The sequence below is a fragment of the Dipodomys spectabilis genome, unplaced genomic scaffold (genome assembly GCF_019054845.1).
Source record: "Dipodomys spectabilis isolate Male_0828 unplaced genomic scaffold, ASM1905484v1 ptg000096l, whole genome shotgun sequence".
Lineage (NCBI taxonomy): Eukaryota > Metazoa > Chordata > Mammalia > Rodentia > Heteromyidae > Dipodomys > Dipodomys spectabilis.
This window is the reverse complement of record NW_024870773.1, coordinates 31,490,704-31,779,061: the sequence shown is the minus strand read 5'-3', so window position 1 is coordinate 31,779,061 and position 288,358 is coordinate 31,490,704. Positions and strand designations below refer to the sequence as shown.

The 288,358-nt window shown below is 40.2% G+C and overlaps 1 protein-coding gene and 1 non-coding gene across 4 annotated transcripts; both read right to left on the bottom strand.

Moving 5' to 3' along the window:
• Positions 1–65,976: 65,976 nt before the first annotated feature.
• Positions 65,977–238,227, bottom strand: Nrp1 (neuropilin 1). Of its 3 annotated transcripts, XR_006148365.1 has the most exons (18): positions 238,119–238,227; positions 234,416–234,590; positions 170,720–170,901; positions 163,299–163,526; positions 155,545–155,700; positions 152,633–152,799; positions 123,682–123,837; positions 120,981–121,125; positions 113,082–113,413; positions 107,258–107,402; positions 103,655–103,759; positions 97,949–98,008; positions 92,432–92,569; positions 86,223–86,494; positions 85,397–85,493; positions 82,911–82,961; positions 78,761–80,913; positions 65,977–65,987 (listed from the first exon to the last, which is right to left on the bottom strand). XR_006148365.1 is itself a non-coding variant. In XM_042685935.1 (17 exons), the coding sequence occupies exons 1-17, from the start codon at positions 238,189–238,191 to the stop codon at positions 80,624–80,626; spliced, it is 2,772 nt and encodes a 923-aa protein (XP_042541869.1). In that variant the 5' UTR covers positions 238,192–238,227; the 3' UTR covers positions 77,976–80,623. The 3 variants fall into 3 exon arrangements, 2 of the variants coding, with proteins under 2 accessions (XP_042541869.1, XP_042541870.1); XM_042685935.1 differs by lacking the exon at positions 65,977–65,987 and having other exon boundaries at positions 77,976–80,913; XM_042685936.1 differs by lacking the exon at positions 65,977–65,987 and having other exon boundaries at positions 77,976–80,913; positions 103,676–103,759.
• LOC122113332 lies at positions 162,235–162,341 on the bottom strand. The gene has a single exon (XR_006148415.1). It is a non-coding gene; the product is annotated as a U6 spliceosomal RNA (small nuclear RNA).
• Positions 238,228–288,358: the final 50,131 nt, after the last annotated feature.

The window sequence follows — 288,358 nt, the reverse complement described above, 5'->3', positions numbered from 1 at the left end:
TAACAATGCAGTAAGGTTCCCTTCTGTCCACATCCCCTCCAGCATCTGTTGTTATTAGAGTTCTTAATTATAGCCATTCTAACTGGGGTGAGGTGGAATCTCAATGTTGTTTTGACTAAAATATACTTGGAACTAAAAAAATTAAATCCCCCCAACAACAAATCCACAAAAAAAAAAAAAAAAAAAACTGCCCGATAAATAAGTGGGCTAAAGACTTAAAGAGAAACTTCTCTGAAGAGGAAATAAGAATGGCCAATAGACACAGGAAGAAATGCTCAACCTCTCTAGCCATAAAAGAAATACAAATCAAAACAACATTGAGATTCCAACTAACCAAGCTTTTAAAGACAAAAACCATATGTTTGGGTGGGAACACTCAAGCTAGAAGCAGGACATAGAAGCAGACCTTTTTAGGAAGTAGCTCAGGTACAAGCAGAAGTCTCTATTGTGGAGTCTCTGCCTGAAACCTTCCCTATAGGGAGATAACCTTAGAGACCAGTGAATCAAACCATTTAGGGAAGTAATCAAGGGTGAGCATTCTCTGTAGCCAAAACTCTCCTAAACAGTATGACATCTGCACTCAGTGAATGGCCTCTCTCACCTCTAGGCTTTACAGCACTGGGTGGAAAGCCCCCTCTACCCAGCAAGTCACCAGGATGTCTGTGAGAACTTATTTAAACTCAGCCTCCTTAAGGCAGGAGACTTGCTCAAACAATAGGCTCCCAGAGCTGGAAGTGAATCCTAAACTTAGGAAATTTTTTGAATCCTCCAGCTACTGGGACCCAGCCCCCTACCCATTACCCTTACTTAAATCTCTCTGCACTTGCCTCCTGTTTCCTGACTCTGTTCCAGTCACCATGGTGTCTCTCTTCACTTTTCCATTAAAGTTGATTTGGTCTGTTGAGGTCATTTTCTGTTCTTTCTTTATTCTAATATCCTTGTTATTCAGTTTCTTAACAGTAGCCTCAGACCTCAGCCTCCTGAGTAGCTAGGATTACAGGTGTGAGCCACTAGTGCTGGGCTTCACTCCCTCCTTTAACCCCCATACTCCTCCAGTCAACACATGTTTTCAGGGTGTCTGCTTTGACTCCGAAGTCTTTGATCCATTTGGAGTTGATTCTGGTGCAGGTTGATATATAAGGATCTAGCTTTAGTTTTCTATAAGTGATTATCCAATTTTGCCAGCACCATTTACTGAAGAGGCTGTCTTTCTTCCATTCTATTTTTTTAGTTCCCTTATTGAAGATTAGATGGCTATAGGTCTGTGGGTTCATTTCTGGGTTTTCAATTATCTTCTATTGGTCATGAGGTCTGTTCTTGTGCCAGTAGCAAGCTGTTTGATTACTATGGCTTTGTAGTAGAGTTTGAAATTTGGTATTGTTATTCCTCTGGCACTGTTCTTTCTGTTAAGGATTGTTTTTTATGTTCCATATGAAATTTTGGATTGCCTCTTCTATTTTCTTGAAGAATGAGGTTGGAATATTGATAAGTATTGCATTGAATTTGTAGATAGCGTTGGGAAGTATTGCCATTTTCACGATGTTGATCCTTCCAATCCAAGAGCATGAGAGGTTTTTCCACTGTTATGTTCTGTTTTGATTTCCTTTTTCAGGTTTTTAACGTTTTCATCATAGAGGTCCTTCACTTCTTTGGTTAAGTTAATTCCTAGGTATTTTATTTTTTGTGGGGCTATTACAAATGGAGTTGCTTTCCTGATTTCAGCCACGCTTTTCTCGTTGTTGGCATACAGAAAAGCCATGGTTTTTTGAAGGTTAATTTTATACCCTGCTACTTTGCCAAAGTTTTGAATCAGTTTGAGTAATTTGGGAGTGGAGTCAGTGGGATTCTTTAAATACAAGATCATGTCGTCTTCCCTTCCCCATGGTATAACCCCTGCTTTCACTGTATTTGATGTTGGTATAATTTGTGGAGGGGAAGGGAAAAAACAAATCGTTTAAATAGGGATACAGGTGGATCCATTGCAACAATGAGATGTCCAAATAGTTATGTTGAAAAACGAACTTTGCAGCTTTGGCTGGGGAGGTGGGGGGGTGGGGGGGCCAGGGACAGAGGGAGATGGGAAGGGATGGAAAGGGGAAATAAAAGAGGAGGCAACAATACTTGATAAGAAATGTACTCATTATCTTGCACATGTAATTGTAACCCCTCTGTATGGTATTTTCACCATAAAAGAAAACAAAAAACAACAAAAAAAAGATCATGGCATCTGCAAAGAGGGAGAGTTTTACTTCATCTCTCTCTATTTAAATCCCTTTTATTTTGCATCTTGTCTTATTGCTGTAGCTAGGCATTCTAATACTAGATTGAAGAGAAGTGGAGAGAGTGGACATCCTTATCTTGTTCCTGAGTTAAGAGGAAATGGCTTTGGTTTTTCATCATTAAGTATAATGCTGGCTGTAGGTTTGTCATATACAGCCTTTATTATATTGAGGAATGTTCCCTAGGTTCCTAATTTTTCTAGAACCTTCATCATAAAGGGGTGTTGCGTCTTGTCATATGCTTTTTCTGCATCTATTGACATAACCATGTGGTTCTTATCCTTGCTCTTGTTGATGTGATGAATTATATTAATTGATTTGCATATATTGAACCAGCTTTGCATCCCTGAAATGAATCCTGTTTGATCGTGATGTATGATTTTTTGGATGAATTGTTAAAGTCAATTCCCAGTCTTTTCTTATTTGTCCTTGCAAGGCCCCCAGGCTAGAGCTGTTGTTCAACTATTACCAAGTGCTCTTCTTTTAAAATGTTTCTTTAGCTGAAGCTAGAACGGAGTGGCAGAGTACTTTCCTAGCACATAAGAGTCCTAAGCTACATTCCAAAACTCCCTACTAAAGTAGAAAGGTCAGGTCTGGCCAGCGCCATATAGGCCACATGATGGATTGTGGTGTGTGGCATCTTGTCTTCATACTGGGGGAAGGAAACACTCCTACCTCCCAAGTGATGGGCAGCCCAAGTCCCTGGAGGCAGGGGCAGGCACTTGGCTGATAGGTTATTGAAAGTGTCAGTGCCAGGGCCTGGGAATTTCCTGTGGACTTGCCCCTTGCCCTGACCTTATTTATGCCCAGACCAGCACAGGAGTCATTACGCCATGTGTCATGATCCTGTCCTGTATCCTGTCTCCTGGTTCGTCTCTGGTCATATCGTGCCCCAATTCAGCTCTCCATTGGGGCGGAATTGGTTTGTTGGTATTGTTTTTGTTCTTTCTTCCCTCTCTGGCCTGTTTCCTAACCATGTTAAGTGTATTTGGGGGTTGCAGGCCTTTGCAACAACTCGCTGCCTGCAGCCTGCTAACTGTATAATAAAAAGTCTCCAACACTCCATCTTTTAAAGTATGACTTCTGGGATAAGTTACCTTACAACAATACAAAAATAAAATTAAAAAAACCGAACTCTCACGTGTTTTCGTTCTAACATTTAAAAGGTAATGAATATAAACTATTTTAGGAATATTTTAGTTATCTAGTATGTCTTTCAGTTTTCTGTCACTGTGCCACAATACTTGAGGTACGCAATTTCTAAGGAGATCAGGTCTTTTATTTTAGCTCATGCTTTCAGTCCACAGTTCCCCTGTTGTTTCGAGACTATAGTAGCTCAGTGCATCATGGTGGGAACATGTGACGGAGGAAGCCTTTCACCCATGATAGCTGAAACACAAAGACAGTCAGGAAGGGACTGGGTCTCAATATCTCTGTTATGGCATGTTCCCAGAGACTAGCCTTCTTTCCCTTAGGCTCCAGTTCAACCACCTCCCAATAGTACCACAGGCTGGCAACTAAACCATCCACACATCAACCTTCAGTGGACATTACCAAAAATCACAGCATCTAAAAATACTTTTACTATAAGCAAGCATCCCTCTATGCTACCTGTGGGGAGCCCCACCCCATTTAGCAAAAGAATCAAAACCTTAACTTAGTATTACAGTCTGAAAAGGACACGGTCTTGATTCCTCTCACGTTGATTTCCTTGTGGGCAAATTGCAGACTCAGAGATCCTGTTTACTCAATTAGCATCACAAACAAAATATGTCGTAAGATATTTATAACTCTCCAAGAAACCAAACTTTCAATATAGTCTTAAAACCACAGGAGCAGATCTTTGTTAATAAGTAATTTATTTGCCAAACCGAACTTCATTTTAAATGTATTTTTTCCCACAATATTTCTCCAGGAACTCCAATGCGCTTATTTCATGCATTTAAAAGAAAATGAAAGACATTTAGAAAAAAATACATAATTCAGTGTTCTTACTAGTTCAGATATCATGCCTTATATCACAATCTGTTTGGTGTATGACTCTCTCTACAGAGAAAAATATTTCTATGGAAACAAATGTTGCATTGGGACAAAACACACACAAAAAAGACATGTCTATCATCTCTTTGCAGGCCTTTGGTTTTCAGCAAGAGAAACAAACTCTTCTTCATTTTAGCAGGGTAGCATTGATGGGTGATACTCAGAAACATTAGATCCATGCAAAGATGCAGAAGTGAAGGAGCTTGGTATCTGGAGTATGGTCAAGAAATGCCTGACACATGTTAGGCTGGATGTTACTGCTGCTGGTCCAGCACTGCTGTCCCTTGAATCACTACAGGGAATCTGCCCTGGCCATAGTCAGTGTTGGACCTTGGGCCACTGTGTTCATTGGCTTTAGTTTAAAACCCCATTGTCAGCTGGGCGCTGGTGGCTTATGCTTGTCAGCCTAGCTACTCAGGAGGCTGAGATCTGAGGATTGCAGTTCAAAGCCAGACCTGGTAGGAAAGTCCATGAGACTCTTATGTCCAATTAACCACCAGAAAACCGGAAGTGGCACTGTGGCTCAAGTGGTAAAGCACTAGTCTTCCACTCTGGGACAGCACCCAGGCCCAGAGTTCAAGCCATCACTGACAAAAAATCAAATAAACAAACAACCCCCCCCAAACACAAAAACAAAACCCACTGTCAAAGCAAAGGATACATCCTGAGTGGCAGAATGCGTGGAGGGGGACTTCTGACTTTCCAGCTTCAGTAATGGCAGCAGTAACCAGTCTCTAAGAATTTCCTAAACACACAAGGGTTCCTTACATGATAGACACCTATGCTAATCAATTTTCTGTTATTGTGACAAAGTACTTGAGACCATCTACTTAGAGGAGGGAAGGTTTATTTTAGCTTCGTTTCTTTGTTTCAACTCTAAGCGGATCTAAGACCTCAAAGGAAAAGCAGACACCCTGGAAACATTACAGGAAGGAATAGTGTTCCTTGGCACAGGCTGAAACGTTCTTAATAAAAATCCAGAAACACAACAAATTTAAGAAAAGTTGGACAAATGGGATTGCATTCAACTGCAGAGCTTCAGCAGGGCAAAGGACATAGCTAGCAAGATCAGTAGAAAGCCCACAGATTGGGAGATCTTCACTAGCCATACTGAAGGAGGATCCCACACATCCAACCCAGAGCACCACGCAGAGGCAGGCAGGCACAGGAGAAAGATTATCATAAGGTTTATTAGAGGGGCCATATTTCCCTCCAAGAGGGAGCACACGGCCTTTGTCCCCATCCAGGTAGCAGGAGGGTCTGAGGGATAGGAAGTGAGGTAGATGGGAGTTCAAGTAGGTCTGGGCGGAGAAAGGGAGGGGCCAACTGTATGGAGGGAACTCCAGGAATGGGAGGAGGGCCCAGGTCTAGGTGGAGCTGAGGACCAAAGGAACAGAGTTCATAATATGTAACGGTGTGTGAGATGAACCCCTTCACCTGGAAGAGCAAACAGGATATACTGAAAGATAAGATTGGATTCTTGCAGTTGAAACTTTTCTCTGCAAAATAGTAATACACACACACACACACACACACACACACACACACACACACGAATGCTAGTGCTCATGCCTGTCATCGTAACTACTCAGGAGGCTAAGATCTGAGAATCATGGTTCAATGCCAGCCCAGGCAAGAGAGTCAGAGAGAATCTTATCTTCCAAAAACCTGGAAGTAAAGCTTTGGCTCAAGTGATAGAGCAAGAAAAGCTCAGCGATAATGTTCAGGCCCTGAGTTCAAGTCATAGGACTGGCGTACCCACCTACAACTATAATCTATTGAGTGAAGTAAAGATTTGGGATGGAAATTATTTTTATTTTAAAAATTACCTTTAAGTAGTTGTACAAAGGGGTTTCAGTTTATGAGTATATGTTGATCAATATCACCCCTTCCCATCATTGTCCCCCATCTCTCCCACACAACTCATCTCCTCAAGTTACTAGGTTCCATTTCCACATATGCTGACTACTATGACTGTTCACCCACACTTCCTCTCTCTTCACTTTGAATCCATCTCCCTCAGACAAAACATGTTCTAATTTCCTGGTATTTATTTTGTTGAACAGTAAGTTAGTTGTTCAAAGGAGTTAAACCAGTAGAATTCTTCCCCATGTACATCATACCCAATTTGTTTGTGTATATATGCATATAACCCCATATATGTTTTCATTCTATGCAATTTATGACTAAGCATAGTATGATAATGCATAAAATATGCAACGTATAACATAGTAATCATAAAGTATGTTGCATTTCTCTTTTAGCTCAATTTTTCCATTTGCTTTCTCCTTTTCTCCATTTGTTTTCCCCTTTGGAAACTTCAGTAATAAGCTAGCGACCATAAGTCCTTATTAAATAGGCCATCAAGGGGGAGTGATACAGTCATATTTTAAATGGTGTAGTTAGATAATCTTTCTGTTTTCCTGCCCTTTGTATCTGTCAGCAAATTGGGGAAATTGAAAGATAACTGGATACCACTTTAAGGTACTATTCTTTCTCAGTTCCCTATTTTATTTTTGGAAGTCTATTTCATTGCTTAGCTAAAGAGTTTACATGGACTGAGTCAAGTCGTCAATGAGCAGTCAGAACAGTAGGGAGAAGAGGAGAGTTGAAAATTGGCATCACCAACAACCACAACAAAGATGTCAATGGTGGGAAAATAACTGGTGTGAATGAAGTTTACAGTCTTCATCAAGAACCTAATAAACAAAGCCCAGTGTCAGGGAAGAAAATCACAAAATCTTGCTGTCTGGTCTGGCTATATTATTACCGGGCTACTCTTTCACCGGGGCACCTCTCCTTCCAGAGTCTAAGTGGCTACTGTAAGACTTGGGAGTTTGTGTTTGTATGTCTTTGTGAGGATGTCACTCTCCTCCATGAATTGATGGTTTCTTTCTCTGTCATCTTACAAGGAGTAGATTTGATGGTCTGCTTTATCTGTTGGACAGAAAAGTGTTTAATTACAAATTTCTAGCCAAGATGCATTGGGAATCAGGCTTTTAAAGATGTGAACACAGTTTCTTATGCATTTGGATGCCCTTCATAGATAAATGGCAGGAGGAGGCACTGCTATGCAATTCTAATGAATACAGGGGTGGAGTCTGAGAGACTTGGATCTCTCAGACAACCACAGCTCCATGATGCACTGTATACGTGGCCTTGAACAAGAGCCCTAACCTCTGCAAGCTCCTGTGTACCCATCCACACTCTGGGAGGAACTGTACCTACCTCATAAAGCCAGAAACTCATGTGGGTGGAAAGTTGTCAGGTCACTGGGTAATGATTAACTCATTTGCTTGATAGTCTTATAAAACATATGTTTTTCACCTAATCCTCACGTTCACCTATGTGTAGGTATTTTTAGTATTATTATAATACTAAATTATGGTAATATTAAGATACTAAAATACCTGCATGCCATCACAACATATTAATTCTTGAATTCTTGAATGTGTTTTGTAAATATTTTCTCCCAGCCTGTGGCTTGGCTGGCCATTTTTGTGACAATAAATTCCTAAAAATTTTCACCCTGTGTTTTTTTTTGTTGTTGTTCTTGGACATCCCCTTCTTTATCTTGAGTCTTGTTTCCAATTGCTTAGCCTTTTACCTGCTTCTAGCCTGGCTCTTCTGTCAGCAATTGTCCTACAGTCCTTTGTGTGTATATGGTTATATTCCTTGACTCTTGGAAGGGCAGTGTGCTGAGATGAGCAATGCATTCTGGGAGTTCTACATCATGCAATTGTTGACTGCAGTGAAATAATTACATTCCTTAGAACTCTTAACATAACTCATAAAAATATCATTTAGGTTAAGATAAAATACAGTGTAGTTTATGGTGTTAAGGAAGAATCCAGTGTTTCACACGTGTTTATCAAACAACTACATTGAAGAATAAGGATCTTTTATATGATTTTTAATTAACTTTATTTTTAATATTTATTATCAATGATTGACAAATAATATTTATACATATTTATGAAGATGTACAGTTTTGATTCATTTATATTTTCAGTAATGATTAACTCAAGATGTGTGTGTGTATGTGTGTGTGTATGTGTGTGTATGTGTGTATGAGTGTTTGTGTATGTGTGTATGTGTTTATGTGTGTGTGTGTGTGTGTGTATCTGTATGTGTGTATGTGTGTGTATGTGTGTGCATGTGTGTATGTGTGTATGTGTGTACCTGTTTGTACGTGTATGTGTGTGTGTGTGTGTGTGTGTGTGTGTGTGTGTGTGTGTGTGTGTGTGTGTGTATTAGGGCTTGAACTCAAAGCCTTTCCTTCTTACTTGGCTTTTGCTTTCAAGACTAAGGTTTTACTACTTGAGCCACAACTCCATTAATTGCTTTTTGCTGTTGAACTGGAGGGAAAAGCCTCACAGACTTTTTTCTCCCCAAGCTGGCTACAAATCATGATCCTCAGATCTTAGCTTCCTGAGTAGCTATGATTACAGGTATGAGCCACAAGCAACTGGCCACAATCCCTTCTTCAACTAGTTTGTAAATATAATATATTACTTCTTATTGAATCTACCCTGAAGAGAACACTGAATCTCCTTCCTCCGGTCTGTCTATAATATTTCAGCATCACCATTTAAGAGCATATACTATTTGCTACTAATCTAGGGAGACTTGTCTCTCCATTTAGAATATGTGTGAATATATAACTTATGTACCTTTCAGTAGTCTAGTTTCCTCCTGAGTTTACACAGTTATTAAAGGGAAATGGTTTATAATAGTTAAGTGATATTAACCTGTGGATTATTCATTAAATATCCAGACCTTAAACAGTGAAAATGCATTTCAGGCCCAGAACTGCAGAATCAAGATTTAGGCCCACTTATGTTCCATGTTTAGGATCCTCTCAGAATTCATTTCTCAGGCCTGTCCTCCCACCCCTGTTCTCGTGAGTGTCTAATTTGGAATCAGCAGTTGCCATCTCCAGACTGATAACTGCCCATGATTATTCAGCAATAGGAAATTCCCAACAGAATCACTGAGAGGATAAAGTCCTTCATTATACCACATCCTGTCCTAGTTCTTACTACTTCTGGAAGGTACTAGCTCTTCCTTGTTGTTTCTGAGATGTACTCTCTGAGTACATCTTCTGAGACTATCTTTTATTCTTTCCTTCCATGGTGGGTTGATATGCTCATACTTAACTTTTTTTTCTTTGTTCAGTGTTCAATAATCAATTTTGCTACCTAAGGAATGTTCATCAAGTAATCCTATTTTTAATGTCATATTTAGAGTACAAACATATATAACAACATCACTATCATTGGGCATAAATTCCATTTGAAAAGATAAACTTTGAACTGCACATCCACCAATGGCTCCCACCTGTAATCCTAGCTGCTCAGGAGGCTGAGAGCTGAGGACCTCAGTTAGAAGTGGAGGTGTGTTTTATATGGTAGAACTCTAGCTTTGAGTCCAGGAAGCTTAAGCAAGAGCACAAGGCTCTAACTTCAAGTACCAGTACTAGTATAGAAGGAGGGAGAGGGAGAGAGAAACAGAGAGAGAGAGACAGATATAGACACAGAGAGATAGAGACAGAGAGAGACTTGGTTGTGGCCTTCAGCCTTTTCTTCAAGATACCTAGTCATGATTGAATCAAGGTAAATTCTATCCCACTCCATTTTATAGAAATCACCTGATTTTTATTACAGCTTAGGCTGTGCCTTTTGTGGTCAATGTTTGTTTCTAGAGCAGGTCTTCCTTAAAAAAAAAGGAATAACTGAATACACAGAAAGAAAGCTAAATAAAAAGCCACTGTTTGGCTTCCTGAAGGGAGAAAGATGTAACTCGAGAAGGTGTGAATCATAGGGAAGGCTAGTAATAAAACTCTGCGTCTTCAGAAGGAGTGTTGGAAGATTTTGAAGGTAAATTCCAATTAGCGGTTGAAAGAAGAAGAAATCTTGCTGCAACAAGGTGGTGTGATGATGTTTGCAACTGGGAACATGATTAGAATGCAGAGGTGATAATAAAACACAAGTGGGGAAGGGAAATTTTAAAGAACAGAATGAATAAAGAGGTAAGGCAAAAATATTTTAAATCATGCTTAATCAAGCTTAATAAGCTTGAGATAGGACAAGTCAAGAAGCCGAGATGCAATGTGCTGAGAAACAGAAATGAAAAAGAACTTAAATGAAGCTCTTCTTTATAATGAGGAGGTGGAGAGGAAGCTTGGAGAAGATCCTACTAGCCAAAGGGCAGCACTAAGGGAACGTCAAGGTCCAACATCCTGGAGATGGGAGGTGGAAAGGAGAAAGGGTACCCTTCCTGTATTGCTCCCATTTTCTCTTTGCCAAGTGCAGATTTAAGTGCCTTGGTCATTTTAAAACCCAGACTATTAGCATCCTGACTCACGTCTGCTCTGAATTGCAGCTGGCAGACAAAAGTGCAGATTTATAATGGGACAGGCCCCTGATTGATTTGGTACTTAATCATATACAACAGCATAAAGCCACTTCATTTTCAAGGTCACACACAAAACTGTAAGCACCATGAAGACCAGGATTATAGTTCATTCACCTTTGTCTTCTTCACAGCACCCAAATAGTTGCTATAAAAACAGAAAGCAGAGATGGACGCTGGTGGTTTATACCTGTAATCCTAGCTATTGAGGAGGCTGAGATCTGAGGATTGTTGCTGGAAGTCAGCCTGGGCAGGAAAGTTCAGGAGACTCTTATTTCCAGTAAACTACTAAAAAAAAAAGCCAGAAGTGGAGCTGTAGCTCAAATGGTAGGATGATAGCCTTGAGCAAAAGAAGCCCAGGAAAAGTAGCTAGGCCCCTAGTTCAAGCCCTAGGACCCACAAAATAAATTAAATAAGGAAATAAATAAGAAACAAAAACCTCCAAAAATACTGGATAGAGAAGTCTGCCCCATACCTGCTGGGGCCTCCCACTGATGGTGAGGATAATCCCTGTGCAACTATGGACCTTTTCCAGGAGTTTTGCAGTCTGCAGGCTCATCTGGACGCTCTTCAGCATTAAGGGGCTGGGCGGGCTGGGGAGCGGTCAACACACTCCTGAAGGCCCATTTTTAAGTGGTAGTTGCACCAAAATCTCTCTCTAGCATTTTTTGATTTTTCTTAATGTGATGGAGAGGGTATCTTATCTGCTTCCTTCAACTGCATAAGTACAGCTGTGCCTCGATGATGCGGATTCACATGGCAAAGGAAGTGATGGAAATGTGTAGTCCACAGCTTCATGGAAGTGTGTGAGGCTGGTTATACAACTCAAGTGTATGCCTGGACTCCTAGAAGATGAGTTCTTGCTAATTTCACCAGGAAATAAGTGGTTTGAGAAGAGCCAAGCATTTATCTACTTAAAGAATATGGACATGCATGGCTGATTTTGTATGTCAGAGTCAGATGTGTTTTGTAGGTAGTGGCTCTTGGCTATTGTAAGTGCAGTTTGTTTTCTTTTTTTTTTGGGTCCGGTCGTGGGGCCTGAACTCTGGCCTGGGCGCTGTCCCTCAGCTCTTCAGCTCAAGGCTAGTGCTCTACCACTTCAGCCACAACGCCACTTCCAGCTTTTTTCTTTTTGCTTATGTGGTGCTGAGGAATCGAACCCAGGGCCTCAGGCATGCAAGGCAAGCGCTCTACCACTGAGCCACCTTCCCAGCCCCCGTAGTTTGTTTTCTTTTAGTGATCAGTCAATTGGGTTTAGGTCTTCATGGCCTGAATATTTCAGTCTTGGATTTTTGTTTTCCTACATCTTGAGTCTTAGTCTTTCCTGTTTTGTTTGCTTAGTCTTTCCTGTGTGCTTGTCTAGCCTTTGATTAGCATAATGATTCTTCAAAATAGCATTGGATATGCTATCATTACTGTCCAGGCCACAATGGATGTTCATGGTGCTGTTTTTTTTTTTTTTTTTCTGTGTTCTATTCTCTGTCTTGACTCCTACCTTGTCAGTCTTCTCAATTCTGGGGTCTTCCAACTATAACACAGACTTGAGCAGTTGCTGGAAAAACCTTTTCTGGCTACCACTGAGAGGAAGCAAAGAAATACACGTGGTGTGTCTGTGTGCTAAAATGCAACTCAGTTGCCAAGTGCCAGTGGCTCTCACCTCTAATTCTAGTTGCTCAGGAGGCTGGGCCTTGGAGGATCACCATTCCAAACCAGCCCAGATAAAAACATCTGAGACTCTAGTTACACTTATGCCAGCACAAAGCCAAGCTGAGTGTATGGCTCAAGTGGTAGAAGACCAGCTATGAGTAAAAAGCCAAGCTAGCAATCCTGAGTCAAGTCTCAGTACCAGGAAGAAAATAAATTGCCTGGCAATGGGCTTATACCTATAATCCTAATTACCAGAAAGCTGAGATAAGATTGAGGTTCAAAGTCATCCTGAGCAAACAAATCAGTGAAACTCATCTCCAATTCACCATCAAAAAGTTGGAAGTAGAGATATGGCTCAAGTAGTACAGCACCAGCCTCGAACAAGGGGGTTAGGAAATGGAGCTAAGTAAGAGTACAAGGCCTGAGTTCAAGACCCATTATACATATATGCATATATATATATATATATATATATACACATTATTCTTTTTTATTTTTTTATTTTTTGTGAACATACTGTACAGAGGGGTTACAATTACATGGGCAAGATAATGAGTACATTTCTTATCAAGCATTGCAGCCTCCTCCTTTGTTTACCCTTCACATCCCTTCCCAGCTTCCCCCGACCCCCCACCCAATTCCCCCCCACCCCCACACACACCAAAGTTGTAAAGTTCGTTTTCGACATGACAACTTGTACTTCTCATTGTTGCAACGGGTCCACCTGTAACATTATTCTTTATATGTTATATTATATATGACATATACATAATTCCTTTCTTTTTCCTTCCTTTCCTTTTTCTTCCCTCCCTCCCTTTCTCTCTCCTTCCTTCCTTCTTTCCTCCTTCCTTCCTTCTTTCCTTCCTTCTTTCCTTCCTTCCTTCCTTCCTTACTTCCTTGCTTGCTTGCTTGTTTGCTTGCTTGCTTGCTTGCTTGCTTGTTTGCTTGCTTGCTTGCTTGCTTGTTTGCTTGCTTGCTTGCTTGCTTTCTTGTCTTGCCATGTATCCTAGGCTATCATAAACTTCTGGTTTCCTGCCTCTAATTCCTCAGTGCTGGGATTACAGGTGGAAACTTCCATACACACCTGACTTGATCCAAGGTATGTATTTAGGAAATACTACTCACTAATATGTATTAAATATGGAATATGAAACTTATGGCTGGAATATTTATTTTTTAAATGGATTTTTCACATAATTATAACTACAGGGCTAGTTGGGTTGAGTCATTGCCTACTTGCCTAGTATATGTAAGGCCCTGGGTTTAAGCCTCAGCATGGGAAGCAAAACTAAAACCACAGGGGGAACAAAATGTCACACTGAGGCTACAAACACTGGGAAGACCTTACCTGTGGTTTTGGTGGTGGTGTTGGTACGAGAACACTTAATTTCCCCCTCAAATGAAAGCAGACTGTTGACAAACATCTTTTTTTTTTGCCAGTCTTGGGGCTTGAACTCAGGGCCTATTGTCATTGAGCTTCTTTTGCTCAAGGTTAGCACTCTACCACCTGAGCCATAGTGCCACTTTTGGCCTTTTCTGTTTATGTGGTACTGAGGAATTGAACCCAGGGCTTCATGCATGCTAGGTAAGCACTCTACCACTAAGCCACGTTCCCAAGTGACAAACACCATTTTTAACTCAAAATTCAATATTTTAGATTAATAATTATTTATTTTTAACTATTTTTATTTATTTAATTTTAAATTTCAGTTTTATTTTTTCCTGAACTTCACAAGATTGTACAGGGAATTACAATTTCACATGTCCATTGAAGTATCCAGTGCCTTTTACTCAGAGGTCATCCATTTCTTCTCTCTCATCCTTCCTGTTCTCTTCTCCTCAGACTCATTTCATGTTTTCCACTTAGTTTATCATATATGGACATTGAGCGTTCTGGCTGAATTTGTGTCTTGTTCCCTTTTTCTTTCATCTCCCCCCTCCTTCTATACCCCTCCCTCTATACCTCCTTACAATTTCATTTCAGCTTCTGGAATTCATTTTGTTAAATATTAATTATTTATTGAGATCAAGGAAAACCTCCCACTGCCAGCATTCAGCACATCAGTTATGTCCTTGGAGCTCCACTTACAGTGGTCATTGTCCTGAGGATCTGGAAGGCTTGGTGGCTCACAAGGACAGTTTTTAGACCACAGGTCTAACACCACAAGACAGAGAATGTGTGGGAAGATTCGGTGCTTAAGAGTCCAGGAGTCAGCCAGGTACTGGTAGCCCATGCTTGTAATCCTAGCTCCTTAAGAATCTGAGATCTAAGGATTGCAGTTTGAAGCCAGCCTGGCAGGAAAGTTCGTGAGACTTGAATTAACTACCAAATCTCCAATTAACTACCAGATAAACCCAGAAGTGAAGCTATGGTTCAAATGATAGAGTGCTAGCCTTGAATAAAAAGAAGCTCAGGAACAGTGCTCCCATCCTGAGTTCAAGCCCCAGGACTGGCACAACAAACAAACAAACAAATAGATAAATAATAAGATAAAAAGAGGCCAATAATCAGATGTAAAGCTGCTTTTCAAACTTGATTGAGAATTAACATTTTCTATGCAATTCCCATACCAATTTTCTCAAAGTAATGAGCTATTGGAACACATGTTCTAGATTAGATGAATTTGTGTAACCATTGAATAGCTGCTACAACAAAGGGAAATGACCTGATGGATTGCTCCTAAGTGTGAGTGATCCTTCCTTCCTTCCTTCCTTCCTTCCTGCCTCCCTTTCTTTTCTTCCTTCCTTCCTGCTTCCCTTTCTTTTCTTTCTTTCTTCCTTTCTTCCTTTCTTTCTTCCTTTCTTCCTTCCTTCCTTCCTTCCTTCCTTCCTTCCTTTCTTTCTTTCTTTCTTTCTTTCTTTCTTTCTTTCTTTCTTTCTTTCTTTCTTTCTTTCTTTCTTTCTTTCTTTCTTTCTTCCTTTCTTGTTGTTGGCTGTGAGGCTTGAACTCAGGGCCTAGGCACTGTCCCTGAGCTTTTGTGTTCAAGGCTAGCACACTACCCCTTAAATCACAGCTTTACTTTCTCCCTTTTGGAGATAATAGTCTCACCAACTTTCCTGCTTAGGCTGGCTGTGAGACATAGTCCTCAGATCTCAGCCTTCTAACTAGCTAGGATTCTATATCTGAGTGTGGTTTTAAATCCCTTCAGAATTCAAGTACATTTAGGGAACATTATAATCATTTGGCTTACAGAGGAAAAACAATTCTTTCTGAGAAATCTAGGATTTTCTTCAATTCTGTATGTGTTCAGATTAAATTAGATATAATTTTAAAGTGAAGTAACCATATCCTCATTATTCAGAGAAAAAGAAAGAAAAAACAATCAAAATTGTACAGTTAACACTAGCTGCTTTGAAGATGGTAATTCAAGGCCATCCCAGGCAGAAAATTTCATGAGACCTTGTCTTGAAAATAGCACAGGCACAGGGCTGGAGGTGTGGCTAGTGGTGAAATGTGAGTCTAATAAGCACAAGACCCTGAGTTCAAACCCCAGCATATCCTCTCTCTAAAAACCCTAGCAGTATAGTTCATGCTTTATTTTAGTTTCTCTAAACCATGAACGCAGAATTCCCTCCAAGCAGCTAGTGTAACATCCAGGTCAGGCTCTGCTATCAGACAACCTAAATTTCTTTTCCATTCTTCCTATCAAGTGACTGTGACATCCAAGTTTTCCATTTCCTTTATTTGCATTCGAAGTGCTTGTTTCACAGGCTGTTAGGAAGAAGAGCTGAGCTCATGCTCTTGGAGCCCTGTCAGCTACGAAGCATACGATCGATACATGTATTAATATTATCAATATATTCTTAGCAGAGCCCTTCCAGAGTAAAGGCTTAGTGAGATCCAGCAGTTTGATTGAGGGGAAACATATTAGAAACAGAGGATCTGGCAAGTTCTTAGAATAAATTGCCAGAGTTGGAAGCCAAGTGCAATATGTCAGGACTGGGTGAAGGCCTGGATCCACAGCCCTCAAGAAAGGAAATGTGAACCAGGGAGGGCCCCCCCGAAGGCTCATTACCAGGGACCTGGGAGAGTTCCCAGTTCCCAGAAAGGTTCAGAGAGCTATTCATGTAACTGACCCCAAGTTACTCTGACCCAGGAAGTTCACAATAGCTTTCCAGTAGGGTCAGGTCAGAAGGTCATTTTCTTTTAGAGAATGGGGAAGGCGTGGATGTGGGAACTGGCTATAGAAGAGAGCAGCTGGCTCCTGCCATTCTTCCTTCTTCTGGAAGGGAAGAGCAGAACAATTGAATTACTTTAACCAGAGTTGTAAGTGTCAGAAGTTAAACAGACTACTGCATCTGGGAAAACCCACATAGACAACCCAGGAGGAAGAGAAAGAGGTCAGGAAGACAGATGGGGAAAAGAAGGTTTTGTCCAGTCTGCTTTGTTCCAGGCAAGATCTGCCCTTCTCTTTGTGTTTTTAAGAAGCTTTCCAATTTGCTTGTAAGGGTCTTCACGCAAGTCTGGGGTTGGGACACATCCTTACTAATGGACCAAAGGACGTTAGGAGCCACCGATGCACTGCATCACATATGTGCATGCATCACCCTGCACAATGACGGGGTAAAGAAGCAAATTCTTGGGCTTCATTATAACATTTTCATGCAACTGTAAAAGGTGCTTTGGTCATATTTGCCCCTTCTATTACAAAATCATTTCTTGTCTTCTCCTCTCTTCCTTCCTTTTCCCAAATAGTTCCCCTTCTAATTTCATGTCTTCTTTTGTGTGTGTATGCTGGTCCTGGGATTTGAACTCAGGACCTGTGCACTGTCTCTGAGTTTTTTTAATTCAAGGCTAGTGCTCTACCGCTTGAGATACAACTCCATTTTTTTTGGGGGGGGGGTATCTAATTGGTGATGAGTTGCATGGAGTTTCCTGCACAGGCTGGCTTCAAACTGGGATCCACAGATCTCAGCCTCCTGAGCTCGGATTACAGGTGTGAGCAAATAGCACCCATCTGTCTTTTCTTTTTATTTATTTATTTATTTAGTTAAATTGAGTCTGCCTATGAGAATATCTATGTGGTATTTTTCTTTCTGACAATGTCCAATGCCATCCATTTTTCCACAAATAACATAATTTCATGTTTCTTTAGGGATAAATAGCACTCCATATGGGCCATTTGCATGTTCTTTAGACATTCATCCATTGATGGGTACCTAGGTGGATTTCATAGCTTGGCTATTTTATAATAAACATGACTGTGCATTTATCTCTATCATGTGTTCATTTGTAACCCATTGGATAACCAGGGTGGTATAGAGAAATCATATGTTAGTTCTATTTTCAGATTTTTGAGGACCCTTCATACTGATTTTTGTGCTTTTTCCAATTTACATTCCCCAAAACAGTGTATAAAATTCTCCACCTACCTCTCCCACATCCTCACTAGCTTTTGCTGTTTGTTTCCTTGATGATAGCCATTCTGTCTGACTGTGTGAGATGGAATCTCTATAGTTTTCATTTGCATTTCCCTGATGGTCACAGAAGTTGAATAATTTTTTCATTCGCTATTATTACTTTCTATTTTGAGAGCTGTCTGTTGAAACCGCATTTTAGAGGTGAGAAAACTTCAGCCCAGAGAGGGTAAGTAATTAGTGGAAAGGCATATTGCTCAGATATGGCAGGTTGAAATCGAAATACAAGTGTGCTAGAACTCAGTGTCTAGGCACATTCCTTTACATGATTCTGGCATCTCAAAGATAGGGCAATAATTTTTGTAAGGGGAACGAACTTATTTGCCTAAAATGTGTCTAAGAATTAGTTTTGTTTTATTGCCTTTAGTTTTAAAACCCAGTTGTCTTTTCCTTTTTCCCTTTCTCTCTCTCCCTCCTTCCCTCCTTCCCTCCCTCCCTCCCTCCTTCCCTCCCTCCCTCCCTCCCTCTCTCCCTCCCTCCCTCCCTCCCTCCCTCCCTTCCTTCCTTCCTTCCTTCCTTCCTTCCTTCCTTCCTTCCTTCCTTCCTTCCTTCTTCCCTTCCTCTCTATCTTTTATCTTTATGCTTGCTAGGCAGATACTTTATCACTTGAGCCACACTCCATTTCCTTTTTTTTCCATTTACTTTTCAGGTAGTTTTGCATTTTTGCCTAAGGTCAGCCTCAGGCAGAAATCCTCCTACATACAGCCTCCTAATATCTGGTACTAAAGATATGCATTGCTGAGCTAGACTACCCTTCTCATGCAGGTTAATCTGAAATGGGGGTTTTGGTAGCTTTTCTGCTTAGGTTGTCCTGGAATTGTAATTCTCTGAATTTCATCTCCTGAGTACCTGGTATTACAGGCATGTGTCACCACACCCAGAGTGTTTTAATCAAAGGTGAAGTGCGTGTTACCTTCAAGAAAGGAAGATAATGAAGGTAGATTCAAATCCATCTGAAACGTAAGGGACATTTGGGTGAAGCTTTGGCATGGTTTGCAGTTAGCAGTCAGCCTAGTCCATAAAACAATGAAGTTCACTAGTAGAAGGGAGGGGACAGGCAGGGTATTTCCTCCTCCTGTGCTTTATTCACAGAGCCTCAGCTTGAGCTCCCTTGGGAAATGTACTTCAGGACAAGCAGGGTGATGTCCTTCTAGCCAGAACATAATTTTCCAGCTGTTCGGGGGGAAAACTACATATTGTACCCAAACCACACCGGGGAGAGAACAGATAATAATCAGTCCCCAAGGGCACTGGCTTGGCTTGCCTCAGAAAGGGCTGCAGAAATAATTTGAACTTCCTTTCACTCTGAATTTTAAGAGAGCCCAAGTGGATCTCGGTCCTCATTTCCTGGAGCGGTTGCACGTGCTCCATGCAGGGTCTCCATTTTCCTGTAGCACGGCAGGTCTAAAGGCATGGGAACAACCATGAACAGATCACATCTGGGCTCAGATGGGAAGAGAAGGCTATAGAGAGGTTCAAATTTCTTTCTTGGTCCTCCTCCCAAGATATTCTTATCAAGGGCAAGAATCCTGCGATCTCCACAGCAGTACGTGTGAAAACCACATGTTCTGATGCAGAACCTCTCTACTCAGTTCTTATCTTGGGGAGCTTTTGAAAAACCTGTGCAACTTTCTTAGAAACACCCCAACTGAATTCAAGTGTAGCCTTCCCTCTCTCTCCAACATGCAGATCAACACCCACTAAACCTCTCATATGAATACTCTAGTTCCCCTCCTCCCCCTTCCTCCTGCTGTCCTGGGTCTTGAACTCAGAGTTTGGTTACTGTGCCTGAGCTTTCATGCTCAAGGCTAGTACTCTACCACTTGAGCCACAGCTCCATTTCCAGCATTTTGGTGGTTAATTGGAAATAAGAGTTCTTGCCCTGGCAGGCTTTGAGCAGTGATCCTCAGATCTCAGCCGTCTGAGTAGCTAGGATTACAGGTCTGAGCCACCAATGCCTGGCTGCTTTTTTGTTTTGTTTTGTTGAAAGAACCACACAGAAGCCAAGTGCTGGTGGCTCACAAAGGGTTGAAGTTTAAAGTCAGCCCAGGCAGAAAACTCTGTGAGATACTTATCTCCAATTAACCAGCAAAAAGCTAGAAAAGGAGGGATGGTTCAAGTGATAGCATACCAACCGTGAATGAAAAAAGCTAGAAGGAACATGAGGCCCTGAGTTCAAGCCCCATTACTGGCTCTTCCCTCCCCCTCCAAAAAACCCCACACAGACCAACATGTTAAGGTGTTTTTGTCCCCTGTGACATGAGAGGCTCTGCCTCTTAAGGAAAACTTCTTGGAAGATTCATGCTGAGCTCACAAGGCATTTCTGAAACCTCTGTCAACCTTGCCAGGGACTTCTGAAGACAAAAACAAAATAACACAACAAAAAACAACCCAGAGGTGGTTGGTACTATTTTTTATCAAAAGCAAATAGAAAATAATAATTTCTGCAGGATATACATCCTCTCAGAAAACAAAACAAAAACATTCTTGTTTTGACAGAGAAAGGAAGCGTTCAAGAGAGTTGGTTGAGTGCTGTGTTCATTTGTACATTAGCCCTTTCCCTTCTCAGCCCAGCGATCTCAAGGCTCTCGGCTTGAAAGGGGTCTCAGGAGGTTGTCCCTCTCTGTCCCTCTAGCTTGTATTCCAGCAGATAAGAATTGATCGAATTTCTAAAGCTGCCAAGAATGGAGATTGCCTCTACTCCCTGGGTACCTCATTCCAGGATTTACTGGCCCTCACTAACAGGAGGTGCCTAACGCAAACCCCAGTGGAGTTGTGATGCATGCACTTTCTCTTGACACATTCTCAGGGAAGGGGAGCCCAGAAGTCTGAAGCTTCAGGCCATTCACACCTGGGAGAACTGAGCATCTTTCACCCTTTCTATTCCTTTTCCAAGGGCAAAACAGAAATGCTCTTTCTTTCCCTTCTCTTTCTGAGCCCATGGTTAAATATATGCTTTGTTCTCTCCCTGAAAATGTGCCACCTTCTAGATCTTCCTTTTTACCCCTGAAGACAGTGAGTCTTAGTGGGAAAGTCACCCTGTATCGCCCTGTGCTTCAGTGTTCAAGTCCAGAAATAGCTTAGCTAACTCAGGATCACAATTACACTTTTGGGGGGATACGCTTCTAAAAATAGGACTGGGAAATATTGCTCAGTTTCATATAGCTCTGGGAAATTGAGATTTCCCCCACAGAAAGTAAAATGCAAAATAAAAATTAATAACTCTTGATCTTCTTGTGGGGGTGTTGTTGTGAGATATGTTATTACCCAGAAATATTAAAAATATTCACAAATAAGCCCTCATTTGGATTTGATGAATTGAATCAAATGGAAGGGAGAAAGCCAGAAGAGTCTCGCAATGCTCAAAAAAACTTCCAGTGGTCTTTTTTCATTCTTAGACAACAGTTAAAGCTCAGGAATTATCTACCATTGAACACTGTGAGTATAGTTACTCAACTCTTGAAATATATTCTAATTCATAGCTCAGGATTTAATATTCTATGAAATTTTGTTCTGCATGTACCAAGCAACTGTTTGGCATTTACTTTTCTCTGTGTGTGAAACATAAATTACTACCATGCCAAAGAGATCCTTTGGGCATAATGTCAGGTGTGGTTCTGAGCTGGACATATTCTACTTTAGAAATAAACCAGTGGGACCATTCCAGATTTTTTAAGCATCTTAAATAAAGGAAATTCCAGTGGGTCAAGTGACATCTTTTTTTTTTTTTTGGCAGAGAAAAGGAAATGGCCCAAGCTGCTGGTGACTTAGTCCGATAAACAGCTTGTAAATTCAATAGGAGAAGGGGAAGGAGGGAGGGGGGAGAGAAAGAGAGAGAAAGGAGAATGGTAATAAACATAAAGTGGCAGCTGAATGATGAATCACAGTACATTAAAAAATACTGCTTTTTTGGAGGTCTAAATAATACAGGATAGCACAATATGTTGTTAGGTACCTGTTGTTATTTTTAAAAGTAAATATGAGTTACATTTTCAGATCATTTACTTCCATGGAATAGAAAATGTGTTACCTAATTAATTTTCACAAATGAGGTCTGGAGTGGTGAGGGCTTGTTGGACAGGTTATTACCAGCTATAAATGGATAGAATTGAAAGGAATTGAAGAGTGTTCTCTGGGGTCACAAGTTGCTCAGTGGTGGAGAGATTAATTTACACCCACATGGGAGGCACAGGACTAGCTCCTATTCCTCTTCTCACTGCTGAGCTGTGGACCTCAGGCTCAGGGGCTTTCCTGAGGTCTTTGTTCTGTGCTGAGAAATGGTGATGTTATTGATCCAAGAAGATAAAATCATACATAACACACAGGACTGGGTGAATCTCTTCTTTCTGTAGATAAGGCACATGGGCCCTTTGAAGTCATCCAGAGCTAAACAGGGATCCCAGAGTGTATCTTCTGGCTCTTGCATGGCACCAAGGAAAACAACAGTGAACATTTTCATTTACAGTATAAAGAAAGCCAGCTTCAGAGCACATCGAGGCTACCATGATACCTTCTTTGTCATCTTTGACACTACTAGTGCCGATTTTGAAGTTTACTGTTTCTTTTTTTTTTGTAGTGCTAGGAAGGGAACTCAGGACCTTATACTTTGGCTTGGAGCTTCCTGTTAGAAAGAAAATGTGCACCAAGTACCAGTGTTTTCTTCTGGCACATCAAAAGCACTTTTCATACTACATTTGAAGGAATATTTCATCTACCAGTTAAAATAGTATAACAAACCTCCAATTCATCCCCCCAAACAACAACAACAACAACAAGGACATTGAATTCTGCAAGTGGTGGACAGAATGCAGAGAGCTCACACCATGTGAAGAAGTAATTACTGCCTTGCCTGAGGAAGGAAGCCTATTCTAACAGTATGTCTAGGGTTTTGCTGATAACTAGTGAACAGAACCACAGGTTGCTAAGAGCACTGCTTTTTTTTCTTCTTTTGAAAAATCCATTCCTTTCTAATGATTAAGTATGGAAAAAGTGAGTAAAGTACTGCTTGACAGTTTGCTCAATAGAAACTCTGTACTATTACCTCTCATAGCCTTCTTTGATACAGAACCAGCCATCTATCTTGATGACCTTTTGCCCTTCATAAAAATGTGTAAATTGATCAACATAATTCTTCCCATGTTCAAAACTAGTCACTGTGATCAGAGAGTTGCTAGCTCTATGTTATAACTTGTCTGTCATCACTTGCTTTTATTATAGCCTGTCCTTGGATTCATTTCTGAAGACTTTAAGGACCTATTTGCTAGTGATTCACTTAATGGGGGTGTGTACCCATACTATCTGCACATATGTTAGACCAAAATGTCACATTCCATCACTGTATCCAGATGTATCCAGTATATGAATGGTCTCGATGGGGGACTAGTCAAGGCTTCTTCTATCTGGATGAAGCAGAATGAGACTTTCAGCTTGTGTGTAGTGCTGTTATTTTGTAGTCTTCCCTCCTTCCCTTCCTCCCTCCCTCTCTCCCTTTCTTCCTTCCTTCTTTTTTCAGTGCTTGAAATGGAACCTAGGGCCTTGCTGTGCTAGGCAAGTGTTCTACCACTGAGCCACACACTCTCTCCAGCAATGGCCTATTCTTGAATGTATATCATTCACTCCCCTTTTACTTGTAACTCTTTCTGAAGTGAATACTTCCACTTAGAGGATTTCAGAAATGGTGTGGATAATCTTTTAAGAAGATGGCTCTTTGTTAATAGCAATACTATGAAGAGAATGTCTATGTTAACTGAAAGATAGGAACAGGAGCTTTCAGAACCTTTTTGCACTTAGCAGTTTTGAAACTATTCTCTAACACTTCAATCTAGGGCAGTCAGGAATGCTTGGTAAATGTCAATGGGAAAACATTTGTTTTGTGATTATCATTAGTTTTACTTAAAAAGGAAAAAAGTATTTATGGATATTTGATGAAAAAGTCATATAGAATAAGAATTTTGTTTGGAAACAGGAAGAAGACAGTTTGGTGAGGGGGAAATAATTTTAAAGTGTGAAAGACACTGAACATGTTTGTGTGGCAGCAGCCTGAGACCATCTTGTCATTTCGGTCAGGAAGTAGATGCTACTGTATCATCTAAGACAGAGGTAAGCAAAGCCAGACTCACAGATCATTTTCCTCATGTTTATGAGGCAACGTTTTCTAAAGGCAGCAAAAACAGCTAATCACCACATCTCCTCACTGCGGTGGTAAACAAGCCAGGCGTTGACCAGCAGAGCATTATCTGTGGGCTTATAATTCAAATCAAGTGTGCAGAAAGGAGGGAGTAGAGGAAATGCAGTTTCATTTCCCATGAACTCCTGTGACCTGAATTAAGGTAGGAACTAAAGCGGACACCTGTGAAAATAAGAGCATCAAATTAAAGAGTAAGCCTTGTCCCACTTAACCTGCAGGTCGAGGGCCGAATACTTTTGGGTGACTGGATAATGCACATTAAAAATCCTCCACACGACATTACAGTTCTCAAATGTTAGACAACCCCTTTATTTAACAATCTTCAAAGAATAACATTCATGCTCTATCAACATCAGTTGACTGAAACAAACACCAAAGACATTGACAACTTGATGGAAAGAAAAAACAGTGAGTATTCTTTCCCAGAGAATCGTTTTCTTTGTGGACTAGATTTGTGTCAGCCATTTTCAGCATAATTATAAGGACAGATTGTAATAGATAAGAGATTCCAAATATCCCCACTGAGATTTATTGTGAGTCTTCATAAATGTAGAAAATAATATAGCAATCTCAAGGAACATTATCCTTGAATTCTGTGATTCATATGAATTTGGTTATTACACACAATAACCAAAATTTTATATATATATATATATATATATGTATATATGTAATGTATGTGTGCACATGTGGTCATGTGTATACATGTGGTCACAGAGAAAGGGGTGGAAAGCAAGCTTTATGCTCAAGAAAACCTGAGATTTCATTGTTTTCCTGTGTTTGTATGATGCTAGGGTGTAACTGTGAACAAATCTCTCAAGTTCTAAGCCTCAGTTTCACCAGGTCCTCCCTACCTCATTTTGGAGGCTGGTAATGCCCAGAGGCAAACACCTTGTAGATGAGTTAGGCACTTAACTGCATTCTCCTCTGTATCCTGGAAAACAGTCAGGTAACCAAAAGGAGTGAGGGTTGAATGCCAATGTAATTACCAAACATACTAGCACTTGGGAAGTTTTTGTAATACTGTAGACAAAGCAGCCACTTGCTGTCCTGTGTCTCAGCTTCCTGTGACCTGGGAGGCATACAGAATGCCTCATGTCCACTGAGCCATGACTAGCCCTATGTGAGCAAGAATATCAAATGCAAACATCCGGAGGGTTCTGACTCTCAAGTGTCTTACAGAAAATAGAGCCAGGAGCTCCATCTGGCACTCCATTTGCGAAATGTCCCATTGATGTCAAATACCAGGAAATGTGGCTGTTTAAAATCCCAGAGAAGAAGATTTCTACTCAGCAGCTTTCTAACGGCCACGTACCACATTCTGTGAAGTAAAAGCCCTCTGCTGAGCGGACTGGTCACAGACCTCTGCTCACAAGCTCCCTGGGCATCTGCTGTGATGTACAAAGTGGTATGGGTGTGGAAAATGAATTGTTCAGCTCCAGTGGCCTGTTATTCCCCTGGATGACGTTAGAGGGCAGTGTCGTGTACCTGCAAAAGCCCACATCACAGCCTGACAAGACCACCGAAGCACTTTCCTCTTTCCACTCTCCCACAGCAAGTGGTTTAATAAGGAACAGGAGCAATTAAAGCAGCTATCCCATGAAACATACGGTTCCTGGTCAAAGCTCATTATGCCCTCATCACCACTTTGATATTTGCAAAGGGCTTCATAATCATTTCTAGTCATTATTCTTCCTTAGTACTTTTTCTGCAGAATGCCAGATCCATTAGCCTCATGTTTCAGAAGACTGAGATCCAGCAAGGTTAACTGGATGGTTTTAGCTCATTCAGTATATAACCAGACAGAGTTTCTAAATCCTGTGCTGGGGAGTTTTTGCCAGCCTTAAATAAAAGCCAGCGGCTTGCATTTGCTCTGGTTTGGAATGAACATGGACTTCACAGACAAGAATCTTGTTCCTTCCGTTCTCTAACTTTTGTTAATATCTTCGTTTAAGTTGATAACGGATAGCCAAACAAGCTAATGAGGTCCATTCTGAGGCTCAAGGAAACAGGGAGGGATAGGAATAAGGCACATACATGAAATCTAAGCAATGAAATGGATTCAAGAGATTTGGAATGTCAGTGTTTGATCCTGTGACGTGTCCCCTCCTCCTCCCCACCCCTACGATTCGATAACTGAGAACTGAGCGCCAAGCATTTGGGAGTAGCGGTCTCTCTCTGGCACCCTGCTTCCATTTACTCCTTGCTCTCCCAGAATCTCATTGTGAGTCTTACATTCTTTAGGTGTTGCATCATTGTTTGGCTAAGCACACACTAGCTTTAATGTCATTGACCCTTGTTGTCTTATTGTGTGATCTGTTCTGCAAGGAGCTGGAATCCCAGCACCCACCAACCCTTCTGCTGTGTATGAAGTGTCATCTCACATGAAGAGGCTACTTATTTCCATATGGTGTCAATCAACTGGTACATGAAACCAATTAGCCCATGACTATAACCTTCATTGCCCATTTATTTCTAAAATGCCGTTAGATACAAGAAGACATCATGACCTACATAGGCATTACATGGATTTCGGAATGACAAATTAAAATGACAGGGACTTGTGGCCAGGCCTTGATGGTAAATATTCTCTTGTCACTATTGCAATGTGGTTAGGCTCAGGTGCATAAACTAACAGATGTGTCTGCTGGTCTGAGGCTGTGAAAAAGTCATTTCTCTGATGGCATCTTTCTGTCTGGCACTTCACTTACCTACCTAGAAAAGACTGTGGGCCTCTGGATAGGCAAATGTTACTTTCATTCTTAGTAAGCTCTGTGCCAGTCTTGGGGCAGTCGGAAAGGGTGGAGGGGCACATGGTGTTTTGATGGCCCTGGCCAGGTCTTAAATGACACACCCAAGTCTAAAGGGTTTGTGCCCACATCCTCTTCACTGCAGCTGGGTGACTGGTGGCAGTAAGCTTGCTAGACCTGATGTGTGTGGCTGCTTTTGCCAATTTGAACATAGTCTGACTTTGATGTAAATGGGCCATGTGCTTATTGTCTCTCAATACATCTCAATTTAATTGGACAGACTTGGAGAGTATGGTAAGACAGTTCAGCCTAATGTCTGCCACCCAAAATGGTACCGTGGTACCCTGGTGCTTTGGGTGCACCTCAAGCCATCATCAAACATCAGAAATAAATGAAACCTGAGAGAAAATGCAGTGTCACCTCTCCCATCACATTTAGGAACATTGCTGCTCAGGGAAGAGTCCAGACTTTTGCCAAGTGATGATATATCTAATTCTAGAGTCTGAAAAATCTCTCTTCCAGTCAGTGCTTAATAGAACCTTTTGGCATCTCAGATTGCTGCAATTTTTGGAGCTGTTGAGCGGTTTTTATGAAGGGACAGCCATATTTTAGGGTGTCTGGAATCTGGGGTTTAACATGTGAATTTCCATCAGAGATTCAATGGGAGTTTGCATGGGTCTTTGGAGAGAAATAGGAGACTTCAATGTTTCTTAGTGCCACAGATTCTAAACAAGAATAACTACAACTAGGAATGACTATCAGTCTTATACACTATATACTACATCCTTATCACTCCTTTCTCTGGATCACTAACACTTCTTTCCTCCCTTGCTTCTAATTAGGAAATAGAAATATGAATCATATTGTTATTATGTAAAAGAAGTCTGACATAGGAAGGAATGTGAATCCATATCTACTTTATAGAGCCTCTACTGTTATGCTTCAACTTACCATCATTGTCATAGGACTGGACAAAGTTGTAAGTCTCTTCATATGACAAATGGGTGAAGATATTATACAGTATCCATAAATCCTGATGCACCTTTAGGGCCAGTCTTACATTATTTGTGCAACAAAACACATTGGTAATTGGTATTTAAGTACCACTGCCTGTAACTTTTTAGGCCAAATACTTTTAAAACTAGTTTCTTTTTTTAAAATTAACATTTCTACTAGCATGTACTAATTGTACATTGTGGTGTTTTCATACATATTTATAGCATACTTTCATTAATTCACTCCCTCTATTACTTTTTCTTATCCTTTACCCAGCTTTAAAAAATCTTTTTAATGGGTTCCATTATTTGATTTTCATATATGAATGTAATATAGTTTGACCATATTTCACTTCTGTTTCTAAACACAATTTTCTAATAGTTTTTGGAATAGAAGAACTAAAATCAATGACAGAAATGGGAAGCAAATTCACTATATAGTTTTCTGTTGTGCCTACAATCTGAGATGATATTTATGCTTAAAATTACATACTTCAAACATCCTAACACTGTCCAAATACTTCACAAAAACCTGTAATTCCTTCTCTAAAAAATGTTCTGATTTTGTTTATTCAAAAGGCAAAATTGTAATCAAGTAACATTGAAGAGAAAATAATTCAATGTTCAAACACATCAGCTGATCTTTTTCAGTTTTCTTTCTATCCTTGTCCATATACTTGGAATGAGAGGAGGGTTGTTTTCTAGTCTCTGCTCATCCAATGACCAAGTAAGATCCTGAGGAAGGAGCTTACCTTTAATAAGTTGAAGTAAACATCTCTCTCATTCATGCCTTTGGGTAGTTAGGGAAATCTGTACATGACACGGATGAAAATGCTTCCATATCATGAAGTGTCTTGAATACCAAAAGGTTAGCCTTTATGATCTGAGGCTCTGTTTCCATGACTGAATTTCTGTCACTACAACATCTGTGGCATCTGGTTTTAGAAAGTGGCAAATGAGGGGCTGGGAAGGTGGCTCAGTGGTAGAGTGCTTGCCTTGCAAGCATGAGGCCCTGGGTTCGATTCCTCAGCACCACATAAGCAAAAAAGAAAAAAAGCTAGAAGTGCTGCTGTGGCTCAAGTGGTAGAGCGCTAGCCTTGAGCTGAAGAGCTGAGGGACAGCTCCCAGGCCCAGAGTTCAGGCCCCACGACAGGACCCCCCCCTCCAAAAAAAAAAAAAAGAAAGTGGCAAATGAAAGAGAAATTAAAAAAAATATTGCAAAGATTTCAGAGCATTTGACCCAAAGAAGAAAATACTGGAAGCCAGACACTGGTGGCTCATGATTGTAATCCTAGGCTTCTCAGGAGGCTGAGATCTGAGGATTGCAGTTCAAAGCCAGCCCAGCCAGGAAAGTCTATGAGACTCTTAACTCCAATAAATCACTAGAAAACTGGAAGTGGCACTGTGGCTCAAGTGGTAGAGCAGTCACCTTGAGCTGAAGAGCACAGGGACAGTGCCCAAGCCCAGAGTTCAAGTCCCCCTCCCCCGCAAAAAAAAAAGAAAAAGAAAAAGAAAATGCTGGAAAGCTGCTCATTCAATTTCTTCAAGAATTCAAAGTCCTCTGACACAGGAAGAGTGGGAACCAGCTGCTAGCCTTCCCTCCAGATGTCAGTGAGCCTCAACTGAAGTTATTGTAGGACTAACTTCCTGATCTAGCTACTGTGGAGAAGGGACTGGCTGTCATGGGTTCTCCTCCTTTGTCATATGAAGAATGTTACATTTCTCTATTGTCACAAACCATCCCCAGAACTACTGGTGGAGAGCAAACACTGTTGTTTTCTGTTCATGGATTCTGTGGGTTAGGGATTCACACTATATAGTAGGTTGGTTTCTCTCTGCCCCGCAATGTCTGGATCTCAACTGGGAAGCCTCAATAGGCTGAGAGTTATATATGTACAAATTGACTGAAATCATGCATAGGGTTTTTTCATTCGAATCAAAAATCTACATATAGGGCACCTCTGTGTAGTGTTAAAACTTCATTGTTCCTGTCTCCTGCAATATGGCCTCTTTGAGTGACTGGACATCTTACCTTGTATCTCAAGGTTTCAAAAAGTATTATGAAAGCCTTTAAAATGTTTTGCTTGGGGCTGGGAAGGTGGCTCTTGGTACCTTGTATGCATGAGGCCCTGGGTTCGATTCTTCGGCACCACATAGGCAGAAAAAGCTGGAAGTGGCACTATGGCTCAAGTGGTAGAGCGCTAGCCTTGAGCTGAAGAGCTGAGGACAGTGCCCAGGCCCACAGTTCAGGCCCCGTGACACACACACACACACACACACACACACACACACACACACGCACACACACAAATGTTTTGCTTAAAAAACAGTGTGAGAGGTGGGTTCTTGTGGCTCCTTCCTGTAATCCTGCCTACTCAGGAAGCTGAGATCTGAGGATCACAGTTCAAAGCCAGCCCAGGCAGAAAAGTCTGTGATTCTCTTGTCTCCAATTAACCACCAGAAAACTGGAAGTGGAGCTATGGCTCAAAGTGGTAGAGCACTAACCCTGAGCAGAGAAGCTCAGGGACATCACCCAGGCCCTGAGTTCAAACCTCAGAACCAGCAAACAAACAAACCAACAGCTCCCAAAACCTCCAAAAAACAAAAAAAGCCCCCACAAAAAAAAAAAAAAAAAAACTAACATGAGACTGCTTCTCTTCTGTCTTACTTAACAAAGTATAATTGACATACAAAGAACTGCACATATTTAATACAAATTTAATGAGTTTCAACACAGGCAAACATCTGTGATATCATTCACCACAATTAATCTAATAGAATATCTAGCACATTCTTTTGCTCCCTTCACCACATTTTTGGTCATAACCCATCATGAAATCTACCCCCTTAACAAATTTTGAAATGCAAAACACCATATTGTTCATTCTAAGCACTGTGTTGTACCACAGATCTCTAGATCTTGTTCATCTAACATAACAAAAAGGTGTAATCCGTTGAAGGGCCCATTTCCTCTTTACCTATGGAAAACACTATTGTTATTCTCTGTTCCCATCTCTGTTACCATTTCAGATACATCATAAAAGTAGAATCATGCAGTATTTGTCTTTCTGTGACTGAATTATTTTACTTAACAGAATATTTTCTGTATTGAATCAAGTTGTCACAAATGACAGGATTTCCTTTGTTTGAAAAGCTGGATAATATTCCATTATCTATCTATGCCACATTTTTAAATCCAATTTTCTATTGAAGGACACCTGTGTTGTTGTCATATCTGTGCTGTTATGAATAATGCTACAAAAAACATAGGGGGACAAGAATCTTTCTGAGATATAATTTTAATAATTTTGGGTATTATATACAGAAGTAGGCTTGCCTGATCATATAACAGTTCCATTTTACTTTTTTATCTTTTTCTTTTGATAGTGCTGGAGTTTGAACTCAGAGTCTTATCTTGTTATGTTGGTGCTCTAACACTTGAGCCACAACTCTATTTTTAATTATATTTTAAAAATTATTTTAGGAGACATCATACTCTTTCCTATTGTATTTATACTATTTTACATTCTCATCCCAGTGTCCAGGGCTTCCAAATTTTCTCTGTATATACACAAGACCAACATATATAAGAAAACATACTTAGTACCAATAATGACTAAAGAAGTGTAAATCAAAACTGCCATGAGATATAGCCTCATGTATTAGAATGGCTGTTACTAAAAATCAAAAGATAACAAGCATTGGCCAAATGAGCTTTTATAACTTAGCCTGAGAATTACAAAGTGCAAATTCTACTCCACTGAGCTGAAAGAAAGAGTCCTAAATCCACTGAAATCCAAGAGAAAGGCTGTACAGACTATTTCTCAATGCAGGTCAAAGGACTTTCCACCGTGTTTGAAAATCACCAGAAAAACCAATTGTACTCTTTTTTTCCCCCCCTTTGGTGCCTATACTGGGGCTTGAACTTATGACCCATGTTCTTGTTGGCTTTTTCACTCAGGGCTAGCATTCTACCACTTGAGTCACACTTCAACTTTCAGCTTTCTGCTAGTGAACTGGAGATTAGAGTTTCATAGTCTTTTCTGCCTGGGCTGGCTTCTAACCTCGATCCTTGTATCTCAATCACCTGAGTAGCTAGGATTACAGGTGTGAGCCACTAGTGCCTTCTTTATTCATTCCGCCTTACAACAACTATTAAGCACAGGTCTCAGGCTCTGTGCTGGAAGACTGAGAAGAATCTAGCACGTTCCTCCCTTTCTTGAGGAGCTGGGGATAGGGGTGGAGAAGGCAGCATGCAGTGAAGGTGATCTCTTTGGAGAGGGACCATGCAAAGCCCACTGACGTTTGTGAGACTGAATGCACTAGCCACAATTCCTACTCTGTCTGAATTCAACTAAGCCAGCCAGCAACAAGTGAGTATTTAAACAAAAAATTTCTACCTCTTGGCTTGTGCTTTTCTGGACTGTGGGCACTGGGATTCCTAATCTTTGGCAGCAATTCCCTTTCTAAATGTAAACAGATGGAGAAAAGTGCCAGCCTTACTTGGTGTATAATGCTGTCGACTGCAATGACATGCTGACGGTAGTTGGGCAAATGTAGCTGTGTTAAACACTGTGTTTGTTCAACCCTTTCCACAAGGACCCCGAAGTTTCACATGCAGGCAATGCACAGCTAATGCCTTTTTCAGGATCTACCCAGGAGAGCCCAGGCTGCACCATTTCAGCTTAGCAGACTGTTGGAGGAGTAGCCTTAGTTTACGGGCTTTGTGGGGAACATACTAGGCAAGTATTTTTCATGTTCTCCAGATTTTGAATTTTTGGGGGTGGGTGTTGGGCAGACAATACAATTAACCAACCTCAAACAAATCTCTTGCTGCTATGACTTAAAATAGCTTCATGATTGAAATCTGCCGTATTGCCAATTGCTAGGGTGACCATATTTGACTCTGAAGCAGTCCTCTGTTTGTGCTGGCTCCACCTTGGCTCGGTGAGATGCCAAAACTATAAGAGCTCAATTCCCTTCCAGCCCAGTAGCAAGGGTTTCTTTCCTTCGTTTTTCTTGGTTAGGCCAGAGGAGGTAGCATTCCAACTGCTGGCACCAGAGGTGCCCAGAAAACCACTTGTCCAAACACTTCTCCACTCCAAGCAATACCCTCTGCTCATGTCTTGAAAGTCTTGTGGTATTGTCTGTAGAAGGTTGAGTAAAAGCCAAATGTTTTCAGGTTTAACAGTGATAACCAACCTTTTTTTTTTTTTCAACACTTTTTTACCCTCTTTGTTCATCTCTTTTCTTGTAATGCCTTATAGAATCTCTATTTCACAGGTGACAGCTCTGAGTCAGTTACTATTACTTTCTTTCTTCTTTCCTTCCTTCCTGACTTCCTGCTTTCCTGTCTGCCTGCCTTCCTGCCTGCCTGCTTGCCTGCCTTCTTCCCTCCCTCCCTCCCCCTTTCTCTCTCTTTCTTTTCCTTCCTTCCTTCCTTCCCCTCTCTCTCTCTTTCTTTCTTTCTCTCTCTCTCTTTCTTTCTTTCTCTCTCTCTCCCTCCCTTCCTTCCCCTTCCCTTCCTCCTTTCCTCCCTTCCTCCCTTCCTCCCTCCCTCCCTTCCTTCTTTCCTTCCTTCCTTCCTCTCTCCTTTCTCTTTCTTTCTTTCTGGTAAAAGACTCCTCAGATCTTTTATTTATTTATTTTTTATTGTGAAAATACCATACAGAGGAGTAACAATTACATGAGCAAGGTAATGAGTACATTCCTTATCAAGTATTGTTGCCTCCTCCTTTGTTTTCCCTTCCCATCCCTTCCCATCTCCCTCGCCCAGCCCACCACCCTCCGCCCCCCACTGCCCCCCCAGCACCAAAGTTGTAAAGTTTGTTTTTCAACATAATGTCTTGTACATCTCATTGTTGCAATGGGTCCAGTTACATCCCTATTTAAACAATTTGTGTTTTTCCCCTCCCCCTCCCCAAATTATACCAACATCAAATACACTGAAAACAGGAGTTATACTGTGGGGGAAGGACATACAAAGCAGCAAAGAAACCACCTTATAAATATGTTAGAAACAATAGCAAGAAAGAAAAACCATTCGAGTCCTTATCTTGGGGTTCATTTCGCCTAACATCAACTTATCTGACCGTTTCTGCTTATCTCAGACATATACTGGTTATTGCAAATAAGAGAAACCATGGGACCTATGTTTCTTTGGGCCTGGCTTACTTCACTTAATATAATTTTTTCCAAGTCTTTCCATTTCCTGACAAATGGGTCAATGTCATTCTTTCTGATGGAGGCATAGAATTCCATTGTGTATATATACCACATTTTCTTATCCATTCATCTACTGAGGGGCATCTGGGTTGGTTCCATATCTTAGCTATGGTAAATAATGCTGCAATAAACATAGTCGTGCTGGTAGCTTTAGTGTGGTCTTGTTTGTGATCATTTGGGTAAATGCCCCAAAGTAGGATTGCTGGGTCATAGGGGAGTTCTATGTGGAGTCTTTTGAGGAACTTCCATACAGCTTTCCAAAGTGGATGAACAAGTTTATACTCCCACCAACAATGCAGTAGGGTTCTTTTCTGCCCACATCCCCTCCAGCATCTGTTGTTATTAGAGTTCTTGATTATAGCCATTCTAACTGGGGTGAGGTGGTATCTTAATGTTGTTTTGATTTGCATTTCTTTTATGGTTAGGGAGGTTGAACATTTCTTCATGTGTCTATTGGCCATCCTTTTTCTCTTTTCAGAGAAGTTTCTCTGTAAGTCTTTAGCTCACTTATTTATTGGGCAGTTGTTTCTTTGAGGATTTGTTGTTGTGGGATTTAATTTTTTGAGTTCCAGGTATATTTTAGATATAAGACCCTTGTCCTTTCTTTTTTCTTCCTTCCTTTCTTTCTTTCTTTCTTTTTTTTTTTTTTTTTGGGTCCGGTCGTGGGCCTGAATTCTGGGCCTGGGCGCTGTCCCTCAGCTCTTCAGCTCAAGGCTAGCACTCTACCACTTAAGCCACAGCACCACTTCCGGCTTTTTTCCTTTTTGCTTATGTGGTCCTGGAGAATCGAACCCAGGGCCTCATGCATGCAAGACAAGCACTCTACCACTGAGCCACCTTCCCAGCCCTTCCTTCCTTCCTTCCTTCCTTCCTTCCTTCCTTCCTTCCTTTCTTTCTTTCTTTCTTTCCTTTCTTTCTTTCTTTCTTTCTTTTCTTTCTTTCTTTCTTTCTTTCTTTCTTTCTTTCTTTCTTTCTTTCTTTCTTTCTTTCTTTCTTTCTTTCTTTCTTTCTTTCTTTCTTTCTTTCTTTCTTTCTTTTTCTTCCTTCCTTCCTTCCTCCCTTTCTTTCTTTCCTTCTTTTCTTTTTTCCTTCCTTCTTTTCTTTTTTCCTTCCTTTCTTTTTTCCTTCCTTCCTTCCTTTCTTTCTTTCTTCCTTCCTTTCTTTCTTCCTTTCTTTCTTGTTGGTTGTGGCATTTGAACTCAGGACCTGGGCACTGTCATTGAGCTTTTGTACTCAAGGCTAGCACTCTGCCACTTTGAGCCACAGCTGCACTCCCAGTTTTCTGGTGATTACTTGGAGATAAGAGTCCCATGGACTTTCCTGCTAGGGCTGGCTTTGAACTGCAATTCTCAGATCTCAGCCTCCTGAGTAGCTAGGATTATGAGTGTGAGCACCAGCACCTGACTATCCTCATTTCTTAAATAAGGAAACCGAAGCTTCTTACAGTTATGTTGTTTGCCTCAGGCACAAAACAAAGCAAAATGTCAGCCTTATTCCAAAACTGTTAAAACAGTGTATGGTTATACAACTGTCCAAGTGCAGGACTCCCTGGAGTCTTTTGAGATATTTGACATTTACTTTCCCCCTCCCACCCCCCATGCTCATCCTGGAGCTTGAATTCAGGGCCTGTGTGTTGTCCCTGAGCTTTTTGTGTTCAAGACTACCAATCTACCACTTGAGGCACAGCTCTACTTCCCAGCTTTTTGCTGATTAAAGTCTCATGGACTCTCCTGCCCAGGCTGGTTTTGAACCATGATCCTCAGATCTCAGCATCCTGAGTAGCTAGGATTACAGGTGTGAATCTCTGGTGTCCAGCTTCAAAATGACATTTTGATGGTGGAATTAGGTAAGGATAGAATGACCTCTTCCATAAAGAAAGTACTCAGAACACTTGAGGAGATGCAAAAATCAGATGGAAGAGTGGTAAGCTTAAGTCTATACATTCAGGTTTTATTCAACATCTATTATGCACTGAGAATTATAGTAGGGACTAGAAATGGATCCACATAGTTAATCTTTTGCCCAACGTCCTCCACAGGCTGTTAATAGGTAACTTGGGAGTGATGGCTAGAAGTTGGATTTTCTCAGCTTTCAGGCTGAAGTAGCACATCCCAAAGCCTTGTGCTCTGGTTTCTAGCCCACTGCATCTCCCTGCCATTTGCCAGAGCTCTCTTTTCATCCTTGATGGCGAGGACTGAGGCTGCCTGTGAACAAATAACAACAACAGAACTACTGGTAATTGCACGGACAAGAATAAGTGCCAGCCATTGTTTTAAGTTCTTTTATGCATGTTACATCAAACCTCCATAATAACGTGGAGACTCTCAACATTGTCATTTTATACCCCAGGGACTGACAGAGCTCTTTCCTTTGGTCAGTTGAGATTGACATAACCCACATCTTGTTTTTTTCAGGGGGGAGGATCTGGTCATGGGGCCTGAACTCTGGGCCTGGGCTCTGTCCCTCAGCTCTTCAGCAAGGCTAGCGCTCTACCACTTGAACCACATTGCCACTTCCGGCTTTTTTCTTTTTACTTATGTGGTGCTGAGGAATCGAACCCAGGGCCTCATGCATGCAAGGCAGGTGCTCTACCACTGAGCCACCTTCCCAACCTACCCACATCTTTTGGAACACTGTTTATTGCCACTGTCAGAGGAAGTACATGTGGAGGACTTACTCTGAGGCCAGGAGTAATAAATGGCAACCATCAAGGACAAGCAAGTATGTCAATCTCCAGGCCTCCTCAGTAGTAGTCACCACTCCATATGGGTCTGGATTATCTCATGGGAAGAACTGGTGGTGCTTTGAGAATCTGCACTGGGCCTCTCAGAATGGTCTTGTGCTCAATCACCTTAAAGTAGATCTTAAGTCTTAGGATGTGTATGATTGTAGCAAGAACACCAGATAGAATAAAAAAGAAAACAGCAAATCAGGATTTTAGAGCTGCGGAAGCTTTGGATCCCACCCAAAGTCTACAAGGCTTGAATCCCAAGAGAGTTGCCATCTCATCATCATCATCATCATCATCATCATCATCATCATCATCATCATCATCATCATCATCATCATCATCATCAGCGGCAGCAGTAGCAGCAGCAAGCAGCAACAGCAGCAGCAGCAGCAGCAGCTTGTGGGTGACCCAGTGGACATGGAGCAGCTGGGCTCTCCAGAGATTGTCATCCTGGGCCTGTCCCTGATGGACGGGAAGTACTTTCCTCAAAGCGAGCACTTAGTGCGACTGAGAGAATCGATAGGAGAGAGTGAGTAGGAGGTACCAGAGGAATCATAAATATTTTATATTGTCCAATCAAATGGAAAAGGCCAAGCTATTTCTTTTTCAAATGGAAGTAGTGGAGACTTCATTCCATTCAAGATTAATAGGTGCACTGCCCAGTAATCAGAGCTTGGAGACAAAGCAAAAATGGAACAGTCGAGGTTGAAAATTGTAGAAGGACTTCCTGGGTTCGAGGTATGGGGGTTGTTTAGCCTTGAGCACTGTGGACAAGGAGATTGGCTGAGCTGCAAAGATGTCTGCCTTTGTACACTCCTTGAAAGTATGTAAATTGAAGCACTGTTTTCAAAGTGCCAGGAAAATTCAGGCAATGTCCATTAAGTTACTAGCATGGCATGAAAAATAGTTCTCACTGTTGGGTATCCTGATGAGTTTGGCTTGAATGGGGAAATTAGAGTTTATGTGTGTCATTGTGGGGTGGCAGAGTCTGAGAGGGTGGCCTTGTTCCTTCTCTGCCTTCAGCTGGGGCATTGGTACTTTGAATCATTCCAGAGAACTGAACATCTAGGCTATTCACAAAGCATGACAGGGACAGACAGCTCACCTCCTGCTTTGGGAATTTCCTTCCATGCTTAGTGAATGGCTCTAAAGGCAAATGGAAGGTGATTTTCCAGGCTTTGCTTGACCTACTTGCAAAAGTGATGTCCCTACCTTTGCTTCCTGTTCATTTCAGTGGAAGGATGATGTATGCAGCCAGGCTTGTCTTCCAGATCTCAGCATTCTTAGAAAGTCAACATGGAAGTCACAGCTGGGGCCGAAAGCAATTCAGCCAGGGCGTTTGAAGGATATAGAGCAAGGTGTATGTGACCATTCTGGGATGTTCCCAGGACCCAAGACAGGATTGAAGCCTTGGCATTTCACTCAGCCTTGCTAAGGCCCAGATTACGTGGATCACATCCTGTGTGTGGCAGTCCTGCCACAGGCGGTATGAGGAATAACACATAAGCTCACATTTCCTGCCTGCCAGTGATATGAAATTTTCCGGTTTGCGTTCTTGCAATCATAGCTACAAGCTACCCCAGGTCTCTGCTCATGCTCATGCTAATCCTGGAGGGAGTGGGCTTCCTCGGACTGCCCCTGGCAGCTCCAAAAATGCAGAAGAAGCATATATGATATGACCTCTGAGCAGGAGGCCTACTTTGGAAGTCAAAGAGCAGAAACAATCAGCAAAGCCAAGCCCAAGACAGGGCTTGCTTCCTTTCAGGGTCCCTCCTAGCCACAGCTACAGCACTTCACACAGCTGTGGGCACCACCCTCAACCAGAGCCACTAGGACTTTATGTGTGCCACATTCATCCTTGTTTACAACCCCATATTCTTGTCATTGCCCAAGAAAAACGGAGGGCAGCAGTGGGGCTTTGCTGGGTTCGTGAGCTCCTGGCACTCCATAGCTCTTCCACTGTGACTGAGGTCACTCCCATTAACTACAGGACTGGAGGCCCAAACTGGCGGAAGGCTTTAAGACGATGATGCTCTTTCCTTCAACTTTGGTACATTCAAGAAATCTTTATTCAGTTGAAAACAAAACAACTCCTCCCACCCCCATTGCTCCAATAAAACATTCCCCAATCCACATTCAACCCCATGGGTTTTGAAAGAATGATGAGAATTGTGATAGTAGAGAAGTCACATTCTCAAGAGTCACATTATTTTTCAGGCCTTATTTATATATTTCATTTAAAAAAATTTGGTGCCAGTGCTTGGGCTTGAAGTCAGGGCCTGGGAACTGTCCCTGAGCTGCTTTTGTTCAAGGTTAGCACTCTACCACTTGAGCCACAACTCTACTTCTGGCTGTTTTGTGTGCTTCATTGGGGCTAAGAATTTTGTGGACTTTCGTTGCCTGAGCTAGTTTTGAACTGTGACCTTCAGATCTCAGCCTCCTGAGTAGATAGAATCATAGGCATGAGCCATTGGCACCTGGTTTATTTTTCTTTTTTTTTTTGGGGGGGGGTCCGGTCATGGGGCCTGAACTCTGGGCCTGGGTGCTGTCCCTCAGCTCTTCAGCTCAAGGCTAGCACTCTACCACTTGAGCCACAGCGCCACTTCCGGCTTTTTTCTTTTTGCTTATGTGGTGCTGAGGAATCGAACCCAGGGCCTCGAGCATGCAAGGCAAGTGCTCTACCACTGAGCCAACTTCCCAGCCCTATTTTTCATTTTTAAACTGAATGAAAAACATCACGGGTCCTTCTGGATGTGTTTCCATGTCTCAAGCATGGAGGAGCTCAGTTTTTAAAATGATTCCAGTCCCTAGTCTTGAACTCAGGGCTTGGGCACTGTCCTTCAGCTTTTTCACTTAAGATTGGTGCTCTGCTATTTGAGCCACAGCTGTACTTCTGACTTTTTGTTGGCTAATTAGAGAAAAAGAAGTTTCTGGACACTGGTGGCTCACTTCTGAAATCTTATTTAGGAGGCTGAGATTTGAGGATCTATGTTTGAAGCCAAGTCCAGAGAAGAAAGTCTGTGAGACTTTTTTCTCCAATTAATCAGCAAAAAGAAAAAGCCACAAAGTGGATGTGTGGCTTAGGTGGTAGGACTCCAGCCTTGACAAGCAAATTAAGTGAAAGTGTAGCATCTTGGTCCTCAGTTCAAGCTCCAGTTCTGGCACCCAGACATACAGACACAGACACAGACACAGACACACACACACACACACACACACACACACACACACACACAGACAAATACACAAAACCATTTGTGGGATGAATGTTATATAGAATTCATACAATCAACTCATCATCATACTGTGTATTTGAGGTAGAGCCCAGATGTAACAATTTAAATGATTTATTAACAATTTTCTCCTTCACCCCAATATGAGGCTTGAAATGATTTCTAATATATTTTGTTTATTTTTTTATTTTTATTTTTTATTGTGAAAATACTGTACAGAGGGGTTACAATTACATGGGCAAGGCAATGAGTACATTTCTTATCTCCTCCTTTGTTTCCCCTTCCCATCCCATCCTCCCCCCCCCACTCCCCTACCTAACCCTTCCCCCCCACCAAAGTTGTAAAGTTCGTTTTCGACATAATGACTTGTGCGTCTCTTCTAATACATTGTGTGTGTGTGTGTGTGTATGTGCGCGCACGCGCGTGCGCGTGTGTGCACACGTGCGTTCATGCGCCAGTCCTGGGTCTTGAATGTGTCCCCAAGCTTCTTTTGCTCAAGTATAGTGCTCTCCCATTGGAGCCACAACTAATTTCTGGCTTTTTTTTTGGGGGGGGGGGCGGTTAAATGGAAATAAGAGTCTCACAGACTTTCTTGCCCAGGCTGCCTTTGAGTTGCTATCCTCCGACCTCAGCTTCCCAAGTATCTGGAATTACAGGCATGAGCCGCTGGTTCCCAGCTGGTTCTCTAGTGCATTTTTTTCAAATGTACTTTGGGTTCATGGCCTTAGCTTCAGGGAATCATTTCAGCCTCATCAGTTAACAATGCCCATGATCAGTCAGCTCCGGAGCACATGTGCACTGCAAACAGGCTGCTTTGCACCAGCCTCAGATAATTCTTCTCTGGGTTCAAACTGAATTGATCAAAGCTGGCAAGTTTCAGCAAAGTAGAGTTGGATGGCACTTGTGACTCATCTCCTCCACAAAAGATACAGGTTAATACGGATTCTCAAGAGCTGTGAAAGGTTAAGTTTTTAGTTTTAGTAAGAGTGAAGCATGCAAGGTATGTTAGGAGTTTTTGCCATCAGCAATGTTACTTTATAGTCTTGATTACTTTTTCCCTCTTAGTCTTCAGATTATGTTCCACTTTTACCAAGGCCAGCCTCAAGCTTTGATTCTCTTATCTCTGCCTCCAATGTATCTGGGTAAACAGGAGTTTATCACTATACCCAGCTTGTTTGTCGAGATTGGAATCTCATTAACTTTTGTCTAAGTTGGCATCAAACTATGTTCTTCTTGACCACAGTTTTCTTTCAGTGCTGAAGTCTGGGAATCCTGGGAATGAAGTAACCAACACAGATGACTTTTCCAAACTGTTCTCGAGGCTTCAAACCACATATTGTTCTAGCCAGAAGCTAGGACCCTCAGAATGTTGCTCTAACAAGAGGAGATGTAAAGATACTAGTAACAATAAGATGAGACCTCTGTGGATGCCATGGGATTCATAGCACCATAAGAGGAATTCTGCCAACTGAGGCCTTAGGTACAACAGGATTACTAGATTGAGTTCTACAACAAAGAGCTGTTTCATATGGTTTCTCCTACTGTGTGTATTTGAGATTTAACTGTGATCTTCTTTATTTTACTAGGCCAGGAAGATACCACATGGAATTTACTTATTGTTATTTTTCAAAATATGTTTTTACTGTCTTTATATAGTTGTACAAAGGAGTTCCCATTCAGCACAGCAGTTTATGAAAAATCAGTCATAAATTAATACTTAAAAAGGTACAAACTCATGAGAAAGTAATGTAATGGCAATGACAAAGGATTACTTTTGTGAACAGTGTTTAAAATATCCTTAGATTTATCTGATCATCTTGATCAGTGTCACCCCTTTCATCTTTCTCCCCCTCCCTCCTAACTTGCCCTTTCCCTCAGTTTTCTTAATTTTGTAGGAAATGTGTTGAATTTTATACTGCATTCTCTGCCTTCTCTTCGCTCATCTAGCCCCTTCCCCTGACCTCACCCTCTCTTGGGGAGTACCAGTTTCCTGTTGGACTGTGAGCCTTTCTAAGGAATTATACCATTGGAGTTCTCCCCTAAATCTGCTGTATTTTGGGTTATTTATTTGTTTATACTTGCATGCCACCCTGAAGTATTTACTTATATAGGTGTATAAATCAATTCTAGTTTCCAGATATGAGAGGAAACACACATCCTATGTCTCTTTGGGCCTGGCTTACTTCACTTAATTTTTTTCCAGGTCCTTCTATTTCTTTGCAAATGATCCAGTCTCATTCTAATGGATGAGTAAAATCCCATATTGAGTGTGTGTGTGTGTGTGTGTGTGTGTGTGTGTATCACCTTTTTTTTTTTTTTTTTTTGGGTCTGGTCGTGGGGCCTGAACTCTGGACCTGGGCGCTGTCCCTCAGCTCTTCAGCTCAAGGCTAGCACTCTACCACTTGAGCCACAGCGCCACTTCCGGCTTTTTCCTTTTTGCTTATGTGGTGTTGAGGAATCGAACCCGGGGCCTCAGGCATGCAAGGCAAGCGCTCTACCATTGAGCCACCTTCCCAGCCCCATTCCCATGTGGGATTTAGAATGAAATCCTACTCATCTTCCCAGATCCAGTCTCTTATATCACCTTAAGCCAGTGCAAGACCTTGTGATTTCCTACCACCCCCATCAGAACTAGCATTTCTCACCCTGAGATTTGACTGATAGTTCCCAGACAGCATTTACAAAATTCAGTCCTTTAAATAGCTAACTCTGTGTGTGTGTGTGTGTGTGTGTGTGTGTGTGTGTGTGTGTGTGTGTGTGTGCTGGTCTTGGGACTTGAACACACACACATACGTGAATGTTGGTCTTGGGACTTGAACTCAGAGCCTGGGCGTTATTTCTTAGCTTTTTTTGCTCAAGGCTGGTACTCTACCATTTGACCTACAGACTCATGTCTGGTGTTTTGGTGGTTAGTTGTAGATAGGAGTCTTACCAACTTACCTGCCCTTGTAGGCTTCCAACAGAGCAGCTAGGATTACAGGTGTAAACCATGGGTACCTAGCAAAATCCTGGTTCTTTGAGGATGTGGGACCACTATATAGACCATTGCCTCTTCTAGATGTCTTTTTACATAGTAGGTTCTGACTCATTACCTGTTGCTCTGTTTCTTAAACCTTGATATATTTTACCAATGAAGGAAAATTGATCATGATCAGTGCTTATTTCAGGATTTGTAATAGGACTATAGTTTTTGCTTCATGGTATTCTACTGAATTGAGTGGAGTTTTAAAATGGAGTGGAAAAACCATTGCCTTCGATGAGAATGTTGAAAGAGGTATACTTACCAAGATGCATTATATTCATAAACTGCTTTGTTAAATGGCAACTCATTTGTACAATTACTTAAAGATAATATCAATACTACTAATAATGTTATAGTAAGCTATTACCTTTCTTTTTTTTTCATTGTTATTCTTCATTTATTTACTCCTTTTCTTTTTTTTTTAATTTAATTTTATTTTATTTGTGAACATACTGTACAGAGGGGTTACAATTACATGGGCAGGATAATGCGTACATTTCTTACCAAGCATTGCAGCCTCCTCCTTTGGTTTACCCTTCACATCCCTTCCCAGCCTCCCCCCTCCCCCCCAATCCCAATCCTTCTCCTTCCCCCCTTTCTCCCCCCCCCCCCCCCGCACTGACGTTGTAAAGCTCGTTTTGGACATGACAACTTGTACTTCTCATTGTTGCAACAGGTCCACCTGTATCCTTAAACAACTGGTTTTTCCCCATCTCCTCCACAAGTTATACTGACATCAAATATAGTGAAAGCAGGGGTTATACTGTGGAGGAGGGACATACAAAGCAACAAAGAGATAATCTTATAAATGCGGTAGAAACACATGCATGAAAAAAAAACATTAAAATACATATCTAAGGGTTCATTTTCCTGACATCACATTATCTGACCTTTTCCGCTTGACTCATACATATACTAGATATTGCAAATAAGGGAAACCATGGGACCTATGTTTCTTTGGGCCTGGCTTACTTCACTTAATAGAATTTTTTCCAAGTTTTTCCATTTCCTAACAAATGGGGCAATGTCATTCTTTCTGATGGAGGCATAGAATTCCATTGTGTATATATACCACATTTTCTTGATCCATTCATCTACTGAGGGGCATCTGGGTTGGTTCCATATCTTAGCTATGGTAAATAATGCTGCAATAAACATTGTTGTGCTGGTAGCTTTAGTGTGGTCTTGTTTGTAAACATTTGGGTAAATGCCCAAAAGTGGGATTGCTGGGTCATAGGGGAGTTCTATGTGAAGTCTTTTGAGGAACCTCCATACTGCTTTCCAAAGTGGTTGAACAAGTTTACATTCCCACCAACAATGAAGTAAGGTTCCTTTCTGTCCACATCCCCTCCAGCATCTGTTGTTGTTAGAGTTCTTGATTTTTGCCGTTCTAACTGGGGTGAGGTGATGCTATTACCTTTCTAGTCTTGTGAACCACATATCTTTTCTACAATGTGTGCAACTATATGTCCTTGGCATTGAGTTCCAAGAATTCTTTTTTTGTGTGTGTGTATGCCAGTCCTGGGGCTTGAACTCAGGGCCAGGGTGCTGTCTCTGAGCCTCTTTTCATTCAAGGCTAGTCCTCTACCATTTGAGCCACAGCTTCACTTCTGTCTTTTTCTGAGTAGTTTATTGGAGATAAGATTCTGATAGACGTTTCTGCCTGGGCTGGATCAGAACATGATCCAAGTTCAACGCATACCCAATGGAACACATCATCACTTCATCTTTCTTCCTTGTCCACCTTCTGTTGGCTTGCTTCTCTGTGTGCCTACCTGCAATGGGTGACGTGGATGCTCCATGCCAAGCTAGAAGCCCTGGAGACAGTCCATGTCCACCTTCCCCCAGTTAGTCCCCACATCAGGCCGATCATGTCACCACTTCTGCTTGGCCGCCATTCAGGCTATCCCATTTCCTGGTTGCCCTCCTGAGTTCTCTACTTCTGCTTTGGCTTTCTCCACCAAAGCAAGCTTTAGAAACTGCACCTCTGATTGTGATTTTCCTCTGCTAGAAATTCTCCATTCAAGTCAGGTAAACCTTTCCTGACCCAAGGCTTCCCTGGTTCATCACTCCCAACCTCTTGCAGCTGTGCCAATTCCCTTCAGTTCCTCAGCCTCCGTTTTCAAAGCTGTTTCATTATTCTCTCTGAATATTTCCCACTATTTCACTATTCTCTCTGAGCAGTTAAGCCCACAGCTTCATATGGCCAGCCTTGAGATTCAGTTCTATCCTTCACTCAGCCTGGATTCGCACTGTGCCCTCAGCATACTGTTACAGAAGAATAGGGGCCTTCAGTCCATCCATAGCTCCTCTTAGTGGGCAAGGGGATGTGTTTACTTTGCACAGGGGATATATCTATTTTGCTTGCTAACACTATGTTTCACAACTCATGGTATCTATTCAGCCATCTGCTTTGGTAAGGAGAACAGTGACTAATGTTGAAGATCAAGCTTGAGTTTTTGACATGTCCAACCTGCACCTTGACTATTTCTATCTATGGCATGTTAATTTGAGTCTTTTTTAAAAAATATAATTTTGTTGTTTACATCAGGTAGTGAGTACATTTATATTTTGGAGAATGCCACCCCTTCCTTTGCTTTCCCCAAGTTCCCCCTTCCTATCCCTGCCCACCAGTTCCACAGTTCATTTTCCACATAGTGTATACTGAATACCATGATTGCATTTTTTTCACCCTCCCTCCCTCCATTTCTGTGCCTTCCTTTTGCTAAAATGGCAAAAAAGAAAAAAATATCCAACTCAGAACCACCACCATGACTAAAAACAACAACAAAACCCAGGTTTCTAGTTCATGGAATTCATTTCATCAAATATTTGAATATTTTAAAATTGTTATTATAAAGGTGATGCACAGAGAAATTACAGTTACATAAGTCAGGTAATGAGTAAATTTCGTTTTGGACAATGTCTCTCCTTCCCTTTCTCTCACCCAGTTGATAAATAGCATTTTAAATGTTCAAAGGAGTTGCACCTTTGGGTTTCTCCCATAAATGTAGCCCCTGACTTCAGTGTTTTTTAGGTAATTAAATCAAAACACAACACATTACTACCGTCTTGCCCCACTGGAAATAAAGTACAAAGGTAGGGAAAGATGACACACTCATTATTAAGGCATCTGCATGTCACCTGACTTTTCTAACCTAATGAGGAAAAGTTAGCCAGGGCTGTCAGAACCATAGACTTGTCCAACTTGCTTGGAACTGTAAAGAAGACACTGAAAGCTTGGACTCCTGGAGAAACTTGCCAATTGCCTGTTAGTTATCTCCTTCCTACTGGAGAAACTTGCCAATTCAAGTTAGTTATCTCCTTTCTACTGGAGGCACAGGGGCTGGGTAGCCTTAGAGTCCTATGTTGGTGAGGCCTGGAGCATTATGCAAGTCAAAACACACAACTCATGGGCCTGACCCTGATTGTTGGCAGAGAGCTGTGACTCATCTTGTTCTTAGGAACTGAGTCAATTCAGTGCCAAGTTGTGCCAGTTCAGCACCCAGTAATATTTTCCAGTCAGTGAGCATCAGGAAACAAGAGACAACCAGTCATCTCTAGATTTCTGCTCAGGGGCTCAGACAACTGAAAAAGACTGTGGGTAATGAAGCACCCACCTTCATTTCTAACAAGGAAGCCAGTTTATACATAGCCTTGGCTCAACTACTGCCAGTGCCAGTTCTTGGCACTGAAAAGGAGGAGGCAACAATGCTGGATAAGAAATGTACTCATTACCTTGCTCAGGTGATTGTAACCCCTCTGTACAGTATTTTCACAATTAAAAAAACTTATTTAAAAAAAACAACTTGTGGGCTTTTTACAAAGGCTGTGCTTCAGAGTTTAAAAGCTATTATATAACTGAAATAAGACTTCAAAAATAATTCCATGTAACTTGGCTCTTCTGGGTGAAGCTAATATTAGAGGACACCATTCAAGTGAGGTATGAACTATGGAAACCCCCAGAAGAGTGCCTTTCATTAAAAGCAGATGCTACTGGACTAGCCAGTGCTCTCCCTAGTTGTATCCAGAGGTGGCAGCAGTCAGGCATGCCTTTGAAAACTTCGGCTCAGGACTTGGCACCTTCCCTATGGAGACTATTTATGTTGCAATTTTAGCCATTGATGCGAATGCAGAGCAGAAGAAAGCCAAGAGGAGTGTGGAGAGAGGTCTTACTGCTAATTGATTTAGTCTAAGCTCAAGTCTAGTCTCCCTTGGCAGGTACAACCGTTAGTATTAAGATAGACTGAAATTAATCAATGCTATTTATATGGCTGTGCCAAGCTGTGTAGACAGTGTAATTATATGCACAGACACTGTTGGTTAGCCAGTAGCACACTTGGCTACACAAGAGGGGGTCGTGTAGTAGCAAAATGAGAATGTGTCGAAGAGAAAGCTTGGTAAGGTAAAATAAAGAGCCGGTTGGAATGCAATGTGACAGGAGACAGGTGTGCTCTAGGTGCAGCCTAGCCCTGGAAACGGGAGGACCGGCTGGCTGACGATGCAATCTGCTCATAAAACTGTTTCAGGGCAAAAAAGACATGACCTCCTTGTGCAATAAAAACGCTGAGTTCTTGTCCTTCTTAATTGTACAATGCAGTTGTTAGAGGATCAAGGAAGTAGAGCAAGGCAGCTGGGGAGGCAAGGGACTGCAGGTTGATTATCAGACAGTGAGGAAGACTCGTTTATTATTATTTATGTTCTTAGTGATTTTTGATCAGGGTTTACACACATAGAGCTTTATATTGGTATGTAATTCTAACAAAAGCCCTGGAGATGGCTGTACCTCATGTGTTACTTTGTAGCTCCTGCAGGAGCTACAATTAAAGGAAGCAAAGTGAATTGCTGTAGGTCAGAGGGCTAGCAGGAGGCAGATCTCAAGCCATAGGCCTGAGTCCCCAACCCTCTATGTTTTTGGGGGAGGGGGGTCGGGTCGTAGTGCCTGAACTCTGGGCCTGGGCGCTGTCCCTCAGCTCTTCAGCTCAAGGCTAACGCTCTATCACTTGAGCCACAGCGCCACTTCTAGCTTTTTTCTTTTTGCTTATGTGGTGCTGAGGAATCAAACCCAGGGCCTCAGGCATGCAAGGCAAGCACTCTACCACTGAGCCACCTTCCCAGCCCATCCTCTATTCTTTCCTAAAACAATGGCGGTGGCTGGGCATACCTTTATCCCCAGGTAGAGCAAAACTTCTAGAGCAGTGAGAAGGACTGAAGTTAGGAATGGAATGAAATGAAAGAATGTGGCAGGAGAACCAGAAGAAACATCTGGCGGGGGGGATGGTGGAAAGCTAGGCAAGAATATCTATCTATCTGCCCAATCACCCATGCATACATTTGTTCTTGAGGATGTGCCAACCCCTGGGTACTGGGACTATGCCAGGTAACAAAACGGGTATTTAAAAAAACATATATATTTTATCCAGGCACTAGTGGCTTATGTCTGTAACCCTAGCTACAGGACTCTGAGATCTAAGGATCGAAGATTGAAGCCAGCCTAGGGAGAGACATCTGAGAGACTCTTATCTCCAGTTAACCACCAAAGAGCCAGAAGTGGAGGTGTGGCTCAAGTGGTTGAGTAGCAGCCATAAGTGAAAAAGTCAAGTGAGAGCCTTAGGCGCTGAGGTGAAGCCCCAGTAAAGGGACAATCAATAAATTAAAAATGCATGGTTTTGACATAATGACTTGCACATCTCATTGTTGCAATGGTTCCACCTGTATCCCTATGTAAAAAATGAACTTTACAACTTTGGTGGGGGGGGCAGAGGAGGACTGGGTGGGGGGGGCAGGGGAGGATGGGAAGGGATGGGAAGGGGAAACAAAGGAGGAGGCTATAATGCTTGATAAGAAATGTACTCATTATCTTGCCATGTAATTGTAACCCTTCTGTACAGTATTTTCACAATAAAAAAAATAAAAAAAATGATTGATTTGGGGGCTGGGAAGTTGGCTCAGTGATAGAGTGCTTGCCTTGCATGCATAAGGCTCTGGGTTCGATTCCTCAGTACCACATAAGCAGAAAAAAGCTGGAAGTGGCGCTGTGGCTCAAGTGGTAGGGTGCTAGCCTTGAGCTAAAGAGCTGAGGGACAGCGCCCAGGCCCAGCGTCCAGCCCCCATGACCAACAACAACAAAAAAAGAATGTTTTGATTTGGATCTTAATCTACCTGAAGACAATCAGACTGCTGGAGATATGAGGAGGGAAGGTTACCCTATTTCCAATGTGATTCTGAGAACACTTAAACAGATGCAAGGCAGGCTTTCCCAACTCAGTCATATGCTGTATTCACCTCCCTCTTTCCCCAAGGCTGGCCTTTCCACTGGTCCCTGAGACCTGGCAAGGAAGCCACATGGATGCTGGCATCAGAGATTGTTGGGATTATACATTTGGCCCTTCAGTGAAGTTTTTCCTCTCTTCACAGGAGTTTCTGGGAGATAGACCTGCGCTGGCTCAGCAGCTTTAGCTTCTAGGCCTATTGATAGAGTTATTCATCTCCGCAAATAGCGTAACTCCATTGAGGAATTCAAAACGTTTTAGAAACCGCAATCAAATTTGTAAACTAAGGCAAAGCAAAGCATAATAAAATATCAACAAGTTACATAACCATTTTTTGTTATGTAAAGCTGTTTCAAAGAACCAGAATTTAGCATACACACAAAGCGAGGGCATAGAGTTTATCAGAATATTATTTTCAGGATAAGAGCAAACATGCATATTTCAAAGAGTTTTACACAGATGAAATTCCCTAGCAAAAATAAAATTCCTGTCTTAACAGAAGATCACTATGCTCAATTAGCTAAACTAGGAAAACATGGAAATGAATAGGGACTTTCTAACAATTTCTTCTTCCAAATTTTATACTTGTTATGAGAAAATGTATTTTTGTTGAGGAAGTCTATTAACACCTTGGTTTTCAGGGGGAAATTGTTTTGTGCATATACAGTGTTTACTTTTACTTCAAGGGAAAGGAAATGAAGCTCAAATGCTTGGAGGAATGACAGCAATCAGCTGTATTTGACAGATGATGTAAAACTTGTTCTTTCACAGGAAGAAGACACAAAACAGGATGTGTGTTGCTATCTTCTCTCTGTATGGGCAAGACTCCCATAGGCTCCATAGACTCCCCTTTGTTGAAAGTTTCTTGCCAACCTGAGCTTGATCTCTCAGCTTCCACGTACTTGACCACTGAGCTTGAACTGGTTTCAGTGCAGCATCCCATGACCCCAACCTAGATCTTGTCATTATCTACAATGCATTTGCAGTCCCTCTTTCTCCTCTACTTGTTCCTCTTTTCCTTCCCATATTGTTTCTGCACATTTTCAGTAGAAGCCCCAATTTCTAGACTCGTCATTTCCTCCTCCTCATCCTCTTCCTCCTCCTCCTCCTCCTCTTCCTCCTCCTCCTCCTTCATGCTCATACTGGGGCTTGAATTCAGGACCTGGGCACAAAGCTGGTATTCTAACTCTTGAGCCACATCTACACTTTGAGATTCTTGCTAGTTCATCGGAAATAAGAGTCTCATGGACTATTCTGCTTGACTTGCAGATCTCAGCCTTCTGAGTAGCTAGGGTTCTAGGCATGAGCCATGATGTCCAGCTCAATGGAGCCATTCTTCACTGGCCACTTAAGCCTGCTATCTTGTACTGCTGTCCCTGTCCATAGATAGTCTTTCCTTCCTTTGGGTCATCACCAATCTGAACACTCTTTAAGATCAGAGCCCATCATGAAAATGAGAATTTTTTAGGAAAAAAAAAATCTCACCTTTGTCCACTGCTATATAACCTCAACATCCAAGAGACTTGGGGGAAGCTCACAAAGCCTCAGCAGAAAGAATGAAGGAGCCCATTACTTAATCCCTCTGGTTATTCACTACACAAGACAGCGGCTCCTTATCCTCCCATCTCACTTTGTGCAGTCCCAGCATCCCAACCTGGGGTAACATCAGAATGAGGTAAGGGGCGAGACCACATGTGAGACTCAGTTCCCGAGATGGTCACTGGGGTGTGAACTGCGGCTATGAGTTGGAGAAGCCTAGGTTTATAAGCTCATTCCGGTGATCAACTGCATTTCCTTTAAGACAGGGACTGTGTCTCTGGAGTGCAAGTTCCCTGGCTTCTGACATCTCTTTCTTAAGCATTTCCTGAATTAAGTACAGGAATAACTTGAATGTAGTTCTGAGCAACTCTTAATCCACAGGTTTGTGCTTCAAAATCTAGGGAATTTCTAGTAGATAATTACTTTCCTTTTCAGCTCTAAGATTCAGTTTCTTAGAGTGCTTGGTTAGTGTGTGGAAGAGGTATTAGAAACTGATTGGAGTGTGAAGATCTCATATAATTGCATTGTTGTGTGTCCCAGGCCTGATTAGCAAGGGTCCCAAAACTAGGTGGGATTCATCAGTGATTCTTGCTTCTCTTCCTCTGGATTTGCAAGAGAATCCAGATTTGTCAGGAATCCTGGTTCCTGTGTTTCAGGCTGATGCCCTTACTTGTTAAGCCTTCCAGGCAGTGGTTCAAGGCTTGGGCTTGTCCACGGAAGGAATAGCTTGCAGTTGGGGCAGATAACTTCCTCCCGTTTGTGTAGGATAAAAACAGAGAGATCTGGCCTCCTTATTAATAAGAAAAAGAGCCTTAACAATTCCCTCCTGGCCCTTTAGTGAGGAGGCTCAAGGACAAAAGTGGGTGCCAAGAGATTTCATGCACTGACAAAGCCTTTAAAATCTCTGACGCTGTTAGTGAAAGATGGAGGAAGCTGAAAAGGAGAAATTGGCTTTTTGCATTTCTCTGAATCTTCCCAGCTGAGCACAGCTAACCAAAAGGCTTTATCACTTCTCCAAGGTCAGCAGTGAGTGATGGAGCCAACAGGGAGGGCCCTGTTGATGGAGGAGAGGGGGTGGGGGACCAAACATTGGATGGGAAAGAAAGAGGGGCTGGAGTAGACTGACAAAACTCAGGCAAGTCTGTTCCCAGGGGCTGAGGCTCAGGAAAACAAATTTGGAAACATTATCCCCCAAGATCTCCACTGAAGACATTAAGCTCAGAGGCCCAGAGGGACTCATCGAAGAGAAAAAAAAAAAAAACAAAACCAGAGCCAGGGATGTCAGAGGCTCAACCCGTTCCAGTGAAATCAAAACAGCATGAACCAAACAGCTCAGGAAGAGATAAAGGATTAGGCCCAGCTAGAAAGCATGTAAAGACGAGGGAATCTCTAACATTCTTGAGTTCCCCATAGAAAAAAGGGTTTGTTTGACTTAAGGATGAACTGTGAAAAGTTGAATTCTACTATGTGGTCTCTGATGAAGCATAAAAACCAAAAAAATTCTCCCACAAATCATCTGGGGGAAATGACATGTGGTCTCATTCCAGGGCTGGCAACACCCAGCACATCCCTACCAGACCCTCATTTGTGACAATACTTGGAAAGGCAGGCAATTTTGAGTGGAGGGGTTTGTGATTCGCTGATGAGTTCTTATTGAAATGCAAAGAGTAAACATGAACATGGTGGGAGAGGGGGGGTTAATTGCAGTTTTCCCTTTAGTGATAAAGAGTTTTCATCTTGGATTCAGTTCTAGTTGTTCCCTGGGAAACTGTCATTCAGCCTTAGAAAAAGATTTTTCTTCTAATTAAGCAAAGAAGGCTTTAGGCATCTATAAGTCATAGAGATGGAATACTATCAGTAGTAAGGAAGCCAGGGAGTGGATATGGGGCAAGTCTTTTGTATAAGGGGCTGTGTGGGTCAGGAATCAGGGTTTACGTACTTGTGTTTATGCTGCACAGTCAAGAAATCACTTCCTGGAACACCATAGTTCACATCAAGATTCTTGTGTAGGGTATCATGGATACAAATCTGGGTTTATGAGCTTTTTTAAAAATAAGGATTCCAGGTCTATTTCAGGACTGAAAGTAAAAATTAATTATGCAGCATAATGCCTTGGGATCTCTCTGAATCTTGAAATATTGAAAGAAATCCACTGAAACTTATCACCCTTCTCCCTTAGCATAGATTCATATTTGTTTTTAAAAAATGAGCAAGTACTGCTTTCATGTTCCTAAAATTTATAAGAATAATCCTATAAGATGTTGCATAATTGTTGGGAGGATTTGATAGCCATTTCACTGGCAAAATTGGAAGGTCCTTGTCAATGAAGAACTCAAAAAGCTCTAACTCAGGTCCCTGAACCCTGTGGAGAAGGCTTGAGTACAGATGCTGCCCTACACCTCTTAAGTTCTTAGCTCTCTGTCTAGTACCAAGACTCATAAAACTCATAGATCCGTCTGCTCCTTCCTATCTGGTACTAAAGTGGCCATGTCATCAGTATGTTCTACTCTAAGAAGTTTTTATGTAATATAAAAGTTCCAGCTTCGCCACATGGAGCTGACTCTAGGAAAGTTTGTTTCCTCCCATCTTCTCTAAGCTAATGCTGCCTTTGTCTTAGAGTAGTTAAAAGAAAGGGTTAATTAGGTATTCCAATTCTCCCTTTGCCCTTTGTCTCAATATCACAGGATATTGAAAGATTGAAACTTCTGTCCTTCCAATTATATACAATGTTCATGGATTAGTGTAAGGATGGAAGAATAAGTGACAACTTATTGGTGCTACTTACACAGCTAGGAAATTAAAGAAGAGGAGTAGATTTGGACAAATTAGAAAAGTCACTTGGATTAATTAGGCCCTTGAGTAACTCAAAAGCTCTAAATTAACTATTCTAGATGCTGTAGAAAACATAAACTGATAATTGTTAATGGTTTCAGAAAATAGGTGTATTTTTAATTCTCATCAGTTTGTGTGGGTATCCTTGATTGATGGACAATTTGCCATCTGTGGTCCAACCATCTCTAGGGCCTGAGGGAAGGAAGGTGTGTGGAGAAGGCATCCCCAGATCTCGAATACCTTGGACTAGAAATGTTGTAGACCATTTCCTTTCACACAAATGTTCAGGTTCTTTGCTGATGATTAGAAAATCATCCCAAATTTCATGGCTAAATGTAACAGAAACCTTCGTTTGCTCGTGATTTTTCAGTTCTGGGCAGGCATCAGTGTAAACAGCTGTTCCCACCCTGTATAGCATCGCCACGGCTCATTCTGAAGCTAGAGTCCACAGGCATTAGTCAACTCAACCCCTGAACTTTGGCCTCCTGTATAGAGGTTGATATTTACTGGTGTGTCTACTATGGTTGTAGCAAAAACAAAACAAAACAACAAAAAAAAACCCACCCACACCTGTACCTTCTCTGTGTTTTCTGGGCTACCTAACAGCACAAACATCCTTCTAAAGTAAATAGGAGCCATGTCCCCTTTCATAACTTGGCCTGATAATCTCACCATACCACCAAGATCAGAAGGGAGAGGACATAGACCTCACTGTCTGTAGCCAAAGGAGCCATTTGTAAAGCTTAGAGCTAGTCACATGATGCCACTGATATGAAAACTAAGCTAGAGCCCAAATCGTACAGTCATTTCAAGGTGACAGTGATGAGGAGAAAGCCTGGCTGATCATAACTAGTGGCCACTGTCAAGTACCACAAGGAACGTTTTCATGTCACGAATGGGACCTTGTAATGCTCAGCGGTCAGATAGAGACATCAGTGAAGACATTTTGTAGGGTGTTGGCAGAGAAGGCAGCTGCACACTGTGAGAGCTGGAATATCTACTTGGTGGGGGAGGGTGACCATGTGGCTCCCAGATGGCATTATGACACTGTCCGTTTAATACATTCCAGCACGGGAGCGCAGCCATGCGGACACTTGGTTACAAGTGTTCTCCCTACATCACCCACAGAGCTTCTCTGCTATGATGAAAAGAAGCTTGGGCACATTCATTCATCCCTTCGTTAAACAAATTAATTTAATAACTATCTACTCTGTGCCAGACTCTGTGTTAAGCCTTAGAGAAACACTGTGAGCTAGACTGGCAGGAGGGCAGGGTTGTCAGGTGACAGGACTTGTCCATAAAGACAAAGTGGATGGGTCACAAAGACTCAAGCGAATTCTTGACTGCACCAATTAACCTAATTAAACTCCCTAACTGATGAATGACACTCCCCATGTCAGATGTGTAACTCAATGATGGAAGATGAAATGATAGGGATCTTCTTGCTATACACTTATCTGGGCACAATTAATTGTAACAGCCTGGAATGGCATTTGTGCCTTGGAATATGGAGGCAGCTGAGGGAATTATGTATGTATTACTGCGACTCATTTGCATTTAATTGTAACAAGCACTCATTTAGGGTCCTGGCAGCTGAGCAGCATGGTGTCAGCCAGACACTTCAGCAGATCATGAAGTTACCCTGAGTGTTTTAGGGATGCTGACTGCATTTGTAACAAGTAGCATTTTGGCATATAAGAAGTGTCTTTCCTCAGAAAAGAGACAAACCATGAAAGAAATGTCAAAATTGGGTATGGAGCAAATCACTGGGTACCTTTGGAAAGACTTTTCCCCCATCCTTGAAAAAAAAATCCCAGGCTCTCTTTTATCTTTCCTTTCAGCTGCAACAGTAGAACTAAAGCATGTTTTTCTAAATTGACAGAGAATGAGTGATATTTGAACAAAGAACACATCAAATGTGGGACAACTTCATAGGAGAGCTTAAGAGAAAGAAATCTAAACTCTGATTGGTTTTGATGGGTGTCATGGGAGAAGATTTCATTGGTCATTTGGGGAAAAGTCATCCTTGGTATTCAAGAAGTTGGAAGTCACCTCATATGTATCACATTTGAGTGATTAAGATGTGGCCATAAAATCAAAAGAGTGAAATTAATTATAGGCAGGGCATATACTCATTTGTGTACTGTTCCTTTGGAGGTATTCACTTTGAGTATCTTTTAATGTAGCCTCAATACTCAATGCCTGCTTGGGGAGCCAAGCACTGTTTGTAATCCTAGCTACTTAGGAGGCTGAGATCTGAGGATCACAATTTGAAGCCAGCCTGGACAGGAAAATCCCTGAGACTTTGATCTCCAGTTGCCCATCAAAAAGCCAGAAAGAGAGGGCTGGGAAGGTGGCTCAGTGGTAGAGCACTTGCCTTGCATGCTTGAGGCCTGGGTTCAATTCCTCAGCACCACATACGCAAAAGAAAAAAGCCAGAAGTGGCACTGTGGCTCAAGTGGTAGAGTGCTAGCCTTGAGCTGAAGAGCTGAGGGACAGCGCCCAGGCCCAGAGTTCAGGCCCCACGACTGGATCCCCCGCCCCACCCAAAAAAAAAGCCAGAAAAAGAGATATAGCTTACATTGTAGAGTGCTAGCCTTGAGTAAAAAAGGTAAGAGAGAGCATCCAGGCCCTGAGTTCAAGCCCCAGTACTGGCACCCAAAAGACAAAACAAAACAAAAACTTCAAAGCCTGTAGAAGACAACCATGACTAAAATATTTCAAAGATATTCTTGGGAAGTAAGAAGTCCCTCAACATGGAAATAGTTAGGAAAATGGAGGCACTAAAGCATTCTAGAAAGTAGAGTTGAGTAGATCTGCCTTCTCAAAGAAGGTATAAGCAATGGTTTTGAAACATATCTGGTTAGTTCAGGTGTTAAAATAAGGAAGCAAGTGGCAAGTTTACCTTATGAAAGGTTATGTCACTAGAAGTTCATTCTTCCTTAAGGGAATTGAGCCTGAACTAAGTATTATTTTTTTTAAAGAAACCAACAAAACATAGAAAACCGAAGGCATCATTGAAGATGTAGAAAAGCTGCAACACTTCTGCATTGCTGGTGGGGATGTAAAAAAGTGTGATTGCCGTGGGAAACATTATGGATGGGTATATACCTATGCTCACTGCAGCACTGCTCATAACAACCCAAAGATATAAACAACCCAAATATCCATTGATAGATGAGTGGGTAAGTAAACTGTGGTATACTCATACTATGAAATATTTTCAGCCCTAAAAGGAATAATGTTTAAATATATGCTATACCATAAATGACCCTTGAAAATAGGTTTTGTGGGATAAGCTACAATCCAAGAGAAACATTGTATAATTCTATTGTTATGATAGTTATTGTGCAGAGACAGAAAGTGGAGTGGAGAGTATATAGGGGGGAAATAGAGGGGAAAATAAGAGTCATGAGATGGGTACAGAGTTTTCACATTGGTGAAGGACAGGTTTAAACATGTGTAGTGATGATGATTTTACAACACCATGAGTATACTTGATGTCATTGAATTGTTCACTTAAAAGGATCAAGATGTGAGGCTGGGAAGGTGGCTCAGTGGTAGAGTGCTTGCTTCACATGCATGAGGCCCTGGGTTCGATTCCTCAGCACCACATAAGCAGAAAAAGCTGGAAGTGGCACTGTGGCTCAAGTGGTAGAGTGCTAGCCTTGAGCTGAGGAGCTGAGGGTTAGTGCCAAGGCCCAGAGTTCAAGCCCCATGATCAGCCAAAAAAAAAATCAAGATGTGAAATTTTATTATGTGTGTTTTACCGTAATTTTAAAAAGAAGAGGCAGTAATTGGAGAATAAGAAAGCAATTTTGAAGATTAACACTAGAATGTTCTCTCTTCCACTATTTCATTAAAAAGACTAGGGGAGAAGATAAGGAAATATTCCAGAAAAGAGCATAAAAGGACAAATGGAGAATTAGGAAGAACTAAACAGAGACAGATGGATAAGAAAGCCCAAAATCTGACCAACAGAAGTTACAGACACAGAAAATCAAAAAGAGAATGTGCAGTGTCCAGAATTACCAAAGAATGAATACAAGAAAATTTCACAGAGCCAAAGAACACATTAAATCTAGATTGAAAAGAGTCCATGGCATGCTCAGAAAATCAAAGACCTACATGGATGCTAGTGGTTATAGGACTTGTGATAATGAAATGACCTTGAATGGATTTCAGAAGTCAGGTCACACAGGAAGAACTGGGAATGAGAAGAGCACTGGCTTCTCAATAGCAGCACTAAGACAGAGATGACGTACTTCCAATATGCCAAGGGAAAATGATTTCCAACCTAACATTCCTCAGTCAAATGATCAGTAAGAATATGCAGGTTAATTTTTGTTTCCTTTCTGCACTGGCTCCCTAAGGCTCTGATCAGTCAGATAAGAAAGAGTCTACTATCACTTTTTTTTTTTTTTGCTGGTCCTGGGGCTTGACTTCATTGCTTGAGCACTATTCATGAGACTCTTTGTGCTCAAGGCTAGCACTTTATCACTTGAGCCAAAGGCCCTCTTCTGGCTTTTTCTGAATAGTTTATTAGAGATAAGAGTTTCATGGACTTTACTACCTGGGCTGGCTTCAAACTGCTATTCTTAGATCTCAGCCTCCTGAGTAGCTAGGATTACAGGCATGAGCAACTGGTGCCTGGCTATCAACTACTTTTTTGTTGTTGTTGTTGGTTGTGGGGCTTGAACTCTGGGTCTGGGCACTGTCCCTCAGCTCTTCAGCTCAAGGTTAGTGCTCTACCACTTGAGCCACAACGCCACTTCCGGCTTTTTCCCTTTTGCTTATGTGGTGCTGTGGAATCAAACCCAGGGCCTCATGCATGCAAGACAAGCATTCTACCACTGAGCCACCTCCCCAGCCCCATTGATAATATTCTTACGGATATTTTAGATGAGGAATAGATCATGCAAAAATAACCCCAATATATCTCACTATGTGGTTCCAGTGTTTTCAATCTGTAGCCTGCAACAGCATTACATAGGGAAAATTGGACATCCGATTTTCCAGTGCTAGTGTTTCCAATTCAATTCAGTCTGTCTACAGTGGAGTGAGGAATTTGCTTTTTTTTTTAACTCCTCCTGGGACTTGAACTCAGGGCCTGGTAATTGTCCTTGAGTTTTTGTGCTCAAGGCTAGTGCTCTACCACTTGAACCACAGCTCCACTTCTGGTTTTATAGTAGTTAATTGGTGATCAGAGTCTCCTGGACCTTGCTGTGCAGGCTAGCTTTGAACTGTGATCCTTAGATCTCAGCCTCCTGAGTAGCTAGGATTACAGGTGTGAGCCACTGGCTGGAATTTGAATTTTTTTTTATTTGTAGGTCATGGGGTTTGAACTGTGTGCCTGAGTGCTATCCCTCAGCTCTTCAGCTCAAGGCTATCACTCTACCACTTGAGCCACAGCACCACTTCTGGTTTTCTGGTGATTAATTGGAGAGAAGAGTCTCACGGACTTTCCTGACTGGGATGGCTTGGAACAGCAATCCTCAGATCTCAGTCTCTTGAGAAGCTAGGATTACAGGCGTGAATCACCAGCACCCAGCTTGGAATTTACATGTTTAAATCAGACATCTAAGATGATTCAGCTACTGGTGATTGTGCATGTTGCCTGACACTGAAGACCATGTTTGATGTTTTCCGGAAGCAAGGGCCACACCTCTGGGTCATAGCCACAGAGCTACGCTTTCCTTCCTAGCCATATCATGAAGCTGTGGAACTTTCTTCAGAAAAAGGGAACTTGATTACTATGGTAACAAACAACATTTAGCTGTATAGTGACTTATCCAAATAGTACCGGCTAAGAAATATCAAAGCCTCATTTCATCTTCAAGTATCTTTCATTCCTTAGAGTTTCTCTCCACAAGCATTTAAAAGGCACTGACTTTGTGCCAGGCACTGTGCCAAGTTCTAGAGACAAAAGGTGTTTCAGACTTAGAAGTCTGACTGTGCTTCATTTTTGTAGAAATGGCAGCATGTTCCCTGGGACTGCAGAGGTGAGACCACAAGTCTGAAGCAGGCAGTGGAGAGCAGACAAAGGCAGTAAGCATGAACCTGGAGAAACATCTTTTGTTCGTTGGCATTTGTGAGCCAGTGCAGGATATGTTCCAAGGTCAGGCACTGTGGAAAAATTGGCTGTTTGATTCCCTTCTTTGTAAGTGAATGTCTCTCTCTTGCATGGAGGATCTGAGCCTTGTGGGTCATCTTGACATAAGAAAGCAGTCTTGGTTTCCTAACCAGGTGATTGAGGGCTTTGTACATAGCATCCTACAGTTGGCTTGTCATTGTGGTTTCCAAGGAAACAGGAGCTTGAGTCCACTTCATATACCGCTGGTAATCACACTGTGATGTTTCTAACAGAATTTGAGGGGCAGGGGGGGGGGGGGAGATAGAAACTGGCCACATAAACAGCTGGTCTCAGAAGGCCATACCGCAGCTTCAAAACAATGGGAAGTCTTGCCCTTTTGATTGATGATCACTTTTTTACCTAATGGCAACTCCTTCTCAATGACTCCCTCAGCTTCTTCCTTCATTGTACCATGTCTTCCCTGTCCTAAGTTCCTAAAACTGCCTCTGCTTTGTGGGAGCATGAAGTATACAGTTGCTTCCATTCCCTAGATGCTTTTAAAATCATTAGATCCCATCATGACCTCCAATTCTCTCTCTTAACAAGATGCCCACAGTGACTGTGGGTTCTGTTACTCTTGCTATAACAAGTCTAATTTTAGAGGGGAGGGGTCACAGATGGCAAAATGGAGCTTTTCCTTTGCCAGTGGTATACTGGTAAATGTCTTACAACTAGATCTCTGGAAAGAATATTAGCCAAAAAAAACCCTTATTGGAAAATTTACCAATTTCTGTGGTATAAATGTGCCAAGTATAGTGGCTTCAAGCTCCCATTTCAAAAACAGAGTTAGGAAAGGTCATGATTAGCTTTCAGGAGGCACAGAGTCAGCTTCTACTTGCCATTTCCCCTCCTCAGCTACCTTAGAGAATACTTTTTTTTTTTTGGTCCAGTCGTGGGGCTTGAACTCTGGGCCTGGGCGCTGTCCCTCAGCTCTTCAGCTCAAGGCTAGCGCTCTACCACTTGAGCCACAGTGCCATCTGGCTTTTTTCTTTTTTCTTATGTGGTGCTGAGAAATCGAACCCAGGGCCTCATGCATGCAAGGCAAACGCTCTACCACTGAGCCAACTTCCTAGCCCCTGACTTTTTTCTTTTTGCTTATGTGGTGCTGAGGAATCGAACCCAGGGCCTCAAGCATGCAAGGCAAACACTCTACCACTGAACCACCTTCCCAGCCCGAGAATACTTTTTTTTGAAAAAACATTTTTTAAATTACCTTTAAGTAATGAGAATATTTTCTCAGCAATTTTATCAGAATTTTTGTTTTTCTCCAGTAAACTTACAATCTTTCTCTACCCTGTATTTGTGCATGAAATCATGCACCTTGCTGATTTATAGCAACTTGTGTGATATGCCATAACTGAAATGGAAACTTTCACTGACAGGAAATCTTCAAATAAAAACTGACAAATGGCAGAGTCCAGCATCTCAGAGACCAATAAAGGCTCATAACTAACTGCCATGGGCTTTGTGGGGTTTGTGAAAAGTGTCTTGCTGGTGGGAGGCAGAGGCCTGTGGCTTCCATGGAGAAGAGAAACACCCCTTCCCGGATCTAAGCACTAGATCATCTTGCTTTGGCCTGGACTGGATGTATACAGTCTTCAGATAGACCTGACTTCTCTGGCTCACAAAGAAAATTATCTTTGCGGAATACCCATGAAGTAATTATAGATAATGGTCCCTGATCTGTTCAGCCTCTTGACTGAGAAATGAATTCCCTATCTGCTACTACAAGACCTCATTATGTGCTGTACTGGTGAATTGATAATGAAAAGATTTAGAAAAAAAGTGTTTGATAGCAAAGAAGCTCTAGTTTTTAGTGTGGCTGGCTTGCAGAGCCAGGGCTCTTGGGAACAGAACAGTGAACTCAATGCTAATTTCAAGCAAGATTACTAGGGGCTTCTTACCCAAGTTCCCTGGGAACTTGGGGAATGTAGACTCTCTGAAAAGCCAACAGACAGAGATGACAATATCATAGTTAAAGAAAAGGGGAGGGAAGCTTTTCAGTTTGATAAAGGAAGAGAAAGAGAACTGTCTAATGTAGCCTAAAAGAAGGTTGATATTTTCTAGAAAGTTCCTTGATAAGAATATAAAGAAAAGGGATCTCACTGTGAGTCAGAATTTGACAACAAATGCATGAAGTTTGTTTCTTGTGCTGGATAAAACAAATGAAACTCACTGTGAGAGGAGAGAGGTAGGGGCCAGTTGCTTGCCTCTTTGTGCTCAGACCTTTTCCCCCAAAGCTTCATTTCCCAGGACCCTTTAGCTCCAGGCATTGGGCCATGCTTAAGGCAATGGAGGTACTGGTTGGAAATTGGAACATGGGCATTGAGTAGATACCAGGATATTTATCCCTAGCTCTTGTTGATTCATTTGGACCTAGAGGCCACAGCTCCAGTGGATTCATCTGGCCGTGGAACCTTGATTTGAGACTCTGTATTTTACCCTTTTTCTTCCAGCCTTGCTGTTTCTAGAATCTTCCTAGTATAACAGAAATCTCAGACACTTTCTTGGCCCTCGGACTTATCAACTCTCAATACCTTTATAACCAATTTATTGTATAAAATCCCTAGTTTTGAAGAAAGGGGGTCACTTTACTAAATGTAGGCTAACACAGAAAGTAAATTACAAAGTTAATGTGACAGTTATGAATGGAGTCTTCGCAAGGCCTTCTGGGGCATGGATGATGGCTCTCTCTTGCTCGGGAGGACAAGTGAGAGAGATGAGAAATTTAGGTCATAGCTCCAATAATAAACAAGAATAATAATAAACAAAGGCAATCAACGGAGGAGAAAGAAGTAGGAGAGGAGAGAGTATTCCAGGCATTTGTCCAAAGTGTGGTAACAGAATATAGAGTTTTATAGGAGTGTCAAATACTGGAAAACCACTGACTACTATAATGGGTCAAAAACAAAGCAAGCAGACTAGAGAGCTCAGCTATTCAGATTCTGATTTCTGTAAGAGCAGGTGCTTCTACGGCACAGATCCAAATTCCCCATTCCATACAGGACAAAAGAAACCACCAAGGGTATGGTTTGAATGAGGGGTGTTTTCCAAAGACCCAGGGGTTAAGGCTGAGTCCTTAGGGTGACACTATAAGTAGTGGCTATTGGCCTTTAAAGAGCTTTATGGGGATCCTAGACCAGAGGGTTGTCCTCAGATTGTGGGTGTGGAAGCTAGACTTAAAATGCACTGGGACATGATAAATTACACAGGACTCTAGGCATTCATACAGTGACACCAAAGGAGGATACTCCTAGAAGAGAGTAGGCCTAATGCCTATGTGTGTCTGATTATATAAGATAGTATTTATCAAAATGAACTCCAGGAAATGAAAACAAGAGGTTGTTTTTTCTTTGTTGCTGTTTTTGTTTCCTTTTCTTTTTGTCTTGGTTGTTCATTTGTTTGTCTGTCTCTGGGAGGGTAAGGAGGGACACAGAAATGGAGGAACAAAAGGGAACAAATGCAGCAGTGATACTCACTAGAAACTGTTGTAAATGAGTATACAACTTGTGGGTAGGGACAAGAGGGAAAAACTGGGAAAGAGCAAGGGAAGGGGTGACATTGTTGAAAAAGAAATGTACTTGTTACCTGACATATGTAACTGTAACCCCACTGTACATCACCTTTATAATGACAATAAAATATTAAAGAAAAAAAAGAAAGCTGAGTCAGGAAGACCACAAGTTCAAGGCCAGTGTGGACTACCTAGTGACGTTCTGTCTCAAAAATCTAAATGACAATAATTTTTTATCTTTGAACATTGAAGCATGTAAAATGTTTACTTTTCTTCCTTTGACAGTATAGACAGCTCTTTGGAAAATAACATTAATATTGGCAAATAATATTGCTAAGCTTTGGATTCCATTGGTACTAACAAAGTACAAATACCTAGGTGTGATGGCGTTTCTACAAAAAAATAAATAAGAGGGATTGTGAGACACAGGATAATTCCTTTATCTCTCTGCTTTCTTCCTGGCTCATGCAGGGAGACATGCAATAGCATGAAATTCCACCATGGTGTGCCATCTTTGCCCAAGATCCAGAGCTATGCAGTGAAACTCCAGAGCTTTGAGTCAAAATAAAACTTTTTCTCCTCACAAATCAATTGTCTCAGCCAGTTTGTTCTGGTCATGGGAAGCTGATTAATAATACCTGGAAATAGCTGTAAAAGTTAAAGCTGTCCTTCTCCTACACTATCAAGGCAAAGGACTCTTCCGTATCAGCCTCTCTTGGCAAATGGTAAACTGTGCACTCTGCTATTTGAAGTCTCTAAACTGCAAGATGCTATGGTCCTGAAAACCAGACAGTTTCATTCAAGAAGATTCACTTCTTGTTTGCATCCTTATTGCTGTGAGGTGGAGTGGCAGAAGAACACTTCTGAGTCACTCATAAACAAACTAGAGCCAACACTTGGAAACGGCCTAGATCTTATGCATATTTTTTGCCATAAATTTTTATTTATTTAAAAGTTTAATTAATATAGGAAAATTGTCCATACTTATGTGGTTCACTGTGACATTTCAACACACATACACAATTGTGCAATGATCAGGATAACTGGTACAGCCATGGCCTCAGATATTTATTTTTTCTTTGTGTGGAGAATATTCAAATTCCTCTCTACTAGCCATTGTTTTTGTCAGTCATGGGACTTGAACTCAGGGCCTGGGTGCTGTCCCTGAGCTTTTATACTCAAGGCTAGCACTCTACCACTTTGAGCCACCACAGTGCCACTTCTGACTTGGAAGTAGTTAATTTGAGATAAGAATCTCACGGACTTTTCTGCTTTGGCTGGCTTTGAACTGTGATCCTCACATCAGCCTCCTGAGTAGTTAGGATTACAGGTGTAATCTACTAGCTAGTTAATATTTTTCTTTGAAGAGTGGCACAGGTGATGTTAAAACTTAATCACCACCTCCCTCTTAAAACACACACATACACACACACACACACACACACACACACACACACACACCTTACATCTATAAAGCTGGGGTTTGGATGGTTGCTATTTCCAGTTTGGGAAGCAGTAATGGACTTCTGAAGAATCTGATTGAAAGCCAAGGGACTTGCTTGCCATCCAGGGTGATCTTTAACATTTCTGCCACAATGTATCTTCCTTTTGCAGTGCAAAATGACAGGTTTTCAAAGATGCTTCTGGCCCATTTGATCACTGAATGCTCCCCCAGAGCTGTGTGGGGAAGCTGAGGAGGGAGTTTGGTCACTTATCCAGAGGGTCTCTGATAGACTCTTATCAACAGCAAGGATCATATACCCTTTATGTGTTTGTTTGATTTTGCTTAGCAGGGTCTCACATAGCTCAGGCTGGCCTGGAACTCCCTATACTCCTGTGTTGGGATTACAATCTAAATTGATGCCACTAAGCCAAGCTATACCTACTACACCCAGCTCCCAAGTCTCTATTTGGGGCAGGGACACTTTCTGCTATTCCATAGCCCCAGGCAAGATGGCCGATATTGTTGCAGGTTTGTGCAGAGCTCCAGGATTAACCCTCCACAAGTAACAACAACCCCCCCAGCTTAGCCCTAATGACATTTCTTTTTTAGGCTACATTTTGAGACATTATTGATAACCAACACATGACAATACCCCCAGAACTTCCCTTTGCCACCACTAATCACTTGGTCTCAGAGAGAAATACCCCTCTGACCCCTGCTGGCTATGTGGGGCATACACCATACAGTTTATTCAGAGCTGCTGTAAGAGCTCTCTCCAACAGCCATTGGGCAAGAAGGTTAAACGGACTATTGGTTAAACAGGCAGGAAAGAAAAATAAAATAATCTCTCTGTGTGTAGCAATAATGGAACAAGTAAACAACAAGTAAATACCAAGGGAGAGGTTTAGTGTCGATATCTACCCAGAGGATGACTGTTGAGAGGATGCTCCTCAGAGAACATGAGGGTGACCAGAGATGCAGAAATGGCTCAATTATGATCTCCTGTGGCAAGCAGAGGGGGCACAGCACCCTGAAGGCAATCTTGGTGATGAAGCCAGGAGGTGGTGATAAGTAGTCTGTCAGGCTCATTAGCAGAGGAGAATTATTAAATAGGGCAAGTTGTAGAATGTAGTTACATTCTTGCATATGACTCTTCTATACTCCATTCTTGGGGCTACTCAATGCTGTCTAGAGATTAACTGTGGATTTGTTTTTAGGATAAAGAGTCTTCAAAACACTTAGTGCTTTCCATAAACAACAAAATCTATACAACCTCTTTCAACAGAATATAACTAAAATCCCATAGCATAACCTTAATATTAGGCATACAAAGGAATCAGTCTACTAATTTAGTTCCTGGGTTTCCTCTCTGCTCCTCGGTCACATGCAGATGGAGATGCCACCACTGCGCTGAAGCACCAGGAGTCCATGTTCCTGTGTGCTAGGCGATGGTGAGCTCCTGAGCCTTTTCCAAGTGCACGGATTCTGCTGATGTAGTTTTACTTTGACACTTTAGAACAGCATGCAGACACACTGGCACAGAATAAATAAATACAACTGTTGTTTTTCAAAATGAAAAAGTTTTAATCCTACTGGGAATGCATCAATTTCTGTCCATATAATTTCATTAGGTCTTCTTACCCTATAGCTCCTAATATCACCTACAATTCTAGGAACTTCAGGAATCATCTCTCCATGATTTTTTCATTTGAGGCATGGTCTCTCTATGTTACACATGCTGTCCTTGAACTCAAAATCCTCCTGCCTCAAACTCCAGGTGCGAGGATTCTAGCTGTATACTATCATACCCAAAGAGCTGCTATTTACAGGATTCCTCAGTGCTGCCTTGGGTTCCCACTGAAGTCTTCCTCTCCATCTTCCCCTTGATACTGGGTCTCACCAAAAAATTCTTACTGGAAGACACACACACACACACACACACACACACACACACGCACGCACGCACGCACGCACACACACACACACACACACACACACACACACACACACACAAGAAAACCTACTGAGCTGTACCATGACTATCTCAAAGTAGAAATAGCTACTCATGGAGCTTTAGGGGATGTGTCTTGCGCACCTTTATGTTAAAGTCACTTGATAAAGATATGGCTTTAACAATTATACATACATTTCACTTCCAAACTCTAAGTAAAACTGTGCTACCAAAAATGACCTGCCAGTGGCCAGGCACTGGCAGCTCATACTTGTAATCCTAGCTACTCTGGAGGATGAGATCTGAGGATCAAAGTTCAAAGCCAGCCCAGGCAGGAAAGTCTGGAAGACTCATCTCCAATTAACCATCAAAAAGCCAGAAATGGAGCTGTGGCTCAAAGTGGTAGAGGACTATCCTTGAGCACAAAAGCTCAGGGATAAGCGCCCAGGCCCTGAGTTGGCAAAAAAAATTAAAATTAATAAAAATAACAATCCCTGAATGCTCGGAGGTGGAGGGAATGGTGCTGTGCTCTCTACTTACACACTGTTGCCTATTGTAGTAAATATGGTTTCGGGAGGAAAGAAGAAACCCAGGTCTGCTCATCAGGCTCTAGAGAGATGAGAATCCACTGAATCAAGATGAAAGAGAGAAGCATTATTGTGTGTGTGTGTGTGTGTGTGTGTGTGTGTGTGTGTGTACATGCAAATGCACGCACGTGGGCCCTGGTCTTGAACTCAGGGCCTGGGCACTGTGCCTGACATATTTTTTTCTCAAGACTAGTGCTCTACCACTTGAACCACAGCGGCACTGCTGGCTTTTTTTGAGTAGTTTATTGGAGATAAGAGTCTCACTCATGGAGGCTGGCTTTGAGCTGCTGTCCTCAGATCTCAGCTTCCTGAGTAGCTAGGATTACAGGCGTGAGCCACAGAGAAGCAGGGGGGAGATGTGAGAGAAAAGGTGCTGGGAATTTCATGGCTTTGAGATGGGGTCTTGGACTCTTGTTAATAGCATGCTAAAGGAGAGAAGGCCTCTGTGGGTGGAGACTTGGCTAGCAAGGATCCAGTTCCTCTCTAGGACTTGGATTCCTTCCTGTAGCTCAGTCCTTGTCTCTTCTGGCAGATTGCTTCTCTTGCCTCCTGCTCCTACTGCTCCTTCAAACTGTCTTTTCTCAACCCCTCCTGTGGTCCACCTGCTGCTAGCACTAACCCTGCCCTCTCTTGTCCCCAATAATTCCTTGGTCTGATTCTCACTTCAGCTCCTCCTGAGCTCTAAACTTTTGTACTCATTCACAGCTTTTAGTTTGTTTACTCACAACGTGTTTATAGTTGTTTTGTCAGTACTAGGATTTGAATTCAGGCTCTTGTGTTTGCTGGCAGGTGCTCTACCTTTTTACCCATGCCCCCATCCCTTTTTGCTTTAGATATTTTTTCAAATTAGGCCCAGAACGGTCTGGGATAACAGGCACTATACCCATCTCTTTAGTTGACTGATAGGAGGTCTTGTCAACTTTTCACCTGAGCTGGCCTTGAACTGCGATCCTCTTGATCTCCACTTCCCAGGTAGTTGGTATTAAAGGCATGAGACACCATACCCAATTCACACAGAATTTTTGAGAACCTATGGTGTATCAGGCCTAGGGTCAGGTGCTAGGGATGCAGTGAAGAACAAAGCAGTCTGGGTTTCTTTCTGTCCTTGTGACTCAGTGGGGGAGGCAGGCAGACATGAGCAGTCACTCAAATACATGGGTTTCTAAAATTAGTAAGTGCAATGTGGGGCAGATGCAATGTCATTTAACGAGAATAACAGCATCCCAAATTTAGATTCTGGGGGTCAGAGAAGCCTTTATATGGGTTTAAATAGGAGGTGACTAGGCAAAAAGAATGTGCTGTGGAAAGGCGCTTCCTAGGAAAGAGAAGAGGGAGGCCCAGGATCAACTGAGCGAGGGAAAGAAGCCAGGCACAGAAAGATCAAGAGGACTGTTTCATGATCTTACTCAGGCTGATCTCAGAGAAGCTGAGATAGTGATGGTGACCTGGGATGGGAAGAGGTCGGTCCGCAGGTATGAGCTACAATGGGTGCACCGGCAATCCCCAATACCCAAATAATAAGTTATAGTTAGATAAAAAGGAACAAAGGAAGGAAGGAAGGAAGAGAGCAATTACATATATATATATATATACACACACACACACATATATATATATATATCTTCATGTCTTCTGAGGCCAATGCTTTTGCCCTCTCTACTATACCTAACAACATTTTGAGTATTATTGAGTAGGACAAAGGCAAAGTGCATGCCTATGCTGTATTATGGGGAAATATGAACAAGATGGATTCAAAATAAGTCTTTGTTGGTTTACAGGTAGTATGAGTTTGGAAATGGGGGTGTAAAGTTGAAAACTTTACATACATATTTATTAATACATTTATTCCTATTGCTCAAATAGAAGAGAGTGAATTTAGAAATAAGGCTTGTGGCCAGGCACAGATGTCTCATGCCTGTCTCACCTAGCTACTAAGGCGGCTGAGAGCTGAGGATCATGAGTCAAAGCCAGTTCAGGCAGGAATGTATGTGAAACTCTTATCTTTATTTTACCACCAAAAAGCCAGAATCAAAGTCATGGTTCAAGTAGAAGGCCATCCTTGAGCAGAAAAAGCTAAGAGACAGCGCCTAGATCCTGAGTTCAAGCCCTAGTATCTGCACAAAATAAAAAAAGGAAACAGTGTATATCATTCAGGAGACCTATAGCTAACTAGGTGGGAAAACTGACTGAATCAGCTCAATATCACTATATAAATGCTAACATTGGTTTAGGTTGCTTTGCTGCACTGAGCAGTCACTTGTTTCAGAAGTGAAATGGGATCACTTGCACTTAGTAAAGCCGAATTCGGAAATCCTTACCCAAAAGACCACCAGAGACTGTCATCAATGTAAAAGCAAAGAAGTCTTTATTGCAAGCTAGAGCTTGGTGTCCTCCCAACCCCGACCACCCCCCCCCCCCCCCCGGCCTACAAGGCAGCAGCAGCCCATAACGCTGAGAGGCCCTGAGCCCAGGGTTACAGCACTTTTTATACACTTTTTTAGGGAAGGCAGGGGCTTTGCATACATCATAACTTCTTGTAACAAATGACTACAAACCGTGGGAAAATCATAAAACAACTCTATAGTATGATTGGTGCACTACAAAATGGGAAAGACCAGAAACAAGTTGTTGGTTAGATCAAGGGGGCTGACGTACTTTAAACTGGTTGGCTTGCACCACAGGGGAGTCTCAAGAGGATAGGTGCTAAACTGTAGGGTGTCTGGTTTAGATAATGGTCACCAGACCCCAGGAGGGGCTGTTCTGGAATTTCAGATATCGTAATTCCAGGCATTGGGGCTGAAGTGGATCAAGGGTTAAGTTGCAGAACTGAGATGGGGGTCTTAAGTGAAATGGAGTTGCTTAGGTTCCCCTCTCTGTCTCTCTCTCTATCTCTCTGTCTCTGTCTCTCTGTCTCTCTCTCTCTCTATATGTGTATATATATATATATATATATATATATATACACACACACACATATATATATATATATAGTCTCTGTCTTTCTCTCTATATAAAATATATTTAAAAAATCCATGAAAAGGATTTCTGGTCAGTAGCTTCTTCTCTGTGGCTTCTGCCAAGAGTACATTGGAGGGGCTCAATGGTAGCATTTGACATGGGCTTTGCCCAACATATTCTCTGTAGCTTCATGGATGGATAGAAAGCTACTATGAGTGTGACAAATCACTGGTGTGCATTAGGACTGGCACTTACCTTGTGATTCCATAATGAGACTCCTTTGTGCCTGCTGATGCTGCTCCACATATCTGTATTTCATAAACATTCCCTCCATCCTCCTGTCCTTCTGGATCTGAGGAATGGTTGCCAAGGTGAGCAGCCGCATGTGTCGGCCTAGCCACGTGCTGTGTATTCACAGACAGCTTCTACCAAAGAGGGAATTCAGAATGTGATGAGACAATTGAACTTAATAATATTTCCTTTTATAATGTTTGCTTTCTCTGGCATTATATGGCAAACATTTTGCCTGTTACATAGTGTTGCAGTTAAACATATGCAAGTACAAGGACTTCCAAGAAGTAGTTATGATGAAATAGAATGGTTTTATAGGAAGGTGAAGTACAAATCATGACCCTTTCAAAGAGCCCAAGTCTGCCATGGATCTGATAATTAACTGGCTGAGAGGTGGCCTCTTTCACCTTGATGAGAGCTAAGTAGTTGGTATTAAAGGCATGAACCACTGCACCCACCTTTATACCAGCTGCCATCCCTTAAGCATATGTGAAGGATGGGGTTGGGAGGGCTGAGGAGGAACTGTGAAAGGATGATACTGATCAAGATGCATTGTACTCATAAACTGACATGTTGAATGGTAATCCCTAAAGAGATAATAATAGTAATATATATATATATACATATATATATATATATATATATATATATATTATGTATGAGGGAGAGCAGGTGCCAAGTCTATACCATCAGTAGAAAAAGCCAGGCCTGAGCCAGACTTCCTGACCTGAGTCTCACTTCTAGAAAGAATTGCTTCTAACATAGTTTCTGAAACAGAAGCTAATGAGGCCCTTTACATTTTCCTGTTTTCATAAGCATTTGTTCAAGTCAATAGGTTTGGCTGGCCAAGTATAACTATCTAGGCAGCCCTTCATGGTACCTCGGACACTGTGAATCATTCCATTTCCCAATTACTCATTCTTCATTTACTTCTCACTCACTGAACGCATATTTTTCGCCTGTCAACTCTCAAGCTTTGACCTATCATGTAATAGCTTCGTGAATTGACAATTTTATTGGTTCAAAAACCTCACTTTTCTAGTGGGACGGGTTTCTGAAATGAGCACCTATGTGACTAGCTTTTGTGTTGTCATGCTCCCTTATCTTTTAGAAGTCGGTTCTTTGTACTTTCTCTGGGTATCCGGGTCCCTAATTCAGAGATGTTCCTGGCTTTCTCCCTTTCCAGACAATCTTATTGGCCCAATATTTTTCCATGCCATCCTTCTGTGGTCCTGTGTCTGTGAAGATCAGGATGATGAGATGAGACAATGCCTGCCAGTGTTCTGATTAGCTAACTTGTTATCTTCCTACTAGTGCCAGTAACTCCAGAGGAGAGCAGACAGGCAGAACTTAACTTCCTTTGGTTATTATAGAAAGTACTCTCCTTTAGAAAGTAATAAATATTCATTTGAATTTTGTTTTAAAATCTGGTAATTTTCCCACCTTCTAGGCACTAGAAAGTTTAAGCTGACATATCAGTGGAGCTCACCTTTCTCAGGTATAACCACGGCATGCAGAACCCAGAGGCCTGCCTGCCATTTCCAGTCTGATGAAATTTCCTTTCCCTTTGGTCCTTGACCCACAAGTCCATTTCCTTTTGTCATTCAACTCAAACACTGAAGAGTGATTTTACAGTAGATTGGTGCTTTTATGAAGTTCGGTTCAGCTGCCTGTCATCTGCAAAAAAGCTATAGGCAAGGAATTACCAAGCTGGCTGCCTGCTAAAATGAGGGGAGAAGGAAAAACATACGGCAAAGCAAGCACATAAAGATGTTCAATTATTTGCCATGGCATATTGTTTTCCTATCAGACCAATATCAGTGTCTTTTTATATGACTATTACTGTAAAGTTTTTGAAGTACAAGAGAATGAGAGTAAAGCTCTACCAAATTCCTATTATGGGAGCTATAAAGGTGTAATATAGAATGTTTAAATGGATACATGATTTTTGTATAATTGACATACATGCAATTTGAACGAAAAATTTAATACTTAATTTCACTCAAACATACTAGGAAAAACTAGCAAAAGGAAATGTTGAAGCTTCAAGAATGATTCTTTACTGTTAATGGAATTAGTTACTTTAAAATAACTTTACATTCAAAGAAGAAGAAATTAGGAAAGAATTTCCTTTTAATATTTTAAATTTTAAGTGGTTATAATAATTCAAAAAATTCTAATTTAAAAGTTCTAATTTAAAATTCGGAACCAAAATGAACATGTCTGAAAATGGAACTGAGGGGATGGATGGTGCTGGAAGAGTTTGGAGAGAACAATGTCATAAGCTGACATGTTGACTTGGAACCCCTTTGTACAATGGTTAAAGATAATAGTAACAACAAACATACAAAAACTGTTCTAAGCCAAGCGCCAATGGCTTATTACTGTAACACTGACTACTCAGGAGTTTGAGATCTGAGGATCATTGTTTGAAGCCAATTAGAGTCGGGAAGTCTGAGAGACTCATCTCCAATAAACAACTTAAAAAATGGTGGGTGGAGCTATGGTTCAACTGGTAGAACACTAGACTGCACAAAAGAAGCTGGGGGTGGGGGGGCTGGGAAGGTGGCTCAGTGGTAGAGCACTTGTCTTGCATGAATGAGGCCCTGGGTTCGATTCCCCAGCACCACATAAGCAAAAAGAAAAAAGCCCGAAGTGGCGCTGTGGCTCAAGTGGTAGAGCGCTAGCCTTGAGCTGAAGAGCTGAGGGACAGGTCCCAGCACTGAGTTCAAGCCCCAGGACTGGCACAAAAGTGAGTAAATAAATAAATAAAATAAAGTTCTGACCTGAGTCTTTCCTTTGAGAGAGGAGGTTTTGGGAAGAGGAGAATGTTAGTAATCTCTCATAGCCTGATTAATATGCACGTGTGTGTGTGTGTGTGTGTGTGTGTGTGTGTGTGTGTGTTTGAGAGAGAGAGAGAAAGAGAGAGAATTAGTTATCTTCTCAGTTTTCCATTATTCAGATTTATCACAGTCACATTCTGTAATGCAAATATGATTCTCACGTAGTTTAGCATTCACGCTTTTACCAAATTCTTCATGCTTGGCGTCCTTATTTTCAACTCATTTCTGAATTGTCTGAATTTAATCATCAAATAGTTCTTCAAATAGCAGCTCATGAGTATTAAACCACTTGAATCTTTTTGTCTCTCTTGGCCTCCCATAGTGCTAACCTCACATGCCATTTTCTGCAAAGTTTCCAGAAAGCTCATTTTCCCACAGTTGTTGATGGCTCCTCTGGGAGTCTGGTGATTGCACATGTAATGAATCCTATGTGGTGAGGATGTTGCCAGTAGAAAATTTAAAAAGAAATTTAAGCAGGAGGATTGCCTCTTTCTATAGAAAAGATAGGTACTGGCAGAGTCGTCATTCTTTCAGAGAGAAATTCCAAAACAACAGAGTATGAAAGGAATTTAAGAATTTCTGCACCCCCACCCCCAACACTTCAATTTCTTTGGTTCTTGCTACAGTAAAAAGACTATTCTCGTAAACCTGTTAGAACTTGCCCCAACTTTGTGCCCTGGTTTCTCATTTCTAAATGCTCACCATGGCTCATTTCAACAAAAATTTACTTCACATCTCTCCTGTGGCAAGTATTATTTATCCTATATGCTATGGATGGTAGACACCATGTCCATGAAACTTGTATCTGTTTGTGAAATATACATGTGTTAACATAGATAGGCAATAAAACAAATAATTAAAGAATATAGTGAAGTATGCTGGGTGCTGGTGGCTCACCCATGTAATCTACCATGTAGCTACTCAGGAGGCTGAGTTCTGAGGATTGTGCTTGAAGCCAGCCTGGACAGTAAAGCCTGTGAGACTCTTCTCTCCAATTAACCACTCAAAAAGCAGCAAGTAGGGCTGTGGCTCCAATGGTAGAATGCTAGCCTTGGGCAAAAAAAAGCTCAGAGACAGTGTCCAGGCCCTGAGTTCAAGACCCAGAACCATTATACACACAGAAGTTTTTCCATCACCTCCAAATATCCCATGAAGTGTTAAATCCCTAAATGGATCAGTCCATTGATGAAGTCAGAACCTTCTTGATCCAGTCACCTCCTACTGACCCTACCTCTGAACATCACTACCCCGGCTATCAAATTTTGACAGATGGCATTTAGGGGGACATTTCAGAGCTAAACCATAAGGATAGAATTCTGAATTTTCATTTTAGGAAAGCTCCATCTGTAATAGGATTTGGGGGTGGCTTAAATCTAGATAAAATTTAAAGTCCACCCAAGGAAAATTGTGTTTAAGACTAAAAAGAAATTCCCTTTCAGCTGGAGGGTTTAGATCATAGCAAAAAGAATTTCAAAACATCTGAAGATAATTATCAAATCTGCTTTAAAAATATCACGCTATGAAGTGGCAAATTAATTTAATCATCATTGAAAATCTTCAGAGGTTGGCCAAATTAGAATAATGCTAGGTCTCATAGGTAATGGAGTGATTTCCTGACAGGATTTCATTAAGACCATTAGTCCTGCTGCATCTCATTTCTGAAAGATGGAGATGGAGCTATGAAGAAAGGGCACAGAGTTGGCTCTTGTGGAAGATGATGGATGGGACACTCAAACCTCCAAAGACCCCAAAAGGAGCATCAAGAGGAACCAGGATCCTGCTCTCCATTCTAGGGAATCATCTTGTTCAAATGCACAAAGGTAAACATTCAGTAGCAGAGCACAGGGCAGGGTGTCCAAATCCAATCCAGCAAATCAAAGTGTACTTTTCGAATCTATTAAGAAGGCAGTGATAGTTGGCTATTGCATATAAATATTATCCATTTGTTGAGCTCCAACATTCTAGTAAGTACCACTGTATTGGGATGTGCCCAAGAGACTCTGTGTAGAAAACTCCTTTCAGGAGCCACTATTGACCACAGTCTCAACTATCTGATACTTCCTCATATCCTGTAAGGATCCTGTAGGGAACAAGATCAGAAATTGTCCAGGAAAGATTAAATAGGGATCAGTCTAGGTTTACCACTTAGGATTTTAACATCTTTAGAAAGTGGTAAACTGCTTGTCAAGTGCTTGACCATTTCTTTCAAAAAGAAGGGTTTGACTGTCCTCAAACTTGTCCTTCTTGCCTGACTGAACAGTGAGGGGTGACTGCTATGCTTCTGTATCACTCTGAGATGTTTAATCCGTCAAAATACTGCATTAGTCTCTTTCTCCTCTCAGAAGAGACTCGTTTGGCTTCTTCTACTTAGTGATTTGGAGATCAGGAGATTGTGTGTGTGTGTGTGTGTGTGTGTGTGTGTGTGTGTGTGTGTGTGTGTGTGTGTGTGTGTGTGTCCTGGGACTTGAACACGGGAGGGAAACATTGTTCAGCAGGTTTACAGTATTACACAAGATTCTGCATAGCCGGTAAGCTTCCTGTTGGCAGCCCAAGAAACTGCTTCTGCTACCTCATGGGACCCATTGATAGCAAGGTCCCATCGGGAACAACTTGCAGGACAACACTGGACCAGGAAGTAGGAGTCATGAAGTCAGAAAAGAGGCCAAGTATATCCTGGAATTGCCACACAACCTATCTGTACTTTGGATTCCTCCTTTATTAAACAGAATAAATGAATAATAAAATTTTATTATTGCCAGGTGCCAGTGACTCATTCCTATAATCCTAAGTACTTGGAAGGCTGAGATCTGAGGATTGTGGTTTGAAGCCATCCTGGGCAAGAAAGTCCATGAATCTCCAATGAACTACCAAAAAGCTGGAAATGGGCTGTGGCTCAAGTGCTAGAGTGCTGGCCTGGAGTATAGCACATGCCCTGAGATTAATTCCTAGTATCTGCACACCCCCCACATAAACACACATGCACACAGACACACACACAGAGACACACAGACACACGTACTACTGCTATGAATACTGGCTGTTTTCACAACATTCTTCTGGGAGGGATTCTGCAGGCAGGGATGTCTCCCCTCATCTTTGAGGGTTCAGAAACCACTATAGGAAGCAGTTACAAAGAGACCACAATGGCTTCGCCATAGTTGACATGATCTTTCATCCCTGTGACTTGATTGGTTCACAGGGACTTGTTGACAGAGAAGTTAGTGTGTGATGATAGGGTGCTGTTATCTATACTATTTTGTAGTTTGTCTTTGGAACACTGGAGAATAAAAAGTGCATTATCCTGGTCTCACATGCAATTGGTGCTGTTTCACTCCATCTGACAATTTCTTCTCCCTTCAGACTTCTCAGCCCCGAAATTGCAATCTGCTTAAGATTCTTTAGTGGATCTAATTTAGGTATCTGGAGGTAACTCTTGACAGAACTGCTTTTTAATGTCACACTGTTATAATTAACACCGGGAAACAGAAACATTAGGGAATGGAAACATTCAGGAATGCCTTTGATTTGCATGGAGATACAGGGCAATTTAGTTTTAGTGGCATGAAGTTATTACCAAAGACAGGAGACAGGGCAGTAAATAATGTTCATGCTTTAAGCTGAATGTATCAGTTATCTGGTATTTAATTCCTGAACTAGGAAGTCAACTTATCCAACAACTTACCTTATCAAATGTAAAGAAAAACTTAGCCAGCTAACTGATAGAAAAGGAGTAAAAAGTACTTATTTTTAATGTCTTCTCAAACAGTGAATCAGAGATATTAGTCCATGGCATTGTGCAGAAAGTATGTCTTGACTAATTTTGATAGACTCCTTACAAGTCTCTGTTTTCTGGAAACATCCATGAGTGTCAGTAGAACTTAACTTCAGAAGAACGATTACCTGGCTTTACCTTTATTGATGACTTCTGTCTAAGCAGACATCTATAAATCCATACAGCAATAATTCTGTCCTTAGTTATATACTGGGAGATGCCCAAAGTGTCTAGGGAATAGCAGGAAGTGGAGGAAACAGTCACTGAGCAGAGCTGTCTGGAGCAGTTCACTCCTTATGGATTCCCTATACCTTGTGAGTAATTTTTCTACATCTCACGGGGGACAGAGAAAAAAAAAAAAAAACCTTGTTAGTCTGGATCAATTTTGAGTATAATAATCTTTCTGAAGACCTTACTCAATATGCTTTGGCTCTACAGGTCTATGCCTTTTGTTGTTGTTAGTTTTGATCCTGCACAGAAAATTCATTTTCCCAAGAGTTACAAAATAACCCATTGTGATATTCTGCTCAATTTTCCCCTTTATCTTATTGAGTATAGATACATGTCTAAACAGGCATATTTGCTATAAGAATAAAACTTACCAACAGTTACTTGTGTATATCATAACACAAAGTCTACCAAGTAGAAAACAAAATACTGGACACACAGCCTGAATAATTTCTACTTCTACAGTCTAATTGTCTCATTATCTTCATAATGTTCCATTTGGTTTCATCTTCCACTTTTAGAAATATATCTTCTTATTCACGGTTCATTGTGAGATTTGTTTCAAAATAGAGCTTAAGAAAGGAACTCTTGAAAGTTATTACATGATGGGAAAACACCGACTTCTTTAATAAGAACAGAGCTAATGTAATAAAAGCCATCAGGTTTGGGATATTTTATGAAAATGTTTAATTCAACTGTTTCTTTGGAATGTAGTAGTCATAGTTTGGAATTTAAGTTACAGTTCAGTTCTATGTGGGTTTTATGCTACTCAGTCTGAGAATACAAATGTCATTTAAAGTTAAGGCTTCGCTGTTCATTTTGAAACAACAATTTACAAGTGTCATATTGTCATAGAAAATAAAAATTCTGTAAAAAAAATTTGCACAAAATTTTATGATGGTACAAAACATGAAGCAATAATATACCAGTAAAATGAAAAAATTTTACTACAGAAAGTTTTATAGATTTCAATAAAGAAAAAATATGTTATTTTACACCTTTAAAAATTACTAAACAATCTAAAACAATATAAACTGAACATCTTGTAACACTGCCTTTACAAATTAATAACTTTATAAACATATAATTCTTAAATATATTTATCAGTGCAAGATACTTTAAAATTTAAAGTTGCAGTATCATTTTTCCTTGGCCGGGAACAACATTTAATAAATCTGTTGCCTTAAAAACAAAATCTAGTCTTACTTAATGCTTTTTCTCCTGGTATGATTACAAGGGAATAAATGCTCCAGGGAACAAAAAAAAAGTCTATGCTTCTTTCTTGCTGATCAATACTTTCCTGGAACCAAAGGAATTCTCAATCCAATTAAACCAAGATGACTGTACTATGCCATTCAGAATGCAAATATAACTGCCAACAAAGGTATCTGAGTGAGATCTACAGCAACTCAGGAATGGAGAAAGATCCAAAAAGCCTTGCATTGAACATAGCACAAGAATACACTGAAAGCAACCAGAGCTTCTTTGGGTTATTTCATATGCTGTCTGTATGATATTTATTTCTCTGTGCTGAGGGAGGCTTTGGTCTTACCAGCCCAAGGCAGGCTTTTGTGTCAGCTATTAGAAGTTTCTAGAAGCATTCATTCAACTGTTTTTTTTTTTTAAGGTTGCTGTTGAATGGGTTTCTAATAGACATTTGTTTATTATATGTCCCTTTCCCCTTATCTTAAACTACTTTACCCCTAGACATTAGGATTTATAGTTTCTTTCTTAAATTAACTGTTCTCCATTCCATTTCCTTTGTCTGACTCAATATTAAAAAAAGAAGGTTCTCATGGGTCATTTTTGCATATTTAGATGTAAAAATTCCATGTTATTTATATATTTTGAAGGTTTTATTCCTTCCTTCTTTTGGGACTGACTTGAAGTCTAATTAGCATGATTTTCTTCCCTCAACTTATCACTATTCCCATTAAATGCAAACATCACACATCACTCTGATCATGACTGACAGACAAATGGCTTAAGGAAAAAAGATACTGTCACTTTAACCAGTTAACAAGAAAACCAAAGTTAGACTTTGGAGGGAAAAGTTAGGAATCCCCCTTTGTTTAATTATTTTAAAACATAAAGTCTAGTAAAATGGTTTGCCATCGCCAGCAGGTTAAAGCTGCAAGGTTCTTTTCTGGACAATGGCAAATGCTTAAATTCTAAGAGGGGAAAAAGACAGAGAAAGAGAGAGAGACAGAAAGAGAAAGAGAGAGGGAGAGAGAGAGAGAGAGGGAGAGAGGAAAGAGCCAAGAGTTTACATTTGAAAATACATTCCATATGAAAGAACAATAAGAGAGAATATTGCAGCTTTATACAAAAGGGTCAAGAGACATGAAATCGAACTATAGAAAAAAGCAGAACAATTAAGCCACATTGCCAAATCTTCAGAGCCCTTGCCTTTCCCGGGTGGGAGGGGCTGACGTCTCACACTAAAATATACTTTCTTTGTAGTCAGTGGGCCACCAGGTTTGATTTGTGAGGAGGGCTTTCCCTAGCGAGAAACAGAGTGGATCGGGAATGGAATACAACAAACCAGTACAAACAAAAAGGCACTTGAGAGGACAGAGACTAGCCAGTGCCAAGGACTTTTTGTTGTGGTTGTCAGCAGTGCACTCAGGTGCCAGTGGGGTCTAGGGATGGCTCGGTGTGGGGTGTGGAGGTCACAAGCACGAGATTTTAGTACAACACTGGAAAACATCAAGAAAAGTTGACTGTATTGCTTCGTAAACAGAGCTGACACACTAGATCAGTACTGAGCCTACAGTACTTTTTAAAATAAAGCATCCTAATCCCTCTTTGCCTATGCACGACGTGGGTAAATTACACACAGGAACAACTTCAGAAGTCCACTGGAATGCAGTGACGCTAATATGTTCTGGGCACTGGGCTACAGGTAGCACGTCCATCAGAGGGGCCCCACTGAATACACTTGGTGCCAGCATCTTGGATTTTGCAGTTTCTGAACAGAATCCATCACAGGAAGAGGAGAGAGAGAAGGGGAAGGAGGAATTGAAATGAATCAGTAAGTCAATTACACTTGGTCTCAACACCAGCATCTGATTATCCAAATGAAACCAAGAGAAGAAAGCTGACTGTGCACAATTCCGATTGTTTAACACAGCTCACTTGTTCACGTCTGTCGGCCATACTCATTGAAGCTCCTGAGAAAAGCCTGGCTCGGCGTCATCAACACACTTATTCCCAGCCCGGACAGTGAAAGCAGATAGCACACAGTTCCCCACACGCGCCACTTTTCCTTCTACTACAGTCCTCTGACGCCCCGCGTCTTCTCGCCTCTGTCCACCTTCATGCCTCTGAGTAGGTATTCTGTGTATTCAGTTTGTCTTTTTTCAACTTCACTCCATCCACAAGTTCAAAGTTATAGTTCTCCAGGGCAGACAAGTTCCTTTCTGACATCCCATTGTGCCAACAGGCACAGTACAGCACCACCCCACAGACAGCCCCCAGAAGGACCCCCAGGGCGCTCATAGCTATGATGGTGATGAGAATGGGGTCCAAGGTCTTGAGCACGTTGCCTGGCTTCCTGGAGATGTTCTTGTCACCATCCCCGTGGCCTTCATATCCTGGGGTGCTCCCTAGAAAGCAAAACAAGATTGGTTTCATGAATGCCATCAGTGGACCAGGCAAGAGCAGACTGAAAGATCCAGCAAAAGAAAGGAAATAGGAAATCACATGCTACCTACCTATCTACCTATCTACCTATCTATCTATCTATCTATCTATCTATCTATCTATCTATCTATCTATCTATCTATCTATCTATCTATCTATTGGTTTTTAATGTCTGAGCAAATGAGGAGTGAAGGTGTGGGAGAGGAGAATTCTGGGATACCTCCAGACAGCTCAGCACAGGGAAATAACTGATTCTGCATGAGCAGTGAACATGAGGTTCTGCTTCTGTGCAGACTGCATGCAATCCCCATTGCTGCTAGACTCTAAATACTCAATCCCATCTTAACCTTGTGTGTGTGTGTGTGTGTGTGTGTGTGTGTGTGTGTGTGTGTGTGTGTGTTGGGAGGGGGATAAGATGGACAATGGATTTAAACAGTCCTCGTGCATATGTCTGTTCCTTAAACCAGGCAGGCCGAAGCCTTCAGCACTGTGCTGCTGTCCATGTTCTGTTTGGGGGTGGTCTAGCATGGCTTACACCTGTGCTCATTTTCCCATCTGGAAAAACAGGCAGGTGAATAAGTTTCCCTACCATCTGCAGTAGTTTCACTGAAGGAGACATGTTCTAAAACATGGGAATACTCGCTGCTAACATGTGCCAAAGGTTTGGGTTGAAATCGTGGAACTATGTCTGCACAGTGATGAATAGAAGGTATGGAATCACAGCAAATCCACACCCATGGTAGTTTTGCTGGAGGCGGTCACGCTACTCTGCAGCTAAGTCACTGGGGACGTGTTTTCTTTAGAGTGGAACACAAGAAGTTATTAACAAGGGAGCTCTGAGCCTAATTACCTGGTCCTGGAACCAGGACTGAAATGTGAATGTGCAACTTGTGTGGTGTTTACTTAATGGAGCTCTGATCAACAAAGATTCCAATCAACAAAAACTAAAAATAGGAGATGCCAGTCCCGGAACAAAGGAGAACTGGCCTTGGGGACATATTACTATTCTCTCTTAATGAAATAATATTTTGAAACAACTTCTAATAAAGCTCACATCTGAGTAGATGTGGTAAGGGGCTGATATTTCCAATAGCACCATACTGTATTTACTTATCTCTGAGTTGTGCCTGACTACATAGGACTATATTTTTAATGGCAATCCATGGGGATGAGCAGTGACAATTTGGGTACAGCACTGCTCACAGCAGACATGAGCGAGGCTGGAGCAAATGTTAACAATCTACAGTGCTGGCCAGGGAGGTGAAGATATTTCTGGGAATAAAATAACACCAGGCAATGCCTAGGTCTAATCAAATGTTTTGCATTTCATCACACAACAGAGTTCAATGAAAGCACAGGTTCCAGAGCTAACCACCTAATTACCTTCATCATTTATATCTTTTGTCAGCATCTGTAAAATGGGGGCATCCTGAGAGTGTTAAGTGACACAATGTGGTGAAGTACTTGTAATGTAGCTACTCAATACTAATATCATCATTAAACCAGAGCTCCAGTAGAAAAGATGGATCGAGTTGAAGAGATAAGCACAGAAAGAGGCCTCTGCTATCTTCTAGATCCCACTTGCCTATCAACCAGATGCAAGAATTTCAGTTAGTTTAAAATAATTTGAAGTGAAGATAGTCTTCATTAGTTTTCAGTTGTAGAATATGAGTTTCACTTGGTTATCCATTAGTCATAAAGCTCAGGCAGAGGAGACCAGGGCGAGCACACTTCTACCTACTCAACTGCTTATGACAGGCGGCTTAGCACACATGTGCCCTATCTCTCTGTTGCTTAGGAAAGGTCCCAGTGACACCGACAAAGGCCCTCATACTCAGGCTTTGGACACAGATGTTTGTTTTTTCTGAACTGCTTTGACATACAAGTATATTAGAATTCCAGAAGTTTCTTCATAAACATAATGAAAGCTGTAAAAGAAAGGCAATCAAGGCATAGTTACCTGTTTCATCAATTTTAATTTCTGAGTTCTTTTTATCCAGGTCTGCTGGTTCTACCAAGTCAAGGAAAATTGAAAAAAAAAAGATATTTGAGCTGTCAACAAAATATGGTATTCACAGACCACACACACACACACACACACACACACACACACACACACACACACACACACACACACACAGAGCTGCTCCTAGACTCCCTTTATATTTTTTAGTACAGTTCAAATCAATAGTAACACAGTCCAAGTGAAATGACTGAAATTGGTGACGAGAGTCACATGAAAATCCCAGTGGCTGTTAGCAGACTGAAGGATAAAGAGACAGCATTTTGGCATCTGGAACATGGGGGAGTCTGATGAACAGAGGGAACAGAAGTGGAGTTGGAACTGTGGCTATCACGCCACAATTTGGATGAGATGTGCTGAATCAGCTTTCCAGGTAGCTCTGTAGTAAGAGACTATTTATGTAATCAAAAAATGAATGAATGAGTTGGGTGCTGGTGTGTCAAGCCTGTAATCCTAGCAAGTCAGGATGCTGAGATCATGTGGACTTTGGTTTGAATCCATCCCAGGCAGAAAACTCCAGAAATTCTATTTCCAATAAACCAATAAAAAGTTGGGCTGGAGACATGGCTCAAGTGGTAGAGTGCCAGCTAGCCAAGCAATTCAAGCAAGTACAAGACCCCAAGTTCAAGCTCTAGCACTGTTAGAAATAATAGCAGCAGCAGCAGCAGCAGTAGTAGTAGTAGTAGTGGTAGTAGTAAATGGATGAATCAATAAATAAAGCAAATAAAGTTCTATGGGAAAAGTAAAAAGTACAGTCTCTGGTGGCACTGAGGAGAGCAGTTTGTTCTCTGTTGTATCCTAGCATTTAAATAATGTGTAGCATGTAACAGATGCTTTAATAAGTATTTGCTATGGGAACAAATGACTAATAAATAGTTGATATTCTTATAGAATCCATAGCTATAGGCGCAAAATGTATATTTGTTTAATAATTGTATACTTATCTTAGACTTTTAAAAAAGTGTTGGTGTTGGAACTTGGGGCCTTATACATACTTACACAGAGTGGTGCAAAACAAACATTGCATCATTGAGCTATATCTCCAGACCTTTATCTTAAACACTTTTTTATTAATACGTGAGCTTTAGTTGTGTCTTTCTGAGTACAAGACTTGATAGTATCTGCAGCTCAAAAGATGAAGCACATGAAAAGAAAAAGCCTCATCAAGTCTAATTCTCCATTTACACCTGGCACACTGCTTTGCAAGCAGTATGTGATCAGTTAAAGCCTATTGCTCTAAACTGAGCTTTATTTCTTTGTTTTGGTTTGTGGGGCTTGCTCTTCTATCCCTAAGACTCACCATCATTCCTCTCATCTTGGAATAGCAAAGCAATAATTTACATACACTGTGCAATTATATGAAATACATTTTAATCACGGTATAGATTTGCATATGAGAAATTTGTGAAAGAGCTGCTATTGAAATATTAAACTGTACCATTTTTGTGAAGATTTGCTAAGTAGTGTAATATTAAAGTAGATTTTCTTACATAGAATGAAAAAGCAGACCTTTATTCACTAGTCTCTATTTTTTCCAATTCCTACAATGGATAGTGTCAAATTATTGCTACTTTAAGGATTACATATATTCAATATATTGTATAATAAAAGCTTTGTAAGTTGCTGAAATGACCAAAAACCCATTATAATCAACAAGCTGCTTTGTCTTAAATTTGTTCAATAGGCTTATTCCATTTTGTTATAATTAACATCCTATTACATAATGATATATAACAAAACTTTAAGTGTAGCAAATGGAGCTTAAGACTAATCTCTGTGCTATTACATTGCCATTAGTGATGCTATCTGTAATTATATATCAAGAACTAGGGAATATGAATTGGTTTTCCATGTCACACTTCTATCCCTATGTCTTACCATAAGGGATACCATAAAATACTAGCCAGAGTTTATGAATCACATTGATCCTTTAAGTCATTCTAGTTAGCTTTAGAGCCTGAAACATCTACTTATCTGCAATAAAGCAAAGAATGCTGGTTTCTATGATTCATTAACAATGTAATGTTAATTAAATTCACTGCGATCAAAATTTTCAAAGGCCTGCTGTTTTGTTTATACGCTCAGATATGTGGAATGATCCAGATGTCTAAGCTCTCTACTTTTCATCAAAATGTTTTGGTATGCCAGATATAGCTTTGTAAACGGAGTCTTTCTTCTTGTCTTTGGATTCCACACTATTTATGAAGTTTGGAGACATGAATCAGACCACATTAGGCAATGGAAAAGCTTAAGGCAAACTGACCTGATTTTATGCCCTATCTCTCCAGCATATGAATTTCATATGATATGCATAGAGTCCATACTTGAATTTTGATCCACATGTGTAAGAGAAAGGCTGTCACATTAAACAATCTGGCTCAGGGTAAGACCATTCTTGCTTTTTACACCAAAATCATACTTACTTGCGCAGTCCTCTTGTGAAATGTGGTTATTAATGCTAATGTCATCCACGGCAATGCCACCAAGGTTCCCTTTTCCGATTTCTCCCTCAAAAATCACCTAACAAAACAAGATCACATTCACAGTATTTAAATACTCATCCCAAATAAGTGTTTTCAAAAGTGCTTGCTAAGGCTTATGGAGCCAAGTTACACAAATTAAATACATGCAATTTTCTTTAACAACAATCTTCACTCATCAATTCATGCCAGCTGCTTGGTGATGACATAAACATAAAACTTGTGCCATCTTTTTTTTTTCTTGTGCTAGTACTAGGGTTTGGACTCAGAGCCTTATACAATCACTTGGATTTTTTGCTCAAGGCTGGTGCTCTACCACTTGAGCCACAGCCCCCCTTCTGGGACTTTGGTGGTTAATTGGAGATAAGAGTCTCACAAAGCTTTCTGCCCAGGCTGGCTTCAAACCAGATCCTCATATGTTAGCCCCCTGAGTACTGAGGATCACATGTGTGAGCCAATAGTGGCTAGCACTCACTTTTTTTTTGTTTTTATATGATCAATTTTAAAACAGGGTAGTAGGGTCAGCAAATAACTGAATGATGGTTGTCATAGCTCAGAAACAGATTATAATGAAGTACTTGCCCTCTGCCCTAATAAACTGGTTCTATATCTAGAAGCCAGGAGGCTGTGAAGTATGCCAAAAAGATGAAGCTCAGGTTTTAGAAACACCTGATAAAATGTTTCAATGGTTCTTGTATGTCACTTGTGTAAGCCTGCAGACATTGCCTTAGTATTTTTAGAGGCTGTTGCCTCTAGGGAAAGGCCATACCTGGTACAATTTCAGAGATTTGTGGAGCAAAACACGCCCTTCCTTCCAGTGATCTCCCTGGTGACCAATGGCCATCCACACCAGCTGATCATACTCCTCGGGTTTCTGGTAGCGCAGTTTGACCCTCAGTGTGCCCACATGAGAACCAGACATGTGATACCAGAAGGTCATGCAGTGGGCGGAGTTCTGGGAATAAACCACTGGGCTCACCAGGCGGGCCACTTTTCCTTTCTGATTTTCATCAGCTTGAGAATAGATGAAGTTTCCATCTCCTGCTATGGCAAAAAAAAATTGTTAGGGAGAGAAGTCGAATATATAGCTTCCTTGTCTTCTTCCTGTTGACCTCCATCCATCAAAACTATTTCCTGGACTGAACACCAAGGACTTGAACAGGTAGAGAAAACAGCAGAGTGGACAGTTATTGGGGGTCTACACTGACAGATCACATCTTTGACCCAAGTTTTAGCTGCTTCTGTAGTACCCATGTTAAATGCAGACATACAATGCACTGATGTAGACTTCTCTTTGTATTTATTATGTGGGAAGCAGAACTTCTGTTGACGGATGGTGCTTGATTTACAAGGACTTCCTGATAGTACTGTACATTTTCCAAATAACCTAACCATCTTCTCTTCCAAATTCTGTTTATTTTCATTTAGTTTATATGACTGCCCTATCATTTCCTTAAATATACTCAGAGTTAGATTGTCCACAGTGAGCCCTATTTGTATCCAGTATCCTTCTGGCTGAAGGTGGGGGAAAGGCTGGTTTTGAGGTTCATTAGAACATGCCACTTTGGCAACAGTGCTACTTGCTGAATCAGTAAGACTGACTGTTGGCTTTGCTTTTAATTACTCCCAATGGGAATGTTTCCTCCTGCCACCACCTGGTCTAAACACACAATGGTGGTTCACTGTTTGCTCTGCAAATAGAAATCATGGACCCTAATGCCCTACCTGATGTAAGCGTGAGTGTGATACTCAGGCCTCAGTGGATAGCAGGATGTTTTGTTGGCTGTCCCAGAGGTCTAGTACCTGCCAGGGACTTTTACACTGTGCATATGTGGGCATATCCTCCTATTTGATTTTCAGCGCCATCAGTGTTTAGGTGCAGGTAGGCGTGTTAGTGGTCAGCTTTCTTTCCTTGCTGCACTGCCTTTTAAGATCCCACCAGGATGCTATATTAAAACCAATGATTGCTGGATCCTGGTGTCTCACACCTGTAGCTACTCAGGAGGTAGTGATCTGAGGACTGAGATTGGAAGCTAGCTAGGGTAGATAAATCTGTGAGATTCTACTCTCCAATTAACCAGTCAAAAGCTGGAAGTAGAGATGTGGCTAAGTGATAGAGAGTGCCAATCAAGTAAAAAAGCAAGCAAGAATGCAAGGTCCTGAGTTCAAGCCCCAGTATGGGCTAAAAAACAAACCACCACCAACAAAATACAACAAACCCCCTCCAACCAAAAAAAGCAAAACAAAAATGAAAACAAACAATTGGTAGAATCATAAAGAATGATGGACAAGTGCTGCTCCATCAATATTTGATACTCTTTGGCCCTGTGGAACATTGCCTGTGTCTATAGACTCAGGCACACATAGATTCTTATTGTCCCTCCAACTTCCCAAGCCCATCACCTGTCTGTGTAAAATGCCACTGCATTGATGAACAGATGAACAGAGATGACTAAGATCACCAAGATGAAAAGAGAACTAGCTGCTTTACATAAAACCTCTGCCTTCCTTTGGGTACCAGTTAGTACCAGTTACTCATCTCTGTCATCTTAGCTACTCATGAGGCTGTGATATGAGGATCTCAGTTCACAGCCAGACAAGGCAGCCAAATTTGTGAGATTCTTCAATTAACCACTAAAAAACCAGAAGTGGAAGTGTAGCTTAAGTGGTTGAATGCCAGCCTTGATTTTATTTTTATTTATTTTTTAAATAAGTTTTTTATATTGTGAAAATACTGTACAGAGGGGTTACAATTACATGAGCAAGGTAATGAGTACATTTCTTATCAAGCATTGTTGTCTCCTCCTTTGTTTTTCCCCTACCATCCCTTCCCTCTCACCTTCACAACTACACTCCCCCCGCGCCAGCCCCCTTCCCCCACCTAAATTGTAGAATTTGCTTTTCTTGTACATCTCATTGTTGCAATGGGTCAACCTGTATCCCTATTTAAATAATTTGTTTTATCCCTTCCGCTACCCAAATTATACCAACATCAAATGCAGTGAAAACAGGGTTATACCATTGGGGAGGGACATACAAGGCAACAAAAAAATCACATGGTACCTTATAAATATATTAGAAACAATAGCAAGAAAGAAAAAAAAACACTTGTGTCCTTGGGGTTCATTTCGCTTAACATCATCTTGTCTGACCTTTTCTGCTTGTCTCAGACATATACTAGTTATTTCAAATAAGGGAAACCATGGGATCTATGTTTCTTTGGGCCTGGCTTACTTCACTTAATAGATTTTTTTCCAAGTCTTTCCATTTCCTAACAAATGGGGCAATGTCATTCTTTCTGATGGAGGCATAGAATTCCATTGTGTATATATACCACATTTTCTTGATCCATTCATCTACTGAGGGGCATCTGGGTTGGTTCCATATCTTAGCTATGGTAAATAATGCTGCAATAAACATAGTTGTGCTGGTAGCTTTAGTATGGTCTTGTGTGTGATCATTTGGGTAAATGCCCAAAAGTGGGATTCCAGCCTTGATTTTAAAAAGCTAAGCAAGAGCATAAGACCATGAGTCCAAGCCCTCTAGCACCAATACCAAACAACAACAAACAAACGTCAAGCCTCAAAGACAGAAGCTGTTCCTCTGCCTCTCCCAGGCTATCTCTCACCATCATTGCCCAGCTTTGCCACTAGACACCTTTCCTCAACTGCACGATGGTGGTTTCACACCCACAACCAGCAGATGAGCCCTTCAAGGGGAGGGTGCCTTCTCAGAAGCCCATGGTACAAAGTCCTTTCTGAAAAATGGTGCAGTACAAATCAGCCCTTTGCATCTATGAGTTCCAGAATCATGGATTCAATTGCTCTTAGACCAAAAATATTTCAAAAGAAAAATTGCATATGGACCAAACACATACAGGCTTTCCTTGTCATTATTCCCTAAATAATAGTAGGAGATGACTTAAATTATTCTAGAGGTTGAGGTGGGCTCTAAGCAGGTGCTACACAATTTTATTTGAGGCTAGAACACTGGTAGATTTGGGACCCGCATGGCTCTTGCAGATTCCGAGGGACCTGAAAGCATCTGTACTTCACACATCCTCCACTTCATTTTAAACCATCTTTAGATTCACTGTAACACGGTGGTTTTGAGGCCAATGCAAATAGTCATTATACTATGTTGTTTAGGGAATAGTGTAAACTCTGTGCACTTTCAGTATAGATGTGATTTTTCTTTTTGAATATTGAATGTGAGTTTAGTTGACTCTATGGATATGGAACCCATAGATATAGAAGGCCAATGGCACCTGCATTTCCAATGCCCAGAGTAGCATCTGCCTTGTAGAAGAGGAGCTCAAATAACATCTGTTCAGTAAATTAGGGAAAAGGGCTAGATAACAGAAATCTTCTATAAACAAGTATATTTTCATTCTTAGAGGTCAAATACAGAAAAGCAGATGGGATTCAAAACTGGACATTTAATCTAAACACTAATCATTTTTTAAAAATTCACCATCTGATTTGCAACATCCTGATCATCAACATCACTGTTATTATGCTTGTGACAGAGTCTTGCTATGTAGCTCAGGCTGCACTCAAACTAGTGATCCTTCTACTTCAGTCTTATGAGTGCTAGGATTACAGCTGTACACCACCATGCCTAATGTCCAGCTACTGTTATTTAAAAACTAGCATATTCTTTATATATTGCCCGTCTGCATGCCTGTGAGCTGAGTGCAGGGGAGGGGGGACGTTCTTTTCATCTAGATGGTTTCCCTGTTAACAAGTTCCTGCCTTTCAGATGTCAGGCTCACCCATTTCTGTCAGATGATTGCATCTGCCATGCTAGGGGAGGCTTTCTAGTCAGGGCATATCCGGCAAATAGATCTGGGTGGCTGGAGAGAGAACAAAGGACTCAAGTCCTTCTGAAGGGATAGCACGTCTCAGCTGTTAAACTAAGACAAGTCTTCCTTTTCTAATACGCTAACACATAAAGTGCTGATATTTTTCCTTTTGGGGGTTTTATCACAGTACTGGGTCAGGAACTCTGTCTTCATTTTCTCAATTAGCACTTTACTTCTGTGAGCCTTTTAGCTTTTGTCTCTGGCTAACATAGCTTTTAACCTCCTTTGAATGTCAGATCCTACTGAGCCATTTTGCCACACTTTGCATCAATTTTTCCACCATTACAGCCTTCATTTCAGCTAATTGCATTTAGTTAATTTGATGCCATTTATATGTACTGTGCCATTTACAGTCAAAGTATTTTAAGTTTTCTAAAACTGCTTGTCTTAAGATTCAATGGAAATGTCTCCGAATTGAAGGAGTCCAATTTTGTCCAATTTCCTTGTCATTCTCATTAGGCAAGGAGGTAACCCTGGTGGAAGGAGGTCTATTCAACCTATTTAATGGTTACATTCACCAGGAAAAAAAATGCGAAAGACAAAATGGGAAAGGCACAAAGTACATTCTGCCCAGCCATCAGCCCACAGACCAAGCCATCCAAAGAACCAGGATGGAGAGGGTTTAATTAGCTTTCTTAGCATCCCCAAATGCCCCATGGAATACCTTTTGTGAAGCCACTGCTTGGGTAAGCAGTCCTTTACTACGGAGTACAGGACAGTAAAAACACATGAGTTGGGGTTTGGGTGCACACATATGATTGCAAGTACTCATGTGTGTTTGGCAGGGCAGGGCAAGGTGGGTAATAAAATGACTAGGAAAGAAACAGGATGACGGGGTGGATAAAGAGGTCCCTAGAGCAGCTGCTCCTGGCCCCCGACTCTCTTCTCCCCTGACTAATTAAGCTTAGGAGGAAACTAAAACAGAAGGTGGGATGACTTTTGTACTGAAGTGTGGTAAGGTTTGTTTTTCTTTTCTTTCTTTTTCCTTTTCCTATTTATTTATTCGGTGGTTAATTCATTCATTCATTTTAGTACTAGGGAATTAAACTCGGGATGATAGGCATGCCAGGCAAGAGCTCTACCACTTGAGCTACTCATCCAACTCTTTAGTTTTGTGTCTTGTTTTTGAAATAGCTTCTCAAACTCGGTGTGGTATGGTTTCTACCACCCCCAAGCAATGGGTTAGATTTAGCAATCTTCCTTGAATAAATGAGCATTTTATTTACTTTGTCTTACTTTTACTTTCAGGGTAGAGAAAGCAAGCATTAATTACTCCTACTTGTTGTTTCTTTAGTTATAAAATAAATGACATAATATAACAGGACACATATTCATTTAAAGTAAAGAATAAATAGAGATAAAATAAGATGCCTATAATTGAAGTTGCTATATGCACACTATACTACTTTTTTACTATTGAATTTATTTAAATTTTCCCTTAAGAAAAAGTGTGAAATAAATACTACATTGTCCAGTTTTTCAAGGAGGCCAACATTTGGCAAAATTCAATCAATTTTCAAATTCCTTGCCCCAGGTTTTTCCCACTAGCGATGGAGACCTTGGTCTTTCAGAAATGCTTATAGTAATTTCTATTTTTCTATATTTTTATTATTATCTTTAAGTAGTTGTATAAAGGAGTTTCAATTCTAAATGTCAGCTATGAGCACAATGTATAGTTATCAATGCCATACCTTCCATCATTCTCCCCATCTCTCCTAAACCCATCCCTGCAGGTTGCTTGTTTCTATTTTCTCTCTGTCTGTCTGTCTGTCTGTCTGTCTGTCTGTCTCTCTCTCTCTCTCTCTCTCTCACACACACACACACACACACACAATATCATGACAACACATGGTATAGCTTCCTACTATTCATTTTGATAAGTTCCTTGTTCCTAGGAGTTACACTGTTGGACTCCTCTTGTGCATATACTTTAGTCAATTTGTGTGCATATGACCTTGTATTTTTATATATGTTTATACTTTATATCTAACTCCCATATATGCGGTAGTGTTTTCTATCATTCCTAAATTCACAGGCACTTGAAACCCATCCCAGTAACTTCTTATTTAACAAATGTGAGTCACATCAGTAGTCCACAGTGCCCACTCCATTACCTGTATGATCCTGAATGGGTCCTGTTTTGCTGGTGAGCACACTCCACTTGAGCTGCACATGATTGTCGTGTTCCCAGTGACAGAACGTCTTGTGAGAACCCCAGCCAAACTCACAGTTAAAACCATATGTTGGAAACTCTTTAGTGGGCGGGAAGGAAAAAAAAAAAACAGACAAGCAGAGACAAATTTAATCATTTCAGGTCAAAAAGGCCTTTAATACATTCATGGCTAACATGATTTGTGTGATTGCGTGTCTGTTGGAAAATTCTGGGAAAGCCTCAAAATCCAGGATTACCGAGAAACCAACTGATATACAGCGATGTCAAAATGTTTGCAAAAATCACATTTATTATTATTATTATCCAGCTTTTAAAAAAGTTTGACTACTTGTCATATTGAGTTTAAATAAAAATTTCAGGAGGGCTACTTTCCAAGGCACGTATATTACCTCTGCATAATTTCCCCTATTTCCTCAATGTTTAATATGAAAGATACTCTGTTCCTGAGGATGCATCACACAAATTGATATTTATCAATGAAAGGAACTATTAGGGATTGACTCACGAACCTCTCAAGTCTAGGGATGTGACTTGGCAAAAAAGCTCTCAGTATTCTTACCCATTAGCTGATGCTATCAGGGCAGAAATCCCTAAAGCATTTTCTTGAGATTATTCTTTTTTTTTCTTCTGTGCTTTCCATCAGGTCAATTAATTTCAGGATAAGTTTCTGCTTTTTTGACTGAATTTCTAAATTTGCATATAAATTGTTCATTTCATTTAAAACCTCAATGCAAGGTTATATAAAGCCAAAGCACATTTAAATAGCCAAGCATTTCACGTTTTATTTATTTTTCAAATCTTTCCTTGGAAGTTGAAGAGAAAAATCAATGGATTGATAGGAATGGTTTTCTAGTTGGTTCCAAATGGTGATCTCAGACCATGATACCTGTTAAAACTCAAAGCCTAATTTTTTACTTTACTACATTTTTAAACGGAGCTTGAATTTTTCAATTGAGGAAAATGAAGTGAGTGGGATTTGAAATTTGTTTTGGTAAAAGAACATGAGCAATGAAAGTAATTCTAAAGATGAAATTGTCCTGTTTGTGTCCACTCCCTCAACTCCCCCCTCTCCCCCCCTCCTCCCCACTGTGAAGTCCACAGAAGCTACTGCATCTTTTTTTTTAATAAAGGGGCCTTGGATCCACCATGAGTGACTGAGCCTGGGCAGTCCACAAGATGGCAGCATTGAAACAGAGAGACATAAGGGCATCTGGCCGGTTGAACTCAAATCTCAAAAGAATCTTCTCCACACAATAAAGGAAGTCTGGTGTTATGTGTGGCCATTGGGTCAGGCTGAGATCACATCTCATTTTGAGCTTTTCTTTAACTTGACCAAGAGCTTAATACATAATCTCTTGCTCCTGCATGGGTGCCTGGTATTGACGGTTAATCCTTACCTTAACAATGGTGGGAGGATTTTATTTTATTTTTTTTGGGGGGTGGGAGTACTTTATTTTTATTTATTTTTTGGTGAGAGGACTTTTAATGGCAAGATTTATTGCTCAGATAAAGATGATTTACTTCACTTTTTTTTGTTCCCAAGGAACATTTAATCCCTGATGACAAATTCTTGACATATGAATAATCAAAACTGAGGGAGAGATTCTCCCAGTAAAAGAAAATAGACTTCCCAAAGGGTAGACAGAGCCAGTTTAAGTGAAGTAAGCTCTGAGTTGTATTTAGTATGCACATGTCTAGTTAGTCCAAAAGGGCCAGATTCCACAGCTACAGGGTCAGCATGTGTCGACTCTCATAGCCATGAAACGGACCTTTTGCAAGCAGGAGAAATTCTCCAAAATTTTCCACACGGGTACTTCAGCAAGACTGAAGTATATAGACAAAGCACAGTTAACTGAGCAGTGACCAGGAGCTGAGCAAGCTCAGATGCCAATGTCTATACTCTAAAAAGCACAATTTCACAATCTCATGTTAGAAAAATGTTAGTGTGTATTTGGTTTTTGTTTCTTCTGAAATGTGTTCTGTGTGTGTGTGTGTGTGTGTGTGTGTGTGTGTGTGCGCGCGCGCGCGCGCTCCCGCATGCGCATGCACTGCTCATGGGGCTTGAACTCAGGGCCTGGTCTAGGCTAGCCACTCTACCAACTTGATCCAGAGCTCCACTTCCAGCTTTTTGGTAGTTTATTGGAGGTAAGGATCTCATACACTTTCCTGCTTGGGTTGGCTGTGAATCACGATCCTCAGATCTCAGCCTCCTGAGAAGCTAGGATTACAGATGTGAGCCCTTAACATATGGTCCATCTGCCTTGTTAATACAACAGATTTTCAGTACAGACAACAGCATATGAACTTGCTCTTCATTGTGATGATCAAGACATGGTATGGCTATGCCTGAAAAGGTGATTGTGGCATTCCTCTTCCTGAAGTGAATGGCAATCCATCTTGCCAGTCCTGTGATTTTAACTAGTGGACCTGCTCTGACTTTTTGTATTATATCTCTCTTATATCTTCTTGTCTGGCTTACATAACCTATTGTCATCTTTTTAATTAAAAAATTAAATCAACACATGGGTGGGGAAGGTTGTAGAGAACAAAGCTCAATGTTGACAAATATGGTTAGAAATTAAACACACAAAATACCCATCCAAATGTGTAGAAAGGGAAAAGGACAGAAGAAATGGGAGAAATGGGAGAGAAAGGACAAGAGAAAGAAAAAAAATGGGTGCAAGAAAGACATATTCAGTATTTTTGACCTTTAAGTTTTCAAAATATGACTTAGGCTCTGTAGCTGCACATAATTTTCATTAAAATCAATGAGAATAATCTGGCTAAGGCCCTTTTTGGCTCTTAAAAATACCAGGAAATGATCTTCTGAACTTAAAGCAAATTTATAGCCACTCTGAGCAAGCCCCAGCTGTGCTGGTTGAACCCATCCTGTGTGGAGTTGAATCAGCACCTTCCATGCACAAGGATTTGCTTTTTAAATTGGACATTTAAAGCTTCCATTGAATGTACTTGCTGCTTACTCACAGCCTGGCTTTCAGGCCAAAAAGGAGGTGCTGGGGTGTCCACAACTACAGACCATGAGCACAACTTGAGCTGATGTAGGATACGAAGACCCTCAGTGGAGAAAGCCCTCCTCAGGGACAGCTGTATTAATCACGAATGTTTTCATTGCTTGCTGGAAGAGCATTAATAGATTTTTATGCATCTGATTACAACCCAGACGGTATATGACTATTATATGCCTGCTGAGTTTATTGTATTGGTAAGAATCCTCACAATGAAACCCAAGACTGCTCGAGTCTATAATGGCTCTAACGGAAGAGTTTAGTGCTCTGTTTGCTGGTGCTTGGGAAGAATCTGAAGCTTGTAGAACAAACCAGGGCCACTCTTCTTTGAACCTGACCACTGGATGAACGCCCCAGGGTTAGCCAGCTGAAGACTGGACACCTGGCTCTAAGCATTGAGTAGGTCTTTCTAAAGCCTGTGCATTGTCTTAGCCAGAAGGTGACAAGGAACAGATCTTCCCCTTTCTGATGAAGACTTGGAGATCATATTAAGAATTCAGACAATAGACAAAAAGGAAGCCAAGTCCATCTGTAAAGGGACCATCCCTATGAGTAAGCTGTGAGGTTGAATTGTCTGGTCTAGACAGTGACAGCAGTGAAACTTACTGGTTCTTGCCTTGTGAACCTGCTCTCAGCCACAGTAAACCCTGTGAGAGGACTGTCCCTTTTCTGTGGGGACATCACATGAATGGCCTGGAGGTCAGGCACATGGCAAATGTATTACCAATCCATTCCTGCTCTGAAAACCTGGACCTTCAACAGCAGGAGCAATGCCCAGGCTTGCCATCTGAGGTCACTTTCTCTATTCTCTACAGCTGTTATCATTCTCATTTTCTTAACTGTTTTTATAGGCAGGGAGAAGAGAGATGCAAAGAAACAAAAGAAATTTGGAGTGGGTTTAATGACCTGTCTAGCAAGAGAAAGACATAAAACAACAGCTAAGAAGTGTGTAACATTATGGGAACTTCCATCTCTCTTCTTCCTATTCTTTCTCCAGAAAACCATTCCAAGAACTGAAAACTTCTTGAAGGGCAGGCAGCCAAGGATAGGGTCTCTGCCCTGGGGTTGTTTCAGCTAAACAAGGTCTCCACACAATCCCCAACAGGCCACATTTCATAACTTGAAAAGATGTGTCTATCTGGAACTGAGGGGATCATTCTTGTGCCTATCTTTTGGTCTTTGAGTCATGTGACAAGCTGAAAACTTGGCAACCAGGACACACAGCAGGGGAAAACTTGGGGTTAAGTCCAAGTGAAAGAGAAGTTTGTTTTGCAATTTAATCAGGGCAATGGTGACCGCATCCTTTAAAGAAGCATACTAATTAGTGCAGTCTTTTTTACTTTCGGCCTAACTGGAGTGTCACAGTGTTGAGGAAACATTGATACACACCACACGCCCCATTAATAAATGACTGCAGAAGCCAAGGCTGAGTGAGTTTCAATAAAGGAAATGGAAGAGGCTGGAAAACTGACCTGCTCACCTTACTCTAATGATTAACTCTAAAGTATTTAAAACCTCTGATTGCTTACAAAGAGCTTTCCCTTTGAGTGAGGAAGAGATGTCACAGAATACTAACAAAAACAAAAAAGACTGAGGAGGGGGGTGGGGCAGGGAGCTTTGGTCACAAGTCCAGAGGCTTTCTATCACGAAAAGGGAAGAGGGGACCCGTTCTCCTGAGTACTGCTTTCCCCACACATAATATAAAGCACCATTTCCTGAACCCCGTTTTGTGGCATGCCCACTGGAAATGCTGTTGTAAGTCTGCCAACTTCGCGGCAGGCAGAACAGACAAACTTTGCATGTCTCAGTTTTGCAGAAATGCGATGAAAATAAATAGTGAGGCTGCTGCTGGTGAGATTTCCTTCTCCTAGAGTTTGCAAACACAGTCCACGTCCTAGATGTGCTACGCTTAAACAAAGTATGTCGCTCAGTTCCCTCAGTGGAGATCTGGGATTGTCACCATTTGGCAATTACTGATGGAGAAGGAACTCTCACTCTGCGGCAGTGACATGTAGATGAAAGGAAAGCCATATTTATGGCTCACGCATGGAGACCAGATGCTGCACGACATTTCTCCTAGAACTTGCGGGAAAATAAAAAGCACAGCCATGTACTATATTGGAGATGTGGAGAAGGGCAGATAAAAGTCTATGATTTTTTTTTGAATTATTATTTGTGTCAGTATTGGGGCTTGCGCTCGGGGCCTGGGAACTGTCTCAGCTTTTTTGCCCAAGGCTTATGCACTATCATTTGAGCCCCATCTCCTCTTCCAGCTTTTAACTGGAAAGAAGAGTTTTATGAACTTTCCAGCCTGGGCTCTCATCAAACATCAAACCAGGATTCTCAGATCTTAGCCTTCTAAGTAGCTAATGTCACATCTGTGAGCCACTGGTACCTGAGAGAAATCTGATACTTTATATGTTATTTGATACCTGATTGAATTGTGCTGTCTAGCATCGTGGGCTTCTCTGTGCTCAACACCGTGGTGCCACCTGAAAAACAAGACCAGTAACAGCAGGTGACAAAGTGGAAGAGTTTGCTGCAGCACTGCATGCTTATGCCTATGTACATTTACCAAAGAAAACCTTTCCTATTTCTAGCTATGATAGCCATGTCACTGAATTCTGCTCATAATATGAAATTCAAATAATATTACTTTTTAAACTTAATATATATTTAATCTTTAGTGTTTTTTGTTTGAACTGAAGACCTGGAGATTGTTAGGCCTCCTCCTCCTCCTCCTCCTCCTCCTCCTCCTCCTCCTCCCCCTCCCCCTCCCCCTCCCCCTTCTCCTCCTCCTCCTTCTTCCAACTTTAGTTAGAGTCCTGTGTGTTTGCCCAGAGTCAGCTTTGTTAAATCTGCTACTTACACCTTACAGGGCTGTAACAGCATGCCAGCTTATTTGCTGAGATGTGGGTCTTGTGAGCTTCTTGTGTAGGCTGGCTTTGAACTCTATCCTCCTCATCTCTGCTTCCTAGGCTTGTGTGTACATACACCATACTTGGCCCGTATGTTTCTTAAAATTTTTATTTTTAAATGAACAAATAACCATTGACTATATTTATAGTGTATAATATAGGCTTTCCATATATATATATAGATAGATGAATAGCTAATTCAGGCTAATTAATATATAAATTACCTCACTACACATTTAATTTTTTTGTGGTGGAGAATATGTAAAATCTATTTTCTTGGCATTTTTCAACTATCCAATACATTCTGTGTGTGTGCGTGTGTGCGTGCGTGCGTGTGTGTGTGTGTGTGTGTGTGTGTGTGTGTGTGTGTGTGTGTATACCTGGGCTGGACCTGAGAACCAGGATGCTGTCTCTTAGCTTTTTCACTCAAGGCTATTGCTCTCCCAGTTGAGACAGCTCCACTTTCTGGCCTTTTAGTGACCTCATAGACTTTCTTGCTGAGGCTGACTTTGAACCTGGATCCTCAGAGCTCAGCCTTCTGAGTAGCTATTACAGCCATGTGCCACTGGCGCCCAGCTCCTATTTCTTTATAAACTATCAGGAAGGCATAGAGGTTTGGAACTGAACTCCTGTGGCAGTCTCTGATTCTCAGGATGGGCAAGGCACAGGATTGCAACAGTGAAAGGCAAGGGCCTCTGAACGGCCGCAGTGACTTGGGTATTAAACTTGCCCTAGTTCACTAAGCTTTAGTTTCCAAGGTTTCTGATGTGTGCCTTTGGGAAAATTTATTCCTACCATGGAGCCCAAAGGTTTAGTGTGGATGATGGTGGTTTCTCCTTTTCTTTTCTTCTCCTCTCTCTTTCTTTATTCTGTGCTGAGGTTGTTTGTTTTTCCCAAGGACAAATATTCCACCCAGTATGTGGGTTAATGAAGCAACGGGAGGTAGTGTGAAAGAGGAAGGTGATAAACTTTTCCTCAGAGACCCAAGGAATTGGAAGATTGAACAAATAATGCCCAAACACTGAGCTTTCAGTACTCATTTGGGACTTCTTTGGAATTTGTGCTCAGGGGATAAACTGCCTGTTACAGAGACGGAACTCTTCTCTTTTCCTGTATTTTCATTCTTTGATCTACAGGACAGCCCTATTCTACTGTTTTAAAACAATGCTCTCAAACTTTTTCAGCTACCTTGATTGAGGATTGAAATGGCAGCTTCCTCTCCACCTATCCTTCCTGATCTAACTCCAGAATCTCCAGGCAAAGGCTTTGAGAGTTGCATTTTTCAAAGCTTTTCAGATAAATCTATAATCTCTTACATTTGGAAAAGATTGGTTTGCTGTTTGTTACTTAGGTACTTGAGAAAACTCTTTCTCCAGAAGTGTATCCGTGATTGAGGGTAATAATAGACTTTTATCCTGAAGATTATGTCCCAATTCACGGTAGGGGCATGGCATGGGTCTAGGTTTATTATGGGATGTATTGAAGGTAGTTTTATCATGTACCTTCACAATATCATTCAATGAAGATTTGTGATGATCTTTATTTCTAGAGCAGGCCTATCTTGCAGTTTGCACAGACTGAAAATCCCTTGTATGTGTATTTGTGCTCTTGGAAAGGTCTTGAGATCTCTAAGCTGATGGATGGCAGCACCCCACTGTGCTACCCCAATAAATACACTGCATGAGGGTCACACGTGCAGGTGGCCTCAGGAAGGCAGGCACTGCAGAGAAGGAATTGCATGCTTCTCGGGTTAAGAAGGTGAATCTATAATGGCAGAATTGGAAGGAGGCCAGAATACATTAGCGTTCTGTTCCCAGTGGCCTCAGAGGAGAAAGATTCAAGGTGAAATCTCATTTTTTCTATCCGATATGCATTATCAGTTCTGTTATAGGTTGGAAGACAAATTCCATTGTTGGGTACACAGAAGTCCAATGTTGAAATTTGGCCTCCTGGTGCCTTTGAAAGCCAACTGCATTATCTAATGACTTCAAAGGCATTTGCAAATGAGTAACTTGGGGTGAATTTTCACCTTGGCCAGCAAACATGGAGGGCAGACCCTCCCCCATTTCCAGCAAGGGTACAGCCACTCACTGGAAATGCAGCCTTTGTATGTAGTGAGTATTATGTGGGATGTCTTGCCTGTATTACATATAAGTTCTTCCAGGAGAAGAAACCAAATATATAGCACCTGGGTTAAAGACTCAAGGGCATCGGTTCCAGTTTCCACATTCCCAGCTACCAGGGGTTGAGGAAGCACTCCATTTGGTTTTATTGCACCAAATACCCCAAAGTTTACAACCTGATTTTAAAACCCATGATGGTTAACAAAACCTGCAGACTGATATGTGAACATAGGTGGGCAGGTTTTAGATGTAATGAGGTACTAGAGTTAGGCAAATGTTTGTCTCCTTTCAAATAATTTCTCATGAGCAGAATCTTTTCCAGAAAAGATAAATCATAGCTTCATAAAGCCAAATATGTTTTAGTTTAAAAAAAAAAAAGGAAGGAAGCCAGGCATCTGTGGCTCAGGCCTGTAATCCTACCTACTCAGGAGGCTGAGATCTAAGGATTACAGTTCAAAGCCACCCTGGGCAGGAATGTCCACAAGACTCTTACCTTCAATTAGCCAGCAAAAAGCTGGAAGTAGAGGTGTGACTCAAGTAGTAGAATGCTGGCCTTGAGTGAAAAAAGCTAAGAAATAGCACCCAGGTCTTGAACTCAAGCCAGCATCAGCACAAAAACAAAAACCCCAGGAAAATGAAAATTCTTAATATAATAAATGAATTAGAAGCATAAGCATGTTTTTAAAAATTTCTTCTTGATAGGGGTGGCAGTAGTAGGATGGACATGACCACAGGTCTTATGTGTATACATTTATAGAACTGTTGAGATATGAGCTGGTTTGAGAAAATGACTTTCTTTTTGTCATATTAATATGTAAAAAAATAGAATGTACTTTTTCTTGCTACTCAAGAAACAATTTCAAACATTGTAGGTGAAGCAAAACCTTGTTCTCTTCAAGGGCTGTCAGTGTTTCTATTATAAATGGCCCATTTTCTGGAGTTTGAGACTTGCTGTTCACAATCTGCTCCAGGCTAACAGACTGGCCCTATTTCATTCAAAGACTTCACTTTCAATTGGTTCAGTCATGAACTAATGCAAAAATGAGAAGGGTGTTTGTTCTAATATGAGGACTAAATCTGAGGCTTTGTTTCTAATCAATATTAATTGAGCACTTTAGGGTTTATAAAGAAAAGAACCCTTCCACAAGGGGGCAATTGAAAAGGGTACACTGTGACACTGTGAGTCCTTTTTATGAGGAATTTCACTATGGATGTGTGACGGGGTCCACAAACTCCTGAGATTTGGGGGGTTGGGGGAATGTTTACAGGCAACCTTAGGAAAGTTCTATGGTTCAGGGAATGGTTCTCTGGTTTTTATATCAGCTGTAAGATTTTCAACCTGAAATTCACATCTTCCATAGAAAATGTCTTCACAAGAATTAACTCTTTGTGTTTATAATATATGAGATTTTCATTTAAAAGCCCATAGTAATGTAATGTTTACTGGTTATATATATGTAAGCAATTATCCTTGAAATTCAGAGGGAGAACTATTAGAGGTGGGATATATTTCTATTTTTTTTAAAAAAATTTGTCCTGGAACTGGGGCTTCAACTCAGAGCCTAGGCACTGTCCCTTAGATATTTTACTCAAGGCCGGCACTCTTCCATTTGAGTCACATCTCCATTTCTGGTGTTTTGCTGGTCAGTTGAAGGTAAGTTTCTGATAGACTTCTGCCCAGGCTGGCATTCAACTGTGATCCTCAGAGTTTAGCCTCCTGAGTACCTAAGTACCCTAAGTACCAGTATGAGCCACCAATTCCCAGCTGAAGCTTGATTTCCTTCTTTCCTTCCTTCCTTCCTTCCTTCCTTCCTTCCTTCCTTCCTTCCTTCCTTCCTTCCTTCCTTCCTTCCTTCCTTCCTTCTCTCTCTCTCTCTCTCTTTCTTTCTTCCTTCCTTTCTTTCTTTCTTCCTTTCTTTCAGATTGAACTTAGGGCCTGGGCTCTGTCCCTCAGCTTCTCTGTGCTTAAGGCCACCACCCTACCACTTGAGCCACAGCACCACTCCAGCCTTTTTCTGAGTAGCATTTTTTTTTTTAAGTTGGAGATAAGAGTCTCACAGATTTTCCTGCCGAGGCTGGTTTCAAACCATGATCATCAGATCTCAGCCTTCTGATGAGCTAGGATTATAGGTAAGAGCCACTGGCATCTGGCTTGATTTTTAATTCAGGTAGTTAAGGACGTTCCTATGACATCTTTTGAAACAACAGGGTGAAAAATCCTAGTGCCTTGACCAATTTCCAAAGGATATAATCCCATTTTCCCACTTGCAAATATTTACTCTACCAATCCAAGGGGAAAAGAGGGAGCATTCTAGCTTCTTGTGGTTTTGAACAATTATGGAGGAATGCCAGATTATGAGGCATTTGCCACCCATCATGTCTGATAGATATGTGCTAGTCAGTGGTGATGGGAAATAACTAATTCTTTGTAAATTTTAGTGTAAAATAATTTATAAAACCCCCAACCTAAAAATCTGCCTATTTTAATACAAACCTAGTTTAATTAATTAGTAGGATAAGGGCTCCACTAAAAAAGATTTGTTCTCATTAGAAAGGAAAGTGAACATACTACACTACAGTGCATGGTTGTGAATGGGTAATGTACTAATGTGAATGTGCATATCTGAAGTCAGGAGGGAGATCCTGATCTTCCAGTGTGTGTCTGTGAATGGGTCACAGTGTACATCATTCAATGGTGGGAGGAGCTACAGTTTATGGTTGTGAATGGATGGTACATACTTAAAGGCAGGAGTGAGGAACTGATTCTAAGGTTTATAATTGTGAATGCAGGCAGTGTCTGAGTGTGAGACAGAGTGTTTAGAGATAAGGAGTAGCTCAGTACAACCCTTCTTGGAGAAATTCTTTCTCAATTATGAGATAACCTTAGCCTTTGGTAATGGAAATGACTCAGACAAATTGTTTACGTGGATTGCATGAAGAAATGAAGATGCAGAGCCATGGTGAGGCTGCCTCTATTCCCAGGGCAGCCCTACCACTACCCAGGTGCCCACTAGTATGAGTCATGAGAACACACACAGATCTCTACTACAACATGAACTGAAATGGCACAGCAATGAGATGAAGATGGTTTTTGCACCTGTGAGCTGGAAGTCATCACCTGTTCCGCTGTGGCAGTTGGCCTGGTCATCATCACATTCATCCACTGGGTTCCCATTGGGAGTGGTTGGTCCAGCTGTGGGTGCTGAAACAAAATCCAGAATTGCCATGTCATTCCCCTAGAATGTGTTTTCGAGGCTTTGGCTGTTGGGTCTATTAACACTTTTGCAGAAAACTCTAATCTCAGTAAGAACGTTTAGGATTGAGCTCTTTCAGGACGCTAAATACACTGGAAGTTTTTCAGAATGCATCAGAGACGACATTGTTTGGGTATTGGATCTATATCTGCTCAGTAGATTTGGCTGTCTCCACATTTTCTACTTTGTTATCTACACAAACATCCTTTTTCTGAAAAGCTCTTGAATTCTTCCTAGTTATTTATGCGTGTCCCTGGAGTTGAGAACTTTGGTGATAGAGGTTTTTCCATTTCATTTTCAGGGTGCTAGAGAATTCACTTGTCATGAATTCTCTTGTCTTCTTATAATTGACTGAATTTGCAAAGTTTCTATTTTAATGTTTTCCCAAGAGGAAGCCATGAGCATTCACACTTAGTACCATATTGTTTTTTTTTTAAGTTATTTTACTTCTTCCTAAGCAGCCCCTCCACCTGTGAGCCCTCTCTCCAGAGCAGGTGCGTGAGAGGAGTGGTCTTGGAAAGCAGAGGTCAGGTTACCTGGACTCCTTTGGGATTGCATTCCACTGTTGACAGGTATTCTATATCTTTGAATTTGTCATTGAAAGCTTGCCAACATTAATCAAAGACTGCTTTTGAAGTTTTTTACATTAGTTCAGTCTATTTTCTTTCAGCCTGTTACTCATTTTTGCAATCTGTTTAATATTTTACAGTACTGAGCATTGCATTTCATTTTACAGAACTTGAGATAAGGTACAGTTCCCTTGATGTCTGGGAACCATACAAGATGCTAGAAGATAGAGGGAGCCCCTTTTCTTTAAGCCCTGGCCAGGAAAGATATGCCAGCAGCTGCTACTTTTTCAGTGAGGACATGACACTGTGAGCTATTGTGCTTAGGTACTGAGTAGAGTTATGAAAAATGTAGAAAAACAGTTGACCGGAAGTCATAACATATAGGTAACCCACACGCCACTGAGGCATGCAATACAGACTTTGTAACACACACACACACACACACACACACACACACACACATACACACACACACATCCCCACTCATATACACAGATCTTGGGCTCTATTTGTTGCTACCATTGGATCAGTAGAACCCTTTCTGGAAGTCTACAAAGTTGTCTTCCCTAAGCTGTCCTTGTTCTAGTTAAAGTGCAACATTTAAGAATTTGAAACTGTCTACTCATTTTGCTGACTTTTCTGCCTTTCTAATGGTGTTTATAAAGAAATTCCACCTGGAAAGTGGTCTAAGGAGTGCTTAAATTAAATTACAAAAAAGTAAGAAGTGAATAGTTTTTGCGCCACAACTTGCCTATTTGAAAAGACTTTATTTTCTATATGTCTCTGTTTCTAAAATATAAGCTAGTTCAAAGCAGGATGGACTGTCATGGGAGGCTAGATTGGAGTTCGTCCTTATCCTGCATTCTTCTCACAGAACAAGGGACAAGTGATAGCAAATAGACTGGTTCATCCGTTTGAGGGGAGGTTTATTAAAAAGCTTTGGTTTTAATTGCCATAGATAATGGTTGCTTATGTGGCTCAGGGCAACTTCTCTCTTGTGAGTGTTGGAAGGATCTGTAGGCAGAATCTTTCACCAGCAATGTCAACCTAACTCACTACAGAGGTAACAGTGGGAAGTTGCACAGGTAGTGCTGTCAGCCATTTATGCACCTAAAGCAAGGTTGCTTTCCAGGATCCTAGTGAAAGACCTGCCTTGGAGCTCCGCCCTCTTCCAGAACCCCACACTTCTCCATTCACCTTAACAATCTGATTGTCATTTCTTGGCATCTTTGCCAAACTCTGTCACATGGGAACTTGTAGTCTGTATTAACAGAGACTAGATCATGCAGAGGGCTGGGACAGGATTACAGATATGGAGACTACTACCCAGAAGAGAATGGGAGATAATGACCTGAGTTTAGATGACAGCTATGAATTATTCATTAGTGTGGTGATTGATAGCTGAAAAGTCTGTGTGCATAAGAAAAAGTTTTATGGAATTTAATGTGCTTAGGAATGTCATTATGTTTGTGTAATTCCAAACACAAATAATTTTCTAATCCCAGGAAGGTAATATTAAGAAGCATTCTTAGAAACAACTATGACCATATGCTCAGTTGATTAACATCTGGGCACCAACAATAGCCATTCTTCCAGCTAACCTGGAAAAAGATGTTGATGGGGACAGAAAAGCTGGTGTAGGGTTTATGCTCAAATCTAAGGCAGATGGAAATTCTAATACATAAAGCAGTAAAGGGCACAATAACCAAGTCAAAACATTCATCTCACTCATTCTATGTTGAAAAAGGGTGCAGGCTTGAGGTCAGCATATGCACTGAGTTTGTCCTTGATATGACCTTCCCATGATAACCTGAAGCTTTGTGGTAACATCCTTAAACAGCCTGCACCATGATTGCAAACATACAAACCTATGCAAGGCTTTGTTTATTTGAAGCAGCCTAAGACATCCACCTAAGATATCTTGATGTCTTACATGCTGTCAAATGCTGCTTCCTGCTAGTCTGCACTGAGAATCAGCATCACAGATGGAAACTTGGATCTGACAAGAACTCTAAACAATACCTAAAATGTCAAAGGAATTGGTGGCTGCCTGGGGCTTGGGAAAGTGATGTGAAAGAAAGACTATGTATTCAATAGAGGGTTTTACTTTGCAGTAGTGGAAATGAAAGAAGTGGTTGTAGTACAATTAAAATGTCAATGTACTAAATACAACTGATTTGCTCACTTTAAAAGTGATGATTTTTTTTTTTTGGTGGGGGGAGTCTTACTGAGGATTGAACTCGGGGCTTTGCACTTAGCTCTGCCACTTCAGATATGCCAGTCTTTTTGTTTGTAGATGCGGTCTTGAGCTTTTGCTAGGGCCAACTTTGAATTTCTCTTACTATTCTAGCTCTTGAATAACTGGGGTTATAGGTGTGCACTACCACAACAGGCTTCTTAAAATGTCAAATTTTGAAGCCAGGCACTATAAGGCATGGCTCAACTCCCAGAACTAAGGAGGCTGAGAGAAGAGAATGGCAAACTCAAGGCAGGTCTGACCAACATAGAAAGATTCCATATAGGAGAACAGAATAGGATAGGGTATAATAGAATACATATAGAAGAATAGAAGAGGATAGGGTATAATAGAATATATGGAATGGTAAATTTTGCATTATATCAACTTCACCTCACTAAGTTATTGCAAAAAATATCAAGAGAGACAACCCCACTGATCTGAAGAGAGTTATGTCAATAGTAAGAGTTGTACAGGTGCTGCTGGGTGCTGTGTGCCACAATGTCAAGCCTTGCTAACTTGCGGGTTCAGGCATGCAGGCTCACCCATGGGAAAAGGTAGTAATTTGCAACAGCACCATCAGAGGCATAAGTGCATGAAACTGGAAATATAAAAGGCAGAGACCTAGAAATTGTAATTACCTTCCACTTCACAGCCCAGCAGCTCCATTCTTAGCCCCAGTCCACCATGAGTGGCTCTCTCGGGGTAGATCCTGATGAATCGTGTGGAAAGAGGAGGGAATGTTCGGAGCTCAGGTGTGTCATAGTTGATGTTTCCTTCAAAACTCTGGGAAGCAGACACAATTCAGTTATTTAGGCAAAAATAACCAACCAAACAAACCAAACTTCCCTTTTAGTGAGTGCTTCTTCCCTGTGAAGGTGAGTCAAGATATTTTTTTCTCTACATGCTAAGGGTTCTATAATTGATCTATAAACAAACTGAAAGTCGATAAGAGAAGAAAAAACTGTATGTCGTTACATATGTAGGACTATTGTATGCTAGTAAAGTGCATATGTGCAGATGTAGAAGCTCTTATAACTTTCTCCTAAGGAAAAGAGTAATGGCAACTTAGGGGTTAACAAAGAACATTAGGACAGGTGAGTAGAGCCTGAGAAAAGCAAGCTATGGACTGTATGGAGCTTGTCTGGGAGAGATAGCCAGATACTGTCCTCCACTGTCTTTTGCTGTGACAATATCTTAGGCTTCTTTGGCTGTGAAGATTCCTGGAAGAGATTTGAGATCACTGCCTTTGCTTTTGGGCTGATGAGAGAAGTTCAGGGAAAGAGCCACCTTGAATTTACTGTATCTCAGGTGCCCTAAATTTGAAGGCCAAAGGGAAATATTTGGATGTGGTATTTCCCGAACTCCTGCATTGCCTTCAGGACCCTTGATAGGGCAGAGAAATGAGCCCAATTCCAGCATTTTGCAAATGGCTGACGTTTCTCTCATACCTGGGAAAGGAATAAAACAACAGTGACAGATGTCCTTTCTAAAGAAACTTGAGGTCCATGCTGAGTCTGCGGCAGAAGCTGAGGGTTTAATAAGGTGCTTTACGTGATATGTTGGCAAGCTTTGCAGAAGTGACACCGCTATCACTTCTTTGAGGTAGAGGAAGAAACTCAGGAAAGGAGGTGCCATTTTCCAGAGCTTATAATAGATATCACATTTTCAATAAATAGCCAGCTTACTTGCTCTTAAGTGCCAGGGCTCCAGTTTTGTCAAAGTATAGTATTAAATTTCTAAAGAAAGAGATAATAATTTTTTAATAGAGTTGGATATGACCCCAGAGCCTCTTGCATGCTGGGCAAGCAATCTACCACCCAGCTACCCTCAAGCTAGAGATAGTAAATTTAATAGATTACCAATCCTATGTCATGAACTTGGCCCATTCTTACTTATTGAAATCCCTATTCAAGTAATACTGTAGTAGGAGTTGTTCATAGTTAAAAAACAAAACCAAACCTCTGGTGTCAGGAAAGTGGCAAAGGTCCTGACTACAAAGGACACTAAATCTTGGTTGAATGACAGTGTGCTTTGTCACCTCTTTTGAATACATCACCAACTTGAAGGTACTATACGACCTTATTCAGGAGCTTGGCTACTCACTACTAGTATGTCTGCTGAATTATTTTATTTCTCTTGATACACTAACAGCAAAATAAAAACCTTTTTATAAGAATCTATTTTCTTTACTCATTATTTTGCCCATGTAATTGAACCCCTCTGTACACTATTTTCACAATAAAAAAAAGAAAAAAAAAGAATCTATTTTCTTTTTTCAAGAAATGGCTAGTTCTCTGCCTGGCCTGTTTTCCTAGCATCACTTAATTCCACTGAGCATGAATGAAGGAGAAGATTAAAACAATTAATAATCCTTTATCATTGGGACTTTCCTTTTATTGGTGTAATGGGTTGTTCTAAGTATTTGAAATATGTGAATTCATTTAGTCCTCAAAATAACTTTATGTGGTAAATTCTATTATTATCTTTCTTTTATACATAAAGTAACTGAGGCACAGAGCAGTCAAGAAATTTGTTCATGGCCATTGAGATGACAAGAGGCAGAGCCAAAATTCAAACCTAGGTGGATTTTATCGAAGCCTTAACTATGCTACTAAAAATGACTCTACTTTTAGAAATCATGTAATCTACTCTCCTATTTATTTTGATGTTTTTAAATTTTTTTTTATTGTGAGAATACCGTACAGAGGAGTTACAATTACATGGGCAAGATAACGAGTACATTTCTTATCAAGAATTGTTGCCTCCTCTTTGTTTCCCCTTTCCATCCCTTCCCAGACTCATCCCCTCCCCGCACCCGTTTCTCCCTCCCCCCACCAAAGTTGTAAAGTTTTGAGAGGGGAGTCTCCTTAGGTTGCCCAGGCTGGACTTGAACTCTTTAAGCTCAAGTGATCGATTGCCTTGGTTTCACATCTATCTGGAACTATAGATATATACCAGTGAGCACAGATTCTATTTTCCTCCTTTCAATAGGTGAGAAATCTTTATGCCTAAGAAAATACATTTGGTTTCATAAATTTGTCTTTAACTTGCTGTGCATGGGATACTACAAATGATGGATGAGATGGAGTCTCTGGCCAGCCCTGCATATTACTACTAGACAGGCCCACTGGCTGGATCAAAATGCCCTAAAGCAGTCAAAGATGTGGTCATTCAGTGCTAGATGTCATGACAGAGGAAGCATGCAGGTGGAGACAGACAGATTCATTAAGACAGAATATAACCAGGGGTTTTCTGAGTTTTAGAAGTTAACGGATTAGCCTTTTCCAATTCAGAAAAGCTGCAAGGAATCTGAAAATGCTCACATACAGCTGCCTCTTATAATTAATTTCCTTTTTTCAAGAGTAAATTCACTATCAGGATCCTGCAACTGTTGATAGAATTGCAGTTGCTGCCAGCAATTGAGAATTCAATATATATTATTGTTGGGCCCAATTAAGCTGTTGTCAGTATGATGTTAACTATAATGAAAATACCATAACATGGCTCTGTCCACATTAGCAAGGCTCTGAAGATGAAGGAACAAAGGCCGGGTATCGATGGCATCCACATTTCCTCCCTCAATTTTAACTGAAGCAAAAAAATAACTCAATGTGAATATATTAGCAAAGCTGCCTGTGGTAAGTTGGGGATATTAGCAATCTAACTCACTTGGACCTGGCTAGCTTCAACTGCAGAAGCAGAGTGTGGGAACCAACTGCTTGTGTTCTACGATTATGCTGTGGACGATAAGGACTTTGCTCCCCCTCTGTTCTGGAGAAGTCCATTAATCCAGACCCTGTCAGGCCCTGTTCCTGCTTGGAGCAGGAGATAGGAAAGGGCAGAGAGGATCTTAACCCATCAAACCACTGTTTCCTTAGAGATTTTGTTTCAATGGAAAGGTGTGTTAGGACTCAAGGTTAGGCCCTACATAAATATATTAGAAACTGGCATGGTTTTAAATATCATAGGGACTAAAAATCCAACATAGGACTAAAATCCAACATAGTCAATCAGTCTGAAATTGAGGATTTCGTTAAAGTTAAAACATGTGTCTTGGGTCTTGTGAAATTCTATACCCACTTTACTGTGATGGAATAATGGCTTCAGATTCAGCTGCAAATGCGGGTTAGATAACAAGTATGGGAAGTATTTGATTTTTCCTATGAAAAGCATGTGGCAGCTGGGCGCCAGTGGCATGCACCTGTAATCCTAACTACTCAGGAGGCTAAGATTTAGAGGATCCTAATTCAAAACCAGCCTGGGTATTAAAACAAATCGGGAAGTCTCCATCTCCAAAATAACTATCAAGAAGAGCTGGGATGGAGGCATGGTTTAAGTGGTAGAGGATGGGTTGACCTCAAGGCCCTGAGTTCAAATACTAGTACTAAAGATAGAAAGCAAAAAACAAGTGGCAGCTTGTTTTCTCAGAGCCCTCATATTTAAGAACATGTCACATCAGAACACCCTATGCAGGAAGCTGAAGATCTATAGCTTATACAGTGTGGTAGCTTGCTCCCTGCAGAAAACATGCACACATATGAAGCTCTAGGCTCTGGGGTTTATTTCATACTTTCTTTTGTTTGTGTGTGTGTGTGCTGGTACTGGGGCTTGAAGTTAGGGCCTGGGTCCTGTCCCTTAGCTTTTTCCCTCAAGGCTGGCATTCTACCACATAAACCACGCTTCCATTTCTGGCTTTTTGGCCTCATGGACTTTCCTGCCCAGGGAGGCTTTGAATCACAATTGTCATATCTCATCCTTCTGAGTAGCTAGGAAGACAGATAGTTCCTTCTACCCAACCAATAGAGGTGAACATAAAGGATGAGGATTCAAGTTTGTGAAATATATAGAAGAAAGTCAATGCACATAGGTAATGTAACACTAAAAATGTTTTGGAAGCCACAAATTAACACAGCAAGAAATTCTTACATTTCTCCTAACATAGGCCTGCTGATGGCCAGCTACTCTGGGGCCAACCTGCAATCTGTGGAGCCATGATGGTCTCCTCAGAGTGGTAGATCTGGAGGAGTGTGAGCTGGCAGCAGTACTTGGGATTGTTTCCTGCCTGCAGTACCATGCCTAAATCATCATACCTAACCACACTCTCATAGTTGCCAGGGTTGGTAGAAGAATAATATTCCTGCTACTGAACTATGAGCCACTTCCACAAGAGGGGCAAGTTCTGAGCAAAGCAGGATTGAAAGGCTGAGGTGAAAAGGTAGGTTTTATTGAGGGACAATTATCATCCACCAAATTCCATGTCTACAATGTGAATAGACCTAAACTGCTGACTTTCTGTGAGGCGGATCCTTCAATCCAAATGTTTATTAGTGGATGAATGGATAAAGAGTACGTGGTCTAGACATAATGAATATTCAGCCTCCCTAAAGAAGGGAATTCTGACACTGCAACAGCATGGATGGGTCTTGAGGGCATTATGCTGCTTCTCTATAGAAAAATACTTTACATCCAACATGAGGCTTTAGTGGAGTGAAGTTCATATAGATGAGAGTGAAGCGAATGGTGACTTCTGGAGTCGTAAGGGAGAAATGAGTAATTGTGGCTGAATGGGTACAGATTTCAGTTGTACAGCATGAGAAAGCTCTGGAGACTGCACAACCATCTGATTACACTTGATCATTCTTCACTGAATGCTTAGAAAGGTTGAGATGATAAATTTTATCTAAGTGTATTCCATCACAATTGCTCTGTGTGTATGTGTGCATGCTTGAGCGTGCGCATGTGTGTGTGTGTGTGTGTGTGACAGAGAGAGAGGGAGGGAGAGGGAAGGGAAGGGAAGCTGGGGCTTGCAAGCAGGGCCTTGCACTTTCCTTAGCTTTGGGCTCAAGGCTAGTATTCTGTCATTTGAGCTACACTTCCACTTCTGGCTTTTTGCTGGTTAATTGGAGATAAAGAGTCTCACTGATTTTTCTGCTGGGACTGGCTTGGAACCCCAGCCTCCTGAATACTACAATTACAACATGAGCTACCTTTGCCTGGCTTTCCAGCACAACTAAACATTTAAAAACAATGTCTGGGGCTGTAGCTCAGTGGTAGAGTGCTTGCCTAGCAGGTCAAGGCCCTGAGTTCACAGCAAAAATAATGTAAGAAATAAAACACTTAAACCAGGTAGATGAGAGAAGGGACAACAGACAGACCAGTTGTGTTGGTGGCTATGGGTTCTTATAGGTGGCTGTCTTCTGATCAAAGTCCACCTCCCTGCAGGGATATCCTGGAGAAGGGGGTGGACTGTGGGCCATTCCCACAGAGAAAGCAGGGGGTCCAGCAAAGCTATTAACTTCACAGACATGATCAACACCAAGGACTTGTTAGTCCCAGTGATAGAGATGTTGCTGACAAAACCAGAACCAGTACTTCCTTAGAGAAATGCTGGAAACCCTTGACTTCACTCTAAGGCATGAGAAATGACAAGCCACAGGTCTGGTCCCGGGCCCAGGACCTCACCTTAGCCTTGCGCTTGCTGTCATCCATGATCATTTTCCAGTCTGAGCCATTGTTGCTGTAGCCAATCTTGAACTTCCTCATGAACACTTTGTTCTCCCGGTGCTTCCCGCCCTGGATGATGATGCCTCTCACGATCTTCTCCTCTCCCAGGTCCACTTGCAGCCACTCATTGACATACGGGTGCGGGGCTGACGGCAGTTCCCAGCCAGAGCGACTGGTCACCAGGCGGGTGTTTTCTGGCACCCAGTTTCGGTTCCCTTGGTTGGAAGCTGTAATCTGGGAGTCAGAGATAAGTCCAGACACCATGCCCAGCATTCCAGAGCATGGGTAATCTAGGAGGCAGAATGAACCAGAGAAGGTAAAATTACCTCCTGGAAGATGCAATGGTTAAAGGGAAAATATAACTGAAGAGATAATCATTTCATACCCATTCATAGAAAAGGATGTGTCTCTTGATTGATTACCTTAAGCCAGCATCTTCTCTCCCTTAAACCATTCTTTTGTTCTTTTAGAGTCTTCCTTTCCCATCACATCTCAGCAAAAAACACACTCCTTTCTACCCATTTTGTAGCCACTGAGGCACTCTCTGTATCCAGGTTATCCTTGGGTCAAAGACAGACAGCTGCCCAGAAGAAGCTTATAGTTTAAAATAGGTTGAAGATATATGAAGGGTGAAGGAGGGTAAATATGGTGGAAGTACTTTAAAACACGTGTATGAAACACGACAGTGAAACTTGCTGAAATTGTTTAGAAGGAGAATGGGAGATGAGAGGTGGGGGAGGGAGCCCTGACTTTGATCCAGAAGTTGTCCTCTCCATGCCTACCTTTTACTGCATAGGAATCCCACACAAAAGTTCCATTGTGACCTCCATGTGGGGTGTGCTGATCATATCAGCCCTTCCCTCCATGCTAAATCCTTGTGCTGAGGACTATATGTATGTATGTATGTGTACATGCGCATATATGTATATGTATTGTGCTAGTGATTCAGGGCCTCAGAAGCTTGCTAGCTTTTTCACTCAAGACTGATGCTCTACCACTTGAGTCATAGCCTCACTTCTGGCAGCTGCTGCCGCCTCCCTCCTCCTCCTCCTCCCCCTCCCCTTCCTCCCCTTCCCCCTCCTCCCCCTCCCCCTCCCCCCCTCCCTCTCCCCCCCCTCCCCCTCCTTTTGTAGTCAATTGGAGATAAGGGTCTCAGGTTCTTTCTTCCCTAGGCTGGATTTGAACCACAACCCTCAGATCTCAGCCTCCTAAGTAGCTAGGGTTACAGGTGTGAACCACTGGCTCCTGGCTATACTCATTTTTAAAGCTTTCATTTATTCAGCTTTTCCATTCTGTATCTAGATATATTTTTCCTTGTCTGGGATGCTTCACAGTATTCTATCTGCCCTTCTTTCCTTCCTTTCTCTCCCCCTCTCTCTCCCTTCCTTCCTTTCTTCCTTCCCTCCCTCCCTTGGTCCCTCGGCTAGCACTCTACCACTTGAGCCACACCGCCACTTCCGGCTTTTTTTTTTTCTGCTTATGTGGTGCTGAGGAATTGAACCCAGGGCCTCATGCATACAAGGCAAGCATAATACCACTGAGCCACCTTCCTAGCCCCTCCCTCTTTCTTTCTTTCTTTCTTTCTTTCTTTCTTTCTTTCTTTCTTTCTTTCTTCCTTTCTTCCTTCCTTCCTTCCTTCCTTCCCTTCCTTCCTTCCTTCCTTCCTTCCTTCCTTCCTTCCTTCCTTCCTTCCTTCCTTCCTTCCTTTCTTTCTTTCTTTCTTTCTTTCTTTCTTTCTTTCTTTTCCTTCCTTCCTTCCTTTCTTTCTTTCTTTCTTTTTCTTTCTTTCCTTCCTTCTTTTTTCATTCCTTCCTTCCCCCCTCTCTTCCTTCCTCTTTCCTTCCCTTATTTTCTTCTTTTGGTGCCAGTCCTAGGACTTGAACTCAAGGCCTGGACCTTGTCTTTGAACTTTTTATTTGCTCAAGGCTAGTGTTCTATCATTTGTGCCACAGCCTTATAGACTTCCCTGCCCAGTCTGGTTTTGAACTGCTTCCTCAGATCTCAGCCTCCTGAGTAGCTAGGATTACAGTTGTGACCCTCCGGAGCCTGGCTTCTGTCTGCATTTTTCACACATTGATGATCATTCAGTTCTTCAAATTGCTGCTCTTTGTCTTCCTGGATTTTAGTTTCTTTGAGAACAGAAAACAAGTCAAATGTTTCCACTTTCTAGGACTCCTTATGTCCTGTTTTATGATTGTCATCTTTAACAAATATTTGTTAATGACTAAATTTATTAATTCAATAAAAGGCAGCTGTCATTTCTCCAGTGCTCTTTCCTATAATTCAGCCGTACATTTGCTCTTAGCTAGAGCAAGAATCTGGTAACCAAGAATAAACTCAATGGGGATTTAGAAAAGATTCATAAAACTATATTGCTGAAGAACTGTGACACTAGTATTAAAAATAGAAGTAACATTTTCTTTTTCTTTTTCTTTTATAGTTACTGTGGTCTTTCATACCTGCTTGATTCAAACCCAGTTTTTATAAAGGCAATGTTTAGCTGGTAATGAGGACCAGATGTTACTATTTGGAGAAAAAATGTAATTAACTGGAAAAATATAAGGAGAACAGACCCTTGCCAGGTTAATGGACATTCTCTAATGCAGAGTTGGTTAGGCTCAGTTTACATTACCACAAACCTAGTGATACCAAACTGCCATGCAGCATACCCACAGGCCAAAGTTAGACTCCCACTCCTGGGTCTTCCTCATCCAGAAACAATGAAGAGGCACATTAATTTGTCTTTGAGTAAAAACCACATGACTCTTCTTTTTTTGACTTTCTTTTTTTAACATTAGTACAAGATTTGGAAGAGATGCTAATTTCTCACTGTGTTCTTCTACAGTAGGCCCAGACTGAGCAAAGCAACCAACAAACAAAATAATAAACAAGATTCTTAGCTAAACTACAATTTCGGGGAAGCAATGAATATTTTTTAGTATATTGCATGGAACCTCCTTAGGTTAAAAATTACTTGTTGCTTATCTGCGTCAAATTGAACTGGTAATTGTTTGGAATGCTTAAAACCTGGATGGAAGGCAGAAATGGGATCTGCACTGGCAGACTGAAGTAGTGTTTCTACTGATATAGATTTCTGAGCTCAGTTTTCATGGGAAAATTGACATACACTAGCAAATCAAATACCCAGTTAATCAGTTTTCAAAGGATAAGAGAATCATGTTTGTGTTTGAAGAAGTGGGTGAATGAGTCTAACTTTATCTTCCGTTGGACTCAGGAAGTAGCTCTGGAGTTGTGGTGTCTAAGACAGTCTTGTGAATTATAATGGGAGTCCGTAGCTGCATATTTCTGGTTAATGAGCCCAAGAGATCGGAGTCCAGGGTACATTTTCACACACAAAGCAGAATCTCTAATTTTATGTTCACTATTTTATGCTTTTGTCAAAACAAAGAAGCCCACTTCTTCAGAACAATGAAAACATTCCTTTGTCATTCATGTATACAGCAGATTGGTTCCCACCCCTTGTTTTCTGCATAGCTCTTTACAGTGACTCACCTCTACATACTGTGGATTTCCAGCATTGCTATATTCTTTTTTCTTTTTTTAGGCATAACGTGTGCTAGTGGGGATTGAACTCAGGGACTTAACACTTGCACAGCATGTACTCTAGAGTCATGCCTCTAGCTCTTTTTTGTGTTATTTATTAGAAGTAGAGTCTTGCTTTCAGGCTAAAATGCTTCCCTGTGTTACTGGGGATGGCAGTCACACACCACTGCACTTGGACATGGTGCGCATCCTATAACTGGGATAACATGTATGAGTTGCTAGGCTTAGCTATTGGTTGTGTTGGAATCTCATATACTTTTCTGTCTGGACTGGTCTTGAACTGCAAGTCTCTGATCTCTGCTTCCCAAGAAGCTAGAATTGTAGATTTGAGCTACCACACCAAGTTGGGTTCCTATATTTCTAAAAAGTAATTTCTGAATAAAAATTTAGGTTTAAGCCAGTTGCCAGTGGCTCACATCTGTAATTCTAGCTACTCAGGAGGCTGAGATCTGAGGCTCAGGGTTCAAAGCCAGCCAGGGCAGGAAACCCTGTGAGACACTTATCTCCAAATATTCATCCCCTAAAAAGCTGGAAGTGGAGCTGTAGCTCGAGTGGTAGAGTGTTAGCCTTGAGAAAAAGAAAAAAGAAAAAAAAATTCAGGGACAGCACCCAGGCCCTGAGTACAAGCGCCAGGACCAGTACAGATACAGACACAGACACAGACACACAGACAGACACAGACACACAGACACACACACAAACACAATTAGGTTCAACCTTGGAAACTGTGGAAGTCATGTGACATGTTCTCACAGCAGTTTATAATTGCAATTTGTTTTTAAAGAGGCCTCTGCTCTCATGGAACTGCCAGTCAAACAGTGATATGAGATTCCTATTCTTTCATTAATCTGCACTCTGGCTACACTAGGGCTCTCAAAAAGAAGAAAATACTTTGTTGTTAGTATCCAAGAAGAAAATATGATATGATTGTCTTATTACATACTTGTTAGAAAATTTCCTAAGTTCAAGTTTTGAGTGCCTGCTTTATTTACTAGGTACCAACTAGGGAGCCCTTACTTCAAGCCAATATTTTATATGTATTTTTCATTTAAGCTTATTACATCTTCATATGGTTAATCTTACAGACATCAGAGAAATACAACATCTTGTATTCAAGACAGTCCTAAGTATGGATATGACAATGCAACTTGTGTCCATGTGTTTATTATTGTAACACATCAGCCTCCCTAAAAACTGCCCAAATCAATGACTTGGAGATTAGAGTTATCTCAGTAGAGATATATCATGATTAAGACATTAACACCAGGAGTCTAAACATAAAATTATCAACCTAAACCAGGTGCTGGTGGCCCCCATCTGTAATCCTTACTACTCATGAGGCTGAGATGAGAGGATTGTGAAACCAGCAAGGGCAGGGAAGTCCATGAGATTATTTTCTCCAATTAACCAGCAAAAACCCAAAAGTGGAGTCATGGCTCAAGTAGTAGAGGGTAAGCCTTGAGCAAAACACTCAGGGACAGCACAGAGGACCTGAATTCAAGCCCCAGTACCAGCATGCGCGCATGCGCGCACATGTGTGCGCGTGCGTACACACACACACACACACACACACACACAAACACACACACAATTTACTTAAAACAATGATAAAATAGGCAATGCTAGAAAATATAAGAATATCCTAACTTAGACATCTATGTTTAAATAATAATATTTAACTACATTTTAAAAAATCCAGTGAGGGAAGTAGAGGTTCAAGTGATATTGTTCAAGTGGTATAACATCAGCTTTGAGCATAAAAGCCAAGCATGAGTTCAAGGCCCTGAGTTCAAGCCCCACTACCAACTCAAATTTGAAAAAGTCTCTAAAAAAAGTCAAATGCATTATTTTCTTTCTTTGCTCACAGTTTCAGAATTACTTCTTGAAGAAATCCTTGTGAAGACTAAAAATAAATTTGGGTTCAAAAGTATTTCACTTAACTGAGGGAATGTGATATAAATATTTAAAAGACTAGAAATTCAGAGTTCAGACTAATACTTTTAAAATAAAATAATCTTTTTTCTTCATTTTGATATAGTGCCATGATGAGATAAGATAAAAGTGGGCTAGAAATTTCCACCCAGACTCATGTGGCCTTGTTGCTAGGAATTTATGAGTATCCTCTCAAACAATGCTCTGAAATGACCTAGAACTCTTTGGTATTTAACTACTGATTAAAACAGAGCCAAGGTTGTATCTAGCTTTTCCATCCCCTTTCTTTTTCAGATCCTTCTTTACCCAATTCCTGCTTTCAAGACATTGGACTTTCTGTCTTAGATTCCTTTTATTTTATTTATTTAATTGTAGAGGTGATGTACAGAGGGGTTACAGTTACATAAGTAAGGTAATGAGTACATGTCTTTTTGAACATGGTTACCCTTCTTCATTGTCTCCCACTTTTCCTCCCCCACGACTCACCTCCCTCCCAAGTTGTAAAGTTCATTTTCAACATAGTGTCTTGTGTGTATTGCTGTTTCATTGGTTTACCCTTTGTCCTTTGTCTCCTTTGTTATTCCCTTTCCCTTCCCCAAATTAGATAAACGTATATGTAAGACACAGGGTGCCATGGGATAAATCAGAAGGGGGGGAGGAAGGAAAAAAGAAATAACTTCACATAGTACATTACTGTCTTAGATTCTAAGACAATTAAATAAGTCACCTTCTACGATGGAAATAAAGGAAACTGGTACAGGAAGTGGTGCTGTGGCTTAAGTGGTAGAGCGCTAGCCTTGAGCTGAAGTGCTGAGGGACAGCGGTCAGTCCCAGAGTTCCCCGTGATCAATAACAACAACAACAACAACAAAACTGGCATAAAATCACATGTGGTTTTTACTTTAGAAAATGGATCCCACTGTATACTTCATTATTTTGTCTCCAAATGACTTATTTCATGGTAAATTCCCAAGGTGATTTTTCCCCCTTTAATAAGTCTCTGTTTTCTTTCTCTAAAAGTAATCCTACTAAGAGAATAAACAATAAAAATGTAATGGGTAATTAAGCACCCTAAATATGTACATTCATATGTACATTTTTCTTGGTGCTGCTCGTGGATCTTAAACTTGGGGTCTCATGCTCTCATTGTGCTTTTTGTCAAGACTGATGCTTTACCACTTGAACCACCCTCACTTCTGGCTTTTTGATGTTTAATTGGAGATAAGAGAATCTTGGACTTTTGGGCCTGGCCTTCTAGCTTTGAATCAGATCTCAGCCTCCTGAGTAGTTTAGGATTACAAATATAAGAGTCACTAGCACTTGGTTAAGTTATTCACTTTTAGTTGAGTGGACCAGTCTATTAATTCTGTGTCTATATTTTTTAAGTTAATATAGAGATTACATTTTTATTGGCTTTCTGATTGTAATAATTTTTAAATGAAGTTTTGCAATATATTTACTTAAGCAGAAAGGAATTTGAACATGACTTCTATTTCATCAGAACACAGGCTAATAGTACAAAAAAATCATTGGACAAGTCCCAGTAGCATTGAAGGCCAGGAAACTAGTGAGACCCACACCAGGCCCAGTTTTTGACCTCCAACTCTGTGCTGATCTCCCCTTCATTTCCAGCCATTTTTTAAAATCTCTCACATGGCAGCAATCCACTTATTTATGCCACATTTAACAGGGACTTTTAAAATTCTGCTGGTATTTGAAGAAACAAACTGAAAATCTAGGAACATCTACAAGGTGATTTCCAATGATAATGCATTCACTCAACAACAAAAAAAAGCAAAGACAAAATCCCAGAGAAAGTTCTTTGGTATGAGCAAAGAAGTAATTTTCAGAGGCTAAACTCCTAAACTATAGCTGAGGAGATTTCCTTTAAGTTTCAAAATTGAGAAGATAATACTATTGGAGAACATCTCATAAAACAGTTGTTTATTGTCAGTCTACTAAGTTCTAGTCAGCATGTTATACACCTAAAATAGCAGAGATGCAAGACCTAGTATGTGCCCTCATGGAATTTATAATGCAAAAGATGGCACTCAAGTCCCTACCCCACACCAGACTATACTATTGCTTTACATCCACCATTACCACACACAGTCTGTGTAGCATAAACAGAACTATGAATATTTTCCTGGTTGGATAACTGAGGCTATGAAATGTAAGGATATCAACTACAGAAATAAGACTAATGAGCAGTAAGGTTGAACTGGAATTTAATTTGTTCAAATCCAAAGTATATTCTCTTCATTACCAAACAAAAATGACCCACATTAATACTAAGTTGTTTTTCTTGTATTTAAAGGTTTGCACCAATCAGAACCAGGTGATCTTGGGCCTGGAGCTTACCTGTAATCTTGCAGCCATACACTTCAAATCTCATAGATATGCCAGTTTCCCATGTTGTGGGTTTAATTCGGACAAATCGCGTTATCAGGGGTTTGGGGAAAACTCCAAACACAACATCTGTGGGGTTAGTGTTTCCCTGAAAGATCTACATGGGAAAACAAAAGGGCTAATTATTAACAGATTTTATGTATTCAAAACAAATCCAAAAGTCTATTTCCGCAAGTTAATTACAATATAAACACTGTCTATCAAGACAAATGGCATTAATAACGTCATTTTTTTTCAAATGATGGTAATCAGGAGAATCATGTCCAAAGTAGAATGCCATTCTAATCATATCTATAGCTTTCCAAGAGACTACAGCTTTTGAAAGCATTGTTACAGGGACCACTTGAAGTGATGCTTTATAAAGCTCGTTGTATGCCTGGTCTCTCCAGAGGTGACTTAAATCATTTATCCTGGCTCATGGTGACTTTAGGTTTCTGTATGGCTTCGGCAATTCTCTCATTCTTTCTGTAAAGCATTCGTTGTGTCGAAAGACAATAGGTGTAATTGGGTTTGGTAATACATACATGCCATCCCAGAATTGGGGAGGCAGAGGCGGGAGGATGAGGAGACAAGAGGCTAGACTGCACAGTAAGTTTGAGAAAGATGAGGTCTCCAGACCACTCCCCAAAGGACAACAGTTAGCAGGATGGCTGTGTACATGTTGAGGAGGGCTGCCTTCTGCATATATGGGGGGAGTGTCACTGGGATTGTGGAGCCCACGTAAGCATACACACACCCATTCTGTGTAGTTGAAGTTGGTGCTGGTTGAAGGCCTGTCCTTGGGGAAGGCATGCCGATGTCCCTAAGAGTAGAAGGGTTGTGTCTGAAATGTTCCAGAGCACTGAGGGAAGGGTGGCAGCAGATATTATGCTCCAGATGGATGAGTCCCAGTGAAGTTCCTCAGCCAAATTCAAGTATCTGTTTCTGGTGGGTCCCTCCTTACTCACTCCACCCCCTACTGCAGATGCCCCTCTGTGTTCCAGGACATTCTAAGTCTATCTGTGTCACCCGCAGAGCTTCCTATAGCTCATTCTGGGCCAGGCAACCAGCGGCAGAGAGACCACCTAGAGGAGTAGCCCTTGCTTTTAAAAATAATGACCTTACTTAGCAGGGCACCAATGGCTCACGTCTATAATCCTAGCTGCTCAGGAGTCTGAGATCTGAGGATCATGGTTTGAAGCCAGCCTGGGCAGAAAAGTCTGTGAGATTTTATCTCCACTAAAAACGACAGAAAAAAAAAAACCAAACAAACAAAAGACAGACAAACAACACCCCCCCCCAAACAAAAACTCCCACAAAAATGGACTTGTGGCTCAAGTAGTAGAGTGCTAGCCTTGAGCAAAAAGGTCAAGGACAGCATCCAGGCCCTAAGTTCAAGAGCACAGACACAGATACACACAGACACACATACACAAAGGCCTAAAAGCCTAAGAGTCCAAAGTTACTTTTTCTTACTCTTCGTGGTTCTTGGTTTTTAGCATGTGGGTTTTTGTTTACAGCTAAAACATGTCTTCAGAAATCTGTTACAAAACAAGAAGGCTTGAAACCTGGGGTCAGAATTCCCTTGTTTAATCTCCACCAGGGTTGATGGTGAGGGGTTTTCTTCCCCAGGTGGAAAACAGGTACCATATCCTCCAGAGAAGGACAGGCCTTTGAACTCCACGTCCATCACTTCCGCCCAAGGCAGCTATCCCCCAATGCATGCTTCTGCTTCGCTTGCTGAAATGACAGCAGGGGTTTACCACTAATCAAAGGGAATGAATACTTTCAGTTCATACTCGGGAGGCTTTTCTCTGTTCCAGATCTAGAAAGAGAAAATCAGGCCACAAGTGCTCAAAAATGAAACCAAGATATGTTCATTGGCCCCTTTCCAAGTCCAAGCCTTCCAGGTACCTGGAACTTTGCTACTAAATCTTACCAATGTTTTGTGTGCTACTCTACTGGCCTCTAGGAAATATTTTTGATTTGGAGCAAACAGTGGGCATGGATTCTCACAAATCTTTTGATTAGTAAATCAAAGCAGTCAGGCTGAGAAAACAAAAACAAAAACCCAGTTTCAATTGACTGAGGGCAGAGCCTAGAGACATGGCCTGGTCTGGGTTACCACCATCACTGGAAGCTGGCAGGAGAGTATATTTTTTGTGTGATCTGAAAGAACTCAGCAAAATACCTTTAGTTCTATCAATGCTTATCAGAAGCAGCTACATGCACTTGTAAATCCCAGCCACTGGGATCAATGGAAGAAGGGCATTGTCTAAAACCAGCCAGAGTAGAAGAAAAATGAAATCTACCAACAAGAATGAAGAGACACTGGAATGGGGGAGGGAAACCAAACCCCTCAACCAAAACTCCCAGGCTGCTAAGAGGACACCATCAATGTCCCCACAGGAGGTTTAAAGCAATTCCTGAATGGGTCACTTAATTTCACTGCATTGACTTTCCTTGGAAATATCTATATAATTTCCTCTTGGTTTCTGGGTCTGTGAACATGAGACCTTTTGGTTATATTTAAACCTCTAATTGCACTTTTCATTTAAAATCAATTCAAAAATAAACCAACCAGACAGAAAGCTCCCAAACAAACAACTAAAAATTGATTATCCATTTAAAAGCCTGAATTGGTTGAGGGTGGGGGAGTGGCCAGCATACTTACTACAGGCTTATTTCCTTCCTTTATGGTGATCCAGTCTTCTCCGTTGGAGCTGATATCTATTTTGTAAGTCTTGACATAGTATTTCTTCTTAGTTTCCTTAGAAATGGCACCCTGTGTCCCTACAGCAGTGACAAAGCGCAGGAGTCCCAAGTCCACCTGCAAGGAAATAGCAATCATGGTCAGCTAGCTGTCCTTGTACAGCTATTACCCGGATCATCTTTTGCTCTGGGATCCACAGAGTGGACTGCACCCATGTCAAAGGAGCCTAATTCTAACTGATGTCAATAGCTACTGATACCCCTCATCCCATTCCTTCTTCAGAAAGGCAAAGATAACAGGTGCCCAAGTTAGTTCCTATTGTTAAAAGAAGAGATCTTATAGAACCAGACACTAGTGGCTCATGCCTATAATCCTAGCTACTTAGGAAAGGCTGAAATCTGAGCATTGCAGTTTGTAGTCAGCCTTGTCAGAGAAGCCCATGAGATTCTAATTGCCATCCAGCAAGATGCCAGAAGTGTAGCTGTGGCTCAAGTGGTAAAGCACTAGCTTTGAGCAAAATGCTAAGGGACAGTGCCCATGTCCAGAGTTTAAGCCCTAGTAGCTGTACCAAAAAAGAGAGAGAAACCTTTCTCCACACTACAAATGAGATAATTTCTTCCCTGGGTCAAAGGAGAAAAGCAAGGTCAACTTTATATCATTGTATTTTCTAAGACATTCAGTATACTTTCCTTAATATATGTCATTTCATAAACAAAAAATCAAGACAAAGATAAATGCAAATATCAAATTCTGGCAATATTTGGACCATGATTCACATCTAACATGAGCCTGGTTGTCATCTATCTACCATAATCTACCTTCCCTTTAACAAGATGCTCCCCCATGGTATGCTATCTCTCAAGCCTCAAAGCAACTGCCAATTGATAGTGCATCTCTGCAACCATGTCATATAACTTCTCTCCTTATGTTGATTGTCTTAGGTGTTTGTTATAGTAACAAAGAGCTGTCTAACACAACTTGGAAGACCTTTTTGGACTTTGATTTCCTATAATAACTTTTCTTGTATGCCTTATAGATGTTTCCAGTACAGCTAAAATAGATTTTCTCCTTCCTTCCTTCCTTCCTTGCTTCCTTCCTTCCTTGCTTCCTTCCTTCCTTCCTTCCTTCCTTCCTTCCTTCCTTCCTTCCTTCCTTCCTTTCTTTCCTTCCTTCCTCCCTTTTTGTTATCCTGGAGCTTGAAGTCATGGCCTGAACACTGTTCCTGAGCTTTTTGTGCTGAAGGCTAGTGAAATAGCTCCTCTTTGGGCTAAGTGGAGACAAGAATCTCAGACTTTTCTGCCTGGGCTGGCTCCAAACTGCAATCCACAGATCTCACCCTTCTGAGTAGCTAGGATTACAGGCGTAAGCCATTGGCATCCAGAAGGTTTTCTTTTCTTTAACTTTTTTTCATTTTCACCATTAATAACTAACACCTTAAAATAAAATTCATTATTAGTTTTTTATATTAGAAATATTTTTGCAGCAGGGCGCTGGCGGCTCACGCCTGTAATCCTAGCTACTCAGGAGGCTGAGATCTGAGGATCGCGGTTCAAAGCCAGCCCGGGCAGGAGAGACTGTGAAACTCCTATCTCCAATAAACCACCAGAAAACCGGAAGTGGCACTGTAGCTCAAGTGGTAGAGCGCTTGCCTTGAGCTGAAGAGCTGAGGGACAGCGCCCAGGCCCAGAGTTCAAGTCCCATGACCAACAAAAAAAAAAAAAAAAGAAATATTTTTGCATCATTTTATTAATAAATTTGGTTATTTCTATAAAGTTATTTTTCTCTATTTTGTTACCACAATTTTACAGAAAGAAATAAATTGTGATTAAAAAAATGAAGCACAAAGATATGGTAAGCATCTATTAAAGGACACAGTGTAACTGATTAACATCGACAAGATACTTCAAAAGCATATTCAATATTGACAGGCAATAAAAATGTCATTTCTTTGAAAACAGCCACAAAAGCACAGCAAAACACCACCAAAATGTTTATCCCCACCCCCAACTTCTGAACCTTGCTTTCTGGTTGGTATATGACAACCCAATTTTCAGAAAACAGTATTTCAATCAACCCTGCAAGGCCCACAGGCCATGAACAACTAACACATTTCTGTGTATGCACAGCCTGCCAATGAAGAATGATTGTTGTCTCTCATGGATTGCTTTTTTCCTGAAGGCTCTTGGAGTAGTTAAATCAAGTAGTTGCAAATTCACTTCAAAACTGAAGCCACATCCAAGAAAACAGCCCACTGAAGCTAATCTGAAATCACACGATCCAACAAAGGTAGATTTCTCTAAGAGAAACACTCAGTACCAGACTGTCTATTTATTTGCCTGATTTGAAAGATAGAAAGTCTGAATTCTGCACACTTTTAGTAGATTTAAGACAAAAGGAATTTTTTTATTTATTTTCCAGCTGGCTCAAAATAAGTAAAATTTTAAACAATAATAATTGATAAGGCATTTTTATTTTATGTTGTCATATTTGTTCAATTGGTGCTTCTGAGCAATTGAGTTATGCCTTCAGTTTAGCATTTTAGTGAGTAATTAGAGAAGTTTCCTAGACTTTTCTACCAGGCTGGCTTTGAATATGAACCTCCAAATTTCAACCTCTTGAGTAGCTAGAATTATAGGTATGACCCACCAGTCTCCTAGTAAAAATAAACTTTTATTTATTTTTGGTGTTGCTATTAGGGCTTGAACTCAAGGCTGATAGTGTGCATTTTTAGCCACACCAGTGCTTCTGCCTGTTTGCTAGAGATAAGAGGCTCTTCATTTGTATGCCTACTCTGAGCTTGAACTGAAATCCTAAGATCTCAACTTCCTGAATACCTAGCTTCCTGAATTATAGGTGTGAGCCACCAGCACCCAACTAGGAATAAACTTTTAAGAGAAATTACTATCATAAGCTAATAATGAGTAAAAGTTCCATAATTTTATTTAACAAATAAATATGTACTTGACACGTTTTTGATCAAGTAATACATTTTTGCTGAAATTTGCATGTTGTTTTCAAAAGTGAACAATGGTACATTGAATGATTGTTTTAAAACCTCTATCCAAAAAGGGGACGTGATAAGACAGTTATCACTTTTAACAGGTGCAAAATAGAAGATAGCTAGTTAAATTTGAATTTCAAGTAAGAAGAGCAAATAATTTAAATTTAGTTGTATCCCACGTAACATTATATATTAACAACTGATTTGCTGCTTATTAAAAATTTATATTGAACTGGTTGTTCACTGTTAGCTGGCCACCTTAAACCTCACTAGATGCCAGACAAATAGGTGGTTTTTAAGTTATTCCCAAACTTTCAAGCTTTCATAACACTGTGATCTGACTGTTAAAGGACACTTTGGATGAAGTTGTGCAGAAGAATTTCAACAGTTTTCAAATCTTCTCAGAACACTTGGCATTTACCAACTGTCCACTGAATCAGACCCAATGCCACATCCACTTTCAAGCTGAAAGGGTCCTTAGAATTCTGGAGTCCAAGGAAGAAGGAAGCAGAGCTACTTAAATAAACCCTTCCTGCCCATCTTACAGATGACTTTGATTTAGAATAATTAAACTCCCTGGAGTGCATAATTCAGCTTGAGATGATTTGAACAAACTCGAGAACTTGGTTTTTGGTTGTCCTTTCCTGTTTTTATAGTTTGATTTTTAGAGTGAGATTTAGTTACCAGATAGGAAGACAGATAACTAGTGACTGGATAGAAGAATCAAGGGACAAAGAAACACCTTGCTTTAAAGAGAAAGATCAATTAACTATAGACAACACAAGAAAATTGTCTAAGACCCAGATCCAAAGGTCTCTAAAGCATGCATGTATCACTCATAAAAAGGAAAATAAAAATAAAACAGAACAGATCTCTTCTGTTTTCAACAGGAATGTGATACATGAGTCACCTCCCCTTGTGATTGCATAACGTTTCTGCTGTGTATTAAAATTCTGCACATTCTCTTTTGGCCACTCTGGGATACTTGAAATTTCATTTCATTTTTCTTCCTAGCATTACCGCCACTGGGTTTAGTAAAGATGGATGACAACCTCACAAAATGATTAGGCCTGGGGCCCAAACCAATACAATTACAATGGAATAGTCCCTAGAACTCTAAGGAGACACAGTCTCTCTGCACTGGAGACTCTGGAGGGCCACACCAGACCAGTTTTCCCACTGAAGTTTTTGGGTTTTGTTTTTTGTTTGTTTCTTTCTTTTTATGCCAAGTGCCTTTGGCCAATTCTTAGAGATACAGACCTAATCTTAGCCCCTCAGTGTTTGACAAAGGTGGGGCAAGTTGGAGACCGTCCTACTGCTACATGTTAGGGAACCCAGAAAGGCTGATAATTTTCCTTTCCTTAGGTATGTGATTCTATTTGATTATTTACTCTTTAATTTTATTGAGTTAGCAGGTATTTTAATGTGAAGAATTTTATTGTGATTATTTCCATACATGCACAGAGTACACTTTGAACAAATTTACCTCATCCACCATATTTATTTTTTGCCCCTCGCTTCCCTTCCCACCACTTTTCAAAAACAACCTTTGGTGGGTTTAAACATGCTTAGTGGGTTTCATACACTCACACCTGCACCCACATCCCCCCTCCCAACAATCTTCAATCTTCCTCACCTTTCCGCATTCTCCACTTTTCAGCCTTTTCTTTCCTGCTGATCCCTGAATACAGACAACCCCTTTTTGGGCTCATAACTCAGGGCAACTATCTTCATCTTCATCATAATCAGCATCACCATCACCATCACTACCACCACCACCACCACCACCACCACCGCCACCCTCAGAATTTAAGGTCTGTCTGAACTCCACAAATTAGCAAGACGATTCAATATTTGGCTTTTTGAGTTTGGCTTATGTAGCTGGACATGAAAGTCTCTAGAACCCTCCATTTTCCTGCAGCTGACATAATTTCATGATGTCTGGAATGAAGCATTCTGGAACAGGCTATTCTCTAAATTAGCCATTCTAGGTTAAGGATTAGTTTGAGCTGAAGGCAATTGAGAGTCAACAGATGCATGAAGGTTTCCACTTTGTACAGGTGGCATAAATTTTCCCCTCCTCCATACTAAGAATAGATGAGCAATCCTTATAACAGACTGAGATGAGTCTGTGTGCACAAGTATTACTAAGTAACCCTCTCCCCTCATGTGTACCTAGTCTCTTCCTACATGAATTGGTCTTACCTAGCCCAATACCCTTTCACCAAGTCAAGTCTCTGCAACTCATCACCTGTGGTTAAAATGGCATATAATTGCTTCTTTGAGGCTTAACCTCCTTTCTAAGAAGTCTTGGGAACATCAGATTAAAAATATTAATAGTCTAACTGGCTCATGTTTATAATCCTAGCTCATGTTTATAATCCTAGCTACTTAGTAGGCTGAGATTGGAGGATCATGGTTCACAGCCAGCCCAGGCAAGAAAGTCTGTGAGATTCTTATCTCCAAAAAGAGCAGCCTTGAGTGAAAAAGCTAAAGCGAGAGAGAGACAGAGAGACAGAGAGACAGAGAGAATTCTTCTCTGTTGTTAATCTGTCTTTCATCAGTTAATTTTCAGGCCCCAGATACAAAACATAAATGAATACAGTAAGTTTTTTTTCAAAATTTTGTTCCAGTGTCATAGCTAATCAGAAGAGTGATCTCAATATATCCATTGTGTCTCTTGCTGCATTATCCCCTCCATTTGTTTTATCCAACCACATTAAAATGTTTGTTTTCCTAAAACAAGATAAGCCTCTTCCATCTGCATGTCTTGACATATAAAGTTCTGTTGCCTTAAAATATGCCCCTTTTGGGCTGGGAAGGTGGCTCAGTGGTAGAGCGCTTGCCTTGCATGCCTGAGGCCCTGGGTTCGATTCCTCAGCACCACATAAGCAAAAAAAAAAAAAATATGCCCCTTTTTGTGACTTTTTTTTGTTGTCGGTTTTTCTGGTGGCACTGGGGTTTGAACTCACGGCCTTCTCAGTTGCTACGCAGGCATTATACCACATGAGCCACTTTACAACCCTGCCCCCCCTTTTAACTGGAGATAACTATTTTCTCTTTATTGGCCTATAAGGCTGAGATAGTCACTTCTACCCTAGTAAATGTGGCATATAGCTCATGATTGTATCATTAAACTCATGATGTTGATTTTGCTCTACCTCCTAGACCATTAGGATTTCTTTTGCTAACATATTTATTTTTCTGTATAGCAAATAGCTACTTAGAGACAAAGATTATAGAAGAAAATAAAAATCTCCATGAAACCATGAATGAGAAATGATCACTAGGAAGACCCTCCCACAGTCTTTTTCCTATGCACGATACATGTAAATATTTGTTTTGCTTTTAGAAAGGCAAGGTCACATACTTTCTATGCTTGATGACTTGTTCCTTTACTTTGGTTTTATGGATATGTTTTCATGTCAATAATGTTGTTCTACATTATGAGATTTTTTTTTTTGAGAAAGGATTTTATTATGTATTCCAGGCTGGACTTGAACTTTTGAACTCCAGATTCTCCTGCCTCAGTTTCCTGAGCTGTGGAATCACAGACATGAACCAACACACCTGATTAAATTATCTGTGTGTGTGTGTGTGTGTGTGTGTATGTGTGTGTGTGTGTGTGTGTGTGAGTTCTGAGACTTTAATTCAGGGCCTGGACACTGTCCCTTAGCTTTTTTACTCAAGGATAGTGCTCTACTACTTGAGCTAGAGCTCCACTTCTGGCTTTTTAGTGGCTAATTGGAGGTAAGTATGTCATGGACTTCTCTAACCTGAGCTAGATTCAGACCTCGATCTTAGATCTCTAGTCTCCTGAGTAGCTCAGAATATAGGTATGAGCCATTGGCACCTGGCTACATTATCATTTTAAATATCATCATGGTGTGCCATTGTATGGTTGACATAGCATACTCTATTTAGTCGACCTGAAATATGTGAACATTTAGGATATTGGAGTTTACTCAACCAGATTTACATTATTAGTGGACACAGTACTGCTGAGTTATGTGTTAAGCAACTAGGCAATAAAGAGCAGAAAAAGTGGGGATGTCACACATACAGAGTAGTGCATCTTATAGGAAAAAGTAAGCAATTTATCAGGATATTGAAGGTAAAGGAAATGGAGGCATTACAAAGCAACTTTGATTCCTTAGATATGTATGGAAAGGTACACAGTAGGAGGCCATAAGGGACACAAAAGGAAAGAGAGTTCCAGAGCCAGAAAGAAGGAATTTCAAAAGTAAGCAGGAGAAAATGAACAACTGATTGACTGACTGAATGGACATGAAACAACCCGCCATGTTTTTCCTCACCATTGCAGATATTACTTTCTTGTCTTGGCACAGGGCTCAGCAGTGATGAAGACTGTCCCAAACCATTCATCAACCATTTTTGTGGTAGTTCAGCTTTGGAAGCCCACATTTTCTCTCATCTACCTTGTGTTTTAGTAGACTTAACTGTCCACTTGAGGTAAGCAGCTGGAAAGACAAAGACTCCAGCCCAGAGCAGACAGCAACCCTGTATTTTTTTTTTGGAGGGACAGGTGTCTCTTCTCTTTCCATAAAAACCTAGACATAGGATAACTGCAGTTAAAAAACCTGTGTTCCAGGCTGGCTCAGTGTAGAGTGCTTGCCTTGCATGCATGAGGCCCTGGGTTCCATTCCTCAGCACCACATAGGCAGAAAAAGCTGGAAGTGGCACTGTGGCTTAAGTGGTAGGAAGCTGAGGGACAGTACTCAGGCCCAGAGTTCAGGCCCCATGACTGACAAAACAAACAAACAAACAAACAAAACACCCCTGTGTTCCCTAAATTCAGCTCAGCTCCACTCACCACTTTCTGATTTGGAGAGAATTTAGAATTAGTATTTCCTAGTTGCTTTATCGTTAAGTGGAAGATTGTGTTAATGCATGTACGAGTCTGATGGACTCTGGGATGGTATGGAGGTAGGAGCAGACACACATGAAGCCTAGCTAGCATCAAATGCTCTGAGATTGACATGCATGGACACCTGGAATAGCCCTGATGGTGAAGACTATCTCAAAGGTGACGGAACTCCTTTGACGTTGTAGTGACTCTTTTCTTTGTTTCTTTTGTGCCAGTACTAGGGCTTGAAATCACACTATCACTTGGCTTTTTTGCTCAAAGCTGGTGGTCTACTACTTGAGTCACAGATCCACTTCTGGCTTTTTATTGGTTCATTGGAGATAAAAGTCTCATAGACTTTTCTGCCTGGGCTGGCTTTGACCATTATCCTCATACCTCTACCTCCTGAGTAGCTCAGGCCTGTAATCCACCAGCTCCCACACAGCACCAAGAACAGAGAGGACTCAACTCAACTGAGATTGTTTCCAATCTCAGTGTAAAACGGAAAGCAGATATATGATGTCCACTTGCATCTTACATTTTCTGTGCTTTACACATAAAGAAGAGGCATTGTTATCCAACAAAGAGGAGCAAATTAGAAGCTCTATGTTTTGCTAAGTAGAGGACCTTACTGGAAGAAAACAGCTATCCTAGTCTACTTCTAGGTCCCTGTGTCCTGACTCACTCTCTGTCACACCCTGTGTTATCAAATATCTAGAGGACTAATCCCCACGCATGCCATAGCCATGGAATTGTCTTAACAGTGACAGGAAATGTATCCCCAGGTAGAGAAGCATGATTTTTGCTGAGAATCACTTCAGGACAGAATCACATATTTTCGTTGAGAATCACTTGAGGACAGAGCCACATGTTTTCGAATTGTGTAGTAAATCATGCAACAAATTTGGTGCAAACTGCTGGTTAAACAGCAGCATGCAGCCTTCGAGCCATGAAATGAAGATCATTGCTTCCTCTTATCATACATAACTAGCTATTGGTAATGTCAGAATGTGGAAAGCCTCATTTCCAAAATGAAAATCTGTCTTGCTTGATAAAATACTGTCCAGAAAGCTGGCATTGGCAATGGAGCGGCTACCTCTTTTAACAATCCCAAGGCAGGTCAGAATGTGAGCCTGAAAAAATAAAGGACAAAGAACTAAGGTCTGATTAAAAACAGGAAAGTACTTGGGGGCAGGCACTGTGTTGGATTTTCTTTAGTGCATCTCTGATGACTCAAAGGACTGTTTAATTCATCACTTGACACTGCAAGCTAAAGAAAATATTTTTAAGTAATTGTCTCACTTCCTTAGATAAAACACATGTTTTGTGACCGGGCCTGAGTCTGTGAACCTCAGGGTTAGTTCAGTTAGTTAATTCATGGCACCTGACCACCATGATCCTGAAATTTAGGGTCTTGGATTTCTTGCAGTTTCTAATGAGAATACAGCTATTATTTAGTTAGTAACACTATTCTCTGTTTATCATTTTGTGACTGTTATTGCAATGCATTGCATAAAAAATGCTATGACTAAAATGGGTTGGATATATTGTTAAGAGTTAGATTTGTACTAATTCTTCTCCTTCAATTATTACAATGATTATATGAAAGGGGTTGAGAGGTAAATACAGATGAGCTAAGGGGAATGTGTATGTGGTCCAAAGTCATTAATGGCAGATCCAGTGTCTCCAGGTAGGCCACTGCCTGCCAGCTCATATTTTGAAATAGTAATTATTAGACAGAGGGAGTGGAAGTGTGGCTCAAGTCGTACAGTGCCAGCCTTAAGCAAAAAAAGCCAAAAAAGAGTGCAAAGTTCTGAGTTCAAGTGTTAGTACTGGCATAAAATATGACTAGAAAGGTCACTTGGAACTTCTTATTCAGTAGTAAAAGTCAACAGTTCTTTCTTTTGAAAATTATGGGTTTTATACAATTACAAGAACCATGAGAATATTTATTACTACTTGGAGTGTTTATCAATTTAAAATTTATTCTGGCTGCTGGAAAGTACCTGTGCAAATAACTACATGGTTGAAAAACAAGACAGGAGTTATGCGTTATTTTTAGCGAAGATAATGAGGAAACATTAAAAAATTCTGGGAAAGAATAAAAACACCCAAGTACAAGAAAAGCGCGAAGAGCCCTAACATTTTTCTTTTCTAGTCTCAATTGCTTGAATAAGTTCCCTTTTCCAAAGTTAAATTAGAGAACAACATTTCCCCTGAGGGAAAACAAACTCTGGTTGCTACAAAACCTTTATCCAGAGTAAAACAGTTCTGAGTGAAGACTTGAGCTGTCAGGGCACAGAGGTAAGGGGGGCTAGCTTCTCAGACTGCCCCAGAACCTACAGCAAAAGAACAACCAGGGAAAAGGCAAGAAAAATGAAGCTCCCCCAAACAAGGGCTAACCTTTCATCTTTTTGGCAGATAAAAGGAGATAATGCTTGGATAATGCATCTGGATTGATGGAACATTCTTCCAGTCTTATGTTAATTTTTGCATAAATCAGAAGGAACTAATGTATAAAAGAAATACTTAATTCAAGCAAGTTCTCTGAACTTGAATACCACATGGCTCTGTTTGAGTAGCAAGTCAGCTGTCCTTTAAAACATCAAGAAACTGGAGAGAGTCCACCCTGCAAGTTAATATCTACTACTATAACTGGTATGCTTCCAGAATCTGAATCACGCCAGTATTGAAACTATCAAGATCAAATGTGAGGGAGAATCTGCCCAAAGATGGAGAGCCACCATTGATCAAATAGCTTTGATTGAGAGCAATGTATAAAATCAAGACAACTGTCACTTTAGTTTATGAAACACGTTTAAGATAAGGATAGAAAGACAAAGCCATACCTGTGGCTTACACTTGAAATCCTAGTTATTCAGAAGGTTGAGATTTGAGGATCTAGGCTCAAAGCCAGATCTGATTGAAAAGTCTGTGAGACTCTTATTTCCAGTTAACCAGCAAAAAGCAACAATGGAGATGTGGCTCAAGTTGTAGAGTGTGAGCCTTGAGTGAAAAAGCCAAGCAAAAATGCAAGGCTCTGAATTCAAGTCCCAGTACCAGCACATACATGCCCATACACCCACACACCCACACCCACCTGCCCATCCATCTATACTCACACCCCTACCCACACATATAACAGATGGAGAGACAGTATTTGCATATCTTATGCAAAGCCTAAGAGTTTGTTTCTCCTTTAGCATTTCTAGACCAGATAAAAATTTTATTTGGAAAAATAAGACTAATAGTCTATTTTAATTCCTCTCTTTAAGTACCTATAAAATGTGGATACAATACATTCTGATAGCAAAAGAAGGGAAAATGTAAACACACTGCTGTTTCTTCAGACTCTGGAACACAAGGGATCAGTATGTAAGGTGAAGTTAAGCAGAAAGGCTGATTAAGTCACCATGCTATAGAAAGACTGTTTTAAACAATTTCACACCTACTGTGAAATCTTTTCTTCTGTAAAATAAAGCCTCTGAGCCAGGTACTGGTGGATTCTGCCTGTAAGGATTGAGGTTCAAAGCTAGCTCAATAAGGAAAGTCTGGGAGACTCTTATCTCCAATAAATTACCAGAAAAGCCAGAAGTGAGTCTGGATGCTAGTATCTCAAGCATATATTTGTAGCTACTCAGGAGATCTGAGGATCGCGATTCAAAGCCAGCGTGGGCAGGAAAGTCTTTGAGACTATTTTCTCCAATTAACTGCCAGAAAACCGGAAGTGGCACTGTGGCTTACAGTAGTAGAATGCTAGCCTTGAACACAAAAGGTCAGGAACAGTGCCCAGGCCCTGAGTTCCAGACCCACAATGCACCAAAAAAAGAGAAGAAGTGGAACTATAGTTCCAGTCATAAGAGCACTAGCCCTGAGCAAAATAAGTTCAGGGACAGTTACCAGCCTCTGAGCTCAAGCCCCAGGACTGGCAAAAATATATAAATAAATAAAAACAATTAAAAAATACCTCTGGCTATGATGCTCTGTTGGCTTTTAAATGGGTACCTAAGAAACTTTTAATAATAGCTTGAAGAAGAAGATGGCATTTAAATCGTTCCTTCTTCCAGCTAAGGTATAGAGGAACTCTGGCTGGACAGTAAAAGATTCAGAGACTTAATGCTTTCAAGGAGCATTTTTTGACTGCTTATTCATAAGTTCCATTTAATTTAAAACCCGAGCCTAAGCCTTTGATCTAAAAAGAAGACAAGTACACAGAAACAGACCAAATGTAATCCCTAGGAACTTGAGTAAAAATATTTAACTTAATAGCTCTGTAATATAACTTGTTTAACGGTATAACTACATAGAAGCAAGAAGTGCTGATGTGTGATCACAGAAAAGGGTAAGTATAGGTAAGGATAATAAGCTGGATATTTGAAAAGGCTGAATGAAATGATTTTGAATGTTTTTTACCATAAATAAATGATAAATGTTGGCGAAGAGAGATACACCTGCCTTGATTTAAATATCACACAATGAAGATATGTGTTGAAACATCATATGGCATGTCATAAAGGGCTATACTTTATATATTCTTATGTATCATCCTAAAAAAATTAAGCTAAAAAACTATGTAAGCAGAATGTCTTGATAGGGGAAAATAAGAACCTACAGTTAAAAAGTAATTATAACAAGCATCAAATATGCAAAGAGAATACAAATTTTCTGCCCAAATGCCTCATGGGAGAGTCATAGCATATGCTCTTGCTAGATTAAATTATTTAATAAAGAGTTAGTGAGTCCCTACTAGAGGGAGATTATAAGCTGGTAAATGTTATCCTGCCATAACTCTTGGTTCCATTCTGTTATATATGTATAATACATACAGAATTTGACAGTGCTCTCCTAGCAGACGACCTTAAAGGAAGGAATGGTTTAGAGCATGTGGGCATAAATAAGCACACCAGAGGTCAAGTACAATGGATACAATTGACCTTCAGTGGAAGCTCTGGAAACCTTGTGACCTCAAGCATCTGTGGCTACAGGTCTCTGTCTCTGGATTTTTGTCTCTGCCCAAAGAAGGGACCAAAACATAAGAACGGATGAAGACTAAGTCAGATAACAGACACTTTCTAACTCTATCAGAACTTAACTGTCTGCAGGTCGTTTCAGTAGGACTGTATTATGTAGCTAAAATATCAATCATTACTATTATTCTTGTCATTATTATTACAAACATCTTTGGGCTAACCATTGTGTGCCCAGGATTGTACTGAGTGTTAAACTGTTATACACGACTTCTTTTGACTCAACTCACACCCTTCACACAAGCAGAAATGACAGATGAGGAGGCTGAGATGTAGAGCAGACTCTAACCACAGATCAACGAGCCCTGTGCAAGGTTGACCAGCTGTATCCAAATGCCCAGTCACTGGGTTTCAAGCATGACAGGGGGTCAAATAAATGCTGTAAAATTAAACTGAAGAATGCCAAGTATCTAGATAAAATCAATTAGTCCACTAAATTGAACACACATTTATTTATGCCAAAAGCTGTGTGCACATAGGCCTATGTCGTTATAGTGATGTAATAGTATTTATCAGACTGAAAGGAAAATGTGTCACCATGGTGAGTAATGGGCCATTATGGGATTCAGAAGGAGGCAATGTTACTTGAAGCGACTAGCCACAGCTTTATGATAAAAAGGCCATTTGATTCATTCACACTGGTCTCATACGATAGGATAAGGCTGGCTGGGGGGTCAGGACCAGTGGTTCATACCCATAGTCCTAGCTACTCAAGAGCCTGAGATCTGAGTATCATGCTAGCCCAGGCAGGAAATTCCATGAGACTCTTATCTCCAATTAATCATCAAAGAGCTAGAATTGGAGCTGCAGATCATGTGATACAGTTCCAGCTTTGGGTGAAAAAGCCAAGCAAGAGCACAAGACCCTGAGTTCAAGCCCCAGTACCACCCCCTTCCCCCCATACACACACCTGGAAGAGGGTAAGCTAGTTAATTAGCCAGGTCAGGCCTTACTTTTCTCTCCTACAGAAAACCAATACATAGCCCATTCCTTGTTTATGTGTGTATATATATATATATATATATATGTATATATATATATATATATATATATATACATATATGTATATATTTCTTTATTTGTGCTGGTACTGGGCTTGAATTCAGGGTGTCACACTTTCTCTTAACTTTTTCTGTTCAAGGCTGGTGCTCTACTATTTGAGCCACAGCTCTACTTCTGGCTTTTATCTGGAAAGAGGGGACTTAGTTTTTCCTGTGGTCATTTATATGAAAGAATGTGTTCATGTGTGCATGCACACACATAGTTTTACTATGATGCAGTTTTCCTTGATCACAATTCCTTTGATGGAAGGGCAAAATCCTCTGCACTTTAAATTCACCTAAGCTCACATATCTCTAATCCTTAACATATGCTTCATAAATGGTGGTTGAATTTAAATGCAGTGCTGTACTAAGTCCAGCATGGCCAGCAAGATTGGAAACTCCACTGTCTTCCAAACAAAAGCCAACTGCCTGCCATTAAAGTCAACATGAAAGCATTTGAGCAACCAACTCGTACCCTAGTCTAGGAGTGTGATTATTTTTATCCTGGTATTTCTCATTACAAAGATTATAACTACTCATAAAGTTTCCAGACCTTTTGAAAAGTAGGCTAGTTAAAACTAGAATCTCATTGAGTTTCCTTGGTCCACTCTGTGTGAACTAATCCTTTTTATTTCTCAAGCGACTTCTTATGGACTTGCGTTTCTCCCCATGGAAGTTACCCAAAAGAGCAGCAAGAATTCAATATTTCTACATATCAGTGTCTCAATAACAACTTCTCTACTCCCTATATTAAAGCTGTCTGTTCCTAGTGTGACGTCTACAGGATGTTTCTGAACTGATGTTTATCTGACTTAGATCTGAGATTTCTTCCAGACCCTTCCTGTGTCTTTGTAAAAGTAACCACATCAAAATCCCATTGCATCGCTATAGGTCACATGGTTTCTTCACTTGGTGCACATGTGATCTACAAGGTACTGGAATTAGAGTTGTGTGTGGCTAGGGAAGTAATCAAACTCCAGGTCTTTCAAGATGTTTGTATTTCTTTGTGTCCTGGGCCCTGAAAAACTGTCCCACAGCCAGTTTCTAGGATGAAGCACAGAAGTACTTCCACTATGAGGTAAACAATGTTAAGTTACGGTCCTACCTACATCTTTCAGTCTCTTGGCAGTTTAAAGAGATCGTTAAGCCTACCCCTAACCTTAAACCTAAGCCTAAAGGGTCAAGAAAATATCAGAATGATTCCTCAATGCCCCAAAATAAGCACACATTTGTACTTCGCAACTGTCCATTTTGGCACAAGTAAATGACTTGTTGATAATTAGTTCTGCACTAAGTCATATGTTTAATTCTTTTCCTGCCTCTTAAAACTTGGTTTCAAAAATAAACACAAAGACAAATTTCTGGAAACTAAAGACTTACAGATGGGAGCAATGGTCTAAATCAGTCACTTGGGCTATAAATTTTGACAGTAACCTTTCACATCAGTTTTCCGGATATTTCTAAGGGATCTAGGTAGGCCTCTCAAAGTAATGAGAGTTTCATGTGCTGTTGGAGAACCTGGAAGTGCAGGTGTTCAAGAAAACACCTCTACTTAGCATTAAAAATTCTGCCAGGAGCTGATGGGATTACTGAGATTAAAGTCAACCTCTTGCCTAAGGTTATAAGGAATGCTGCCCCAGAGAAGAAAGAGAAGAACAGATTGCTTAGGTAGAGACGATTGTCAGAAATTCTGTCTGAATAGTTAGTCTCTGATGGGATGCCAATCTTTCTTGAGAACAGATGGAATGAATTTTATGATTTAATATTTGGTCCACTGCTTTCCTGATTCTTTTCTTGAGGCTCATTTATGAAGGGGATAAAGAAGGCCTTAGTGGGAGGAAATGCATTTTCAAAGATTCACTAAGAAAATCACTTGTAATCAGTATTCATAACTGATGAATTATAGTTCTGAACCGAACGAAGACAAGCCTCTGGTAGGAGAAAGATAAGCAGCTGGAAACTCCATGGATGGAGGTATGAAATGAAAACAGGGAAGGGAGAAAGAGTTCATGGTCAGCTAGCTGTGACTCTCCTGCTCCACCCAGAAAAACGAGTTGAACACAGCACCATTTTATGTTTCATATGCTGCCCAAATGCAGTCAGTGGACAGGACTGCAAATTGTTTTCATGTTCTAAAAACCAATTCATTTAGTTAATTTCATGCATTGTGGCATGAGTCATACACTATGAGAAACGTGCCTGTACAACTTCCAGGTCACAAGAGCACAAACACAGATGTCACCCAGATCCCATTCTGCTCTTCCTCTACTAATGGCCTGAAGGAAGTCCTTAACAAAATGCATGTTGTTATCTGCTATAACTATAAAACCATGCTATTTTATTGTAATTGCTTGTTGACACAGGCTCTTGCTACATAGCCCAGGCTGGCTTGGAACTCTTCATCCTCCTACCTCAGCCAAGTGCTGAGGTGCCAGGCATGGGCCAGCACACCTGGCTCCTCTAGAACCATTTCTGATACGTGCTTGGACATATCTGTTTCAGCCAGATACTTGGTGATAAGGAAGGACATGTCTCTGGGTGAACATGGCCACACTATTGTATGATGTGCTCAGGTGGGTGGGAGAGGGCAAAGGTGAGCTAGCATTCATTCTTTCCATATAACTTTGTAGGTTTTCCCGAAAGTGAGGGTCGTATCACATTGTTGTTATACTTTCTGATACAGATCTGATGATTAAAATATATCACTTTGCATGGTTTTAATTAAACTGTCAACATTTAAACAGAAATGAGATGAGCTAGCTGATTCTTATCTGCTTGAATGACTTTTGATCAAATGGTCTTAATTGAGATGGAAATTATATAAGAAACATAGATACTTTAAATTTAGAGCTTTCAGAAAGATAAGTGGATGTAAGCAGATGTTCATATAAACTCTTCTGGAAAGCAATGGCACTCCCTGCAAAGGGAGTTGGGTTATTGTATTAGAAGTCCAAAGCTGGAACTGGAGTCCTAACATGCCCAAGAAGAGCCCAAGTTAGCTGTTTCTGCCTCCCTTTCCTTTCACTAAAGATACAGGGAAGGTTCACACGGTCATGGAGGATACTTCCATGTTTGTCTCAGTGAGCAAAATCCATCTCATTACTGCGCATGGAGTTGAGAGGAAACATCATACTAAATGCACAAAAATACTGACTAATTTTCTAACATGAAAAATCGTTGTTAAGTAAAATAATGCTTTCACCTTGACATTAGAGTTTTCCAAACAAATAATGTTATCCTTATAAATTCATGCACTCTGTTAAACTGAAAGAAATAATGTATGTGTTTGAGATGTTGCTGATTGAGAAGTAGAACTACTAGTTAGTCTGGTGTGTGTGTGTGTGTGTGTGTGTGTGTGTGTGTGTGTGTGTGTGTGTGTGTGTGTGTGTGTGTGTGTGTGTGTGTGTGTGTGTGTACTCAGGACCTGGGTCCTGTCCCTGAGCTTTTATACATGTAAGACTAGTACTCTACCACTTGAACTACAGCTCCACCTCCAGCTTTTTTTCTTTTTATGGTTAACTGGAAATAAGAGTCTCATGAACCTCTCCTATTTAGAATGGCTTCAAACTACGGTCCTCATCACTCATCCTCCTGAGTAGCTAGGATTACAGGGGCCCAGTTTGAATTTTTTAAAGAGGTACACAGAGTTAGTTTGACATGGTACATATTCATTAAAAAAAAGAATGGGAACCTTAAATGTTATTTTTTTCTTTTCTCCATGAGCTCTGTGTGCCTCCAAAAATATTAAAACAAACAAAAATAAGCCTTTTATATGATATTCTAATTTCTTTTCATTATCATAAGTACTTCTCACTGGAGACTGGATTACATTTCCTTATCCTTCAGTTGAAGGTCCTGACAAAATCCTTGCTTCTGCAGCCAGGTCTCCACCTTAGGCTTCTAAGACAGGATCAGCTGGGGTTCGCGTTAGCCCTGGGCCTGGAAGCAAAAGGCAACTGTGACGGCTCTGCCCTCATGCAGTCAAATCCCTGGTGCTTACTTCACTTTTCTAGGGGAGCATTATGGCTCATAAAATACCCAGAATTGATTATGATATTTGTCTTTTTAAGGAAGGGAAAAAAAGACTAGATACTGGCAGAGCTTTCAGGTGTGAACAGTCTGTCGTGGTGAGTAAGCCCCTGCCTTACAGATTTTCCTTCAAAGATTGGAAAGACATGAAAGATGAACAATCTTTCCTCTGGTGGACTGCACTTCCCTACAGGTTAGCACAAAAGAGTCACAGAAACGAGGCCCTGCTAGTGAAGTTTCAACGTGAAATCCTCAGATAGGCTTCATGGTGGAGCCAACCCAAACAATTATTTGATATAAGTGGGGGAGAAAAGCTTTCTTAATGGAAAAAAAATACTATATACTTCCTCACATGATTATCAGTAGTATTTAAAATGAATTCCAGCCATGCTTATGTTTTTATATTTTGATGGCAAGTAAGCTCAGCGGTAGTAATAGAGCACATTTATTTTTAATAGAATCATGTACTCCTTAATGCTTGAAAGGACCAGGAAGCTGTCTTATCCAATAACCCACCCCCTGAAGAATTTTATCAATAGCTTTCTCAGGCTTGCTCAAAGAAAAGAGCTTATTTATTTATTTTTCTACATCCATAAATGTAGTTACAGGTTTAAAGCATTAGAATTGTAGGAATAAGAAAACTTTGGCAGGGATTGTTTTTCTGAAGGAGGCAATTAGAAGGATGTTATAAATGCATTTTTTTAACCCCTCGAGGAAAAGGGAGTGGAGAAAGGACACACAAGTTACTTGGACAAGTGCATATGTGGTTATTCTGAGCCATAACATGTGCAATTAGTCTCAAATGCTTACTCTATTCAATAGTTGGGAATATAAAAGCACAATGCATTTTATTACTACTGGGATTTATAGAACAGTTTAAAATTTAATCTACTTTCCTCTCTTTATTTGAATCTAGAATTGAATGAGATTAGATGGCTGAGGGAGGGTAGAAGATGAAGGGAGAATGGAGAGAAATTTTATGTGTGTGTGTGTGTGTTGTGCGTGCATGTGCGTGCGAGCACACACTCATGGGCTTCCCTATGTGTCTGCTTTATTTCAGGTTGGCATTCTGAATTGCTATTTTGATGTGGATCAAAAATTTCAAGTGGTGCACAAAATGAAAAATAAATGAGGGCCTGGAATTCTCAATCCACATTGTTGGAAATGTTAAAGTGCACCCCTCTCTCTTTCATATTGGAAAAGTTGCTGTAAATATACTAGAAGTTCCAAACAATGGGTTCTCCCCATTCCAAAGAACACACATTTTTCTTTCTTTTGCTATTGGGTTTTCACACTATAATATCAAAGTTATTTAAAGCTTAGGAGTGAGTGTGATACATTACACGCCACATAAATGTAGCCATTGCTCCTAAATGTGAACACAAAACTCTGTAAAAGGCAGAATTATTACCAGTGGGACAGAAATCAACAAACTCCACTAAAGGAATTTCTTAAAACTGCGATCATAAAATCTACACATTATGGATTTCATTAACGTTTTATTCCCTGAGGGTTCCCCAATTGTATAATAACAGACGTTCTCTAAAATTTAAATACCACAGAGGAACAGCCTTCCCCCCAAAACAGATGTGAAACCATCAACATCAGAGTGGTCCACAGATATGAAAATGCTTGGTATTTGCTAGCATTTACTATGTTATTCTTTTAGGTCATAGAGATGGAAATTTAGTACTATTTTTTCATGAAAAGTTACAGGCCTTTCAATCTCATTTTCCTAGTTTTGAGTACATTTGAACTTTAAAACAATAACAACAACAATAAACCTTTGATTTACATGCCACATAAAATCTAAACTAGGTAGGCAAAGGTCAGTGCCACAGATGTTCAAGTGTGAAGGAGTCAATTTCAGTGCTGTTTTGCCTAGATCTTGTCAATGAGAACTTGTAATTTTATTCTCGTGTTCTCTTTCTTAATCCCATTCTTATTTCTGTGCATTTTGAGACCAATTGTGTAGCTGTCTAAAATAACATCTGTATTTATTTAGCTCAAAACAGTTAATTTTTCAGAGCTAAAAATAGTGAAGCTTAAGATAAATAAGCAAGGAGGTTTATGATATGATTTTTCCTGCATAAGGTAAACAAATACATCAGTATTTTTGGAAAACAAAAGAACTAGGCTTCTGTTCAAGTAACAGCTACCAGTGGCTGAAAACGCAGCAAATAAACAACCAAGCAATGAGTAACGTTTTCATACAAAGACTGTCCAGTCTGAGTACAGGACTTCTACACTAGTGGCTTTCAGTTAGGGGTAAGTTCCCAGCTTTGCTATGCCCTCAGCCTTAGTGGACATTATAACTATAAAAAAACCTGTAAGTATTTTTAGTAGTGTGACCTAATGTGTGTATCAACTGTCCCAGGCTCTAATCATTTGTTGAAGTTGTAGCTTCTATGCGGATGTCTTAATTTAGTATACATTGTCTACCAATCAGCAACTAAGTAGAGACCAGCTGGTCCATTTCCAGGTTTTTTTAAGAAACCACCATCAGAAGGGACTCACACCCACTTCTGTGTATGTGTATGTGTGTGAGTGCACGTGAGCACACGCACATGTGCGTGCTGGCACTGGGGCTTGAACTCAGGGCTTTATACTCTTGTTTATCAGCTTTTTCACTCAAGGTCAGCATTCTACCCCTTGAGCCACACCTCCACTTCAACTAGTTAATCAGAGATAAGATGTCTCAGGAATTTGTTTGCCATTGGCTCCTCAGTCCTCAGAACTCAACATCCTAAGTAGCTAGGATTGCAAGTGGGAGCTGCCAATGCTTGGCTCACACTCACTTTTCAGATTTTGTTAAGATCTGAGTGAGAGCAATGGTATCAGTTCTCAAGTCCAGGTTCTGTCCATTCATTGCTATGTGGTTTTGCACACCCTCTGGACCCATTCAAACCAAAAGGGTATAGATAAAATGTGCTCCAACTTCTAGGCTTAAAGTTGACCTATCCCAAGAAGTAAAGAATTCTCCAAAAGAATATAACTAAAAAAGTTCCTCCCTAATAGACACTGGCATGTGCTAATAAGAAACCTAAAGTTGAAGCAAAATGGAATGTTTAAGCTACATAGATAATTTAAAGCACAAATCTAGCTAAACAGTTACAGCTTCTTCAATATGTTTTCCAGTGTTATACATTGTCTTAAGCAAATGTTGACATGAAATACTAATGAGTTAAAAAAGTCATTTGATGGATATTTTAACACTTAATGACATGGTTAACTTGACTAAAACAGTTAAAATCACCTTAGTAATTTCTAATAAATAACTGGTTAAAAATGCTGGATAGCTGTGTGCTGGTGGCTCATGCCTGTATTCCTAGTTACTCAGAAGGCTGAGATCTGAAGGTGATGGTCCAAAGCTAGTCCAGGTTTGAATGTCCCTGAGATTCTTATGTACAAATCACCAAAAGGCTGGAAGTGGAGCTATGGGTCAAGTGGTAGAGTGCTATGCTTGAGCAAAAGAAGCGCAGGGACAGAACTTAGGCCTTGGGCTCAAGACATACACAAAAGTAATATTGGAATAGCTAGGCAAGGTGAATTATGCCTGTAATCCCAGAACTCAGGAGGCTGAGGAGGGAGAATTCCAAGTTGGAGGCTATCCTAGACTACAGAGCTAAATCTTCTTTTAAAATCTAATAAATAAATAAATAGTTTTGTGTGCTGCTATTTGCTTCAATTCATACCCTCTTAAAAATCATTACACACACACACAAAACCTCATCAATAGGCTGATGTTTTTTCTATACTTTCTTCTAATGATTTTACATAAGGCGAAAAGCTAAGGTTCCAGAGACAACTTTAGAAAAAGAAACCCTGGAATGGATATTGTAGGAACAGCCATATCCCAGGTGGAAACTCAGTTCCAGGTAATAGACTTGTAACATGTTCAGAGGTCAGATGCAGAGCATTTATTTACTAGAGGAAGTAGAAGTCAATGCAGAATTGAGGACAACTAAATAAATGAAATTGGCTGGCCTCTAACTAGTGATGCTCCTACCTTAGCCTCTTGAGTGCTGGGATTAGAGGCATGTGCCACTCTATCTGATGCCTTGGGAACTTTTTAAAGCAAATTATGTGCTTTGAGATGAATGTTTAGAATATTAGTATTAGTTGCAACACACACAGAACACACCTGGAAATAGACGTTTAAATGAACAGCTGTATTTTCCTTAAAATTGCCAACACTATATTTTACATGCATCATTCCACATTTGGGTAATCCAGTGAGCTATTTTTGTCAGTTCTCTAGTTACACATTTATAAAGTATCATTTCATTGTAATTTCAGCAATTTACTAATGATCTGAATGAGTTAATGTACCCCCTAAAGTGTCTGGTTTATAAACACTGAGTGTTTACAATCAGAATAACCCGGCTGTATATACAGTCTGGATTAATCAATTGAGCAGATGGAAGTGATTTTGAATATAGCATTATAGATTGTAAACCCATCACAAACTGGCAATTTTGTGAAAAATTGAAAATGAATTCATAGGCGATAACCTGTTCCTTACTCGGCGCATTCATGCTAGAAAGTATATAGTACCAAACCTGTTAAAATAAATGGCAGGCTATAGTTGTAAGATAAATTGCTTCAGTTTCTACTTTCAATTTGGGGATACTCTAAGGATTAAAAGCAAAGGATTCAAGTCAGAAATTCTTCTAGTATAAATAAGCAAGCGCTCAGTTTTCCCACCTGAAAAATGATTTTTTTAATGTAATAATATTGTCACAGGAAGTATTTCCAATGATTTTTGAGTTATTTCTCTCCATTTGGGGCTTAACGGAGGTCTAGTTGGACCTGTGCCGGTTAGTCTAGTGCTCAAAACTAGGTTTATTTTTTCAAAACTATTTGTGGTCTCCAAACTCAGCAAGTTGTAACTGACAGTTCAGGTTTTTCCGTTGTGACAGCCACTGCAGAAGTTCCTGGTAGGAGCACAGGGCTCTGGATGGGATACCTTCAGGGAAGGGTAGAAGAGTAGAAGGGCCTGCTGGAGCACAGGAAGATGCTGGCACTGGGAACTGCGACTATCTGAAAGAGACCTTGCTTTTGTCTGACTAGTTGATATGAGAGCATTCAGTACATTCACTCACAAGATTAGGTGAAAAATCCAATTAGGACAGCCCACACAAGCATAGGCCACCCGTAGGTGGCCATTTGCTAGCTATCTTGATTTATCTCTCCTTCAGTGTTCATTAACTCTTTACAGCTGTAAGGAAGGAAGTCCATATCAGCCATGCTAGGTCTTCCCAAGTCAGTTTTGGGTAAAGCATTTCAATAGCTCCAGGCCTCAACTGTCAAATATGTCTTATCTCTTCATTGCGCAGATGAAAATCTCTAGTCTATTTGTCTCATCTTCTAAAGCTGAAAGTGTCTCTCTGTGTGTGTATGTGTGTGTGTGTGTGTGTGTAAAGTGTGTTTATTTTCATTTATTTATTTGTTATTTTTGTGGTGGTACAGGGCTGGACACAAGGACTGGGCACTGTCCCTTAGCTTTTTTGCTCAAGGACAGTGTTCTACTGCTTGAGTCATACTTCTACTTGTGGCTTTTTGGTAGTTAATATTGGAGAGCCCTGTGATTCTACTTTGAGCAAAAGAAGCACAGGGATGGTGCCCAGGCCCTGAGTCCAGGACCATATGTGTGTAGTCTCAAGGACTTTCCTACCTGCCTGGCTTCTTCAAACTGTGATCCTCAGATCTCAGCCTGTTGAGTAGCTAGGATTACAGGTATGAGCCAAGCACGCCCAGCTAAAGATACTTTTACAAAGGGAAGTGCTGTAGCAATATAAGATTGTATTGTTAAGACTATGTCTTACAATTCAATTTACAAACCAGAATCTCCCCTAAATTCTCCTTGGATTTGTGCATTTTCACATATTGCATCTATAAGGAGAACACTTACTTTTTGAAAACATTGTTCCAAGATTATGAATCTAATTGTGTGTATGTGTGTATTCTAATTTGGATGAGCTGATCTCCTATAATACTATACCAAGGTCTTTTGTTTTGCTGGTGTCTGCTTTCAAAGGAAGACTTCAGTATTTTCTGAGAAAATATTAAATCAAGCCTAAGGAGGACATAGAAAGAAGCTTCCTTAGAAGGGGCACTATAGCTCCTCCCCATTTCTGGACCCTTCCTACTCCTTGGTCCTCCGAAAGAACATCTGTACTAGAAGATGTTATGGAGAAAAACAGAAAGAGATTTTTCTTCTGGGCTTGTTGATACCTCTGTCTATTTCAGACCGCCTTCCTGAAGGTTTCCTACTTTGTGTCTAATCCATAATGGCTTGATTTATACCAGGAAATATGTGATTGAGAGGGCAACTGCTCTCTCTTTCCCCTCTGGAATAAGTAGGGGCATATATTAAACTAGTATGAATTTTCTTTCACATTTTAAGGTAATGCCTTCAAATCTGGAGAAGAGTAGAGTTCTGGCTAGAGTTGGTTTGTCAGAAATTCCATTTCTAAAATGCCTGGAGGGTGTGGTAATCGATTAGTCCCTAGTGACATTTTTTTATTTCTTCACATCAACAAAGTTCATTTCCTACCCAGTCACTGTGTCTCTTGCCTTTTTTTCTTCTGCTTTTTTTTTTTTTTTTTGTCTCCTGGCATTTTAATCAGGGAAAAGTCACAGTGGTTTTGAGGAAAGTACTCCCAGGAGCTTTAATTAAGGCTGGAAGGATAAATCTGTTTACAGTGTGTGAACACTATCATTAATAAAACATTGGAATAATTAACAAATTAAATTCTGCCTTGTGTGTGAATGGTTGCATTTGGGCTCTGTGACACCAAGTCCTTTGAACAGATACAGTATGCTAAGAATTCTATAGAGAAGAAAAGAAAGATCTAAGCCTGTATTTCTGAGATTCATAACATCATCTTAGGCTGCTAGAACTTGAATGCAGTCATGGCCATGCTATCATTTTATAGGCAAAGACATTTAGTGAGTTTAATGATATGAGTTTAATTATGTGCTTGAAAAGTAAGAATTTTTATTCCACCATGGATACACTGAGTCTTTGTTCTAAATCCTTGAATGTTTAACTAGGAACAAAGAAGCAAAAGAGATAAAATTAATAGTACTATAAGTGGAGCTAGGGCACAGAATACAGAATGGAATACTCCAGGAAAAAGTGAGCAAATGCACAATGTAGTTAAGGCTGCTCCTTGACAATGAAGAGTTTTTAGGCACTTGAGATATGAAGTGGCCTTGTGAACAGGATGTGGCTGTGTGCAAACCGTCAGGCCAGGACTTCCCTTTGTGTCCCTTCTTACTATAAAACGGCTCCTTGACTTGTTTTCAAGCTTCCTGGCAGACAGCAGCTTTCACAGGAAGCACCAATCTGGATGTTCATATCCACAACTAATGATGCATTGTTATTTTTAATGTCACTCAGTAATTCCCTAGAGAATACAATGGGAACTGAAGACAGTTCCTGTCTTGAAGGAAAGTCAGTTTCCCATGTTGTTTTATTAATTTAACACATGCAAGTATTTGTCCTTTGTTGTTGCTACAGCAACATGTTTTGTGGGACATATTCCGTGCAAAATGGGGAAAAAGCTGAAAAAGAAACAAATGTTATCTGCATAGTTAGGTGCACAAAAATAGAAATGTGTTAATGCTCCTGTGATTAGGTGTGTGCCTCTTGCCCTCGGTCTAAATTACGCCGCACTTGTTGGTTAATTCATAAAACATCTATCCAATGAAAACAACCAGCCAACCACTTCCGAAGAGCTTCAGGAAAGCTGAAAATGCCTGAAATTATTCATAATTAGGTGATCGCTGAATGATAACAGCTCCCGCCATGTACACAGACACAACAAGCATATAAATGAGCCCAATGAACTCCAAGGTGGGGCAGAGGGAAATGGTAATTTTACCTCAAGGTGAACCAGCAGCCCAGCTTTTGTGACAGTCACCTTTCTTAGGGACTCAGGAGCAAAGTCTTAGACTTTGACATACTTAGCTCCAGAGCCATCTCAGTGTGAGGCTTCTGGGCACAAGAATGTATGGGCGGGAGGTGGCTGAAGTTCACTAAATTTACACATTCAAGTCTAAAAAGACATCCCATAGGAAATTGAGTAAACAGGTGTAGGAGTCTAGCAAAACTTGTTTTCAAACCAGGTCACTTTATTGTGAACTCCTGTAGTTACAAAACTCTCTAAACCCCAGTTTTCTCATTTTCAAAATGGGGATATGCCCTCCCAGTCTTGAGGTGAGGTTTACAAAGTGTGTCATGTAGGTGGCATGGAGGTCAAGCTATCTAATCAGAACTTAGTAAGTGGGAAATGGTCTAGGAAGGGCAGTTCTCATTTGTACTCTTCACCAAATGTGTTGGGCTCTCTGTCCATTGGCGCATGTGAAGTTGTGCCTGTCTGATGCCTTTTGGGTTGAGTGTGGCTGGGTGATGGACTTGGGTATCAAAACGTGTTCTGAAGTACTCTGAAATCTTAAGAGCTGGCATGACGATCTCAGTTTCCTTTCTCTAATAACTGCCTTGGTGATAGCAGCATTTCAGAGGATGGGCACTTGTCTTGTGTGTGTGTGTGTGTGTGTGTGTGTGTGTGTGTGTGTGTGTGTAAAAAGATATGCTATCTAAAACTCCAACTGGCCCTATCACCCATCATAGAGGAGCATGAGCAATTTACAAATCTCAGCTTTGGGGCCAACCTCACTGACTATCTTATCTAAACAGAGTTTTGGATGATGGTTAGATGCTTTATCTTCTGCAGCAATCTCAAATTGTGCCTAATGCCAAAGAATGATGTAAGACCCTGTCCAGCTGACAAATGCTTTCTGAAAGCCCATTTAGTTTCCATGTTGCTATAGGCATAGAATTGCCTGGCACAGAATTGCTACAGTTGCAGTTTCAGAACTCATGCAAGATCACCAGGCCTCCATTATTGACTTCTCCACTTACCAAGAATAGGACCACATTACCATGCAAACATGCTTAGTACTGCAAAAATATAAGCTTTCCTCTGGAGGCACATCTGTCAATCATACTGAACTGCTTGTGGGTTTGTGAATGTGGAAAAACAAGTCACCAAGAGTTATTTTGACAGAGGCAAAGCCATTTCATTTCTGGCTTCATCCGGAGCTGGATCCAACAATCCCAAGATAAAAGTCTCATCTTTTCTCACCCTTTCCACATTTCTCTGTGTTATCATTTAGAGGTTAGCATGAGTTCAGTCTCCTCTAATAGGCTATTTCACTTTAAGTGTATGTTAAACTAATATTGACCTTTCCAAAGTAAAACAAAATCTGGTATTTGTGCTCAAATGACTGAAACAGCAATAGATGTAGAAAGGAGGGGATAAATCATCTTGATTTTTTTCCTGCTTCAGAAACTCTCTCTGGGAATTACTCATTTTTATATATCTGGTAAGAAACATAAGACAGACTCTCTGCTTATTCTCCCAAGAAGGAAACTTGGATCTTTCAGCAAAACTTTCTGTATAATTTGCTCAAGGTTGAACCCAAATATTCCAATAAAGACATTTCATTTCACAGTGAGTGAAAACTGGGAAACCAGATATTAGTCAAGCAAGGATGCTGGGATGAGAAGGGGCTGGACCAAATGGTTGGGAAATGATGGCAACGAGAGGCTGGAGAGGTGAGGAGGAATAGGCAGGGTCCACCATTATGGCAGGAAAGGGATCTCAGAACAGAATAGAAGCAACATCACTGTCAAGGACCGAAATATGTACATTTCCTGATACATAGGAGTACAAGTTAGCAGAGGCTGAAGCCCTCAATTTCACCTCCTCCTTGGGTGTGAGCTTCGTAGAGCTGCTTGAAAAATACAGCCCAATTCTCCCTTCTTTTCTTATATTTCAAAGAGATGGAAAAATTGATATTTGAAAGCAAGAATTTTGTGCACATCTTACAGGTAAGGTTTATAAATTGCATCAAGTAAATCAGAGTATGTTGAAATAAGAGTCCTAGGTGTAAAAAATACACAGTTGCTGGAGGAAAAAAATATTAGATCTTTTAGTTGTCATGGAAGTGAGTCATCTTTACTTGGGTTTTAGTGCTTTTTCTGTTTTTGGCAATCCTGGGGCTTACACACTGGACCTGGACACTGTCCCTGAACTTCTTTTTGCTCAAGATGAGGGCTCTACCAGTTGGCCACAGTGCTACTTCTCACTTTTTTTTGAGTAGTTTATTAGTGATAAAAGTCACAGACTTTCCTGCCTAGGCTGGCTTTGAACTGCAATCCTCAGATCTCAGCCTCCTAAATAGTTAGGTGTGAGCCCAGCTTCTAGTATACATTATTATTTCTTACTAAAAATTACATCTTATCTTAGCTTCATCTTAAATACTGAGGATGATTGATTCTTGTTCTCATCATGTCACCCAACTTATGCTAAAGGCATATAGCCTTTTGGCAAATCTGAAATTTCCATTATTTCCATAAGTTATGCACATTATATGTCCATTTTGTGCTTGGGAATATCACCATAAATTTACCTTGCTTTGTGGGTATCACTTGTTTTCTAGGAGGCAGATTTCCACAAAATTCAGGACATGGAAACACTCAGTAGATCATACAAAGATTTAAACTCAACTGACAATAATGCAGCACTAAAGGAGAAAGCTAAATGATGCATGTGTGAGAATTTAAAATTGGGCTCATGAATTCTATTTACTTATTTATTTATTTACTGTACTTGGTCAAAAGTGCCTACAATAAATCTACCAATTAGGCAAGCTTACTGTATAAGGATCTGAAAAAGGGGGTTTTAGGAAGTTATCTGAGCCTTCTCTTCCCTGCAAGGAAGTGGTTTAATGGTCACTTGCAAGGATTATACTTGATGCCCATTTCTTTCTTGTCTCCTCTGATGGCATTTTTCATGACACCATTCTATAGCCTTTTTACATGACCCAAATCTCCTTCATTCCTAGCTGGGGCAAGTCTTCTGTGACATACCTGTATCCACTCTCTGTAGGAGTCTTCCCCAGGAGTCCACCCATTCTCAGGATAATTCAGTCGGGAACGCTCAGCAGACCAGTTGGTGCTATACTGAGACGAAGCTGTGATTTGGTCGGAATCAATCTCTCCAGATTCCATGCCTAGAGCTTCCATACATTTGAAATCTGCAGGGAAAAAATGTGGTCCAAAGTCATCAAAAACACTAGAGGACTACAGATTTAGTTTTCATTTAAATCTAGCAAACAAGAGTTCATCCACTTGAAGTCTCCTAAAAGATTCAACAGCATACTGAATGGGATGTAGCACTGATATTTGCATTGGGGGTATTATTTGAAAATAAAACACTATGAATATCAGCACAGTATGCTAATTTTCCCCCAAGTGGGCTTAGATTGACAAAAATAGTATCTGAATTCATTAGGAAATGGTGGAAATTCTGATTTATTTCCAAAGTTGTGTGTGTCATATGGATATATACACAAAATTGGATATGATATAATTTTAATATTATTTCTCTTTCATAAAACTGGAAGAGTCTATGTCATATTCAGTGGACATTTGATTTTTAGCTTTTTAAAATATTTATAATTGGTACCTTTTGTCCTCAGGCTACATATCCCTGGACTGCTCATGATTATTACCATCCTTAATTTAGTTTATTGAAACACGAACGTACTCATTAGGGCTAAACTGCAGTCCAACAGAGCATCACAGTTTTCCCATATTACACACAACAATGACCATGTTTCATGAAAACTTTCATTTTCTCTGGGCTGGCCTACTCAGTCTGATTATAATAGTCAGATTTAAGGAAATGTTATCCCCAAATTAAGAAAACATTTCAGGATTAAATGGAAAAATCTCAATGCCACAGTTTGGATCTTTAGTGTTCCCCAAAGGTTCATGTATTACAAGTGTCTACCCTAGAGCTGCACTATTGAGGGATAGAGCTTTAAGAAGTGGGGCCTGGTAGAGGTTTACAGGTCCCTGTAAGTGGATTGGGGACCTTAGTCTCTTTCTTCGTTTCTCTTCCAATTCCTAACATGAAATTAATGGTTTTACTTCAGAGGGGCCAATTGATCATTGGAGTGGATTCTCCAAAAATGTGAGCCAAAATAAACCTTTTCTGTTTATAACCTGATTATCTGTAAAAGAAAGCTGCGTAACCTACTCAACTAAAATAAAAACTGACATAAAATACAAAAGTAAAATAAAAATTCCACTTTTTCTTAATTTTCTATCCTAAGAGATAAGGGTTTATGATTCAAAAGATTTTCCTTCACTGGCTTCAGACACTAAGCTTTAGGTTTGTTATTTGTAGTCTGAACCTTATTTATTGGAGCAAAAATACATAATTTAATTGGTCACATAAATTAGAACAAGTGAGAGACAGAAATTTGATGGGCCTTTTTATTTTCCAGTGAGACAGGGTGAAAAGATGCTAACCTACAAAGACACCTTTCTAGGTTAGTTAGTTCTCAACTCTCCTGTGTCTTCTCACTAAGGAATTTGCAATCCATCAGCTAGAACTGATGAAGCACATATCATAGTCTTTGTTCTTTTAGTTTTTTTTTCCTCTAACCCTTCTAAGACTAGAAGCCTCATAAACTTTGAGAGGGAATGGTATAGTCAGCATTTTAATAGGATAGCAACATATATTTCTTTCTTTGACCGAAAGATTTTAACAAAAAATTAAACTTAGAGCTGAGTGTAGTAGCTCACAATGGTAATCCTAGATGCTCATGATGGTAATCCTGGATACTTGGGAGGTAGAGATAGGAGAATCACCTTTTAGGATAGCCTGGCTCTGAGGGAATATGAGCCCGTATTTAAAAAATAAATCAAGCCTGGCACTGGAGGCTCATGCCTGCAATCCTAGCTACTCAGGGGGGCTGAGATTTGAGGATTGCGGTTCAAAGCCAACTAGGACAGGAAAGTCCAGGAGACACTTATCTCCAGTTAACCACCAGAAAACTATAAGTGGTGCTGTGGCTCAAGTGGTAGAGTGCTTGCTTTGAACTGAAGAGCTCAGGGGCCGTGCCCAGGCCCAGAGTTCAAGCCCTATGACCGACAAAACAACAACAACAAAACAAAACAAAACAAAAAACCAAAACAATTCAAGGGACTGGGAATGTGGCTCAATGGTAGAGTGCTTGCCTAGCATTCATGTACTACCGATTCCTCGGTAGTACATAAAGTGAAAAGGCCTGAATGTCACTGTGGCTCAAGTGATAGAGTGCTAGCCTTGAGCAAAAGAAGCTCAGGGACAGTGCCCAGGCCCTGAGTTCAAGCCCTAGGCCTGGCAAAATAATAATAGCTAGAAGTAAAAAGGGTTAGAGGTATGGTTCAAGTGAGTGCCTACCTAGCAAGCATGAGACTAAGTTCAAACTCTAGTCCTACCAGCCAACAGAGAGGTAGATAAGTACATAGCAATAAAATCTCTTATATAGGGCTATTCACTTTTATTTAAACATGGAAGAAAGAGATAATAACCTCCCTTGGGGTTTTCCACAACTAAACTACTGCACACTGCACCCCCCCCCACCCCCCAGGTGACTCTCTCCTTTCCAGCCAGCTCAGCTTGGCTCCTCCCATCCATGATGAAAGCCTGTTTTGTGATTCTCAGCCCACAGGTGTCATGGAGGCAGCCTGGTCAAGCTATATTGTTTCCAACTACTGTTTTGTCATTTTCCACTTCCATGAGTTTGAAGGCTTATGCTCGATGTTATGAAGAAAGCACCCCAGTTAGGCTTTCCTATTGATATTCATGAAAAACATTTCAAAAGAGAAAAACCAACAGTGGACACACACAAAAACAGTTTTTCAGAGTTTCATGTGGCCGCAGGTGCATGAGGAAGAATAACAGGCAGTGTTTACCACAGGGCTTTGCAAGATGAATAAATACTGACCTTCTGAGATGCTGCTCTGCAAGACACTGTAGTTTGCTGAAAAACCTTCTTTTGCTATTGCACTGTCAGTATAGAAAACCATGGATAGAATGCCCGATGAGGAACGGATCCGGCCTGGCGTTTTCTGTCCACAGTAACGTCCAATATGAGGACCAACTGAGGAGGCAAAAACAAAACAAGACCAATAACCACCAGAGATGTCAATATATCTTTTTCTTTTCCTACAGCAGATGCAAAAGAAAGAATCAGGGGCCTCAGCAGAACCCAGAAGTCTATTCTAACCCAAAGCAAGTCTTCCCTAGTTAATTGGTTTGCAACGAACATATTGGATGGAGTTTGTGGAGGGGATTTTAAAGTGTACTCAGAAGGGCAGTAACAGGCATAACCAAGTTCCCCAGTGAGCAAAATTGTTTTCAGGAACAGAATCGAAATGCTCGCTTCAATTGCAGAGAATGAGATTGGGGCTGTCAAGTGGCAGGCGCCCTGGCATCCATCTCCAGGCCACATAGCAAAAACAGAGATACACTGAAAGAACCTAGCCCAGGCTGTGTCACGGAGTTCTCTCAGGGTCACTGCGCTTATCTCTCCTGCCCACAGAAGGGATCCTGGGCCCCAGGGAAGTAGAGAGAGACAACAAATGGCTCTACTCCAAGGCTGCACAAGTCCAGTTCTTACCTCTTCTTACCTTGAGCCTTGATTCTAAAAGTGATCCTCGTCACCATTTGGAGCAAAGAACAAGGTATCACATCCTAATAGTGACTGTCAGAAACGAATGGATCATTGTACCAACTAAAACATGTAGTGGCTACAGATGCCAAGGTCTTATAGATACTAAGAAGTTCTCATCAAAATGATTGCAAAGTGCATTTTTCTCTCCATTGTTTTGTTTGTGCCTAGCAACCAAGCAATGGCCTAAAGCCACCACAGAATAGGGAGTACCAGGTGAAACTAATCCTTAAGGGAATGAATGGTTTGGAACACTGATATATTTGCATTAAAGTCAGATTGCCATTCCCCTACAAGAGGCTATTAGTTTGTTGAAGTACCTTAGGCAAACTTGACAATGAGTCCCTGAGAAATTCCCAAAGAACCAGGCTATAGCCTAATGCATATAAAGAATCTTTCCCTGTCTAGATTCAAGGCAAACAAACATACCTTCTTCTGGTTTTTTTCATTGCCCTTGTGATAAAACCATACCAGATGGTTTGGACAATTTAGTATGGACTCTTTCCCTATCCTTGAAATCCATAATCCTATGTTATGGAATTAAGAATATTTAAGAACACTGAGGATGATTGCTTTATTTAAAGAGGTATTGTGTCCTCACTGAAAGCATTTTCACTGAGGGGACAGGCCTTCAATGGGCCACAGGGACAAGGGCACAGGCCTGTGAATGCATTGTGGGAGCAGAAGGCAGTTGATGACTGCTAGAGAATGGTTTACATGTCATTGCAAATATCAACCTCACTGTAACCAATCTTCCGAAAGCCCCAAATACCAATGGATAACAGATTTTCATTTGGGCTAGTCCTCTTAAAACAAATAACTAGCCGGGTGCTGGTGGCTTAGGCCTGTAATCCTAGCTCTTCAGGAGGCTGAGATCTGAGGATCACAGTTCAAAGCCATTCCAGGCAGGAAAGTCCGTGAATCTTATCTCCAATTAATTACCAAAAAACTGTAAGTAGCACTGTGGTTCTCATGGTAGAGTGCTTGCCTTGAACTGAAGAGCTGAGGTACAGTGCCCAGGCCCAGAGTTCGAGCCCCCAGCCACCAAAAAAACAAATAAACCAATAACTGAATTAAGCCAAAGTGGTTCATATCTTTGAGTCTGTGCAAGGATTACTTTAAGCACCTGAAGTATCAAAATAAGAAGTTTCTTGATGCATTCAAAGTGACTGATCTGACCAAATAAAAAAACTTTCCTTGAAACCACAATTCCTTATTTTCTAGAAACTGTATGCATTCATGTAAACTGCTTTATCATGAAGAAAACATGCCAGACACAGAGACTCACATATGTTATCCTAGCTTCTCAAGTGGCTGAGATTTGAGGGTCAAGATTTGAGGCCAGCCCAGGTAAAATGGTTTGTTAGCCTCTTATCTCCAATTAACCAGCAAAAGCTGAGAGTAAAGCTATGGCTCAAGTGGTAGAGTGCTAGCCTTGAGTAAAAAAGCTAAAGGATAGCACCCAAACCCTAAGTTCAAAAGCCTTAGTACTGGCAGCAAAAGAGGTAAAGAGAGACGGGGGGAGGAAAAGGGAGGGAAAGGGAGGGAAAAGGAAGGGAGGAAGGAAGAGAGAAAGAAAGAAAAAAGAAAGAGAAAGAAAGAACAAACGAAATAAAGATTGATAGAAAGAAAGAAAGAAAGAAAGAAAGAAAGAAAGAAAGAGAAAGAAAGAAAGAAAGAAAGAAAGAAAGAAAGAAAGAAAAAAGAAAGAAAGAAAGAAAGAAAGAAAGAAAGAAAGAAAGGAAAAAAATATGGGAAATGTCCAAGTGAGGAGAAGAATACAGATTCCTTAGAGTCACATTGAACTGGTCAAAAGCTTGAATTTGGGGAGAAGAATTTTATTAAATTAGGCTCCTCAGAAGAAAGCATCTCAGAGGATGACCCTCTAACGGGTTCTGCTTTTGTTTATCTCAATCTTAGCCTCAAATTCTTCTATAAGGGCTGATCCTTTGCCAGATAGTCTTCATTCTGGATATGAACCTAATTCAACACTTCTTTTTCTTCCTTCTATGAAGCCCGAGGTTGCCCATGCCATATGTACTAGCCAAAGACTCAAGTTTTTCCCTTCCTCAGTAAGAGTCCCACTCCGGGTCTGCAATTATAAATGGGCACGGTACAGTCTGTTCATTCTCCCTCACATCTTCCCCTCATTTAAATTCCGTTTCTGTGCTTTCCTAATCTTTTTCCTTCATTTGTGGGCAGACTTTTAACAGCCGGTATTCTTGGGGTCGTTCTGTGATCATTGCAGTCACCGACCTTCCCCTATTCTCTACTGGAAAGGAAAGCTGGAAGCACGCTGTAGGTGCTCTAGTGGCCTCTCTTCCCCCTCTCCTATTACCCAGTTCCTTTGGGGAGGGTAAATGGGGAAACCTCTTTGAAAGAGGAAACAGAAGAGAACTTGTCTAATGCAGACTCATAACTTAGAGAGTCTCCATGACTCACTCGTTTATAATGTTTAAGGCATGCAGGGTACGCCTGCCTTCTGTCCTTTGGAACGTTGCCCCCAGACAGCAGCAAGCGTGCTTCTTTAGGAGCCCTTGAGACATGAGAGCATAAGGCCTTTGCAACGATAATACAAAGAAGTATTGAATTTTCTCGAACAACAGGGAGACCTTAGCCTTGCAAGCTAATGCAATATTGATCTGAACCGGAGTGGATGAAGTGCTCTTATCCGTCTTCTGTGTGTGCTCATTTGTGTATTTACATGAATACAGTTATTGGATTTCCCTTTTCTGTTGTTGTATATTCAAAGGCCATGAGATGAATGAAAATTGTCACAGATACCAGATGTATAACACAAAAATCGAATTACAAAGATTTTAAGCAAGCAAGATGTGCCGAGGGAGAGGAGGAAGAGTAGGAATGTATGTAGCAATTGCATCTTGTGGAGTATGAAGGTAATAGAGTATTTGGCTGCTCTCGTGCTGCTTTTCAATTTCTTTCTTTTAGATATTTCTGCAATAGAAATAGTGGTCTCTCCAATAATTATAGCCCTACCTTAGAATCAAGGCAATTTGGTCGTTTACTACCATTTCATATATATACATATATATATATATATATATATATATATATATATACACACACACACACACATATGTATGTATATATATGCAACAATTGACTTGTAAAATGAAGTCTTATGAATAAAAAAAAAGGAAATCTAAGCGGGGTACAGTGGATCATGCCTATAGTTTCAGCTACAGTGTGGTGACCAGGACAGAGATTGTGAGGATCCAAGTTTAAGGCCAATCCTGGAAAAAAAAAGTTGGTTAGAATCCATTTCAACTAACAAATCAGGAAAGATTGAACATGCCTATATGTCCCTCTATTTGGGAACAGAGGTAGGAGTATCATAGTCTGAGGGTGGTCTATGTTTGAAAAACAGCCAAACATAAAAGCAACCAAGCAGTGGTTTAAGTATTAGAGCACCTCTGAGCATCTTGAGGCTCTGAGCTTAAACCCTAGTAAAAGAAATAAATTAGTAATGGATTAATAGAAACAACACCCATTCTAGTTGTCACAAAAGTTGTTCTTTGAGATCATTAATCGTTTCTGGAGTGTGAAGTGAGGTTCTTGTCCTTTCCAAGCATTCTGGGAGAAAAGGGGTTCCCTCAGCACCCCTGCGGGCAGCACGCTCAGTGCTCTCACACCACATAGAAACCTCCATCAATTCTTTCAGAACTGCAGCCTGGGAATCCTTAACACTTCAGAGAGAGTGGCCTTTGGAGATGTGTGCTTTATCAACATGTGTGCCTGGAATTCCACGTCTGGGGGAAACTGCTTGTCTTCAGAGTCAATTTGAATCAATGGATAGCTTTCAGTTACTCAGTCACTGAACTCAATGTTTATGATAAAATGTGACATAAAAATCGCTTGATCATTAAAAGCCTTTCAGCACCTTCTGGTTGTTGTTTGGGGGAAAAATGTCAAAGATTAATTTCATGGCAGAGGAACTGTATGTATTGAACTATTATGACAAAGTATTTCTGGTGCCACTGACAAAAACAATTCCACAAGGACAGAGTCTCTCTCATATGACTAAAAAGCAGAGAGTTGCCTAGCTATTCAGCATACCAAGATCTGAACATTGCGGTTCAAAGCCCATCTGAACAGGATAATCAACCCATTAGACTCTTATCACCGATTAGCCACCAGAAAGTTGGTAAGTGGAGCTGTGGCTAACGTGGCAGAGCACAGCTTTGAGAAAAATAAAATCAAGGGACAGCATGCAGGCCCTGAGTTCAAGCCCCAGTATCAGTACACAAAATTAAAAAAAAAAATTTTAAAAAGAAGAAGAGTTTTTAAGCTGGTGAAGGCCAGGTAAACAATAACAAACACACCAATACTTTTTCATATTCCAAATGCAGTGTTCTCTGGGAATAGGTCAAAGCCATCACAGTTTAATGCATGGGTGAATTGCAAACTGCTAAGTTCTGTCGTTAATTGTGCTTTGCCTCAACACAGTGATTTTCTAGAGCCAGAAAATAACTACTTTGAAAAACCCTTGACACTAATAACAATGTGCTTCTTTCTAAAAGTATTCTAAATAAGTTGGTTGATTGGACCTCCTCTTCAGATGCCAATTTAAATGAAAGTTCTAGGAAGGAAGCCTGCAAATTTGGATTGTGAACAAATAAACCCATTATTAAATGTTCCAACTATTATTACAACAACATTGTAATACTGTTTTCCTAATTATCAGACTGAATACTTGGAAATCAATCAGCACTGTGTTTGGGCAAATCTCATTACTTAATGAAGGAGTTTCAATAAGATCATCACAATGCTATTTCCATGGTAAAAGAGGAAAGGAAGGCATTAAACTCATGTTAACTTACCCACTCACACCAAAGAGAAACACCAACTTTCTCTAAAAGCTGTTTCTCTTCAATACTGTTTACTGATAATTATGATTTCAAAGACTAAGGCAATAGCTTTTGCCTTCTATTTGTTCTTCCTTTGTTATTTACTCGAATATTCTTTCCTCTGACTTACAAATACCTGACTCTGTTTTGTAGTTGGTTATACATCTGTAACAGCATGACCACGAAGAACTTCTAGATTGTCCTTTTAAGATTGGTGCAGTGTGTGTTCTCTAAAGAAATAGTATTAAACTAGACTAAACACAAGATGAGCAATACAACTGCAATAAATTATTTGACATTACCTCCTGCTCAGAATTTGGGTATGTACTTTTTGTCATTCACCTTCTAACCCACTAGGATTGAATGGAAACTTTCATTTAGGTGTTTACAAGGCTATTTCATCCACAGCCTTTGATATCTGATATTTGGGTCAAATATCACTTTTTAATATGGCTTAACATGCTGCCCTACATAAAATATTAACTGATAATTCCTCTTTGCTAACTTTTTCCCCACCAGTACTGGGGCTTGAACTCAGGGCTTTCGGCTCTCACTGGGTTTTTCTGCTCAGTACTGGAGCCATACCACACAACTCTATTTCCAGCTCTTTGCTGGTCAACTGAAAGTATGGATTTTTTTCAGCTGAGTTTGAACCATAATCTTCAGATCTCAGCCTCCTGTATAGCCAGTAGTGCAAACTAGTGAGCCACTAGTGCAAACTTCTCCCTTAAATTCTTTTTTGAGGTGCTAGGATTTGAACTCAAGGCCTGGGCACTGTCCCTGAGCTTTTGTGCTCAAGACTAACATTCTACAACTTAGACCCATTTCCAGCTTTCTGGTAGTTAATTAGAGGTAAGAATCTCACAGACTTTGCTGTTTGGGCTGGCTTCCAACCTCAACCTTCAGATTTCAACCTCCTGAGTACCTGAGGTTATAGGTATGAGCCACAGGTGCCTGACAGCTAACTTAAATTTTCTTTACGTTGCTATGTTCTTCCTCCTTCCCTCCATCCTCTGTCCCTCTATCCTTCCTTCCTCCCATTAAAAATGATTTACTGCCTTCTAACATTCTGGACATAGAACTGGTTTATTTATTTTTTAATGTGCAATGCTTCACAGATTTGTGTGTCATCCTTGAGCAGGGGTTATGCTAATCATTTCTGTATCATTCCAATTTTAGTATATATGCTGCCAAAATGAGCACAGAATTGGTGTATTTGTAACATGTATAATTTGTTTTCTAATCCTTTTGGCCAATGTAAATGCCAAAAGGGCATCTGTCTGATTATTTTGCTTACCAAGTGGCCAAGACAGTTGCTATTAGATGTTTTCAGATGTATGGACTTATTTTGATAATAGGAACAATGAATATAAATGATGTGTTGAAGAGAACTCAACCTGCCAAACATGAAAATCTCCTTGAGAGCCAGCAGGGATTCTGCATAAATTAGGAATACCCAAACACAATGTTATTCTTTCCCTAAATTTCTGAAAATAATTACAAAGTACTTAACCCCTCTACTCCTTAGTCTGTACGTTTGTCAACTGAGGGGTTTGATGTAAGTACTCTCTGAAGATTCATTTCTGACAGTCTAAGAATTAATGGCAAGTAGGCAGGTCAGAGAAAGGAGCAAAATAATTGAGTCCAGAAAAGTATGTGTTGGTTCCAATTCTATCACAGTAATAGTTGAAGACCTTGTATAATCTTTCAGGGCCAAGCTTCCTTATCTACAAAATGAGGGGAATGGAATAGATAATTATTAAGGTCTCTCTGAGCTCAAATATTTCATCATGCTTCCACTCTGAGTTGTCCTTTTGCTTTTAACCTTGTCATTTTGTGCTATCCTTTTCCTTCCTTCCTTCCTTCCTTCCTTCCTTCCTTCCTTCCTTCCTTCCTTCCTTCCTTCCTTCCTTCCTGCCTTCCTTCCTGCCTTCCTTCCTGCCTTCCTTCCTGCCTTCCTTCCTTCCTTCCTTCCTTCCTGCCTTCCTTTCTGCCTTCCTTCCTTCCTTCCTTTCTCTTTCTTTCTTTCTTTCCTTCCTTCCTTCCTTCTTCCTTTCTTTTTTTAAAGGTGCCTGGCACTTGTAAAAGGAATTTTGGTGCCCTTCCCTCAGGTTCCTCCCTTTTGGAGGGGGGTATGTTTCCTGATTTCTTAGCTCTTACCTTCAGGGAATCCATCCCAGATTTCCAGGCGATCATAGCGACAGAACATGCCGCCTGGAGGATTGGGGTCCAGTTCCAAGTCAAAGCTTTCAAATTCCAGGACAATTTCAGACATCTTTGGCGCAAAGATGATATAAGTGCATTCGAGGCTGTTGGGATATTTTTCGGGGAATCCGGGGGACTTTATCACCCCACTGGGTGCAGTATAGTTCTGAGAACACTCAGGACCTATAGATAGAAGAGAAAATAGCACTGAGTGAGCATCCTAAAACCTCACCTAGAAACACTTTGGGCAGACAGAACCATTTCTCTAATAAAATTCCACCATGATAACCACTGTCCTAATCAGTCATTACCCAGCCTTTCGTATTAGCGATTGGTACAGTAAGAGTCCAATTCTGATTTATTGTGTTCACCTTAGCTTTCCATTTGTGTAGAGCCATTTAAAGACTTCTACTGTTGCCGGAGGGAGGGGGGTGGGGATGACAAATATCAAATCATGTGGGAACAATGAATGAATAAGCTGCAGAAATCTCGACAGAGCCCTAGAGAAATAATTATAGTTCCTTCAAGCTTAAATCTTTAAATCTTGAGGCTGACAGCGCTTTATTGGTGAAACAGAACATTTACAAAGGGAGGGAGAGAATTCAGCAGAGGGAGCTGGGGTTTCAGATTCCTCCAACAGTGACTCAGTAACTTGGCCAGATGTGACCTATGCCTCTTTGACAGACTGAATGCGAAAAGTAATTCGTACATGTACCCTGGTGGGTGACTCATTGTGAGTGGTGTTGACACAGGTGTGCGGCAACATGGGGCTGTCAGGGAGGGTGCGATAAACTGTGGTTACAGGTTGTGGAGCTAGGAGTCACCTAATATCAACATCGACATCTTAACTTTCCCCAAAGTGCCAACAATAGTACTAACATCACCCTAAAACTGCTTGTTCATGGATGTGTGTGTGTAAATGGATAGATTTATGGCAGGCAATTTTAATGATGGCTGAGGGTTGTCAAGATGTCACCAAGGATCAGGAGCATTTGTGTGTAGATTTGGAGCTGACCTTACAACTGCCCAAATGACCATGATTTCAGCCACGGGGCCCAAGGACAAACAAAACAGTATTTATTACACAACTGAAAAGCCATCAGTCTCCAGAACATATTGTCTGGTTGCTCATTATGTAAGGATCTCTGGATAAGAGATGACCTGACCCCTTTGAACCTTAGGGTCAAATGTAGATATGTTCAAGTCAATAATTCTTCCTCTGTACATCTGTCTCACTGGGGCCAGCAGGCTGAAGTGATGGGTCTACCAACCTCGTGAATAGTCACCGGAATGAGACTATATGTTGAAAGAGTATCTTTCATTGAACACCCTCCTGTAGTGCCAGCAACTAGGGTTGAGTGTTAGGAATCCATGCAAATAAAATATAAGTGGCAGGTCCCTAGTGTTAGTGGCTCAGGTCAGTAAGCTGCACCTTCACATTGGTGCCTTTACAGTCTCTATAAACAGAAATGAATTGCTTTCTCCTTGAGCACAGTTAGATGTCCATGGCCCAAGGGTGCAGAAGAAGAGAACTGATTAGGCAGAGAAAACCTGGCCAGCAGAGGTATGACTTGTTAGAATACTTCCAAGCCTTCTGGGATGAGGCTCCCTGTGTCACCATGATGGCTTTAAATGCTCTTTTGTTTAATTTTGAATAAATAAAGTTGTCAGGCTGGGCACCAGTGGCTCATGCTGGTAATCCTAGCTACTCAGAAGGCTGAGATCTGAGGATAGCAGTTCAAAGCCAGCCCAGGAAGGAAGGTACATGAGACTATTATCTCAAATTAACCACTAAAAGAAAAAAGAAAAAAGAAAGCTGGAAGTGGAACTGTGGCTTAAGTGGTAGAGCAGAAAAACTCAGGGACAATGCCTGAGTCCAAGCCCCAAGACCAGCATGCGCGCACGCACGCACACACACACACACACACACACACACACACACACACACACATTGTCAACACATTCCATTTTATAATATCAGTTCTAGCTAAAGGTCTTAAATCTCTCTATCACTTGAGCCACACACCACCAGCTCTTTAAATCAATTTCTAAGTTACTCTAGGGGCTTTTTTGATGATAGTAACTATGAAAGTTTGAATAATCATGAATTCACAAAGAACATATCTGCATGTATATATGCATATATGCACATATGTATCTACTTTCTTTTTTTCTCTATGTATATATACACACACATTGTATAACAGGATATTGAGGACCTTCTAGAATTTTATTGCCAATATATAGAGACAGACATCTTGGACACTTTAAACCTGTTCACCGGTGTTCTGTGTAAGGTCTAATAAGGCAAAATTAAGAGCTAACAGTATCTTTTTAAAAGGAAAAACTTGTGGCTAGGTGTGGTTTCTTATGCCTATAATCCCATCTACTCAGGGGTAAGAGATCAGAAGGACTACTGTCCAGACCAGCAAGGGCAAAGTGAAACTGTATCTGAAAAATAATAAAACAAAAAGAATGCTGGAAGCCTGGCTAAAGTGGGACTGTGCCCACCTAGCAAGTGTGAGACTGAGTTGAAAACCAATACTGCCATAAGAACCCCAAAACCTAAAAATTAGATATAATTTTTTCCATGTAAGATTAAGTTTAAATGAGAGACAAAAGGAATGATAGGAATTAATGGCACATTTTGAAAATGGAATGTATTTCAGTGTTTGTTTTGTGCCCTTTCCAGAAGCTGTGTCTATCCACCCTAACCCCCACCTAGTTGTGGGGCTTTGAACTCAGAGCCTGGGTGTTGTCCATGAGCTTTTTGCTTAAGGCTAGTGCTCTACCACTTTAAGCCACAGCTCCACTTCTGGTTTTCTGGTGGTTAATTTGGAGATAAGTGTCTCACTTTCCTGCCTGTGCTGTCTTGGAACTGAAACCCTCAGATCTCAGCCTCCTGAGTAGCTAGGATTACAGGTGTGAACCACCAGTGCCTGGCTCTGTCTTTGGCTTTCTAATGTATTTTGACAAACCCTGAGGAAATTCGAAGAGTTCAAGAAAAGAACTCAATTGAACCAGAGGAGAGCTGGGTTCCAGTCCTGTCTTTAACAATAGCATACTGTGTTGCTCAAGGCCTTGTAAACCTTCCTGTTTCTCAGATTCACTATATAACACAAGGGAATTGAGTTCTAGACTTGACAAAATAAATCACTTATGAATTCAAGATTCTGACATTTCCTATTTTCTGCAGGGTACATTAATTTTGTTTTAATATTTCTTTTTCTTATTTTCTTCCTATTTTGTTATCTTTATCAGAGCCAAACAATTACTTCCTCCAGAAAGCTAATCATTAGCAAGGTGAAGTACAACCATGAGGCCAATGGGAGAGCTGCAAGGGTGAGAGGAGGAGGGCCTACAAGAAGAGGGGAGCAGGAAACACAAGATCAAGAACAGCCTATGTAGCTATACAAATGCCATATCAGCTGTTAATGATGATAGGGTTGGACTATAATAATAGTTAAGGTTCTCTCGGGAATTTCTATTAAATATGCAGACACTTGATCATATAATCTGTCTCAGGTGGCCAATCCTAGTCTCAATAAATAGCACCTCTCACCCACACAGAGAAGCCTCTTCCGGCCTCAGGCCTGGAAGGACCACAGGGGGATGTGGTGTGGTCGCAGAATGGCAGGCAGAGAGGCTTGAGTTTCTGACAGAAATTTCTTTAGAGGATGAAAATAATTGAGAGGTTAGCAATCCAAGGTTTCAACATCTGGCTGACAAAAAAAAAAAGGGAAGTGAGGTCCCCTTGGAAGAGAATCAGGGTGGTCCAAGATGGCTACTAGAGGTGCAGAAAAAGGTGGGGACTGGCCTAGATCCAATGTCAGGCTCTTCTACAGATGCAGTTTTAGGGCTTAGAAGTGGCTTAAAATCTCTCCGAGAATGGTTCCTAACCTGCAAAATCAATAGATAAAAGATAAATTTCCTGCTTTCATTGAACTATGACTAATATAATTCTCATTAGAGGAAACTTGAAATAGCTACACTCTAAAAGAAGTGCTATATTATCAAAAGAAGATAGATTCATGAATTCTATAATGCCACTAAATGACTTTTAAGGAAAAAAACCCTTAGCCTGCATGTCTATCAATAAATATAATATGTGCAGTGAGAAAAAAGATGCAATTTATATTTGCATTTTCAAGTGATACCAATATAGTTGGGAAAATGAAACAAACGTTTCATTACAAAATTAAGTGGAATGTATGTGTGTCGAGTATGCTTGTATGCACAAATACTGCACATACTATATCCAGTATACATGCACAGGACAATTTGGGCCAGGGTGTGGAAAATAGTCAGATGAATTAGGAGGACTTGCTAAGAAGAGTATGTTTGGAGCCAACTTTCCAAGGAGGTCAAGGGCATCCCAGAAGACAGCAAGGCTCTGGGTGCTGGAGTTCCTGGCTTTATCCTTGATCCCTCTGATGTCTATTGTTTCCAAGTTTATCCTCAGTGGCAGACACTGGTTTCCCTGTTCTTTTCATTTTGTCTCATTGTCTTAACAAGCTTTGGCGCTATTCTCCATTTCTTTTCAAATAAAAAGCAGGCTCTAAGCGTTCCACAGTGACAGAATTAAAACTCACAGTCAGGTCTCTGGGACTCTAATCTGAACACCAGGATGCCAGGCTGTGGATATATGAGAGCTGAAGGAAGACAAGAGCAATCAAAGACCAGATGAGGTCTGATCTCCAACAGGAACTGAATCCAGGTTAGTATCTAATGCTTTTTTTTTATTGGCTGGTGTTCTGTCACCTGAGCCATACCTTTAACCCTCCCTCCAAGGCTTTCTGAAGACAGGGTTGGATGTTTATTGGAAAAACAACATCAGAACTAAGTAGCACCAGGACAATGATAACTTGAGTTACCTGCAGTGAACAGAAGGGAACTGTACCTTTGATGAAAACAAAAAAGAACTAGAAGTCATATTGGATGCAGGCAGTCCAAAAGAGAAAGAACAGGGTTGGGAATGTGGCTTAGTGGTAGAGTGCTTACCTAGCATACATGAAGCCCTGGGTTCGATTTCTCAGTACTAAATAAACAGAAAAGGCCAGAAGTGGCGCTGTGGCTCAAGTGGTAGAGCGAGTGCACGCCTTGAGCAAACAGAAGCTATGGGACAGTGCCCAGGCCCTGAGTTCAAGCCCCAGGATTGGCCAGAGAGAGAGAGACAGAGACAGAGACAGAGACAGAGAGAGAACAGAAGAACAGTCCATCTTCGAAAGATGGTGTTGGAGAGCAGGCCAAGGAAACCACGGCACTAGTAAGAATAACAGTAATACAAGGAGTTGAGCTTATTTAAGCAGAAGATGGCAGATTCTTGATGAGCTAGTGATTGATCTTATTCTTTGTTTTCCCTTTCAATGGTCTTCAGATCTTTGAGAAATACTGAAAATGAATGACTATTCTTACCCTTTTCTGACATCTTTCTCTTTGATATTGCCACATGTCAATAAGCAAGCACATGTAGATGTGTGTATGCATGCACCTGCATCTATAATGTGATAACTATCAAACAGCTTTCAACAAAAAAAATCTGTGCCTATGTAGCAATCAGTTCATACTGATGCATATGTATATTACCATTTGTACTAAATATATCTGCTCCATGGGTGTTTACACTGATACTTTATGGAAATTAAATGTGTTCACACTAATAGCATATATAAACTAAGTGTGCACCCATATAAATTTCTGAGGAAAGTGGGGGACAAGGCCAGAAATATTTAATTGTTTTTAAAGCTGTGTTTCTGTTTTTGGAAACTCCTAATTGCTCTCCTCATCATTCAGTAACAGTTGACCCAGGGGATCTTAGGTTTCTGAAATAGCCAGAAGACGTGGCTAGTTTTTTCTATTAAAACAAGTACTCTCTTAAATTCAGGACAGTTCCAAACCTGAGTCTCTGTCTCACATTAATATCAACTTAAAAATGTCAGTTACAGAAAAGTTGAATATAACAAATATGAGGAAAGAGATAAGTTAAACTGCTTTCTTGGTTTGTACCTAGAGTGTCCCTTAAATGGCTGCTTTGGGGAGGTCATGGAACATTTAAGCAGTGGGACTACTGAGGGTGAGTGATTCTTCCACTCATTAATAGAAATGGGACCTCAGCCTTTTCTCTCTCTCTCTCTCTATTATCTTGGCGATGAGGTGAATATTTCCTTCTCCCATTTCTCCTTGCCATAGTGTCCTGCTTTGTTACAGGTCCCCAAATAATGGGGCCAACAGATCTTAGATTGAAATCTCTACAGCTGTGAGCCAAAATAAGCCTTCCTTGTTTTGAAATTTATTTTCCCTGGTATCCTGGTACAGTAATGAAAACTGACTAATCCAAGAATGATACGTGTGTTTAATCTCTCAACACTGGTGCTTGTTAATTGTCAGGTCTTATCCATTCAGATACCTACCATTATAATAGAAGATTAGTAAATACTTATATTAGCGAGTGTGGTTGATATTTCATTCCTAAAGACAATACCACCAAAAGCTGTTTTGTTTCCTTCAACCATTTTATTATGTGAAGAAAGCCTCTTCTCCAGATAGTGATAAACACAATAAGGCTGGTAGGTAGCTTTGCATTTCCTGGGAACTAAGTTTTAGATTTTGCAAAAAAAATAAAAAGGATCAGAATGAATAAGAATAGCTCTAAGGTAATAGGAATTAATTTCATTTATAAAAGAAGTCCCACTTTCAAAATAGATTGAGCGTTTTCTGAAGTAGGAAAATAATAACATGCTCTTCAAAAGTTTTTAGTTTATTTTTTTGAGAATTTTCCTTATAAACACTGGTCAACACACTGCAGTTTTGAGTCTGAAATACTTTTGTTCAGGTTTTTTTTTTTTTTTTTTCCTTTTTTGGTGCCAGTACTATGGTTTAGACTCAGGGCTTGGGCATTGTCCCTAAGCTTTTTCACTCAAGGCTGATGCTCGATTACTTGAGCTACAGCTCTATTTCTGGCTTTTTTGCAAGGCAAGTGCTCTACCACTGAGCCACCTTTCCAGCCCAATTTCTGGCTTTTTTTAAACACGTTAACTGGAGATAAGAGTCTCAGAGACTTTCCTGCCCTGGCTTGCTTGGAACCACAATTCTCAGATCTCAGCTTCTTGAGTAGCTAGGATTACAGGCATGAGCAACAGGCCCCAGGCTACTTTTATTCAGTTTTAAACTTGCCTTCTAAGTAAGTCTGAACCAATCATACCATTGTTAGTTTTCCTTTATTGAAGGCATATTACATATTTTTACAATGGGAATATGTAATATTTTATGGAAGGATAAAAACATTGCCCTCCATCATCTCACTTCATATTTTGTGAATCAAACCACATGGAATGACTGCTTAGTGGAACATGTTCTTTTGTAAGTTAGTCACTTACCTTTCTTGAAAATTTCATATCGGATGGAAAATCCTGCACCATGTGTCTCATAGTCAGAGACAAATTTGATGAAAAGAAATGGCCCTGAAGATACTACTGGAGAAGGGGCAATCTTCCCACAAAACTTTCCCCATAAATGCCCGTTTTCATTTTCTCCATCGATGACTTCCACATAGTCATACCTAGCACACAAACAAGAAAGGAGAAAGGAGATTAATGAGAAATACCTTTGTCTTTGTTCCAGTACTGGAGCTTAAGCAAAGTCTTATCCTCTCACTTAGCTGTTTTGCTCATGGCTGGTGCTCTGACACTTGAGACAGCTCCACATCCAATTTTTTTGCTGGTTAGTTGGAGACAAAAGTCACACAGACTTTTCTGCCCTGCATGGCTTCAAACCACCACCTTCAGATCTTAGACTCTAGAACGGCTAGGATTATAGGCTTGAGTCACCAGCACATGGCTCAGAAAAGCCCTTTTAATTGCAGTAATTTAAAAGCTCATATTATTCAGTATAGTCTGTCAAGAAAAAAAAATGTGGTTTTTGTACCCACCATTGCCATGAAAAAGAAAAAAATAGTGAAATGAAATAATTAAAATGGACTACATCATGTCTGTATACATCATCTGGCAATGCAGAACTATTAAGAATAATGGTGTCCATTATACTTGCAGACAATGTCAGTTAAAGTAACCAATTAACAAGAAAAAGAAAAATCTCCTGAGTATAATTCTCTATTATTAAATTGTGTTCCTTTGTCTGTGGTGGTAGGGTGTCAATACATAATGCTATGCATTCTTTTCAAACTGGGAAGTTCTTTTATGAATTCAGAATGTCTCCTTGGCTAGTCCTCTCCATGAACAATGCTTTGATTTCTGTGCTCGACCCTCTAAACATATGGCCACAGAATAATAAACAGATTCTTTACTATTTTAACTCAATTCTGCCAAACTCCAGACTTCTCAGAGAAAACTCGCTCAGTAGCCACAGTTAAAACACAGATTATTTGCCCCAGACTCCTCTTAGATTATAAAACGTAATTTAGCCACAGAAAAAAATGTTTATTTAAAAATAGAAAGTAAACTTTGTTTATACCTACCAAGCCAGATCATTTTTGGAGGCATATTTTTGGAAAGTGAAATCACTAAGATGATGTGGTTAACAAGCAAACAAATGAACAAATTTAGGCTTAAATAATAATTCACTGAAGAGACAAAGTACCAATAACTTATATCTCTAAAGATCACACTAGAAAAACAGATATCCTTAGAGACTATTTGATTTTAAAAGGTAGAAGGCTGTGACTGTGTAACTATTGTCCCCAACTAAAATAAGAATACTTTGTTTATTGAGTGTTAGATATTTCTTACCATCTTTCTCTTGCTTTCCTTTTTATTTAATCAAGCTACCTAAGGTCTTCATTTTCTCCCAGAACTGTCATAAAAATGATTACAACCTATTCATTTCCAACCTTTATGTTATTTCTATATTTAAGTTGGTTCAAAAGTCCTGGGACATATTAATTTCCAGCATGGCTAAAATATGACAGTCACATTAAACTGAATCTGGCAATTTGAAAGCAATCAAAGTGGGGGGAATATTTATGATGACCCAAGTCGTTTCTTTAACAATCCCTTTCCAAACTGCCCAGGACACATGACTTACGTTTACATAAAATCCCAGGAGACAAGAGCAAAGATGATATCACTGGTAAAGTGGACAAGCTTACAGCTCTCTAAATTAAAAATGACATGACCTCATCAGTGAAAATTGTGTGCCAGCGTTGTATATATTGAGAAGCAAATAAAGCTGACATTGACAGAACTAAGCATTAACATATGTGATTGTCTCAAATGCAGTTCCTCATTGCATGTGATATTTTCAGTAGGAATCACTTGGCTTGCAACATCTCTAGCCTTTCCCAAAGCCATAGAAACTCACAGTGGAATTGTTCCTTTCTTCATCTTGGAGAGATGCTTTGCATTTAAAAGAAGACAAAGGAGAAGAGGGAAGAAGAGGAGGAGGAAGAAAACACTAGTTCAAACTGCTCACCAGTTCTTACAGGCAAGGGGGGCAGCTGGAAAGAAGGCACCTCTGTATTCAGAGGCCTCCCAGACTGGCATTTATGAAGTAATGCCTTTCATCTCTCCTGCTTCATTGACAACACCAGTCTGCATGTTTTGCCCCATGCTTTCTTATAATCTAACTGCAATTTGAAGTGTTGACTGTGTTTGGCCTGGTAACTGTGCACCCAGCTTTGCAATATAGGCCTTTTACTAGAATCTTGACATGGTCTGAATACTAAGTGGCCTAATCTGGGTACTTGCTGTCTAGCAGGCTCAAGTTGGAACAGAGAATGGGACATTCCTGTGAGATGATTTTCTCCCAGGTATCACAGCACTCAGCTAACTCAATCAGGGAATTGCAACAGTTTTTATTTATTTATTTTTAAATTTTGTTGTTGAGCTGATACTGAGGCTCAAACTCAGGACCTGTGCTTGGACTTTTTCCCTTAAGGCTAGTGCTCTATCACTTGAGCCACACCTCCCCTTCTGGCTTTTTTGCTGGTTAATTGGAAATAATTCGCTCCAATTTTTTCTGGAACTATGATTAAAATACTAGCTTTGCAGAAGACCAGTGCCCTGCAACGCTAGTATTTTAATTCATATATCCTATGATAGTAAATACTAAGCTCTTCTCTTGGCAACAATCAAAGCTATTTTTAAAACTTGCTGTGTGTGGGGGGTTGGGGGGGGGATAGGGTAGGGAGAGGTAGGGGTGTGATTAGAATTCCTTCCTAGCAAGAGATAAGTCATTGCATCCTTAAGTGCCAATTTTAGGAAAGTGAATTATTCAGGGATACCATAGTTACAATTGTAAACTGGAAAGCTGCTATCATTTTAACACTTCCCTTCAAAGCATATCCCATCCAAAGAGTATCACAAATAGCAGTTCTTGTAAATGTTCAGGAGAGTGGATGTATCAGGCCCAAGTTGTAAAGGATAGGATTGCCAGGGACATTAGGAAGCAGCTTGTGTCTCTCTCTGGAGCTGACACCAGTTCCACGCCACAGAATTCTCACTGGCAAACACAGTGCCAAGAATGCAGCTGGTGTGCCAGCTTCCCTCCCTGGAGACTAAATGTGTCACCACAGCAACGCACCCAGCCGGATTGGCTTGAGGCCCAGCATACTGAGTTTGCAAATTTTGCTCCCCCCAGCCGGGGGCTGCACATTGCTCTGTTGCTGCTGCCAGTGTAACAAACATCGCCATGCTTGGAATGTCAGGATCCCCAAGGGGAGACAAAAGAATCTGCAAAGGTGAGTAGGAGGGCCCCCATTTGACTCACTGCTAGGGAGACCTGGGGCTTGCAGGGAGGGGTAGGGGTTGGAACTCCCAGAGCTACAGGAGGGCTCTAACTCCTTCTTCCCTTCCTTTTCGGGTGGGTCCCTACGCTAGGAAAAGACTGCTATTGAGGAAAAGGGAATCCAGTCTGGATCCAGAGAGCACCATCCTTCTATGTAAGAGTCTAGAAGCTGGTCCATTCTGTATCCCTGATCATAATACAATGATAAGCCACATCTAAGAAAGAGCCCATAGTTCTGGGAGGCTGAAGTGGGATTTGGAGTTCTGTGACCTCAGGTACTCTATCACTTGAGCCAGCCACCCCCGCCCCTGCCGCCCCTTTTTTTTCTGCTTTAGTTGTTCTTTAGGTAGGATCTCAAAATTTTTGCCCTGCCAGTCTGGACCATGATCCTCCTAGAGATGCTTCCAGCATTAGCTGGAATGACAGTCACGTGCCACCACACCTGAGTCTTCACTGAGATGAGTGAGGTAGTCACGCGCACTTTTTGCATGGGCTATCTTCAAACCGACATCCTCTTGATCTTTGCCTCCTGAGTAACTTGGATGATGTGTGTGCAGCACCACACGCAACCCAGAATGTAGATTTTTAAAAAATATTCAGAACATAACCGACCCCTCTTCCTTTAGACACCATCCTAATCACGCAACCTTCTAGCTTTAAGCATTTCTTTTTCCCCTATTGTGCAGTAACAATGCAGTAAAGCAATGCATTTCCTGGAAAGTAATACAAGACTTCTACCTGACCCATCTGTGATTGCAAGGCTCTTCCCATGGTTTCAGTGTGATTCTCTCCAGGACTGTCCTGGAAGCCAAGCTCTACAATCTATGGGCCTTTGTCTATATTACAGATGTTATGTGGGTGGTGAAACATTTTAAATCCTAGTAGCAACCACGAGTTAGGTTTCCCATAAGAATGATAAAAGAATATAAATTTCCTTCTAAGAATTCTTGAAAGGATAACCCAGAGATTACTTCTTACCCTCCCCACCCCCTACACCCTTTTGGAAAACTTGAATTATGGTTTTAGGAAAATGGCCAAGTAGGGCGAAAAGTGATGAGAAAATGAGGAATGTATTCAGTTAGTACAGAGCTCTTTCAGAGCCTTTTCTAGGTCTTCCAGTGCTGAACAGCCAGGTTCTCTCTTGTGAGTGCAAATGACCCCTGCCTCAGTGGCAGAGCCATTAATGGAAGGAGAGCTAAACCTCTCCAGGGTTTTCTGATACAGTGAGTTACGGTAGCAATGCCCCAGGGCTCCTACACACTCTCCTGTTATTAGAAAGGGGGATTTTAGGGCATGATGTCTTTTCTAATCTCCTTCATGAGGATCTAGCCTCACAGGCACATTACATTCATAATGGAGAAATCTGATACTTCACATCATGCACCAGAGTGGGAACTAATGTTGGTGAATGTAATTTTCACCTGCAGAAATGTGTTTCTGTAGATCTTTGGTTTATTTTGTGCATGGCATTTAATGGCTATCCCAACTGAACAACCAGTAAACACTGTGCTGTTGTCTGAGAGCAATCTTAGATCTTCCCCAGAAGAGAATGGATTTCTTCCAAGAGGATTAGAAAGAGAATTTAGAAATAAAAATAAACAATGCAGAGCTAAGCAGACCAATTTGTCTTCATGTGTGCTTCAAGATTTTACAAAAGATCAATCCCCAATTTGGGCTTGCTTGCTTGCAATGTTCTAATCAAGGTATCTGGAAAGGCTTAGAATAGTTATAGTCTCTTATTTACTAACAACATTCTTCAGAAATTTTATGCACACACATATATTCTGGAATAACACACAGCTATTAAAAACATATTGAAGGAAAATGCTTATAAGTGAAAAATCAGAACTTAAGTCCCTATGTAAGTTAATATTAATTTTTATTCATATGAAGAAAAAAACTTAAAAGAAATATGGGAAACTGTTATTCACTGTTGATCTCTCAGTAATGAAATCATGCTCCTTATTTGGGTCTTTATTTTTCAAAACTTTTACAGTGAACAAATGCTTCTTTATAATCAGATAATAGTTACTTTGAAAATCATCAATAGCCTCTATAGAACAGGGCAAATCAATATACTTGTCTCACTAACAATTTTCTATTTCCTAGAAATGCTTATTTTTATACTGTTTTATTAGGAAATAAATTAGAGATTTTGCCTTTTTTTCAGATCATGGTGTCAATGAGACTGATTTTCTTTTTAAATACCAAAAAGTTATAGAGAATTGGATTGAATGTCATACTTTCTTAAGTGCTGGAGATAATAGTTTTCACATGGCAAGTTTTCACACGAGTTCTCTAAGTTATTCTCTACAGGGATCCCAGGAAGGTTGTTGGCAGACAGAGCCATCCCAGGAGGATTTCAAGATGGGCAAGCTGCGTTCTGAGACAGACACATATATACAGGAGGTAATCTGAAGTGGTAATTTTTTTTTTAATCGGTTGTGGGGCTTGAACTTTGGGCTTGGGCACTGTCGTTGTGCTCTTCAGCTCAAGGCGAGTGAGTCACAGCTTGAGTCACAGCACCACGTCCTGAAGTGGTACATTTTGTGCATTTGTTAGTCATGAATTGGGATGGGATATGGACAGGATCTTATGTTATAGTTCATAATTAGTTATTCTTTTTTTTTCAGTTGGTTATTTTTAGTGGGCTTCATTATGGTATTTTATATGCATATATTTGTGTGTATACATATTGTATATGTGTGTGCACATTTTATTTTATGTATTATATTTATTGTTCTAATGGGCTTCATTATGCTGTTTTTATATACATGTACATATATGTGTGCATATAGATATATACATATACACATATAAATATATAGATTACTTCAATCATATTCCCTTCACTCCTTACTCATCCTTTTCTTTTTCTCTCCTCCTATATCAGTAGGTTCCCCAGATAGTACCCTTTTACATTAATTTCATATTATATTCATATGTATATGTATACTTATGTTTACATGTATACATGTATATATATTACACACACACACATTAAGTTTAATTCCACATATGGGTAAAGCATTCATTATTTGTCTTTCTGACTCTGGTATAACCTGAAGACTTCCAGGTCTATCCATTTACTTGTATATGAATTCTTTCTATTTCCTTCTTCCTTTTCCTTCTTCCGTCCTCCTTCCTTGTTTTCCTCTTCCTCTTTCTCCTCCTGCTCCTCCTCCTCCTCCTTCTCTTCTTGCTCTTCCTCCTTCTTTTCTTCCATGTTCACTCCCTCCTATCTATCTATCTATCTATCTATCTATCTATCTATCCATCCATCCTGAGGATTGAACTCATATCCTGGTGCTTGCTAAGCAGTCTCTCTACCATAAGCCACACTCTCTGTTCCTTTTTCTTTTTTACTTGTTATGTTTACGGTAGGGTGCTGCTTTATACATAGCCAACCTGTGATTCTCCTACGTGTACTTCCCCATGTAGCTGGGGATGACAGCTGTGTACCACTGCGTCCAGCCTTTGGTTGAGATGGACTATCATAAACTTTTTGCCCAGATTGTCCTCAACTGAAAGCCCTTGATCTCTGTCTCCAAATCCTTTATGACAGAATAATTTTAGTTGGTTCTTATTGCTAGAAAAAAATTCACTAATTTTACTTTATTTTCAGAGTGAGTAAACATGTTTGCATTACCTTTCTATTATCTTAACAAATGAACAGAAGGTTTATTTTTATTTATTTTATTTTATTGTGAAGATGTTGTATGGGGGGGTTACAGTTACATGAGTAAGGCAATGAGTACATTACTTGTCGATCATTGTTACTCCTTCCCTTCCTTGTTGTCCCATTATCCCTTCCCTCTCCCGGCTGCCACACTCCTATCCTCCCTCCCCCTCCCCCCACCAAAGTTGTAAAGTTCGTTTCCAATATACTATCCTATGTCTTTGTTTCAGTGTTTTGTTATTCCCCTTCCCTTCCCTAGATTAGACATATGTATATTAAAAATGCAGAGTATCAAAATCTAGTACAGTGACAACAGGGGATATGCCATAAGGGAAAAAACATACAAAGGAAACAACAACAACAAAAAATAATAAAATCACATGGTACATTTAAAACAGTAACAATAATGACAGACCTCTTATATCCATATCTTGGGGTTCATTTCACTTAGCATCATCTTATACGGTCATTTGTAAATGGTTTTTGAACTTTTCAGCTCACCTGATAAGATTATCCTATATGTCTACTAATTATTGCAAATAAGGGAAACCATGGGATCTAAATTTCTTTGGGACTGGGTAACTTCACTTAATATGATTTTTTTTCCAAGTCATTTCATTTCCTAACAAATGAGCTGGTGTCATTCTTTCTGATGGAAGCATAGAGTTCATTGTATATTTGTACCACATTTTCTTGATCCACTCATCTACTGAGGGGCATCTGGGTTGGTTCCATAGCTTAGCTATGGTGAATAATGCTGCAATAAACATAGTCATGCTGGTAGCTTTAGTATGGTCTTATTTGTGACTGTTTGGGTAAATGCCCAGAAGTGGGATTGCTGGGTCATGGGGGAGTTCTATGTGGAGTCCTTTGAGGAACCTCCATACTGCTTTCCAGAATAGCTGAACAAGTTTACACTCCCACCAACAATGCAGTAGGGTTCCCTTTTGGCCACATCCCCTACAGCATCTGTTGTTATTAGAATTCTTGACTAAAGCCATTCTAACTGGGGTGAGGTGGAATCTCAATGTTGTTTTAATTTGCATTTCTTTTATGACTAGAGAATTTGAGCATTTCTTCATGTGTCTACTGGCCATTCTTATTTCCAGAGGAGGTTTATTTTATTTCAGAGTTTTCTAGATTTTATTCCATGATTGGATGGCTTTGTGCTTTGGGGCCTGTGGAGAGGAAGTATATCATGAGGAAGTGCAGTGGAGCAGAACCACTCACTTCAGGCTAGGGAACAAAACAAGAAGGAAAGAAGGCACCAATGTCCCTTCAAGGTCACATTCCCCCTGTAACCTAAAGACCTTCCATTAAGGCATATCTTTTAAAGTTACTGCCTCCCATTAGATCCACACTGGCAACCAAGACTATACAACATGGGTCGTTGGGGAACACAACACAAAGTAGTAGTCTCAGAGTATATTCAGGTATATGTGATTATGTGAGTGGGGAGGAGAGAAGGGAAACAGAGAGAAAGAGAGAGCAAGAGAGAGAGAGAGAGAGAGAGAGAGAATTCTTGGCTTATAAGGACTTAACAAGTTGAGGAATTCAGTGGATTTTAAGTTGGTGGTTAATGGGTTTCCCACCATGGCTATGTTAGCTTTTGTGCTCTAGCTAGATGTTCAGGAACCATACTAGATTCCAAGCCCAGTCTGGACCAGGTGAAACCAAGGTGGATTCTGAAGAGAGGAATGGCATAGTAGCACCTGAGCCTGAACACAGGCAGCTCAAACACAGAAGAGTGAGGCTGAGCCAAGTCCCTCTCCATGACAACTAAGTGGGAAGGCCGGCCTTCTGACCACTGGCAGGGCTAAATTCACCCTGCTTGGCAAGGCCCCAGATCACAAGCACAAAGAACGCCTGTGCCTAAGTGTCTTCCTAAGAATCCCTAGAAACAAGCTAAGCTGCAACCTAGCTCTCCTCTTAGTTCGTAGCCTGTAGTCTAGGTTCTTTAAAGTCATTCTAAATCTGTTCAGGCTCTGTGCTGTTGACAGAATCTTGCTTTGTTTGTTACAGTCATATTCACCTTTAAAGTTTTTTTCCACATTTTTTTATTAATAAGGTTTTTTTTATTGTGAAAATACCGTACAGAGGGGTTACAATTACATGAGCAAAATTATGAGTACATTTCTTATCAAGCATTGTTGCCTCCTCCTTTGTTTCCCCTTATCATCCCTGCCCCTTTTCCTTCTTTAAAATTAAATACCATTGCTGCTGCTCACATCTGTAATCCTAGCTACTCAGGAGGCTAAGATCTGAGGATTGCAGTTCAAAGCTAGCCTGGGCAGAAAAGTCCATGAGACTCTTATCTCCAATAAACTACCAAAAAAGCCCCACAAAAAACACCACAAACAACAAACCAAAAACTCAGAAGTAGAGCTGTGGCTCAAGTGGTAGAGAACTAGCCATGAGCAAAAAGAAGCTTAGGGACAGTACCCAGGCCTTGAGTTCACTGGCACAAAATCAGACAATCAATCAATCAATCAATAAAGTCTCATTGCTAGGGAAGAATGCTGGATGGAGTAACACTGATCAAGATGCATTGTACTCATACATTGTACTCATTGACACATTGAATTGAAACACCCTTGTATAACTATTTAAAGATAATAACAACAATAAGGTCCCATATTATCCCCATATTTTTCACATGCATTTTATCCTTTTTTGCATACCTTTATTTATTTATTCATCTGTCCATCAGTTTCTTTATCCATTTATCTAGCCTTTCTTCCTATCTATGTCTTGCCAATCTGCACCCTGCCTGTGTATTTTAATGAGGATCATGGGGAGTTCATCTTTTACACAGGACTTTCTTCCATATTTTTTATGATACTTTCTAAAATTCAGTTTTTCTTTTATTCTACCAGTTCCTTTACTAATCCCATAAATCTAATTTCTAACCTGCATCATCGATGCCTCTTGACCTGTAATGTGTTTTTGGGTATCTATACCAAGCAATGTGCTGTCAATATGGTCAGTATATTTGATTACATTTATTTTTTCCTGTGACATATGGATAACCCCAGCATTTGATAAGGAAAGTGATCACTTTCTCTGCCATTGAACTCTTCGCAATATTATTATTCAAACTTAGGGTCTGTCTTTGAGCAGCCTGGAGACCAAGGTTTTTGAATGTGCATAGCTTTCAAATGAAGAAAAGTTCTGAAGTTCCAGGATGACTGGCTAGAACCAAGCCACTGAAATATGAGGAGTATGGTGTCACCAAGATCAAGGCAACCCGGTACTCACCTGTGGCTAGTCATGTACTTAAGTTAAACCTTCTCACCTTAAACTGACTACCAATTACAAATGAGATGCCAACCCCTCATCTCTCTCAGAGAAAAAAAATGCAGAAACTTTCATTGTACCAATTTTTTATGTCATCATTCTCAAAGCCTCACACAGGGTTGCACCTGAGCTTGTCCACGGGCATGCAGGCAATTCCCCCACTAATGGAGTCCACCTAACGTTGCTCTCTCAGTATGGAGTGGTGAGTTTTCAGGACGTTTCCATACATGTCATACTCAAATGACTAGATCTCTAAATAACCAAGTGAATCTCACAAAGCTAATCTCACACATTGGAATTTTAACCTTTAAGTTTTTTGATGTCTCACAGTCATGACATCCACTATCTATTATAGCCATAGAAATCTGATGGTCAATTGGGTGGTAAAATGTCATGCACTCAAGTTTATAGTCTCTGGGAAAAAGGTATTAAAATAGTAAAGCAGACACCCTGAAAACATTACAGGATGGAATAGGAGAAACCCTAGGACTCCTTGGCACAGGCCGAAATTTTCTTAATTGAGACCCAGAAACACAACAAATCAAAGAAAGGTTGGACAAATGGATGAAATTGCAGAGCTTCTGCATGGCAAAGGACATAGCTAGCAAGATCAATAGAAAGCCCACGGATTGGGAGAAGATCTTCACTAGCCTTACCACAGACAAGGGTCTCATATCTAAAATATACCTGGAACTCAAAAAATTAAATTCCCCAACAACAAATCCTCAAAGAAACAACTGCCCAATAAATAAGTGGGCTAAAGACTTAAAGAGAAACTTCTCTGAAGAGGAAAGAAGGATGGCCAATAGACACATGAAGAAATTCTCAACTTCCCTAGCGAAAAAAGAAATGCAAATCAAAACAACATTGAGATACCACCTCACCCCAGTTAGAATGGCTATAATCAAGAACTCTAACAACAACAGATGCTGGCGGGGATGTAGACAGAAGGGAACCTTACTGCACTGTTGGTGAGAGTGTAAACTTGTTCAACTACTTTGGAACGCAGTATGGAGGTTCCTCAAAAGACTCCACATAGAGCTCCCCTATGACCCAGCAATCCCACTTTTGGGCATTTACCCAAATGTTTACAAACAAGGCTACACTAAAGCTACCAGCCTGACTATGTTTATTGCAGCATTATTTACCATAACTAAGATATGGAACCAACCCAGATGCCCTTCAGTAGATGAATGGATCAAGAAAATGTGGTATATATACACAATGGAATTCTATGCCTCCATCAGAAAGAATGACATTGCTCCATTTGTTAGGAAATGGAAAGACTTGGAAAAAATATATTAAGTGAAGTAAGCCAGGTCCAATGAAACTTAGGTCCCATGGTTTCCCCTATTTGCAATAACTAGTATATGTCTGAGTCAAGCAGAAAAGGTCAGATAAGTTGATGTTAGGGAAATGAACCCTAAGATATGTATTCAAAGGTGATTGTTTCTAACACATTTATAAGATTATTTCTTTGTTGCTTTGTATGTCCCTGCCCCACAGTATAACCCCTGCTTTCACTGTATTTGAGGTTGGTATAATTTGTGGAGGGGAAGGGAAAAAAAACAAATCGTTTAAATAGGGATACAGGTGGATCCATTGCTACAATGAGATGTACAAGTCGTTATGTGGAAAAACGAACTTTACAACTTTGGTGAGGTGGGGAAAGGTTGGGTGGGGAGGGTCGGGGGGAGGATGGGAAGGGATGGGAAGGGGAAACAAAGAAATGTACTCATTATCTTGCCCATATAATTGTAACCCCTCTGTACAGTATTTTCACAATAAAAATAAAAATTAAAATTAAAAAATAAAAAATAAATAAAATAGTAGATGTTGGTGGCTCACACCTTTAGTCCTAGATACTTGGGAGGCTGAAATCTGAGGATCACGGTTTGAAGCTAGCCAGGGAAGGAAAGTGTGTGAACCTCTTACCTCCAATTAGCCACCAAAAGGCCAGAAGTAAAACTATGGCTCAAGTACTAGCCTCAGGCACTCAGGGACAATGCCCAGACCCCAGAATGGGCCCAACAAACAAACTACTATAAAAGGAATGAAAGAAAACAGTCTTACTGGAGTAAAATGAAAAAGCCTTTTGATTGTTGTGAAGGTTTGTGAGGGCTATGATGAATCTTGGTTGATCCAGAAAGAAAGAATTGTGCCTAGCACTGGAGGCTCATGCCTTTAATCCTAACTACTTCTGAGGCTGAAGTCTGAGAATCACCATTTGAAGCTAGCCTCCTAGACTCTATCTCCAATTAACCAACAAAAACACCCTAAATGGAGGTGTGGTTCAAGTAGTAGAATGCCATCTTGAGTGAAAAGGCCACGTGAATGTGTAAATGTGTGTTCCAGCCAAACTACTGGCAAAAAGAAGAAAAAACATGGAGACAATACATATCTAGCAAACAACAGGCCTTGTATTCCTGTTGCAGAGAAGCATTGCCAGTAAGGCAATCCACTGTTATGCGGTTATAATCGTATAGGCCCAGAAGTCTAGCCTGTCATAGCTGGGTCTCTGCTTAGGGTGCTGTAAGGCCAAGGTGTGAAGTGGGCTGAAATCTCATGGGTGGTTGGGATCCCTGTGGAGGTGCTCTCTGACATGGCAGAATTCAATATTTTGCTCCAATCTCCACTTCCTTGCAGCTGCCTGTGGGGGCTACTCTCAGATCCCAGGCACCACCTGAATTCCCTGCATATGGCCCTCGCCAACTCCAAAGCCAGCAACAGAAACTCCCTTATGTCTATTACTTCTGCTTCAAAACTCTTCAGAACAAACCCTATGGGTCCTCAGGGTTCACTTGAGGATGCCATGCCCCTCCCTCTCTCTAAGCATAACTTTCCTTTCTTGAAGTCAGCTGTGTTGGTTCTTTAATTAAATGTACAACATGTCTATGCACCAGCATCTGGATGAGCATCTGATTGGCAAAAGGTGTGTGTACATCTGGGACTGGCGATCAGAGCTGGAGGACCTTAAGAATTCTGCCTAACAGACTAAGCTGTGGTATCTAGGACACACTGGAAATCAGAAGCTGGAGTTGATATACATGGCAGGAACAATCATCCCTGAATATCACCTGATAGAGAAAATAGGACTAAGGTCAGGCTAAGCATGGTGGTAGAAGTCACTCCAATGTCTGCCGTCATATTGGCTGATGGTTTGGGAGCTCAGAGAAAAGGCTTAATTTCTAAAGAAAGGGAAAGCAGGATTCTGAATAGAATCAATCTCCTGATTTAAGCAGCAGCAGCAATTTCAAAATTGTGCAAAACATTAAGCCTGAGACCAAAAAGTAATAACTCAAAAATAAACATACAGACGAATTTCAGACATGTAGTATAAAATAATGACCCTAATATATAACTTTAATAGGAAATATTTGGAGTTTAAATTCCTTGTTTCTGAAAAACATTTTACTTCATAATTAAGATTTATTGGCAAGATTTTCTTTTTAATTAGGAAAATTTTGCATGGGAAAATATTTCACTGATTTAACTCAGATTTCAAAATGCATAGGTGAATTTCTCTTATTTTTCTCCAAATTTTTATTTGCATCAATTAACTGTACGAGTGGATGTCCCTTTGACATGCTCATATATGCATAAAATGTACCTTCATCAGACTCCCTTCTTCATCATTCTGCCTCATCCTCTCTCTTGCCTTCCCAATCCAATGTCAACACGCTTCGTTATTCCATTTTCACACATGTAAAAGTACCAAAGGTGCATTTTTTAAAGAGAAGAAAGGAACACCCTGAGCTCCAAAAGTGATGGCATCTTCCAGTGCCAGCCTTGCAAAGCTGGGTACTCATAGAAATTTCACATGCCTTTAATTACAATAAATTCAGTTCCCAAGGAAAACTGTACCATCTGGAAGATATTAGCATCATTTATAACTTGTTCACCTCCCTATTTCATAGAAAAGTTTTACTTCTTGCCAACTTTCCACTGTTCTTCAGGAAATAACTGAATTACTTTCATAGATTTTCTCAAGTTGGGTTTATACAGCAGGTCAAGCCATCAGAAGGGACAGAGGGATCATTTGGGATACATGTGTTTCCTTCTTAGTGAAAATCGTCATGCTTTTAAGGTTTTTTTTTCTATTGTCTCTCAGCTTAGTCTTCCAGAATGAACGTTTATATACACATACATTATATATACATATATATGCATATATTTATGTTAACTGCATCTCTTTCAATATGGTCTAGTAGAGAGAGTGATGAGGCAGTAAGAACTGAATTCTGGTTCCTGTTCTGAAACCCAGGACTCACTCTCACATCTTTGATCAGAAAGGAGTCCTCTCCACCAAGAATGGTTGCTGCCTTGGTTGGATATGAATGTGCTTCAAAGGTTCAATGTGCTTGCCACTCCTGGGAGGGGGTGGAGCTAAGTGAAAGGTCTTGAAGTCCTCAAAGGGGATTTGGGATTTCAGCTGCTCTTCTCTTTCACTTCTAGGTCATGAGAAGAGCTGCCTTACTCTGTCTCACCCTCCTGCTATGATGAACTGCCTCTTGACAACCCAAAAGGCACAGCACTAATCCTAGATGGAGACCTCCACAACTGCTGGCCAAAATAAACTTTTCATTTTATGTTAGTATTTCAAATATTTGTGATAGAGATGGAAAGCTGGTTAATACCAGCAGCACTTCTAACATCTCACAAAACATCAATGGAGGAAATAAAGCAAGGAGTGAAACTTGACTGAAATTAGCTGAGACTGGATGACTGAGGTTTGAGTGATTTCTTCCTCTTGCTTGGCCATTGAATGACGGGGTACCCTGAACAGACCACTTATCTAAACTCTATGAGTCTCAGTGGCTTTTGTATAAAATAGACAAAATGGCAGTTAGCCTGCCAAATCATAGAAAAAATTTAATTACATATAGGATCACATATGCTATTATATATAGAAATTATACATACATATGTATACTTATATATGTAACTATATATAATTATATAGTTTATATATTTATGTAATATACTTATATATGTATGTATAATATAGAAATATATTTATATTTATGTTATATATAAGTTTATATAAATATATAAATTTTATTACATATATACATATACATGTATATGTAATTAATGCCCTTTGTAGGAATTTCATGTTCCCCTTCCAGATAGGTTTAAGCATGAAGAGAAGGGAAGAGGTAATAGAAGACAAAGCAGAGCAGTCTGTTCTCTAAAATGTATGCTACTCATTTTAAACCATGCTGCAGGTTTGGCAGATGGGGAAATTTAGCCATTGTTATCTCCCAGGCAATAGACAAACTCTGAGATTAGAACCTTACCCTGATATTCTAGAAGATACTACTTGATCAAGTTGAGTCATAGATATGGAGCTAAAGAAAACAATTTATGAATACAATGTAATGTTCTTTAAAAAAAATAACCTACTAAATCCACCAACTGTTTCTACTAATTTAATGGCCCTCAGTTGGATTAGTGCTGCTAGCATGCCGTGATGAATTTTTGAGAAAAGCCCCCTTAATTGAGACAGATGGAAGCCCTAGGGTGCAAGAAGTGACCCTGGCCTACAGCATCCCAAAATTATAATCCCCAGTTTTTCCTTTTAATTCTTTGAATTAAAGAAATAAAGCCATAACTCTGTCTGAGACTACAGGATCTAACGTGCTAATTTGAACAGCTTTAAAAAAATCCTCCTGATTAATGAGTAATTATTCAGTGGGGAATCTGGGTAGTTTGCTAATCAGAATTGCAGGAAGTGAAGTTGGTAAATACTTTTGCTTTTTACACCTCCTCCACACCCTACCCATCCCAAGCAATTACCACTGAACCTTTTCTGTGCCATTCAGGTGAGAATTATTCATTTGCAGTACAGCCCTAGCATGTAACAACCAGCCATCTTTTCTGAAGAAAGTAAAGCACAGAAAACAAACAAAAAACCAAAACAACAAACAAACAAAAAAGTACTGAAGAAAAATGTCTACTAAAACAGATTAGATGCCTCATTCATTTTACGATACTGGGGGAAAAAGAAGAAAAAAGTTGAGTTGAATTTAGTCTGTGCAGTAGGCATTGGTGCTGTTCTGTTTGGTTGACCCTTTAGGTTTATATAAATTATAAGTCACTAAGCTAACCACAATCCAGAAGCACGGATATTTCAGATACAAGCCTAATATATTTATGATGCTAAAATGAAATGCACATGAGAAAAATAGATCATGTCATAGAGATTTTTCTTTTCTCTGATCCCCAATGTTTATTGAAAGCAGCCTATTGTGTGCTGTAAGTCATTAGTCTCATGTCATCATGCTTAGACTATTGTTTCTTTTATATTTTATCATTATTTGAAGTTCTATAAAGTCAGAAGACTGCTATCTCAGGTGGAAATTACAAGGACACCTCTAAAGTAGTAGTCTAGCTACGAGTAGTCTGGTCAATACTAGTAGTCTAGTAGTGTATATGTGCCCTAAATCATATAATTATAATCAATTCATAATGCATTGGATGATTTCTAAAATGAGAACTACTAACCAGGCACTGGTGGCTCAGGCCTGTAATCCTAGTTACTTAGGAGGCTGAGATCCTCAGATCTCCAAGCCAGTCTAGGCAGATTAACCTGTGAGATTCTTATTTCCAATTACCCAGCAGACAGCCAGAAGTAGGGGAGTGGCTCAAGTGGTAGAGCACTAGCTTTGAGTGAAAAGCCAAGTGATAACACAAGAGGCTGTGAGTTCAAGCCCTAGCATTGGCACCAGAAAACAAAATGAAAAAGAGAGAGAGAGAGAGAGAGAGAGAGAGATTTCTGTAGACACAAAATACTTAGGATGTTAACTGAGGCTTTGCAGAAGGACATTTAAACTAGTTGAAAACGAATTATTCAAAGAATCACCGGTTATTGTAAATCACTAGTTTATATTTTTTCCCACCAACTTCTATTACAAACTAATCAACTAGTATACAGCAAAATCCTTATCTCTGTCCTAGGATAAGCTCATAGAGAGAAGAAAGTGTTTGAATGCCCCACGTGGCTTCCTGATTTACTTGGACGTGAGGAGCCAAGTGTGTGATTAGAGGAAAGGCAAGCAGAGGCCATAAATGTCATCACTGATAGCCTAAGGCAGGCACTCTTCCAGCTGAGTTTAACCCATAGGAATACATTCTCTCATCTCAGTGCTCTGCAATCTTCATCTCTCTCTCCGTCTCTCTGTCTTTGTCTCTGTCTTTCTCTTTCTCTCCTGTAATGGGGCTAGGGTGCTGTCCCTTAGCTTTTTCACTATACCACTTGAGCCATGGCTCTACTTCTTACCTTTTGGTGGTTAATTGGATATTAGTGTCTCATGAACTTTTTTGTTCTGGCAGGCTTTGAACTGCAATCCTCACATTTCAGCCTACTAAGTAGCTAGCTAGAATCACAGGCATGAGCCACTGTCACCTGGCTCAGTTCCTAGGTATCTTATGGCAGTGTCATAGGCAAAGGGAATGTGGTCAAGTTAACCAAAGTAAAATGTAGCAGATTAAAAAAAATTCAATACATAAAATGATTCAAGTTTTCACTATTCTTAAATAGTTCAATTTATTTGACCTTTTTAATTTAGAGGGCTAGACTTCCATTTTTGTATAAGTAAAAGTTAATTAGGGGCTGGGTCCTAGTGGCTAAAGCCTATAATCCTAGCTACCTAGAAGGCTGAGACGAGAGCTGAGGATTGAAGTTTAAAGCCAGGCCAAGCAGGAAAGTCTGTGAGACATATCTCCAATTAATCAGCACTAAGTTGGAAGTAGAGCTGTGGCTCAAGTGCTAGCTTTGAGCAAAAGAGCTCAGGGACATGGCCCAGGACTTATCTCCCCCACAACACACACACACACACACACACACACACCAATTCGTTAGGAAAAAACACTTGAGTTCTTAAATTATTTGGGGGCAGATTAATGCTTAATTACAAATATGCAAGAAAACAAGTCTTTGAGGAAACTTTTCCACGGAAACTTGTTTTGGTTTTTTTTTTGTTTTGTTTTTAAGAAAAAAACATACCAGCTGGGCGCTGGTTGCTCATGCCTCTACTTCTAGCTACTCAGGAGGCTGAGATCTGAGGATCACTGTTCAAAGCCAGCCTGGGCAGGATAGTCCATGAGACCCTAATCTCCAATAAGCCATCAGAAAAACTGGAAGTGGCGCTGTGGCTCAAGTAGTCAAGCACTAGCCTTGAGCTGAAGAGCTGAGGGACAGCGTCCAGGCCCAGAGTTCAAGCCCTATAACCGATAAAAAAAAAGAAAAGAAAAGAAAAGAAAAAAAATGCTAGGTTGCTAAAATTGTTGTATTGCTATTAAAACACATCATATTCCAGAGTTTATATGAATTATTCTTTTCCCTTTATTTATGACAAATTCTCTAGCTATATGATTAGTGTTTTAGTTTGTTTCTAGCTGATTGTGTTTACTCTTGCTTTTCCTCAATAGGATGTAAAAAGTACAGAACTGGATTTCCTCAAATGTGTTTCCTAGAATACTAATCATATGAACACTTCAAGTTAAAATGTTGGGTTTAGTTTTTTCAAAATAATTTGGGACATGCTGTATATAGTGTTTCTTTCATAAGTAATTAATTTATTATATCAGCACGTTAAGGGCTCTGTGAAATCCCATATTTTGAAACTGTGGCTCAACTTGTAACATGATAAGCCATCTCATCAATCACAAGACCCATTTGGTACCCTATACAGATGACCTGTGGCATTAGTGGTTATCACAAAGTACTTTCTTTCATTGTGCTGTTTTGGAAACAATTTATTTTGCACTAATATGGAAAAAAGGCAAAAAGAAAAAAATAAGAAGGAAATTAGCGTTGTATATAATTATATAAATTTGAGAAGTGATAAATTAGGCACCCTAAATCCTTAATTAATTATTCCTTAAACAGGAATTTAATTTGAATGAGCTCTCTGGGAAAGTTTCATAGCAACTGTTTCTGAATAAACAAGAACAATGTGGATACCTAAGACTGTGCCTTAATGTGGTAAAACTAACCCAATAGAGGCTGACAAATAAATTTTGCAAGATTTTTTTCTAATTTTTCTCTATGAGAACATAAATAAAGAATGTTTTGGCTCCAGTGGTAGAGCTCCTGCCTAGCAAGTGTAAAGCCTTAAGCTTAAATTTCATTAGTGGGGGGAAAAGAATGCCTTAGTTTTACTATTTCTATAAAATTAAAGTGATCACCATGAATAGTGTCAAGCGACATGTTAGTAAGAAAAGAAATACTAGAAAAATACTACATTTTATAGATGAGAAAACTGAAGTGCAGACCATGTTAAGGTGCTAGAAATTATTTCAAATCCAGGTAATAGAAGAACCAGAACTTTCCACTTTATCCTAATGAGAGAATGGCCATTTAAGCTCATTTTCAGAAAATAATGAATCTTTGCAGACGACAGGATCAAGTTCTAATTTAAGATTACTACCAAGGGACTGCTCTGCCTTGCTCAAAGTACTAAAGGAAGAGGAAATGCCCTGAGTCCAGAGAGGAAGTTCCTCCTCTCTTTGATGTCCTGGTAATTATTGAAAGTCTTCCTTGGGTCTGTTCCTTCAATAAATATTTCCTCAGTATTTAACACAGCATCCACCTATTGATCCTAAATCACATTTAACTCTTCTTTCACATGATGGTTCTTCAGATATCTGCCCTTAAGCTTTTATTTCCCTATGATAGATCTTTTGGGGGTGGAGAAGAAGATTATGAAAACAAAAAAATTAATTAAGAATTAATTTCTTAGACTGATACCAGGAAAACAAGCAAGAACACAAGTAAGTAAAGGATGTGTTCTTCTAATTTCAGTTGAGGTGTCAAGACTAGTGGGCAATGAAGGAAGCATGTATGTATTTCACATACTCTGTGATCTGTGCTGGGAATATGAAGGGCAAGAATTCTAGTCCCCTCGGCTTTTACACTCTGCTATGCCTAACTACTCCCTCCATTCCCACACCTCTGATCTTTTCCTTCATATTGATTTGGGACTAGGCAATCTACAGGGAGGGTCATACCAGAATCAAGTAGGGTGGGGGGAGTCCCATCACTTTTGGCATGAAGACTTAGGAAATGGAGAGAGATACAAGGCAGAAAGGCTGCCTCTGTCCACCAAAGATGAGCCCTCAAGCTAGAGGGCCAAAGAAATATGTGGCTGAGAATTTCACACAGGCTGTTTCCACATCTATTTTGAGGGCTGGCTTTCTGATGCCAAAGAAAGAGTTTCACTTATTCTGCTGATTTTTCTTTTCCAAACTAAGAATGCCAGCCAAGAACCACCAATTCTGGATTAAACTTTTGCAACTGTTTTGTTAAGTATTTTTGTAACTGCTGAATTTTCTCTTACTCTCTTTTCACACTACTATAAAATATATAATTCTATGTCTAATCTTACAGTCCCTTTAACACTTCTTTCTGTATGCAATATAGCAGGATTATTGCTGTTCTGTAAACATGTTATTGACTTGGGATATTTTCTTATAATAATCCTTATTCTCAGACATAGGTAAAAATGCCCATTTTCAATAAAAAGCACATATCTTTCTTAGCTCTGTGTGTGTGTATGTGTGTGTGTGTGTGTGTGTGTGTGTGTGTGTGTGTGTGTGTGTGTGTGTGTGTTAATCGTTCTGAGGCTTCAATTCAGGACCTGGGCACAGAATATTTTTTGTTTTTGCTCCAGGCTAGTGCTCTACTGCTTTAGCCACATGCTCCACATCAAGCTTTTTAAGTAGTTTATTGCAAATAGGAGTCTTTTGGACTTTCCTGCCCTGCTGGCTATGAATTGCAATTCTCAGATCTCAGCCTCCTGAGTAGCTAGGATTACAGGCATGAGCCACCAGTATCCAGCAACTTCCTTAGTTTTTTAAACTTTGAAATATGGCCTTAACATCAATTACTGGCAAAGAACACCCACACTTCCAGCTATTCACTAAGGAATAGACGCTCAGAAATATGGGTTAGCACGTGCAAAGCTTCCAATGCAGAAGTAATGTAAAAAGTAATTTGACCATCATTAAAAATAATAACTTCAACTTAATAATTTTCAAATTTTTCTACTTTAAAATCCAATGTCTTCAAAATATTTTCTCCTTAATAGGTGACAGATATGTTAAACACGGGCTGGGCAGATGTTGGAACAGTAATAATATTGATCTCTTCTATGGAAATTTTCTGGACAAATGGAAGAAGACTATTAGCAAACGTTTTGATTTTTACTCCCATTATGATTTTGCAATTAAGGAGGAAAGTGACTATACATATAATTCTCAGTGGAGAGAATAGTAATAGCTTATATTTATGTAGCACTCACTTCTAAAGAGCTGATAGGGCTTTTATGCTAGCAATTATCTTATACGCAAGAAACAGTGAACAGATTGCATCCTAACACATGAGAATATCTTTATTGCAGATGTGTCCACATTACTACTAGAACAGCTAGATGAGTTAGCTAAACCTCTACATCACAGGTAAGTCTCCACCAAATGGACTGATGAATCGACTGGATCAATTCCTGAGTTCTTCACTGAGTGGTGTGCATGATAGTATAAAGCAAAGCTGACTCTCTCACCCTTGAGTCTTTGCATGACTAAGAACTCACGCAACAGCACAGATGCCCTGGAGAAGATACAAGAAGTAGAAGCCGTGCCAGCTGAAGATGACTTGGGAACATCATGTTAGCAACATTAACCAATGGCCTCGTGTGACTGCATTGTTCATCTGTAACATCAGAATCATGTCAGCTTTGCTTTAAGCCCAGGCTTTCCTTCATTTCAATCTGGGTAATCTGAATTTAAATGATGGTATTATAAAAGAACATGAGATAGAGTAAAAAGAAAATTTGAAGATTATAGCTTAACACAATGAATATGTGGGAGTGACATCAAGGGGAATGGGGTAAAAGAAGGGAGAGGAAGGGTGAGTGAGAGAATGCAGTCATCATATTCAATGTACATATATGAAAACAGAACCAGGAAATTTGAGGGGATGGGTGTGGTTGGAAGAGATAGGGGAGAATAATGGAAGGGGTGAGATTGTGCAAGATGCATTGTACTTATCACCTGACTTGGGAAATTAAGACCCCTTTGCAAACTATTTAACATAAAAATATTAAAAAAATCAATGAAAAGGGGCTAAAGGTATGGCTCAAGTGGTAGAGTATGGCCACAAAGTTCAAACCATATACTGCCAAAAATATAAGTAAAAAATAAATGAATAAAGATGTGTTGTTCTCATAAACTGACACAGGGTACTGAAATACCTTTGTTCAGCTACTTTGAGATAATAATAATAATAGTACATTATTAGAAGAGGTAAGTTGGAAGTTAAATGCATATGCAGGAATTAACTAGAAAGTTTTCATTTGGAAGCATTAAGTAAAAAGAGACTTCCTCTTGGCCAATCACATGAGTCTCTACCCAGTTACCATTTTTAGAATAGAAATAGTACTTCCGAGGGACAGAGGCAACTTCCATGATGTGCCTCATGTAGGAATAACTGCATGAAAATTTTCTAGTGTCTCTTCTCTAGAAATGTCTTTCTCTCTCTTCTCTCCCATCCCCCCCTCTCCCTTTTCCCTTTGTTCCCCTCTCCCCATCTCCCTCACCTTCTCCCTCTCCTTTCCACCTCCCTCTCTCCAAGTCATGGGACTTGAAGTCAGGTCCTGGGCATTATCTAAGATTATTTGCTCAAAGCCAGTTCTCTACCACTACCACTTGAGCCACACTTCTAGCTGGTTAATTGGAAATAAGACTGTCCTGCCCAGGCTGGCTTTGAACAACAATCCTCATATCTCAGTCTCCTGATTAGTAAGGATTACAGGTGTGAGCCACCAATGCCCAGCTGCTAGAAATTTCTTTTGATTCAAATCCCCTTCTTTGGTAGCTCAACTCAAGGTTTCTCTTTGCCTTATACTGACTCACCGCTATATGTTCTTCCAATTGAACTCATTAAACCCTTCATCAGACAGAATCTGTACAGATCAAGTAATTATCCTCCTGCACTGCATAAGGACATTTCAGTTTGTACGACAGTTGTTCTGTAAGACTATATTGCCTACTGACATTGCATTTACTTTGCATTATATATTATACTCTGTGACAGTCAAACAGGACAAAATCAGCTAATAATGCATTTCTGAGAACATATCTTGTCCTGGAAGCAGGGTGTGACTGTACGTTTTTTAGTCATTGCATTGCAATTAGTTTTCAGATATTCCCATGTCTTATTTCCCCAGTAAAACACTCGTTATAGTCTGGTGATGATAGCTACTCAGGAGGCTATGATTTGAGGATCATAGTTCAAAGTCTGCCAGGGTAGGCAGGAAAGTCTGTGAGACTCTTATTTCCAATTGATCACCAGAAAACTGGAAGTGGAAGTTGTGGTTCAAGTTGTAAAGGGCTAGCCTTGAGCTAAAAGAGCTGAGGGACAGACAGAACCCAGGCCCTGACTTCAAGCCCTACAACTGACCAGAAAACAACAACAACAACAAAACAAAACACTTGTTATAGTTTGGGTAGATATTGTTCCACTTAAGTTTATCTAGAGCTAACTACTCAGAGAACAGAATAATGGAAATGAGTGTATGCTTATTGAGCCAATGAACCTATAAGGAAATCTAACACAAACATGGCAAAACCCCTGTAGTCAGACTGTATTAGTTCTTTGAAAAACAGTCAAACCAAATCTAACTTGTTTAACAAGTAGTTCTGACAGGGAGCTCACTCTTTATGCCTTCAGATTTTTTTTCTTCACATAAATCACTGTTGGGAAAACGCAAGGCACTCTGTATGTACTGCTTTTGTCCCAATTACATTAGCCTTATTAAGACAGCTATCGGAACAACAACACCTCGTCAGAATAGAAGAGTGGGCCAAATACTTAGGGACATAGTCGCAGCTAGACGTTCTGGGACTTAGGTACTGAAATGCCTATTAGTGATAATAGGTATTACGTGTGCAAATCCCCAGGTGCTCATGTCAATCCTACCTGCTTCATTTTCCACAGGTAGAATGATGGTTCTAATGAGGTTCACATCTGCAAGCTTTCTGCTTAGAAAATAAAATGTTTAGATCTCAATTTTCCTGCTTATCCCTGATAGGATTACAGATAAGACCCACATTTATGCTTCAAGGTGGACTAAGAGACTGAAATTCATTATCTTTAAAAGAAATTTGGTCCACACGGAGTCTCAACCCAACTGACCTAAGTATATTAGAAATATACACACGGTGAGTTTTACCTAATAAGGTTGTTAATTATTTTTCTTCTTAGCATTCATTCTCTTCTTACATTATCATTTTCTTCTACTTCCTCCTATTAGGCAACGAGCATCAATCTGGCTTTATCTTTATCACTCATCACTCCCACTACATTATAGCTGTTCCTCTTCTTTTTAGTGCTTGAAAATAAAAATCCACTGCCATTTGTACTTAAGGTTAGTCTCTAAGGACATCAGCAGTTTAGACTACTTGTTCCATAATTTGAATTTCAAATTCTGATCTGCGAATGCTTTTCACCCTCCCACACCCTGTAAAGTCTAGAGCTTAAAAAGAATAATGCAGCTAGGAGCCATTGGCTTTTAGCTACTTAGGAATATGAGATCTGAGGACTAAGGTTCAAAGCCAGTCAGGGAAGAAAGATCAAAGTATTCTTATCTCCAATTAGCCATCAAAAAGCTGGAAATGGGGCTATGGCTCAAGTGGTAGAGTGCCAGCCTGGAGCACAAAAGCATTCAGACCCTGAGTTCAAACTCCAGTACTATCATAAAAAAAATCTGTCATAAAAAAAAGTTTATCTGTCTGTCTGGCTGTCTCTCTACCATAATGCACCTTGTTCTACTCATCTTTTACTCTTGCACAGCTTGGAATAGAAGTTGCAGTTTGCAAGCAGAGGATATATAATACAAGAAAATGGCTGGTCCATGTAGTTATGTATTCCTGAAAGGACATGCAAAAGATTACAATCTTATCTATCTAAGGAAGGCTAATGTACAAAACTTGTGATAGTTTTCACAAAATGTACATTTTGTATTCATCTGTTACTAAGAAGTTTCTTTATCCACATTGGCCAACAAGGCAGGAGAGAACAATGATTGCAGCTAACCTGAACCACCAGACTGACACTAATTAACCCCAGCTCTCAGATGATCAGCTCTACTCCTCGGGTCACAACCCAGCCTATCAGTACCTTGCACCTAATTCCTTCAGGAAAGGTAGGGAAACAAACATACTGTTTTATAAAGCCAAATTCCATGCAATTGCAATAGCTCCTGTGTTCTCAGCTTGGCTTCTCAAAGGAGTCCAATTTCCAGTTTTTGTTAAATTAGTTTCATACCAGTCAATACTTGTTTAAAAACATGTCGTAAGTCTGTGTATGCTTCAGATTACCTCTGATTATTACATCAAGATTCACAAGTGAGATACCAGAGTCACTCCTATTTACTGGAACATGCTATTGAAACAAACTGAAATTCAATTTCAGAACAGATTGCAATAACCCGTCAAAACATCCAAGTAAAGAGGAAGTTGGCCTGGAGGTGTGCCGGGCCATTGTTAAATGCAAAACAGCGTCTCACCTAATAATTTAAACATGGCCTCGTGGCCTGACATTTTTAATGCTTTCTTGATCTCTTTCTTCTGGCTCTGTGTGTTCTTTGCCACTGTAGGGTGTAGTGCAGAGTGGGTTATGGATTAAATACCAAGCCTCATTCTGCCAATAGCCCTTTAGGGAAAGGAAAAATGAGTGGGTACTTTTATAAATAGTCACGCTGTAGGTGTCCACGCAAAGCAACCTTTATTCAGGGCTTTTAAAAGCTGCATGCATTTTAGATACAAACCAATCCATAAAACTCCCAGGTTCAAATTTTCAGCTATTATCTGGGTAGTAAGTCTCAGGTACCTTGGAAGGCTAATTGAACTTCTTTTTGTTATTGTTGTTCATACAAATTAGGATCCCAGGTTTAACTAATGCAAGCTGGTTCTAATAATTTCACTTGCACAATTGCTGTTCTATTCAGTTCATGACTTTCATTTACTTTCTGATGTATTGCCTTTGGTTAAATCAGGGGGGTAAGACTGTTATGTTCAAGATGCTTCTGACTGGGAAGAACAGAAACAAAAACATATTTTCTTCCATCATTTGTTGCTTCAGGGCAATTATAAAGAAAAAGGAAAAGAAGCAACTACTGTAAATTGGAGACAAGGCTTTCCCAGACAACTATATACACAATGGCAGCCACATCTCGATACTAAACAAAAATGTATAAACCAAGGCTACTGTTGAGAACTTAGTCAGAGCATGTCAAGTAGATAGAAAACACCAACATTGTCATTGTCACTAACAAGACACACAAAACTCAGAGACTGTAAGCTCACAATAAATAAATAAAACACAGGTAATAAATATTTTCCTGGAAGAGGAGAGTCAACTCAATGCAAGCACACTCAAAAGCAGTACAGACCTCAAAATGAACTGGAAAATTGTATGCTTCAATCACTTTAGTTTCAAATGTGGAAAATGGGGTCCCGGATAACTGAGTGGTTCACGGAGTATATTTTTATCACTGGAAGACCCGATTCTTCAGACTTTTCTCATGTAGAACTTTCCACAAATTTCCCACTTAGATGAGGTAAGAATTCAAAACCTCTATGTTACCTTCTTTTCTTCCTAGTTTTTCTTGGAACAAAGAATTGTACCATATTAAACTCTTGATCCAAGTCCTTTTACCTTTAGAGAATAGGTTTAAACATTAAAAAATGATGTTTTGAATCTTTACTCAAAAGCATATTCCCTCTCCAGGGTTCTATAGGGCTTAATTCATATTTAAATCTAAATAAAAGTAGAGATCAAGGCATGTGTGAGCCACTGTGCCAATGTTGACATCAAACCCGGCTAGGCAAGGGAGGGTAACCTGAACATTTCAGTGGGGATCTTGACTTTGTGTAGCTTAAAAGTTTCTGAGAGTTCATTTGTACAAACTAATATGGCTCAGACAGAAGAGCAGATCTGCATATGTCCTGTTTGTAAAACCCACCAAAGAAAGAAATTCTGCAGCTTCCCTAGTAACTCTTTTCTATATTCTATAAGCCTTACTTTCAAGAAGATTTTATGAGACAGTTCCAATCTGTCTTGTTTCAGTTTCAGATCCTTTCCTGTTTTTTTTGTTTTAATTATTTAAATAAACACAGCACACAAACTACAATAATCCATTTTTGTTAACAAATTTATTATGTGACTAAAAATAATTTCTAAAATTCCAGAATAGATTCCCTAGTTCTTTTTTTTTTCAGCTGAAGAAGTGTTTGTAATATATTAATTTCAACACAATAGTCCAGTAGGGAATTTTTCCAGGCTTTTCCTTCTCCACAATGTATTTGGCCCAGCAACCTTGACAGCTCACAGCCTTGCTCTATACCTGTCTACACAGAGGAAACAGGATGGATTCTCAAGTTTTCAGTTGTTTTTTTAATTTTTAAAATTAAATTTATTTATTTATTACCATCTAGCGCACCATTCCAGCTCTACAATGGGGATGGTGGCTTTCTTCCTGCAAATTCAGTCACATACCATTAATTTCTTTGTTCTAGGAAAAGAAACTATTGTGAATCAGAAAAGTACAGAGGGGAATTTGGAAGGTATGAGCTTCTGCTAGGAATTGTTACTTACTGATAAGGAAGACCAAAAGTCTACAGCAGTAAGGAAACAAAGCCTCTGAGTTAGTGGATGGCTACAGAGCACAAGATCTAGTCAAAAGCAAAGTCAGTACTAGACTCTGGATTTCCCGTTCTGAATGCTGATCTATTAAAACACTTTGATGTTCAATCAAGAGAACATATTCATGATCTCTGAAGGAACAATGCTTGCCCTCTGACTAAAGCTCATAACCTACCACAATCTTTTAAAACATTGCTTATTTGCATAATAAAGATGTGGCAGTCCTACCTAGAAAAACAAACAGTCATGATCTTACTTGTAAATTTTTAAAAGTCAGTTCAGGGCTCTGGTTGTAGCTCAACATAGCAAGAGTGCTTTCCTAGTATGTACCAGGCCCTGCATTCCATTCTCAGCACAAAGACTGATCTCATAGAAGTTATCAGAGGACTGGGAAGGTGGCTCAGTGGTAGAATGTTTGCCTCCCTTGTATGAGGTCCTGGGTTCAATTCCTCAGCACCACTTAAGCAGAAAAGGCCAGAAGTGGTGCTGTGGCTCTAATGGTAGAGCGCTCACCTTGAGCTGAAGAGCTCAGGGACAGCACCAGAGTTCAGGCCCCATGACTGGAAAAAAAAAAAAAAGTTATCAGAGGCCAGGATTGGAGGTGTGGAAGATGGAGAAAGGCTGTTAAATTCATAACAAGTTAAAGTTAGGAGGATTCTTAAAGTGCTCAGCCTAAAGAAATCATAAGTTTTTGACCTGATTTAGACAACACATAATATATATACATATTGAAAAATTACATTTTAACATATACAATTTTTGGATTTTTATGTATTAATTTGAAACTAAGTTCAAATAATAAATCATGTGGCAGTAATAGCATATAGTGGACTTCCAACTTTTGCATAATTATATGAAGGAATGGATTTCACTCATCCACACTCAGTATGAATTCTTTTGTCACTCCCAACATTCATTTTTCAGAATTCACTCTAGGATATCCCAAGAAAGTCATTAATCCTTAACACCAGTTAAATATGTTCTTATTCCACCATTTCAACATGTCAATAAATGTGTGCAATGCACCTTGACCAATGTACCCCTTTCACCATTTCTTTATGTCATATTACCACTAAACAATACCATTCGCCTAACTAACAACAAATTTGCCTAACTAGATGGCTTGCATTCTCAAGTTCAAATCAAAGTTGCTCCTTTGGTGGTTTTTATATGTAGGCACAGCCTAAAGTGGTAGAGGCTCCCCCATGTCTCAGCTGTTTTGGAGAGTTCTAGAGTTGGTAGTGAGCTTTTAGAATGGGAGAATGCAGCAAATAATCTAGGCATTTGGCTTCCTAGTAACATGTAGCCCTCTCCTTGTGGAGTTTATGTTTCCAGAGAAAAATGTTTCAGCAAAGCCTATGTGATAACCATATTGAGGTACAAAGAGGCCAGAAGAGTTAAGTATATGAGCATTAATGAAGAAGAAAAGACTATGCTATATTTGTGAAATCCTGAGTGGTTCACCATGCATAAATGAAGCTGAGAACCAACCTCTATCTCATATCTCAGCTGTAACAATAGCATTAAACAAAACAAATACTATTTCCTCAGAACGATTGCTGCCAGGTTCCCTAGCCAACTGAAGCAGACATTTGTAATGAAACTACTTTGCCTGGGAAATTAGGAGAGCAAAGTTCTGAAGGAGACTCCACCCTAAGCAGGTGAAAACGCTGGCTCTTCTTTCCCTCCCAGCATGTTCATTTCTTCATCTACAACGAGTGAGACTGCTCTAGGGTCTCTCGGCCCTCTCCATCAATAACATGTTATTTGAAATCAGTCATGGTGAACACTGGTTTCATCGTGGCTCCTCTTCCTAATCTGACCTGCCCTGTTAGTGTTTGGATTGTGTCAACCTGGGCAGTGGATCGAAAACTGAACTTCCCCCAGTCATGACATTTTGAGTTCCATTTCGATGATTTCTTCTAAAAACATCAAAATGAACACATTATGGGTCCCTTGAATGAATACCAGTTAAGGAATACTGCCAGACCTTTTTTTGTAGCCACCCATGTGTTTACTTTTATAACTAACTCAATGGCTGCCCAGCCAAGTTCATAGGAAAGTGTTCGGATGTATGGAGGGAAAGACAAACCTTACTCCAGCACAACACAAACAGAGAAGCAAACTCAGAAGAAACAGCATCTGGCCCCAGGTACCATGTCCGTCTTTGGGACAGTAATAAGCCATTCATTAGTCATAACTTTTCATCTAAATAAATGGAGAAGAACATTTCACTAAAAGATTTTTTCCCAGTGTTGTATTCTGGGGATATGACATTAAAGGAGCTAGCTCAGCATGGCTAAAACAAGTTAAAAAAAAAAACAAAACAAAACAAAGAGAATGACAAAAAAGGACTTGTCCATTCTGCTTACAACCCAAGGAAATTGTCAATAACAAGTCGTTACCTAAGAAATTTTGTTTCTATTAAATTTCCCCATTCGTAATTTAAAATCAGTGACATCTAAGTATATGATAGGTTACATTATTTAAATTTGTTTTTTTTTTGTTCTATGGGCTTTCTAAGAAGTAAGAAGGTTATTGGACATGTATGACAAGAAAGTGTGTAATAAAGGTAATTTCTGTTTTTTGGGGGGGGAGGGGTCCGGTTGTGGGGCCTGAACTCTGGGCCTGGGCACTGTCCCTCAGTTCTTCAGCTCAAGGCTAGCACTCTACCACTTGAGCCACAGTGCCACTCCCGGCTTTTTTCTTATGTGGTGCTGAGGAATCGAACCCAGGGCCTCAGGCATACAAGGCAAGCGCTCTACCACTGAGCCACCTTCCCAGCCCCAATAAAGGTAATTTCCATATAGTGCTTCCTTTATAAGAAAGTTGTGTTTTTCTCTAGGTTGGGGAAATACTTTTCTTCCCTCAAGCCTCAGGGGGAGGTTCAGAGAGGACAGGAATGGGAAAGGTCTGTGTGAAGCCGGCTTCTTCCTGGCCCAGTGACCTCTCTAACAATTTGCTTGTTCTGGAACCGTAGTTTCCTTTGCTTTGAGTTACTTTAAATGCATTTAGGAAAGAAGAATTCTTTTTTATAATAACCTGGTTCCTTATGCCCACACTAGCCTGTAGCCCCTCTGGAAACATGGTTGGTAAGGAAGGACAAAAGATCTGGATGTAGACAACATTTGGAAGTTGGGAATCCCTGGGCAATGAGTGCCCAGTTATAATATGTTGATATGATGGGTCACCTTTGGTCCTAGAGCTTGAGAGATTGGAAGGAAAGAGGACCTTGAAAGTTGGTTTTAGCAATAGTGAGATCCCTGGCAGGCAGTGGACCAACAAGTCCAGACAGCTTAGCACTTTAGTATTAATAATCTAATTCAAACAAATACAAATCATTCATTAAGCCCTTCAAATCCTCTACAAATTGTTTACAAATCACAAATTGTAAGCCAACACAAGATGTAATAAAAACTGAACATGAATGTTGTGCTCTCTCTCTCTCTCTCGCTCTGATGCCATATAATTTATGGCAAGTTTAGTAAGTCCACAGGCCACATGACTGATAGTAAAAAGTAGCACACTTCTGAGGGGTACATAATGCTCTGTTAATGTTAGAATGGTTTCTCCAAGGATGTATCTAGAAGCCATTTATTATGAATTCATCAGTTTCTCACAATTTACATAGAATGGAAGAAATCTGGAATATTGCTAAGGGCCTCTGAAAATTTTACTTCCTACCTCTGTTGTGTGGCTTGAAGGATAAGATTTACGGCCTACCCCCTAGTGATTTGCTAGGATCTTACAGTCAGCTAGAACACATTCACATTGCCCAAGGAAATCAGACTAGTGGATACAGTTCATTCTGGTTTATTCTGGCAGGCGGAAAAAACACCTGAATGGAGCCAAGACAGTTTTCAAGAACTTTAGATCCCTAGCAACATTGTTCCAGGTGGTGAAAAGGGACTTACAAGAAAGCCGGATATTTTCAGCACTCGTCCCAGGAGTAGCATGTGAAAGTCACATGAAGCTCATTTCTACCCTAGGTAACCAGGCAATCAGAGGAACAGATGAACCCTCATAGGCTGCTACATGGGAACTTGTTGTCCAGGCTGAAAAGGGCCTCTGGGAAGTGAAGAATGGACTGTGAAGCCTCTGCCCATACTTCGCAGCCACTCTGTACCGTGAGAAAAGCCTCAGGAATTTTCAGCCTTAAAGTCAGATTGTCCATTTTATAACCTAATCAGATACAGTACTTAAATATTCCCAAGATCTGCAAGTGCACGTCACTCACTCCCTGGAAACAGTGAACCACAACAAAATCCATTTAGAACAGGGAATCTAAACCTCAGTTTTGCTGATGAGGCATTGAATCAATGATGGGCTGATTTCTGGTAGTTGAAGGACCTGCCTTTGAGTTCTCGTTATGCTATGTCAAGTTCTGTATTCGATGTCAAGTTCTGTATTCGTAGGCAGATCTTTTCATCTTTTTATTCTTCATTTCTTCTCTTACAAAATGAGAATGATCATACCTTGCAGTGAACTTGTGAAGATTAAAGATTGTGTTTACACACATACCACCAGACAGACATACTGTAGATAGCATATAAATTGAGGTTGATATATCATTCTAGATGTAGGCTGGAATATTGCCAAAATATGGATTCTATATCTTTCCCACTGATAAAAAAAGCCTCCTCACCATAGCTATTGTTACTACTACCTGCTATTCATTGTGCAGTAACTTGTGCCAAGAACTTTACTAGCTTATTTTGCTGAATAATCTCATTGTATCCTTCACCAACCCCATAAGCGAGGCACTATTTTTATCTCTACTCTCAGCAGAGAGAAATGAGGCTTGTGAAGTTACATTGACCTACATCTCAAGAGTAAGTGGTTGACCAAAGTCTGGTTTGTGTGCCTCAGTGTTATAGCTCTGAAAACCATGTTGTACTCTTCCTAGAGACAAAATAAAGCCTGCACCACACTCTCTAGCAGCGTTGCTCATTAGCCTTCAGAGCTACCTTTCCTCTTTCTGGAATCCAGCTCAGTCCGGCAGAGGTCCATCAGTGCCTTAGTCCGGACATAACACACCAGCCTTGGGCTCAGATACCTGGTTACTAAAATAGAAGATCTCAATCTGTCCTATTCACTAGAATTGCCTCTGATCCTTGCCTGAGTGACACCTCAGGACTTTAATCCAAGATGTCAGAGGCAGGATTATTTCTAGCTATCTTTTACAAATGGCTATAGAAACCACTGGCTCACACCTGTGATCTTAGCTACTCAGGAGGCTAAGATATAAGGATCACAGTTTGAAGTCAGCCCAGAGTTTTGAAAAGAAAAGTTCACAAGACTGTTATCTGAAATTAATCAGCAAAAATCTAGAAGTGAAAGTGTGGCTCAAGTGGTACAACACTAGTCTTGGGTAAAAAAGCCTTGAGGCCCTGAGTTCAGGCCATGGACAATTGATTCTGAAGGATTTGTGGGGTTCGTGGATGTCTTGAGTGGAGCTGTAGGGACACACTGGGAGGTAGGTTCTCTTAGGAGACTCATGAAGCTGACCTTTTTTTTTTTCCTCAACCAAACCTTGAGTTATTAAATTGTTTACTTCTTTTAAAGAGAAGGCTCTTGTTATAGTTTGGATCTTGAATATCTCTCAAATATCCATGTATTAAAGTTCTGATCTCCAAATTGATGCTATTAAAAGGGAGTAAGCTCTGAAGAGGTGGAGCTTTGTGGGAGTTCTCCAGATCACTCGAAGAGTGTCTTGAAGGAGACAGTGAGGCCCTAGACTGTTTCTGTCTGTCACCCTTTTGTTTCCGCCTGATGTGTTGCTTCACCACAGATCCAAAGCAATAGAGGCTAACGGATCATAGACACACACTTCCCAACTTGTGAGCCAAAGTAAACCTTGTCTCTTATTAACTTGGTTATCTTACGAAGTTATCATTATTAGCAGGAAACTGACTAATGCATACATCCAATGCAAGGATGTCGCAGCTGACTTTTGAATGTGAGCCCAGCATGGCCTCCCATGCCAACTGTACTCCTTTCCACAGTTGTTGTTCCACTTTCTCCTCACGTGAGCTGATGAAAGTCCAATGCAAGAGAACAATTATACAAGAAACAACAAGAGATTTTTCTTCTTCCACACGATTCTTATTAGATTCCGCCTGCAGATGTAACAAGAAGAATTGTCAGGGATTTGTGCTTGGGGAACACTAAATTTGGAGAATTTGAAAGCCTTTTGTTTAGCTTCTCAGTCCTAAGTTATACTTAGATTTCCCCTTTGGGCTAAAGTTTGGGAGGTGGATTGAATGAGGCTGACCTTTAGCGTTGGATTTTCATAACATAAATAAACTGGATGACAACAGAGAAAAACTACAAATCTCTTGAATGCCATATGTGAGCAACTTGTAAATACTCCGTAAATATTACCTGCTGGGTGGAAGTCAGAGAAGCTGATGTGGAATTCTGTACTAACATGGTTTTTGTTTGTTTTGTTTTTTTGTTTTTTACAACACAGAACCATCTGATGGTGATAATTTAGTCTCTAGTTGGCCAAGGACTGTGATTGTAAAGTGTGTTACTATTGACTTTTGTCTAGAAACAGATGGTCAACTCATCCTATGGTACGGATAGAAGAGTTGGGTTAGTGTGGCTCTGACATTCACCAGCAGTATGGGTGGTGTCAGGAAACGCATAAAAAAATGAGAGGGGTCACATCAATCAGGATATATTATATTCACATATTGCCTTGTTAAGTGGCAATTACTTAAAGATAATTAAAAATAAAACGCCAAAAAAGTAGGTGGAGCTGAGAGTAGAGCTCAGTGGTAGAGCCCTGTGTAGCATGCGAATTGAAGTGGATTTCATCCCCAGTACCAATGAGTAAAATAAAGCAAACGTGAATAGGCACACACTTAAAGCAAAAGAAAATAATTTTATGAATATTTCCATTTCACAAGCAAGATTTGAACAGCAATCATGACAATTAAAAAAAAAAACATTCTAGCCAAGTATTAGTGTCTCATACCTGTAATCCTAGCTACTCAGGAGGCTGAAATTTGAGGAGTGTACAAAGTTGGAAGGCAGCTCAGGCAGGAGAGTCTGTGAATCTTATCTCCAATTAATCACCAAATAGCTGAAGTGGAGATATGGCTCAAGTGGTAGAGGACTAGCTTGAGCAAGAAAGTTCAGGCACAGAGCCTGGGCCCTGAGCTCAAGCCCCACAAAATACAATATACATGCAGATAGATTAGATAGATAGATATAAATATCTATCTATATGCTGGTAGTTCACACCTGTGATTTTACCTATTCAGGAGGATGAAGTCTACATATTGTAGTTCAAATCTAGTCTTGGCAGGCAAATCTTCAATACTTTTATCTCCAATTAATCAGCAAAAAGGCAAAAGTAAAGATGTGGCTCAGGTAGTAGAGCACCAGCTTTAAGCAAAGAATCCAAAGCCTTGAGTTCAAGCCCCAGTATTGGGACACATACATGAGCACGTGCACACACACACACACACACACACACACACACACACACACACACACACACACACACACACTTCTGACATAAGAAAAGTTATTTTTTCATAGTAATGCCTAATCATTGAGCTGTGTTTAAAAGTTCACAAACATCGATCTCATTCTTGGGGAATAAGTAGTAGTAACTTTACCCTTCTACTGTTTTCAGTTTTTTTAATGATTGTCTGATACTTAAATCTTCAATAAGTTTTTCCCAGACTATTTCCCATAGAGAAAAAGAAAGGAAACGAGAAAGAAAGGGATAAATGGAACCAAAGAGAAAGGAAGGAAAAATGAAATGAATAATGTTTCTATTGTTTTTTCTTTCAACGCAGAGGTAGCATAAATTTCACATTTCTCCAAAGTAGAGAGTAAATGTGACATAAGAAAGAAGCCGAGAAGGTGGACTCTGGGCTGTATGACAGCAAACATGTACCAAATTGAGGCATATTTTAATGTCATTATGTTCTTCCCACCCAACTGGAACCTTCCAATTACATCTGTAATCAAGAAGCCCTCCCAATGTGGCTACTTCCTGTCCTTCTGGGTTCCTATGATAGGCAGTTTCCATCCTGGGCTCATCCTGTTTGGCTTCTTTGCATAAACGCCAAGGAGCCTGGCCCATTGCCTGACAGCATTTCAAAGCCCCAGAAGTCTGTAAACAGGAAAGGTTTCCTCTGTGGCCATGGGCCCCTCCTTGATCAAAAGATGGCTCTGGAGTAAGGACTTCCCCCCATTTGCCATTTAATAGCACTTTCCAGGTCAGATGTTCTGAGGATGAGCACGTTCATTTATAGGTATCTATGGCAGAGGTGCCAGGCATAGTGCCAGGAATCCAAGGCCCACATAGAGGTTGCAGGAGAAATAAGTTGGAGTGCTGTTAACAAGGAGGCAAAGTCTGGAGAAAAAGACATGTTCTTGCCACCTTGTTTACAGCCAGGGAGGTTAAACAGATTGACTTCAGTTCAAGGGTGGGGTGGGGACCATAGAGACAACTTTGAGGATCCCAAGGTTCAGAGATGAGAGGAATGACCCTCAACAAGAAGACTGGCTTTATCTCTGTGATTAGTAAAGCTGCACCTTTTTGAGGGAAGCCAAAGATATATGAGTTGTGACACCATCCCACATAAAATGTTTGTGTTCAGGGTCAACTTCTTGGTTGTGTCGTAGTCACAGCTTGTGTTTTCAAGTTGAGGACCTCTTTGTCTAAGGCAGCTAATCTTCCCCTGTAATTTCTCGTAGAATTTACCAAATTCAGGCATAATGTGTCCTTCAACAGTTAGAATATTTTGCATTTATTTCACATTTTTCTGTGAACCTTGATGTGTAAGAGTGAAGGAAGAGAGTACAAAAATCTTTTTTTCTAAACTAACCATGCAAATTTATTAAAATGCAGCAACCATTCGTAACTATTATTATTACCATTTGTAATTATTATTGTTATTATTATTATTTCGGTGCCAGTTCTGGGGTTTGAACTCAGGATCTAGGAGCTGTCCTTGAGCTTTTTGGTTCAAGGATAGCATTATACCACTTGAACCACAGCTCCAGTTGTGGCTTTTTTTGCTGGTTAACTGAAGATAAGAGTCACATGGACTTTCCTGTAGAGGCTGGCTTCAAACTATGATGCTCAGATCTTAGTCTCCTGAGTAGCTAAGATTACAGACATGAGCCACCAGCACCAGGCTGGAATTATTATTATTATTATTATTATTATTATTATTAGACAATGCTTGTAATCCCAGAAACTCAGGAGGCAGAATGGGAGATTATGAGTTCTACACCAGCCCAGGAAAAGTTAGTGATATTCTAACTCAAAAAACAAAATGGACAAACTAAAGGCTGGTTGGGTGGCCCACATGTAAGAGCACCTACCTAACATAAAGACTTATTCCATTTCCCCTTTTGATATTTAAATAAACTTCATCTCCTAAAATAGATGATAAAAATTGAAATCCCAACAGATAATGGTAGAGTTCTTTGTCTCCTCTTTCCATAGCCCATAAAGAGTCACAGGTCCAAGAACAGTTTCATTATTAAACTCCACCTTAGTCCATTTCCAGCTCACAAAGATCCAGGCCTTATTTCATTCTAATTGGGAAATGTCAGCTCAATCCTGGCACTGGGAATAGATGTTTAGTTGCAGTGCCAATAAGTCAGAGGTAGTGGTGAATGAGAAGAAAATATACAAAAGGTGTTTGGTCCACACAACCAAACTAGGTACCTAAAATACATTCTACTTATACCTTAGTTAGAGCCATTACCATTCTAGCCTATAAAATACCTGTTTATAAGTCCTATCTCCCCCATCAACTTCAAGGACAGTAAACAAGAACGATGTATAAAATGTTTCTATATGCAGAACCAGTCCTCTGCAGTACTGCATTATAAAAACATGCATTTTTCCTGAATAACACCAAATAATATTGGCATGATGATAGCAAAGAAAAATAATGGAGATTCTATTTTTTTCTAAATCTTGAGAATCTGTTTCTCCTTCAAAGTATCAATAGGAGATTCCACCAAATCACATGAGAGATCAAGCATTTTTGTGTAGTACTTAACTGTTCTTTGGAAATAACTGAATGCAAGTTGTTTAACACATGAACGGAGGCTAAATGGTTGTGAATCACTGAAACATACTGCAATAATTAGAGTTGATCCAAGACATGTTCTCATTATTTTTTTCTGTTTGATCAACATTTTGTCTTCTTTCATTGATCCACTTTTTTATATTTTAACAAAATCCCTACCCCAAGAAGTGCCACATCATCTTTGCAAAATTATATTAATAACTAAGAGGACAGAGGGGAAGAAAGTCACCTCATGGGAGAGGAATCTGAGGAACATTTTGCCTTCCATATCTCTCTTCCAGCCCTCTCTGTCCTGTTCTCTAAGACCCCTCCTAGCTGGAAGCTTCATTCATTCATTCATCCATTCATTCATTCATCCATGTTTCATTACTACCTTACTGGTCTCTCTGTTCTTTAACACACAGGGCCACTAGAAGCCAAGTGCATGATAATAATGGTTCCTTAGTAGTTCTCCCAATGACATTATATCTAATTCAGACTCGGTTTTGAGATCAACTATGCTTTTCATCAAGTTCTCGGGGAATGCAAAAAAAAATGCTTCATGTAAACCAATGGCCATGTGGTTGGCACTCACTGACTTACTCTCATTTATTTCTTATCTAATTTTACCTAGGACTGAGTCTTCAGCAATGCATAGTACTTCTGTCAGATGAGGCAGTCCACTACCAGAAATAGAGTAGAAAAGCACATATGCCTTGAGATTAAGCAACAAAAACCAAAATAGAAAACCACTCTTATACTCAGAGTGATTTAAACAGTCAAATCAATACCTTGTAATTGAAGAATGATTCACATGCACATCAGGCCAGTTCTCTAACAGGACACACAAGAGCACTTGGTGATATTACAGTGTGCCACTCCATAGCCCACAGGGAGGAGACTGTCATTCCACAATTAGTTACCAGCTAGTAAGTCAGTGGTAAAGATTATCTGTCATATATTTAGGGATATTAGCAGCTATTACAATGAACTGAATGGCATTTGCACATCATATATAATTTACTCAGGCCACTTATTAAAATTATGTCCCAGCTAAGTTAGCACAGCTCAAGATTAAACACGGACATCCCAGGGAAAGAACAGCTTATGTAAGTTGAAAATGTTGTCATTGCAATTTGTACTTGTTGATCCCTGATTCCTTAAAGATGACACAGAATAAGTTGTAACCTCCAGAAAGATGATCTGTAAATGAGACATATGCATCCCAAAGCAATAAATTGTACCTGGAACAAACCACGTGCAGGTAAAGCATCATGGCTGATCCAGAACTAAGAAGATGAAGTCCTGAGTCCAGACACTGGCCGAGCCACTCACTGTCCAGACTCCAGTTTGGACTCCCCATGTAGTGGTCAGAGTGAAAACTGTGGATTAATTTCTGTGCTAACTGCCAAATAGAAATTGTGTGTATTTATTAAAATTTATACATTTTAAAAATTGTGTATATGCTTATGGTGATGGAAACACAATTTGAGGTCTTTTAATAAAAACATTTCTAGCCCCAGATTGGACTCCAGCTGTGTGTTTGCTTGTGTGTGAATGTTTGTGCACATGTATGTACACAGGGCAGTTATTGTTTATATTACTTTGCAAAGGTTAAATCCATTTTCCCCAACCTTTTGTTGCTTGCTTAGGCTAGCCCGCCAACACACTCCTATTATTGGCAGAGAGCAATGCGTCCAGCTCATACTGTTTCTCCAGGATAAATAAAAGAGACAGAAACAATGAGCACAAAAGTTACTGTTGAACTCAAACGTAACGCTTACTAAAGCAGCTGCCTTTGCATTGTGGAGGTAGAAGGTGGGGTGTGCATGTGTGGGGCGCACTGAGTACCCCTGCATCTCTACCATCCAACTGACAATGAAAGCAACTTTCTTTCACCTCTTAAAAGATTCTGAATTCAAGAAGGAACAAGGAACAAGGGGGAGGGAGAGTCAGGCAACCATTAAACCACTGTGATAATATGGTAAAGCACGTTTTATGCCCGCTGTCAATTTACATGTTTCTTTGACAGGTAATTGCCAATTATGGGCAGCATGGTTAGAAAATTATGCTTGGTTTATTTCCTTTGTGTTTTCCATCTTTGTTAAAAAGTTGTCAGTGTGAGCGTGAGCTGGTCTATAAAGAGTCACCTAAGCAAAGCAATTGTGTGCCTAATATCTGGGAAAAGTAGTTCTTGTTGGGAAGGTTTCATAAGAATAAAGCACTTTCTCAGAGGAATTTTCTTTCTAGTTTCCAAGTGTGTTTTCTTACTGATTGGGTGAAATGCTGGACTTTGCAAGTGACTAAGGCTTTAAATGAATAGACATTAGATGAGGTTAGTTTGTATCGACAGTTATGGCTATTTTTGTAGGAGTTGGAATGAATTTTTCCAGAAAGCACACTGTAAAGATCCAGGGTAGAGCAACAGCTGTCTGCCAGAGGCAAACAGAAGCCTGGCTTTATAGACCTCTCCATACTCTACATATGTTCAAACAACAGGCTGATTCATTTCTTCCTTACTTAGCTTCCAAATAATTTCACAACAAAAGCAGATTTACTCTCTTCCTGCATTCTAACTGGGATTCAAGATCCCATAAGCTCAAATCTTTATAAAGGGAACATTTCAAGCCATGGCTTCCAGCTCTTCACAGTCATAAATTCAGATGTTTTCACAAAACAGTACTAATTTCAATTACAATGGAACCAGCTAAAGCCTGCAGACCAAACTTGACTGACTGCCTGTTATTTATACATAAAGTTTTATTGGAACACAATCACACTCACTTATTTATCCTCTATGGCTACTCTTAAAATATAATGGGGGAGTTGAGAAACTATTTGCCAGCAAAGCCTAATTCAGAAAGTATGCTCTTTTACTTTAGGAAATAAGCCAATTTCATTTGTGTATGAATATGAAATTATTCTAATAAATAAATCCAATATTTTAACAATTTTCTGAATAAGCCAATAAGCTAATTGAAACCCATTGAGAAAGTATGCTAATTTCTGATCTAAAATGCCAGTTCATGTCATAAAACTTATTAATTTATTTGAAAAAAAATAGATGCAGCTTTAATATAAACCTTACCAATTTTTCCTATTCCAATGAAATACTGTCTGAAGTTAGTTAGTAATTTGAATGCAGAGCATTGAAACTAGTTATTCTTTAGTTCAGGAGTCATACTTTTAGAAATGTCCTCTAAAGAAATTTAAAACTGCATAAGGATTTGTGCATACAGTTACTCACCCCATCATGATTTATAGTTTCCTATACTTTTCAATAATTAAAACATTCTAATATCCTAAACTTGAGTAAAAATTATTGTTTAGGAAAGATAACATCACATAAAAAGTATACTTTAAAATATTTAAGACCCACATATAATGTCTAAAGTATAATTTTAAGAGAAAATGATGGGGTAGCTTTTGTCTATAGAAAATAATATAATCTTTGTAAGCATATACGTATTTCTAATACAAAGAAAGTAAGTTTTAAAAGATATAGGACAGCAAAATAAGGTAATTTCCAAGAGGCAAGATTATGAGTGACAATTTTCTTATGTTTTAAAAATATTTTATTTAAAGGAAAAATGACATTGTTCCATCATATCTATGCAAACTCATTGTGTACACAGGTCTCTATAAAAAAGAAATCTTATTGCGTAAAACAGAACAAGAAATTTGCCAAAACACAAAGAACATTTCCATTTGGAACTTTTGGAAGGAAAATAATTGCAAAACTTTTATATACTCTGAGCTTAAACAAAAAGTTATTATGTGGAGTATATTCTTCAGGTTTTATTTAAAATCAAGAAATGGATCCAAAAGTTGCCATAGAGCTTAGATGACAGTTTGGATTAAAATTTTATTTCTGCTCTGTGTCCAAGAAAAAATAGATGCCTTTCCATATAATTTATCCTATTATATAACTTACGTTTATTCCAAATAACCATTCTTTGTCTTTTACTTATTTATTTATTTATTGCCAGTCCTGAGGATTGAACTCCGGGCTTAGGTGCTGCCCTTGAGCTTTTGTGCTCAAGTCTAGCCTTCTACTTTGAGCCACAGGTCTATTTCCAGCTTTTTGGTAGGTAAGAGTCTCACAGACTTTCTTGCTTAGGCTGGCTTCAAACTGCAATCCTTAGATCTCAGTCTCCTATGTAGCTAGGATTACAGGTGTGAGCCACCAGAACCCAGCCAAATAACCATTCTTTAGCATCCTCTGCTTAGCCTATTGCAAACTAGACTGCTCCTGTGCGTAGATTAGAGATGGCAAGTGGCTGACACTTGTGTCACCATTTTTCCCTCATACCTACTTGAGCCTTGCAATTTCTTAGGCCACTCCTCCAAACAGGTTTTACAAATAGATGGCCACAGCTAATCAGTGAGAGATAATGTGATATCAAACACAGTTGATATCCTTGACAAAGCTCCACAGCAGGGTTGGCAAACTGATTTTATGTTGTATTTTATTTTATTATGATCATTAAGTCATTCTATAAAGAGGTTTCAATTCATCATATCGCAAATTGATTTTTATTTTCCTCTTTTCCTTAAGATTAAATGGCGAAACACATTTTTATTAGCATTGGTATTTATTACCTTGCTTTGAAAGTGAAAACAATTCTGTGAATATTTCTTTCAAATCTAGAAGGAAATAAAGAAGGGTAAAATTTATGGCCATGTTTCTTTACTTGCATTCAGTGGTCAATGTTTTGGGTTAGGCTTTGTTGCTCCAAGAGTCCGAAGAGTCCTTGTAAACTCAGTTCCTGAATTTCCCATGTCCACAGTTACTTGCATTTCTGTCTAGACTCTGGTACTATGATGAGCTATGTCTCCCCCTTTTAAATGTTCACCTTTTCTAACTCTGGTACCTTTCTCATGCCTCCTTCCCCTTCTCCTTTGATGATCAATCCCAGAGAAGAAGGTCCTGCTGTCTCTCTTTACTTTTTCTTCTAAGCAGTGATACCCATCCTACAACCTCAGTCATGCAATGACCCTTCCACCTTTATGGCTAGCTAGGTCCAGTTTCCCATTACTCATGTTTTTTTTTTTGGATACATCAGTCTAACATACTTGAAAGCACCATCAAATACCTGCAATGCACCCTACTTTCTCACCATTTTACCATTTATGGGACTGGCATCACTGTGTGATACAAAGACAGGGATGCCTACGTAACCATAAACACCTCAGCTTCCATTTCCTCTCCTCTAAAATTCTATCACTGGTCAAGTTCTTCCATGTTTTCTTAAGGATGTTCCTTTCTTTACTTTCTGGTTTTCCGCTGCTCATTACCTTCAGGTAGTAACTGGGGCCTTGACTGGGAGAAGATGAAGGCAGAATAGGAAAATAAAGCATTCTACTCATTCCTATAGTTACTAATATTTATTGAATAATTATTATTGGATCTTGGCTTAGGGTATGCGGAAGACTTCCTCAGTTTTACTTTTTTCATTCTGTGTAATGTTTGCCACTTGAAGAGTTGGTCAGTCTTTGCTAACCCAAGCCACAAGGTGACCACTGGCTATTCAGACACCACTAAGAGATGAGGCCCATCACCCTGAAGCATGGAGCACACAACTGGATGGAGAGCAGAGGGAGCTGACTGGACTTAATCCTAAGTCCAGGTTTCAGAGTAGGCATGTACTGGTTGAGCACACAGGGACCAAGGATGAGTATCCTTGAAAACAAGAATGAACCCAAGCAGAGAACCAACAACCAGAAGCAGATTAGATGCTCAGCCAACAATTGCCTCAGCCAGTCATTTTTTATATGTATCTTGTTTAGCGTAATACACAAGTCCCAGATGGGCCTGCCTTGGTACCTGCTGGTGGAGGTAATGAGGATTTGCAAGCTGGGAGCCTTTAGTTGAAAAAGGTGAAGACAGAATTGGAGAATAAAACATTCTATTCACTCATTTATTCATTCATATTTATTGAATAGTTACTATTCTAATGGAGATAAAATAGAGGGCAGATCTTAAAGATCTCTTGCTTATTACTGACTTTCTAGAAGAGAAATACCAGGCGGGTATAATGTCTATTTTGTACCCTGTCCTATTATTAACCTAACTGTCATATCTTACACAGTTAAGAAGTACTTGTTGAGTGAATGAATAAATGAATGAATGATATAGATAATAGGCTGCAGGTAAAGCTTGTATTTTCAGAGGAAAAAATTTTTGGAGTAACATTTGGAAAAATGTTTGAATCTACTCCAACCTCCAAGTATGTGAGTTCCAAATTTATTGCCACATATATCTTCCCCTACGAATATGTTGTGATAAACGCTAAACAGTGAACTCATGTTCACCATCAATCTCAGGGTTTGTATAATATTCAATGCATAAACCAAGCCCTAAAACAACATTGATAAGAAACATGAACAGATTAAGCCTTAAGATCAGTCTTAGGAAAGACGTAATAACAAAAACAATGTGGGTTGACATTGCAAATTCTTTTCTTATCCTGGTGTTTAGAAATACTAGACATTTCCAATTAATGTTGGAATAAGCTAAATCATGTTAGATGTTAGTCTACTATTGGTCATTTGCTTTAATGAAAATATGTCTCAGAAGGACCACAGAGAGGGAGAAATATTAATAAGCTCATTCATTTCAGGCCCTGTTTATATTTGCATCTTTGAAGGACGTGTGTTTATGTTTGTTCAACCAAGATTCTTATCCGTAATAGAATCATTAATAGGAGTCTTTCATCTTGATTGCTAATACATCTATGTTTAAATTGCTCCCAAGTACTCAGTCAGATGTGCTGAAGATGTACTTAGGAAGATGTCAAGTTTTAAACAAATCTCTGTTCTTGTTCAGCCTATACCAAAATGTATAAAGATACTCTATATCATTTTAAAATGGGTCTGGTACAAATAAACAATTTCCAAAGGATCTATGAGTTAACCAGTGGCTACAAAGACCTATGAAACTCTGATGTGCTCTCCATGCTACATCAAATTATGAAATTGCACCTTTGCAAAAATGCTATTGTGGAAATAAATGAATGTGAACATTGTATTTACAATTGCGATCTGCCTCTGAAATAGATATTCACAAATGGGCCACAGCAGGCGACAACAAAGTGTCATCTTATCTCCTGTTGATAGACCACAATTTCAGAAAATTATTTTCACAATGGCATCTAAATAAGCTCCTTAATTTGTGAATGTTTTACAAATAGACACATAGCTTATTACATAGAGTAAGCTGCCTTGGAGACATAAAGAGTGAGGTGGGATTCATTAACAAAATCCCTGTTGCATCTCTGTGTTTTTTTCAATGTAATTTCTATTCTTTCCCACCTCAGTTTAGTGTTTTGTTGAAAAAGAAGATAAGGTAAAAACGACTTTGTGGTAGTGATTAAATCCAAGTTTAGGTTAATACTCAAGTTATCAACTGTGTAGTATATAAAATTACACCTCAAAGTTGGCTTATAGCTCATCTTATTCAAATCCAAACCACTCATTCCTATGCAGAATTTCCATTGACTACAAATGTAATATTCCTAACAACAGACCACAGTGGCAATTTCTGAGGTCTTATTCCCTATTTCCCTAAATAATGGATCGGGTATGCTGTGTCCACCCATGGGCAAGAGTAAAGTCTAGCTGGGTGTTGGTGGCCTAGATCTGTAATCCTAGCTACTCAGGAGACTGAGATATGAGCATCTCAGTTTGAAGCTAGCCCAAACAAGAAAGTCTATGACTCCTATCTCCAAAAATCTGCAAGTGGAACTGTAGCTTAACAGCCTTGAGCAAAAAAGCTGAGAATGCTTCCAAACTGTGAGTTTAAGCTTCAATACTAAGATTAAAAATCTAGGTAAAAAGCTGGGTACCATAGACTCACACCTGTAATCCTAGCTGATACTCAGGAAGCTGAGATCTGAGAATCATAGTTCAAATGAGCTCAAGCTGAAATGTCCATGAGACTTATCTCCAATTAACCACCAAAAGGCTGGAAATGGAGCTGTGGCTCAAGTGGGAGAGTGCCAGCCTGGAGAAAAAAAAAGCTTAAGGACATCCCAGGCTCTGAGTTCAAGTCCTAGGACTGGCATCAAAAATAAATAAACACACACATTCACATATACACATAAAATCAAATTAATTCTTTAGAATAAATTTTGCCAACACTGAATCTAAAGATACAATTTAGAAATAGAAAACTGATATTAAAAATGTGTCCAAGTGCAAGAAAAATAAGAAAAGGGACAAAGAAATAGGGAGAGTGAGCTGGTGGCTCACGCCTGTAATTCTCACAGCCATCCCGGGCAAGAAAGTCTGTGAGACTCTTATCTCCAATTAGCCACCAGAAAATCAGAAGTGGTGCTATGGCTCAAGTGGTAGAGCACTAGCTTTGAGCTGAAGAGCTGAGAGACAGCACCCAGGCCCAGAGTTCTAGACCTACAACTGAGAAGAGGAGGAGGAGGAGGAGGAGGAGGAGGAGGAGGAGGAGGAGGACAAGAAGAAGAACAAGAAGAAGGGGAGAGTGGTTAATAGGACTGAGTTACTGTCTACAGATAGCTGTAGGGTGAGTACAGATGACAATTTGTGCTATATATTTCATAAACTAGAAAGGATTTCAAACATTTTCACCTTGAGGAAATGGTAAATATTTGGAGACATATGTTAACTATTGGTTTGAAAATTATGGATGCATAGAAACATCACATAGTACTCCCTTAATACGTAATAAAGTGAAATGTTTAAAAGCAAAAGGAAACAAGAGAATCTGACAAAGGAGTAGACTGGGCAGAAAAGATAGGATGAAGTAGTAGCTTAGATTCTGGGAAGAAGAAACAAATGAGAGTGTCTGGGGGAAGGAGGATGACTGTTACAAGCCAAAAAGACTCAGAGATCAGAACTAGACTAAATGATCAGGAAAGCAGTCTTTGGAGTAATTTCTCTGCTAACAGGCTCCCTTTGGAAGAACAGCATCCTTTTCTATTAGCGCTAAAGGGCCAGAGTTCCTTCTTCTCACTTCATAGACAAGGACACAGCCAATAGAGGCTGAACAACTTCTAGAACTCAGAGTCACAGTGAGTGCCCCTGAGCATCACCCATAAAGGCTACCCCACAAACTAAGCAAGTTTCTCCAGAGAACATGGCTCACACAGAAATAACAACTGAGTGACCAGGTCACACAGCTGCCACTGCCCTGGCTGGTCATTTATCTCCATGGAAACACAAACTTTAGCTTCTAAGTCACTCTGCTTTGTGGCTGAAGACACACAAGGGGGTGTGAGAAGGAAGCAGTGTTGTTTTGTTTGTTTGTTTTTGCGTAGATCGATAATAGGAACATTCAGAATTATCCTAGAACGATAGTGAGAGACACTGGTGAGAAAATGAGAAGTTAGTTATCTGTGGTGGACTGTTCTCATGTACTGGCAACTGCCTATTCTTTGCCTCTTCCACTTTGTCTACATGGCTTGCTGTGCAACATGGCCTGAAGAAATGTTCAGAAAGTCTAGGTATGATGGTGGTACTTAGGCCTGCCAGGCAAAAGCACGAGATCTTATCTGAAAATCTAAAGAGCTAGGAGGTATGGCTCAAGTGGTAGAGGACCAGTTGCACCAGTCTAGCAAGCTTGAGGCCATGAGCTTAAACCCAGTCCTGCAAAGCAATAACAAAAGCTTTGGAAACAATCCTGAGGGGACCAGGGTGAATCTCACCATTGTCCATCTCAAAAAAAATCCCTACCAGAGCCACCCGGTAAGCTAGTTTGATTTCCACCTCTCCAAGGTGACATCTTTGCCCAGTACACAGGGATTGGGATTTGGTGTTAGGAATCAACATATTTACGCCAATCTTAAAAGGGCAGCTCCATGCCACCTGCTTGTTTTTTTGTGCCTCTTCCTCTGTGAGCCCACTGCAAAGTTCTTATGTGCATCTGTTGGGGTTCCCAGGTGGAACAGAAGAAGGCTTTCAATTATTTGTGTTAAATTTACATAAAGGTGGTTTGGATGTGAGCCCAGATATGCTTATACAATAGATAAAGTTTACAAAATTATGACACCAAGTCCCAGGAGTTGTAGAGATGTCAGAAAATACTCAACAATTGGGACATGTATCTATAGTATCAATACAGTACATGCCTCTAATGCCAAAACAAACCTTGAGACAGAGCACAAACCTTCCAGTCAAGCACTCTCTTTTACAGAGTTTCAGAGATGGAGCTAAACCTGCTCACATGCAGAAATTCAAGCTCTTAAAAGCAGAGATTTTTGAGCACCAGTGCCTTACATCTGTAATTCTAGCTATTCAGGAGACTAAGATCTGATTGTTATTCAAAGTTAACCTGGGCAATTAACCACCAAAAAAGCCAAAAGTAGAACTGTGATAGAGCACTAGCCTTGACTACAAAAGCTTAGAGACAGCTTCTAAGCTCTGAGTTCAAGCCCCAGGACTGGCACAAATCAAGGAGATTTTTGGAGGAAAAAAATGTAACTGACTCTACTATCCAGGGAAAAAAAGTATTCAGCATGTAAGTGAAAAGTATGAATGCATTTTCCTAGTTATACCTTTGCTCAAAGATCACACTTGATCATCCTGTGCCAGATGAGCAAGTGGGAAAAGACTTGATAGCTATCAGTTGGTCATTTCTATTTAGCAAATAAGCATCTAACTATACAAAGCATCATGTTAAGTTCTGAGAGCAGCTGATAAAACCTGACCCTGTTTGCAATTACAATATGATATAGCTGAGTGACTAGCTGAAGAATATTAATGATTATGGTATAATAGAGAATGCCATAAAGAGCATAAATACCACATAAGTCTGTTTCTGGGGGTATGAAAAAACAGCAAGAGAGATATTAGCCTCTGATCATCAAAATAACTTCATAAAGGAAGCATCATCTGAGCAGGAATGAGGATGTTATGCAACGGTGCATCAATCAACTGTTTAACAGGCAGATATCAGAAGCATTGGTATGGGGAGTGGGAAGGCAAGTGTGAATAACTGGTAATACTTGACTAGAATACATAGGAGAGTCACAAGGAAGAAAGCCAGAGAGATAGGAGAGAACCAAGCTGAGGAAGGCTGAGAGCACAAACAGAACCAAAGAAAAATACTTCTAAGCAGAAGGCAAGAAGAAAGGAAGACAATTTAGGAGGTTAATGTTATATACCAAGAGCGGGTTAAACTTTGGATGATAGCAGCAAAGATGTAACAGAAAAGTCCTGAGAGAGATTTTATATGATCAATTGATTGGTCTTAGAACTGACTAGATTCAAGGGACAATTGAAACCAAGGGATGTTATATAGAGTTTGGATGAGTAGGAAATAAAGGAATCAGTAAGATAAAGAGAAAAGGCAAGGGGGCATGTGGTGACATGCCTTTATAATCCCAGCATTTAGGAGGCAGGAATATTGTGAGTTTGAGGCCAACAAGGCTATATAGCAAGATGATGTTGCAAAAGGAAAACAACACACACACACACACACACACACACACACACACACACACACACACACACACGAGAGGGATACAGAGAAAAGGTTTAAAGTGTGATATTTTTCAACTGTGGAGATGATCGATCATCCATCTAGGTAGTTATTATTAGCCAGAATGTATTTGGAAATTTAAAGGCAACAATTAGGACAGATCTACTACTGGCCCCAAATTTGAATCTTAACAGAGCTAAGTATATAAGATCTAAAAGAATAGTTATTGAGGGGCTGGGAAGGTGGCTCAGTGGTAGAGTGCTTGCCTCCCATGCATGAGGCCCTGGGTTCTATTCCTCAGCACCACATAAACAGAAAAAGCCAGAAGTGGCGTTATGGCTCAAGTGATAGAGTACTAGCCTTGAGCTGAATTGCCGAGGGACAGTCCCACAACTGACAAAAAAAAGAAAAGAATAGTTATTGCAAAGAGGAGAGATTCAGGGCAAAGGCCAAAGTTATATTTCAGTGTTGGAGGAGAAAAAGAAGCAAAAAAGAGATGTGATCAGGGAAGTGGAAGGAGAGCCAACCTATGAAGGACCACAAGAAGCAGGGGAATGAGAAGCATTGACGGGTAAGGAATAGCCAACTTTGAATCATGTTGCACAAAGGCTGGTGATATTAGGGCCCTACAATGGCAATGGCTTGGAGAATTCGAACAGCAAATGGAGGATGACATTGATCAGTTAGTTTCAATAGAGGAGACAGAACCTAAGACACATCAGAGCTCTGGACTGCTGTTACCACTCTCAGCGTTGGGCAGGGTGGTGATGGTAAGAAGTCTCAAGGAAAATTTCTTCTGTGTGTAAAAATAAATTGCTACAGAATCCTTTTAACTCATCAGGTCCCAAAGAAAGGAAAGCAAATTTCTTTAGCTGGACCTCATCGCTCCACTTGTGGCATTTCAAATAAAAACAGACTCCAGAGTCCTTGTGAATGAACTACAGATATAATTTATGTCACCCAAGGCCATTCACAAGGCTGAGAATAGAGGGAGGATCAGCAGTCATCTCTGTGAGGATTTCAAGATTCCTCCTGCAGGCATGCTTTTCTCTGATGATTCTAAGAACTCTCCCTTCCCTAGTGGGAAATATCTGATAAACAGCAATAGTGGGGAGGAGATGGTAAGTTTCAAAGGCCTGGGCTACAAGCACAAAGAGGAAAGAGGATAGCATGGCATAGGTCATCAGTTTAAATCACTTATTTTCGGATAGCCTTTCCTCATGAATTTATAATACTAAGTCCAAATGTTTCCATTTATTGGGAACAATCATGGAACCACTATTTGGTCAAATGGATTAGGAAGGACTATAAAATAGCTACCATCTATTGGCCACTGCCTTGCTCTTTGCCTAAGGGTTGATTTCCTCTCTGAATGCACTGAAAAACATAGTTCCAAGCCTTCAGGAACATCACGACTTGTGTTATTATCATCAAATTGGTGATCCTGAGATAGCATCTGCCCTAAGACTTTTCCAGACACTCCACCCACCTAAGTTTGCAGATACATTTTGTAACACAGTCTTATTATAAGAATATCCAAAAATTCCTGTTGGTCAAACCCCTGCTGAGCATTAGATGCTATCTCTTTTGTGGACTTGTGCAGTGCTTTTGAAATATTTGCAAGTGTCTCCTCCTGAGGATGCAGATGTTATTGTTTACCGTCTGAATTTATTTTAAGGAACAGAACCTGCGGATGCACTTCCTTTTGTATTTAGTACCTAGGCTTTATTTAACACTGTCTTGTTCTCAGAAGGCGCTTCCATCTCCAAGACCTCACCAACACCGTGTTCCTCAGCTAGGTAGAGGAAGGAAGGCAGTGCTCCTTCTGAAAGAGACAGAGATGAATAACAACTCTGTACAGGTTCTGTTCCTCAACCAGACTTGGAGAAAGGTAGTCTGGTTGTGGAAATCTCGTCCTAAAGCCGTGCTGTGTGACACTGTTAAGGCAGCATTATTAACTAAGCCATAATCATACCATTCATATAATTGGGACCCAGCCCATATGACCTGTCTCCTGTCTCACAGATGGGAATGAGTGGCAGAGGTGCAATTATAACCCTTGTCCTTAACTCTCCTGAGAACCCTTTTTCACAGGGAGCTGTAAACAGGGTCTCCTGGCAATCAAGAGTCCCCAGCTTGCACTAATGAAGCAGCACACGCATCAGGGAGGGTGCCAGAGGCAGAGGAAAGTGGGGATGGGTCCTGGGGGTCGGGACCAAATCATCCCAGTTGATACTAAGTCATGGGCAAGGAAACTGGCACTGAGACAAAGAATAAAAGAAAAGCAGACCTTTTTCCTAGAGAAAAATGGAAGGGAATGAAGAGGAGGGGATGGAGGGGAAAAAAAGAGGGGAGGAGAGGAGAGGAGAAAGGAAGACAAATGAAGAGACGAGAGGGAAGGGGAAGATTTTGAGGAGAGAAGAGGAGAAGGAAGAAGAGAAGATGAGAGGAGAGGAGAGAAGAGGAATAGACAGGAGAGAAGAGGGGAAGAGAAGAAGAGAGAAGAGGGGAAGAAAAGAGGGGAAGATTTTGAGAAGAGGAGAAGAGAGAAGAGAAGAGGAGAGGAGAGGAGAAGAGAAGAGAGGAGAAGGGAAGAGGAGAGGAGAAAAGAAGAGAGGAGAAGGGAAGAGAAGAGGAGAGGAAGTGGAAGGAAAAGGAGAGAGGAAAGGATAGGACAGGACAGTGGAGGGGAAAGGAAGAGGCGAGGAAAGGAGAGAAAAGAAGAGAAAACAAAAAAGGAAGCAAAATTTCAGTCCCTACTAACACCCTCCCCCACCCCAACTCTCTGTTCTTAGCCTATTGTCATCCCTCCATAAAAAATAAAATTAAGGCCTAGAAATATGGCTTAGTGGTAGTATAGTGCTTGCCTAGCAGGCATGAAGCCCTGGGTTTGATTCCTCAGTACCACAGAAACAGAAAAAGCCAGAAGTGGTAAAGTGCCAGCCTTGAGCAAAAGCAGCTAAGGATAGTGCCTAGGCCCTGAATTCAAGCCCCAAGACTGGCAAAAAAAAAAAAAAAAAAAAAAATTAAGGTGACCTCTTAGAGACAATTTTGGAGTTACTAGGGGCTCCAAAAGTGCCGGGGCTGAAAAATATTCCAAGCTCTTGAGGTCAGCTTGGCCACAGACTCCACACAGTACCCCCACAGTAGACAAGAAGCATACAGGGTGGGGTGAAAGCCTGGCTGCTCTTCTCCACCTCGCCTAGACCCTCTGTCATCCTTCCTTGTACTACTAGGAAGCAGGGGCTCCCTCAGCCAAGGTCAAATGCCTCTGACTACGCTGGGGTGGGTGCAAAAATGTAGCTCCTAGCTCTATGTCTGGGGCATGGCTGCCTGCCACTCAGACTGACCATCACTTTATCAGTCATCAGAATTATCTGCTTCACTCCCTTAATCAAATATTGTGAGTTGGTCTCCACATTACCTTCTCGAAGCCAGGCTGGGGCTGGGGAAACTTTTTTACACTGCTACTCTACATAATTCAGATTTCCATTTCAGTACAAGTTCCAGCCGAATTGGACGAGTGCCTAATTTGTGCAAAGCATTCTGGTGGATTGTGGTAGTACAGATAAAGGTGAGGACATGGTTTCTGTCTTCATGGAGTTCACCAGCCAGCAGGGAAATAAAGGCTCATCTGGGTAGTTAGAATGAAGACGATCCAGAGATGTGTGTTGATTGGGAGTAGAAACAGGGTGCTATGGTAGGAAGATATTAGATTGTCGAGTTAAATAAGATTTACCATTTTTATAGGCTGTCATTTTCTCCAAAGGGAGAAACAATCTAGAAACTCAAAAGATTATTCATTTTGATAATCTATTCTCAACTTTTTTTTTGTTTTTCTTTCCGGCACCAATCTGGGGCTTGAACTCAGGGTTTGGTGTTATTCCTGAGCTTCTTTTGCACAAGGTTAATGCCCTACAGAGTTTTTTTTTAAGTATTGTTTAGTGGAGATAAGAGTCTTACCGACTTTCCTGCCTGTGCTGATTTTGAATTGTAGTCCTCAAAGCTCCACCTCCTGAGTAGCCAAGATAACAGGCAAGAGCTACAGGTACCCGGCTTCTCAACCTTTTCTTTCTTTTTTTCTGACAAAGAAATGTCAACTTTACGCATGTATTAAAAAATAGAAAAGTATAAGTATAAACCAAAAGACAAAACAGTAAAATCTAATGTACCCAGGAGTTCCTACATCTAAAAACAATGTGCTCCCTTCTCAAACCAGGTCATCTACCAACGTGTAGTGCCTTGTCACTTCTTTATCCTGTACCAAGAGTGTGTATTCTTTGCTCTTTAACTTGGATGTTTGCATATTTTTGTTGGCTCATTTTTTTAATCTATTATCCTTAAGTAATTGGACAAAGGGATTTCATTTCAATGTATTAGTTTGTGAGTACAATGTATCTTGATCAGTGTCACCCCTTCATCTTTCTCTCCATCTCCCCTAGCCCCCACATCATCCCAATTTATGGTGTTCCATTTTCACGTATGTGCATTGAATATTAGAAGTGCCTGAATTTTATTTTTTCTCAGACTAATTTTTTTTGCCACATCTTAATATTTTTTTCTGATTGTGTGTATCTTACCTAACAGTTGTGCCGCTCAGAGAATCCAGTGGCTGAAATCAGAGAAACACTCGGAATTATGACTAGATTGGCCTTTACCATTGCCGGTTGTTGTCAAGAAACTTAAGAACTTGAAGGAGACATTTTGCCTCTTCTTTCAGGCCAGGTCTGGGAGTTCTCTTCGTGACATGCCAGCCTATCACAGAAGCCACAAGTAATCACCTCCAACCTGGCCTGGGGTGCATGTACAAAGTAATCTTCCCAGATAAAAACTAAATACTTTGGAGCATCTGTTTTTTCTCAAAAAAAAAAAAAAAAACACCCTTCTGTTTTTCATCAGAAGCCAATGCCTGGGTCAAAATTCCCAATTAACCCTTTTCAGAATCACGGTAGCCAATACAAGAATTTAAATCATGGGAACGGGGAGTTTTTGGAGTACAATTCTTTCCTGGTATTTGACAGAGATGAAGTAAATAAGCAGTACTTGGAAAGTAGCCCCACTTTGCTACTTCTGGGCCCAGGACTAAATCTGGGTACAGCTGCTATCTCGTTCTTCCTTTTAACCCATTGTATAAATCAAACCCATATGTTACTGCATGGTGGTCAGACTTCAATAAATGTTATATTAATATCCAAGGTTTTGTGTTTTCAACTCCCATCAACCAAAGGGACAAGAATTCAGATATTTCTGTGTCATGGTCTCCATCCCTAAGTTAAGAAGAGTTTTGCTGGAGTGAACAATCCCCATTGGGGTGGCAGTTTCTTTTATGGGGAAGACAGTTTACAGAAGAAAATGGCTTAGTGTCACAACAGACACATACTGAGGGACCTAACTTTCAGAACTATCTACGATTATTCCCTCCAAATATTTTATAATTACTGAAATTAAAGGAGAAGGAAACCACGCCAATCAAATAAGACACAGCAATACAGATTCAGGCTGGGCTGAATGAGAAGGCAAAACACGTGATTAGGCCAGAGTTCTCTTGAGTGAACTTGAACTTTTTTAAGCAATTGAACTGGCAGAAGCCAAAAGAAGAGTTGTTGGGTGGGTGGTTGGCTGGCTTGTTTGTTAGCTGGGTGGGTGGTTTTCCCAAGTTTGTCAGCAGAATTCAGTGGAGTTCTGAATGGATTAACTCTACTTCCTAGCCTGAGATATTCAGATAGATTATTTTAAGACTGTTATTTTAACCATAAAATAGCATATAGTGACCTAGATCTTAGATACAGGCCAATCTACCACAGACCAGCAGGACAAAAATCCCTTTGAGGTGCTACAAATTGAGGTGGCACTGATTCTTATAATCGGGATTGATTCCAAATACCCAATTAAGAGGTTTCTGGAAACTAATCCAATCATTAATCTTGTCTCTTCTTTAGGCCTAATTATCAGCCTTGATGAACACACTGCAGCAGCAATTAGTTACGTTTAATTTTTAGTCTGCTTTCCATACACATATGTGTTTGTGTGACTGCCTTTGCTGAAGCATGTCAGCAGTGTTCAAGATCAAATTGTAAGCTGGAAATAAAGGAGCTGGGAATACGCATGTCAGCTGAATGCATATGTCTAGCTTGGATCAATTTCTTAACTGGTCGTGCCCTAAAGAGAACTCTGGTTGGAAATACCATGCAAACAATGTTTCAACCTAAAATATATTTATCTAACTTTCTCCTTTTGTTCCTCCTAATGGTTTCTTCTTTTCAATTACAGAAATACCTTGTCAGATTCAAAATTTATCAGGAATGAATAGGATGGCATATTTTAATGAGTAATAAAGGAAATTATTTTCATTAAAAACATGAGGCTATGTTTAAATTAAATCCGTGCTAATGGGGAAAAATTCCAAAGGGAGAGGGTAGCTGGATGCTAGTGCCTTCTGCTAATCAGAAGGCAGAGATCTGAGGATCACAGTTCAAAACGAACATAGGTAGAAGAATCTGAAGCCAACCTGGGTAGAAAAAATCTATGAGACTCTTACGTCCAATTTACCAGCAAAAAGCCAGAGTAGAGCTGTACCACCCTTAAGTGAAAAAGCCAACCAAGATCTTGAGGCCTTCAGTCCAAATAAGGGAGGGAAGGGAAGAAAGTAGGTAGTTATGTGCCTGAGTAGTCCACAAGGGTACCGCAGGTGGTGGCCATACTGGCCAGCCAACAGTTATTGTAGGAACCCTGATTCTTACCTGCCCACTTAATAGTTTTTTATTGAAGCTTGAGGGTAACCCTCTCACATTGGCTATATAGAATTGAGAAGTAACCTAGAATAAAAACTAAGAATAAAGCCAAGTGCTGGTGGCTCACACCTGTAATCCTAGCTACTCAGGAGGCTGAGATCTGAAGCTCATGGCTCAAATTCAAGAATCTTATCTCCAATAACCACCAAAAAGCCAAAAGTACAGCTGTGACTCAAGTGGTAGAGTGCTAGCTCAGGGATAGTGCTCAGGCCCTGAAGTCAATCCCCAGGACTGGCATGCATGCATGCACATGTCCATGTACATGTACATACATACATACACACACACACACATACACACACAAAGGAATAACAAGATGAGAAAACATGAAAGCAAAAGTAGTTTTCTGAATTTGCATTGCATGGAAAGCATACTCTAAACTGAACACTTGGTGTCTGTTTCAACCAATGTATAGTATATAAACGAGGGACACGAATATCTTGCAGCAGGCACTGGGGAAAAAAAGAGAATGCTCATTTATGAGAAGGGGAACAGTATGTGTTTTCCTGTGTCTACTTCAAAAAGCTTGACTCTGGGCCTAGGCACTGTTCCTGAGCTCTTTTGCTCAAGGCGTAGCACTCTACCACTTTGGGCTACAATGTCACTTTCAGTTTTCTGGTGGTTAATTGGAGATTCGAGTCTCACAGACTTTCCTGCCTGGGCTGGCTTTGAGATACAGTCCTCAGATCTTAGCTTTCCAAGTAGCTAGGATTACAGGCATGAGCCACCAGTGCCTGGCTTAACTTTTAAATATATACTTTAATTAAAAGTACTTAATCCAGGCACCTCTGGCTCACGACTGTAATTCCACCTACTCAAGAGGCTGAGATCTGAGGATGTCAGCTCAAAGTCAGTTGGCAGAAAAGTCCATGAGGCTTTATCTCCAAGTAACCACCAACAGCCAAAAGTTGAAGTGTGGCTCAAGTCGTAGAGTACCAGCTGTGAGTGGAAAAGTTAAGGGACAGTGCCTAGGCCCTGAGTTCAAGACCCAGTACCAGTGCATTCATGCATACGTGCGCGTGGGCACACACACATACACAAACACGCACACATAAATGCTTCTCTATTTCACATGTGAAATAGAGAAATACTTTAGCTTACAAGTACCTGCTGTTTGCATATAATAGAAACTTTGTTTTAGTACAAATAATTTCCTAAAATACAATACTATGCTCAGGCATTTGTCCTGGACAGAACAAATACATACAAAAAATCCGAGAACACTTTAACACAGCATTTGGGGGAAAAAAATCAAAATTAGCACAAATGTTCATACTCAAGAAAGAACAAATAAAAAACAAAACAATAAAATTTACAATCCCAACATAGTTAATATATGACTGACACTTGTGAAACTGTAGAATTAAATTTGTAGGAATAATCAGGTTTGAGAAACCAAAGCCAAATTCATTTTCAGTCAGTGAGTTTAGATCTTAGGGAATATCTGAGATAAACAATGTTTCAAAGGAGTTTGTAAATCTTCAGGACATTTTAAACATAGCTGTAAAGAAACAATAGGTGATTTATTCTAAAACACATTCGAAAACTTGACTGTTACTTCCATTTAATTATCACTTCACTGTGATAGAGAAATTGTAATTGAGTAAGTTCAGGAGAAGTTATAAGCACAAAGTTCTTCCTTTGGATGCTCTGATTTGGGATAAGTTATCTACTATGGAGATGCAAAGGAGAGATAACAAACCCAAGTTCCAGGCCGCAAAACATCCAGGTTATGTTACAAAAGAACAGAAAGAAGAATCTTGTCTAACAGAAAACCACTAGTGGGCTTTCCCTTCACAATGCTGACTTTCAGACTCTTTTTCTAGAGCTTCCCATTCATTTTCTTAATGTTTTTAGCCCAATGTCTGTGAAATCTTTATTGCTCCCTAGATGACGACATCTGATCTGAATGTAACCACACACCTCTTGGCTCAGCAGTATTTGTCACAAACCATTATAAATTATCATGCTGATAGTTTGCATTGCTGGGAAACCGGAAACATTTCATAAATTCTAACTACTGTATCAATGGCAGTCTTGTTTATTATACAGATATAAAGTTTTATGAGATTCAAGATGTCTGCCTACCCCTGAAGAAAATTTTAGTGGAGCTAGAGCAAATGAGTTCAAGTAAACACTGAAAACTATTTACAATGGCCAATGAGCATTCATTTTGGAGAAACACTCAGCTGGCCATGTGTTCCTTTAATTTCTGCTGTTTGTTTGTTTGTTTGTGCCATACTGGGACTTGAATTTAGGGCCTGTGTGCTCTCCCTTAGTGGGTTTTTGGTTTTGGTTTGTTTTGTTCTCTTGAACTATACCACCTCAGAGCCTTAGCTCTACTTTCAGGTTTGTGCTGGTTAATTGGAAGTAAGAATTTTATGGATTTCCCTGCCCTGACTGGCCATGATCCTTAGATTTCAGTCTCCTGAGTAGCTAAGATGGAAGGTGTGAACAACTGGCACCCAGCTTCTTTTCTACTTTTAACAGCATGTTGAGGCTTCCCAAGCATGTAGGGTTCTGCTGGTACCTTCCCTTCGCACCAGAGTGGGCTCCTGTGGCTTTTGTTCTATCAACCAAACAATCTCTAGCCAGAAATTCTAACCCCACATCAGCCCTGCAGACAGATGCTCTGCTGTTTAATGATTGATTTGTTTATATCACACCACATTCAACAGAAGACTTGAAGGGATCAAATTACTACGGTTTTGATGTATATATGTAATGAACTTGATTTGATTAAGTGGTGACATTTGCATTACAAAGCTATCAGAAACAACTACACGATTATTTTTCCTAAGGAAATGTCCCCCACTCATAGCCATTGTGAAAATTTACTACTTATTTTGTAATGTAAGGTTCATAGTTTGTTGGCTTATGATTTGGGTCAATCTTTTTACCTAATCTCCATGAAATATACTACGTTGTAAAAAGTTATGAAATGATGGTTCATTGCTCAATTATAAACAAAATGATAAAAAATTCAAATGAAAAAAATTTCTCTGTCAAAACTAGTTGGCTTGTCTGTTCAATGATATAGCCATCTTAAGTAAGAATATTATTTACCTCAAAGATGTTTAGGAGTAAGCAAATGTGCTAGTAGTCAGTGGTGGCTCATGCCTAAAATTCCAGCTTCTCAGGAAGCTAAGTTCTGCATGGCTGGCATTCAAAGACAGCCTAGGCAAAATAAGTCTTCAAGATTCTATCTCTAAAATAGCCAAGACATAACCAGGCTAGATACAGAAAGTGAGTACACCAGCAGAACAATTAGCAAGTATGTGGCCCTGAGTTCAAACCTTACTATTGAAAAAAAAAAAAGCAAAAACAAATGTGATTAGAAATTGATTGTGCTTTCTGTAGATGAGTGTTAATATTCAAATAATGGCCATTTCAAAAGGAAATGGTGCAGAAGCTATTATATAAGAATCATCCTATTTCTGGATCAATATATTTTGTTAGACATGCAAGTTTCATATTTTCAACTGTTCTAACAATAACCAAGTTTTAACTTGAATCTTATACATGGTTTTCAGATTTGCTATTTCACTTTATCCTACCACAAGTTAACATTATATCCATATGGCAAGTAATTTTTACTGCCATTGGAGGTACACTAGAACAGAAATAAGGAAATATATTAAATACCTTAAATAAGATTAACAGTTTTTCTTAATAGGATTAATAACTAAAACCTTGCAGGTGTCTGTGGTTTGCTAAATCTCATTTTATAAACAGCCTATTATAAATTATAAAAATGAAAAAACTGGCAAAAAAATCAAACTATATTTTGGGGAATCTAATTCAAACTCAGAAATCCATAAAAATATTCTTTGTGTATCTACACTTAATGTATCTACGCTTGGCCGCAATGGCTCACAGCTGTAATCCTAGCTTCTCAATAGGTTGAGATGAGAGCATCATAGGTCAAAACCAGCTCGTACAGGAAAGGCCATAAGACTCTTCACCTCTAATTAACTACAAAAATCCAGAGTGGAAGTGTGGTTCAAGTGGCAGAGATCCAGCCTTAAGGAAAAAGGTAAGGGATATCACCTAGACCCTGAGCTCCAGTACCAGCTTTCTCTCTCTCACACACAGACACAGACACACGTATGCGTGTGTGCACATGCACGTGCACAGACACACACGCACAATGAGTGTGTGGCATTTTCCACTTTTTGAAATATAATTTTATTGCTATTGTTGAGGTGTTATGCAGCATGGTTACCATTTCATAAGTCAGGTATGAGTGCATTTCTTTTTGGAAAATGTCCTCCCTTACTTAACTTTTCGCAGATTATCTCTCCCATCCCTGCTTAGAAGTTGCATAGTTCATTTTTCACATAGTGTCTACTGAGTATCATGCTTGCATTGTTCATCCTTCCTCCCTCTCTCCATTTCTGTGCCTTCCTTTGACCCCCTCAAAAAACAGAAAAGAGAACAAACAAAATAAAAAGCCAAAACAGACCTTATCACCACGATCACCACCACCACCACCACCACCAACAGCAGCAAAACAAAACAAAACAAAAACAAAAACATGGTTCCACTTCCCGGAATTCATTTGGATACACAGCATTTTAGATGTTTAGAGGCCTTTGGGTTCTTCCCCTAAGAGTATCCTCCTTTTATTTTCCACATTTTTTAAAGGGAATTGTAGAGCTGTGATTCTGCTTACATCCTTCCTTAGCATTGTGCTACAACCTTGGCTGTGTGGGTCAGCCTGGAATCACAGTGAGGGCCACGTCTTAATTTTTTCTTCCTACATAATGGAATTCAATTACTCAAAGATAACTTATTGTTTTAAAAATTGGTACCAACACTTGAAAACATGGCCCAGATACTTTACATGAGCCTAATCACGATTACTTCCATCAGCCTAAGTGTATCCGTCTTTCCCTGGCCAGGAAATGGCACCTTCATAGGCAATACAGCCCACGTTGTGACAATTAAGAAATCACTTTAGAGAAAACAAACTGATAAAACCCTTCAAACAATGAAAGGCCTCCAGACCTTACCACCTGTTTTTATAGAGACAATCTCCTTGGTTTGTTACGCTTTTGAATATCTTGCTGGTAACAAGGAAATTGTTTCATTCTACCAAGTTACAATTATCCTTTAATCTCACCTTAAGAAAAAAAAGGAAACCAACTAAAAAGGCGCTCCTCCAATCCTGCCTCAATCTGTCCCATACCAAATAATGATGCAAGGCTTAATAAGTATGTCTGCACTTTATGTTATTTCCTCATTCAAAAGACTTCCCTTCCAAACCTCTACTCCATATGTATACAGGACCTTGCTTGCAGCAGCTCCCAAGAAGTACTGTGCATAGCCATCTCAGGCAGGGAGTTTGAAACTGACTGTGCTAGTGGTATTTACACCATTGAAACAGGCAAAAGTTATCATTTAGAACTTAACCCATCCCCACCGAAGAGCCAGTTGTTAAACATTCATTATCATATCACTACTAATAACTAATTATCATTCTTAACTCTTTATTCATTTATACAAACACATGGCTGTAATTTTTTCTGGCTAGGAATGAGTAAATAAGAGTGTACTAAAAAAACTAACAGGAAGTTATTTTTATAGGATAATATTATTAATTGATGATGCTTTGCCAGAGTTTTTTCAGCAACACACACACACACACACACACACACACACACACACACACACAATATGTGCTCCCTATTTCCTAGCAGAGAATAAAACATTCTATTAATGGTAAGTTCCACAGAAGATTAAAAAGTCAGTACAATACTCCAAAAGACTTCTGTCTGAGTCACAGAAAAAAGAAATTGAAATCAGAATAATTTTTGTTGCCTTGTAATATATGCTGATAATTGGTAAATTGATCATCAATCTATGGATTTATGCTAATTCTTCAGGAACCAGCATGTTGAATTAACTGGATAATCTCACTTTCATGAGCATACAGAACTAGATTACTCCACAAAGTCAACTGGTTGCTGAGAAATTCCTAGAGATGGAAACAATTTCAAATTATTTTGTGCTTCCCTAGATGGAATAAGTTTATTCAAATTGAGTATCTTTAAGAATGAACATGTCTGCAAAATGTTTATTCCAGTGGAAGCCGTTGATTACAGATTTTTATTTTTTAATTTAATTTTATTGTCAAGATGGGGTAGAGATAGAGGGCTTATAGTTATATGTGTAGGTAGTGAGTACATTTCTTGATTACAGAGTTTTCATGCAATTCTGACAAACTGACCCACTTCAAAACTTGCAAAAGTATATCACTACTGTTTTCTTTCAATAAAATATCAATATTTGGGCGCTGGGAAGGTGGCTCAGTGGTAGAGCGCTTGCCTTGCATGTCTTGCCTTGCATGAGGCCCTGGGTTCAATTCCCAGCACCACATAAGCAAAAAGAAAAAAGCCGGAAGTGGCACTGTGGCTCAAGTGGTAGAGCGCTAGCCTTGAGCTGAAGAGCTGAGGGATAGAGCCCAGGCCCAGAGTTCAGGCCCCATGACCGGACCCCCCAAAAAATACATCAATATTTGGGTTCATCTCTCTAGACTTTGCTACGAAAGCACAGCTTTGTGGACAAGACAGAAACATATTCTTCTGGGTATCAAAAGAGAGAAGCAAATATGGGTATTTGTGGATAGCTGCACAATTTAAAACCAATTCAAAATTAGCAAGTACACACAAGTTTTGTCAATTAAAGGAAGTGACACTCTTATGATATGTTATGATAACGAGATCTGACATAAATCAATATTTAGTAACAGCAATAGATAAAGCCTAAGGAAGTTTAAAAACCTAAATTTGCATTGTATGCATTGTCTATTAGTAATCATTTTCTAGCATTTTCTTAAAAGAATTAGTCTACTATTACCAAAATTTCATGTAATTTAATCTGTTATTTTCACATCAAACTGTATCTATTAATACGATGCAGTCCTAAAAGCAGGAAATGTTCCACATGTTTGTTTCAAAAATATCTATCCTCACCATCTGTGAATAATGTATCTTGGTGACCCATGATTTAGGAAAAACGCAAGAAAGAGTTTGGCTTTCTTGTTCTTCAAGCCCTTTCCAAAAGAAAAGAGCAACGCACAAATTTCTCAGCAAAAGAGTTCTCAAACCAAAGTCTTAACAGAAAAGAGTATGAGAGGGTACACATTTAAATGTTATCTTCCTAGCTTGAGGAACTCAGAAATCACTTTGCATAATTTAACTTCAAACTGTTGACATGTGATCTGGCCTACACTGGAATCCCTCCTGGATCCATTTATGTCCTACATTGTAGGCAAAGGATTTCCCCCATAGACACCTGTGACCACTAGATGGTGCTGTGGTGCCCTTTTCAAAACATTTTCACTTACTTGCAGTCTCTGTCCTCTAAGTCGAAGTGGGGGTTGAAGTTGATCATAATTCTCTGGTATTGGTCTGGAGCCTGAATCAGCCATTCACATTTTTCACTTGGATGGTAAGAATGAGGATAACCGGGAGATGTCAGATACCCAGGGCTTTCAATTTTTATAGTACCACCACACTTATCTGAAATAAAATAATAATAAAACATAAACACCTTAGTAAATCTTTCACTGACCACTAAGATATTCTAGATTTATATACACATAATCAGTTTAGCAAACATTCCATAACCTGTTAAGAGGAGTTCTAAGAGGCTCCCACAAGTCCCTAAGAGCAACACTCTACCCAGGAACATTCTTTGATCTTATAGAGAACTGATTGAGAAAGCTGGTTGAGATTTGAGAACACTCACCCACCCCCAAAGTTCCTTCCAAAAGAAAAAGTCTTCTAGCATTAAACACATTAAATCCTCTCAATTGATGTTAACATGGTCTCCTGGGAGTTTCTGCTAGACTTAATTATCCCCCAAGAAGTGTAATCACATTAAGTAGCAAGTTCTAAGTGGAAGGTAACTAGAAGATGCTGTTCAACCCCTTGTGTGGCTTTTTGATGATAAGCCTGGTCTCTGTCATTGATCAGTGGGGATTGTCTTCCTAGGCTTTGATTGGCCTGAAGCCTAACCTCTTTTGTTGTTGTTTTATCTGCCCATAAATCTAAATGATTTTGAGTTATCTCTCTTTGGAGAGGCAAAGCATCAGAGAACAAAATGTGTAATTGGTGAAGCTGAACTAATTCTGCCTTACTTCTCCAAGTGGCTCAGGCTTGGAGTCTACATCAAAGTAATGAGGAAGAAAGAAAAATAAATAGCCACATGACATTAATTCTAATTATCTAAATGTTGGAGGGAGGGCAACCTACCACACTGAGGTCTACCTATCACATGTGGTTGAGTTACATTCTCACTCTGGGAAAGGTGAGCTAACTAGTTTTGGTCTTCATTTAAAAACAAACAAACAAATACAGAAGTGAGTCTCTGAGGCTCAAATAAACTAGTCTCTAGGATAGTTTATTTTCTGCATAGATCCCATTGTCACATTTTATGATGGATTTCATACAAGAGAGCCTCAGCCTGAAACACTACCATATTTATTGATGCCTAATTTTCAGCAATAAAAATTTGGTGCTTAAACTGTGTAAGAAGACCAGGTAGGAAAACAGTGAAATATATAAGCCTATCAATCACAAATGGTATATATAGATTTTAATATTGCATCTAATAGACTCCCTGTGGAAAGGGAATGGCATTCTTTGCTCTCAGCATGAATTTATAAATCTACAGAATTTTATTACAGGAAAACCAGGTCAAATGGAAATGAAAGATGAAGTGCACATCAAAAATGCATAAAGCTACATGCATTACAGAAGTCATTTCCCATAAATTAAAAAAGAAGATGGTATAAATTGCATTGTTGTCTTCAGTTTTAGATGTTTCTGACTTTCTTTCTTTTGTGGGGTGTGGTGGTCTCATATGTATTCCCTTTGAAAACCTTTAGGCTGGCCAAGAAGAAATGATGTTGTAACAGGCATTCAGAACCTCAGCTAATGACCATCCTAGACTCGTCTGATTCTTCTGAGACTTGTGCATACATGATTTTAAATGTGCAGAAAACTTGGAAAGTGGTCTCATTAAGTCTCCTCCAGTTCTGGTCTCATTAACTCTCCTCCAGTTCTGTCCAAACGCCATGGCAGTTTCTGGCATCTGTTACAAGAGTGAAATAAAGCAGCCCTGGCTGTAGTCACTTGACAGTGTCACTTCAGAAGACAGTTAGGTGGGCTTGGTACCACACCAGAGCTCTTTAATCTGTGACTTCTGAGAAAGTGACAGTGTAATAAGATAATGTGGACTGCTAGACTCCCTGGCTCTGTTAAATCTCTCTAACAGTTGATTAAGAAAGAGCAATTTCTAATGACTCTGGACCATTAGTCCTAAATAAGGTTAATGAATTAATTTAGCAGACACTGGTACTTGGAAGAGGTGGACATGGCTTTAAGAGGGCTGCAGACTTAGGCATTTACTGGCTCTGGTCACCTCAGGCATAGCAACAAGGCTTTAGCCAGTCCAGTTTGCCAGTGAAAGCCCAGATTCTCAGCATTCCCCAGATTTCTGTTAAGGAAATTAAGGTAGGGGTGTGTGTGTGTGTGTGTGTGTGTGTGTGTGTGTGTGTGTGTGTGTGTGTGTGTGTGTGTGTGTGTGTGTGTATTTATGGAGTTCAGAACCTAAAATCTGATAGCTCTTTGTATTCTCCTTCTAACCAACCCTGTGAATTTCATCCTCCCCCACCTTCAACACACACACACACACACACACACACACACACACACACACACACACACACACCGAGTTCTAATCTCAGCGTTCATGAAATACAGAGGGTGAAGTACAGTAATTCTAAAATCTAATCATTTGGACTCTTTCAATTGTAGGGAAATGTTACTTTATTCCCTGTCAAACGATAGAAAGATGACACCAACTCAGGTTCATTAATAAAGCAAACTTCACATTCACAATTTCTGAGTGAATCTGCCTCCTTGCCAGAGTATAGAAAAATGCCATCGACTCCGATTCATTAATAAACTGGATTCCATCTACATTCACAAAATTTTTGGCATCTCTTTTGAGAACACCGCTCCAATACCTGTTGGGGGGGGGGGGGAATCTGCTCAAACCAACAAAGCTCAAAAAGGCACATAGAGATAAACTTCCATCGTAAAGGTGTGATTTAAATTTTCCTCCTGGCAGGAGCCCCTCCGCTGGCAGTGTCTTATTAAAACAATATACCACACAGTCGTGGATGCTCTCTTCTCCCATTTACTTTGATTGAAGTCTAAGCCAGACCAAAATAAGTATTCGGCCATTAATTAAGAATCAATTGTTAAAGATTTACTGTAAAAATGAATCTCATGCCTTTGCTGACTTTACAGAATGATCCAAACCTGCCTGGCACCAGGTCGCGATTGAGAACAAATTATCTAGGTTTACGGGGTACGGTGGATACCAGCTCAGCCTTTCATTTACCTAACAATGAGTGGGCTTTCCAAATCTGGGCAGAGGCTTGGGCTGGGTTAGGACTTTTCGGATATCTGGGTGCCTTCCACCGTCTACATCAGATTCCTTTACTGACACCGTGTAAGTTTCATTCATCCTCGGGCGGGAAGAGGGCCGGGTGGCACGGCGGGGGTAGGGCGGTCCAGCCACCGGGGCAAACCGCTCTCTCTTGCAGGCGCCCGGGAGAGGAAGGAGTTCGGGGGACTTCGAGCGAATCGGGAAGTTCTCTGGTAAACTGTTCATTAACTTTCAGCCGCCACCAGATTTTTTTTGAAAGGGAGTCTCACCTAATTGCCTCTGGGAGGAAATATTATTAAGATAATTGGTGTGCCAGTCGGGGCGAAGGCGGCAGCGCAGCTCGGAGCGGAGGCAGGAAACCCCACAGCCCAGCAGCCGACCTCAGAGGGACCCCGAGGGCTGGGGATCCTCCTGCCTGCCCCGGTCCTTTCACTTCTCCACCCGGAGAGGAAGTTTCCTTGGCGGGCAGCTCCGGGTGAGTCCCGTGGCCAGGTCGGCCAGCCGCGGGCGGGTGGGACGGCCGCGGGGAGCCCCGGGGCGCGGGGCTGGGCGCGATCCGGTCAAGCGCGCCTCCGCCTGTCACTTACCATTGCGGAAAGCGCCGGCCAGGGCGAGCGCCAGGGCGAGCGCGGCGCCGGCGAGCGGCGGCCCCCTCTCCATCCTCGCCGCCGCGGGTCCCCGGGCGCACGCGGGAGGACGCGGGAGGACGCGGGAGGGCGCGGGAGGACGCGATCGCGCGGGGCGCGCGGAGAGACCGAGCGGCCGGCACGGCGGGTGCGGATCGGAACGGTGCAAAGCGCTTCCACTCCGCCTGCGGGCCGTGAAATCCTCCGTCCGTCCTGGGGCGGAGGGAGGAGAGCGCGAGGCGAAGCCTGGAGCCGCGGGCGACGCTTCTCTTTCAGTGTCTCAAGTCGCCTGCATCCTGTCATTTAGCTCCGATTTCCTCTCCCTTTTCCCACACTTGTTCCTCTTCCAGGAGCCACTGCCCGGGCCATGTCTCAGGCAAGAAAAAAAAAAGAAGACTGGGGGAGGGGGAGGGAAGCACTACGACGTACACCAGAGCCAATTTCCAGAAGCGCGGGGGGGGGGGGGGGGGAGGAGAGAAAAAAACATCCGACTTGCTTCTGGCCGGCGAGAGCCGCGGAGCGGGCGCCCGGGGGAGGTCCGGGTTGTCTGCAAGAAGGAAAGGAGCGAGCAATGAAAAAGATGAGCGCGAGACCGAGGAGTTTCACCAACTACACCCCCGCCTCCCCCCCCCCCGCCCTCCCCTCGCTCCCGCCCCCCTCCCTCCCTCCCTCCCTCCGCACTCTCGCCGCTCTAGCCCCGCTAGCAATTGCCTGACAGCAGCCAGGGAGGAACAAGTTCCCCTCGGCTTGCCTGTCTGCCTGTCTATCTGTCTGTCTGCCTGCCTGCCTGTCTCCCGGAGACCCTACGAGGGTTCTCCACGGGAACGTAGGCGCGCAGAGTTAGGCGCCCAGGGCGTGTGTGGACGTGTGTTTCGGGAAGGGACCCGGAGATCCTGGCCAGCCACCGGGTCGGGCTAGCCTACCTCGGCGTGCTCACTCGCGATCCCCGCGGGGAGGGACCCGGGTGGCCCGGGGAGACGAGGACCTTGGCGCGGAGAAGTGTGGGGAGCCCGGGAGGGGGCGGCTGCTGCCCGCGACTCTGAGTCCCGAGGTCGGCGCCCGCGGCGGGAGGAGCGCGGGGCGGGCTCCCGGCCACTCCCCACCGGCCCCGCCGAAGACGGGGGGGGGGGGGAGCGGGGGCAGTCGGGCGTCTCTGGACGGTCCCGGGGGGCACGGGTGGTGAGGCCGGAAGGAGAAGATCTGGGTGCCCTGGGAGAAGCTCCGCAGGGCCGGGCGAGGGGTGGCGGAGCCGCTGCCGCGCACCGCCGGGTCCGACCGCCCTGGAGGGCACAGCCCGGGCCTCCGTCCCACCCGGCCTCCTCGCCACCCCGCCCCGGAGCGCGCGCCTGGGTGCCCTCCGCGGGCTTTTGTCAGCTGAGATTCGGGGTCCTCTCTTCTGGGGTGGGGTGGGGGAGCCCAGAGGGAGGGGCGGCGGCGTGCCTCCCAGCCTGGGGGGGGGAGGAGGCAGTGGTCGCCAGACCCCGCCCAGCCTCCGTCTCAGCTCCCAGGCGGCAGGGATTTGGAAATCAGGCGCGGGGCGTGGAGGGGGGGGGGCTCCTGTGCGTCCCGGGGTAGGCGGGGGAGAGAGTGACACGGCCTGGGCCCCGCGAGCCCGCGAGCGGCCGCGGCGGGCAATCCCGCGCTCCACCCCCCCCCACCCCCGCCGCGTGTCCGCGCCGTCTGCGGGACGCCTCCAGTCCCGCCCCCGAGGGTTTTCCGGGAACGGCTGCTGGCCGCGGACGCGGAGCTGAACGGCGAGGACAATTGAGAGAACTGACCGGTGGCGCCCACAGATCGGGCGCCCGCTCGGGGCCGCTGCCCGCTCACGGACGCCCTCGGAAGGAGTGAGCGGGAAGGTGAAAAGGTCATGTGCCTTCAGGGACTCCTTGGCGATTTTTTACACGCGCGTCGGTGACGCACCAAGCTTGGCTGCCACCTGGAGCGAAGAGCTGGCAGCAGCGTGGGGGTGTTGGCCGGGAGACTCGGGTCAAAGGCGTTCCGGCGGAGTAACGCGGGGCGAGCTGGGACACGGCCCGAGGGGGCCGGGGGCTCGTGGGTTGAGTGGGGGGCTAGGCGCCCGGACGCGCGCCCCTGGAGGGTGCGGGGGAGTCGCCGGGCCGCACCGGAGACCCAACCCTAGCTGCTCGCTCGCGGTCCAGCTCTCCCGTCCGTCCTGGAGCCCGGCGGCCCATCCCCGGGGCCCCCGCCGCCCCAGCCCGCCCGCGAGAGCCGCCTTTCCCAGGGCTGGGCGGTTCTCCCCGGGTGCTCCGAGCGCTGCGGGGCGCACTGAAGGGTCGGGAGTCCAATGACCCGGTCGAGGGGAAGGGGCAGCGGAGGAGCTGCGAGAGGCTACGGGCGAGGATCGGGCGCCCACAGCGCCTGGCACAGACCCCGGGGAGCCAGCGCGGCGGGGGAAGCCCGGCCCCGGGTGACAGCCCGGGCGCGTCGCCGCCCCCCTCCTCTCCCCAGGCCCGGCCCTTCCCATTCCAGCTCCGCGGGGCGGGCTCAGCGACAGATTTAAGGCGACCCCAGACCGTATCCGTCCTAGGCTTCAGGGAGGTACGCCTGTCACTCAGGATCTAGCAGGTTGACCCACTAGGGAAACGGGGCGTCGCAGATGCCACCTTCTTCCCGGTGGGAACCGATCGCTACCTCGCTGCAGCAAGCGTGTTTTAACCCGTCTGTGCCTGGGCAGAGCGATCGAGGGGCGCAAGCTACGGACATTTGAGCTGCGTTGTTTTTACAAAACTGCATCCGATCTCTTCCTCTTTCCCTGCCGAGTGTGCATTTCCCAGGCCAGACCAGCAGGCCAACAAATAAAGCCACCGAAGGAGCACCCCGGGAGGGACAGCATTCTCCCCCACCCCCACCTCCACCATCTTTCCCCCACCTCGCCCCAGCACCCGGGCCAAGCACAGAAAACCCCGGCCTTCCTGGATCACGAGCTGACCACCATTTGGCCTCTGCTGGTCCCCAGCCATCTAGTAAGGCTTGCCCTGCATGCTCTAAGGGAGACAAATTCAAGTTCTAGTTCTGAGTTTTCCTATGAGGCTTTCCTAGCAGCTTTCTTTTCCACACAAGGTGTTGGGTTAATGGAACCCTTTGGCACTGATTAATAATCAGCAAATTGTCCTCGCTAGCAATCTCTTTCCTTTGTTGTTGGATTGATTCCACTCAGAAAGAATAACTTTCCATGAGAATAAGTGAGAGACAGAGGAGGAATTTGGCAGTATTCCTAGGTTGATTTTATTTTGGTCTCATGAAGAATCCCTTCCTGATACCACACATCCTTACACTAGTTAGGACCCAGTTCCACATAGGTAAAGAATACTGCCTACTATTCTCTCAGAGTGCCCAGCAAAGTCAGGTAGTGGTCAATACCCAGTCTCATGGACTCTGTTCAGAGGATGCTGGAGAAATAAGGTGCCTCCACTTTGGGGGGAAGGTGGGGAGCCGCTGGCTGCCAGGCTGGCCTTCTTTATGGAAGGGACTGGATGGTAAACCAGCAGCATGGCTTTCATCAAGCTCCCATCAATTTGTCAGAAATCAGATGAGATCCATTGCTCCCAGAAGGCCATTTGAGCCACTAGCTTCCTCCATGTACTTCAGACTGATGCGATATGAAGATTCAGGTTGTTAGTACAAAATGATTCCAAGGCATCAAATTAAAAAAAAAAAAAAAAGTCCTTTAAAACGTCTGCCAAATTGGGGGGGGGGGGCAATCTTGTGTGTAGCTGTTTCCTTAATGTGGATTGTCAGAAGAGAAGCAAGTGAGTAAAATGAGTAAAATTAGTTTCTGATTCTTCATTTTTTTTTAAAAAAAGATACTTTGTGTGTGTGTGTGTGTGTGTGTGTGTGTGTGTGTGTGTGTGTGTGTTTACGGTACGGAGTCTTGAACTCAGGGCCTAGGCTCTGTCCCTTAGCTTTATTGCTCATGGGTGGCATTCTACCACTTGAGTCACATGCTGGTTAATTGGAGATAAGAGTCTTTCAGATTTGTCCGCCCTTATTGGCTTTGAACCTAGATCCTCAAATCTCAACCTACTGAGTAGCTAAATTTATCCTCAGATCTCAGCCTACTGAGTTACCTGTGCTAGGCTGATTCTTCATTTTTAACCTTGTTTAACTTACCTAATTAAATCTTCAACTTTCGGAGAAACGACACGAAGCCTTCAAACAAAGGTACAAAGTATAGTTCTTGCAACACACTGTACTCCTTAACACAAGGAAGGAACATAGTGCTAAATTGCTAAATTTGGGATCACGCTAGTGGATTCCAAGTGTTTGGTAGTGGCAGAAGTGAGGATTAGATTTTGAAAACTGTATTATCTGAAAGAATATTTATAGATTATTTTGTCTTTATTAAGTTACTCTGGGGGAGGGGAGATGCAGTTGAGACAGGGTCTCTGTAGGAAGTAGGCTGGCCTGGAATTTAACAGTCCCCTTCCATTATACTAGAAGAATGCCTTCCAAATTAGGAGAATAAAAATATTAAGAAATAACAGAAACACTCAGAGAACCAATAAACATATCATTAGAGAGAACATAGTCAAAATTTCTAAAGTACTGCTTAAATAGGAGAATCATTAAAAATAAAATTTGAGCAATCAAAGTAAATCAAAATTTAGTAATAGTTTAATGAAAATAGAGAGCTAAAACTGTCAGGAATTTTGAAAGAACTCAATAACAATAATTTTCATTTTTGGCAAAATTGGGCTTTGTACTGAAGACCCTGAGGCACTCTACCACTTAAGCAATGGCCCCAGACCATTTTTTTTTGCTGTAGTTATTTTTCAGATAGGATCTGATTCTTGACAAGGTTGACCTGGAATCTCAGTCCTCCTACCTACAGCCTCCCATGTAGATGTAATCTCACAATACCACACCTGCTCATTTGTTGAAATGGTCTTGCTGACTTGTACCTCAGGCTGCCCTCAAACCAACATACTTCAGATGTCAAAGACCTCAATATATAAGACTTAGCTGGGTCCCAGTGCAATGGTTCACATCTATTAATACTTGCTACACTGGGCAGAAAAGTGCCTTAAACTAAAATAACCAGCAACAAAGCTAATTAGAGCAATGTTCCAAATGACATGATAAATGACATGTTGCCACCAAGCAAACCAAGCAAGCACACGGGCCCTGAGCTAAAATCCCAAAGCAAAGCAAGCAAACAAACAAACCACAACGTAAGAATTGTTTACCAGGATGTGGTGGCCCATATTTGTAATCCTCGCTTCTCAGGAGGCTGAAATTGGGAGGACTGTGGTTTGAGGCCAGCCCATGCAAAACGTTCACAAGACTATCTTAGCAAATAAAAAGCTGGGTATAATAGTTCAGGGCTGTCATATCATCCTTGCTATTCAGGAAATATAAATAAGATGAGTGAGATCCAGATCTGTCCTGAGATTAAAAAAGAGACCCTATTTCAAAAAACAACAAGAGCCAAAAGAGCCATGGAAATGGCTAAGGTTATAGAATACTTGCATAGAAAGTTCAAAGCACTGACTTCAAACCTACTGCCCAAAATAAAAGAATTACTTAATTCCTCCCAATTGAATTGGATTTTATTCTGTGTTGCTCTTAAATGACTCTAGATATGGAAGAAGAATTTTGAGTGGAGTGGGAAGAAGTCAGTACACTTATAAAGTAACTGTAGTGAATATAAACAAAAGCATGAACAAGCCCCATAGCAGATTATGGAAAAGCATGCACACTAACTGCATTCTGCAGGCCAGGTGGCAGAGGACTAAGCTAGTTCAGGGGAATGTGTTGCAATGTGACTCTTCACACTCAAGTTTTTACCCCAGATGGGTAGTATTCACCATCACCCATGCAGAGGGCACTGAAAGAAGGCTAACTTGGAATGGAGGCCATGGTTTGATTGGAGGTAGGCTCAGATTTTTGTCTTTTTGATGCAAACACATGAGTTAGGAATAGAGAAGAGGGCTGGGAATATGGCTTAGTGGTAGAGTGCTTGTCTAGGCTGCATGAAGCCCTGGGTTCGAGTCCTCAGTACCACATAAACAGAAAAAGTCAGAAATGGTACTGTGGCTCAAGTGGTAAAGTGCTAGTCTTGAGCAAAAGAAACTTAGGGACAGTGCCCAGGCCTTGAGTTCAAGCCTGAAGACTGGCAAAAGAAATAAAGGAACATAGAAAGGTTAATTCTCTTCAAAATTGTGTACTTTGAGTATTGGTATAGTGCCAAGAGCAATCAATGTGGAAGGAATGGATGAAATTTGGGGGGTAGGGGGCAGATTTGCAAAGGATAAGGATCAAACACTGAGGATCTCTGAAGACTGGATTGTCAAGAACACACTGGGGAGGAAGAAGGAAAATCATGAGAGCGTCGTGTCATGAAAACCAGATAGAAGGGAAGCTTCCAAAAGGAAGTGTTGGTTATTTGAGTTAGCTTTCTATTACTGAGATAAAATACCTAAAACCATCAACTTAGAAAAAGGGAAAGGTGGGAGAGCACAAAATCGTCCAAAAAGAAATGTACTCTTTACCTGACTTACGTAACTGTAACCCCTGTGTACATCACCTTTGTAATAACAATAAAAAATATTAAGAGACAGGTTTGTTTTGGCTCATGGTTTTGAAAGTTTCTCTCCACAGTTAAGTACCTATGGCTGCTTTGATTTGGGACTGTGGCAGCACGGGAAAAACATGGCTAGGGAGGCCCGTGCACAAAGGACACATCCTCAGAGACTTAGCTTCCTTCCACTAGACCTAATAAAAGTTCCAGCCTGAAGATCAAACCCTTTGACCTATGGTCTTTTGGGGACATGATAGCAACTAACAAGGAAAATGCTTTCAGGGTAAGGAATGAGATACAAGGTGAGATGGCTATTGGGGTACAATGTCAGCAACAGTCACTTCAGTGGAGTGATAGAAGAGATTGGATAGAAGAGTAGTTCACGGAAGGCAGAACAATACAAAACATGACTAATGATATCTCTGAGCCATTTACCTAAAGGAAAGAGACAGATCATAGGTCTGGAAGGAAGATATGTAAAGGGAAGGTAGTTGTTTGTGTGCGTAGAAGATGGCTATCCTTAAACACTAAGAGAGTCACGTTTGGGAAAAGTTATAGCACAGAAAGAAAATCAAAGTATTGTTACATGGGAAGGCAAGAGGGAATGCAGGGATTTCCTCCGGATTGGGAGAGGCAGCAATTCTGTCATAGCAGTTGGGGAGGGGGAGCTGATGGGTGGAATTACTGTAAGTAGGTTAGACACTGGTTCTCTCCACTCTTCCACGATCTTGATAATGTATGTCATGCAGTAAAAAGAAGGGAAAGGCAACTTGAGGGGATGGATGTCGTTGGAAAAGATGGGGGATGATGATGGAAGGAGTGACATTGATTAAGGTGCACTGTGCTCACAATCTGACATACTGAATTGAAACTCCTTTGCGCAATCATAAAAACTAATTCCTTGGTTAATTAAAAGAAAAACTGTTTTAGAAAAGGATTTTTTTCTAATTACTATTTACAACAAATTAGTGACTGTGTCTACTGATGTACAAGTGGACTCTCCCCTCAAATAGCTGTTGACAATAATGATACCTTTCCTTTCTTCTCCCGCTCTCTTTTGTGTCCTTTAGTCCCTTAGACATGGCCCAAGAAGAATTTTCATTGAACGCCTGTACTAGGCATCCACATTCTGATTTGTTTGAATAACTTGTGTGAAACACAGCAGAATCATTTCTTTGGTCTTATAAAGACTCGGCATCATCACTACACACTTTTAGAGATACATGGGTTTTTAAAAAACAGTTATACAATATCTATGTAGACAGTTCAATCAAATGTTTGTCAATGGGCATTCTTTTCAATAAAGCACCTTTTCTTCATTTTGTTATGTGAAGCTATCAAAATGTCACAGTGCCTTGCCTACTATGCATGAAGTGATGAATTATTATTTGTTGGTTGATTTTCAGTCACAAAATGCAACTGCCCTGATGGAATTGCTCTAGTGTCACACAAAAGCTTAATAGGACAGGAGAAACCCATGTAGAACAGAACAGGCTTCTTTTGGAAATTGTGTGTTTTATGAAGTCTTTAGTCTATTGGTCAATAGGTTAGCTTCTGGTGGGCATATTTTTTCTCCTGCTCATGTGATACAAATCCAACAGCAGGGATGTGACAGAGCAATGTATTCAGTCAGGAAAAGTATTTGTAAGAGATACCCTCTGCACTTTCTTCCTGATTTTTCCTGTACAAGTTATCACTGCAGAAACTGGAAAGAATAGAAATGTAAACGTTGAGATGGCAAGTTTCAATGTGAGAGATGATAAAACAAAATCTGTCCATTTGCAATGTCAAACAAAAAAAATCCCTTCCTCTTTCCCTCCCTCCCTCCCTCCCTCCCTCCCTCCCTCCCTCCCTCCCTCCTTCCCTCCCTCCCTTCCTCCCTTCCTTCCTTCCTTCCTTCCTTCCTTCCTTCCTTCCTTCCTTCCTCCTTTCTTTTCTTTCTTCTTTCTTACTTTATTTATTTATTTATTTTTTGGGTCCGGTTGTGGGGCCTGAACTCTGGGCCTGGGCACTGTCCCTCAGCTCTTCAGCTCAAGGCTAGCGCTCTACTACTTGAGCCACAGCGCCACTTCCGGCTTTTTTCTTTTTGCTTATGTGGTGCTGAGGAATCGAACCCAGGGCCTCAGGCATGCAAGGCATGTGCTCTACCACTGAGCCACCTTCCCAGCCCTCTTACTTTATTTTTTGGTGGTAGTAATAGGACTTGAACTTAGGGCCTGAGCAGTATTCTTTACCTTTGTTGGTTCAAGGCTGGCATTCTACCATTTGAGCCACAACTCCATAGACTTTCCAGCCTTTTGGTAGTTTATTGGAGTTAAAGAGTCTCACAAGCTTTCCTGCCTGAGATGGCTTCAACTGCAATCCTCAGATCTCAGCCTCCTCCATAGCTAGGATTGTAGTCATGAGCTATGAGAGCCCAGCAGGGACTTTTAAATTATAGCTTATATTCAAAGACTTTGAAGCATACCTGGGAATTACTATCCTCTAAAGATCATTTGTTCTTCTCATGCCACAGGTGGGGAAACTGAGGCAGATTACAAGGTCACATGTACCTGACTTATATAGCAATTCTGTGGCAGACTAGAATATGAGAAATGGGCCTTTTAAACTGAACATATATCCTAAAGTAAGTGAAATTAAAACTTTATAATAATAAAATAATGCTAAATAACACAACTTGCTTATAGTTTGAAAATTCACAGGAGTTGGTTTAGTGTATATTTTGTGAGGCCAAATGCTGCCAGTAAATTCATAAAGTTCTGCCACATCTAGTTTGGTGTGCAGAGGAGCATTTTTTGCTCTAATTCTTTTCTGAATTTTTAAAAGCCCTTTGTGGTTTCACAGACAGAATAATTATATTGGGGACATGAACTGGATATAGTCAAAAGAACCCAAACTTCACTCATACTCAAATTTGCTCAAACATACTGAGATTAATATTACCTGCCAAAGCAAACTCTTATCTAATTGATTTTCAAGTTGCTTTGGATGTTGGTTTGAGAATATCTGCTTTCAAAGCACTCATGCACCTTAGGCAGCTCATTCTGAAATCTATGTACTTCCTATGAGTCCTGATCACGTCAATAGTTTTTATTATGCAGATATCTGACGACAACATGCACATCATATTCAAGAGGAAGTATCTCACAAATTCTAAGATGCATGAGTGAGTGGTTATTAGAGTTTGTTAAGTTCCTATGAAGAACCAGAACCCAACTGGTTTATCTAAAAAGTGATTTAGACAGGCACCGTGACTCAAGCCTGTAATTCTAGTTACACAGGAAGTGAGATCTGAGGATCACTTTTCAAAAGTCTTATTTCTAATATATCACCCAAAAACTGGAAGTGAAGCTGTCACTCAACTGGTAGAGCTCTAGCCTTGAGCAAGTGAGACTATATGAAATACTCTGACCTTGAGTTTTATTTATTTATTTGATTATTCATCTATATGTTTTTTCATTGCTCAGAAGTTTTATTGTGGTATTTCCATACATACATTGGCTTTAGTTTTTTTATTAGGGTTGGCGTGCATATTTTATAATGGGTTTTCTGTGTTTGGAGCACTATTTTTTTAAATCTAAATATCCAACTGTGGCAGATAGATGAGTTGAGCTTTTATTTCAAAATCTGAGGTGAGTGCTTCACTCAGGGTCAGCTGTGAATAAAATTACAAAGCAGGAAAAAGAGGACATTTTTAACTTCGTTTTCTTTTTGGCATATGTCCTTACATTTTGTTCTCTTCTCTCTTCATGAAGGTCTTTAAAGACATTTATAGCTGGAAGAAGGTGACATATGCCCCATTTCAGGTACCACTGTCAATGAAGTAGGAAAGTGTTTTAGAGGCAAGGATTTTTCTAGATTAACCTCCCAAGGCTACTGAAACATGGAACTACACATACTTGTGGTTGAGAGTACTAGTAGGCTCAGAATTGAAACAACCTTTGAGAATGAAAGGAAGACTTGGAGATTTCTACATGGATGCATCCTATGAACCATTTATAAAATAATGTATTTTCTCCAAAAAATGTAAACTTTCAAGGGAACACAATTTCTAATCTTCAAGTGGGAAGCTGTGCTCTGCAATCTCTTCATGAAAGGAAAGCCTTGGTACAATCTGTTACTTTGCAAATCTTACACATTACGTTTTCTTGAGATATGCTCAGACTCTTAGAACAAAAGAATTCCTTGACTATATTAAGATATATTTCTTTTCTTTTTCTTTTTACTTTTTTTTTGTGTGTCTGCCCTGTGGCTTGAACTTAGGGCCTGCACACTATTCCTGAGCTTTTTAGCTCAAGAATAGCACTCTACCACTTGAGTCACACCTCCACTTCCAGCTTTTTGGTGTTTAATTGGACATAAGAGTGTCATCGACTTTCCTGCCTGAGCTGTCTTCAAACCACAATCCTCAAATCTCAGCCTCCTGAATAGCATGGATTACAGGTGTAAGCCACTTGTGCCCAGCTTAAGGGCTTAAGGTGTGGAACAGCCCCCCCCCCCCATTTGTCTATGGTATCAGTTAATTCTTATTTAAAATATGATCTTTTTTGGAGCATTTAGATTTCTGTCTAAGTAGCGACGGGAAGAGTGTCAGGGAGTTTCATTGACATGTAGTAGAAAACAGAATGTAATTTCCCAGCAATGCTCTGGGAGTCTGCTTCCAGCTTGATCCTAACTCTCAATGAAGTTCTAGACACATGACTTTGTCCTGCTTTCTTCTAGTTTGTTCCCAAAATGATTGCAAAGTTTGGCAATGAACTTCAATACAGGGTACTTCTCATGCAGATGAACAACTTAATCTGCCAAATGCCTCAGCAAGACCTGGGAACATGTGTTCCCCTCACAGGGAGCTTGTTGGTCCTGACAGATGCCCCTGGGCTCTCATCTGTTCATCTCTCAAGATGGCCACTGTCTAGGAGGAGACTAGCCGGGAAATAAGTTAGGTTTAGATATGTCAATAAGGTGAGTTACAGAGAAGGCAGCTCAACAAAGCATATGAAAAACAGCATTTTATTACTCACAGACTCCAAGAGAGATGAGGGCAACATAGCTAGAGGGACCAAGGGGGAAGTGGGGAGCTCTACCAACAGGGAGGAAAAACGATAGGGGACAATCCTTTAAGCACAGCCTTTACTGGGATCCAGGATGTCCCCAGGCTGGTTTCCTGTAAGAAGTTATATTTGGTGGGCTTAGGGAAGGCAGACAGGAACTCTGCAGACACTCAAGTGACTGAGCATACATCACATGGTAGTGTGCAGTTCATCTTGAGTGTGGGGACTCTCAAGTCATTTAAATAAGTTCTGTCTAGGTCTTCTGTGGGGAATGATTTCCAAGAGGTGTACAGGTAAGCTAGTTTTCTTCATCAACCATCTTCAGGAAGTGGGATGATGTGGAGAGTTAGAAGCTATGTAAAAACCAGCCAAGCCCTGCTTCTATTAACATGGATGTTGATAGCTTTGCAAAACTATAGAGTACACTATTCAATTCTTCCTTCTGGGATTCCTGTGTTTTCATCTTTTACAGCCAGGACTTTTTTTCTGATCGAAAACCAAATCATTCTGCCATGTTGAGGATGATTGCAAAAACTCAACCTCACAGTGGCTTGCTGCCATCTTGCTGGAATGTGGGAAGAGAAGAGTGTGTAGAGTGTTATTCCAGGACATCATGGACAGCTCCCCCCATGCCAGCATATGCACAACTATTATTTGGATCCTCCCAAGACAGTTCGTGAATTATGTTCCTAATTTTGAGCATGAGCACTGAGGAGAAGGTGGACACTGTGCCTTGTGCCTGTTGGTATGTACTGTCACTCGCAGCAAGAAATATGATAGTAGAAGAAAACACCATCAGAGGCTAGAAGGCTTGTCAGGACCACAAAAGAAAACACAGACTTGATAAATGGGATTACACCAAACTAAAAAGTTTCTGCACAGCAAAGGACATAGTTATGAAGTAGGGTTACTGAATCTAACTGGTGCCATCCTGGCCATGTGTTGGATAATAGGGTATTGGGTTTAACTAGTGCCACCTTGTCTTCATGGTAGATGCAGGGAAGTCCCACCTTCCAGGTGGTAGGAGTGACTGAATTCCTAGACGCAGGGGCCCATTATTGGACCTGCCATTCTTGGGTTGTGAACTCTCAAGCTCCCTGTGACCCTTCCCCAATCTGACCCTATTTAGGCCCCAACCAGCTCATGTCTCCATGTTCATGTCCTGTCTCCTGGCTCCTGGCTCTTCTCCGGTCACCATAGTGTCCCATTTCAGCTCTCCATTGGAGCTGATCTGGTTTGTTGGATTTGTTTTTCTGTTTTTCCTTTCTTCTCCAGCTCTCAGGGCTGTTTTCTGACGGTGTTAGGTGTCTTTGTGGGACTGCAGATCATTGAGATGAGAGTCTGTCTGCAGACACTGACTGTCTAATAAAGATTCTGGATTCAATCTCCCAAAATGTGGCTTCTCTGTTTTCTCACTGTACAACAATTACTAAACTAGAAAGATAGCCAGGGGCTAGGAAGGTGGCTCAGTGGTAGAGCACTTGCCTTGCATGCATGAGGCCCTAGGTGCAATTCCTCAGTACCACATAAGCAAAAAGAAAAAAAAAGCCGGAAGTGGCACTGTGGCTCAAGTGATAAAGTGCTAGCCTTGAGCTGAAGAGCTGAGGGACAGCGCCCAGGCCCAGAGTTCAGGACCCATGACTGGACCCCCCCCCAAAAAAAAAGAAAGAAAGAAAGAAAGCCAAAAGACTGGGAAAAGATCTTTACCACCAATGTATCAGACAAAGGCCCAATATCCAATATATAGAAGAAACTCAGGAAAATAAACCCATCCCAAAGCTTATAAACCAATTACTAGATGGGCAAAGGTGCTAAGGAGAAAATTCTCAGAAGAAGAGGTAAGAATGATAAAGAAACACATGAGGAAATACTCATTATCCTTGGCCATAAAGGAAATGCAAATCAAAACAACTCTGAGAGTCCATCTCACCCCTGTTAGATAAACCAACATTGTGAATTCGAACAACAACAAATATGGGTGAGGATATGGGAAAATGGAACCCTACTGTACTCTTGGTGGTAATTTAAACTAGTATAACCACTCTGGAAAGTTTTTTGAGATTCCTCAAAAAACTAAACATAGGTTTTCTTACAACCCAGACATACCACTCCTGGGCATCTACCCAGAACATCACAAGCCAGGATACTATAAAGACACTTGCACATTCATGCTCTTTGCTGACTTATTCACAATATCCAAGTTGTGAAAACAGGGCACATGCCCTCCAATAGATAAGTGGATCAAAAAAATGTGGTACCTATAATCAATGGCATTTTACACAGCTATTACAAAGAATAATATTATGTCATTTGCAGGAAAATGGATGGACCTGGAACAATTTTTGTTAAGCAAGGTAAGCCAAGTTCTGAGAGACAAATGGTGCATGTTTTCTCTCATATGCAGAAGCTAGATCTAAAGTACACCAGGACAATGAATTATGCAGTTCTCTAGGCATTCACAAACAATGAAACCAAAGGATAGGATACTCTTAGCCGAGGAAGAGAAAGACCCAATACGTATATGCATCTGATCATACAAAATAAGATTTATCAAAATGAACTGCAGGAAATGGAAACAAGAGGGTTTTTTGCTGCTTTTGGTTTTCTTTGTTCTATTTGTCTGTTTGTTCATTTATTTATCTTTGGGAGTATAAAGGGAGCCACAGAAATGGAGGGACAAAGGGTGAACAAATACAGAAGTGGTACTCACTGGACACTATGTTGAAAATGAACTATAAAACTTGAGGGTAGGGATGGGAGGGAAAAACTGGGAGAGAGTAAAGGAAGGGGTGACATTGTCCAAAAAGAAATGTACTTTTTACCTTACTTATGTAACTGTAACACCGTTGTACATCAATTTTATAATAACTAAAAAAATTTTAAAAGGAAAACACAACAAAGAAAGTATAGATCTTACACGTATTAGGACAGGAGGCTTTGGCCCACGGACAAAGGGTGAAAGAATACACTAAGATAGTGGCAAGCAAGAAAGGAAAGCATTATTCACTGTCCATGAGAAGAAATGGTCCAGAAACTCTAAGTGGCATCTACCCTGTAGGATAATCAATACCAAAGCTGAAGGAAGCTGGGCCAAATTTGGAGCAGATAGAAGAAGTTGGTTCCTCTGACAGATGGTGTTGGTGAGTCCTGATTAGACTAGCAGACCAGGGTGCAGCTTGGGCCCAAAGACATGACATGTCGAGGATTGTAGTTACTGTTGCATGTTAGAAAAGATAAGAAGTTACTAGTGGGTTTGAAAAAAACATACATAAGGTTAAACAAGATCCTGTACAAAATTTAATTCAAGTACAACATGAAATTATTTTGCCCTGTTTGGTGGCTTTACAAAGCAGACATGTCTTACTAGAATACTCTCCTGGGATGATTTCTAAGGATGAAAGCACATTGGTATTCAGAGGAGAACAGGAATATTTATTTCATGAAGAATTTTGAGCATTAATTAAGTTTAGTAAAAGTTGAAGGAAGACCTATGACAGTGGCTCATGCCTGTAATTCTAGCTATTCAGGAGGCTGAGATCTGGGGTCCTAGTTTGAAGCAAAGCTGAGGAAGAAAGGCTCTTTCTTTTCCTAATTGTCTACCAAAAAGCTAGAAGTGGAGCTATGGCTCAAGTGGTATAATGAAAAAGCTAAGAGACATTGACTAGACCTTAAGTTCAAGCTCCAGTACTGACAGTAAAAAAAAAAAAAAATCAAAGGAAGAGGTTTTTGTTTTTTTTTAAGAAATATAATTTTATTATTATTAAGGTGTTGTTGAATAGAGGGGTTACTGTTTTAAAGGACAGGTAATAATAAGATTTCTTTTTGGACAATGTTATCTCTTCTTTAGCTTTCACCCAGTGACCCCCTCTCCCATCTCTGCCACAAGATGCACAGTTCATTTTCCACATAGTGTCTACTGATTACCATGTCTACATTTGTTCATCCTTCCTCCCTCCTTTTTCTGTCCTCCCTGCTTGGAGCTGCTGTCCCAAGAGACAGAAAAAAAGAACAAATCAAACCAAACCAAACAAAAAAATAAAAGCAAAAGCAAAAAACAATACTACCTGCAACACTGAAGTTTTTGTTTGTATGTTTTTTTTTCTTTTGAGCAAGTGCAAATGCAGATAGAAGAAGGTGGCATTTTTTTTGTTTGTCTGACATGTACTTCAGTGTTAGTAGGAAGGTTCTACCTTTCTGGATTCCCAGTGGAGACAGAGGGCCCACAATCCAGGTTTCTATTCCTTTACTCTGGGGTCTAGTCGGGGGAGCAATTTTGGAGCCCTGTGGAGCTAGGTCAGGGGAAAGACAATGCACAGGAGGTGATAGACTTCATGTTATTTCATTCTTCAATATATATTACTATTTTTTCAGAACATTTTCAGACCAATTTTGACAATTCAGGCCAATAGACAACTTACTTGTGAGGTTAGAAGTTCTCCATAGAGAGTACATCACGCTTTTGATGTAAGAGGCTTCTGGCAATTTCTGATTCTTCATAGAGCTAGTGGATGGGCTCATACTGATTAAGCCGTGACTAGAGCAAATGTTCTCAATATTATGAAGTCCAGGAGGTGGGTTTGTTGCTGACATAAAAACCATCCTCAGCCACATGCTGGTCCAAACGCACAAGGGGGCTGTTAGAGCCGAGATGCTACATCTATCTAACAAAAGATAGATTTACTGCAATTCTGACAACCACATCCCTTGGCAAAAGCTGCCCTTGGAAAACAATATAAATAAAAGTTTTATAAAAGCTCCCAGACTTTCTCCCTTCTCCTCAACCCCCAGGCTATATCCCTCCTCAGGTTTTAAGTCCCTTTTTCTTATTCTTTCCCAGTTTCCCATTCCATACACCCTAGGAGTATTTCTGTAAAAATCAGCCAGTAGAAAATAGGTAATGAGGAAATCATTGCCTTAATTGAAGGTCACCTCTACAAAGGCCCAGGTAGGTGTAGTTTGGCTGATGGAAAAATCTCCCAGAGTGATATCCTGCTGCCCTAAAGTAGAGGCTTGGTTGTTATTTGACAGAACCACGTTGGACCCTTGTTGGCATCCATTGTGTCTTAATCTCACAACAAGGTAATTTTCATTACTGATGACTCCCCACATTTGGAAAGGTGAAGGTAGAGGGCTTTCATAATTAAGCATGAATACTTTTACAACACAAATCCAAAGCCAAAGTTTCCAAAGCCTTTGATGTGGAGTCCATGTGCTCTACACAGATATGACCTTTACTATGTCTCTTGCAATTGCAGCCCAATTAGTGCTGAGCCGTGGTCTTATTATTTTACCTTCTTTCCTCCCTAGTGGTTTTTACTTCCTAAAGAGGAATAGATGAGGACTGATTTTTGTTTTGTTAGCTTTCTTCCTTTTCCTTTTTGTTTCTATCAATGTATAGCATTCACTTTTTTTTTTATGTTGGTCATAGGGCTTGAATTCTTGGCCTGGGTGCTGTCTCTTTTGCACAAGGCTGGTGCTCCTCTACTTTGAGCCATAGCAACACCTTGGTTTTCTGGTGGTTTATGTTTTCTGGTGGTTTTTAAGACTCTCATGGACTCTTCTGCCAGGCTGGCTTTGAACCATGATTCTCAGATCTCAGCCTCCTGAGTAGCTAGGATTAGAGGTGTGAGCCATAGGTGCCTAGTGACATTTTTTTGTTGTTGTTTTTTGTTTAGTCCAAAGTAGAAAGGACATTCTAAATAAGAAAGATACCATACTTCAATTTCCTAAACCATTGGAAGATTTTGGAATAAGACTGCAATGTAAACATCTTATAGAAGTTCTGCTGACAGTGTTGTTAGCTAGTAGTTTCAATTAAAAGCATTATTATTATTATTACTTGGTCTATAGGCTTACTCTTCCTATGGCTATGACTATTAAATACATATTCTCAGTAGTTTAGTTTTTTTTCTTTCCTGAGTGGAACATTTTCCAATTTGATTCTTTCTGCTTATTTGGATAATTATTATTTTATGGCCCACAGCCTGGGAATGGACTGCTCTAGACAGCATAGGCCTCAAGACAGTCCTCTAAGACATGTTGAACTTCCACATAGCTGAACTTCCACTATTGGCAGCTCTGAGATGTCCTTGTGACACTAGTCCTATTTAAGAAGCAAGGAAAGTAAGTATCAGAGTACTAGTAGGGAGAGGCTGAGAAAACCCAGCTTTTGATAACTGATTTGCAAAGAAGAAAGTGTGGCAGCTACATGGGAGTCTTGACCATTTGATTAGCTCCTGACAGGAGGGGCTCTAAGCCCTGAGTTCATGGGTATGAAGAGGGTCAGAATGGACAGGAATCTTCAGTAGGGTCATAGGACCAGAACAGCTTTGAGGGGGAGGGGAAGGGAGAAGGAGAGGAGAGAGAGAGAAGGAAGTCCAGTTAAGCAGCAATGGCATCTCCTTTGCACATGTCTTATTTGAAACTTAGGTCCTGTCTTGTTCAATAAAGGGTAAAGGTGATAATTTTAAAATCAACTGCATTTCATTATTTTAGGAACATTTGACACTCACAGACCTCATGCATTCTCATCATTTTTCTCTGAAAACAACAGCATGCATTTCCATTTATCTCAAATTGTATTTTATGTTTTTGCTATGGATGAATGTGTTTATGTACAACATGCTATTTTTAACTTGTCAAGAGTAGGCTTAAGGGTTAGTATCATTATCCTGTATTCTTCCTTTCACAGCTAAAAAGTATTTCTGCACTTCCATTTAGCCCTTAAAAAATAGAACAACAACACATCCAAGTATAAAGTCAATTGTGAAGTGACCCTCAGTATTTCTGGTTCAAAATCATTATGTTGTATTACTTTTAATGTCAAAATGCCATTGTTTGGGTTAGTTAAAACTATTTTCAACAAATATTTTCAGAAAATATTCAAGAACTATCATCCATGATCCTTTTGCATTTTTTCAGATGTATTCTTATGACTGGCAATTGTTCAGTAAAAATCTTGATGATAGCTTCTCTTGACTTGTCATTGTATATTGTAGTCTGTAAGTGTTTGGACAGCTTGCTGTTGTGGCCAGTATATCCTTGAGATCATTAAAAAGGCTCATTCTTTTTCCTAACAGTAACTTGGTATTTCTTACATATCCAGGGTGAAATTTAGAAGACCTTGGTGACATGATCAATAAGCTGTTTTGAGAATGGCTCAGAACTTCATTTCATCTTTTTTTAAAACAACCTTTAAAAATCAGAAATCCTGGCATAGCACTCTCCAACTGTGCCACAGAAGGACATAAGGATGCTGGTGCCTTTTCCTGTCTATTTTTGTCCTCTACCAAATCATAGCCCTGGGAGGGAGCTTTAGAAGTCATCAGTCTGTTCCATGGCCTTCATGCTCAACATCATAGAGAAGAGATAATCGACCCTGTTCTAAAAGCTCACCAGTGTAAAGTCCTTCAACATTAACCAACAAATGTTTGTGCTTACTATGTACATGAAGCAGTGCAGAAAGTACATTATCTATACTCCCCCCCCCAAGAATCTTAAGCTTGCATTTTGTTCAAAGGGAATAGATACATACATTTGCCAAAGCCACCATTAAATACTACTGAATTTGGAGTTGACCCTGAAAGTCTAACTTCTTGAACAGGACAAAAATGTATGCTTAGCTTACTATCTCTGCCACTTGATTCTATCTCTCGTCACTGGGAAATTCTATATGCTAGTAAGTTCTTCCCAGTTCTAATTTTTAAAGTTTTATTTATTTATCTATTTAGTGCCATTACTGGGGCTTGAATGCAGGCCATCATGCTCTTGTATACCTTTTTTTGCTCAAGGCTGATGCTCAATGACTGAGTCACACCTCCATTTCTGGTTTTTTGTTGGTTAATTGGAGATAAGAGTCTTCCAGATTTGTCCCTCATTGGCTTCAAATCTAGATTCTCAAATCTCAACCTGCTGAGTAACAAGGAGTTAGATGTACTGAGCCAGCAGTACCTGGATTAATTCTAAAATCTTTAATTTATGCCTATAGAGATTAAATGACTAATCTAGAAGTAGCCTGGATATAAATTTTGGCTTCACCAAACTGTTAGCAGTATGGCCTCAGGCAAGTCATATGAATGTATTTGAATTTCAATTTCAGATTTGTAAAGTGGGAAAAAATAGTATCTTCCTGACAGGGTTGTTTAATTTTCAGAATAGTGTCTAATATAGGGTAAGGGCACATCATGTTAAATAGTATTTTCCAAGAGTCATTCACGTGTTTGATGGGACCATTAACATCTCATTTACCTTGTTTCCTTCTGCTGCTCCTTTTCAGGGAAACCACACCATTTCTGTGATTGATGATGTAACTTGTCAACTACTGATCACAGAATCAGATTTCATAACCGTCTCAGGCCTCCCTGTTGGCTATTAATGTCACCTTTAATCCAAATATGATATGAATAAAAAAAAGAGTGACTGGAGTATTATGTTACAAGAACCTGAAATTTGTAAGTGTTTTAGCCCCCAAAGTGAACTAAACATAGTCCCTTTATCGGGCAAAGATTTTGCTGCTTGGTATGAAAGATAGATGTATGCGCATGTGGTTTCCTTATTGAGTGTGAAGAGCCAACTATGGATCACCAGACATTTGAGAAAAGGGTGCAGCTAAAAGAGGAATAGCAGAAAGGAAAACTGACTCCCAAGGAGAAAGATAATTTAGGCAATAAAGAACCTAGTTATATAGTTTCATAACTATAGCAGCTATAACTCAGAGATTCCAAAAGTTACTACATTGGATGATGGTGCAGTATGCAAAGAAGGGAAGTGATGTGGCATGGATGTCAGGTAAGGGACCTTGAGTCCCATTCTAATGATGACGCTTTCAATACTGAAGTTTGGCCTGGACCTTCACTTCCATTTTAGTGAAATGTTTGCATTGATCCATGATGGTAGCCATCACTCCATCTGATGGTAAAGTCCTAGTGTTAGCACATTCTTCATATGTTGTTCCAATCCTTGTGGGAATGTAGTAATGTGAGTATTTGTGCACAGTTCTGTCCTGTTTCAGATATTTTATTTGTTGGTCATGGGGCCTGAACTCTGGGCCTGGGCACTTTCTTTTAGCTCTTCAGCTCAAGGCTAGCAATCTACCACTTGAGTCACAGTGCCACTTCCAGCTTTTTCTGCTTATGTGGTGTTGAGGAGTTGAACCCAGGGCCTCATGCATGCAAGGCAAGCACACTACCATTGAGCCACCTTTCCAGCCCTGTTTCAGTGATTTTAATAGCTCTAGCTAGGCACCTGATGTGCAGAGACTATGTTAGATGATTTGGGAGTCTGAGAACAGTAAATATTATCTCAGTTTACAGAGGAGAAAACTTGAGGTGCAGAGATGGTCCCAAAGGCCATCAAGGAACCCAGGCTACAGGTTTGCTAGACTCTGATAAATACCAAACAAGAAATGCAGAGAGTACTTGAGTAGGAAAGGGGCTTGAGCTGAGTTTTCAAGGATATATGGGAATATACAGTTTCTGGTCACTTGCATTTTAGGGTAGATAGTGTCAAATTAGTACAGGCATGAATAAGAGTTGTTAGATGACAGTGACCAGTAAAGAGAACTATTACTTTAAGATAATGTGAAGCCGGGGTGCTGCATATAATCCTAGGTACTCAGGAGGCTGAGAGCTGAGGCTTTAGGTTCAAAGTCATCCCAGGAAGACAAATCCAAAAAATTCTTATCTCCAATTAACCAGCAAAAAGCTGGAAGTGTAGGTGTAACTCAAGTGGTTTCCTTGAGCTCCAGCCTTGAGTGGAAAAAGCCAAATAAGAGAGAAGGACCTTGAGTTCAAGCCCCAGTACCAGACTTACCCCCCCCCCCCCCCCACACACACATACACGTGAGTATGATATTGTGGCTCTCATAAAAAGAGTCTTTAATAGCAAAGAAAAGGATTTTATGCTTAGCCCTGAAAGCAATGAGGAGTAATAAGGGGTTCTAGGGTATCACATCACTGCTAGTTTTAATACATCAAGTGGGATGGACTGGCTATGAAAAGAGAAGACCTGGGAAGACAAAATGGTGCCTCTGAAGTCATCTAAGAATGAGGAAAACTAATATTCTTTTCAGGAATTGTTTTTCTATTTGCAGCCAGTACATAAGACATGAAGGAAAAAAATCAGCAAGGCATTTTGCCTTGTTTCTTAAATGGCTATAAAAGGAATATAGTGGGCTTTATTTTTTCCCCCTAAATATGTTTTGACCTTCTTTCTGCTTAAAGCACAGCTGGTCTTTTCTGGCTCTCTTCATTCACTTCCCAGACGTTCTTTTCCCTAGTTTGTTCTTCTCCATCTGTATTACTGATACCACTCCTTTTCTTTTCTTTTAAAAACAATATTGCTATCCCTTGTATTTTTACCCTTACTTTCTTCCCCATGCTAATTGTTCCTAGCTGGACCTGGTGACATTCTGGGCTTCAGTTCTCACCAGCACTCTGATCCTTCAAGTTTATCATAATCTATCAACTAAATATTGAGAGAAAATATTTTATATCTTCCTCCAGATGAACTGCATTTAGTTCAAATCTAAGGGGTCCCAGAACTTCCCATCTCATTCTTCAACCCACTTGCCCTAACTGTGCTTCTTGGGCTCTTTTTGGTTTCCACCAAAGTTGTGCCAAAGCTGGGAACTTGAAAGTCTCTGTGGAGTTTCTACTCTCCTTCCCTACTTTGGCTCTTCTCTTTTCCCTTTCTGTTGCTTATCCAGCCTATTGTTTCATGTCTCCTTGTGTAGGGGTAAAACTTACATCTGCTGATAAACATATTCTCTGACACACTGTGTTGTGCGTGCATGCATGCATGCACGCGCATGTGTGTGTGTGTGTGTGTGTGTGTGTGTGTGCGTGTGTGTGTGTGTGTTGGTACTGGGCTTGAACTCAGGACCTAGACACTGTCCCTTAGCTTTTCTGCTTCAGGTTAGTGCTCCACCATTTGAATCAAACTCCACTTTTGCATTTTGATGGCTAAGTGGAGATAAAAGTCTCACAGACTTTTCTTTCCCAGGCTTCCTTTGAACCAGGATCCTCAGATGGCAGCTTCCTGAATAGCTTGTATTAAAGGCACGAGCCACTATTGTCCTCTGATAATCTGATTTGATAATCCTTCAGGAACTGCCCAGTGCTCACTCTGATCACCCTCTTTCCTTAGGAACTTCCACAATTGTGACTCACTCAGCTTGCAACCTCCTCATTGTTGGAAGTCCAGCTAAATTATAAGCTCTCTTGAAAAGTCTTTGTAGACTAGTGGCTGAGATTTGACTCACTCTCTCTGCTCCCAGTATTTGGCACATGCTCCTTTCACTTGGTGCTCTGGTGAAGTGTATTTGCCTCTGTTTTGATTGTGCAGGATATTAGAGAAGAGAGGCTTTATCGGTTTTTCAGGCCTACCAAGTAGCCTTGAAAAAGTCTGTTAAGTTGAATGAAGAACAGCTTTAAGTGGCAGGTATTTCCTTTCTGATATTACCATTTTAATCATTGAAAGGCCTGAAGGAGAATGAGTATATAATGAGCATCTACTTTGTGTCATATTCTCCCCAATGTAGTTTTTATATTCTCTCATTTAATGGTTACAGAGAATTTATAAGGTTAGTATTCCGATCCCACTTAGATCTGAGTATAATAAGGCTCAAAGTTTGTATTGCTAAAGTTTGTGTTCCAGGTTCTAGAATTCAATGAAAACTAAGACAAGAATTCGAGTTAACTGGATGTTACCTTAAAGCCATAGACATATTTAATTACTAAGGAGAACATGAAATGATTTGAGTTTCATGGAGAAAGATATATAAATATAGTTTTATTTCTTTATTCAAAACAATGTCTATAACTTTCTTTTGGAACCAGACTTAATTATTAATTCCAATTCTTCAGGCTGGCATTTAAGTCTCAAATTTGGGTAATGGCATTCATTTCTATACTTTCCTCCAATTATTTCTTCCTAAATATTTTATGATCAGGACTCAACTTTGAAAATGTGTATATTCCTGCAAACACACAAACACACAGAATTACACACACACACACACACACACACACACACACACACACACTGATATGGGGTTTGAACTCGGGTCTCTCATTCTCTCTCGGCTTTTTTCCTCTCACGGCTTGAGTTCTACCACTTCCAGATTCGGCTTTGTTAATTAGAGTTAAGTGTCTCACAGACATTTCTGCTTTGTCTGGCTTCAAACCTCAGTCCTCATACCCCAGTCTCCCCAGTAGCTAGTATTACAGGCATGAGTCACCAGAGCCTGGAATCTTTCTATCTTTGTTTATTCTTCCCCCCTCCTGGGATATATTTTACCAAGAATATACTTGTAATATTAAGGAGAATATGAATCTTAGCATAACTAAATACATAGTTTTAAAGCCTTTAGAAAAGTAAAATTATTGAAATACTATTATTTTTCCTTGGTGCTAGGATTGAACCCAAAGCCTTATACATTCTATCGGCCAATTCTACCATTAAACTACCTTCTCAGTTTGTTCAATTAAAATATTCATGGGCTGTTATTGTAAAGGCAAGATCTCTGGTATACTCTTAAGCTAGAAAAATTCTCTGAAAGGAAACATCTTCACTTCAGTAAATTAAAAAAATAAAACAAAAGGAAGGCTGGTATTTTCATTAACATTAGAAATATTGTTAAAACTTGAGGATATAGAAAATTGGTTTTTGGAGCACCACTACCACCACCACCACCACCATCATCAAAGGAATAAATTTAGAATAAATTTGCCATATTCATTAACCTCCTAATTGAAACTTTCAACTAATTTCTCCACTTATTCTTTGCTTAGGTTCAGTTGGTGATAGCTCTGGTCTTAGCAGCATGTTGATATTTTCCCTTTCATCTTCTTGCTGGAAGGGGTCTAGGATTAGCTCCAACTTTGTTTATCCCCTGGTTTTTAGCATGTGTTGTGCAGTAATTATACAGTTGCACAATGGGGCCTAATGTCTACTCCCCAGCAGACTCAGCTCTGCTTATTTGATTGCGATTCACTAAGTTAGGGCAGTTGTGGGGAAAGATGATTGAAGCACAGCTGTGGGGTGGATCTCCCCTACGCGTGTAAACCAGAAGCTGGGGACTGACCTTCAGGCCACCTCAGATCGGATACTCTTTAGGATAATACCCCACACTGTCTCACCCATCTCCACCCAATGGAAGTGAGTCTATATTTGTTCCCACATGTTTATAGAAGGTTAAGTTTTTCCTGAGCTTCATGTCAAACTTCGAAGTGGGCTTTTGTTCCTCAGGCTGAGCACTGGTAAACATATGTGACATTCAGAGAAATAGCATATTAAAATTATGCCTATTGTTGGAGCATTCTGGATCTCTTCCTAGGGAGTGTGGAGAATCTCTGAAAAAAGAAAAAGAGACAAGATGAGAAAATTTTTTTAAAAAATTGAACAACTCAGGATACAAAAGATTGTTGGATTCATAGTTTATCTGTAATGACATAATCCAAGTCACTCTGACTCCTGCCTTAATTAATTAGTTGATTAATTAGCCCTTATTTAGAGGACCCAATTACCCAGATTTGAACTTACTTGGCAAAAAGAAAAATAAAAGTGCTGGTGGCTCATACTTACAGTCCTAGAATCCTAGCCATTCAGAAGGCTGAGATCTGATGATCATGATATGCAGCCATATCAGGCAGACAAATCCAAGAGAGCCTTATTTTCAAATAACCAGCAGAACACTGTACTTGGAGGTGTGGTTCAAGTGGTAAAGCACCAGCCAAAAGAGCCCAGCCCTAAGTTCAAACCCTACTAGTGACATCACACACACACACACACACACACACACACACACACACACACACACGCGCGCGCGTGCGCGCGCGCAGAGTATTTTTCTTTCTTTCAAAAGATGAAGAATCCTTGCTCTTACTTAAAGCATTCTGTGTACTTTTCCACTGGTGCTGCAGTTATCTTCTTTCTCCCTCCCATATACATCACCAATTTCCACCCCTCACCAAAAAGGCAATAGCAACTCCTATATCCAGGGACTCCTATGTTCTCTCTAGCTCCCATACTCTTCTCTGGCTCTCAACATATTGTGAATTAGATAGAATTTGTCAGAATCTCTTCCTTCGCCGTCTCCTCAACCCAGTTCCATCAAATACTAGTTGCCACCACATGATCGATGTTGTTCTTGCCATTAACCACAATGTCATGTGGAGACCACAGGCAGTGGCCATTCTCTGTCCTATCTGATCTTCAGTTGTCCCCACTGACTGCTCTTTAATAGAGTCATTTTCTATTCTTGGCTTCTATGCCAACACAATCTTCTGATATTTTCTGATTATTTCTTTTCACATCTTTTGCTACCCGCACAATTTCTACATGTCAGGGTGTCCCATGGGCTCAGTGCAATACCCTTTGTCCTTCCTTATTTCATTGGATAATCTTATCCAATCCCTTGGCTTTAGGTAACACTACAAACATACTCTAACCTTGGTCATGAGTTCTGGATGTATATAGACAGGCATCTTTTGTTGGCCATAGATAATTAGTCCCAGGACCTCCTTGGTGTCCTATTTCCTTCTATGAAGTGGCATAATATTTGTGTATAACTTATGCCTATCCTCCCACATAGTTTACCATTTTCTCATTGAAATACTTTAATGCAATTATTATTTTATTAGCATAAAGTTCTTGAACAGAGGAGTTTCATTGTGGTATTTCCATACATGACTATAATATATGTTGATCAAATTCATGTCTTCCATTACTCTTCCTTAACTCACTTCCTTCCTATTTCCCTTTTAAAAGAGTTTTCAGTGAGTTTTACTATGCTATTTTCATTCATAATATTATATATTCCAGTCATATTAGCTCCTCATCTCCCTCTTCTTTTCACTTTTCTTCCTTCCACTTGTCTCCTCAAACAGTCCTCTTCATATATCATATTATTATTTATATGTATTATTATTATTTTAGGTTTGGATTCTGCATATGAGCAGAAACGTGAGATGCTTGTTTTTCAGAACATGACTTACCTTACTCAATACAATTTTTCCATTTCACTCATTTTCCTATAAGTGACATGTTTATTCCTCTTCCTCCACCATTTTATTCTTCTTTGTGGATGAATAACGCTGCATATGCACCAAATTTTATTTATCCATTTATCAGTTGTTGAACACTATGTTGATTACAGAGTTTGGCCATTATGAATAATGCTGCAATAAACTTACTGGTATGCAGGTGTCTTTATTGTATGTTGATTTATAATGCTTTGGATATATGCCCAAGACTAGTATAGCAGGGTCTTATGGTAGTTCTGTCTTTAGTTTTCTTTTGATGAACCTCCATACTGATTTTCATAATGGCTGGACTAATTTACATTCTTATCAACAGTGTATCAAGGTTCTAGACCATGCCCTCACACAACAGGTTCAACAGCATTTGTTGATATATTTTTATACAATTACCATTCCGATTGGGTTGAAATAGAATCTCGGTGTTGTTTTAATTTGCATTTCTTTCACCTCCCATGTACTTTAAATCACTTCTTGATTACTTATAACACCCAATACAATATAAATGCTATGTAAGTAGCTATTACACGATGTTGAAGAAATGATGACATGACAAATATCTGCATATGTGCAGTGAAAACATATCATAGATCTAGCCAACAAGATATCATATGAACATTTTTCCAAGAAGCTCTGAAGGGCTGAGGCTATCCTATACATGACAGAGACCATTCTTGCACACATCACTGGCACCAAACTGGATCTACCCCTTAAAATGTTCCTCCAATATTATATCTTGGCAGCTTCTTTTTCATAGTGTACCTTAGGACTATATTTAATTCCTTCATCTTTCTTTTACATCCAACTCTCTTGTTGAAATATGCTTCTGCAGCTAGAATATCACCCTTAATGGTAGTAGGACCATATTTCCTTGACTCAGAATACTAGTTCTTGCTTTCTTAGCTGAGTGAACTTGAGCAGATTATTTAGATTTTTCTCAATGCAAAATTAAGGTAATTGATAGTCCCTATCATATAGATTGGTTGTGACATTTAAATGAGTTAATAAATATAAAGCACTTAGTACAAGGCCTGGCCAATAGTAAATACTCAATAAATCATCATGATTGTCATTATTATTATGACGGTTGGGATTATGGCTGCCTCATTCATCGTGCCACATCCAGTAAGTATTTGGTGAATATGTAAATAATATATTTCCGGAGTCTATTAAAAGCAGCAGTAATCTTGTTTAAAGGCCTACATCTCTAGGTTCTTTGGAGGATCTGCAGAGGAATAAAATACAGCTTTCCCAATCAAGGGGTTTCCAGTTCAGCCAATGTGAGTGCCATAAATATATTGGCTCTCTTTAGGGAGTATCTGGTGCTTTGGGCATCTTCCCTGAGTGTGGCCCATATCTTGTACTCCATGTGTGCATTCCAGGCAATCATAGATCTCACAATTCCACAGGAGAAAGACTGGGGAGCACTGGAGGGAACAGAAGTCAAGCAGATGAAGCATCAGTGGGTTGTGCCTTGAAGGACAGGTATGATTTCAGCAAGTAGAACTTGGGCTGGAATGAGGAGTGGCAGGAAGTACTTCAGGAAGGCCAAAATGAAGGGGTGACTTTAGGAGCATGGGTGGAGGGTGGAGTTGTGGTTCTCATTGTCATCATGGACCTAGAAGCATTCAACAGCTTCTGAGAACTGTTAGAGGTGTACTTTGTTGGGATCTTACCCGGATCCACTGAATCAGGATTCCTGGATGGGCCCAGCAACTGTGGTGAGTGGTTCCACTGGTTGATTCTGTTATTGGCTCTTGTCTGTTGGTTTAGAGCACTCTGTTCTTATTGGGCATCTGTGAATACTCAGAGCAACACAGGCTGTCCCAAGAGATTTATATGGGAATAATGTCAGGACATTTTGAGAGTCCCCTCCCCACATATCCAATGCACAAACATAGCAGATGGTGGGCATGAGGATAAGAACAATTGTGACTTGGCCAAACACCATCCTTCAACAGTTTTTAATTGATTTTTTCAGCCAATATTGGGGCTCAAAAGGATGATTTTGGTTTAGCATAAAATGTAAGGGCCACTAACATGAAAATGACAGTTTTTGAGAAATAAATACTAAGAAAAATTCTACAAATTTTGCTCAAGATAATTTTTAGCGGATCCATAAGTCAGATAACAGAATGTTTAGCTCATCTATTTGTCCTAAAGGTTTAACAAGTACAAAAGGAAAGAAGTAGAGCACTAACTATATCTAGTTTAGATATAAAAATGTGTTATCTGGAAAGTGCTTGCAAAATAACAGCCTGAGAAATCTTTTCATTTCATCATTAGAGCTTAGCAATTATAGTCGGGAGCGGTGGTATGCCTGTAAAACCAGTGACACAGGAGGAGGACATAGAACCATCACAGCCTGAGGCCAACCTGGGGAAAATTGTGAGACCCTATCTGGACGAGTAGCTGAAGTGGTTAAGTGCAAGACTGAACCCCTCTACCTGATACTGAAACCCAGTATCACAGAAAGCAAAGGATGTAACCTTTATAATGAGTTGATTTTTAAAATTCAAAATACAGTAATTCTGAATATCAACTACTTATGCAGTCAAATCCTGATGCTGTCATACAAGTAAAGTTTAAGCTACATTTTAGTATATAAGAGTTCCCAAATCACATACAGTATCACTTTGAAATTTATTGCTAAAACATCCTTTTGTCTTACATAATTAATGTAAATCAAACAACATGTGCCATATCATAAGTGAGAAAAATCTAAACCTTTTTATGCATGCAATGGATATTATACAACATAGATGATGATATTAAATAAATGTTTAAATATAGTCTGTAATAATCCATTGGACCAACATCTAAAACAAACCTCCTTTAAGTTAAAATTATTACATATCATACCATAAAATGTTTTTTGAGAAAAACTGAGATTATTATGGAAAGGGCTCATGATTGGGAGAGGATGGAAAAAGCTGGACTGAAACCCAGGGTTCATGGATTTGGATGATGCGGGGAGACAGAGGTCAAGGAGTGGCCTGGAACCTAGTGACGGAGCCAGCCTAGGAGACCTTTCAGGTTGTGGGCACATATTTTATTTTTATGATTTACATGTATGAACTACAAATTAATGAGATTCAGTATAATATTCCAATATGTACATACAAGGTACACTGATCCAATTAGTATTCCTATCTTCTTATCCTTATTTTATGTTTGGAGCCTGCAAGTCTCTTTTAGAACTTTATAAAATACAAAATAGGTTATTGTGAACTAGAGTCACCCATCTGTGATGCAGGACCCCAAAACTCATTCCTCTAGCTGTCTGTATTATTCTCTCTCTCTCATTTTCTTTCTTTCTTTGCTTTTTTCTTTGTTTTCTTTCTCTCTTTCTCTTTCTTTCTTTCTTTTTTCTTCTTTCTTTCTTTTTCATGGTATTGCTGGGGCTTGAACTCAGAGCCTCATCTTTCACTTATTTTTTCACTCATTCAAAGGCTGGTGCTCTACCACCCGAGCCACAGCTCCACTTCTAGCTGGTGGTTAATTTGAGATAAGAATCTCCTGAACTTTCTTGCCTGGGCTGTTTTGCAACAGGTCTCAGATCTCAGCCTCCTGAGTATTAGGAATACAAGAGTGAGTCATCTCTGCCTGGACAGATATCTTTTTGGTATGATGATTTTATTTCCTTTGGATAAACTTCCAGAAAGGAAATGATTGGATTATATGGTGAATCTGCTTTTAGTTTCCCGAGGACCCTCCATACTCTTCTTCATAGAGACTGTGCTAATTTACATTCTGTAGGGAGTGTTGAAACCCTAAGCATCAATGGAAGGCTTAGTGTTTGAAGATGTATAATTTCTTCTTTTGAGGTAAGTGGAAAGGGCCCAACATGGAAATGCTTTAAAAATACTGTACCTATCAAAAGTCATAATGCTCATCAAGTTCTGTAAGTCTTATCCAGAAGATTCTGGAAAGATAGATCTCTTCAGTGAGGTGACTTTTCTTCCTAGGTTCATGACCTCTTACCTCCTCTAGGTTCTTGTCCCATGAGTCATTGCTTCTCTTTCTTGTCTGTTATTCCCATGTGCTTTACACTCCAATATGGACAAAAATACTTTATCAATCTGTGATAGTGTTCTCAGGTTGCCTTAACAAAATGCCACAGACTATGTGGCTTTAGATAACAGAAATTAATTTTCTCACAGTTCTAGAAGCTAGAAGTCCAAGATCATGGTATTTCTGAGTTTTATTTTTCCTCATAAGGCTTCAGTTCCTGCCTGTGGACTAGCATTTCTGGTGTCCTCTGTTTCTCTCTGTCTCTGTCTCTCCTTCCCTTTCTCTCTCTTTTCCTCTTCATTTATTTTTGAGGTGTTGCCTCATTAGGTAGCCGAGGCTGGCTTTATTTTTCAAGTCTCAGCCTCCCAAGTGCTGGGATTACAAATTTGTGAAGACAAGTGTGTAGGACAATTTAGTTAGTGTCTTCTCTTGTAAGACACACCATTACCACATATTTTAATGCATAGGTGTTAGTTGCAGCTGCTGTAATACATGATATTGAATGGGTGGCTTAAACTATGTATTTTCTATCATTCTTGAAGCTATGGTTCTGAACACAGGGTGCCAGCATGCTCAATTCTTATAAAAAAAAACTTCCTTACTGTTATGCAGATAGCCAACTTGTACTCTTACAGCAGAGAGAAGAGACAGAAAGGCCTTGATTTCATGATGAAGACTCTCTTCTCATGAGCTAATCATCTCAAATACAGGTTAGGTATTGCCCTCAAATGAAATGCTTCGGAATATTAGAGCATTCATTTTTTGGATGTTGTAATATTTACAAACACACAGTGAAATATCTTGGGGAATGAGATCCAAGTCTAGACCCCCTAATTCTATGGAATTTTTCAGGTGGCATTATATCAGTCCTCAAGTTTCTGGAATATTCAGTGTTTGTGAAAAGGATAGTCTTACATTCTCACTTTTTGTTAAAAAAAAACAAGTGGATGTTAACTGTACAAAGGATTTCATTATGATATTTCCATACACATGCACCACATGTTTTGTATTTATTCTTCTTCTCCTAAATCTTTTTTATATCACATGAAGACTAAAGGCCATAGTACAACTTGATTTAAGAGGATCTTGATACTTTTACCCTTGGTTTCTATTTCATTGATGAATTTAATCATAGAAAGTAATTGTTAAGTACACTCAGGTTCTAACCTTTAAAAATGTTGAATTTTTCTATCTGGAGGTAAATCTTGCTGTTTCCCACTTTTATTACTTTTCTCAGTATTTTCCTAACATTGGCAGTCAGATAGGCCACAGGTTTCTATTTGTTTCTCCCTCCCTGGATCACTGTATGGAGAAAAAGGAGTCAGCAGACACACTCTAAGTCTTCAAGTATCTCTAGCCTGATGATTCACATCCATGATAAATTCACATTAGATAAATGCAACTATATTAGATTATATTTCTTTTCATATATGTTTTCTGATGATTGACACACTTTGTTATCGGTCAGTACAAAAGAAGGAAACTTGATAAATTGTACTTCCAAAAGAACTTCCAGAACTCTGTAAGAGTCCCAGTAAGGCAGAGTAAATGCGAAGTGATGTGTTTAATAGAGAACTAAGATTTAAAAACAAAATCACATGCTTAATGGAAAATGAATATTTGTACAAAAGAAACATAAGAATATATTCATATATATATTTCTTATATATAATATTTAAAATAATGTGTTAACATTTTAGGTGATGTATGTTCACCCATTCACATTCTTTTTCACATTAAATACTGAAAATACTATCCATCTATTTATTTATTTATTTGTCAGTCATGGGGCCTGAACTCTGAGCCTGGGCACTGTCCCTCAGCTCTTCAGCTCAAGGCTAGGACTCTACCACTTGAACCACAGCACCACTTCTGGCTTTTTCTGCTTATGTGGTGCTGAGGAATTGAACCCAGCGCATCATGCATGCAAGGCAAGCACTCTACCACTAAGCCACCTTCCCAGCCCCTATTTTTCATATAAAGCTAAATTAGCATTATAAATTTAAGGTGAGAGGTTATAAACTTTTTATGTCTTTCTTATTGACTTTTATGTCTTTTTTTTCTTGTTGAATGGGTGAACATACATCGCCTAAAATGTTAACACATTATTTTAAATATTATATATAAGAAATACATATATGAATATATTTTTACGTTTCCTTTGTACAAATATTCATTTTCCATTAAGCGTGTCATTTTGTTTTAAATCTTAGTTCTCTATTAAACACATCACATTTACTCTGCCTTATTGAGACTCTTAGAGAGTTCTGGAAGTTCTTCCTTTCCACGAAGTACAATTTAATCAAGTTTCCTTCTTTTGTACTGACCGATAACAAAGTGTGTCAATAAGAACTGTTTTTAAAATGAGGTACATGGTTTCCCATTAGAATGAGGAGAAAAAAAGAAGGATAATAAAAATGAGAATAGAAAGAAGAAGAGTTTAAGAAGATGATGAAGGAGGTTCCTCAAAAGACTGCACATAGAGCTCCCCTATGACCCAGCAATCCCACTTTCGGGCATTTACCCAAATGTTTACAAACAAGACCACACTAAAGCTACCAGCACAACAATGTTTATTGCAGCATTATTTACCATAGCTAAGATATGGAACCAACCCAGATGCCCCTCAGTAGATGAATGGATCAAGAAAATGTGGTATATATACACAATGGAATTCTATGCCTCCATCAGAAAGAATGACATTTCCCCATTTGTTAGGAAATGGAAAGGCTTGGAAAAAATTATATTAAATGAAGTAAGCCAGGCCCAAAGAAACATAGGTCCCATGGTTTCCCTTATATGCAATATCTAGTATATGTATGAGTCAAGCGGAAAAGGTCAGATAATGTGATGTTAGGAAAACGAACCCTTAAATATGTATTTTAATGTTTTTTTTCTTTCATGCATGTGTTTCTAGCGCATTTATAAGATTATTTCTTTGTTGCTTTATATGTCCCTCCCCCACAGTGTAACCCCCGCTTTCACTATATTTGATGTCACTATAACTTGTGGAGGAGATGGGGACAAACAAGTCGTTTAAGGATTCAGGTGGATCTGTTGCAACAATGAGAAGTACAAAATGTCATGTCAAAACCAGCTTTACAATGTCGGTGGGGGGGGGGGAGGGGGGGAAGGATTGGGTGGGGGGGAAGGGGGAGGCTGGGAAGGGAGGTGAAGGGTAAACAAAGGAGGAGGCTGCAATGCTTGGTAAGATATGTATGCATTATCCTGCCCATGTAATTGTAACCCCTCTGTACAGTATGTTCTCAAATAAAATAAAATAAAATTAATTTAAAAAATTAAAAAAAAAAAAGAAGATGATGAAGGACAAAATGGAGAATAAGGAAGAGGAGGAAAAGGAGAAAATGGAGAAAAAGGGAAGAATGGGCTAAAGACTTAAATAGAGACTTCTCAGAAGAACTAAGAGTGACCAATAGACACATGAAGAGTTGTTCAACATCTCTGGCCATAAAAGAAATGCATATCAAGATGACATTGAGATTGCATCTTACTCACTTAGAATAGCCATTACCAAGAAAACTAACAATAAGAGGCTGGCAGGAATGTAGCCAAAAGGGAACACTACTACACTGTTGGTGGGAATGTAAACCTGTTCAACCACTTTGAAAATCAGTATTGAGCTTCCATATATATATATATGAATTCTATGCTTCCATCAGAAGCATTACCATTTGTAAGGAAATGGAAAAACTTGGAAAAATTATATTAAGTGAAGTAAGCCAGACCCAAAGAAACATTGTCAGCATGGTTTCCTTCATCTGTAAAAATTAGAATAGGCCTATGAATCTACAAGTAAACTCAATTGATCGTAAAAGAGAAAAAGTTACACTTCAAAATCATAAATAAAACAGGACTCTAAACACTCACATAGTGAGACCAAAGGAGGCTATTCTTGGGAGATGATCACAAGGGCTCACTAGCTATGTGCGTAAGATCATATAAAAGGATGTTTGTCAAAATGAATTCCAAGAGGTTTTGTTATTGTACTATTTCCAGTTCTTTTTTTCCCCCTTTGCCACGGCTTTTGTTTTTTGTACCCTTTGTCTTGTATATGTTTATCTGATTTGGGAAAGGGGAGGAGAAGAAGAAACATAGAAACAGTGGGACAAAGAGTAAACTAATTAGCAGCTGATACTCACTAGACTCTGTTGGTAATGAACTATACAAGTTGGAAGAAGGGGACTCAGGAAGGGAAAATCTGGGAGAAAATGAGGGAGGGGGTGACATTGTTCAAAAAGATATGTACTCATTACCTGACTTGTGTAACTCTAACCCCTCTGTACATCACCTTTACAATAAAACGTTTTTTAAACAAAGGAGCAAGAGAATAATGAAGAAGAAGAGAAAGAAGAGGAGAGGAAAAGAAGAAGATGAGAAGAGGGTAAAGAGCTTTAATAGAAGCAGCCTTCCAGAAATACCTGTGCATTTCTCTCTCTCTCTCCATACACACACACACACACACACACACACACACACACACACACACACACATATCTGCATTATTTTCTATTTTGGATTTTTTCTATTCTTGCTGATTATATAATTTCTCTAGAAGGTCATTTGGTAAAGTAAAATAAATGACTTGGAAAAAATAATCCTAAAGGGAAATTGTTTCGAACAATTAAAATCATAATAATCATAATGTAAATCATTTTGCAATTTGTCTTTTTATGAACATGTACAACTCTAAAATGATTTTTACAAAATGAATCTTGCCAGCCAATTAATGCTGGTCTAGTTTAATTTATTTGATTTTCTTGAGGGCAGAGAAATCTGAAGATTCTTAGAAAGTATCGCTATTTAAAATATTCACAGGCAGGCACCAGTGGCTATTTGTGTATATTCCTAGCTACTCATGAGGATAAGATCTGAGGATCATGGTTCGAAGCCAGCCCAGACAGAAAAGTCCCCACGACACTCTTATCTCCAATAAACTATTTAAGAAAGCCAGAAGTGGCACTGTGGCTCAAGTAGTAGAGCACTAGCCTTGAGTCCAAAGAGGCTTGAGGACAGAGACTAGGCCCTGAGTTCAAGCCCCAGGATCAGCTTTGAAAAAATAAAATATTCACTTGCAATATTTTTTGAAAAGTATATTATATGGATTTTTATAACAAATGTAAACACTGGACCTACTTTCTTCTTCTCATCAAATAGATGGCAACAAATCAGAAGCAGTTTGCATTTCTATACTCAATTTAAACTTGCATGATGAAGCTTATTAATTTCATTTATTAAAAGACCTACTAAACCATTTTTAGTAATTATTGCTAACTTTATTTAGAAATGAAGCATCACCATTTGCACTCTAATGATTATAACAAACTTATTGTTACATTAAATAAAATTAACCTTTTCTGCTTAAATATATTTAAATTTATTTTTGTAAGCAAGGCAATAAGAATGAAGCTGTAACAATACTGAGTAGTATTAGTGATATTTACTTAGCCAAATTTATTTCTCTGTTCTTATCTTTCTCTTTTTACACATGTAGTCACTATAAAAGAAACAGATTTCAGACAGCTTAGAGCATCTTATTACATGGAAATAGGCTTCTGTGATCTTCTACAGATACGTGTGATGCTCTAGGTTTACTGTTTATAAAATATGTCACACATAAAACAGCCTTCATCTTGCTTAATATGAATGTACTTATGATTAGCTAAAAACAAGACAAAAATTAAATCAAATGTATATTCTTGTTACTTACATCATTCAGACATATTCAAGAAAAATAGTGAATTTATACAAAAAGGAAGAAAAGCTTAAATTAATTGCAACACCAGTATACAGTTTTCAAAGGGAAATAATGGACAATTATCTCTCAAATGTTACCTGTGATACGAAGCTTATTTTGGTTTTTAGGCACAAGAAGGTCACAGTAGGAGACAGTCTTAAATATTCCAAATTACATTGTCCCTGATTCACAAGGGCCCCTGTTACAAACTAAGATAAATAGATAAACACAAAACCCTATGAGTGTGTTTGCAGAGAAGAAGAAAAAAACAACAGAAAGATTTGTTGACTTTTTCTTTTTAACAGCTTCTCTTTTCATTATTTGTGTCCTAGTCTTATTTCTTTTATGAGGAAAGGAAGGAAGGAAAAGAAAATGGAAGAGTAAGAAGGAAGGAAGGAGCAAGAAAATAAGAATCTGGCCACGTAAAGATAGATAAGGAAGTTATGACATTTTGAAGGTTCTGTGGAAAAAATACCCAGACCACTGACTTTATTCAGCTCATTGCCTTTTCCTCCCTTGGCATGGCAGATCATCCGGCTCCACCCACCATCTGGCCCAGCCCATCAAGGACCCTGCTCATTCCCCAGCCTTGCCCACCTCCTCGCCCCACCTACCCTCTTGTCTGCTTGATTGTGGCCTATGAAGAATGGAAAGAAGGAACAGGCTTTACTCATATTTCACATGAAGCTTGAGTAAAGACCTTTCAGAAAATGGTTATGATTTGGAGGAAGATATTAGCTTCTCTGAGCCTGTTTCCTCTTTTCTAAAGCAAGAAAATTCTGATGTAATGAAGTGCTTCGGAGAAGCAAAAATAACACTTACCCACACATGCATGAGCACATACAGCACTTGAGAAATCACGTTCTGTTCCTTCCCCAAGTCTAAGTACACATGGCCTTAATCTAGTCTCTAAAATATTCCATTAAAAATACCAAATCATATATTTTTGTGAATACTCAAGTAAAAATAGACATTTTGTAAAAAGACATTTAAAAACATATCTCTGAAAATAGTCGCTAATGATTTTAGTATAGTCGTTTTAGTTATTCTTAAAAGAATATGTATATATGTACATCTTCATGCACATGTACATGTACATACAATCATCTTTCTTTTTCTGTTACATGTTTCTTAAAGGTGATATATAATTTAGACATTTTTTCAGGTTAGTACATATAGATCAAGTTTGCTATTTTAATGCCTGCACACTTATGTGTTCATATTATAATTTATTATAGCTCATCCTCTTTATGGGTATTTATATAGTTTTCCTTTTTTGGTTAGTGCAATGTTTTAGTGAATGTTTTTGCATATATATTAATCCCACTTTCCTGCAGGGTAAATTCCTAAAGTAGAAGGCCTATGTTAAAGGTATGCCAAATGTGAAGTTTTGATAGCTAAAACTATGTTGTCCTTGAGAAGATAACTTATTTGCAATAGTTATTCATTCAGTTTTCCAAGTGGGAAACTTCTTGACCAGTCACCAAATTCTCCCTTTCATTTTCTAACTTCCTGTCACATTGTCACCACTTTCTGTGATTATGTCACAGCCCTCTTCATGCTTTCACTCCATTTTTTTGTTTTGTTTTGCCAGTTGTGGGGCCTGAACTCTGGGCCTGGGCGCTGTCCCTCAGTTCTTCAGCTCAAGGCTAGCACTCTACCACTTGAGCCACAGCACCACATCCGGCTTTTTTCTGCTTATGTGGTGCTGAGGAATCAAACCCAGGGCCTCATGCATGCAAGGCAAGTGCTCTACCACTGAGCCACCTTCCCAGCCCCATGCTTTCACTCTTAAGGTGGAATCTTGGGGACTTTTTCTCAGTCTTGTCTAGACTACAATTCCCCTGATTTTAGCTTCCTGAGTAGCTGTGATTACAGGTGTCAGTCACCACACCAAGTTTGCAGCAGTTTCTTTATGGCTTCTCTGCCACTTTCTTTTCTTCATCCAGGGACCCAGCTGCCTACAGATCCTCCTTTGAACTACACTGATAGGTAACTCCCTACTGAAAGCCTTTGGAAAGAGGTTTAGTTTCCTATTGGACCTAGGCTGAACTAAACTCCTTGGCTTGGAATGTAAGATCCTTTGTAATGTGACCACAGTTTGCTTGAGGTGCAAGAGTCTCATCTGTCTTCTACTGTATGCTAGCCCTATAGCTGGTTCTAACATACAGTATTATTCAAATTCAGTTTGCAAAATAAGTTAGTTTATGAGATTACATTGAATATAAATGTGCATACCAACTAGAAGTGGGTTTCATTTCAAACCCATTGTTTAATAGAACCCTTCACTTATAATAAACAGTAGGTAAAAATGAGGCTTTTTGAAGTTTATGGCATGCAGTGGGGATAAAAAAAGTCATGTTTGGCGCATTACTGATTTATGGTCATAGCTTTCTAGGTTTACAAAAGCTTGAGATTTTGAGCTTTCTCCTCCTACAGACAAGACCCCTTAATACCTAGATGAATAATTGGATTCTAGGCCACACAAGCCGCAGGACAGAGCATAGCTCCAAGCAGGCAAACCCCGGCTCAGAGGCTTGCCTTTTATGACACTAGATTGTCCTTGAGGGTAGTCACCATAAAAAAAACCAAACCAAACAAACCACAGTGTCTTCTGTGTACCATCTGCATAGATGCAATTTACCTCTTGGCTTATTTAAAGGCTTCACTGCCTCATCTTTCTGTCTGTCCTCCCTCCTCCCTCCCTCCCCCTAGACGGTCTAACCAGTCTATAGTAACAGGAACAGGATGTCAGGCCTAGCCTCCTACACTCTGCGTTCCTCTGACGGCAGTGGAATTTAGAGAGCTGCTGCTTGTACATGGCCTTTTTCCTTCCTCAGAGCCTGAGGCAGCCACTGTATTGGGAAGATATTTTTCTAATATGGTGGGTGGGATGTGGCAGCTTTACAACTCTAATTATACCCTACACAGAATAACTGCTACTTAAAAGGTGTGCTGTTCTTTGTACATTGGTCTAGTAATGATGTGGTTAGAAGTCAATATTGCAGAGCAGTACTCGGGTCTCACGCTCACAAGGATTTGGATTCACCAGGGACCAGGATAGGCACAGAAATAGTGGGGTGGTGCGCACTTATGGTAAGACATTTCCAGTTGCCCTGCTCACCATTTCACATGGCTTTCCTGTCTTCACAAGTGCTCCTCCAGTGCAGAGCATGATGAAGTTTCCTTTTCCTTTTTTCCCTTCCTTCCTTCTTTCCTTCCTTCCTTCCTTCTTTCCTTCCCTCCCTCTCCCTCTCCCTTTTCTCCCCTGCCCTCCTTTCCCTTCCTTTCCCTTTCCTTTCTTTTTTCTCTCCTTCTTTCACTTTTTTATGTGTTAGTACTGGGGCTTGAGCTCAAAGCTTTGAACTATCACTTGGCTTTTTCACTCAAGGATAGTATTCTACCACTTGAGCCACACTTCCACCTCCAGCTTTCTACTGTTTATCTGAGGTAAGAGTGTCACAAACTTTTATGTCTGGGCTAGTTTGAAATTGAGATTCTTAGCTAGTATTTCAGGCATAAGCCACTAATGCCCAACTTCTGGAATAGAGTTTTCTAGCACTTCTATGCTGACTAGCTATTTTATATCCTGACTCTACTAGAGGAGTTGCTGATGGACAGCGGAGTGTAGTACAAATATCACACCTAAGGATTTTAAGCAGGAAACGTCTCACTTTCAAACAGGGCTAATCATGTTTTAGAAAAAAAATCCTGAAATGTCATACTCCTTTCTGTATCAAAGTATTGAGGATACAAAATGCTGCTGAAAAAGTTTGCTTGCTAAGCACAGTCTTTGTCTATGAGAAAGGAAGTTGTTGATCTATAGAGTCATTCATAGGATGGATAGTTGTTAAGAATTTACTTAGTATGGCATTTGCCCCAGGATGGTCTTAGACTTCCAGTAAACAATGACTAAAGAGTAAAGGCTCATTGAATTTTGGTGTGCATGATACTTGCTAATGCTCCATGGACCAGAGAAAGTAACAGAGCCATTCTTGGAGACAAAATGGTTGGCAGGGATCTATGTGTGGAGACAGACACGAGGAGGCATGAGTCATTGTGGACCATTAATAAAGGAGTCCAATGTACTGGTGGCGGAATATTAAAAAGCAAAAGATGAGAGGAAGGACTATAGACAGTGAGGGGGCATTATTTCAGATAAGGAAGTCAGAGCAAGCTATTTAAAGTTAGGACACAGGAACAGAAACCTGTGAAGTTGAGTATGGGCTATGTAAGTATGCAGAGAAAGTATTCCAGCCCAAGGTGAAGGTTGTACAAAGGCCCTGAGTGAGAACAAGAGACTAGCGTGTCTGGAAGGCAGTAGCAGAAAGAAGGGCATTGACATAGTTGATGAGGTAAGTAACATAGCCCTGAAGACCGGTGGCTATCCTGGATGAAACCTGTGCATGGATTTTTTTTCTAGGAAGGATTTGATTAATGTTTTAAGAGGATCACTTTGGCTTCTGTGTGGAGAACAAACCTTATAAAAGGGGAAATGGGAGCTGAAAACTCAGTTAGGAGAAAATAGAAAGTGGAGGGGTTTGGAATACAATAATAGTACAGACGATGAGGGTCCAAGCCAGGCTGTGTTTGGGAACCAGAGCTTAGGATGCTTGGGATGGAGTGAATGAGGTTTGGGAGAGAAGGAAAGGCCTTCTGGGTTGCTGATTTGACCACGTAGGTGAGTAGTGTTCACCCAGTAGTGATCTGAGATAGATGACACTGGCAGGGTTGAGGGAAGAAAGCAGAAATTGGGATGCCCAAATGAATGCTGCATGTACCCATTCTGATATGTTCATTTTGTATCTTTTGGGGGAGGGAGGTAAAAACTGAACAGGTGAAAGAACATATATTAAAAAATTAAACAATCTTTTCACACTTCTTAATGTTAAAAAAAAGAGAAAATATCTTGGAAACAAAAATCAACCAAAGTTGTCTCATGACACAGCTAAAAAGAAATGAGCTTACAGGCAGCTGATATGACCCATCACTTTTATAGAAGAGGAACTGGACCGGGAACATGGAGAAATTTCTGTTTGCAGACGATAACAGAAGTTGAAATTCCAGATGTACTTCTAGAAACCCTGCTTGCCTTTTCCTCCAGTATTTGTCACTCCTGCTATCTTAGGCTTCATGAAGTTCATTCTGTAATGGTATTAAAATTTGCTTTTAGTCCATGGTATTAAAATTGCAGTACCATCCTGGGTAAGCGTTGCCAAGTACTGTGTACCTATTCTCTTTTTGTGGAATAGCAGCTATCAAAAACATACTGTTGTTTCAAAAAGGTAGTGGTTTTAAAGATGACAGATGTCCAAAAGGCATTTGAGTTCTATTGTGTAGGTGAAATTAGTTGATGCCAGATGCTTTAAAATTTCTGAGTAAGTATTTGTATACTGTGACTCAAATTCCTTTTTGGTTTTAGCATATGGAGGATCATGTTCAATTAGACACTGAAGAGAATAAGAAAGGAAGAATGAGGCACTGGTGAAGATGCTTCTGTAAAGATACAGATTTAGTAGCTGATGTGTGCTTGAATGGATGGTATTACTCTTAGACTCTGCCCTGATGAACAAGGATCTGTAAGTCTGACTTAAAGAGTCTTCAATGAATACCTTGGTTTTCTTTTTAACATTGGAAAACATTCTTGCTTTGATTTGACGAAAATTAAGCTAAATCCGATCAGCTCTGTTCAAGTCATTTTGTATCCATATAATTCCCCCTGCTTTACTGAGTTCACAGCAGACATTTTTGATAATGGGCACTCAGTGTTTAATGTTCAGAGATGAGAGAAACAAAACAGTAAACTTACATTAGAAGAGTCAGGATGAAGCAAGCTGTGTTAGGAGGCCAGGGGGCAGAGTAGCTATGAATTTATACATAAGGGATTCTCCTGTACAAAATTAGCAGTCCTTCTTTAATTATTATACTCTTACCTGAGTCATGAAACAAAGAAACATGATAACTATCTTTATAGTTGCTACAGACCAGGTTTGGAATTAAGTGTGTTATAAATATTATTACGTTGTATTGCTGTCTCTAGAACCCATGTATGTCTGACTAGAATCTTCTTAGAAGAAGGAACCCTGATATATGTGTGTGTGTGTGCATGCATGTTTGCACACAAGTGAGTGTGTATAATTATATATACTTTTTGTGACAGTCCCAGGGCTTGAACTCAGGGCCCGAGTGTTGTCCATGCAGTTTTTTTGCTCAGTGCAATCATTCTACCATTCTATCATTGAGTTATAGCTCAATTTCTAACTTTTTGGTAGTAAGTTGGAGATAATAATCTCAGACTCATAATCTTAGTACCCTTTACTCTCAGTTGTCAAATTTTGATAAAACACGTTCCATTTTCTTTGGTAAGAGAAAGCAGGTCTAATGTCTGCCAGAACACAGTTTTTATGCCTGTTGGCTCCATTAAACTTTTAAAAAACATATCTATCTATCTATCTATCTATCTATCTATCTATCTATCTATCTATCTATCTATCTATCTATCTATCTATCTATCTAAAAGAATCTCAGACGTTCCTGCCCAGACTGACTTAGAACCATGATACTCTTAACTCAGCCTCCTAAGTAGCTAGGATTACAGGCATGAATCATTGGCACTGGCTAGTTTTTATTTTTGTTTTTGTTTTCAGTATCTGAACTTAAGCAAGTTAGTAAATTTCTTGTATCTCAGATTTACAATTTATACCATGCTGAATTCATTTATACTCCAAATTTTATTTCTCTTTTGAAAATATGACTTATAAAGAATTCTTTATTTGGTTTGAAATAAGGAGATCAGGATATTCAGAGATGTGGATTTTGACAAGTAAATAAATGAACAAGGGTATTTCAGAGTTTCAAGTGTTGGAGAAAAGTGAGGGAAATTTCCATTTCTATTATTCCATTTACTGCTGTGAATGACAGGAGTTCCTCCTGTGTTTCTCAGTTCAAATTTAAATGTGTTTTGTTTTGTTTTTGTTAGAATTACCTTGTTGTATCTTTTCAAGTCAGGCATAAAATCCCATTTGTAAATTAGTTTAGAAAATGTGAGTGGTATGGTTTCTTATTTAGGCAGGTATTATGCAGGAAAACTGGGGGAAATGGAGAGGTAATGAAGAAAATGTAGCTTCCAGTTCAGAATTCCTAGTCTCATAAAAGGAGTCTTCTTAGGAGAATTCACTAGTCATCATGGATTACTTCCCATGTCCTTTCCAAATTCAGTTTCTGTTAATTTATGAATTTTTTTCCCCAGTAATTCAAGGCAACTTGTGGGTGGGAACTTTGTCATAGGTTCTATTTTGATTCTGTCAATTTTACTTAACATGAGAAAAAATTTGATCCAGATTTTTAAAGGCTTACGTGTGTATTAGTCTAACATTATGAATAGAAAAACAAACCCTACTAATAAGTTTAAAACTTATACTAAAGGACTTGGAAAGGTCCAAGTTCATAGCGTCAGTTTCTCACTTACCTCATCTCTGATGTGCTTGCTATTTCATCTATTTTCTGCGTAGTGAGAAAGTGCAGACAGTCATATGGGTCTAAATTGGTTGTTACAGTTACTGCTGGTGAGGATGCGGTCCTTCCAGGGGCCTAGCTCTGCCTCTTTCTGTGCTGAAATGTGACTACTTTTGTAGGGCTCAGGGTAGGAAGTGGTGAGGGATGGGCAGGGGAGAGATACATGTGTCCTGCAGTTCTTGCTTCTGAGAGACAATCTCACATCTCTGGGCATATTTTTCTAGAGAGGGGTCACATTTTTAATAGCTAGATAGAAGTATATGTATCTGCTATAATTGAGTCAATATTTTATTAATAGGAATATGTAGATTTCTAGTGCAGACAAATCTCCAGTTTTCAATCTATTGATTCTAGGTCACCTGTCCAAGTCATGTTCAGTTCTTAGTCTTGGAATTGGAATTGGTTTTCTTAAGTATATATTTCTTCTGTCAGCTGCCAATCTTTTTAGAATCTTTTCTTTCTACAAAGTCAAATCTAGATGTTATCTGATTCTTCGTGTGTGTGTGTGTGTGTGTGTGTGTGTGTGTGTATGTGTGTCTGTGTGTCTGCCTGTCTGTCTATATGTGTGTGTGTGCCAGTACCAGGGCTTGAAATCAGGGCTTTCCCTCCCACTCAGCTTGCTTGCTTGCTTATGGTTGGCACACTACTACCTGAGCCATTCCTCTACCCTGGCATTTTGCTGTTTAATTGGCAATAGAGTCTCAGATTTTTCTGGTCTGGCTTCAAACTGCTATTGTCTTCAAGATGGATGTGTGTGTGTGTATCTGTGTGTGTGTTTGAGAGAGGGACAGTTCTTGGTATATCTTAAGCACATATAAATTGCATGAATGAATATGATCTTCAAGATAATTTCATTTATTTTCAGAATTGAATTATAGTGAATTAAACTTTTATGATCTAGCAAGTCCTTCATATAAGCCAATTGGAAAACACCTATAATTTATGCTTCACAGGCCTTCTGTCTACAAGTTTTGATTTGCAGTGTGTACACTGATTTGAATGAACTAAAAACCAAGTTTTTTTTAAAAAAAACAAATTAGAATTGAATATTTTGAGAGGTTTAGAATTGTAGTATTTTCTTTTTCCCCTTTGGCAGTCAGTGTTTGGGTTTGAACACAGGGCCTTGTACTTGCTAAGCAACTGTTCTACAACCAAATTAGGCCCTCAATCCTTTGTGCTTTAGTTTGTACTTCAGATAGGTTCTTATCTGTGCCAGACTTGGATAATTTTTTACTAGTAATTTATGAACTCTAGTTGTCATCTATGAATTATAGCAGGACTAATATTTCTTTGAAGTATTAAGTCCTCAAGCATGAAATCTTAGATAGAAGGACTTAGACTTACTAGAAGTAGAGAGGTTGTAAGCATTAGTATCGTACTCTATCTGAGGATTAAATTCCAGTACCAGAAGTTCCTGAAAGCCAAGTAGATTAGTGAGCTTCCTATCATTACAAAAATATCTAACATGAACAAATTATAATGAGGAATCATTTAATGTAGCTCATGGTCTGTAGTCACTCAGCTTGACAGTTTTGGCCCAGTGGCAGGCTCAGTAAATCATGGTGGGAGCATGGGGAGGAGGGGAAAATAAAAGGAGGAGGAATATTCTCTAAAGCAGCTGGGAAGAAAGAGAGGAGAATCTAGGGTCCCAACATCCCTTAAACACACCCCCCTAATGACCTCACTTCCTTCTAATGGGCCTGACTAGTAAAGGCTCAATCAACTCCCAGCCCCAGTCACAAGCTGTTGACCAAGCACTTAACACAAGGGTATGTGAGGAACATTTCAAATCCAATGAAACAAAACAACAACAACAATGCTGTACAAGGTTAATAAATTACTCAGTAGCACCCTATGAGAAGACAAAAAGACATACTGAAGATTTTCTCCAAAGCCCATATCCCTCTATCTCTGGTATAAGTTCCAAGTCAAGATGAAGATCTGAAAAGAGAGAAAAGAATGAAAGAAAAGAACATCTCACTCATTTGACATGATTAAGAATTGAAAAAGCACTTGCACAGAAGAAATAGAAAGAGGTCAAATAAATGATTACGAGATAATATTTGCTTCCTTTCACTCATCACATGGAAATTTATTAGGACAGAAAAAAAACCATGTTTTTTCTGTTGCAGTATGCATTGATTTTGAGGACACAAAACATAAAAATTTCAGTATTTGATCACATAAGAATCCAATATTTCTCTGAGCTAGAAAATGTCAAATTCACATAAACCTATATACCCTCAATGGATATACATATGTGTGTGTGTTTTATATAGTTTTATATACAAGCCATTTCTTAATCCCTGATTCAAGAGCAGTACATTTGGGTTATCATTATGGAGAATGCATAGCTTGTGTTACATTAATGCGTTTTTCAAAAAAAATCACCTTCTCAAGCCAGGCACTGGTGGCTCATGAATTATTCTAGCTACTCAGGAGGCTGAGATTTGAAGATTGTGGTTTGAAGCCATCCTGGACAGAAAAGTTCACGAGACCCTTATCTGTACTAAAAACTACTCAGAAAAGCTAGAAGTAGTGGTGTGGCTCAAGTGTTAGACCACTAGCCTTAAGCTCAAAGAGGCTCTAGGACAGTGGCCAGGCCCTGAGTTTAAGCCCCAAGACTAGCAAAAGAAAAATCACCCTCTGTATGTAATAGTAACCCCACTGTATATCACCTTAACAATAACAGTAAAAAATTTCAAAAAATAAAAGACATAGATTTAAAATAAAAAGATGTTTTGAAACCAAAAAAATTACCTATTATAGGTAGCCTTTTGCTACGCAGCTTGAGGCAGCATAGTTTTAAAAATATGGATTTCAGTGTTTTTTCTTTTTTAAGTCTGTGTCTAGGATCACTCTTCTTTACTTCTAATGTTGCCTGATTTGGGGTACTTATTTAACTTTTGTGGGCTTCCATTTCCTCATCTTTGAGTAAATAAGGACAAACAATTATCTCTAAATATTTTTGCAAAGCAGCAATAAAAAGAAGAAAGGCAGTGATTATCACTTGCTAAATACAAATAATGTCAACATGCCTTCTTTGCTAAGATTTATTGTCAGCAAACACTTTGGCCTGTGTCTATGTGATCTTCATAGATGGGGAGGGTATAGAGGTTCCTATATCTTTGAAAAGCTCACTACAGGATCTGTACCACCCTGAAGGCCAGCCTCATGGAGAGAGTACAAAAGAATCAAGAGGGTGTTTGGTTTTCTGCAGTCACAGAATCCAAAGCTGAGAATCATATTTCCTCCTGAGGTGTTTAAAGACAGCTTCAGCAACTGGGTAACGGAGAGTGGACAAGAAGAGAGTAGTGGTGGAGAGTCTCAGATCTGCTTTCAGTCACAGCAACTACATTTTTCCCCTATGTTATAGTTTGTTCAATTGAAGAATGATCAAGTGAAACACTTTCGTTACAAGAAAGCCAAAATTTAGGCCTATTGTGGTTGTGAATTGTCCCAAAGTAATATACCCGTAAGCTTCTACAGATAGGAAGAGAAAGACCTCTATCTAAAAATTATAGGAGGGATGGGGAGAGGATGACAGGGGTGTCATGGATCAAAATGCTCTGTACTTATAAACTGATTTGTAGAATGGAAATTCCTTTGTACAACTACTTAAAGATAACAAGAATATAATTTTTAAAAATTTAAATAATTTTAATAAGGGCAAATTTGACTCACAAGTTTATTGGCTTATGATATGGTAGCTATTTCTTTGGCTCACCCTGAGATTTCAAGCTGAGATTTGAATTCCCAAATAACTTATCTGAAGATGATATGATTATAAACTATTGAACAAACTTCCTCATTAAAAAATCTTTTTCACAGGTTTACTCCATATATCTAGACACAGAACAGAGTTGTTTGGACACAACTCTCTATACTCAATATAGGAATAAAAAGTTGGTGTATATGGTTCTGAGGCAGGTTAAATCAGGGAAAATGAGGCATGGTAAACAACTGACAGGAATTTAAAAATTCCATCTTAAAAGCAAATACAGGTGATTTTCATCCATCAATTTCCCTTAAGGTAAAGGGACCAAAGTCAATTTTAAGAGAAGCTGAGACAGGCTAGATTAGGGAAAATGAGGCCTGGTGAAGGCAACTCAGAAACAAGGTATTTAGAAACAGGAGCACTATCTTTGCTTCTAAGAGACAACAGGACGCCTTCCTTATCTTAAGGATAAGCATCTGTTTTATGGCAGGATGCATTCTTACCTGGAAGGAATGCCAAAATGTCCAGGACAGAAATGTAACACCAAGGATGATTAATTACAGCAAAGATAAAACACCTATCTTCGTATAACTTTGAAGTGAGACATCCCCCACCCCTGACTTTATCATATAAATGTCCCTTTGTCAAGGAGATCTGTCTCTCCCTTGAGAGCACCCATACTCTGTTAGAGTATGCCCTTGCCTTTTTGCTTGTCTGTTTGTCTGCTTGCTTGTTTACTTACTCAATAAAACTCTGCCAAGTTTTCTTACCATTATGACTTGTCCAGAAATTCTTATTCTGTGATAAAACTCAAGGATCCTAAGTGAAGAGTCCCTACTTCAATTTTAGAGGGAAATTTCACAAACCCTTACCTGAATCTGGTGACAGCTCAACTGATAAGAAGGCAAATGAGTATGATGATTTGCAAAGAGAAATTATGCAAATGCTGGGGTGATATAGCAAACTTTGATATAAATCTGAGGTTTTATCTAGTCCCTGAAGAACAGATAATACAAATTGAAATAGACAACAAGAAGACAAGATATTCTAAATGTGCAGTATTTTTTAATGAATTCATAGACCTAGGAAATCTCAAGGCTCTCACCAGCCAATGATAGCAAAATTAATTTTCCTAGAGCAAAAGGCTCATGCAAAAAATCACTAAGTACTAACTAGTGGATCAGTCAGCTGACCCCTCTCCTGTATTACAGAAGCTGACTGTATGATCTGACTCTGTAGTGTAGTGACAAACTTAATCTGTGCTCTCATGTCACCCATCTTAGACATCTCTTCTCCAACTATTGAAATTATAATTAAGCATGTTTAAGATATCATTTCTAACATTCCTTCTGCAACACAAATATCTGTCCAATTTTAATGTACTAGAAAGTAGATAATGCAGGAAGTAGCCAATAACAGGTTTCAAGAAGGAGAATGGTATCTTTGAAAGACAGATTGAGTTGTATGTGTATTTGAGATTGAATCATGGTCAAATGCAAGCAGGGAGTTGGTGTCGTATCCATTTAGATGAGCATTGCTTGAGTTGCTATGTGAAATGCATTCTGTTTTTACCTTAATTTTGAAATGACCCTATGAAGTTGATAATAATAGACCAATTGTATAAATGAGGAAACAAAGCTACAGTAAAATTTAAATAATTTCCCAGTATCACATAAGGTATGAACCTAAATCTTCATAATGTCAGTACTTATCCCTTTCTTTATTCTTTGTTTTAAGTTGCTAGCAGATGGTTGAGTTAATCATTCTCTTTAGTTCAAGATACATGATCCTCCTTAATCTGTGTTAATCCCCTTTCTTATTTACTTTTATCCTTAAAAAAATCTTTATACCCCATTTCTATTACCTTCTTTACACAGTTAACAGTTTCAGTGTTTGATGCAAGTTTAGGTTTTAAGTGTCTTCTTGAAAAAATCATTATTATTTGGGTGCATATATTTTAAATTTATGAAAAGCATATTAATTATGCACTTTCCTTTTTTCACTGAAGACTGAATCTTTTTAAAGGCTCATCCATATTTTTATGGATGCTTCTAATTCATTGCTTCTAAATCTAACTTCTGCCCTTTCAATTACATACAATTAATTTCCTAAAGCAAGGGGCAGACGTGGGAGACATAACTCATAAATATTAATTAATCAATTAGCATAGTACAAGCAATTCAGTCAACAAAATGTTCGTTGAGCACTTACTACCAGACACACTATTTAATACTGAGAATACTGAAATAAATAAAATTCAAAACGAACCTTAAAATAATGGTCCAATAGAGAGTCCAACCATGCAGATAAATAATTACTATGTAGTGATTTAAGTGCAATGATGAATATTTGGTGGAAAAAGACTATAAGTACAAAGCAGAGAATGATTCTTTCTGTTGAGTGCACTGAACAAAATGAGTGAAATAAAAGACAAAAGAAGGGGCTTTTCTAGGTTTTAAAGAATGAATGAGAGAAGCTGCTGAGTAAATAGGTGTATCAAGAAAATAGTACATTAACTTTTTTTTAAATTATCTTTTAGTAGTTGTACAAAAGGGTTTCAATTTAACAT

Bases quoted from the DNA above. Each gene is read 5' to 3' on its own strand.
- Nrp1 (XM_042685935.1), bottom strand. From the start codon at position 238,191: ATGGAGAGGGGGCCGCCGCTCGCCGGCGCCGCGCTCGCCCTGGCGCTC. The intron at 107,403-113,081 runs GTGAGGTCCTGG...TCTGCTTCCCAG, and splicing joins ACAGCAAGCGCAAGGCTAAG to AGTTTTGAAGGAAACATCAA. The intron at 86,495-92,431 runs GTAATGGAGTGG...TTGCCATAGCAG, and splicing joins ACCCATTCAGGATCATACAG to GAGATGGAAACTTCATCTAT.